The sequence below is a fragment of the Dryobates pubescens genome, chromosome 3 (assembly GCF_014839835.1).
Source record: "Dryobates pubescens isolate bDryPub1 chromosome 3, bDryPub1.pri, whole genome shotgun sequence".
In the NCBI taxonomy this organism is placed as follows: domain Eukaryota; kingdom Metazoa; phylum Chordata; class Aves; order Piciformes; family Picidae; genus Dryobates; species Dryobates pubescens.
The window spans coordinates 45,831,821-46,088,389 of record NC_071614.1 but is presented as its reverse complement, the minus strand read 5'-3'; the positions used below and the strand labels follow the sequence as shown (position 1 = coordinate 46,088,389).

Here is a 256,569-nt window from a genome sequence, read left to right as displayed (position 1 = left end):
GGATGTAGTAGCTTAACAGTCTGAGCTTCTGCAAAGCAACTGTGGTAGTTCCTCAGGCCACTAGTTCTGCTTATTCCTGCCCCACAGTCCAAGGGAGGAGATACAATGGCTATATAAAGGACTCTGAAAATGGCAGCATAAAAGCAGCACGCAGCAAACAGGCTTCAGTTTGGTTGGAATCTGCCCAGTTCTGCATCAAACACTGATGTGGGGGAGATGAATTTTGGAAACCAGAAAAGCTCAGGAGAAACCCTTCTGTGCTGTGAAGGAAGTGGACTTGAGGAAAAAAAGAGATCTCTTTCTGACTGAAAACTGACCAGAATAGCAATGTAGTTTTACCCTGGATTCTGTTGGTTATTCCTCATGGCAGCAGTTACTCCTCACCAAGATTTTTCCATCAATAAGTTCTTTACCACAGCCTTATTTTTAAGAAGACAGCCTCTTCCTGGTGCTGGAGGTTAAACTCTGCTCTCTGGACATGGTTCTCCCCAGGGCAGAGCACTGGTTTCCTTGCTGCTCTAAAGACAGGCTTTTCCTGCTGCTTGGTTGGGGGTTTTTGTTTGTTTGGGGGTTTTTGTTTTTTTTTCCATGAATACCCATTTTCAGTGGGGTTATGGTCAACTTTTCACAAAGATTTGGTGAGGGCTGTCACAGAGTCCTTCCAAAACTGCCTGCTGATCTGGACTGCAGGCAGTGACTGCTGCTTGCACTGAATGTTTTGGGGAATGTCAGGAGCAGAAACTCTGTTCTGTAAACTCCAGCAGAACATAGGCTGTATGCTGAAGTGATTGGCATCCTTGTTCTTCTCCACTGAGAGACCTATCAGTCAGGTTATTTACCTTGAGTTGTGTCAAAAATACAAAGCTATGAAGAAAGCAAATATGAAATATTTTTATTTAATGAACTCTGGAAAATAATAATGAATACCTAACTGTAAGTGGTTCTTCAGTCTGCTTCAGAATGCTGTCCTGAGATACGAGAAAGAGCATGAACCTCAGGTAGTGTGAAGAACAGCCATTTGGTCTCTGAGTCAACAGATTACAGGATGAATGGAAGAGATAATTGTTTCTTGTAGCAAACTTTTTGCTCATTGTGCATCTAAGAAGAGAACTTGGCAGTGTGCTGAACCTTAATTTTTCATCACCAAGTGAAAAATAAGCTTGAGTTACAGTTGCTTTGAGTTGGTGTGCCCCTGAACTCAACGGAGAATTTACAACAGTCATGTTAGCTCCATGACAATTTGTTGGAACTACAATGAGAAATGAAAGACTAAGGTTTTGCAGCAAGATTCCAATTTTCTGTAAGTTCTCATGATGAGAGAAAAGTAGAATATATGACTCATTTGAAGTGATTTGTCGCATGTCTTATGCTATATGTACTAAGTCTCTTTGCCGTGATGTCTGCATTTAGGCTTTATTTGAAAACCCTGGAATCTGTTTGGGACCTTCCTCCATTGGGAGGCTGGCTCACATTTCAAATATGTCATACAGCATTTCTTCTGAGTCCATAAAGATTCTTACAGGCTGGTCTTCAATTATTGCTTATTCAATTATTGCTTATTTGCATCAGGAACAGTGTGGCCAGCAGGAGCAGGGAGGTCATTCTGCCCCTGTACACTGCACTGGTTAGGCTGCACCTCGAGTACTGTGTCCAGTTCTGGGCCACTCAGTTTAGGAAGGAGGTTGACTTGCTGTAACGAGTCCAGAGAAGAGCAACAAAGTTGGTGAGGGGTTTGGAGCATAAGCCCTACGAGGAGAGGCTGAGGGAGCTGGGGTTGCTCAGCCTGGAGAAGAGGAGACTCAGGGGTGACCTTATTACTCTCTACAACTACCTGAAGGGAGGTTGTAGACAGACGGATGTTGGTCTCTTCTCCCAGGCAGCCAGTACCAGGGCAAGAGGACACAGTCTCAGGCTGCGCCAGGGGAGGTTCAGGTTGGATGTTAGGAAAAAGTTCTATACAGAGAAAGTGATTGCCCATTGGAATGGGCTGCCTGGGGAGGTGGTGGAGTCGCCATCACTGGAGGTTTTCAGGAGAAGACTCGATGGGGTGCTTGGTGCCGTGGGTTAGTTGTTTGGGTGGTGTTGGATTGGTTGATGGGTTGGACGCGATGATCTTGAAGGTCTCTTCCAACCTGGTTTATTCTATGTATGTATGTATTCTATCTTAGAAGGTTGTTTGGATAGTAATTCATTTGGGGTTTGATCTTCCTTGGAGGTCCTCATTGGATAGACTCATGATAGTGAGAGGACTTTATAGCTAGTTGACTCAAGAAGTTTCATTTTTAGTGTCTTTAATGTCCTTAAATTATAGAATCTGAAGGATTCTATTAAAAAAATGTGACTGTGTATGTAAGTACAGTGAGAGTATGAAAATGTATGGATTTTTCAAAAGCCAATTTAAAAATTAACCATCCAGGAAAATTAAAATATTGAAAGGTCTGAAGTCCTGAAATACTTTCAAGCTAGCAAGGAGAAAATGTGCTCAGCCAGCATCTCAGCATTACTGAGGGGACTACTTATTGTAAAGGCTTCTTTCTTATCTGTGACTTGCAGACTTGTCAGGGTACTGAAGTGAAGGTGACAACAACTGGCAGAGGTCTAGGAGACTGTGAGGATCAAGGAGTGCTGCCTGTGTTAGTCTATGTAGCCCTTTCTGCCCTGCCCTTGTGGTACTATACCTGATCCCCATGATGTGATAGCTGTATCTCTGGAGCTTTGACGGGAAGTTTCCTATAGGGAAAAATTCTTTACTGAGGCTGGTTTCCATTTCCACTGAAAGCAGGCATTGGTTAGTTGGTGGAATTTGGCCCTTCTTGAAGGGGCTCACTTCCTGGGAGCCAGGTGTTAGTGGCAAGTGACTTTATCTAGAGTAAGCCCTTTATTGAAGCACATGCAATGCGAACAAAGTTTAGCTTTCACGCTTAAGTGTCTGTTACAAACCAGTAAACTTTAGTACAACACACAGCTGTCATTGCCATGTGAGACATAGATGTGGTCAATAATATCCCTTCCACATCAGCATTTGCATCAAGTCTGTCTGTTTTTCTTAAATCACTCCAATTAGTCTTACATTGTTTTTCTGCCAGCCTCAAAATCAGGGGTTATATTTGTCTATTGTTACACGTAATCACAGAGGAATTAAGTTTTTTTAAACATGTCAGACATCCATTGGAAATTGGAAGCCAGATCCCTAAATATCTTAAAGTGTGAAGCTGTGCACCAGATGGAGAATCAGCATTTAAAGAATGATTTCACAAGGGAAGCAGAGCATCTTAGTGAAATTATTTCCTTTAGCAAATAGTTGCACAGCATGAAGAAAGCAGAGCCAGCATCTTGCACACGGGAATCATGCTTAGTCCCTCTCTCTCCTCATACATCTTTTCTAGTTTTGTTTGTTTATTTGTTTGCTATAGATGCATCCAGTCCATGCCATGGAGCTATTCACAGTGTCAGTTGATCTTTTCATGGTACCTTGTACCATGTCAGAGTGAGCACTTTTTGTCCTAAGAAAGGCTGAACCCTTATGTCCTGTGTTCAGCTTTGGGGCACCCAGTGTAAGGAAGATGTGGACCTGCTTGAGCAGGTCTAGAGGAGGGTCACCAAGATGATCAGAAGGCTGGCACACTTCCCCTGTGAGGACAGGCTGAAAGAGGTAGGGTTATTCAGCCTGGAGAAGAGAAAGCTCCAGGAAGACCTTATAATGGCCTTCCAATATTTAAAAGGGGCCTACAAAGATGGGACTCTATCAGGGAGCATAGTGATAGGATGAGGAGTAACAGGGTAGATTTATGTTAGCTATTAGGAAAAGATTCTTCACCGTGAAGGTGGGAAGATATTTGAACAGGTTGCCCAGTGATAGATGCTCTATCCCTGGAAGTGTTCAAGGCCAGGTCTGGACTTTGAGCAACCTGATCTAGTGGAAGGTTTCCCTGCCCCTGGCAGTGGGGTTGGAACTAGATGACCTTTAAGGTTCCTTTCAACACAAACCATTCTCTGATTCTATAAGTGTCATAAATACATTGAACAAGACTTACTGGCCTGCTCTATTAGTCCAAGATAATGTTGAAGGCGCTTAAAAGCAAGCTGTTATCATATGTTGGGCTCATGTAATTGGTTGTTGAGTCATGTTATCTATATGTGCACCTTATATGCATTATAGCAGCTGCAGCTGGGGCCAGTACCCTGAGAAATGGGCATGAAAATCCCATTAGCTACTGATGTCTGAGCATCAACTGTACCTGGTAGACAAAAAGCAATCCCTGTTCATCTTTCAAGATAACAGTGATTTATCAGGAATTAATGAACAGAACAAAATCTCCAAAGTTTCTTTATCCTGGACGCTAGGGACGTGCAGTGCGCAAGCATTTACAGCATCTGGGAGGGAAACGAAACTTTTGAGACAGGTGGAGCTCATAATTTTTCCAAAAACTGGTAGCTTCTGCTTAGAGATCAAACAATTGCCATATGGTGCTGTTTTCCTATAGCACCAACAGATTTAGCTCTGTCAGGGGAAGTCTGTGGAACTGATTCTCAGTGACCACGCAGGGATACGGCTAAAGCTGGAGTAAAAGACTACCGAAGTCTTTGAAGAAAGGAGGGTGAATAGCAAGTGAGGGAGGAGTGAGTCACTCAGGGAAGGACTTACTGCTGAACTTGACTTCTGGGGTTTAGTTTATGAAAGCTTGACAGCTGCAAATACAGCTGACATAAAAACCCCAAACTATATATATAATTTATAGAACTCCTTCTATAACTGAACTCCTCCACCAAGCTCTAAATCAACATTATTTCTGTTTTAAAAAAATAAGTAAGTCCATGCTACTGCTCTGATTCTCAGCTATAGACAAAATCTCATTAGGAGCTGCAATAACAGTGCATCTAGCTGAGAGCAAAACTTGGCTCAGAACCTTTTCACTTCCACAACACCCACTTTTCATCTGAGCGTTCAAAGTTGCTGCAAAACATATTTTTGAAAATCAGCTATTAGCTACACAGTGTAGTAATTTTTCTAGTGGCAACCATTTCACAGCACATTTGCACTGTAATAAACTTACTGCAGCCCCTTGCATTTGTCTTGTTATTGTCTATCATGTCATGTTAATGCTAACCTTGTTCCAGTGCTGACTCAGTTGATGAGCATAATTTTGCATTGTAGGCCTCCCTAATGTGTGATCTTCTGGGGTTTCACAGAGTATCCAGAACCTTCCTCAAAGCCATTTTGCAAGTGACTAAGATAGTCATGAACGATCTTTAGGCTTAAGGTTGCTGCATAAATGCAAAGTACCATTTATTTGTGCGTTAAAAATGCAGTCTTAATTTCTACTTTATCGATACTTCATTAATGAAGTGATCCACACAGGAACCATTTATTATTTGGTGCTACAGAGCAGCTTAGAGAGTCACGTTAGGAAACAACAACAAAGCAATGCTTATAGCATTGGAGACTGCCTGGAAAATATTTCTTTGTCTCCCTTTCTCCTTCCAGGCTTTCTGCTTCAGTAGCTCCTATTATAGTTGTACTATACTTCGAGGGACTTGAAAGCATCAGTAATGTTGTCTCCCTGCCACTGTAAGCAAGTAAACTATTTTTGTGCATCAGTCTGCAAGCTGCACTTCAAGAAACATTTCCTCATCTTCTGACAGACACTTAGCAGCACTCAGTTAAGGACTGAGCAAAGAGGGCACTGACAGAATGAGGAAGCTGTCCTCATCTTTCTCCATGCATTCAATTCAAGCAACTGGAGGAGGGTTTTACCCTGTCTAGGTATTAGCACTTTGAAAGTGAATGGTTCTGCTGCTGTATTGAGCCACCATTGTCTACAGTTCCTATTTGGAGTGTTTGGAAGAAGTGAGCCACAAAGCGAGTTCAAGAGTAGAGAAATTAAGTGACCTCGCATGGCTGGTACCTATGGCAGGCATATGGCAACACAACCTGCTGAAGTGCACGAAATGAGGTAGCAGGGTGGCAGCCTGGCACCTTGAAACCTAAATTTGTGATACAGAGTCCCCAAACTTTGCTTGGTTTTCAGTGGGTCCTGTCCCAGTTTTATTCATTTCACAACTTTGGAGAGGATTTTGCCTTGCATGGTCGAATTCTGACCTGAAGAAAAAGTTGTTTCCTCTCAGCCTCTTGTATAATCTCTGGTAATGAGCGTAGTGTGTGGAGACCTTCACTGACTTGCTGATGATAATGTAGTCAGGTGAGGGCTAACAGCAACAGACTTAACCCTCTGGAGTGACTTGGCACCAAGATTAACTGCACAGAGGCTAGCTTGTCTTCTACTTAGATCTGTCCCTTCTGGGGACAAAATCCTTTCCTTCCTGGAAAATCAGGAGTCCTCCTGCCCTCAAGACACAGCTGGCATCCAGGAAAGTTGCTTTTTCTTTTGCTTTACTTTACTTTTCAAGCAATTTTCTGTAACTTTTTTGGAATTTAAAGCTGGGCTTATTGAAGTCTTGTATTCTTTCCTTCCAGTTTCAGTGTTTCACAGGAACCTTCTCTTTTTTCTGCCTTCTGCTAAAGAACAAATCACTTTCCCCTGCACCACTGAAGCTGCTGTCTGTTGAGCTCTCTTTGTATGAGATCCTTTCAGAGACTGGAGGATTGGATGAAACCTTTTGAAGAGCATGCTTAGAGAGCTGGAGCACCTCTCCTATGAGGACAGGCTGTGAGAGTTGGGATTGTTCAGTTTGGAGAAGAGAAAGCTCTAAGGAGATCTTATTGTGGCCTTCCAATATCTGAAGGGGGCCTACAAGAAAGCTGGTGAGGGACTTTTTAGTGTGTCAGGTAGTGATAGGACTAGGGGGAATGGATCCAAGCTAGAGGAGGGAGGATTTAGGATTGGACGTTAGGAAAAAATTCTTCACCATAAGTGTGGTGAGACACTGGAACAGGCTGCCCAGAGAGGTGGTGGAAGCCCCATCCCTGAATGTTTTTAAGGCCAGGCTGGATGTGACTCTGGAGGGTGTCTCTGCCCACGGCAGTGGGGTTGGAACTAGATGATCCTTGGGGTCCTTTCTAATCCTGACAATTCTGTGATTCTGCAATTCCTCCCCCATACACCATTTTCAAGGCCTCAAGACTCACCTGCTTTTTAGCAAGCTAGAGCTGATACCAGCTTGCTTCTATGCTAATGGATGCTTTTCACCTACTACTTGGTCTTTATGAATGAGCTGTTGAAATACATTCTTGGCTGTAGCTGCTAAAGCCTCAGTCTCTCTCTTTCTGGAGATGCAGGAGTTGCCTTCAGTGAGTCCCTGAAGTCCATTATTGCTGTGACAAAAGTTTAGTTCATCACAGCAATGGATCAGAGTTGGCTTCACTGGGACCCATAAAGAATCAATACCTGCACCATCTTGCTGAGTAATGTGTGGGCTAGAGCTGGAAGTCTAGTGTCCTAGTTAGCTCCAGTTAATATATGAGTATAGTGGTACTATTATTTAGGATAAACCTACCCTGCATCTTAAAAAGCCTAGTAACACTCATTCAGATGAGGAGAAAAAAAAATGTTTAAGCTGTGGTCTTTGTCACACTCCTGTTACCCTGCTGACTGCAAGTTCTTGGAGCTGGTTTGAACTGCAGTATAGGAAGGACCATAGAGGTGGAGGAGAGCCACTCTCCCTCTCAGTACAGTCTGGGCTGGAATGGAATTAACCTCTTTTGTTCAGTGCAGAGGAAAAGAAATTCAAAGCAGGCAACACTTGACCTATATTTGATCCCTGCAACATGCAAGTTCTGCTTCCTGCACTTTTTCTTGCAGTGACCTTTTTTTCTTAGAGACAAGAACTACTTTGGGGCATCACTATAAGCTCTCTACAGCAAAGTATTACTTCCAACAGGAAAGGGTAATTTGAAGATGGTTATTTCAGTCACAGGAAACCCCAAAGTCAAATTTAAAAAAAAAAAAGGAACCCTGTTGTTATGAAGTCTTCAAATATCACACAACTAAATCTCTCTTTAGGTTCTGACATTATGGATGAGATGATTGCCACTGATAGCTTGTACGTGCTGTGTGCTTCAGAATAAGATGCTTTGCCAAAATCTCCCTTGCCACCAATCAAATCTCAATGAGTGGGAAAGAAACATGGTTCAAAACTGTCAGGGTGAGGGAAGGGCCTGGTTGTTGGGTTTTAAAATGTCAGATGTTATGGCTGAGAAGAGTATGGATATTTTCCCCTGCTAATTCAATCACTGCATGCGAGACAGCAGAGAACAGAAATTGGTTGTTCAGAGGACAAGAGAGGAGATTGAGCAGCATATGGCAGTCCAAGGCAGAGCTGTGCCAATGAATTATTATTTTTTTAATACTTTTCTTCTGTTTTCTGGGTGGATGAAGTCATGGAGGAGGGAGGACTAGTGGAAAGCTATTTGGCGTTGAACAAGACATCTGATATGAAAATAACTATCTGCATTTATCAAACAGGGAACTGAGGCTTAAAGAAATTGGGAAGGCCATTCACAAGCCCTGAGTGACTACTGGCTGCCTTGTACCTTCCCCACAGTTCCCTTAGCTGCCACTTCCCCCCAAGCTGCTTTGAGTCTCTAGTTGATGGATGTAAGGATCTGAAAAGATCTTTATTTAAAGAGAGCATAGAGAGCTGCCTGAGGCCATGTGCCTCTTCCAATATCATTGCAGCACTGAGGTGGTCTGTTAGATCTAGTCCAACAGTTGCACAGTACCTCTCGCATAGCTTATACAACTGGCACCGCTTACAGCAATACTAAGGCTTCTCAAGGACATGATCCACTGAGCAATGATTAGGTCTCTTGGTGTTCATCTTCTGTGAGTCAGCGTGAGAGGGTGGTGTGTACCGCATTGCTGTGTAATTACATGACAAAGGATGTGTTTTGTTTTACTTTCTCAGTGAAGAAGATGATGGAGCAGGTGCAGGTGAAGATGGGCAGAAGTGGCTGTTCCTAGCAGCTTGCCGGCAGCAACCTCAGCTACCTCTGTGGTGGTACAGTGTATGTGCACTACCTGGCATACCATGGTGTTTGCAAACATTGTTCAGCATAGCTGATGCACTGGGGAGGGAAGCAAAAATATTATGTGTAAAAACCAAGATGTCTCCAAGGCAGATACATTTTCAGTAGGTTCCATCTGCAGCAGGACCATAAAGCTGAGCTGACCTATTTTACCTTGCAAAATGCTAGCCAGTCACAAATTATTCTCACAAGGGCACTCAATGTCTTTTGACTGGGTTTTATCAGCCATTCCTTTTTCTCTTCTGCTGCAGTCTACACAAGTGAACCTATGTGAGCAGCAGTAAATATCTCAGGGGCAGAGAGTGGGTTGACCTTATCAGAGGATCTGCCCCTTTTACTTGAAGGATGATAAAGTTACCAAGTCAACGGTAGGAGATGGCATATGGCATTTGCTGGAGTGAAACCTCTGTTCCCTCTGTGTTGCTCCACCTGCACCACCAAGTGAAACAGGAAACCACAACCAAGACAAAGGCGCAACTGTACAACTCAAGGTTCTAATGTTAAAAGTGCTGAGTTAAGGTTACCTTGCATCTGGCACCTTCCAGCTTCTGAGAATTTAACTGTTGAGGTTTCCATCTCTTCAGTGTCTGCTCTTACTCTTTTTTCTTTTCTTTTCTTTTTTTTTAGTAATCAAAAAGAAAAAGTATGGAAAGGAACTAGAAATCAGTAAGCTTCATTGTCTGGTATTGCATTTAACACTCATGGATGCCTGAGACCTTTTGATTAGGTTTGCTTGCTTTTGTGGACTAGCAGAAAAGTAAATCATGGAATAACTTGGCTAGGCATGCAAGAGCAGAGTCTTTACCAATGAGTATTATGGCTACAGGGTGATTTTAGTCAGCCTCTATTTCCACCCCAGGATCTAATGTGATCCTACAGTTAGAGTTTTTCCTACCTGATCCCTCGGAGACCAGATGCCTCTCTATTTGTTCCAGGACTGCTTCTTTCCCCTCTTGCAGCTTGTGTCATCTGTGGTGGGTTGAGAGGAAAGGCTCTGCTTTCCCTCCCCCACTGAGAAAGAAACCGCAGCTAAAACTCAGTCAGAGAAAGGAGACTGTATTTTACAAGGAAACAGATTATATGTAACACAGCAAATACAGGTATTTTACAATATATACAGGAATATACAGCAAATAAACTCAACCAGAAACCAGACCCCCCACAGAGGGGGCTTCCCCCTGTGCCCCCTTCACCCCCCTACCTCCCTTCTCCCCCAGAAGAGGTAGAAAAGAGACAAGGACGGTTAACAGGGCAGGGAAGAAAGAGAGAGGCCTGGTACAGGAGTTAGTATCTTATCTTAGTTGGCCAGAAGCCCAGAAGCAGTCCAGCCGAAAGGAACAGCGAAGGAAGAGAAACTGAGAGAAAGTCCCAGCTGCCTGATAACTTACAGTTGCATTTCGTCCATCCACCAATGAAATTCGTTTAGAATACTAGAATATTTTATAAACATTTAGCCAGTGTGTCCCTTTCTTAAAGGCACAGCCTCAAACGGTCACATCATCCTAGGCTTTCAGTCCTTCCAGTCCCATGAAGGTAGCCCTGAAAAGGTTGCCTTCATCTGCACTCTGGCCCTGTTTCATTTTCTCTCCATAATTTCCCATAAAATTTCACATTTTCTCTTCATGCTTTTGAGCATCTACGCTTGGAACTTGCACACCTCCTGCCAGATCATGAGTAGTAAGAACAACTTATTTGTTGTGGGATATAACTTATCAGCATTTTTCTCCTTTAACATAAAAAGGGCAAATCTGATGCAGACACCTACGAGGAGAGGCTGAGGGAGCTGGGGTTGCTTAGCCTGGAGAAGAGGAGACTCAGGGGTGACCTTATTACTCTCTACAACTGCCTGAAGGGAGGTTGTAGACAGACGGATGTTGGTCTCTTCTCCCAGGCGGCCAGTACCAGGACAAGAGGACACAGTCTCAGGCTGTGCCAGGGGAGGTTCAGGCTGGATGTTAGGAAAAAGTTCTATACAGAGAGAGTGATTGCCCATTGGAATGGGCTGCCTGGGGAGGTGGTGGAGTCGCCATCATTGGAGGTTTTCAGGAGAAGACTTGATGGGGTGCTTGGTGCCATGGGTTAGTTGTTTAGGTGGTGTTGGATTGGTTGATGGGTTGGACGCGATGATCTTGAAGGTCTCTTCCAACCTGGTTTATTCTATGTATTCTATGTATTCAACTTTGAGCTGTAAACTCCCTCAAACAGTAATTTGTGCTTGTCAAGTATCTCCCATTGTCCTTCTGTAGTGGCCAGTACATGAACAGTTTTATGGGCTATCACCAAAACAGTTTGCAAAATAGTTGGCATTGCTATCAAATGTTGTGATTGCCCCTTGATGATGATGATCCCATGTGGAATATCAGTTTATGGCTGCAAAGGAATAGCAAATCAGATCCTGTGCTGATATCAGGCTCCACAGTCCCACTGAAGGCAATACAGCTACACCACTTCATACCACACGTGGTGTGTGCTAGTTTTTATCTGGCATTCTAGCTCTAGTAGGAGCATATGCTTTCCTAAATTAAGGAGGAATATTTTTGTGCTTTAGTGTAAGCATGCTAACAATTCTGGCTTAATTTAAGGATGAATCTTAAAAGCATTAAACGGGGCATAAAATAATACTATATGTAATTTACCACTGTGAAGACTGTCAAGTGTTGTCATGCTACTGGCTCTGTATTTAATACACAGGCTGCCGAGAGGCATTACTAATAGAATTTGCATTAATATACACAGCTTCTTTAAAAATGAATTAGCCAAAGTAGAGCATCATGTGCTGAGACTCTCAAACAGGAGGGAAACATTGAAGCAGTGGTGAAATAAGCTCTCTCAATGCTGCTTGGAAAGCCGAGGGCAGCTGGAAACATTGCCTCAGCCATCCTCTCCTTGCCACTACATCCCGGTGAGGATGCAGACATAAACTGACAGCATGAAGCGTTGCCGTGGAAGTTTTTGAAGGAAACTGTAGATTTAGAGTGGGCCTGGGGGCTGTTGTGCTGCTGCTGAAGGCTGTTGTGTTGCAATTGTAAGCTGGAAAAGCTGCAAAGAAATACAAGAAACCCGTTAAGCCGCTAATAGAAAATGTGATCTTTCCTAATGTTTTCCTAGAGGCTGGGAGGCAGTCAGCACTCTACAGCTTATGCAACACGCGTAAGAGTGGGTCATGCCTTTATTGGCAAGCATGCGCCCACCAAAGGCAAATACGTTGCAGAAGATTTGCATAGGTTGAAGGGTCCAATGGCAGTAGTGAGGCATTGCAGAGCTTATCGAGGAAACGTGTGATAACCCCCACACCAAAGCCCATCCCCTCATTTTTGTGTTCTTTTATCAGCCTCCACATGCAATGGCAGATCAATTTGGTATGCTGTTTGCTTGGTTGGTTTCATAAATAAGCAGCAGATGTGCATCTTCGGTTTCTTCATGTGTTGGAAATGGCTGGAGGTACACTTCACCACTCTGTATTGAATACATAGAATACATAGAATAAACCAGGTTGGAAGAGACCTTCAAGATCATCGCGTCCAACCCAACAACCAATCCAACACCACCCAAACAACTAACCCACGGCACCAAGCACCCCATCAAGTCTTCTCCTGAAAACCTCCAGTGATGGCAACTCCACCACCTCCCCAGGCAGCCCATTCCAATGGGCAATCACTCTCTCTGTATAGAACTTTTTCCTAACATCTAGCCTGAACCTCCCCTGGCGCAGCCTGAGACTGTGTCCTCTTGTCCTGGTACTGGCTGCCTGGGAGAAGAGACCAACATCTGTCTGTCTACAACCTCCCTTCAGGTAGTTGTAGAGAGTAATAAGGTCACCCCTGAGTCTCCTCTTCTCCAGGCTAAGCAACCCCAGCTCCCTCAGCCTCTCCTCATAGGGCTTATGTTCCAAACCCCTCTCCAACTTTGTTGCTCTTCTCTGGACTCGTTCCAGCAAGTCAACCTCCTTCCTAAACTGAGGGGCCCAGAACTGGACACAGGACTCGAGGTGCGGCCTAACCAGTGCAGTGTACAGGGGCAGAATGACCTCCCTGCTCCTGCTGGCCACACTGTTCCTGATGCAGGCCAGGATGCCATTGGCCCGGAGAAGTAGTAAACTGTTACTGGCCACTTGCATTGGATGTCTTTTATCAGAAGCTGAACAAAGTTAATGGTATTTGCACCAAGACTGACAGATTGTAACCTGCTCTTCCTTTGTACTATACTGTCTTCTTTTGTCCTTTTGGGCTGTTTTTTGTGGTATAGCCATGAGGGGTCCAACCTCATTGCCCAAGGCCTATCAGCTGAGTGAGGGGATACAGGCCCAGTGGTGTGTTGCTGTACCTGGGCTGGGCAGAGCACTGCCAGCAATGAGTTTCCTTCATTGCTGAGCTCTTCTCAGCTTTAAACTTTCCTATCAAGAACTTCTCCCAGATATAGATAATTTCCTCCCTTGCTACCTGTGAGTAAACTCATTCCCTTCAACTCCCTGTTAAAATTATGAATAATTCCCAACCTTCTCATGTACTGTCACCTTAAAGATATTTACAAGCCGTGATCCTGTCCTTTTTTGAGTCAAGGCAGTGCCATAATTTCTATTGCAGTCACATATGCCTCATTGTTCAATTTCAGGGTTTGAAACTCAGCAGTGAAGTTGGAATTTGGAAAGTGGATTTTCAGATTGGGAGCAGTTAAAAAAAAATCAAATACAACTACTAACTGTAATATGTTTTGGAGAGGAGAAAAAAAAAACAACAAAGGAAATGACATTTTTTAGCCACAGTCTGCCTGGTTTTAGTAAGTTAGTCTTTGCAAGTCAAATGAGTTTTAAACAGTGCAACCTTTCTGTGTGTGCTGCAGCTGCAATCCCCTGTCTCGGTCCGGAGAGGGAAAGAGACAAGTTCTTTTGAATATTCCCGTGTTGTGAAATTAATGGGCACAAACGAGGCCAAAATATCAACAGCTAGACTATTTATTACATAAATAAAGTGGAAATAAGAAGGGGAGAGGGAGAAGATAGAGAGGGAGAGAGAGAAGAGGAAAGGAATCATATTACCACACCCCTCACCCACCCCAAGACAGTTTGAGTCTGTGGAGGAAAGGTGCTGGGTTCGTAGAGAAAGGGTGCTGAGGCTTTGTCTGGAGATGCGATGTGATCCCTCTGGGCAGCCTGGGTCTGTAGAGAAAGGGTGCTGAGGCTTTGGCTGGAGAATAGATGAGGTCCCTCTGGGCAGCGTGGGTCAGCTCCATGAGTGGCAGCAAGTGGGACTTAGGACACGGAGAGAGGGTTCAGTCTGCTTCCTTCCTTTCTCAGTGGCATGGTCCTCCTTCAGCATTTTTCTCTCTGCGTTTTTCTTCCTCTGTGTTTTTCTTCCCTTGCGGTTTTTCTTCCCACTGAGCCAGTAGTGGTCAAGTCTTTTATACAGTTTTTAGTCCTTAGGTATGTGTCCAAGCATTGTCCCTCAGGAATTCAGGAGCCAGGAAATCATAAGTATCCAGATATCGTTCCCCAGGAAGTCTTTTTTGTGTATTCATGTGAGTTTGGACAGTGGTCTGGATGGAGGCGGGGGGGCCTCCGCCTCCTTCCTCTCCATCTCCCTGCCTACCCACTTATCACACATCAGGAGACAGGTGGAGAGTCCATTGACTCATCACCCTCCCTTCCTGGAAATGATGTTGTCCTGAAGGCGTGATGGCTGGGTCCTTGGCCCAGCTGCAGTCCAGTGTTATCACGATGCAATCACAAGGTGATTTGCATCCAGGATTGGTCTTTGCTCTGCCCCACAACATATTGTCTGGGCAAGCAGCAAGTGATTTTATCTTTGTTGAGTCACACCAGGAGTAGACTCTTACATCCCCTCAGCATCTCCATCTGCACAATGCACAAGTGCAGCCTGGGAAAGGGAGCTCCTATTCAGACATTGCAGTAGTCTTGGTGGACAGTTACTTCTGGGCCAAAATACTGAAGACTATATGAACTGCTCCTTTTAGGACAAATCCTACAGTCCTTCTCAAGCCAGCTCTGGGTATTAGTTGTAGGCTTTTCTCCTCTCTGTGGATGGAGAGGAATGCCAGGCATGGACTCCAAGAGTTTGGGGGTTGGGGTTTTTTGTTTGTTTTAAAGAAAATGTAACTGTGAGATATGATATATTTAATGGACACACAATTTTCTGATTCTTCAGTTCAGATCTCTCTGCATTCATACAGTGGTCTGGGTTACCTTCCCTCCCCAGCAAATCATATCAGTGATAGATAGAGCCTTTAGAAAGGCTCTGCAGAGGGACCTCGACCAACTGGACAGATGGGCAGAGGCCAATGGGATGGCATTTAACAAGTCCAAGTGCCGGGTGCTGCACTTTGGCCATGGCAACCCCATGCAGAGCTACAGGCTGGGGTCAGAGTGGCTGGAGAGCTGACAAACAGAGAGGGACCTGGGGGTGCTGATTGACACCCGCCTAAACATGAGCCAGCAGGGTGCCCAGGTGGCCAAGAGGGCCAATGGCATCCTGGCCTGTATTAGGAATAGTGTGGCCAGCAGGAGCAGGGAGGTCATTGTGCCCCTGTACTCTGCATTGGTTAGGCCACACCTTGAGTACTGTGTCCAGTTCTGGGCCCCTCAGTTTAAGAAGGACATCAAGACAGTTGAATGTGTCCAGAGAAGGGCAACAAGGCTGGGGAGAGGCCTTGAGCACAGCCCTATGAGGAGAGGCTGAGGGAGCTGGGATTGTTTAGCCTGGAGAAGAGAAGGATCAGGGGTGACCTCATTGCCCTCTACAACTACCTGAAAGGTGGTTGTAGACAGGAAGGGCTTGGTCTCTTCTCCCAGGCAACCAGCACCAGAACAAGGGGACACAGTCTCAAGCTGTGCCAGGGGAGGTTTAGACTCGAGGTGAGGAAAAAGTTCTTCACTGAGCGAGTCATTCGACATTGGAATGTGCTGCCCAGGGAGGTGGTGGAGTCACCGTCCCTGGAGGTGTTCAAGGGGAGATTGGACGTGGCACTTGGTGCCATGGTCTAGTTGTGAGGTCTGTTGGGACAGGTTGGACTTGATGATCCTTGGGGTCTCTTCCAACCTTAGTGATACTGTGATACTGTGATAAATGCTCAGGCTATCAGTAGTGGCTGAGGATTCACTGCACACAGTGAGCTCAGGGGACACAAGCATCCCTTCAGGAAGGCTGAGAGGGTGGTTGGCAATGAGAAAACACCTACACTGAGTTCTGAAGCAAAATGAGACTGAAAACAAATGCTTTCTCACCAAGTGGGGAAACTCAAAGGGCTCCTTTGCCAAACATGTGCTGAGTAGCAGAAGGGGAAGGCAGAATGAGTGGAGTATGGAAAGAAAAGAAAAAAAAAGGCATTAATTTCCCTCCAGTGAGGGATGAACTTGTAGCTTGGGCAAAATCAGAATGGCAGAAAATGAGGGATGTTGAAAATGGGTTGACCTGGGCTCTATCTCTCAAAGACTGGTTGAAAGTGCTGGAGTGGGTCTGAGGAGTGAAATGAGTCAAAAACCTCTGACTCTAGGAAGGTTTTATTTCTACAGTATAATGAAAATTGAGATTTTTTTCCTTTTTTACTCTTCCTTACTGGTGGGAATGCCACTCTGGTGGCTATGCCACTCTGGTGGCTGCCCCGAGGACCTCCCCTCACTGTGCTATTTCACCACCACCCTGCAGTCCTACTCACCTGATAAAAGGGAATGGAGGGAGGAAGACTGGCTCTCTAAGTTCTCTCTTCCAAAGGTGGGAACTGGGGTTATAGCTAGTGTTTGGGGTTTGCTGCTCTTTCTAGCTTTCAGTGGGGGACTCCACTGTGTCACCACTCAGACTTCTCTGTGGGTCTGCCAAGACCAAGATCCAGAAAGTGCAGATACAGTTCTGGCAACAGTGGGCAGCTTCTAGCTAGAGGGGTGATGGACCTGTTGAGATCTGAGGAAAAAGGGTTTTGGAGGACTGCAGTGGAAAAGGCAACTGGAAACATCCACACATGTTGTAAGAGGGTGAAAGAGAGGGCTGAGTCTGAGACTCTGGGGAGGGCAAGACGTTTTCTTTGAAAGAGAGAGATTAGACTCTTGAGACAGGGTTGCACATCCTTGGTTGCTCAGTGCAGCTCATTGAGGATAAGCAGTGTCATGGAAAGGATGCTTCATGCCAGGCAGCTGCGCTGTGAGAGCATTAAGGATATTTATCTTGTTGGTCCCTCGCCATCTTTGATTTCCCCAGAAACAAAGTGACTCCTTTGAGACATTTGTTTTTCTTGCCTTTCTCCTGAAATGTGATCATTTGGAGGAGTTCAGGACTCACATAGTTAAGGAAGAGCTTCCTAGGGAAAGCAGCTTGCAGGGCTGGGCACGCCAGCTTCTGTCTGTTGTATGCTGCACCTCGAGACTGAGTCAGGAGCACACTGGGAAATACTGATCTAATGCTGTGGGGAGTGCCTGCAGCTCCATGCTCGTCCACCAGGAATTAAACCATCAGCGAGTCTGAAGCAATAGCAAAACATGGAGTCACAGAGGACTGAGGATGTAGCTAGTGAGAGGTAAATCCTTGCCTTTCCTTATGTTTCCAGCAGCACCAATTGTTTAGCCTCAGATTTTTCCTGCTGACATAGCCTATATTCAGCCAAACTGTGTGACAGACCTGGGCTGCAGGCAGCTAGTGAAGACTGAATTAGAATTGCACCTCACCCTGTGTCTGGAGTAAAGCTGCTAATGTTCCATGAGAAATTCCTGTGCTGAGGTGGCCATACCTCAGGGCTGCTGTGGTGTGAGGGGTTGGGTAGCATGCTGAGTGGGAGAGAGATGGGGTTGATGTGGCAGGTATGCACCCCTGAAGTATAACCTACTCCTTAGCTATACTAAGAAAATGGAGATTGTGTATTTTTGGTTTTATCTTTTGTTCTTTTCCCCAGGTGTTAGTAATGCTCCTCTGCTTCTCATCTAGGTGGTTGGGGGCTGCATAACTCTGGCCATGCTGGTTCCTCGTCTCCTTTTAGTAGATGGCAGCAGGCTTGGCAGCTGGGACTTAAACCCGTGTGCTAGCTGAAACTCCAATAACCCTTCCCTTTGAGTCAGTGTTCCTGTTGGAGTATTCTCCAATATAACTTGGGTATTGTAAATACTGGAGATATTTACCTTCTGCTTCAGGGGAGTGAGGGCTTTGGTATTCCAGCATGATATTTTTTCCCCTATCTTGCCTTAGCCTTTATTGGCACTGCATTGCTAGACATGGGGAGGGGCAACAGTAGTGGATTCCTACTTTTTCTCTGAGGTAGGTAAGATGTCTCCTGCACAGGCAGATGGCTTTGGAGGAGATTGTCTCCAAGGAGCCCTGCTGACATTGGCTATGGCAGAATTCACAGTGCAGGAATTTTAACAGCAAAATTACATTGCAGATGTTATCCTCAAGTCCCCATCGATCTCCTCCCTCCAGAAAGGCCTCTTTGATTAATGCTTGTAGCATAAGACAGAGAGACTGTAAGACACAGATTTCATAATCATAGAATTTTTCAAATCCAAACACTGCCATTGACTCATACATTGACCCTGAGGCTTTTACAGCTGTTTGCAGGATGGTGATCCACAGGTCTCATGGGACAGCCCAGAGATGGAAGTGGTTAAAGACAGCCAGGGCATTGTCATCTGGAAGGAAGCAAGGGCCTTTCTCTAGATTTCTTATGGCATTTTAAAATTGATTTTTACAAAATACAGTAGTCAATTTTCCTCAGTTTTCTGTAGCCACACATTTTCTAAGTTCACCAAACAGAATTTGGATCTCTGAAACTTAAATACCTGGGTTTTGATTTAAAAATTGTATCTTTAGCATTTTCCCCCTTCCTAGTTTGCCATTCTAAATGTGGAATACTCAGAACAGAAACTAAAAATGCCACTAGATTTAAAATTTTGGGTGACAAGGCCATTTCTTTGTGTTGAAGGGTCAGGTTTAATTATTATTTAGAAACATCCAGAGCAAAGCACAAAGGCTAGGCTTGGCCTGCCCACACAACATTACCATGTTGATCTTCTGTTGACTCTGACCATCCATTGCTTGTCACATGGCCACAAAAGTTGGGTGCAGGCACAGTGCCATGCTGCAGCAAACATACCCTGATTTCCTAATCCTGATCCACGCTCTGAAAACTTCTCCCCCAAAAAAGGTGGTTGAAGCAAGAAGGGTGAGGCTGAGATGCTGCACGGACACTGGATGATTTACCCACTCATGCAGGGAGCCAGTGGCAGTGCCAAAATGTGAGTCAGGTCTCCTCTGCTCCTTAAATTTAGACTTGTCAGCCCTCATCTCTCTTTGCAGCTTTGTGAAGCGTAACAGGATCCAAGGTAGTTACAAAACAATGTCAAAGGTGTTAAAATGATTACCATAAAAATACATCTGTTTTCTGCAGTAGTGCCTTTAGATGTTCCTGAGCTCTTGGAAACAAGAAGGGTGGCAACCAGCTGCCAGAGCATGTCTTGTATGGTCTTGGAGAAAAGAAGTCTGCAGAAATGGTAGGATTTACTTGCCTTTAAAAATTATTATTGCAGGTAGTTTCCCATGTGAGGCAGATCTCAATCTAGCTTCTAAATCCTCTAACCTGATTAAGGCCTTAAGAATTTGAAAAATATGATTTTTTTCATATAAATATCTCACATTAAGGTCCCCAGTGCAGTGAATGAAATTAGGTGCCTAAATCTTATCTTGAGAAATCCAAATAGCGTGGCCTGCAGGGATCATTCAACCCTACCAAAGGCTTTAGCATACCCACGTCACTACAGTTTCCCTATATATAAAGCTTACAAGCATATATGTAAATACAGTTTTTATACAGTTTACAGCCCATCTTCAGAAGGGATTTTCCTTTTACCTTTTTATGACATGTAGTTGGGCAAACAGAGCCTGACCAAGGACAGACAGTTTTGCCATATCTGTTACCTTCATCAGCCTTTGGATCACACCTTCACTAAAGGGAAGCAAAGGTCAGGCATATGGATGGTGATTGCAGAGCTGCATCTCTTCATCTGTGGTCACATTTCCTTTATAACACGTGCTGGAAAGGGTGTCAGTACAGAAGAATACAAAGATGCAGGACTCTGATGAATGTGTGTAGTGTGTATTTTCCATTGGAAGGGAATGTTGCAATTTTCATCTGAAGTAACTGTGCTTTTGTGGCTTGCCAAGTCCTTGCATGCAGTTTGCCATACTCCGCTTTCTCAGGCCATACCACAAAGGAATTTTTCTATCCCAGCTTCTCAGAATACAGAATACAGAATTAACCAGGTTAGAAGAGACCTTTGAGATCATTGAGTCCAACCTATCACCAAAAACCATCTAATCAACTAAACTATGGCACTAAGTGCCCCATCCAGTCTCTTCTTAAACACTTCCAGTGATGGTGACTCCACCACCTCCCTGGGCAGCCCATTCCAATGACCAATCACTCCTTCTGTGAAGAACTTCTTCCTGACATCCAGCCTAAACCTCCCCTGGTGCAGCTTGAGACGGTGTCCTCTTGTTCTGGTGCTGGTGGCCTGGGAGAAGAGACCAACCCCCACCTGGCTACAACCTCCCTTCAGGTAGTTGTAGACAGCAATAAGGTCTCCCCTGAGCCTACTCTTCTCCAGGCTAAGCAACCCCAGCTCCTTCAGCCTCTCCTCACAGGGCTTGTGCTCCAAACCCCTCATAGGCTTTGTTGCCCTTCTCTGGACACGCTCCAGCAAGTCAACATCTTTCCCAAACTGTGGGGCCCAGAACTGGACGCAGGACTCAAGATATGGCCTAACCAGTGCAGTGTACAGGGGCACAATGACATCCCTGCTCCTGCTGGCCACACTGTTCCTGATACAGGCCAGGATGCCATTGGCCTTCTTGGCCCCCTGGGCACAATGCTGGTTCATGTTCAGCTTACTAACAACCAGTACCCCCAGGTCCCTTTCTGCCTGGCTGCTCTCCAGCCACTCTGTCCCCAGCCTGTAGCACTGCATGGGGTTGTTGTGGCCAATGTGTAGAACCTAGCACTTAGATATGTTAAATCTCATGTTCTTGGACTCTGCCCATCTGTCCAGCCTGTCAAGGTTCCTCTGCAGAGCTCTCCTACCCTCTAACAGATCAACTCCTGCCCCCAGCTTGGTGTCATCTGCAAATTTACTGATGATTGACTCAATCCCCTCCTCCAGGTCATCAGTAAAGGTATTGAACAGGATGGGGCCCAGCACTGATCCCTGGGGCACACCACTAGTGACTGGCTGCCAGCTGGATGTGGCACCATTCACCACCACTCTCTCGGCTTGGCCCTCCAGCCAGTTCCTAACCCAGTGCAGAGTGCTGCTGTGCAAGCCATGGGCTGCCAGCTTGGCCAGGACTTTGCTGTGGGGAATGTGTCAGAGGCCTTGCTGAAGTCCAAGTAGACTACATCTACAGCTTTTCCCACATCTGCCAGGGGGTCACCTATTCATAGAAGGAGATCAGGTTGGTTAGGCAGGACCTATCCTTCCTAAATCCATGCTGGCTGGGCCTGATCCCTTGGCCATCCTCTTAAGTGCTGTGTGATGCCACTCAAGATGACCTGTTCTCCCATGCACCATGCCAGGCATGGGTGTCACTCAAACCCACAGAGCTGTGTGTCCCTTCATGGTGCAGAGAGAGTGGAGACAGATCTTGTCAGTGCCATGAGGGGCCAAATATGCCCAGGTTTGATCCCTGTGATGAAGATGGCCAGGCCCTGGAAAGCATCTACCTTGGGAAGCCATGACTCCCACCAAGGAGGAAGAAATGACCTTCCTTTGAAGTAGAAGAACTTATCATGTCATTCCTGTACTGATTTCTTCACTACCCTGTGGGGTACAGTCCCAGAGTTTTGACCTTGGTGCATAGTGCATCCAGCTTGTCTGCAGAGTACAGTCAAACCCAGAGCAGAATAAAGAAGCTGCCCAGGGCAAAACGGATGTAGCACCATCAGAAGCAGTGATGGGTGGTTTTGTTGCTTTCCCTACCCTGCTTCCCAATGCTTTGTGGAGTTGTAAATGTCAGAGCACTTAAGCTCACTGAAGGAAATGTGGTATGTAGCATTTGACTTTTCAGAAGTACAGCGTGGTGGCAATTGTTAAACCTCCTTTCATGCACCAACAGTCCCTGCAAAATAATGTGTTAACAAAATAAATTTAGAAGCAGATGATGAAGCAGAAATTGAGCACTGGAGAGAGACTGGATGCTGCAACCAGACTGATGTGGACACATCTCTGCAAAGCTGGAGATGAGCAGTGAGGGCTCTCCTTCAACCTTGGGGCAGGGTGTGTAGACAGGGTAGAATAGAATAGAATAGAATAGAATAGAATAGAATAGAATAGAATAGAATAGAATAGAATAGAATAGAATAGAATAGAATAGAATAGACCAGGTTGGAAGAGACCTTCAAGATCATCGTGTCCAACCTATCATCCAACACCACCCAATCAACTAAACCATGCAACCAAGCATCCTGTCAAGCCTCGCCCTCAACACCCCCAGCAATGGTGACTCCACCACCTCCTCAGGCAGCCCATTCCAATGGGCAATCACTCTCTCTGTGTAAAACTTCCTCCTAACTTCCAGCCTAAACCTCCCCTGGTGCAGCCTGAGACTGTGTCCTCTTGTCCTGGTACTGGTTGCCTGGGAGAAGAGACCAACCTCTGCTTGACTACAACCCCCCTTCAGGTAGTTGTAGAGAGCAATAAGGTCACCCCTGAGTCTCCTCTTCTCCAGGCTAAGCAACCCCAGCTCCCTCAGCCTCTCCTCATAGGGCTTGTGCTCCAAGCCCCTCACCAACTTTGTTGCCCTTCTCTGGACACGCTCCAGCAAGTCAACCTCCTTCCTAAACTGAGGGGCCCAGAACTGGACACAGTACTCGAGGTGTGGCCTAACCAGTGCAGTGTACAGGGGCAGAATGACCTCCCTGCTCCTGCTGGCCACACTGTTGCTGATGCAGGCCAGGATGCCATTGGCCCTCCTGGCTGCCTGGGCACACTGCAGGCTCATGTTCAGCCTACCATCAACCAGCAGCCCAGGTCCCTTTCCACCTGACTGCTCTCCAGCCACTCTGACCCCAGCCTGTAGCTCTGCATGGGGTTGTTGTGGCCAATGTGCAGAACCCGGCATTTGGATGTGTTCAATCTCATGCCCTTGGACTCTGCCCACCTGCCCAGCCTGTCGAGGTCCCTCTGCAGAGCCTCTCTACCCTCCAGCAGATCAACTCCTGCCCCCAGCTTGGTGTCATCTGCAAATTTACTGATGATGGACTCAATCCCCTCATCCAGATCATCAGTAAAGATGTTAAAGAGCATGGGGCCCAGCACTGATCCCTGGGGCACACCACTAGTGACTGGCTGCCAGCTGGATGTGGCACCATTCACCACCACTCTCTGGGCTCAGCCCTCCAGCCAGTTCCTAACCCAGCGCAGAGTGCTGCTGTGCTAGCCATGGGGTGACAGCTTGGCCAGGAGTTTGCTGTGGGGAATGTGTCAGAGGCCTTGCTGAAGTCCAAGCAGACTACATCCACAGCCTGCCCCACATCCACCAGGCGGGTCACCTGATCATAGAAGGAGATCAGGTTGGTCAGGCAGGACCTGCCCTTCCTAAATCCATGCTGGCTGGGCCTGATCCCTTGGCCATCCTGTAGGTGCTGTGTGACTGCACTCAAGATGACCTGTTCCATAATCTTGCCTGGCACTGAGGTCAGGCTGACAGGTCTATAATTCCCTGGCTCATCCAACCAGCCCTTCTTGCGGATGGGTACCACGCTGGCCAGCTTCCAGTCCTCTGGGATGTCTCCAGTGAGCCAGGACTGCTGAAAAATGATGGAGAGCAGCTTGGCCAGCTCATCTGCCAGCTCTCTCAGCAGACAGTACAGGGTTGTCTCCATGTGGGGAGGGGAAGAAGGGTGAGAAGGGGATGACAGCTGTGGTAGGGATGTGTCTGCAGGGGTTCTTGTGCTGCCTGTGCTCACTGTACCTGTCCTTACTGCCCCAGCAGAGCATTGGCCAACCCAGGCAGTGCTCCCTGAAACCAGCCCAGTGAAATTAGGTTGTTCTGGGTTGGTTGGTGTTGACACAACCTGCAGGTACATCCTGATGGTCTGATCTGAAGGTGCAAACCCAACAGACAATGGGTATGAAGTGGGCAATACCAATTATTTATCAAGTTAAAGTTACTGCTATGTTTTCAGCTGTCCCACTGTGCCATTTTGGCAGCACAGATGCAAACTGTAACCCTGCCAAAAAGACTAATCTTTGTGTGTGTCCTGAGGCATTCAAAAGTACATTTCCTTGAGACATTCCTGGTTGCCACTGTGAGATAATCAATGATCACTTTTTGAAAGTCACAAGATTTTAGCTGATCTGTCTTTTCCCATGGAAAAATACTAGGACATATGATCTCGGTGTGTGGTGGTAGCAATGCAAGGAGGTATCAACAGAAACAGAGAATACTCCTGAGGGTGCTTGCTAGCTGGCAGATGAAAACTTGTCTGCTGAGCTTCCTTTTGGGTAACCGAAGGAGACTGGCTGTTAGCAATGGGAATTTGAAACTATACCCAAGAACTGCACTAGGCACTCTTCCTCCAGTATGGGAGTTCTAACTGGCTGCCTGTTTTAGTGAAAGGAGAACTAAAACCAGAAGACAACTACAAGGAGGAAGAGGCAGATGCAAGAGACAGAAGCATACAGTGCTGGAAACATAAGATGCAGCCCAGGAGGGGAAGAAGAGTGGGTGCAGCAGAGAGGTAAAACAAGGCAGGCCCAAAGGTTTTCAGCTGCTGTGATGAGGCAGGAGGGCACAAGGGCAATGCCAAAAGAGGGATAACAGCAGGTATCCCTCTTTCCCTGGAAACTGAGAAAGTATATTCACCATCAGAAATTACAGCAAAATTAGGCTGCTGTGCTCTTGCCATCCAGCTACACTAGGAAATTCAGAAAGAAATCCTTGTGGATGTAATTTAACAGCTTTTTGCTTGACTTGAAATCTCTGGATTATGCACAAGTATCTTGAAAAGCTGAGGCTGAGTGTGCAGGGTTGGTTTTGTTAAGACTCTCTCACTTCTTGTACTGTCTTCACATCTGTGATATTTATGGGTAAAAATAATTCAGTACAAATATAGTTGTGTCTGTCTTTAAGAAGTCGAAGTTGTTGTGATGCCTGGGGCTGTGACAGAGACTGTGTTAGAGAAATGCAGGCTGAGAGCTGCTGCTGTAGAGAGGCAATGAAATCTGGAATTAAATAAAAAAAACCAGCTCCAGCATCACACTTCCACCCAGTCCCTTGTAGCTGGGCTCACAGTAAATCAGCACATGCTCCCAACAGCCCCTTCTGATACATTAATTAGCATGGCACCCTAACAAAGAAGGCAGTCAATCATGTTTTAATGACAACAAACTAAGCGTTTCTGTTTGTTTCAAGGCAGGCTGCCTCATACTGAGCTTTCAGCCACTGTCACAATAAAGAATGGAAGTGGATGATGGATAAACCAGAGAAGCTCTGATCTCTCCATGGAGAGATGGGAGGCTGTAAAGGTGCTGTCTGCATGCCAGCAAAGCAGAGTGAGCCAAAATGTTGGAGACATCCCCCAGCAGAGCAGCAACAGCAGCGAGCTCTCTGGAGAATTCCTGCATCAGCCTCCTGCTTCTTAAATCTGGTCAATAAACATTAGATGAAATGGATGTTTCTTTTACAATACTTATCTGAACTTCAGCTACACTGGGCACCAGCTGGCAGCCATAAAATGTTTTGTGCTGGTTTATTAAAGAGGACTTTCAATTACCTTATTAAGAATTGACCATTGTCTCCCAGTACATTAAAATCAAAAGCTGTCAATGTGGTTCAATGATGTCTTGCATTCTGAAGGTTAAAGAGCCCAGCAGTGCTGCTGAGATGTTCCAGTGTATACAAACTCCCATCATGGTAAGGTCATTTTCATGCCTTCTGCCACGATGTCTCCTGTCTGCAGACAGCATCTGTCCAGTGTCATTTTGTGAATGGGATCTGGAGTAAAACTAACATACTTGAAAGAAAATCCAGATTTTGTATGCAGTGTAGCACTGAGCTCCAATTTGGAATTGGGTTTGAGTTTAAAACCAAGTGTAGGGTAGGATGATGTGTTTGGGAGTGGCTTGCCAGCTCTCCTGGTGTTAGGATATGGAGAACTGTGCATCATTGCCTCCCACCCTAACCACGTTAATTCAGACAGAGGACCAGGGAAGCAAAGCACAGGCAGTGCTGACCCTGAACTTCTGCTGTTTCATACCAGACCATGAACCGGTAGCTCAGCTACTTGACATGAGCCCCAGCTTTTATGACTGTGGCCAAATGACAGCTGCATAAACAAAGCAGAAATGCTGCTGAGTGGTTTGATGTTTAATCTGGGCTTTCTGAGACCTTTCTCTTCAATGACTCAGGCTCCTGTCCTTCACACACGCACACAAAGGATGTTCAGGCAATCTGCTTGTGGCAAATTTGCTTCTGAAGTTTTGTTATTTGTTATTAATTCTACTGAGCCAAATGGTATAGATTTTACTGAAGGGGAGAAATTGCTTGTTGCTATCCAAGTAATGCAGCCAAATAGAGTCAGAAGATGTATTTACCAGGTATTAACCCACCTCCTCACCTAAAACCAAACACCATAACCTGAACAAGACCTCTCTTTGCCCTGCAGCCCAGATGATTAAAATTATTCCTTAAGGATCAAAATATACATCAGCGTAGACAAACCCTTCACTGTACAATCCATAAGCATTCCCTGGGAACTGTAGAGGGGAGAACCATAGCACAGGAGAGCTTGGCAAGGGATGTTGAACAGGCTGCAGGCAAAGGCACTGGTAAGGAATGACCCACTTTAGAGGCTACCATCACTTATTCCTTTTCACAGAGCTCATTACAGAAGAATATTTTATCCTCTTAAGTATTGCATGATTTAAATATGGCATTGGTGGTTGTGGTTTTTATGTGCTGCAAGCACCATTCCGAGGGGACAGTACAAAAAGAAAGAAACAAGCTTACATTCAAGATGTAATTTAGAGTGTAAAACCTGGTGATCACGGCAGATGCTCCTCTCTCAGAGCAGCTCTGAGTGCCAAGGTTCTTCTCCAGAAACTACATCCCGAACCTGCTGAAAGGCCACTGTTAGTTAACGGGTAATAGCGGAAGGAGCCACAGAGTCTGTACAGCAAAATGAATGGAACAGAATCTAAAAGCTGTACTAAACTTCTCAATAATCATAAATCTTGTTACCAACAGCTCTCAAGCTGCCTTGCAGTGGAAATGATGCCATTGCTTTGTGGAGGCAGAGATTCAGGTATTGAGGAATGAAGCGATTGTTCCTAGAGATCTGGGAGAGTAAAAACGGTCTGGATTTCTGGGCTGGTGTGTTGTCCACAGGGCTACATTGCCTCCCTCTCATGACCAAGTGAGTCAGTGCAGGAATAACCTTCCGGCAATTTTCAGCTCTCTGGCTTTAGGGAAGCATTTCCCTCTGGGCCCTGCTGAGCGGCGCTGAGCTGTGGAGGCTGGCCAGGGCAATGCTGAGCAGCACCAAGGGAGCAGGTTTGACACAGGGCTTGTGATCTGCCTCTTCAGCCAAAAGCCTGCCTAATAGGTTTTGTTCCCTCTGTACTGGTCTCTGTGCATGCAGAAGTGGCAAAGCAGTCTGTGTGTGGCTTGAAGATCTGCTTTGCAGCATGTGACAGGGAGAAAATGATGCCCATTATATGCATGCAGCAGTCTGACTCCATCGCTGGTCACTTGCCACGGTGTTTCTCTCTCTCTTTTGGCTTAATTTATTTTAAAGTAACATCAGGCAGGGATTAGAGACTAATTCCCTGCTTCAGTCTTCCCCCAGCGCCCTGCACAGGGTGTGGCTGAGTCCTTGCAAGAGTCAACTTCTTCCCTGAGTTACTGGTGGGAAATACGTGCCTGATCTATGTGGTAGCAGACAGCAGTGGATGGGTCAGGGCTGTTTCCCAGAATGAATTCTGCTCCAGGAAGAAACTGAAGTGGAAAATCATAAGTCCCAAGAAGGGACCTAGTTTTAACCTTCATCTTATCTTTTTCACTTATTTTTGTTTTTCCCTGTTTGGTTGGGTTTGGGGTTTTGGCTCATATTGAAGTCTGTAAATTGAGTAAACCTGCTGTGAGGTAATGACGACGAATTAACTCCTCCTACAACACTGTGGTGTGACTAAGCAAGAAATCCTTTTCTGAGAACACATCTTATGGCTTCAGAGCTTGTGTTGGGGGCAAAGAGGAGGAAACCACAGGTTGTGACTCTGCAGGCGTTCTAACGATGATGAGGCTGAGCTTTTGCGGGGGGCGGGGGGGGGGAATGACGCTTAGGTGCTCACAAGGGCGCTCTACTGCTTTGCCTTTCAATCAGCAGAGGGCAGCAGAGATTGAAAGAAAACATTGCTAGGAAAAATCCTGCAGCGGTGGCCAGGAAGGGGGAAATACTTTTCCCACATATTTGCATGGGCAACGTGCGTGTGCTAGAGGTGGGCAGAGGCGGGTATGCGTCCCTTCTGGCCCCTCGACGGTCAAAATGTGCCAGCGAGGGCTCACCAGGGGCCCAAGCCTTCATTGCTAATGCACTTTGAAGGAACGCAAGCCCATTTCCATCCCTCTAGCCTCTGCATTGCACCAGGATCTCACTCCTGTCAGCTGGGTGGCAGAAGGAAAATATAGCGGTTAAATATTTGCAAGGAAGTTGAAAAGCCGTTCAGCTTTACATTTGAGCCCCAGGTCTTGCTCTGGGCTGCAAAGAAAATAGAGCATGCAAAATGCTCAGTCCCTCTTGCCCAGCTAAGGCAAAAGCCTCATGGATGGACCTCTCCCCTGACAGAAGCTTTTATTCACAGCATGTTGGCAAGCTGCCCCTTTTCCTCCTTCAGTCACAGCTGCTGCTATTCCCCATCCCCCAGGAGCAGAACTTCACATCCCTTACACCAGCAGACTTGTCTTTCTGCCCCTGACATTACCTGTGTCTTTCTCTCCACAAATTTTTCTCTTCATGCCCTCCTCTCCATGATTAAAACTGGTTATAAAACAAGCAAAGAAACAATGTGAGCCCATTTACACACCAGGATCCTGACAAAACCCGACCCTGTGCTCTTCTGCCCGCCAAGAGAACATCAGCAGCAAAAGCCTGACTAAGATGGTGCCAGAAAATCTCTGCATTACCTTCTTAGATTGATCTTGTGCAAATTTGTGATTGGGTGCTACATTTTCATAGCAGGGTTAAATATGTAGCCCTAGTGAGTGCCAAGGCACATCACCATCATCCCATTTCTCTCCATTGCCACAGAGAAGCAGACTGCACATTGGTTTTCAGGAGCCTTACCCAGCAAAACTATCCCATTTTATCAGAACCCAAAATGAAGGGGCTGGGTAGAGACTGACCCCAGCTCCACTTGCTTAGCTGCCTGATGCCACCAACACAGGAGATTTCCTCATAGAGTAATTCAGCTTCAGGGATGGAGAAAGGTACTTGCTGCACCATAGCTCTCCAAAACAGGCTTATTAGGGATCTAATTATTGATGTTCTATTGCAATCATTACTATTATAATTAATAACTGTACATATTTACAACTATAAATAATTAGAACTTAGAAGCTTCAGCAGAAGGAAGGCACCAACATTTGCTTTTCTTTAGAGCAAACCTCACTGAAGCAAAGCTGTCTGCTGAGGACTTGCAGGTATACATTTGGCATATATTTGAAGGATTAAAGAGTCTCAGATATCCAACGGGCTGCATCTGCTCTGGCACAGTGTTGTGCCTGTTCAGATGTGACTTTCAATTGTGCCTTTCACTTGTGCTATATTTTCTTGGCTTAGTTTATTGCTTCAAGGCAAATTTCTGATTATTGACAGTACTTCAGGCAGAAAACCCAGGGAAAAAGCACTGATGTCTCAGCTGCTGTAGCATGAGTCTTCAAATTATAAGGCATGTTTCACTCCAAAAGGAAGGAGCAGGGTATTTCTTGCCAGAGAGAGGGACAAGGAAGGAAGACTTCTCTCACCAGGAAGTCTGCATTGATCCAGCTGGGACTGGACAGGAATGCATTTTATATGGGGAAAACATGGGCAGTTCATTGAAGTGTGGAGGGAAATTGGGTGATTAGAAGTGGTGTTAACACATGCTGGCATGGTACAAATCCTTGCCTGCATGAATTTTAGTTTCTACCAGTGCCTCTTCAACACAAGTCACAAGCAGTTCCCAGATACAGACTTCCATACAAGAAGTGGGCTCAGCACCATCCTTACCAGTTTCGTGCTGCATTTGTATTTCAGACTGAAACTGTCAGCAGCTGAAGGCATACTAAAGACAGGGATGCTAGAGAATTTCTCAGGCATGTCCTGTGCATGGTTGCAAGCTGGGCCCAGAGACGCAGAGTGTGAGCTAAACGACCTGCTCTCCTAGACAGGCTGGAAAATGGGGTTGAATGGTGTTTACTGACATCTTAGAAATTGTTTTGAAGATTTGGGGCAGGTTTTTAAACCCAGGAATCTAGCAAGCATCTCTTCCAGCACAGGTAGGCACAGGTAGCCTGGAGAAGAGGAGACTCAGGGGTGACCTTATTACTCTCTACAACTACCTGAAGGGAGGTTGTAGACAGACAGATGTTGGTCTCTTCTCCCAGGCAGCCAGTACCAGGACAAGAGGACACAGTCTCAGGCTGCGCCAGGGGAGGTTCAGGCTAGATGTTAGGAAAAAGTTCTATACAGAGAGAGTGATTGCCCATTGGAATGGGCTGCCTGGGGAGGTGGTGGAGTCACCATCACTGGAGGTTTTCAGGAGAAGACTTGATGGGGTGCTTGGTGCCATGGGTTAGTTGTTTAGGTGGTGTTGGATTGGTTGATGGGTTGGACGCGATGATCTTGAAGGTCTCTTCCAACCTGGTTTATTCTATGTATTCTATGTAATGTACACCAAGGCTCCCCACCTAGCACCAGGACGAAACTTAAAGAGTTTATCAGTGTAGCATTACACACAGATGGTCTTCTGCCAGAGCTCAGTCATCACTTGGAGTGACCCGACCTCTGCTGCAAACACTCCCTGTAAACAGTCAGTAGTTAACACAGTTTTGCAACTGAGGCATTCAACTGAGATGGGTCAGAAGTGGCATGAGCAATTGTTTATCTTCCCTGACTAGATAAGCATGCAAATAAAGTCAAGTAAACAGAACTGTCCAAAGCCCACAGGGTGTTTGTCAGTTATTTTAGTGAAAACTACTAATAGCAATTTTGAAAAGTCTGTTAGAAGAGAGACACTAAAGATACAGTTGTGTGAGTTGGGTTTTGGGTTTTGTTGTAGTTTGGCTTTTGTGGGTTTTTTTACAACCCTATCTGGAGCTTGAAGGAAAATGTCCAGATTTGAAGTTTTGATTACAGCTTCATTAAAATTTAATTTAAGAGAAAACCATTTCAACATTTTTCAGTGGTTCCCACCTCAGCTTTTGCTGTGAATGCTCAAGGCTCATTTAAAATAGGGTTTCTGTAAGCAAAGCAATATGAATCTCTGAAAATCATTTTTGCTGAATGTTTTTGATAATCAGAACAAGTTGTTCACCAAAAGCACACTGCACAAGGTCAGGATCCTGGCTTCAGCAAACTCATCTCAAAAGGATGCAAAACAGTGTTTCACATGCTGAGGATGTCTTTCGGTACACAGAGGTTTGAGTGTCAGAAGGTGGCTATTCCTTGTTTACTGAGAAATTCAAACCTGTTCATCCAGGTAGACTTTAAGTTAGTGATGAGGAGAAACCATTGAGCTGTCAGGCTGGTAAAGGAAAACCCCCGTGGCTGACAATTAGCAGCCAATTCAATCAGCTGGGAGTGGGAGGACCTTGCACCTTTATAAATGTGATCCCTTCAGTTGGGACAGGAGAAAATGGAGGAAGAAATAAAAGGATGAGCAGTTTTAGCATGCTGGTAGTTGAGTGTTCCTAGGAGGAACTGTGAAGAGCTAAAAGGCTCAAAGGGATGAAAGTTGTGATGAAATGATTCTTTAGGTATTTCTTGTAAGTAATGGTTATATTTTATTTCTCTTATTTCTCTTTGGTAGATGCCAGGTCACACATCAGATAATAACCTCTGACAAATTAATAGGCAATTTGAAGGTAGTTTTGGCTGGTATGAATGTTGATGCTTGTCTCCCCTCTTATGTGCAGGGCTTTGTCTTCTTTAGTCACCAGGTATGATGGATTGCACAAAATTAGTGGTTTCCTTATTACAGCCTGCTCTTTGCCTTCTTTTCCTTTTGGGGCACTTGCCCTCTGTTTTTCCAGCAAGCAGTACATCATAGACTGTAGTAACTGGATAGCTGTAGCAGCTCTATAGTGTTTGGTTTCCCTGCAAGCCCTGAGAAGAGCTGTTGTGTTATGCAAGCACTGCTGGTAATAGAAGAGGACTTACTCATCCCCTCCTTTAACACTCAGAATCACACTTAGCAGTACTTAGCTGCCCAGGGAGGTGGTGGAGTCACCGTCCCTGGAGGAGTTCAAGGGGAGACTGGACGTGGCACTTGGTGCCATGGTCTAGTCGTGAGGTCTGTTGGGACAGGTTGGACTTGATGATCCTTGGGGTCTCTTCCAACCTTGGTTATACTGTGATACTGTGTGATACTGGTTGGGTGGTCTATAACAGACTCCAATCAGGATGTCAGTTTTGTTAGGCCTCCCTCTGATTTTAACCCACAGGCACTCAATCCTTTCATCTGCAACCTCAAGTTCTGCAGCATCTAGACATTGATAAGGTCCCTTCTCAGCCTTCTCTTCTCCAGACTAAACAGCTGCAGGTCTCTCAGTCTTTCCTTATGAGAGATGTTTCAGTCCCTCAGTCATCTTCAGAGCTCTCCATCAAACTCTCTCCAGTAGTTCCCTGTCCCTTTCAAACTGAGGAGCCCAGAACTGTACACAATATTCTAGCTAGGGCTCAGTGGAGGAGGAGGAGAACCTCCCTTGACCTGCTGGACACACTTTTCTTAATGCACCTCAGTATACTATTGGCCTTGGCCACCAGGGTACCTTGTCCCATGGTTAACTTACTACCAACCTCAACTCCAAAGTTGTTCTCTGTGGAGCTATTCTCCAGCAGGGCAACCCCTAACCTGTACCAGTGTATGGTGTTATTCCTCCCCAGGTGTGCAACTCTACACTTGTCCTTGTTGAACTTCACTAAGTTCATCTTTGCCCAGCTCTCCAGCTCTCACTGAATGGCAGCACAGCCTTCCAGTGTGTCATCCACTCCCTGCCAGTGTTGTACCATCAGTAAGTTTGCTGAGGATATGCTCTGGCTCTTCATCTAGGTCACCGACAAACATGTTGAACAAGACTGGCCCCAGCACTGAGCCCTAGGGAACATCATTAGCTACAGGTCTCCAGCAGGACTCTGTGCCACTGATCGTGCCTCTGGCTCTGTTGTTTATAAAGTTCTCAATCCATCTCACCATCCACTCTTCTAACCCAGACTGCCTGAACTTTCCTATGAGGATGTTATAGGAGGCAATGTCAAAGCCCTTACTAAAGTCAAGGAAGACAACATTCAGTCACACCATCATAGAAGGCTATTAGATTCCCTTGGTAAATCCATGTTGGCTGCTCCCAATAACCTTATTTTTCTTTCCATGTGCCTAGAGATTACCTCCAGAATGATCTGCTCCATCTCCTTTCCTGGGGTGGTGGTGAGGCTGACTGGTTTGTAGTTTCCTGGGTCCACCTTCTTACCCTTTCTGAAGAGTGTAGAGATACTGCCTTTCCTCTAGTCCTCAAGCACCTCTCCTTGTCTCAAGAGACTTGAGTCACAGTTGTCTGTTTGACATACACCTGATTCAACTTTCCAGAAAGGTCTCTCACTTAGGAGAGTGGTACTTTGCTCTGTATTATTGAGGTGTCTCTCTCTCTCTCTCACTGATACTTGGTTCCCCTCAACACCATCCACCAAATCATCCTTCAGCTTTTCCATCCCTTCTTATTCAATGCCTTTCCTTCTGATGGTGTCAGTTTTAACCCTTCGAACTTTATCCTTTGACTCCCATTGTGACACCCACTTTCAAACACTTAAAAACTTCCTGCACTGCCATCTCTGCTCCATACCACAGGACTCTCCTACTCCTCTTGTGGTGTACAAGTGAGGAGTCTCTAAATACATTACTTATTACCACATTTGAGGAAGATAATCTCGGAAGGTGCTTCTTGACTCAGTTTGTTCTGGTGTCTGTTTCTGCAACTGGGACCTGAACAAATTGACTGCTAATGAAAAATGTTTTCTGAGCACTATATAGCTGATTGACTATTAGATATCAAAACACCATTAAAGTCAGTGTAGGTGCTTATTATACTTAATTCTCTGGAAGTGCCACAGGATAGCTATTTTTTCAGTATATAAAGCGTGTGCCCAGGCAGCCAAGAAGCCAATGGCCTCCTGGCCTGTATCAGGAACAGTGTGGCCAGCAAGAGCAGGGAAGTCATTCTGCCCCTGTACATTGCACTGTTTAGGCCACACCTTGAGTCCTGTGTCCAGTTCTGGGCCCCTCAGTTTAGGAAAGATGTTGAGTTGCTGGAAAGTATCCAGAGAACGGCAACAAAGTTGGTGAGGGGTTTGGAATACAAGCCCTATGAGGAGAGGCTGAGGGAGCTGGGGTTGCTTAGCCTGGGGAAGAGAAGGCTCAGGGGAGACCTTATTGCTCTCTCCAACTCCCTGAAGGGAGGTTGTAGCCAGGTGGGGGTTGGTCTCTTCTCCCAGGCAACCAGCACCAGAACAAGAGGACACAGTCTCAAGCCGCACCAGGGGAGGTTTAGACTGGATGTTAGGAAGAAATTCTTCATAGAGAGAGTGATGTCCCATTGGAATGGGCTGCCCAGGGAGGTGGTGGAGTCACCATCATTGGAAGTGTTTAGGAGGAGACTTGATGGGGTGCTTGGTGCTATGGTTTAGTTGATTAGATGGTGTTGGATGATAGGTTGGACGTGATGATCTTGAAGGTCTCTTCCAACCTAGTTTATTCTATTCTATTCTAAGCACACAAATACCACTGCCTTTCTCTCATGAAAATGAATATGGGAGCTGTCAGCTCAGACATACACTAATGACACCAGTTATCAGCTGGTACCCCCAAACAGCACTGAGGCCACTCAGTTGATAAGATCTTAATGCTGAGACAGATTTTGAAAGCCCTAAATAATACCATAGCCCCTTAATAGCAGCAAAATGCACTGACCAAGCTAGCCTGGGAGAACAATTAGGGGTGGGGACAGAAATCCCTTGGACAGGTAGGCATGAATAATATCACTCATACAAAATGAGCTGTCTTCACAACTGCACATGACTGAGTGGCCAACCTTATCTCAGGTGTGACAACTGTTTGTCTGACCTCCTCTGTCAATTTGTACTCTGCTCCTGCAGAGAGACAGGAGCAGAGAGTCAGATGAGGGATGGGTTGGTAACTTGCAAGACAAGTCTGCCAACTCTTTAGGAGGCTGGCTACAGAGAAGAACAGGGAGCTGTGGAGAAGGCAGCAGGCCAAAGGAGGACAAATATTTCTTTCTGATCAGCCATCATGTTGAGTACAGCTGAGGCACACCTCTTCCCTCACTCTCAGACAGTGTGAGTCTGCAGCCCATTCTGGCTAGGATGAAAGCACATGGATGGTGCTAATAAGGATTTCCTATGGGAACAGAAAATGGTGCCCTCGAAGCACATTCTTTTCCAAGGAAAAAAAAAACACAAACAAACAAACAAAAAAACAACCCCAAAACCCAGAACCAACCAACCAAACAACAAAACTAAACACACAAACAGCAACAAAACCATCACCAAAAACCCAAGCACGTTTCATTGTTCCTCAGCAACTTTAACACTATTATTTTTGCTATTTACAATCATCTGCAGCCAGCAGAAGTTTTATGCTGTCAGACAAAGATGATATGCTGATATTAAAGAATTTCAGGACAGGTAAGATTTGAAATGGTATCTTTCTTGCTTATGAAGCCTTTCTTTATCCTGAACCATTAAAATGCTAAACATACCAGAACATTTTCTCAGTGTGAGCAGCTCTTCATAAACTACTCATGTACAACCACATTAATACAAAAGATATGATCAGTAGTGGTATTTGCAAATAGTATCTCACTGGATATATCTACTTGTTTTGCATTTCTCTTGGTTAACTACTAAATATCACACTTCCATTTGGATGTGTAACCCAAGTTAAAAAGGGATTGCTGCATGCAGCATCATGCAGGGAGAGATGGTATCTTCAAGACCATGACCTTGCAGGTTTTCTCCTACTGTGCTCTATTCATACCTTGGCCAATCCAGGCATGGAAATGCTGTATCTTACACATCGGCGAGGGCAAAACTTGGTTCTTATTACAAGAAATTATGAACCAGGAGGAAAGAACCCATTCTGGAATTAAAGATTTACAGTTAAGAAGAGCATGTTTAAAAAAAATAAAATAAATCAGCAGTAGCTGTGCTCTTGAGCCAGACAGCTTTTAAGTTTCACACAACATTAAAAGGAATTTGAAGAATGGGTACTAGCAAACCAGAAGCTGATTCAATTAACAGTGTCTGTCTAGGCCAGCATGTTCTCCCCTAAAGGACACACACATCACCCACGCCAGGCAAGCAGGGAGTGAACAGCATTGCTAGCAATCTCTATCCTATGCCAACAGTGATTAGCTAAGGTCCTGAAACACAAGGGATTTTTATCCCTTCTGCATTAGCTAACTATCTATGTAAATAGTTTTTTAAGCTTCCAATGATAATGGGGCTAGAGGGTTACAAAGGCTGTTTACACCTTGTGCTGTACTTAATGTGTCCTGCTTTCTCTTCTTTTCTGTAGTCTGTATGTTCTTCTACACTGTGAAAGATAGGAAGTTTCACCTCACTTCCCTAGACTTTTTGCTTCTTTAGATATATTTTATGGCATTCCCTCCCACTTCTTGCCTGTCTCAACTAAGTGTTCCTACTATTTCCACCCCCTGCTTACCCAAAACTGTTACTGCCTTCTGGAAGCTCCAAAGGATGGGTGCTGCCAAACAGAACCCATCTTATGACCCAGCCTGGTCCTAACACACAAATCTTCATATCTTTATACTTAATACCCTTTTAGCAGAAGGGTAATACTTAGACCTTCCAGGAAGGAGTTCTATCTTGGGGTTAAAAATAGCCTCACCTTTAGCTTCACCTTTACAAAGCCAAAGGACATGTGCATGTCACAACAGTGACCATTCCCTGAAGTACACTGACCCAGCTCCAAGACTTAGAATCATATGAGGAGGAATCTTTTTCCAGCCTAAGCCCTTAATGAAAGATTGTGTGGAGGCAACATAATCCAGAGGAAAAACTTGCTACAATTTTTTGTCATCACTGAGACACATTTACTGAGCACGGCATGATTTCTTGCCTCTTAGATCTGTGTCCCCTCAACACATGTGCTGAATAGCTTCTTCCAGCTGGTGTTCTTATTCTGTAACTTTTCTATCAAAAGGCTTCACGGAGATTTCTGAGTGGCCACCAAGACTAAGGTGTTCACGCAGCAGCTCCTGCTTTCTTACTATCTCCTCTGTTGTGGCTTCAGGGCCCCAAACCTAGAAAATAAAGGTATTTGTAGTTAATTTGGATGCAACTTCTGCAGCTGAAGCATTAAGGAGATGTTATTAGCCAAACAGAGCCATGTTTTAGCACTCCTTTCCATCCTGAGACACAGAGTAAAACTAGTGGGGCCTCCCAGCAATTTGCATGTGTACAGAGCATTCTCCTGTTGTCAGTTCCAATCTGTAACATGCCGTGGGGTCAGATTAGGGATAACGTGGGAAAGAAGATCTTAAGCTAATTGTTTAAAATGACTGACTCAGGTCCAAGATCCTCAGAGTGGAAAATAGTAATTAGCTGTGGAGTCACAGACAGTGCAACCTTATTCTCCAAGACCATTGCAGAACCTAGCACAGAGTTAGGGAAATGGTAAACAAACTCCAAACAAAAAAATCTCAGTTAGCAATGGGATTCTTTTCCTTTGCAAGGAGGAAAATAAAAGTTTTTTTAAATTACTTCACTGTGGTTATCTTTTCCTGTTTCTCTGTTATTTGTGAATGAGTATTAACAAGTCCCTGATAAAACAAAAATCTCTTACCAATATTCTAACTCTAGGATGCAAATATTTCATGTGCTGTGATCCCTTTAGTTCAGTGACTGTCTCTGACATGTGACAACTAATTGAAAAGGCAAGTTAGAAGTTTGTGCTGGTCCCAGCACGAGGGCTCCTGTCCTTTGAGTGCAGGAATGTAAAAATCCATACCATGAACCAAGCTCTGTTTGTGTTTTATCGTGGGTCAGCTTTTAAAATGTCGTAAGAGTTCGATTTCCATGATAATTTATTTAGTGTATTGTAGCAGTTTAGGCTGGGTTCCTCCTGTTCCTGCAACATAAGTTACACCTCCAGTGTCCAGAGGGTCCAACCAAATAAAGTGGACACAGGAAACAGTGTATGTCATACCCATAATATCCTGCACCCTATAAATCCATCTGCAAAGTCATTCTCTTCCTCTTTCTTCCCTTTCCCTCTCTGCTCTCGTGAGAGATGCTCTTTATCAGGTAATGGTGGGGGAGTATCTCAAGACCTCTTAGGCCTGACTAGGCCTAATGCCAGGAGGAGAAGGTGGGAGCAGTCTCAGACCTGACCAGCCTAGCAGTGGAAGGAGGGGAAGAGTGAGCCCTGGGGGGTTTGTGTATACTTTCATGTGGGGAGAAGGGAAGTGTTGTGTGACTTTTGGGTATGCTATAGGAGACTCTGTCTGCTTTGGGATTCTTCTGTCACTATACTTGTAGTTTCTGTAAAACACTTACTGCTTTCCATTTAAACTTTCCATCACTGGCCTCAAACCAGGTGATACTGTGATACTGTGATATATGCATACATATACACACAAATGAGATATGAATTTCTTAGTTTACTGTAGCTCTGTGACAGTATCTCTAACCTATGTCACATCATCTGTAAGCTAGTTGAGTTGTGAAGTGAGTCCATCATCAGTAAATTTGCTGATGACACCAAGCTGGGGGCAGGAGTTGATCTGCTGGAGGGTAGAGAGGCTCTGCAGAGGGACCTCGACAGGCTGGACAGATGGGCAGAGTCCAACGGCATGAGATTGAACACATCCAAGTGCCGGGTTCTGCACATTGGCCACAGCAACCCCATGCAGAGCTACAGGCTGGGGACAGAGTGGCTGGAGAGCAGCCAGGTGGAGAGGGACCTGGGGGTGCTGGTTGATGGTAGGCTGAACATGAGCCTGCAGTGTGCCCAGGCAGCCAAGAGGGCCAATGGCATCCTGGCCTGCATTAGGAACAGTGTGGCCAGCAGGAGCAGGGAGGTCATTCTGCCCCTGTACACTGCACTGGTTAGGCTGCACCTCGAGTACTGTGTCCAGTTCTGGGCCCCTCAGTTTAGGAAGGAGGTTGACTTGCTGGAGCGTGTCCAGAGAATGGCAACAAGGTTGGTGAGGGGCTTGGAGCACAAGCCCTATGAGGAGAGATTGAGGGAGCTGGGGTTGCTTAGCCTGGAGAGGAGGAGACTCAGGGGTGACCTTATTGCTCTCTACAACTACCTGAAGGGGGGTTGTAGTGAGGCGGAGGTTGGTCTCTTCTCCCAGGCAACCAGTACCAGAACAAGAGGGCACAGTCTCAGGCTGCACCAGGGGAGGTTTAGGCTGGAGGTTAGGAGGAAGTTTTACACAGAGAGAGTGATTGCCCACTGGAATGGGCTGCCTGAGGAGGTGGTGGGGTCGCCGTCGCTGGGGGTGTTCAGGGCGAGGCTTGACAGGATGCTTGGTTGCATGGTTTAGTTGATTGGGTAGTGTTGGATGATAGGTTGGACTTGATGATCTCAGAGGTCTCTTCCAACCTGGTTTATTCTATTCTATTCTATTCTATTCTATTCTATTCTATTCTATTCTATTCTATTCTATTCTATTCTATTCCATTCCATTCCATTCCATTCCATTCCATTCCATTCCATCACATTGTTCTGGTTTTTGATGTACAGCAAGGTCTACCTTTAAATTACCATGAAACTATGCTCATGTTTTGCTGCCATACATACTTTTCTGGGTTTGAACGTGATGTCATCTTTCTTGGTAGCACCACTGGTTATCAAAGAGTGGAGATAAGGAACACTGTCCTTAAGAGTATGTGTGGTCTTTTCAAGAATAAACTTCTCTACATCTGTCAGAGGTACCTTTGATGGCTGAAAGAGAAGAAGTTATCCGTTACACAAATACACAGTGCGTGGAAGCAAGGCACCTTCTGATACTTTTGCTGTCTGTTTACTGTGGGTGTATTTTTCTTAATCTGTTCAGAAACTGTTTTTCTTAAAAATGATGTATTTTAATAACCTAAAATGGTTAGAGGGTAGAAAGGCTCTGCAGAGGGACCTCGACCGACTGGACAGATGGGCAGAGTCTAATGGCATGGCATTTAACAAGTCCAAGTGCCAGGTGCTGCACTTTGGCCACAGCAACCCCATGCAGAGCTACAGGCTGGGGTCAGAGTGGCTGGAGAGCTGCCAAACAGAGAGGGACCTGGGGGTGCTGATTGACTCCTGCCTAAACATGAGCCAGCAGTGTGCCCAGGTGGCCAAGAGGGCCAATGGCATCCTGGCCTGTATTAGGAATAGTGTGGCCAGCAGGAGCAGGGAGGTCATTGTGCCCCTGTACTCTGCACTGGTTAGGCCACACCTTGAGTACTGTGTCCAGTTCTGGGCCCCTCAGTTTAAGAAGGACATCGAGACACTTGAACGTGTCCAGAGAAGGGCAACAAGGCTGGGGAGAGGCCTTGAGCACAGCCCTATGAGGAGAGGCTGAGGGAGCTGGGATTGTTTAGCCTGGAGAAGAGAAGGCTCAGGGGTGACCTCATTGCCCTCTACAACTACCTGAAAGGTGGTTGTAGACAGGAAGGGGTTGGTCTCTTCTCCCAGGCAACCAGCACCAGAACAAGGGGACACAGTCTCAAGCTGTGCCAGGGGAGGTTTAGACTCGAGGTGAGGAAAAAGTTCTTCACTGAGCGAGTCATTCGTCATTGGAATGGGCTGCCCAGGGAGGTGGTGGAGTCGCCGTCCCTGGAGGTGTTCAAGGGGAGATTGGACGTGGCACTTGGTGCCATGGTCTAGTTGTGAGGTCTGTTGGGACAGGTTGGACTTGACGATCCTTGGGGTCTCTTCCAACCTTAGTTACTGTGATACTGTGATACTGGTGAGGGGAAACTTTTAAAAAAGTGGAGGATGAGTCTCCTTCTTGGACACTAAAACATTAGCTGCTCTTGAAGAGCTGCAATACAATCACCTAGTACCACTGGTGATCCCATTCTGTGTCAGGTGATGAATAAACAAACCCTTAAAGTTGTTGTCCTCCTGCATGTGAAAGTTCTATACTATCCCTGACAATCAAAACATTTTTGAAAGGGGAAAACCAACAGGGCTGCTGAAGGACACTTCCAGCCATGCAGATACAACTGCATTTTCTCTGTAAATAGCATCCCAGGGCTGACTAACAGTTACCACTGGTAAATCACCCCCAATAAGACAAGCAGGATGTCGTCCCAGAGGCTGATGTCAGCTTGGGAATTGGGGCAATGAAGGTAGTCAAGGCTCCTGGGGGTGCAGGAAAGGCATTCAGGAATGTAACAGCCAAACACCAGCGTGGGATTTGAGAAACAGGGCTTGGGTCATCAGTAGAAGAGGAAGGATATGATAAAAAATGGGAGCAAGCCTGATATTTCAATTAGTTCTTTTACAGAACAAAAAGATCTTTCTACTAATTCAAAGGCGTTTGGTTTTATCCTGTGAAAAAACAGGTACTTCCTTCAAGAAATTACAGTTATCAGTTGTTCAGTATATACAACAACAGAGCTGGATGATCATAAACTTCAGGAGGAGGGGAAAAAGAAGAGGAAATATTTCTGTGTTCTGTCACTGATACAAATCATAATTCTTAAGTGGGACTGGGGAAGGCATGAAGTTCATACAATTAGTAAGTCAAAATCTCAGCCAACAAACAAGTACAAGTACTGGCAAGAATAAGTCCTAGCTTCTGAAAATACTTAGCAAAGCTCTCTAATTTATAGCTTTAGAGAGACATGAATGGCAAATAAAGAAGTACTCTACCAAATATTAACAAATCAATCCTGTGTTACCATCTCTCATACCTCTTTTATTTTCTCTTCATCTTTTTTTTCTGGTACTTGTGGCAAATTTTCCAGTTCATTTTGGAGCAGTTCAATTATTCTAGAATCAGCAAAGGCTTGAGCAATATCAAGAGCATTCTTTCCTGTATATATGGGGGGAAAAAACCAAAACCCTAAACAAACAAAAAAAAGCCACCCAAAAACCTGTGTGAGCCATGAAAATGAACCTTGGCACTTGCTGTTGCAAATGGATCATGACACAATAGCCAACTGAATTTAATTTGGCTTTTATTTCATTAACTGTTCAGTGTACCAGCAGCGTGCCTGACACTGGTGTGGGGGCTGGCAGTTATGAGCACTACTTGCAGAAGTAAGGGCTTGGAGAAACAAACACTGAAACCAAATATTGCAGGAATTCTTAGAGTGGCTGCTTTGCTCTTGTTGTCCTGACATTTGCAGCTTAATATACTGGTCCTGCAGGTTGTAATTTCGACTTTAAGAGCTGAGAGCATTTAGCGCTAGGAGAGGCTGGCACAGTACAAGGTTAGGAATGTAGACCAAGCTGTTGCAGGTATCTACCTCTTACAGTGCTTGTTTTGTGCCTTGCAGGAAAGCCCTGTGGTTTAACTAGTGCTGAACAACTTCAATGCCTAAGAAAGGAAAAATTCCCCTGAATCTTGAGATGAGACACTATGGCTGTGTAGTTGTGACACCAAACTGCCATGTGAATTGGAACTCCACATGGGAACAGAAATAGGCAATACATGTCACTTCTACAAGCAGGGCTTCACCTACTAGGCATTTTGGGAAGGAAAATCTCACTGTATAGAAGTAATGCTGTCTACATTTGAGCAGGGGCTTAAAATGTGACATTACTGTTTAAAATACTACAAATATAGAGGAAATAATATTGAATGAGGGATCTACTGTGAGGAGGCAACACCTGTCAGTTCAGATTTGTTTTCCTTTTACATTCTTTTTTTCTTACAAAGTAATCTTTGTGTCAAACAGCAAATATTTTAACCAGTGCTGCCTGGACATAAAAATATGTGGTTTAAATGGATGGCAGTGTACACATTAGCCACAAGTATAATCTATTTGTCAATCAAATCATATTCATAACTAGATAGATGCTTTTTATTAAAGTCACTTAGAATTCTGTATATATCTTGTGAGGAATAAGTCTCCTTAATCATGTAATTAATCATGTGACTTTATTTTCTACATGCATAAAATCCAAGAAAGCTGAATATTTACAATAGTTAACTCTACACCATGGAAAAGTAATTGAACCTAACTCACACTTTCATCCTGATAGCAATCATAAATTCAGAACCCTTCTCAAAGTGTTCCAGCAACCAGGGCTTTTTAATAAACCCCCTAGGGAAATGGCCTTTTGGGGTGATGCTGATATTTACCATTGCTGTTTACTGTTTGGACGTCAGCACCCGCACTGATTAGAAAATAGACTATATCCAATCTGCAGATCTCAATGGCTCTCATTAGTGGGGTTGCATTGCCTGCTGCAGGTGCATCCACAGCTGCTCCAGCCTTCACTAACAGTTCAGCAATATCTAGGTGTCCGTTGTAGCAAGCATGGTGGAGGGGAGTCCACATGAAATTGTCTGTTGCGTTTACATCAGCCCTATGAAAGAGTAACAGAGGTTGTGGCAGATGCCGATAGATTATGTACCATGCACAGCTCTAAGTACAATCAATGTTAACTGCCCACTGCAGTGGCATATTCAGTGTGTTTTCATATTGCTACTGCTACTCTGAAACCATTTTGGTATCTGACATATAGCTCAGTGGAATATTAACTGTAACAGTGTGTCTCAGTGGTGATCATATCTCACCTACAAGGTTTCTTCTATGTGGAGTGGGGGTAAGATGAAAAGAAACAGTCTCAAATACATCAGGGAAGGCTTATGTTGAATATTAGGAATAATTTCTTCACCAAGATTATCAAGCTCTAGACTAGGCTGCACAGCCAAGTGGCAGAGTTGCCATCCCTAAAGGGATTTAAGACATATGTAAATGAGCTGCTGAGGGACATTATTTAATGGTGGATTTGGCAGTGGTATGTTAACAGCTGGACTTGATCTTAGAAGTCTTTCCCAACCTAAATGATTCTGTGAAAGTTTTCAAAGGTACAGGGGGAAATGGACATTCAAACAGCTTAGTCCTCCAGCAGGAAGAGGGAGGTGATTGTCGCCCTGTACTCAGCACTGGTGACACCACACCTTGAGTATTGTGTTCAGTTCTGGGCCCCTCACTGTAGGAAGGATACTGAGGTGCTGGAGCTTGTCCAGAGAAGGGCAGCAGGCCTCATGAAGGGCCTGGAGCACAGGGCCTGTGAGGAGCGTCTGAGGGAGCTGGGGTTGTTCAGTCTGGAGAAGAGGAGGCTGAGGGGTGACCTCATTGCTCTCTACAAATACCTGAAGGGAGGCTGGAGCGAGGAGGGAGCAGCCTCTTTTCCTTGATGGCAAGCAACACTACTAGAAGAAACAGTTAGAAGCTGTGCATGGGGAGGTTTAAACTGGATGCTAGGAAATATTTCTTCACAGAACGGGTTATCAAACATTGGAACGGTCTGCCCAGGGCAGTGGTGAAGGAGTTCAAGCAGCATGTGGACCTGGTGTTTAGGGACATAGTTTAGTGTTGACCCTTCAGTGCTGGGTCAAAGGTTGGACTTTGAGGTCTCTTCCAACCAGATATAGTCTGTGATTCTGTGGTGTTTGCGCTCCAGCTTGACTAAGAGTGACAAAAAGCAGATTTAGGAACAGAAAACAGAATGCTTCTGGGGAAAGGACATGCTCTATAACACTTGGCAAAATTGCCTATTGTCCAATTTACAAATGCATTAGAGAAGGTCTGCATTAGAAAATTCTAAGAATTTAAAACCTTTGCAGACACTGAAGCAGACCTGTTTCTGCTCCCAGGTTAAAACTGGCAAGTTCTGGAAGATGCAAGGCTTTGTTGGTGGGAGATATTTGCCATGTGCTGCCTTTGGATGAAGCTTAGGGGGAAAATCATGGTCATCCCTTTAGCAACTGGCTACCTTGTGAGCTTTTGGGCTGGGGTTGTGCAAAAGAAAGGCTTGGGGAATGGGAGCCACTAAAGCTCCTTAATTATGTTTAAAGGGAAGAAATATGGTTTAACCAAATCTTTGAAGAAAGCACAGTCCATGAGCATGTCCAGATCTGCAACCTCCTGTCTGTGCCAAAAGCTCATGAGGAGAATCTTGAGTACTCAATTATTTGCATGGTATTTAAGACAGCCTAGAGATCCTGAACTGTCCTGAAATTAGGGTTGCTGTCCCATTTACTCTAGGGACAAAGAGATAATATTTTCCCAAGGGACATGGAGGGAAGGAGAAGGAATTAAAATTGTGAAGGACAGCATTTTGCTCTTCAAGTCAGATGGTTAAACTTTAACTCCAGATCAAAAGAGAAAATTTCTCTGTTCTTCTTGTTTGTTTTTTTAATATTTTTTCCCTCCAGAATTCTACCTTTGGTGAAGGTCTCATCACAGTAAATTTTCCTGACCTACCAGTTTTACCTTTGTTTTCTTTCCATTACTTAGCCATTATTGGTTTATTCGTACATAGTTTTCATTTCCTTTGTATTTCTCATTACAATAAGATATTCCAGTTATTCCACTTTCTCTCTCAACCCAGTCTCCATGCCTGTGTACAGATGCTCTGTCTGCCCCTGAATCCTTCTTCCTAATTCTATTTGATCAGGAACAAACCAATCAAAGGGAACAGGGAGAGCACAGCACTGACTTAAAAATTCTTCAGCATTTTCTCCTGAAAAAGCATTGAATTTGCCTTTAGCCCAAAATTAACATACTTCTGTTGTAGTTTGAGCTGGGTGCCCCCCTGGTGCATTCACTTCCTGTGTCCAGAAGTCCAGCCCAGAGGGATGGACACAGGAAATTGTGTATTTCCTACCATAATTCTTTGCACCACTATAAGATCCAGTGCGGAGTCTGGCACTTCCTCTTTCCTTCCCTCTCCGAGACTTGGTAACTGGGGGAGAGATCTCCCGGCCATGGGCCTGACTGGGCCCAAGGCCACAGGGGGATGGGCAGTCTCAGGCCTGGCCAGCTGAGACTAGCCCAGCAGAGGGAGGGGGAAGAAGAAGCCCTGGGGGTTTTGGATGCACCCTCAGGTGGGGATGGGATCTTTCTTTGTCACTGCGCTTTGGGTTTTCTGTAACATTCACTGCTTTCTATTTAAACTTTCATCACTTTTGCAATCCGTTTGTCTGAGTCGTTATTTCTGCCTGTGGTGGGGAGGGGATCTGCCCCAACCCATTACAACTTCTGAGTCTTTCTGGAACAAGATTGAAAGTAGCTACCACCAAGTTGCATTTAAACCTTAGCATTTCTATAGCTCTGGATAAATGCTTTGGTTTCTATTTTAAATGAATCTGTGCTGCCAACTTAAGACTTTATGTTGTAACATATATTTGAACTTCTATGCCAAACTCAAAGCATTTCAAAGTTCACTCTGTTGAAAGATGCAAAGCTAAACACTGTACTAATAACTCCTCTCCACTTCCTGATTTCTGTCAACTTAAAAACCTCAATATTGGTACTATTTGTTAAAACTATACTTCTAGGTCTTAAATATGGGATATGACTGAAGTGCTGCCTAGTGAGGCTTGATGAAAGCAACAGAGATTAACTTGCTAGATTAATTTGTTAATTCTTGCATCCTTATCTTTGGAAGACCTGAATATACACATTTACACAACTTCCCCTGTGCTCCGGGAACATCAGTGTAATTACCAGGGCGTGTAAAGATTTATGTGCTGTTCAGTCTTTGCAGGAACTGAAGCAATGACTACAGTCACTTATCCTGAGAAATGAATGTTAAAATGAATTCTAGCTATAGGTAGAGAACAAAGCTAATGCAAATGTATTTGAAAAATGTTCATTTAAGCACTTATGTGAATGGATGTAGGACTACAGCAGTCCAAGAAAAAAGGAAACGATCACGCTGTTACACAAGTATGACTGAATCTTAAATTGATTTAATTTTTAAGCTGTCATTGAGATTTTTCATAAGTGTCTGCAAGCTACAAAATTGCTGAAGCACTTCTAAAATGAGGAACAGACTAAACAGCAGCACGTGTTTCTGTTGTAAATCCGGCTGCCTCAGGAGGAGGAAAGTGATTATAAAGCTTATCCCCTTAAATCATTTGCAGGCAAAGGCCCTGGCATGTGGAACAGAGAAGTGAAGGATTGCCTTGATGATTTCAGGCAAGTCACTTGAGCCAGATTTCCCCAAAATCATTTATCTGCTTTCGAGAGCTCTTTATTTGAGACATTGGTATGAACTAACTGCAAGTGCAATAGACTGGATTTGTAGGCACCCTGCTTCTGACCAGAACATTAATAGGCTGGGTACTAAAAATTTCAGGACTGGGGAATTTATCTCTGGGATGTCTCTATTTCCCTGCTGCTAAAATGTCAGAAATAATAAACTGACCTTCTAATTCAGAAACTTATGGAACTAACTTTAATACAAAGTATTATGCACATAAACCCCAAATCATAATCTGTTGCTTCCAAGTACTTAATGGGAATTTATGCTTTTGAGAGCCCTTCCAAAACATAATTAAAAAGAAATATATATATCTGAAAAGATCTTACCCCTTTTCCAGAAGATACTGCACAACCTCTTTGTTCCCACTTGCACATGCAGCCATCAAAGGTGTTTTGTAGTATTTATCTTTTATGTCTACTGGCACACCCTCCTCAAATGCTTTCTGTAGGGACAGGATGTCTCCTGCTCTCACAAGGTAGTTAATATTCATGTACATTTTCCTTGGCTCTTCTATATACCAAGCACGGTCGTCATGCACAGGATGGGCAGATGGGTGGTCTTGGTTAAAATGGCAGCTATCAGCAGTGTCCTGAACAGCCTCAATCATGTACACCGGGAAGCCATCTTCCCTACGTGGACACATGCTCTCTGGAACAACACATATCGGCATGGCAGTGCCCTTTTTGCCTCTTTGTTTCTTCCCTTTCTTCTTCTTCCCTTTGGGTCCAAAGGCCGTTATAAGACAGTTTTTCTGCAGGTAGACAGACCCTTTGAAGAATTTGTCCACTTCAATTCCCTCAGGGTCAAAACTTTCATGCATTGCAGCAATAGTTTCTATTTGTTCAATGTCCACAAAGGCACAATTTTTCTGGATAACTGCTATAAAATCCTCTTTAGTTACTGTCCCATCTCCCTGGTCGACAGCCTCAAACGCCTCGCGGAGGGCAGCCTGGTGCTCTAAGGACCAGTCGTAGAGCCTTATTGCCCAGCGTGGGTTGTTCTCCTTAGCCTCAGGCTTGGACTGCTTTTTAAAGGCATTCTCAATTTTACGCAGTTCTGCTACTGCTGCTTTAAAACCACCTTCCCTGGCGATAGCTCTTGGGGTCTTTGTTAATAAGTTTTTCCATGTAGGATCACAGCCTAAAAATAAAGACACAATTATCATCATCAAATCATCATAGAATGGTATTCTACATTTGGAAGAGTGTGTTTTAGTGAGATTTGTAATACAGTACTTAGAATACATAGAATAAACCAGGTTGGAAGAGACCTTCAAGATCATCGCGTCCAACCCATCAACCAATCCAACACCACCCAAACAACTAACCCATGGCACCAAGCACCCCATCAAGTCTCCTCCTGAAAACCTCCAGTGATGGCGACTCCACCACCTCCCCAGGCAGCCCATTCCAATGGGCAATCACTCTTTCTGTATAGAACTTTTTCCTAACATCTAGCCTGAACCTCCCCTGGCGCAGCCTGAGACTGTGTCCTCTTGTTCTGGTACTGGCCGCCTGGGAGAAGAGACCAACATCCGTCTGTCTACAACCTCCCTTCAGGTAGTTGTAGAGAGTAATAAGGTCACCCCTGAGTCTCCTCTTCTCCAGGCTAAGCAACCCCAGCTCCCTCAGCCTCTCCTCGTAGGGCTTATGTTCCAAACCCCTCACCAACTTTGTTGCTCTTCTCTGGACTTGTTCCAGCAAGTCAACCTCCTTCCTAAACTGAGGGGCCCAGAACACTGATAATGTAGCAGAATTTCCAATTACATAATATAAGACACTTGCAATACATATGCCAATGATTGATAGGGTGCTTGGTTGCATGGTTTAGTTGATTAGGTGGTGTTGGATGATGGGCTGGACATGATGATCTTGAAGGTCTCTTCCAACCTGGTCTATTCTATTCTATTCTATTCTATTCTATTCTATTCTATTCTATTCTATTCTATTCTACCCTATCCTATCCTATTCTATTCTATTCTATCCTACCCTATCCTATCCTATTCTATTCTATTCTATTGTCACAGCTTGACAGCTTTACACTGTCTTGCTTATAAACAGCAATAGGAAATAGAACTGCATCTTTGATCCCAGACTGGGAGGTTAGCCACATTGTCTGTATTTGTTTCTCAAAGGAGTGTTCATTGGGACATCTATGCTCCTCTTATCTGTCCACTCATGAATATGTATAGAAAGGCAGAAGTTCAGTGAAAAGTTTGTATTTTTACTTAGAATACATAGAATAAACCAGGTTGGAAGAGACCTTCAAGATCACCACGTCCAACCCATCAACCAATCCAACACCACCCAAACATCTAACCCACGGCACCAAGCACCCCATCAAGTCTCCTCCTGAAAACCTCCAGTGATGGCGACTCCACCACCTCCCCAGGCAGCCCATTCCAATGGGCAATCACTCTTTCTGTATAGAACTTTTTCCTAACATCCAGCCTGAACCTCCCCTGGTGCAGCCTGAGACTGTGTCCTCTTGTCCTGGTACTGGCTGCCTGGGAGAAGAGACTTAAAGCAGTGAGCAAGGTTAAGGAGAAACAAACTAAGATTAAAATATCACTCCATTTTCTATACCCTAACCTTGCAATTTGGCAATGTACCTCTAGTTACAAGTTTGAATCATGTGCACAGAACATAGGATTTTGTATGGTCCTTTTGAATCAAAGGTTGAAGTGCTGTATCACCTGATTAAGGTGGAGAGTGACTACAGCTGCTTTGGAATAGGTTCCAGCACCCAGGGGCACCAAGTTTTCTTTATGGCTACACTGAGATAATCTCATAGAATGGTTTGGGTTGGAAGCTATCTTTAAAGGTCATCTAGTCCAACCCCCCTGCAGTGAGCAGGGACATTTTCATCTAGATCACGTTGCTCAGAGCCTCATCCAACCTAATCTGGAATGTTTCCAGGGACAGAGCTTCTATCTCTCTCAAGCTAAGACGGGCAGCAACAAAACCTCTACTCTGGACATCCAGAGGGCAGACTTCAGGTTACTCAAGGAACTAACTCAGAAGGTACCTTGGGAAACAGCCCTTAAAAACAAAGGGGCCCAGGAGGGCTGGACCTACTTCAAGAAAGAATTCTTGAAGGTGCAGGAACAGGCTGTGCCAATGTGCCAGGAGATGAACCGCCGGGGCAGACGGCCAGCCTGGATGAGCAGTGAACTTCTGGGTGAATTAAGGAAAATAAAGAGGGTGTATCATCTTTGGAAGGAAGGTGAGGTAACCCATGAAATGTTTAAGGATGTTGCTAGGTCATGTAGGAAAAAAAGTAAGAGACGCAAAAGCCCATTTAGAGTTTAGACTGGCCACTGCTGTGAAGGACAACAAAAAGCTTTCTACAGATATATTAATGGCAAGAGGAGGGGCAAGGACAACCTCCACTCCTTGGTGGACATGGAGGAGAACATAGTAACAAAAAATGAGGAAAAGGCAGAGGTACTTAACACCTTCTTTGCCTCAATTTTTAATAGCAGGATAGATTGTCATCTGGACAACTGGCCTTCTGAGCTGGCAGATGGAGTCAGGGAGCAGTACGGTTCCCCTGTGATCCAGGAGGAAGTAATTAGAGACCTGCTTAGCTGCTTGGATCCCCACAAGTCCATGGGACTGGATGGGATCCATCCTAGGGTGCTGAGAGAGCTGGCAGATGAGCAGACCAAGCCACTCTCCATCATTTTTCAAAAGTCCTGGCTCACTGGAGAGGTCCCAGATGACTGGAAGCTGGCCAACATGATGCCCAGCCACAAGAAGGTCTCTTCTCCCAGGCAACCAGCACCAGAACAAGAGGACACAGTCTCAAGCTGTGCCAGGGGAGATTTAGGCTGGATGTTAGGAAGAAGTTCTTCACAGAAAGAGTGATTGGCCATTGGAAAGGGCTGCCCAGGGAAGTGGTGGAGTCACCATCACTGGAGGTGTTTAGGAAGAGACTGGATGGGGTGCTTGGTGCCATGGTTTAGGTCTTTAGATAGTGTTGGATGATAGGTTGGACATGATGATCTCAAAGGTCTTTTCCAACCTGGTTAATTCTATTCTATTCTATTCTGTTCTACCTCTCTGGGCAACCTATGCAAGTGCCTCACCAGCCTCATCATAAAAAATATCTTCCTTGTATCTATTGTAAATCTCCCCTCTTAGTTTAAATTCTTTTAAAATTCTTAGCAAACCAAAAAACTCATGTTTCAGTGCAATCTTCTACAAACAACAAGTGCCAGAATCCCTTAATACAGCTAGACTGTAACTTACACAACCCCATAATGTTTCTGCTGCTTTCTTTGGGAAAAAAGTTTCTCTCATCCAGTTCAGTAGAAATAAATCTTAATAGCTTATGTTAGGCTCTTCTTAATGAGCATTACATTTGTCACACGATACACCAGAGAGTCAAATCCTTCATAAACGCCAAGTGAAATCTTTCCTTCAGCATAGAAAAAAAGGTGCAAAGTAACTTATTTGTAACATACCTCTCTGCCCTATAAACTTGCAGCAATTTGCAAATCCTCCCTCCGCAGCGTAATGAAGTGGTGTGTTACCATTCAGAGCAATCAGCCCCAAGTCTCCGTTATAAGCTGAAATTATCTGCAGAATCTAGAAAAACAAAGGCAACACCACCCAAAATCTTCTCTCTTTCTTCAGATGCAGACACCAAGGACAGTCTTCATTCCTGCCAGCCTACTGCATGCCACCATCTTTAAATAACCCTGACTCTACTGGGTCCAACCCAGTAGGTGGACACAGGAAACAGCGTATTTCATACCCATAATAGCCTGCACCCTATAAATCCATCTGCAATGTCATTCTCTTCCTCTTTCTTACCTCTCTGCTCGTCCATGAGAGATGCTCCCTATCAGGCAACGGTGGGGGAGTTATCTCAAGGCCTCTTAGGCCTTTCTAGGCCTAACGCCAGGAGGAGAAGGGGGGAGGGGCAGTCTCAGACCTGGCCAGCCTGAGACTAGCCTAGCAGTGGAAGGGGAGGAAGAAAGAGCCCTGGGGGGTTTGGGTGTACACTCAGGTGGGGAGATGGGAAATGTTGTGGACCTTTAGGTTTGCTGAAAGGGACTCTGTATGCTTTGGGATATCTTTGTCACTGTGCTTGTAGTTTCTGTAAAACACTAATTGCTTTCCATTTAAACTTTCTATCACTTTTGCAATCCATTTTTGTGAGTGTCATTCTTTTGCCCCTCTCAGGGGCAAGAAAGGATCTGCCTGGCCTCAAACCAGGACAGCAGCAAACAGCAATGCTTTAATACAACAACTGATGATACCTCAAAAAAGCCTCCTTTGGCTGCAAAATGTGCAGCACTGTGTCTTTCAAAGTCAAACAGGTTAACATCAACTCCTCTCTCAAGCAGCCCACGCACCAGCTCGAGAATGCCTTCTCTTGCAGCTTCCATTAACGCTGTGCGGCCTGTAGCCTGCAAAGCAGCAAGAAAACCATGCAGAATTCATTTTGCATGCTAATTCAACAATATGATCTGAGTGTTGCCAGGTGGCATAAAACTGAAGGTCTTCTTTTTAGGTATTACCAAGGAAAAGGACACAAGTTTAATGTTACAAAGACACTTGGAGGTAAATCAAAATCTAGTCATAATGCTGCTAAAGTATATGTAGTCAAATCCCCTCCACCCAAATATTAGTAACTCAAGTCCCTTAACCAGTCCCCATGAAAATCAATTCCTTAGCTAAGGAGCTTTTTGTGTGCATGCTGTCATGCACATTTACAAAATTTAACACAAAATGCCACCTCTGTCATGCCAGAGCATGAGCAGGAGTGCTAAGGAGAAGGCAGAGCAACTGGACAATTTCACTACTGTTGTGTGAGGAAAATTCAGGGTCTAGTACACCAACACTATGGCTTTTTGTAGGTAATAGTGTGTGTTTGTGATTAGCAATGCCTTTTTTCTTTATAAAGGCTGACTTTGGTAGATCAGAGCACATCTTAGATAAGGGGTCACTCACAGAATCACTTAGAATACCTTTTTGTGGTGCGCACACACACCCTCCTGCAGAGGGGCAGAGACAGAAGTAAGCCATGGACGTTGTTCTGCTGAACCATACTTTTTTGCTTGACATCTTTGTTGGATCTAGCAAACCCTTTCCATTATGTGACCAGGTATGTGCCCACTATACTACCAAAAAAATGCAGTTTTCTCACATTGCAGGTGTACTGTGTGCATGAAACAGACATGTGCATAAGAGGATAGGATTATGATGTCCAAATGTGGGGTTTGCTATAGCTGCAAACTAGGGAGGATGCAGCAAAACTAGGACCAAAGCAAAAGCCATGGGTAGCTTTAATGGCAAAACTTGAGTTCCTTGACTTCATCAACAGCACAGAGCTTCACTCCTTCAGGTTTTTGTTAAATTAAGAGAGTAAATAAATGACTAAGACATACAAAAGGGAAAGGAAGAGTTTCTTATGCCTCACCCTTGCCTCAATTTTTCATCACATATTCTATACTGCATTCACCTTTTAGTGAATATTATTTCAACACTGAAAAACTTAAGATGCACCCAGACAAAGTACAAATCAGTATTGCTCCACTGAACTGCAGTTTCTACGAGCTGGCCCTTTTACATTTGGGTTTGTAAAATATTGGCACTTTAACCAACAAAAATCTGAATCAAGATACAAGGGTCAAGTAGAAGGCTTAAATCCCTGCTCCTGAAAACAAAGGTGGTACAGAAGAGGGGAACGGGCACGGCCACAGAGTTAAGCACTTGTTCAACTGACGTACGTCATATACTCCAGTTGCCTGGTAACTATTCTATAGTCTCATTTCTTACTGACGGAAATATCCATACCGGGTTTCTTGCATTGGGATTTGCTCCTCTTTCCAAGAAATTCAGGCATATTTCTTTAATTTCATGAGCTTCCTCACAGGCTTGTAGAAACACAGGCTTCCCATCAGCAGCACAGTTGTTAACATCTGCACCATTATCCAAAGCAATCTGTGTGCAGTGGTAGTGCCGCCTTGTAGGTAAAAGGCAGTAAAACAAAACACCTGCAAAGAAAACCAGCAGAGGTTATGGGCCAACACTAAGTTATTAAAAAGATTACTTATTAAGTTACTTACGTGGGTTGGTCTCTTCTCCCAGGCAACCAGCACCAGAACAAGAGCACACAGTCTCAAGCTGCACCAGGGGAGGTTTAGGCTCAAGGTGAGGAGAAAGTTCTTCCCAGAGAGAGTTGTTAGCCTTTGGAATGTGCTGCCCAGGGAGGTGGTGCAGTCCCCATCCCTGGAGGTGTTCAAGAGGGGACTGGATGTGGCACTTGGTGCCATGGTTTAGTAGTCATGAGGTCTTGGGTGACAGGTTGGATTTGATGATCTTAGAGGTCTTTTCCAACCTTATTGATTCTATGATTCTATGATTTTTCATCAAAGTTTTTATAGCCCATAGCTTCTGCTGAGAATCACCCTCAACCACTGTTCTTCTCTACAGACTGGACACAACATGGCTAACAAGTGTATAACGTAATAAAGGGGTCATTCTGTGGTATTTCTGGTCTGATAAAGTTCTCTTTTACTTACCTTTCCCTTCATTATCCACAGTCGTCATGTCTGCTTTAGCTCCTGCTAATATATCCAAAACTAACTCATGGCCTAGCTCAGCTGCCTTCATTGCTGAAGTACATCCCATTTTGTCCTGGACATCTGGATGAGCTCCCTGTTCCAGCAAGAAGCTGCACATATCAGTGTCATTTTTAATGCAAGCCAGATGAAGGGCACTATATCCTTCCATGGGCTCTGTGACATTAATGAGATTGGGGAATCCATTCTGGACCAGCTTTTCTATTTGCTTCTTGTCTTTCTGGTGAACACACTGAAGAAGTTTGTAGACCTGTAAGTTTAGAAGCCTTTTATCTACTGGTAACATCCTGGAATAAGAAAAAAAAAAGGCTTTTTTCAGGGAAGCAAGTTCTGCATGTGGAGAGAAGAAAACATGTAAACTGAAAGATTTGATTATAGTTGCGGGCTGGCAAGAACAGGAATCAAATTCTGGTCAAGGCATGAAAACATCCACTCCAACTTGACAGCACACTACACTTTGACTGAATTTATCTAATTTGGCATGTACAACTTATACAGACACTATATAAACACATCGTAGCACCTTGCAAAATTGTTCAAACTGTTCAGAAGGAGTCTCATTCAAAGTGAAAATTCAGAAACTAGAAGGTAACTGCTATCCATTCACAGAACTGTTATAATCTACCATTACTTGGAAGCCTAAGGAGAGGCTGATCATCTGTCATAGTAGCATTTCAAAGGGAAAAAAAATAATCACAAACCACAGCATCCTTGCACTTGCTGAAATATGAAATTAATAGTAGCATCACCTCATCACTAACTGGGCACCTTCTTTTTGGGTTTTTTTTGGTAGCAAATACATGACCTTCCTGCTGCTATGGACATAAAATTGCATTTCTCTGCAGCAAAACCCTTGGGGGGAAAATGGTGCAGACAGTGGGGCACTGGCCTGGAAAAAGTTTCCCTAGGCAATGTCATGTATGCTTGTGGAGAAAAGGTCAGTGCAGAAAAGCAGCTTTGCATTTGCCTCAAGACCAACTTTTTAAGATTTTTTTTTTTTAAGGATTTTTAGCCTTTTTTAGTCTCAGCATTTGTGGGTGGAGGGCCAAGCACAGGTCAGATGTTAATTAGGACCATTTTGGAAGCTTGTTTAAGTGGATGGGAAGCTTCCTATCACCTTCAGCAAGCCTTGGGTCAGCCTGTACCTACAACAAGTGCACTTACAGGACACACAGCAGAAAACTGGGGAGGAACAGCGTCCTGCTGGGGAATACTTGGGGTTTGTGGGGTGTTTTTATATTAGCAATACATCCTGTAAATGGAACCACTCAGCAATCTGCCTGGCTTCTGCTGGGTGCTTTATGGATGTCCAAGAAAAAGTGAGATGTGAGAGATGTGGAAGGGTGCACAATTCCAACAGACATTTTTAGATAATATGTCCCATTCTGAAAAGGGAACCTGAGACAAAACTGCAGGAAAAGTTGAAAAAAATAAATAACAAAACCAATAGAAGAATGAAGACCAATGTTGGAACTTGATAGAGTGGTAATTCTTGTACCACAGGTACAACATCCCAGTTGTTTTCTTCAATTACTATCTTTCATTTCTTTTGAAGCTCTGTGGCCAGCCTGTTTTTCAAAGAGCAAGGGGGTGAGTTTACTGATTACTGTTCCCTCTTGTGTTTCTCCCCACTAAACAAACACTGGGCACTCTCCCTGTGCATCTGGCCACGCTGCCTAAAGATACCTGCAGCCCTGAAACAGGCTAGGTGCAAAACCGGCCTGATCTTTCACAACCCTTATTCTGTTTATATGCAAAGTGTACTCTTACATTGAAAAATTAAATTATTAAGTAGCAACTACTTAAATCTGTTGCCAGTGGTTTGTTTATTTTCATCCCCATCACATTGTGCTTCTTGTGGTATGCTGTCCTGTGAAAGGGAATAAATGCAGACTTTTTTTTCTCTACTGACAGGGGTTACAACTATCGCAGCACTCTAGTTGTAAAGTTTAGTGTTGAGAAATCAGGCTCCTTCTGGGTAATGCCATGGTAGAAGTGAAAACTGGTATCCCCTGTGGAGTCTAGTTTTTAGAAACTGAAACTTTAGGGAGTATTTTCTGAGCAAATCTTCCACAGAGGCAGTTTCTCCTGCCTTCTGAATGCAGGGAAAGAAGTGGTGTAAGGTCTGCAGGGACTGTGATGAGGAGCAGCAAGAAGCCACTGCAGGAAAGGCTCTTAGAGTACTTACATCATTGAAACTCAGCAAAAGAAATGTTTTCAAAGATAGATGAATCTGACAAGCTTAACTGTTCTGTCATACCCTTGTTCCATTTTGCACCACCTTGTAGCAGCAAGGAATTTGGGTTTACTTTCAAAAACTGGATCCTTTCTTCCCACTGTTACCCATTATTTGCACGTGGATTTTGCACAGCATTTTTTCAGGAACTCACATAGGATCAGAACTTACCTTCCCTTCTTCTCCCTAAAGCTGCAAACACTGAGGAAACTACATTCTCCAAGGAAATAGATCAGTGATGCTACAGAACACAATCAGCACTGCAGTTGGTAAAAATCTGTTAGTAACCTTCAATGGAGGATTGACTTAATATTCAATGCATCTAGATTTGGATTTATTTTATGGATTATCCCTGAGATTCAGAACAGTGCTAGCACTAGCTCTTGCACAAACATTGTCACTGAAGCACATGCATCCAAGAATAAGCACATCCCAGAATGCCATGTTTTTCACTTGCAAAACAAGTCTGAAGCTGAAGTGAAATAAGTATGTGATTAGGTATTACTTGCTCTCTACAACCTTCTCCTGCTCAGAGCCCAAGACTCACAGGATACCTTACTGTATGCTTTCCTTTTTGCTCACAGGATAAAGTATTCCACTCTATTACAATTTTCACCCCAATTCAGCCTGCTCAGTTTTTTGTGATGCTTTAGAGATGCTTATCATGGCATTCTTTTAATACTTCACCTGCAGTAACAAAATTATTTCGGTAAACATAAGTGAAATTATTTTCCTCACAATGTTGATGTTGTTACCTCAATTCAACCACCAGTGAGGTCCTACCAAGTTTAAAGTCTTGCTTCAAAGCCCTAAGAACCAACAATTTACATGAAAACCACCACATCTTAACTGCAACAGTTAGTATGTCTTTGCAGTATTCCTTGAAAGTGGCTGGATCAAGTTTTATTAGAAGCTCCTACAGAACAGAGTCAAAGTAAGACAGAAAACTCTGCCCAGAACTGGGTAAAGTTAAAGCAAGCAAAACAGGTTTCTATAATGAAAATACAACTGCAGCATCCTGCAAATTTTCATTAAGTAAATACTATCAACCATATATATTTCACAGAGGTCTTAACCTGTTACAAAATGTTTAATGGAGAATAAGTTAATGTAGCTGGGGGATAGTCATACTCTGGGGAGGACTTCATGAAGCTATAGTCAAAAATCCCAAGCTTTTAATATCTGTTTAGCAACAATTTTATCTATTGACAAACATCATTAGGATCACTACCTTCATTCTTCCAGCTTGTATCATCATTTGGATTGAGAGCACGAATTCATTTCAAATTCAGATTAATCCTTTTCCTGGTACAGTTGGTATTAAGAAAATCATTTTAATCAGATTCTCATTTTCTCACAAAGCTTTCCAAGCTGTGATTGAGGCATGTCAGTAGAGATAAAAGGCCTGGTGGTCAGCAGTCTTGCTTGCTGCCTCTCAGTTGAAGCCTGGCACCTGCCTGCTGCTAGAAGCATTTGTTACTCCTTTTAAAAAGTTTTCAGCATGTCTCACATTTCAAGTTAAAAACATCCCTTTAATTATCACTATTCATGAACCAGTAAACAAAATTTTCATGTGTTTTATCTTCAGTGAGAGAAAATAGCTTAGCACTTTCTAAATTTAATCTGTTTGCATGCTGGCCACAGAGATAAGCACAAGCCTTGTAGGCTGGTATAAAAGAAACCAATATGGCAACAGTGCTGTGCTATATTGACAGCCTTATAAAAATAATTGCACTGGATTTGGGGCTGTGACTAATGTTTAATAGGAGCAATACAGCAAAATCCTCCTAAAACTGAATTCCAGAATAATGAGGCACCTGTAATGCTGGATTGTCTCTTTGAGCCCTTTTTAAAGTTAATTCTCAATAAATGTTTTGCCTTGAGCCGGGGCACAGCTCAGTGCTGAACAATGGCCACATCCCTGGTGCTCTGTGTCAGAATTAAGAAGGCTTCCATCTTGTGTTGCAATAGCCAAGATACAGCCCTCTGGGAAAATGGGCCCAGTTTTGAATGTTGTAAAGACAGTCCAGAGGTTATGGCTAGAATTCACATAGTTCAAACTAGGTGAATTCTTTTTATCTTTAGTTTGCCTTCCAATTTCTAGTCACTTTAGTGTTCATCCAAACTGGAATGGAACAGAACCCAAGTGGCCAGCAGCAGATAGCCCTGGGGACAACCATCACCTGGCCATCAGGTGTATGAGCAATACCTGCTGGGGACAAGAGCTGGGAGGAGGATTGCTCCTCAGCTGGGAGGAGAGCTTAGGTTCCCTGCAAGCCCATGGACTTTTGGGGAGCTGATGAAAGGTAGGCTGCTGCACCCAGGAGCAAGGAACAGACTGAGGAACCACTCCTATTGCCCCTGAAGTGCCCAGAAGCCAGGTAAGGGATAAATTTGGTGTTCATAAAATAGTTTGGGTGGGAAGGGGCCTTTAAATGTCATTTAGTCCAACCTGCCCTGCAGTGAGCAGGGACATCTTCAACTAAATCAGACTGCTCAGAGCCCCATCCAACCTGGCCTACAATGTTTCCAGGGATAGGGCTTCTACAGCTTCTCTGGGCAGCCTGAGCCAGTGTTTCACCACAATCATTATAAAAACACGTCTTCCTTGTATCTAACCCGAATCGCCGCTCTTTTAGTTTAAACCCATCACCCCCTGTCCTGTCCCTGTGTTATCTGATTTTTCTTGGATCGCACCCCAGAGGAACGGGTGACCTGTATAGACCAGCTTTAATGGGAGCAAAACCGCCGGAAAAGGCACACGTTGAAGAACTGGTGTGACCCACGCTGTACTTAGGTCGTAAGGACTTGTTTGTCCGACCACGCAGAAAGGAGGTGTGCTGATGTCTAGTGTGGAGTATTTATTTTCGAAACCTGAAGCACAGCAGCTCTGTGGAGCCGCTCCTTCTGTGCCACCCTCCCCTCACAACCCGTCTCTACCCCGAACCCTCAGCAGCAGCTAGGGAGACACCGCCTCCCCCGGCCTCCCTCGCATCGCCCGGCCCGGCGGCCTGCGGCTGCCCACCACAGCCAGCGGGCACTCACCTGCAGAAGCGCGGCCCGCCGAGAGCCCAGCCGCAGCGGCGCGGGCGCCGCGCGCAGCCGCGCCTGCCATTGTCCCGCCGTCTCCTCGGTAACGGCGTCGCGCGGCTGGCGGTTGTGCCGGAGGTAGCTCCCCTCGGCCGCTCCCCTCGGCCGCTCCCCTTAGCCGCCGCTGCCCTCAGAACCGTGGGGGGTGCGAGGTACGGGAGGGCTCCTTGCCGCCTTCGGAATGGGGCGTGAGGCAGGGTACGCAGCCGGGCTGCTGGCTTACGGGCGGAGGGTGGTGATGAGCGTCGGCAGGGAGGGAGAGAGCGGCCGCAAGCCTCGGAACAGCGAGCCCCTGAAGTGGGTGCGAGGGTCCGGCCTGAACTGAGGGTCACTGGGCTATGGTGGACCGGTTTTGGGCCAGCTGGCCAAGGGGGTGGCTCTGCGCTTCTACTCCACTCTGGTGAGACCTCACTTGGAGTACGGCGTCCAGCTTTGGAGACTTCAGAACAAGAAAGACATGGACCCGTTGGAGTGTGTCCGGAGCAGACCACAGAAATGATCTGGGGGCTGGAAGCCCTCTGCCATGAAGAAAGGTTGAGAGAATTGGGGTGCTTTGGCCCAGAGAAGAGAAGGCTCTGGGGAAACCTTATTGCAGTTGTTTAGTACTTAAAGGGAGCGTATAAGAAAGATGGGGACACTCTTTTTAGCAGGGCCTGTTGTGACAGGGCAAGGGCTAATGGTTTTAAATTAAAAGAGGAGATTCAGATTAGACATAAGGAAGAATTTTTTTCTGATGGAGCAAACACTGGCACAGGTTGCCTAGAGATGTGGTAGAAGCCCCATCCCTGGAAACATTCAGGGCCATGTTGGATGGGGCTCTGAGCAGCCTGATCTAGATGTCCTGGCTCACTGCCAGGGGGTTGGACTAGACAACCTTTAAAGGTCCCTTCCAACTCCAAGTATTCTATGACTTCCCTGTGCCACCTGTTGCCTTCATGAGGGAAAAAGTGTTTGGTGTCCTCATCTTATGTTGTGCTACATGGAAGTGATTGGTTGTCACAGCCTTTGACATTTTCTTACTGTAGATGTACTTTCTTGCCAAACCTTTCCCTCCCACAGAAAACAGTGCAGTATAGTTGTTCCACCTCTAAATTTTACTAGAATTGCTGGCCACAAAACACTGAATTACAAGATCTGTGTATAACCCAGCTTCATAACTATCACCAGAGGGTTTATGTATCACTATAATACAAATTACGTGTGTTAGACTTGAATTGAAACATAATTGTTCTTAGACATGACTGGAAGGAGAAACCTATTTATTAATAGCAGGAAAATGTCTGTGCAAACAAATGAGGGAAAATACTCAAAACTCTTTAAGCAAGTTGAAGCATAAGTGATTCCAGAAGGCAAACACTACTAACACGGGGACTTTCAAAGCTCTGTCCATTTCTGCCAATTTCCTTTAGTATCTAAGTTCAGCCTTCAATTATGGCAAACCACCCGGCACTTAATGCCCCTGCTGGGGCCAGTAACAGTGTACAGGATGGCAGCTGGCTGCTGCAGTGAGACTGTTTGTCTTGTACCTGGCCAAGAATGGCTGTTGAATTATATGCAAAACACTTCTAGCATTAAGAAGTTCAAGGGCAAAGTTGGTTTTGACATGAAATATCTTTTGCCAGGGAAGTGGTGTGACACCCAGCTGGATGAACATCCAACAGCATGGAAAGCTGGGTGATGCAAAGCATGGGACTGTGTGGTGAGTCACAGCATTTTAGCATAAAACTTTTAATTATTTTCCTTATGAGGAATGCCATTTGCACAGTAGCTATTTTGTGGTAGCACTGTGTATTGTGAGTGGCTGGATTATTAGTCTTGTGCTGTTATGCTTTGGTTGACGGCTTTGCTTTTTGGCAAATATATGTGTGCTCTTCTCTTTCTCCCTGGTTACACTAAATAGATGCTGCAGAGATGGCACAGCAGAAGGTGTTTTTCTCTCTGTTTTGTGTCATGTTTAAGATTTTTTGCTGTTGCCACATACAAGGAGGCGTACATGCAACTTAAACTGAGGCCCAAGCAAATTTTTTTCTCACTTTGTAGAATGAAACACATAGAGCACAGAGACATAGTTCTCATGCAGTTTGGTATAGGCAGGGTATCTGCACACCACCCAAGTCTTCATTTGAGGGCAGTATTGTCCACAGGTTTGACATGGTATGAATTAGGGTGGCCTTGAGGCTGCTCTGTCTTGAATCGCTACACACGCATGCTCACCTGCCATGCAGGGACATCTCTATCAGCTGACACTCAGGGAAGAGCAATGTCCACTCTTGGGACAATCCTAGAGGGTCTCTACTAGCTGGCTTTATGGGAAGCCCATTACAGGTAAGTCTTGCCTACTGTGTCAGCAACTGATAATGAGATAATCAGTAGAAAATCATTTGCTAATCAGGATTATTCCAAATGTTCTGGAGTATTTCTCATCTGATGTTACATGAAGCTTCTAAAATATTGATCAGAGGCTTCACCACATACATGGCAAATAAAGGAGGAATTTTGAGCTGGAAATATTTAATGTAGTTGGTATCTGGGGGGCAGCTCTTCTGGTGGTCCGGGATCTCAGCAGTAATTTACTGTTGTAGCTTTTAGAAATCCAAACCAAAGGAAGACCACATAATGGAAAATGGTATTGTCTCTAAGGCAGAGCAAAACACATCTCCTGGGCCTGATGAAAAAAACATCTGCGTTTCAAAGCTGCTTCTTGAGTTCAGTGCCTACTTAACTGTAAGGAAGGGTAATCTGCACAAAGAATGGCTGAGAGCGTAAAAGCAACTCTTCCAAAGCAATGTAAGGCTGCTGAAATCCTTGAGGTCAAGCAAGGGGAAGTCCCATATAAGAAACCAATTGGTTCAGTTGGAATAAGCCTTGTTGCTATTCCCTTGCTTGGCCTTGCTTAGTTGTGGTTAAATGAGGAGAGTGGATGATAATCATCTGATAATCTTGCTGTTGATGAGCAGGGGACCAGGTGGGAGCTGTCTTGTCCTCTAAACAATGCTATCTCACTGAGTTTCTGTCTCAGACTGCCCAATTACCCACCACAAGAGAAAGTAATTTCTCCCATTAATTAATTAAATACATTAGGAAAGACTTCCTAGGTATAGGATGAAATTTCTGACTCAGACCAAAAACAAGTAGGTCAGCTTACAGCAGAGCCTTCAGTTTGATATGGCAGACCTGGCACAGAGTAAGCTAATGCTCCATGATGCTGTTACCACAGCTGATCTTGGATATTCTGGGATCTTTTAGTCCCACAGTTCTGGATTTTGTGCTATGCCACAACCAAGCCATATTTAAAACTGTGTATGTATAAATCAGCAATCTTTTCCACAAGAGTTAGTGGGAAACTGCTAGTGAACCCACTGTGCTCAATTACTATCATCAATACACATTAGTGAAGTTTTCCTGTTTATGTTAATAGAGATTTTTTTTCTCATCAGACCTTATCCCTTATAATAGTAGCAAGAACAGAGCTCCAGGCTGATGGTGCTTTCTAAGCTACTGCATATGGGTATCAGTCACCATGGTGTGCAGCACTGACTACACTTTAGGTTAATACACTGATTAATCCAGACATTTCATAAAAGACAGAATTTATTTAGGACTGGGATGCTCATCTGTAAATGAAATGTACTCCTTATTTTCCATGATGTAGTGGCTTTGTAAAAGGTTTATCCATGACACCCGAAAATGTGCTGAACTGTAGTTCGCCAAGACACTGTTTCCGTCTTACAACTTTGTTACTTGACTCATCCTAATTTTCTACAGCCACCTAACTCCACTCAAAGTATACCAAGATCTGTTGCTGATTCCTAACTTTGCCATTAACTCCTCCCATCATCCCTAATAAATTGCTTCTTGGGTTCCTACTAATAAGGTATTTCCAGCTCTGCTCTGATGATTTCAGATGTGCAGTTGCCTTGTGGGATATACTCCGTTTTGTCTCCATCATGTCTCTGACACAGTAACCTGCTGTTCTTGGGGGCATTAAACTCAGGCCTGGCTGAGTCACTGAACAGTACCAAGTTTTACCTTACTCAGTGCATAAGACAGAACAGAATCCATCACAACAGTCGGGAATAAAGTACACACAAACACCAGTGCTTTCTCCTTCAGCTTTGCTACCATGTAACGTGCTTTGGGGGCAGGAGACATTAAAGCATCTACCATAGCATCTACAACCTCACTGCCATTAGGGCTTCCTTCACTGAGTATGCTGTTGAAGAAGTTTGCCCGCTCTTGAACATACTCCTTATTATAAACTGCCTTTTCCTCTTCGCTGAGTTCATTCCAAATCTCTTCGGCACTGACTGGTGGCTGAATTTGGGTGGAGCGTGCATAATTTCCCGGCTGAATAATACAGACCTAAAAGCAAGATGTAAAACTTAGAAAGATGCAATCAGCCGCTCTGAGTTCAATTAAACACTAGTCAGTAAAGCAGACGAAAAGCTTTCTGCAGATAGATTTCTTCCAGAAAATGCTTTGCTGAAATTTTAACCTTTAAAACTTGACCTTGAAAACAGTCCAGTACATTCTTGTGAAACTGTTAAGATTGCAGAGGTGCTTTATTCTGACTTCCTCATTTGGCTCTGATGTTAATGCTCTTGTTTTGACTATTCGGCACAGCTTCACAGAATGCAACAGTGCATCTTTGATTTTTGTAGTATGCTTAATGGCATAAGCATTTTGACAATACTGAGATGAAGCATTTCAGTATGACTTTGATGTCTCTAAAGTAGAATACTTTGGACTTTTCACTTAGTGGCAAATCTTACAATTGGTAGTTTTGCGTCTCACTTTGGGACAAAGGGACGTGTCAGAGAAAATTAGAAGGTCTTTGGGAAAGAAGTGTAGTTTTACCCAAGCAGGTGTAATTAAGATGAAAATAGCTGTTGTGAGCCAAGTACAGGGGGGAAGTGGTCAACCTGTCACTGAAGCTATTACCAAATATCTGTGCATCTAGACTTAAACTGTGGATGTGGTCTACCTGGACTTCAGCAAGGCCTTTGACACCGTCCCCCACAGTAAACTGCTGGCTAAGCTGTCAGCTCATGGTTTGGACAGCAACACTCTGTGCTGGGTTAGGAACTGGCTGGAGGGCCGAGCCCAGAGAGTGGTGGTGAATGGTGCCACATCCAGCTGGCAGCCAGTCACCAGTGGCGTCCCCCAGGGATCAGTGCTGGGCCCCATCCTCTTTAACATCTTCATTGATGATATGGATGAGGGGGTTGAGTCAGTCATCAGCAAGTTTGCAGATGACACCAAGTTGGGAACAGATGTTAGTCAGTTAGAGGGTAGAAAGGCTCTGCAGAGGGACCTCGACCGACTGGACAGATGGGCAGAGTCCAACGGCATGGCATTTAACAAGTCCAAGTGCCGGGTGCTGCACTTTGGCCACAGCAACCCCATGCAGAGCTACAGGCTGGGGTCAGAGTGGCTGGAGAGCTGCCAAACAGAGAGGGACCTGGGGGTGCTGATTGACACCCGCCTAAATATGAGCCAGCAGTGTGCCCAGGTGGCCAAGAGGGCCAATGGCATCCTGGCCTGTATTAGGAATAGTGTGGCCAGCAGGAGCAGGGAGGTCATTGTGCCCCTGTACTCTGCATTGGTTAGGCCACACCTTGAGTACTGTGTCCAGTTCTGGGCCCCTCAGTTTAAGAAGGACATCGAGACACTTGAACGTGTCCAGAGAAGGGCAACAAGGCTGGGGAGAGGCCTTGAGCACAGCCCTATGAGGAGAGGCTGAGGGAGCTGGGATTGTTTAGCCTGGAGAAGAGAAGGATCAGGGGTGACCTCATTGCCCTCTACAACTACCTGAAAGGTGGTTGTAGACAGGAAGGGGTTGGTCTCTTCTCCCAGGCAACCAGCACCAGAACAAGGGGACACAGTCTCAAGCTGTGCCAGGGGAGGTTTAGACTCGAATTGAGGAAAAAGTTCTTCACTGAGCGAGTCATTCGTCATTGGGATGTGCTGCCCAGGGAGGTGGTGGAGTCACCGTCCCTGGAGGTGTTCAAGGGGAGATTGGACGTGGCACTTGGTGCCATGGTCTAGTCGTGAGGTCTGTTGGGACAGGTTGGACTTGATGATCCTTGGGGTCTCTTCCAACCTTGGTTATACTGTGATACTGTGAAAGCACATAGGTCTGCCCATTTGCTGCTGTTCTGTTAAGTTCTGAGGCTTCTGGGGACACTCAGAGCAGACTGAGCACTCACAGTGTACATGCTTCTCCTCAGTTAGCAGTGGGCTCATTAAAGCTCTTTGTAGATATGCAACATTAAAAACTCCACGGCATTTGACTGACCTGATTTCTAAAGACAACACAAGGTGAGGAAAAATGGTGGAGCTCTGTAAGGGATCTGGGGATCTCCAGACGTTTTCTGAAAATTCTGTAGTAATATAAAATGTTAATGTGTCCAATCTGGCACCCAGCCCACTTATCAGAAACTGAAACAGAGAGACAGCATGCATAGCTGTGGGCTTCTTATGCTGCCTCAGGTATGTTTCCATTTTTCCCCTGCCACTTCTGGGTGACTTTCTCCTGAAAGGACAAAGTGAAAAACAAGGGAGCACAGGGTGCTGGGACTACATATAATGTAGGCTCTCTGTAGGGTAGGTTCTGAGACAAATGCCAGCCAGTGTCTTGTATGCAGTGAAGCACAGAAAATAATTCTCATAGATATTCTGGAAGGTGTTGGTCAGCCTGGTTCACTGTACTATGGGCTGGGGCTGTTCCGGGGGTAGGGGAACATCAAAAATCCCAAAGCAACTAGAGTAGCTAACCTGTTAAACTAAGCTCTTCCATGCATTTGAGATTATCCTCAGCTAATCAGTTCAAATCCTCATCATGCTGTGAGGTATTAGGATGTGTAGAATCACTTGCATTTTATATTTATCTGAGAGGAGTTAATAGATGCATAGCTGTAATTCCACCAAACGGCTTAGGAACAGCGCTGTAACCATGCAGGCAAAGAGTACACCATTCTAAAGCCTCTAGGGAAGACTTCTAGTGTTTGAGTGTTACAGCAGTGGAGTGACTGAGAAAAAAGCCTAGTGAAGCTACTTAGTGATCTAAGCTTCAGGTTTGACTATCAGTGTTGCTTAGGCAGGGCACTATGAGCGCTCTTAGAGCCTCTTAAGAGAATAAAAACATCATTATTCTGCACAATATTGCCTCTTGCAGCATAGCTTTGCCCACAAAAAAAAAGGAAGGAGCTTTTAAGCACTCTTGTCAGAGAAGCAAGAACCCCTCAGGTAGGTGATAATCCTTCCTTTTGGCTGTGAGCACTCAACACCTAGGCTTTATTGCTGCTACAGCCACCCTAGAGAAAGTTTTGGTTGCCTGGTAGTCTTAACAGCTCTTCACAGATCATGGCTCAGGCAGGCCTGTCTTGGAAGGTTCTTGTGGCATATTAAGGCACGGACCCCCTCAGGTTCCTCCACTGTAGAGGATGTGGTGAATGGTGGGAGTTTTACTGTTGGCACAAAGAGAGGACGTGCTATCCCACAGCCCCTCAGAAATACAAACATCACCCAGGTCTGCTGTTCTCAGTGACTTCAGCTGACTGAGAAACCACCTCTTTCCAAGGGGAAGCTGCACCCATGGATTCGGCTCTGATCTCTTTGTCATGTGGGTACAAAGAGGTTACTTTGCAAAGATTACATATTATTTTGCATATGCTTGTTCTTATCCCATGGCCAAAAACTTCACCCCAACACCACTGTCTGATATGTTTGTGCAAATTGCTTGTTTTGCTTCTTTCCCCATAAAAAAAATGCATTTCACTTCTGCAGGAACCTTCAGGAGTGAAACTTTACTATGACATGAAAATCAGTGTGAGAGATAGCAGGGTGCTTCACATGTGCAACAGCTAGTCATTACATCACTTACCTGGACACCAAACTTCTTCATTTCCAGTCTTAGAGCATCACAGAATTTTTCAATAGCTGCCTTGGTCATAGAATAAATGCCATTTCCCAGAGTAAAATAGGCAATAACGCTGGACATGAAAACAATACGTCCTGGAAAGAAAATTGTGCAAACAAAGTAACGTCACTCTCAGTCTTTAACATAGAATTGATTTACCTGGGTCTTCTAAGCTGCTGCTAAGAGGATGTTGAACACGATGCTGTTTAGCTCCACAGCCCACCAAAGATGGGCTGTTTAAGTGTGCAGTCCCAGCGCAGGAAGGCTCTCAACTCGGGCAGAACTTCACAAAGAAATCTTCCTTCCATCTATTGTCTGATGCTGGACAGGACATTCCCAGTGGGCCAGAAACAAAGTCCCTTAAAAACTTTAGACTAAAAATAGTGATAAAAGATTATGCCAGTGATAGGAGAAGGACTGCAGAGCAGAGGAACAGATGATTTTCCCTGTGGTGGGTATATGACTATTAATTGCATTTTTTTCTATGCTAATGATGTCTCTGTACTGAGACCTGGCTTACAACTGTGCATATAAGGTCAAATTCAGACTGTGGAGTGATAAGCATCATAAGGGAAAGGCGACTTGACAAAATGTGTGCAGCCTTACCCTACCTTCGCGTGACTTCCCTGATCTGTGCTCTGCTGCTTTTCCCCTTTGTAACTCTTACCAGACACAGGCATGCCTTAAATAGCAGAGATTTCTGATCAGTTACTCATAAACTTGTATCACACAGTCATACTATAGAGTAAGTAATGCGTGAATGTGGATAAATACCAGAGGTGAAATAGATGGCCTTGTTGCTAACAATACTGAAAACATGATTTGACTCCTATTGCTGCCACAGATGCAGATAACATCTAGGTCCCAGATCTGACCAAATGGTGTATGTAGGATATTGAAAGGGTATCATGGGACTGCAGTGAAATCTGTCGTTCTGAATTAGGTTCTCTGCCTTCCTACACAGCATCTGCAATAATTCTTATATACAGGAGAACAACTGCCAGCTTGCTGATCAAGATGCTACATCAGCTGGCCTGGCCATCTGGAAAAGTTATGGGGAAATGTTGCTGCATTCAGACTAGGATGCTTTAATTCTAGGCTGAAGGGCAATACCTCTCTTTACAACTACTAATAATTATGAGGTGTCTCTTGGAACAGGTGCATATCCTAAAATGGTGGTAAGCCCCTTCCTTCAGAATGTAGCTACTGGGTAAGTGATAGTAGGATGACCTCTGCTTCCTTTATCCAGTAGCTAAGTGATTTGTGGCCTGCACCCAGGATGGAGACACATCATTTAACTTACTTACTGCCTAAGGTAACTGGAACCCAGCTTTCCCATAAGAATGCTGTAACATCCATGAATCAAGCTTTTTATTTGGAGAAGTCACTTGCTGGCCCCAAAAGCATGCACTTTACCTGTCCAGACTCTTCCTACAAGGAAGGAGACAGGAAACCTAGGATTCATCCTAGAAGTGCCCTGGCCTCCTTTCCTACATAGATAGGACTTGAAAATGGAGTGTGGGCAGTAAATAAAGGCAGCATTGACAGCCAGGAGTGAGATGCAGAGTGCTCTTTTGAGCTAAGGTACTCTGTATGTGCAGCTAACCAGACCCAAATCCTCTACAAGGCTGTTCATGTGTATAATATCCCCCACGCAATTAGTCCCTTCCACTTCAGAGTAATCCATTGCAATTCACAAAGTCAGAAAAATGCCTCTAGTTGATCAGGATCACAGTTTGAGCAGTATGTAGGACAACACAGAGAACAGTGGTCTCCCCATGTAGTGGTCATGTAACACATTCACTGAGTATATTTAATAGCACATTCTTTTACAAATACATCCATCTGGCAGTATTTAAAGGCTTCTTTATTCTTGCATCAAATTATCAACCAAAGGCAACCAAACAGAAAGCAGTAGAGTAGCCAAAGAGGACACTTATCTTACCAATGTTTTGTGTCACAGTGACACCTGGGGCCTGCAGATGAAACCTTATTGTGCTTGATGCTGTGCACACAGAAAAAACCCTCACCTTAATGAGCTTACAACTTAAATAGACAAGCTAAGTAAATGGGGAAGAAAGGAAAAGGGTGCATTTTTTCCCCAAATATAGATGGAGATAGGTAGGGAACAAACTGCAGAGCAATTGAGACATGCTGCCATGCTCTATGGGGACACAGTCTCAAGTTGTGTCAGGGGAGGTTTAGACTCGAGGTGAGGAAAAAGTTCTTCACTGAGCGAGTCATTCGTCATTGGAATGGGCTGCCAAGGGAGGTGGTGGAGTCGCCGTCCCTGGAGGTGTTCAAGGGGAGATTGGACGTGGCGCTTGGTGGTATGATCTAGTTGTGAGGTCTGTTGGAACAGGTTGGACTTGATGATCCTTGGGGTCTCTTCCAACCTTAGTTACTGTGATACTGTGATACTGTGACTATTTCTCAGAAGAAAGGGTAAGGCCTGCATATGTAGGTCCATGCAAATGCATACCCCTTGGTCTCCCAAGGTCACAGAGAGGATCTCTCTAGGTCTGGAACTGCAAGCTGGATGTCTCTAGTTCACCTCTGTAGGTGAACTGCCAGGCAGTGAAACAGTAAAGCCTAAATAATTAATTTAAGCAGGAGTTTATTGGATCTTCATGTTTTTTTTTACTGTCAGTACTTAGAAACTCTTGCCTGGGCTTAATGATCCACTATAAGCATTTTTTTCTTTCTCTTTTGAGCCAAACATTGAGAAAATTCATTATTTGTAAATACTTTTTTCTATGTATTGTAAAGACAGTCTTTAAGGGTATTTATTTCACTTACAGCTGCACCCTCTTTCCAGGATCACATTGCTCTTTCAGGCCACACAGAGGGAGCCTGTCATTTCAGTTCAATGAGAGACAATTAAGGCTTCTTTTATAGATGCTACATTACCCTGATTATAGTGAGATAATTATTCTACAACTCTAAATTAAACAGTGGATTAGCATTACCCTTGTATTTCCTCAGAAGGGGAAGGAATGCCAGGGTTGTCCTGATGCTCCCAAGGAGATTCACATCTGCAAATTTTTCATACTTCTCCATAGACAGCCACCCTGTCTCACCAAATGTTGATATTCCTGCATTGTTGACAAGTCCCCAGAAACCTAGAGAAGAGAAATGTCTCAGCAAGCATCTCTCACTGCAAAACAAACACCATCAGGTCACAAAGCAACACAAGGATTTTGGCCCTTGGAAACAACTTTTTCATCGTGTTTTCTTTTAGTCTTTTCTATTTAAACATGCAGGTATGTTTTGTTTAATGAAGGAATGCAATTGTGGCCATTAGCTGCACTATTGTGCGGTTTAAAAAGTGCCAGAAAGCCACTTGCTCTTCCCCTCTCTTAGTAGACTGGGGAGGAGAATCATAAACAAAGGTAACACTCCTGAGATAAGGACAGTTTAACGAGTAAAACAATAATAATAAAATATAAACATTGTAATGATAAAGAATGTAACAAAAAGAGAAGTAAAATCCAAGTAAAGGCCAGTGATGCACAATGTAGTTATTCACCACCCACTCACCGATGCTTGACCTGCCCCTCCTGGCCAGCCCCTCAACTCCCCTCAGTTTATATACTAAGCATGACATGCTGAGGTACGGCTGCTTTGGGTCAGCTGTTCTGGTCATGCTCCCACCCAGGCTCTTGTGTACCTACCTCCTTGCTGACAGAACATAGAAAGCTGAAAAACCTTTGACACAGAATAAGCACTACTTAGCAACAGCTACCACATCAGTGTTATCAGAATTATTCTCACACTAAACCCAAAACACAGCACTCTACCAGCTACTAGGAAGAAAATTAACTCTATCCCAGTTGAAACGATGTAAGTCTCACTGCTATTTAATTATCACTCACTTTATAGTCATCTTGAGATATTTATGAATAACATGATCTGGGAGACTACATCTTACTGCCAATGTGGTGTACTGTGATATTTTAATTACTCAAATTCCACTGTGAGCAGCTTTGCAAAAATTACATTAAGCAGTCTAATGGCTAAGGGGTAATACCAGTGCTTGACTAATTTAAGAGCCTAAGTTTTGGCTCCTTTTCCAGGATTTGTGCTTGAACTCCTTCTTGAAGTCAGCCAGAATCAGGTACATGGGTGCAGCACTGGGTAAAATAACCAAGTAAGGTTGGTGACTACGGTTTTGGGGTTTTTAAAATTTCGTACTGTTAGACAATTCTCTTCTCTACCTAACAACAGGTTTTAGTGCTAAGAACCCCAGCCCCTTGAAATGCAGTAAGATTCCAGCATTTAAAAGAGGGAATCTATTGGCAGCAAAGCTTGTTCTTACACAATTCTCTGCCAGAAAGTGCAAGCCCTTTAGCCCAGAATCACAGACTGCTTTGTGTGAGTGCTAACAGTGCTAACAATCTCAACTGCTGGAAATGATTTTTTGTTGAAGTATAGAGTGCTGGCAGTTTGGAGCTGATGTGCTGGCTAAACACTGTTTAAGATACGCTGATGTGTTCTTGTCTTCAGAGCACAGATCTGTAGCCCTATGGTAAAGCAGTGAGTGACACAGTGCTTTTGAAAACATTTCTGGTTTTGTCCTCAAATCCTGACTGAACTAAGAAGTACATAGGATATCCTGACTTGTGCTGAAACAGCTCAAGATACAGACAGCATCTGCAGCCTTTTGCTTGTACTTTCTTTTTTTTAAGAATTCTTGTACATGTCTGAGGCACACAATTTTTGTTGTGCCTTCTGCAGGATCTCCAAGCCTAGGTTTCTGGTGAGGCAGAGTGGGTAACAGTGCCTGTCTTCCTTCTTCTGGACAGTCTGGCATGGGTGTGATGCTGATGCAGCTGTAGCCTCCTGTACCTGTGATAGCAAAGATATTCTTAGGTGAAGGTGCTGCAGAAACATTTGGGCTGAACTACTTTTTTTTCTGATCTTCTCTGACAAAGCCACTATGATGATTTCATGGCTCGTTTAGCCTGGAGAGGACTGAGAGATTTTGTATCAATACCTAAAGGGTGAGTGTCAAGAGGATGGGGCCAGACTCTCTTCAGTGGTACCCAGCGACACCTCAAGGGACAATGGGCACAAACTGGAAGGTTCCATTTGAACATCAGGAAGAACTTTTTTTCCTGTGAGGGTGACAGAGCATTGGAGCTGACTGCCCAGAAAGGCTGTAGATTCTGCTTTTCTGGAGAGATAAAAACCCCACCTGGGCATGTTCCTGTGCAACCTGCTCTAGGTGACCCTGCTTTAGCAGAGGGGTTGGACTAAAGGATCTCCAGAGGTCCCTTCCAAACCCTGCCATTCCACGATTCTCTGATTTTACATTTTGGTCATTTCCAGAGCTCTACCAAGAATTACTAATAAAGGACTGCATTCACAACAACAGACAAAGCTGAAACAGACAATTGTTTAAATTAGTCTGTAAAGCAGACCTCTGTAAACTTTCCTAACATATATACACTATTTGTATTTCATAATGTAACTGTGTTTAAAAAAAGAAAGAAACAAAGTTCTTTCAGGGATTGTCTCGTGCAGAACAAAACAATCAGGAATTTACCACGCAGAACCTGGGCAACTCTGTCTTCCAAAGAGAATAAATGCAGCAGTCTGCCACTCAGCAATCTTTGACACTGGACCACTCAGAACTTTAGACACAGACTGACAGCCAGCCTAGTAATACAGCAGTTTCCTATATCCTCACCTGTTTTCCCCAATGTTAGGAGACAGGGAAGAGGAAATAGACCATAAAACTGGCTACTGGAACTGCACATCCTAGGCTTTCTTCTTCTCCGTGCCATTGCCCTTTTGTTCCAGGCCTTTCCATCATGCTGTGGGTCTACTTCTCCTTAAAACAGAACTAACCCTAGGGGAGTGATCCTTAGATGGAAATCTAGAAGGGCAAGGCACGTGTAAGAATTGAACAGCTGAGGGGAGAGATGTCCATCTCCTCAGAGTGTCCATGCACAGACACATTAGGAAAAAACAGCTGAAGTCTGATCTGGGAGTGAAAAATTAAAAGTTTAAGAGGGGTGTTAGACTATGCTACATCAGACAGGGAATAAACAATCTGCAAAGCAGAACTGGGTGTCAAAGAGATTTTCACTGATCTCTGTGTTAAGAAAATGGATCTTGAGGACAAAGATTAAAAGATACAGCTGGGGATCTAAAGAATCACTTCAGGAACTCTTAAGATTAGTGAGGCTTTCAGGAGAAGAATATTAGCTCCCACATAACTTCCCAGATAACTTCTACTTCAAGACACGTTGCCCAAAAGGCACACATCCAAAGTCCTCAACAGGCCCAAAAGATGCCTGATTTTTTTCCCAGAAACTCTTAAAAATCATCTTCCTATTCAAGTCCATCAAGCTGTGTGCTTGCACAGGCTGTTTCTTTGTAGGTGCCTATACACAAATAATGTCTGAATTTGGACAGATTTCCTAAACTCAAACTTGTATTCTTGATATCACTGATCTTTAAACTATCTCATCAAAACCTGATCCCAGTCTGTTTTCTGAAAGATTCCAATCCAATGCCAGAGGAAATGAGCTTATTGAAAAACAAAGAGAGGAAACAAATCAAAATCTGACAATTTGTGAATTTTGCTGTAGAGCCTGAGAGCTGCAAATCAACATGCTACAAAGTCCTGCTCTACTTCATATTGGCTCTAATGTGCAAGTGCAAGAAGTTTCTTCTTTCTAAATAACAGAGGACTCATCTTAATGGGTGCACAAGTCATAAAAACAGGTAGAGAAAAGCATCAGAGCTAGCGGATTTTCATAGAAGGATAGTTAATTAGGTCTAGAGAGTGAGCTACGTACTATGGAAATTGATTTGTCATTCATTTCAGATTTCACAATCTAGAACAAATATTTACAATTGAATAAATGATGAAGTGGAAGAAAATTCAGCTAGGTGTGTTACCAGTAGCTTAGATTTCTACTCGTGTAACAGAGCTCTCTCTGAGAAGCCAAGGTGGAGCTTGGTTTATTTATCTCATGGTTATGGCATAACTAGAAGCTGTAGGGAGTACTGTGATTTATTCCTGAGATTTTATACATTTTTCAATATATTTTCTACTGAATAGTCTACTTAAAGCAGAAAGTCTTTTTATCTTTCAATCTTTTACAACTCTATTTATCCTTGGCCTGGAAAATGCCAGAGCACAATTTTACTCCATGATTTCTCTTGCCACCAGCAGCTGCTAAGTGAGGCTTCTTGGATGCATTCTCCACAGAACCAGGAACTTCTCATGCCTTCCCATGAAGTGAGTTGAGTCAGTAGGAGAGTGTGATTCTCATATCCAGTGAAACCTACAATTATGTGGTTAAGTTTTTCACTGGGCAATAAAAAAAAACAAACACACAAACCTGGGTCAAGTTTTGAAGCAACTAAAATCTGCCAAAGAAAAAGGATTTGTACGGGACTTGAACTCAATCAGCCCCTCTTAATTGCCACCTTCTTGTCCTCATAACTCTCCATTGCAAGTTGTATACTCTTCAGGACAGAGGCTCTCCTACTCTGCCTGTGTATCAGGTCTGGAACAAGAATATGTGATGCTGACCATAACCAATTGCCTTCACAGAAATACAAGCAGAAACAAGAGCATTCTGCATGTCTGAAAGGAGGAAAATGACATAAAAAATGCAAGGAAACATGGATTTTTATCAACTACAAGAAAAGATTTAAGATAAAGGACAAAATTTGGTCTTTATCAGTCAGATTAAGATGACTTGGAAGACTGAACATCTGCCTAAAAGTCATCCTTGTCTGAGATGGGCAGTCCATGGGAAGGATGCTGCTGTAACTGTAAAGAATACATATTTAATTTTCACTAGGATTTGCCTTAAGATGTTTAAACCCAGCATGAAAAAACAATCTAACTGCTTTCTCTCTGTTCCGGTACATCTCATGAGGATTCACCTGGAATCCAAAGCCTTTGGACACTTACTATTAAACCTGAAGTGGTCTCCTTGTGACAATTTTTGGAATGATAAAGGCATGCTTCAGTGACTCAGCTAAATTCAGAAGTCCAGTATGTCTTTGATACCCGAGTTGAAACTGATTCAAAATGGCATGAAGTGCAGAGAGGGAACAATCCCAGAGCAAAGTCCCAGTGATTCTCTGAGAGATGCCTCTTCTCAGTTCCTACAGAGAGCTGCTGAGCAGAGAGACAGACAGAACTGTCCAACAGTACTCACAAGCTAAAAACCCCATGCAGAACACTGCCATCAACTATTGTAAAGGTGAATGTTTTCAGAGCTTTTAAGTGAGATTATCTGTGAGCTACTCTAACCTTCCAGCACCATCTATTGGACTCCCACATCAGGAAATCCTACTATTACCAAATTAATTGGTTAATATGAAAGCTAACCTTCAGTTGAATCATGAAATTGAAATTGTGTTTATAAAGTTAAAATACTGAAACCTACACATCTCTATTTTCAGGGGTGCCAAGAGGAGCCCCACTGAAGTCTTTTGCTTACAGAGTCTACATACAGAACATCACCCCAGTTTCTTTACATTTGAGATAAAAATATGGCTCTGTAAGTTATGAAGACAACTTGCGGCATTTACTCCATTAACAGCAGACATTTAAGTAACTCCTTTGCTTCTTTTTATTTACTAAATGTAGGAAGATTACTCAATAATTGGGAGGTTTCCCAAATGGCATATGTGCTATCTGGATCTAAAAAAATTACTTTTTCTTTTCTGCCTTTGCCTGTATGTTTCATTGTAGTGCATTTTCTTCATAGTAGCGGAGCCTGTGTTTTGGGTTTGTGTTGGAATCAACGCTGATAATTCAGTGATATTTTCATTATTACTAAGCAGTGGTTACAGAGTCAAGCCTTTTTCTGCTTCTCCACAGCAAAAAGGCTGCGGGGGCACAAGAATTTGGGAGGGGACACAGCTGGGACGCCTGACCCCAGATGACTAAAGGGATAATCTGTACCAAGATGTCATGCTCAGCATATAAGGGTAAAGGGGAAAAGAAGGAAGTGGGGGACATTCAGAGTGATGGCATTTGTCTTCCCAAGTAACCATTATGCATGAAGAAGCCCTGCTTCTCTGGAGATGGCTGAACACCTGCCTGCTGATGGGAAGCAGGGAATGAATTCCTTGCTTTGCTTTGCTTGTGCATGCAGCTTTTGCATTACCTATTAAATAGTCTTCATCTCAACCCATAAGTTTCTTACTTCTACTCTCTCGATCCTTTCCCCATCCCACTGGTTGGGGAGTGAGCAAGCAGCTGCATGGGGCGTGATCCGAAGGCATGTCCACGTGCCTACGAACAGCAAGTACAACCACCACTTAGTGCTTAGTTGTGGACTCAAAGAATCCACATGACAGCATGAACACAACCATTCCTGAAGCTGCCAGAATTGCTGGATAAATTATATGTAACCCAGAGTTTCAGGTGACCTGGTCCTCACTGAGCCTCTGGAGGGCTTTTGTGAGTCATGTGCATTGTCTCTGCAGCTTGGGAAAGTGCACGAATGGAAGGCTCTGCCTCTTAATCAGATAAGGTCAAGATCAACCATAAATACATGTACTTAATGAGCGGTGTCTAGGTTTTTCTTACTTCACTTCTTGTTTCATCCTCTTCTCAACATGCTCATGAAGCAGGCTGGCAGGGGTCTTGCATTTTGTTATCATTCCATATGCTGTATTTTCTGCTTATACTCCCTATGTGAGCAAGAACCGTTTGTCGGTAATTCTGAGTGAATCTTCTGAGTCCAAGTAAGCCTGCTCTGAGCCCCAGTATTAGAGTGGGTGACTCTCGCCTTGCAGCCCAAGTGGCAATGGAGGTAGCTCATTACCTGTGCCGTGTCACATGTTCTGAGGGGATAACCCAAGATTAAGGTTGTCTGCAATTATTCTGCAAGCTAAAGTCTACGCATTTCCTTGGGTACACTCTTCCTGAAGGGTAATTGATAGGTTTCCTTTTAAGCAACCCTTCCAAGGACTGACATGACAAGCCTCGAGTTGCACCAAGAAGCAGTTAGTTTGGCAGAGCACAGCAGTTACCTTGTCTTTTACTTTCTCTTCCACAACTCATGCCCAGAAACACATCACCTTCCCACTGCCTCCAGTGTGTGCACAGTTGTTCTTCCCTTTCCGTGCTATTTCCTCCTTTGGGATACCTGAGGAAGGGTCTCAGGGACACCCACGCCAGGGATTTCCTCCTCTGGAAGAAGGTGAAACTCTGAGAAGCACACCCACTTTCCGCTGTCGGCACCTTTGTATGGGCGGCAGTTTGTGTCTTGCTTGGCCAAGCCCCAAGGCGCTTTTTAGGATAAAATGTTATTACTGAACTGCTCCCTCAGTGGCAGAGCTCCCCAGCCGCAAGACCTGACAGCCCAGCCGACCCTCTCGGGCAGCTCCCTGCCTGCAACTCCCCCAAGCGCCGGGCTCACAGAGAGGCTGTTTGCCTCGCTCCGTGTCCGCCGCTTCTGCCGCCCTCGTCCGTCCCTGGCCCGGCCTGACGCCGACCCAGCGGCAAATGAGGCCAGGGAGCCGCCGGAAGGTGTTCTTCGGGGCTGCGGCGGGCGGGCTGGCTGGTGGGCTGGCTGGTAGTCCGGAGTTGGGGCTCGACCCGCAGCCGCCCCGCTGGCCCCAGCGGCCGTGCCGCCCCCTCTCACCTTGCTCGGGCAGATGGCTGAGTACCAGCTCCTTGGCAGCCAGCACGTCGCGGTCGCGGGTGACATCGAGCCGCAGGACGCGCAAGTGGCCGGGGCCGACTGCCGCCTCCCGCTGAAGCCGCCGCGCCCCCTCGCCGCTGGGGCAGAGGCAGCCAGCGAAGACTGTGAAGCCGAGGCGGTGGAGGCGGAGCGCCAGCAAGTGCCCGAAGCCGCTGTCGCAGCCAGTTATGAGCACGGCTCGGCCAGCCGGTTCCAGCGGCAGCGCTCCGCGCCGCCACAGCCGCAGCAGCAGCACCAGCAGCGACAGCATGAGCAGGAGAGGGACCGCCGCCCACATGCTGGCCGCCCGCCGCCGCGCCCTCTGGCCCGCAGGCACGGAGTGTGGAGCCCGCCCCCGTGCTGCGGCGGTCTGCAGGCACCGCCCTCGCCCCGACAGGCTGAGGGGTGACGGGGGAGGGGCTGGTGGCGACCGTGGGGAGAAAGGCCGGCACCCTGTTGAATCCCGGAGCTTAATACGGGCCTCTTGCCACCGGAAAGGAGCAACATCATCCCCGCCATGCGTCTTGAGGCTTGTTTCAAAAAGAATAGTGCAGGCTGTAAGCATCGTGCGATGGCCTGTGCGGCAAAAGGGAGTCGGGTTGGGCCGAAATCCAGTGCTGAAGTTACCATGGGGAGGCCAACCTCTCCGCTCGGCTGAGTTTGACACAGTCCTCTCACTACAGACTAGCTATAGGGCACGAAACGAAAACATGAGTATTTCTAGATCTGTTGAATGGGTATTTCTAAGACACCTGCATTATTATGTTACAGTTGTATGTAGTGGTACAGTATTAAATTGATGTGGGTTCTTTATGGCTCAGATCTGTATGTTCTATGTTATCTCAAGGGTGCCTATACATAATCCTCAGGAGCAGAAAATGTCTGCTTCTTGTAGGCTAAAATGCCAGTTACACATTGCTGAGCAAAGATCCCCAAGAGCTAAGATTACAGGGGAAATGTGATCAGGCAGTGTTTTCTCTGCCCTGTCTTCCATCTAAGAAACTTCCCATGCATCTATTGGAAGGGATAGTATGTCATGTCTGCCTTATCTGAGCAAAATGAAATGGTTGAAAGAACCAGATGGCTTTATTAATTGCAATTCAAAATTGGCTTGTGAAAAATACAAAAGGGCCAGAGGTCTTTTCCAACCTAAATGATTCTATGACTCATTGACATGTACACTGCAGCAGAGGAAGCAGCAGGATTTGGCACAGATGATCCCCAGAAATGGCACCAGTCCCTGCAATCAGCTGCATTTCATGTTTGTGTGGGGATGCCTTTCCACCAGCATGAAGTGATTTGAATTACAGTCTGAGGAGAAAGGCAATAATTATTGTTTAAACCTCTTTACCACAGTCTGAGGCATTAATGTGTCTTTTGTCAGCTGCCCATCTGTCTAGCTTTACACTGGTTAGTGCTCTCTCTTATGCTCTCCTGTAGGCATTGTGTAACATCCTTAAAGCCTCAAGTGCCTTGGAAAAGGAGGTTAGGCTTTGCTGCTGGGAGACAGAGTAAGAAGTGGAATAGTTAAACCCAAAATACCCCAATACCTCTCTTCAGTAGGATTTATTTGATTGTGCTCCTTCACACTGGGAAAGGCTGCCCTTTTTTAGCCTTTGGAAGATCATTCAATCTTCTCTGAGTCACAAAGCTTTGTCTTTACATTTAAAAAATATTATGCAACCCTCAAGATCATGAGAGTTGATAACAGCCTGTCCTCTAGGCAGCTTCCCTGTCTGGTTCCCTCTGGCATAAAAAGATGGGGAAGGCTTCCAGATTCACCTCCTTCATGCCTCCTACCCATCTCTCCTCTGCGTCTACCAGTCTTTACTCTCTCAGCTTTTGTATTCCGTTAATAATATGAAGATCACAGGCAGTGACAAAACCGTTCTTCCAAAGAGTAAAAGGTGACCCAACTCACCTCTGAATCTTATGCTGTCTCTATTCCAAATAAACTTCAAAAGATTTTTAAAATGTGGCACAAAAATGTGTCAAGCTCCTGTCAGAGAACAGGAGCAGCATGTTGGCAGAGCAACAGAATAATGTAGCCTGAAAGTTATGGATTAAAACTGCATCCTTCACAGTTAGAAACAACTTCCTGGCTAACTACCTAGTCTATAAAATGAAGCCATTTGGGTCTGCAGTGCAGAAAATGTGCAGTAGGATTTCTCTAATTTTTTGCATTGGTTTCCTTTGGATCTGTATTAATCTGCTCCTAGCTCAAACACATGTATGTACACACACCCACATTAATATTCATATTGAATTTATAGCTCTGTGTTTAGGCTCGTTCCTGAAATCTTTTATATAAGGACTCCAAAAGTTTTTATTTCTGTCTTAATCTGTTTACCTCATAAGTAATTCAATTCAGTTGTGGCTCACCTGTAACAAGTTTAAGCAAAGGTCTGGATTTTGAGGAAGTAGATGCTTGGAGGCTGGTACTGATGAGGATCTGAACAAGTCTGTACCTAGAACATGCCCAGGGGTCTTCCACTCTTCCTGAGAGCCTTTTTGGGAATGGTAACCTGTGAATGAAACTTACACTTAATGTTTTTTCTAGGTCCCTCAGTAAGTTTCACAGTATGAAATAACAAGTTGCTACAGTTAAAGAGCAAGGTTCCCATAAGCATCACAATGTCTTCTGAGGTGAATAAATAAGCAGGTATTAAAAAAATTATGCATTCCTAAGGAGCACAGTAATTACAGTTCTTCCACACTTTGGAAAATCAGGCCATTTCCCAAATGGCAAACTATGGATTTAAGGTATTTAAGATTATGCTTCTCTTGGAAAGTGCTGCTTAGATCTTATTGACTCTATTACTTTTTGCTCCAAAGCAAATTAGATGAAAAAAAAAATGCTATAATCTTTTTGTTGAACAGGGAAACATTTCCATGCTGTCCCTACCTACTCTGTCAAAATAATCTCTTGACTCTTATGATTCTAAACCAGATAACTGCTGAACCATCCTTAGTTTCACAGAAGTCACATTTGGTGCAAAGCTTCAGAAAAATGCTGAGAATGTGGCAGAGTGCCTCCTAAAAGCTCCAAAATCACCAAGCAAACTTAGGAAATAATAAACATAGGCCTCTCTTTTGTTTAACATTCATACACTTTTGAAACCAATCCTGATCCTGGGGTGCAGGATCAGGATTGCTGAAGTAAGATGGGGCTTCTTGATACTAGTACAGTGAAAGTTATGTTTATCTCACAGAGAGAAACATGAACCACATCTTGAACAGCCCATCTGGATACAAGTTTGGCAAAATACACTCCTGCCTTCTAATACAGAATCACAGAAGGGAAAGGGCGGGAAGGGACATCTGGAGATTGAGCCCAAAGCCACTGCTGAAGTGGGGTCAGCTGGAACGGGTTGTGCAGGAACACATCCAGGTGGGTTTTGAATCTTTCCAGAGAAGCAGACTCCACAGCCTCTCTGTTGGTCAGTCTGTTCCAGTGCTCAGCCACCATCACAGGAAAAAAAATAATCCTGATGTTCAGACAGAACCTCCTGTGTTCTGGTTCATGCCCGTCACTGTGCAGTGTCAGTCCTGTCACTAGGCACTGCTGAAAAGAATCTGGATCCATCCTCTGAGCCCCCACCCTTTAAATATTAATAAGCATTGATAAGATTCCCTCTCTCTTATCCAGGCTCTCAGCCATTCCTTGTAAGATAGAGGCTACAGAACTATCATCATCATTTGTAGTCCTCCACTGAACTCTCTAGTAGCTCATTGTCTCTCTTGAACTGGGGAGCTCAGACCTGGACTTAGTGCTCCAGATGTGTCCTCACTAGGGCAGAGTAGAGGCAGAAGAGGACAACCTCTGCTGGTTGTCTCTGCTGACATGCTGGCCACAGCCTTAATGTAACCAGCGCCTTAGTGCTAACACACAAACGATCACAGTATCACAGTATAACCAAGGTTGGAAGAGACCACAAGGATCATCGAGTCCAACCTGTCTCCACAGACCTCATGACTAGAATGATGATGCTTACTGCAACTATCCAAAAAGCCAAAATCAACTCTGCTTTTTCAGGACTGGGAAAATGAGCTTTCCAGGAAGAAAAGGAAAACTGTGTATTTTTGGTGCAGTCAGAGTGCCAACGACATTCTGAACAGAAATGCAGGCAGTTTTTAGAGCTGGCAAGCTGAGCGTCCTAGTTCAGTGACTGCTGTGTTGTTAGAAGAAGGCAGCCAGCTGAAGGCTGCCGCTGCATGTAATTAGACAGGAGCAGTTGCATGTGGGCTCTCCATAGGCAATAGCAACTCTTTGAAGACTGAGCAGGATGTCTGGTTCTGTATAATGTGATGAGCTCTATTAAAATCTTCCTGCACATTTTTAAGAACACTGCCTCAGTTAACAAAACAGATTTAGGATGCCGTGTGTATTGCTCAGTGGAGATGGCTTCTTCTTAAAGGGCAAGGCAGGAATATCTCTACTCATGAAATACTTTCAAGTACCTGTCAGTGTGTACAATGTCTAGCTTGTTCCAGAGGTGAAGTCTTCCATTTGTCAGAATGTTTTTTAAGTCCTGTGGCAGTTTTAGGCTGTGCCTGTAAGAGTCAGCTGAAGAGTTCAAGCAGAAGAGTGAAGAATTATAAATAAGTCACAGTTGGGTGTAAAAAGGAAAACGAATGATTGTTCTAAATGAATTTCATTGGCCAGATGTATGAAGGGGACCCTTAGCAGTCTCATTTCCCACATTTATTCTTTTTCCTTTTCTCTGGCTGCTGCTTCTGAGGCTGCTTCGCTGGAAAAGGGCCTTATCTGCTAACCTTGAGATAAGAACACTACCACGACTAATGATGCTTTTCTGAGCTAACAATACTCTCTAACATCTTTTTCTCTTTTTCTTCTAATTAGAGGAAAAATGGGGGGGAGGTTAGGGGAGAGCTGGAACAGTTACCCCCACTCCTTTTGGAATCCCTAGAAACAGGGTTCAGGGGGGGTTCTGTGCTGTTTTCTGATTGTAGATACCTGTGTAATATTGTGAATACTGCATATTTGTACATATTCATTGCATTCCATTGTAGAGTGTAGTTATTGCTTGTAAATATAGCTTCCATTTGCTTTCCCAACTGAGTGAGCCAAGCTTTTGTTAATGTGGTAGGAAATTTCTGAACCACTACATTACACAGAAGAGACTGGATGGGGTGCTTGGTGCCATGGTTTCATTGATCAGATAGTGTTGGATGATAGGTTGGACTTGATGATCTCAAAGGTCTTTTCCAACCTGGCTTATTCTATTCTATTTTATTCTATTCTATTCTACTCTACTCTACTCCTATTCTATTCTATTCTATTCTATTCTATTCTATTCTATTCTATTCTGTTCTGTTCTGTTCTGTTCTGTTCTATTCTGCACCCAACGTGGGGCAAGGTTATTTGATTTATTTCTGTTCAGATTGGGGAAGCAAAACTAAAATATTTTTGATCCTGCGGCATTTGATATATTCTGCTCTGACTGTGACTGTTTACAAGTACCTTATTGGTTTAATGTTTGATAAGCTGGGAAGATAACTGATGCATAAGTTGTACCTTTTGTTTAAGTATAAAATTCAGCTTTTATACAATCGGGTTTTGGGTTTTTTTCTGGTTTAAGAGATGCAGTAATATGACAACAACCACTCTTCCTGCAGAAATTTACAAATTTAGGATTCCAGTAGGCGAAAAGGTCATCCTCAGTAGTAGCTGGGATCCTAAAGTGATGTATTTGCTGTGTGTGAATCTGCTGGTGGTGATAATAGTTGTCTTCTCGTTAATTGCACTGTACTGGGAAAGGCAAGCGGACAAGATATGTTTTATCTTTAAATGCAGACCTAGATGTAGGAGAAGCAGTTCTAACTCAAATCCCGAGATTTCTAGAGATAAAGAGATAGGAGAAACAGTTAGAACCAGACAGGGGGGAAGATATCAGTAAGGCAGCTCTGAACGGGACCACTGGTAATTCTGGCACTCAGCCAGCATCAGCAGCAGCACCTAAGATGGCAGCCACAATGTCACCAGCAGCCCTCAGAGAGGCAAAACCATTTCCTTCTGCATTGGCAGGACTGGAAGTGGCCTCTGCAAAAGCTGCTGGATCTCAAAACTTGTCTGCCAGCACTAGCTCCTTGCAAACTCCCACTGCTTCTGCTAAGCCTGTAAATTCAAAGGTAGCTCCAATTAAACAAGTTGTGGCTTTAGATAAGAGAGGTAGGCGAAAGGTAGATGCGGGATCCGACCCAGGGGACCAGCAAGATCCTTCTGCTGGTGAGGGACCTTCTGTTCAAAAAGATCCTTCTGAGGATGAAGAGAAGGTTTGCCTTAAAGACATAGCTGAATTATTGAGACCATCACTGGATAGTGGAGATGCAGGACAGGATACAGGTTCTGGTAGGGCAGCAGCTAATGAAGGTGCTTCTGAGCTTAAAGAAATACTTAAGAGAGTAGCAGCAGGATTATGGGGACAGCAGCTACAGGAAGATGAGACAGATGACAAGCAAGATCAAGATGACATCCAAACAGCAAACGCCCCCAGGCAGGACATTAGGCATGTGATAAAGGATTACATCAGAGGAGAAGAAAATGAGCCAATTCTAGCCTGGCTTGGCAGGTGTTTCAATACAGGTGCACCAGCTTTAATAGTGGGAAAAAAGTCAGCATTTCAGCTAGGAACCCTCTCAAAAGATAATGGAATAGATAGACATCTAGGCAGGTCTCTTGGTAAGGTTTCTCTGTGGATACACCTTTTACTGGCAGCCTTCATGAAGTATCCATCCAGAGATGACCTTCCATGGAATCCTAAACCCTGGAACACCATGGATCAGGGAATTAAGCGTTTGAGAGAATTTGCTGTGCGAGAGGTGATGCATGGAGACCATGATATTCTGAATCCTGATGAAATTCCTGTGGGAACAGGTCTTGCTAAAAAGCTCATCAAACTTGCTCCTCCTAATTAGGCTACCATTCTGGCAAGCAGAATTGTGGCAAGAAATTATGGTGGAGCGCCTCCTACGGTTGGCCATTTCACTGACCAAATAAGACAACTGGAGGATAGTCTCACACATGTTTCTTTGGTTTCAGCCATTGAAACTCTGTCCAGAGAGAAAAAGAGTTGCATGAAAGAGCTGAAGGAGGAATTTTAAAACTCCATATCCAAATTGGCACAAGGAGATAATTCCAATTCTTCTTCCTCCAGATGGGTACAAGTTTCAGCTGTTAGAAACAGACGTCCTCTAAGCTGGCCATTCCAAAACAGGTCAAACCAAAACAGACAACAGAGGCAATCACCCTAGGATTAAGTCCTCTCTGGCAGCATTGGAGTAGCAGCAAACATAGAAAGATGGGAGGGAAATTAGCTTAGACACAGGAAGATCTGCCTTCTCCTCTAACCTGAAGTGACTAATCCTCTTTAAACTGGAACACCCCTGGGTCAGGGACAGATGTGTCATGGTTCAGCTGGTGTGCATGTATAGTATGGCAAGTGAAAAGTCACCATCTCCCTTCTTATTTTTACATTTTAGAATGGGAAAAAAAAAAAAAAAGCAAACACCCCAACCCCCCTGTTTTGTCTTGTTTCTAACTTTCTGACTTGAAAATGCTACTGCAAAATGACCCAAAGGAACTAAAAATTCTTAGAGTGCTTCTCCACACAGACAAATACTCATTTCTGTTACAGAGAGAGTGATTGCCCACTGGAATGGGCTGCCTGGGGAGGTGGTGGAGTCACCATCATTGGAGGTGTTCAGGAGGAGACTTGATGGGGTGCTTGGTGCCATGGCTTAGGTGGGTTGGATTGGTTGAGAGGTTGGACATGATCTTGAAGGTTTCTTCCAACCTGGTTGTTGTTTATTATTATTATTATTACTATTATTATTATTATTAACCAGAGCTGAGAGCTTCAACTGGAGGTGGAGGATAAGGATGAGGGGAGATCAAGTTTCCTTCTCCCAGGGACAGAGCTAGAACATCATGAAATCAAAGTGGTTTCCTCCAGTACACATTTTCACCTTAGCCATGTAGTGGACATAGTTAAATTCATCAGGTAAACTTCTTTGAACCTGAGGGTTACTGAAAAAGAGTCACAACATGATTAAATTATCACTTATTTCTGGTTAGAAGTTAATTTAGCTTGAGGAAGAGTGTGTGTTTGAACACAATGGCTCTTCCTGAGCATGTCCATATGATGAAAAACCCTTACACTGTCAAAGTGTTGGGGAAATCCAGTGCTGTCAAGAGTAGATACAAAATCACTTCAGTCACATAAGCATTATCAAATTCTAGAATAATTTTACCTAAGCCCCCAAAATCTACCCAGAATTATTACTGTACAAGTGCCTGAAAAAGCAGATGACATATTACTTTGACTGCAGATTATCATGATGCAAGCAGTAGAAATGTGTAATCTGACTAAGGTTGCTGTATCCTAAAAGAAAATACCAGGACCTTCCGTCCTTTCCAAGGGCATAGCTTACCCCTGTAAGGACAGTGTGCTCATGAAAGCACCAGGGACCATCAGCAAATTTTAAGCTCACTCTGATTAACTTTCTTCACTTCTGATTTACCATCTGAAGTGAAGCAAAAGCTTTCTGAGGTCAATGGAAAGTTTTCCATTACTTTTGGATGCCTGAGTGCATCAATACAGTGATGGAACAGCAGTAGCCTGGAGGTCATACAGTGACACAGACCCTGGAGTTTTAGCTTCTGTATAAGAAGAATGCTGCGCTTGCTGTTTCCACCTTGGCATTCCACAGCAGCGCGGATAGGTTAGCTAGTTGAAGCTGTTACTCTAACGGAAAATCCATCCCACATGTTACAAGCTGAACAGCTCCATCATCTCTGCTCTGCTCTAGTCCTCCAAAGCCAGGGACACGAAGCTTTGCTGTTTGCTTGGATCGGCAGAGCAGGGTATTGACAATGCTGTTATTCCAGGACGATGCATGTGCCAGGAGATGCCCACCAGGTGGCAGCCTGTGCAGCAGAAAAATGGACCGTTTTTATAACTGCAGGAAAAGTCAATGTGCCAGCTTCTCTGCAGGCAAAAGTGTCCTTTGCTCTGCAACCCCGGCCAGCATACACTGCACTGGGTTTACGTGTTCAGGCAGTGCTCTGCAGATGTGCCAGCTTTCACAGGAGAGCTGCGTGGGAACCAAGTGAAACACGCCGACAGACATGGAAATGCCACAGAGAAACAAGAAAAGCTAGGATGTTTTAGAGGAATAGCAGGAAGTTGCATCCATGAAAGCACAGTTTAGAGGAGGAGTGCAGTGAAAGAAACCCACAAGACAGCCAGCCAAAAAATACTTTGTGCTGATTAGAGGCAAAAATGCCCTGAGCTTGCAGTGCAATAAATATACATGAGCACAGGAGGGTGCTGCTCTTTCTCTGACTTAGCATAAAGCTGTATCTCTCTTCTCCACTCCTTGGTGCCATCAGTTTACAGACTTCAGAATGACGTGTGTTCTTTGATCCCAGACAAAGACCTAGTGAGGCTAGCAACTGCATAACCCTCAGATTTACATCTTTCTAGACTAAAGTAACATTCACAAGACAGGTAAGCTGTGCATTGAGGTGATGACCTGCCATAGGCATCAGTCTGTTGGATAAGCACCCAAGTCTGCCAGCCTGCAAAAGGGTGTCCTAAGGACTTAATGCTAGTGCAGATGAAGGTGTGTCAATTTTACTTTCATCCCTCAGTAGCTAAGGGCATAAATCAGAGGGCTGATTGTTTGAGACTTAAGATCCTATTTCCCTTGTGCTTTTTTGTTCAAGGACAATCTGTAATGTGGTACATAATTTGCCAGTTGATTTGAACTGGAGGAGTCTAGGCACCAATTTCTACTAGAAATAGCTGTATGTGTTGAGTGTCACTTGCCTCTCCTTAGCACTGTGCCAGCCAGTGTGGCCTAAGGGCACAGAGCAAATCAGAGATCAAGTATGACAGAAAAGCCTGCTTTCCTTACTTATAAGTCTGACTTGCCCCTTGTACAGGACAAGCTTAATACCTTCCCCCCCAAACCACCAGAGGAAAAGTACAGATGATGGAAATACAGGAGTCTGTATTTTTTAAAATAGGAGTAAAAAGTCAACTCCATGGTAGAGTTAGAGGGATGTGAGAGAAGAGGTATTATAAACATTTAAGGGGCTTTTAGTAGAAGAAACAGAGACACTGATATTTGCTGCTAAACCCACTGATACAATCTGAGCCCCACAGAGAATGATTCAAAACCTGGTCACAAACCTCACTTACATTATATAGAAAGAATTAATCAATAGATCTGTTTTCCTCCTGGAATGTAAAATCCCACCAAAAAACCTCCAGGCTTCACTTCCCTGGTGTATTTCAATCTCCAGCTGCACAAACACTGTCAAGGATGCTGTCTCCACAGGGCTCCCTTCTTGGCCCTTCAGTAGGTGAGACAGCACATAAGGCCAGTCTCTGGGCTCGGAGGGGAAGCACGTAGTTTGCAGGACCATGTCTTTGTAGATAACAGGATGTAAATGTTACTCTTTGGGGCAGTTTCTAAGCCCCATTTTTCAGAAACTATGTGTTTACCCATACCCCTCAGCTGAGCAGTTTCCCTGACTCAGGATCTTTGCCTTCTCTAACAGTTCATCACTGCTAAGAAATTGTGACTGCCTTATTATGGAAATATGGGGGCTAATTTTTCCAGCTTAGGCTGTGTGTGGGAGATCATTTGGACTGGCACTCTCCCAGGCATAATGTACTGAAATGTCATTCTGCTCCTGGGTGAAGCTTGGATTTCTCCCAACTTTGGCTTGTAGCATCTGTGCATCTTGCCCTCATCTTTTGGCGTGCAGATGCCCAAAGGCATAGAAGAACGCACTTGTTAGTGCTGGGAAGGTGAAAATAGATGTATTTTAAATCCTAAATGCTGGCTTTTGCTTAGGTTCTTCTACTTTGTTCTTGCCATCATGCAAATGCCCAGTCTTTGAATGGGCTCCCAAATGAAAAGAAGATGCTTTGGAGCAGCCTACTGACAGGACCTTGGCTGCTCAGATCCACTCTAAACTGGATCATTTGTAATGCTTCTCACAGTGGACTCAGAGCATAATTTTAATTACTTGGATTTGGAAGTTTGAATGTAAGATTTAATTGATAAGCTTTGCATGTGCATTTTGGCCAGTCCCTTTCTCTGGCATTTAGGGTTTTAGTTTTGTGGGTTGGGTTTTTTTGTTGCTGTTTTGGTTGTTTGTTTTGGGGTTTTGTTGGTTGGTTTTGTTGTCATTGGTTTTGTTTGTTTTGTTTTGACTTTTTGGGTTTTTTTGGGCAGGAGGGGTAGATTTCCAAGGTTTCCAGACAAGCAGGGAACAGACATTTGACTGAAATTAAGACAGAGCACAGGGGTGGATGTCCACACAGTGATGTTTGTGATCAGTGAGAATTGAATACATTGCTCAGTTAGCAATGGGAACATTTTGAAGCTGAGTTCTCATCTGGATTGCTAAAGAATATCATGTTTCTGAAAGCTATATGTCACATGGAGGCTGTTAAATAATGAATGCCAGGATGCATAACTAAGTATTGACATACAAAAGAAGCTGTCTTCTGAGCACCAACTCCTCTGCATGGCAGCAGCAGCAGAACACATTTACCAAAATTTGCTCAGCTACATTTTTTCCTTGATTAAATGGATTATTATAAGAAATTATTTTCCTAAAGGAAATATGAAGGACTTAAATACTTCTGGAGAAAAAGAGAAAAAATCCCTACCATGAAATCTAATTGTGTGTTCTACTTTCCAGAGCATTGCATTTTTCCTCCTGAACTGTCATCTGACATCTAAAGGGAAGAGATCTAGCAAAACCTGATTAAACAAGGCTTAAGTTTGGGCAGTACAACCTCAGAACCAACATTTGTCCCTAGTCCTGCAGGGTTTTAATCCTAGACATGGAAAACATTAGGTCTTTATCCTGTTGTGCCCATACTGCAAGGGAATTTCTGAGAGTTGGCAGAGGTCAACAGAGACCCAGATAGAGCTTCCTGAATCAGCTTTGTGCATCCCTCTCCTGATTAAAACCACCCAGGGAGTGGCTTTAAGTTACATCACAGAGTTTTGTCAGCATGGATGTAGGCAAGGCTGTACTGCTCTATGCCCAACTTGCTCTCCCTGTTCTCTCCTAACAATCCCTGATCTCCCTTGCTGGGTTGTGTGATTATAAGAAAAATGGCTCTGGCCCTTCTAGAGCCTGCCTGTCCCTCACCATGAAGATTCACTAAGCAGAGTCAAAGAATTATTCAATGATGTCCTTATGTAGGGTGGATACAGGCAAACATAGAGGAATTAAGCACCAGCACAGAAGTCAGCATCCACTTAAGTACTCAGAATTCAGAATGCAGGTAAATTCAGAGGTGCTAAATTTTGAAGTCAAAAGACATTCTTAATGTTGTTCGTGAAGTTAATGATGCATCAAGAGCTTTGTTGTGCAGGGAGCCAAAGGAAAAAAAAAATTGGCTTAGTATTACACAATAGGGTTTTTAGATTTGCTGGTCTCAATTCCCATTTTATGTTGTTGCTGCATAAAATCATGTGTTAGCAAGAAGTTTCATAGTAGGAGTTCCTTAGTGTCTCTTATTGCCAACTCCGTGTCTCGCTCTCTCTCTTTTTTTTTTTAAAGAGGTGAATTTATATGGCATCCTGGCCTGCATCAGGAACAGTGTGGCCAGCAGGAGCAGGGAGGTCATTCTGCCCCTGTACACTGCACTGGTTAGGCTGCACCTCGAGTCCCGTGTCCAGTTCTGGGCCCCTCAGTTTAGGAAGGATGTTGACTTGCTGGAGCGTGTCCAGAAAAGGGCAACAAGGTTGGTGAGGGGCTTGGAGCACAAGCCCTATGAGGAGAGTCTGAGGGAGCTGGGGTTGCTTAGCCTGGAGAGGAGGAGACTCAGGGGTGACCTTATTGCTCTCTACAACTACCTGAAGGGGGGTTGTAGTGAGGCGGAGGTTGGTCTCTTCTCCCAGGCAACCAGTACCAGAACAAGAGGACACAGTCTCAGGCTGCGTCAGGGGAGGTTTAGGCTGGAGGTTAGGAGGAAGTTTTACACAGAGAGAGTGATTGCCCACTGGAATGGGCTGCCTGAGGAGGTGGTGGGGTCGCCGTCGCTGGGGGTGTTCAGGGCAAGGCTTGACAGGATGCTTGGTGCCATGGTTTAGTTGATTGGGTGGTGTTGGATGATAGGTTGGACATGATGATCTCGAAGGTCTCTTCCAACCTGGTTTATTCTATTCTATTCTATTCTATTCTATTCTATTCTATTCTATTCTATTCTATTCTATTCTATTCTATATACAAATGTAGCCATTTGTAAGCAACCAGTCTATTCAATAACATTTCCCTCTGTGGTACCTTTATGCTAGAAATCCAGAAATGAGACACTCTGAAATGCTAGAGCCTGTAGAATATTCTCTCCATTTGATTTCCTCCTAGCCTGAATTTTCACAACAGTGACATTTGGGCTTCAGTTACTCAAGTGTGCTGACTGATGAATATTAAACAAGGGCTGTACACATTTCTTGGGTTTGCTTTTACAGGCTCTGTTTATACCGAGATGTTTTTATGACAGTGCCCTCCTTGGTGCCCTCTATTCCATTCTTTTATTGTTCTCAGGTTGTTCTGAGAGACAAGTGACAGGGTTAGTCAGGAAGAGAATGATTACATTTTGCAGGGAAATTTTACAGAGCAGAAAACCAATAGTTAGATGCTCTCTGGGACTGCCTAAAACTTCTTTGAAGAATAATTAGCTTATAAGAGACCTTTGGTAGCTGGAATTCTTCCCCAATTCTGCATGCAGAAGATAAATTTTAATTTGGCTACAACCACCCCTGGTCTCTTTAAGGTTTAGTGGAAGGTATGCTGTACGCAGTTCACAGATGCATTCTCAATGTTGTAAGCTCATTTGCAGGGGGGGAGCAAATTCTTCAATAACAAGATGGTCCGTTTTTGATCTCTCTCATTGCCCTTGTTGTGCATCAGGAGCATGGGTTTGTTTTTCTCAATCTCTTTAGAAATACCGTTCCGAATAAATGTGCACTATTTGAGTTATGTCAGTTATGACTTGTCATGTGCTGCTTCTTTTTGGTTTTGGCAGTCCAGCTGCATCCCTCTGAAATCAGATCTAGAAAATTCCTCAGATGCTTCCTAAACTATAACTCAAAAGATGTCTGACATGAACTGTGAGTTGGGCCACTGCGATGAATGCTGTGGGTGTCTGACAGCTGAGGAGACCGGGGTCCATCTGTTTTCCCTGAAGTTAGGAGCCTTTTTTCAGAGGTCCTCTGTCTTGTAGGGTATTGGAATGGCTTGCCCAGGGAGGTGGTGGAGTCACCACCCCTGGAAGTGTTTAAAATGAAATTGGATGAGGCACTTAGTGCCATGGTTTAGTTGATTAGATGGTATTGGGTGATGGGCTGGACTCGATCTGAAAGGTCTTTTCCAACCTGGGTGATTCTGTGTAAAGGAGGGAGGAGAGTAAAGTGAACTGTCCTGAAATATTTTTGCATCAGCTAGTGAGCAGCCTTCCAACAGATGCATCATCAAGAGCCCTGTGTTTTGGGCTTCACATGCTCTTTCCAAGTGTTCAAATGAATTGCTACCTGTTGCAAATCTTGATAAGAGTCTTTGAAAAACTATGCTTTTTATTTTGGTGTTCAAGAGGGGATTGGATGTGGCACTTGGTGCCATGGTCTAGTCATGAGGTCTGTGGTGACAGGTTGGACTCGATGATCTTTGAGGTCTTTTCCAACCTTGGTGATACTGTAAAGTAATACTGTAAAAATTTAGTCTGGGATAAGCAATGTGCTTTGAGATCTCTTTGCTGAGCTGAGGAAATGGTTTATGTGGAGAGAATGAAGGAATTAGCTAGAAGAAGTATGGAAGAAAGCCTGACTGGCCATGTCCATCCTGGGCTCAGAAGCAAACAACAAGAAATAGGGAAAACTGAGCAGAGTGGGGCATAGAGGGGAGTTAGGAACTGGGGCTCAGCACTCAATTCTTCAGGTGACTCTGTTCAAATGGGCGATTAGCCACTGGACTAGCAGTCCCGTGGAACAGAGCTGAGTGATTCTCAGTGTGGAGAGACAAACCCACAGGCAATTCAACAGGTATAAACAGTTCTTTTGATACAGCAGCAGGAGTCAGATCCAGGGTTGTGTCTAAGCTAAAAGGCCTGACATGGAGGTCAGCAAAGGCTCCCTGAACCTGGAAGAAGCAAAAGACTCCTGTTAGGCACTATCCTTGTGTGCTGACCCAATCTTACATTTCACCATTTTCAGTGTGCTGCTTTTTCCAGAAATATTGCTACAGGTAGTCCTGAAGTTGGGAGATGAAGTGTAGGTTTAATAGCTTTGTTGGTTTGAACTCATCTGGGCAGAGTTGACCTAGGAGTGAGATTAGTCTTGCTCTGTAGAGCTATCAGTGCTCAATTTTTTCAGAAGCATAAAAATACACTTGAAACATGCAGAAAGCTGCTACAAACAGTTTGTGACAAAGTGACATTAAATCAGTTCATTAACTCTCTAGAAGAAGGGACTAATGAGCATGAAAAACTTACTGGAGCCATAATGTTACAGGTATTAAGATAAGGGAGATTTTAGAAAGAACTAACAAAACTAGATAACAAAGCAGTGGAGAATGATTCCTAATTTCCACTCATCTATGGACACTGATGTCTCATATTTGTTGGCATTTGCATCCTTAAAGTCATAATCACTGTATAGAAACACATCTTTGTTTTGCTTGGGTTTGCTCTGTTGGCTTTTGTTTTGGCACTTTTGTTGGGTTTTTTCTTTGTTGTTGGGGTTTTGGTTTGGTTTGGTTTTCTTTTTAAATGTATCCATTCTTAGGAACTAGCAAAACATCAAAGCACATGTGTACCATTAAGTATGTGATTCATCCCCCCTACAGCCACAGATGTCTCTCACTCTTGCAATTAAATATGTGCCAAAGTGGTCTGTTGGAACAGAGCCCAGCAGTACTGTGTGCAGGTTTGAGCTCATGGGTACAAAAGTGGTGCTAACAAACAGGTTATAGACCTGTCAGTTCAGCTTTAGTTCCTGGAAAAACACTGGAACACATAACCAAACAATCTGTGAGCACCTAGAAGAAAATGAGTTCCTACTAAAATAGGGCAAAAGCCTGGCTTGAACTTTGAAGCTATTTGACATGTGCTCTTACAAGGATGGCATGGATGAAAATACTTAGGTGCAAAACTGGTTGGGAAACTGAAAGAAGGGTAGTTTTGAGGAAGGTTCCAAAAGGGCTGCTGGGCTGTGTGTGTGCCTTGCCTTTCCATAGGCGGTCTGGCTGATGGAAAAGAGGGTATGCAATTTAAATTTGCTTCTCACACCATGTTGGAAGAGGCTGTAAGCATGCTGAGCAGGATTAGAGTTCAGTGTGATCACTGCAAGCTAAAGGTGGTAAAAAACACAAACCAGCATGTAATTCAGATGGTATTGTGCCTCTGCTGAATATAGATTTATATATTGTAATAAGTTCTTAGGTTATCATATAGTTACAACAGGGTGGGGAACAATTACATGTATAGTTGATTTATGAATAAGGATGAAATATTTTGATGGCTCATGAGTTGATTGTGAATAAACAATGCCATTCTGTTGCAGAAAAGGCACATCTAATTCTGAGCAGCAGTATTGCCAGTAGGCAAGTGACATAACCCTTGCAGCTAGCTCTAAGCCTGCAAGTTTTGAACAATGTTGTTCAAGACTAAGTTGGACAACAGTTGAGTATGAAAAGGAAAGCAGTAAAACTGATGAAAGGTCTAGAAGACTTGATCTGCTGGATCTGAGGAGGGGAGGTTTATCCTGAAGAGGGGGAGACTAAGGAGGAGACTAAGTCTCTTCCAAAACATCAGCAGCTGCAAGAGAAGAGGAGAATGTTTTGATTTTCCTAATCCAAGCAATTAACACAAGAAGCTGTGGGCTAAACTGCTTCAAGGGAAAATCAGGGCACTTTTAGTAATTAATCTCACTCTAAAGGAATATGAAAGACTAGAGCAGATGCCCTGAGCGACGTGAATCTCTGACACTTTGAAATTAAGCTACACCTCTGTCTTGTAAGAATGACTTATGCAAGTCCTCAGTGGATGGACTAAACAACCTCTGGAAATCCCTTCTGGATTTCTGGTTCTGCTATGGTTAATTTACACTAATCTAGATTTATAAATCCAGGTTAATTTAACTAAGTCAGTGCCAATAATCTGGCCTTGATGGAAAGGGAATCTTGCTTTGTCAGCAGTACAGATATCCAGAGATTTTCTGCTTTGGCACTGAGAAGTATGAAATGTGAAAGCACAGAGAGGAACAGGGAAGGAGAGTACACAAATCAACTAATAAATTACAATATCTAATTTGAAACTCATTTGTTAATCCTGGCTGAAAGTTGCTGATTTCATCCCCCTGATGTGCTGGTGGTCTCAGAGGGAAGAAATGCAGAGCAGGCTTCTTACAGCTCTTCAAACAGTGGATGACAGTCTCGTATACTGCAGGCAAGTCAACCACACAGGTATTTTTGGCATTTTATGGTCAAATGTTATTAATGTTATTAATATTATGTTATTAATATTCCTAGCATATGGATTTTTCTTCCTTTCACCTACTTTTCTTCATAGACTCTGCTTAAGGTTTTGCTCTCTCTTCTCTCCTGTAGTTAATTTCTGGATCCTGAAGCTCCCTTTTAATATTTACTCAAAAGCAATTTCTTCCTTACAGCTGTCTGCACATAATAGCTCCATTAAATGCACAAGTAGGAAACCAGTATGTGATGTTTCACTTCACATGTGATGCTGTTAATCATGGTTGTTGTGTGCTCTTTGAAATCTGCAGTTCTGTTACCTTCAGGAACCAGGAATTCTCTGCTTCTAGTCATTTGCTTATTTTTAAGAAAAGAGATATTGAAATCTACCAGGACATTTTAAGTCAGTGACTTCTTCCTTCATTCCTTTATTTATCATGGAACACTTACTAGTCTTTCAACCGAGAAAATGTATTTTTGCATTGAAAAAGAGGAGTACCACAAATTATGAAAGAACAAGGGTAACTGACTTCTTGCTTAGCTTCTGGACTTGCTTTATTGACAAATTCCTGAGAGAGCAGTTCTCTTGAATTCTCCTCATTAGGAGAACTGACTAATTAATGGATTAACCCACGTGATGGGTTAACACCCATCCTGGAAGCAGGGGGGGAGGGCTTGTAAGAGCATTGCCCTCCCTGCAGGGCATTTTCCCCCTGGGAAACAGTTAATCTGTTCTACTCCCCCTGCCCTGTCCAGCAAGGGTATAAAGAGGACACTGCAGCCATTAGCTCTCTTGGGCCCTGCCTTTGTTTGGATGAGGACTGCTGGTGGCTCCCTGTTTCTCTGCCATGTGGTCGGGCCTGATCCTTCTCCCTGCTGCCTCTGCGCCTCTTCAGAGAGACTGGTTTTGTATTCTTGTGGTGGTTTTTTTTTTCCCCCTCCCATCCATCCTTGTTCCTTGCCTTGTTCCTTGTGAACCTTACCTGTTATTGTTTTTTATATACATTTTTTAGATATAGATATATAAAATTTAAAGAAAATTCTTTACCTCTCTACTTCCAAGCTGACTCCAAATTATTTCTTGGTCGATTTGCTCCTTCCCTTTCTTTTTCCTCTCTGTTGGGAGGGAGGAGGGGAGTGCAGGGGAGAGATTCTCAGCCTTGCCCCCATCTGAGCTCTTAAGTCCCAGTTAAAGCTCAAATCACCACAATCCACATCTGATGGGCTCTGCCTCAGTTTCCTAAATCTAAACTGAGCCAAACTCTTGTAAAGGGTCAGATCTATATGTAAGACTTGATAGAGATGTTAAATATTGAGAGATGATAAGTCAGCAGAGTTACCCAAAGCTTGCCTGGTACATAAATGGCTCCCAGGACACTGCACGTTTCTTGTTTCCCTGGTACACTCTGTAAGTCCACTACCAATTTAACTGTATAGTTTTCACAGAAGGAGCAGGTTCTTGCATTGGCTAGACAAGAGACCAATGCAGTCAGAGACCTCTACTCCTAATGCAAAGATTCAGCCATAGCAGTGGGTAGTTAAGAGGGCCAATGGCATCTTGGCCTGTATTAGGAATAGTGTGGCCAGCAGGAGCAGGGAGGTCATTGTGCCCCTGTACTCTGCATTGGTTAGGCCACAACTTGAGTACTGTGTCCAGTTCTGGGCCCCTCAGTTTAAGAAGGACATCGAGACACTTGAACGTGTCCAGAGAAGGGCAACAAGGCTGGGGAGAGGCCTTGAGCACAAACCCTATGAGGAGTGGCTGAGGGAGCTGGGATTGTTTAGCCTGGAGAAGAGAAGGCTCAGGGGTGACCTCATTGCCCTCTACAACTACCTGAAGGGTGGTTGTAGACAGGAGGGGGTTGGTCTCTTCTCCCAGGCAACCAGCACCAGAACAAGGGGACACAGTCTCAAGCTGTGCCAGGGGAGGTTTAGACTCGAAGTGAGGAAAAAGTTCTTCACTGAGCGAGTCATTCGTCATTGGAATGTGCTGCCCAGGGAGGTGGTGGAGTCACCGTCCCTGGGGGTGTTCAAGGGGAGATTGGACGTGGCGCTTAGTGCCATGGTCTAGTTGTGGGGTCTGTTGGGACAGGTTGGACTTGATGATCCTTGGGGTCTCTTCCAACCTTGGTTATACTGTGAAGAAGGCTGGGGAGAGACTTCTTAGGATATCAGTGACAGACTAGGGGGAATGGAATGAAGCTGGAGGTGGGGAGATTCAAACTGGACATGAGGAAGAAGTTCTTCACTGTGAGAGTGGTGAAGCCCTGGAATGGGTTGTCCAGGGAGGTGGTTGAGGCCCCATCCCTAGAGGTGTTTAAGACCAGGCTGGATGAAGCTCTGGCCAGCCTGATCTAGTGTGAGATGTCCCTGCCCATGGCAGGGGGGTTGGAACTAGATGATCCTTGTGGTCCCTTCCAACCCTGACTGATTCTATGATTCTAAGATTTTGATCTGTGGTTAAAGTTTATTGCTCTAGTGTGGTCCTGGGCAGGATGAGATTGTTCTTATAACATTCCAGTTACAAGTATCTAACTTTTACTGCATTGATGAGTTATCACTGCTTGCATCTGTTCAAACATGTTTGTGTGGTGACAATCTTGAAGTTCCAATGGGAAACAGCATTTTGGGCTTTACCTTGGGCAGGAGTTGACCTGTGATACCATGCAGTGCAAAGTGCATCCAAGTGGCACAATGGAAAGCTGGAGGTTGTTTCTTATTTAAAAAAAAAAAAAAGAAAGAAAAAAGGCCAAAAGCCTCCCCCACCCAAAGGATGTGCCTCTTGCAGCTCCAATTATCAGTGCTTCCCTGAGCTGATATAACAGCATTCATTGCCTGTAGCTGGTTTTTGTGGTTTGGGCTTCTTTTGTCCCTAGGAAATGCCAAAATGAATTAGACACATTACAGCAAACTAATCTTCCAACTGTGTGCTTCAGAGTTGCTGCACTCTGGAGCAGGGTATCTGGGCTCCTTGGGCAGATGCTGCCTGTGGTGCTGGCATGTCTGCTCACAGGCTGGCATCAATAAATGGCACAACTTGTCCTGTCATGAGATTGTAGGGACAGGCTTTTGAGTTGAGAGGAAAGTTACCCCACTCCTCTCAGGCTCTGCAATAGGGAGGGCTGTTCTGCAGGGAAATTGCCTTTAGTAGGTTTTTTTTATTCTCCCTCCCCCCTACAGAATCTCAGTTTGGAGATTCAGTTTATTTCAAAGCCAGTTCAATTAGCCTTATAGTGATAGAGCTGTAAAATGTTTTTACATGCTTTAGAATGATGAAAGGAAAACAAGGCCATCTTTCTCTCCCTCTGTCTAAGATCAAACTAAAGAACAAGGAGTGTAAGAAAAATCTGTGGCTCCTTAGAATACATGCTATGTTCTGTAGTGTGATACCAATAATGTATCATAAATGTCACGGCATGAAATTCAACTGCTCTAAGGCAAAACCCAGCAAAGCCACTGTGGCACCACCAGCAAGGTGACGTCTGAGAGGCTGGTGCTGTCCTACCCTGCCACCAGCTGTGCCTTGTCCCTATTTATATCTTTTATGTATCTTCAATATCTAATTTATGAACTCTCAGGGACTGCTAACAAGTCATTCCTCCAAGGGAAGACTGTGTGAGAAGTGCAGGACCCAAATGGGTGATCTGCAAAGCTTTAGGAATGTTGGGCCATCTCCAGTGCAGCTGAGAAGCACATGTGACTTCATTCATGAGTCTGATGCAAGTGGTGCCTTAGAACACCTATGCAATTAATTTGCTCATATAGAGCAAGTGCATTGTATCCTGAGACACATCATCACCACATCACATGTCTGGGGTATGCAGCACAACCAGAACACACACCACAGCATGTGGCTGAGGAGGTCACTTGTGCATGGCTGAATTTTCAGGCATGGGAAATCCCAGCCCTGCTGTCTTTGTTTCAGAAGTAAGTGGTTAGTAGAGATGCAAACAATGCTAACAATGGCTTATGAGTGTTAAGCTAAATATAAAGTGACTTGATCATGGCAAGCATGTAAAAGGGCTCAGTAAATGTTCATATTGATTAAGCTATTAACAATAGCAAATCCCATTGCACTAATGATTATATTGGTTTCCTCCCCTCTGCTCCTTCTTGCTGCTCTCCTGAATGATTTCCTAGAGTACAGTGAAAAGACATAGGGAAATTTCTCACCTCAGGAACCCTGACTGTCTGAAACCATTCCAAGTATACACTGTGGAGGTGAACTGGGTGGATGCTTTGCTGGGTTAAGAACTGGCTGGATGGCCAGCCTCAAAGAGTGGTGGTGAATGGAGTTAAATCCAGTTGGCAGCTGGTCACAAGTGGTGTTCCCCAGGCCGCAGTATTGGGACCAGTTCTCTTTAATATCTGTCAGTGATCTGGACAAGGGAATTGACAGCTCCCTTGGTGAGTTTGCAGGTAACATGAAGTTCTGAGGGAGTCTCTACGGAGGGACCTGACAGGGCGGTGTGCCCAGGTGGCTGAAAAGGCCAGCAGCATCCTGGCCTGTGTCATGGGCTGAGTTGAATCTTCTGCTGTTATTCATACCATGCTGCAGTCATGCCAGCTTAAAAAATGAAAGTGCTAACTGGGGCAAAGTGTTACGGGGCTTGAAGTTCAGATTGCAACATGGGAGGTTTCATGTTCTGGTTGCTGCTTCTGGGTTCTGTTTTTTGGGTGTTGGCTCTTTTCCACAGGAATGGCAGCAAGGCATGTGGGAGTAGGGTAGCACTGGTTTTGGCTTTCTGTTTTATGCTGGGTTTTTTCCTCTATTTCACTGTGCTTCCTCAGCAAATAGGCTAAGCAAAGGTAATCATGCATTGTATTACTAGATTAATTAGATTATTAACTAAGGTAACTATTATAATTGTGATTATGATATCTTATGTTAAACTCTTATCTCTTTATCTCAACCCTGAATTTTCTGTGTTGCTTTTCCTCTCACTTTTGTGTTGAGGGAGCAGGCAGTCTAGCCTTTGCATTAAACCATTACAGCCTGTATCAGGAATACTGTGACCAGCAGAACTAGAGAAGTGATCTTCCCTCTGCACTCAGCACTGGTGAAGCCACACCTTCAGTTTTGAGGCTCTCACTACAAGAAAGACAATGAGATGATGGAGCAGGCCCAGAGAAGAGCAATGAAGTTGATGAAGGGTCTGGAAAACAGGTCTCATGAAGGGCAGTTGAGGGAACTCTTTACAACTCTCTGATAGGAGGTTGGAGCAAGGTGGAGGTTGGTCTCTTCTCCCTAGTAACAAGTGATAGGATGAGAGGAAACAGCCTCAAGTAGTGCCAGGAGAGGTTTAGGTTGGGTATTAGAAGAACATTTTTCACTGAAAGGGTTCTCAAACACTGGAACAGGCTCCCCAGGGAAGTCATTGAATCCCCATCCCCAGAAGTGTTAAAAGACACACAGATGTGGTTCTAAGGGACATGGTCTAGCACTAGACTTGACAGAATAAGATAATGTTTGGACTCAACGATCTTAAAGGCCTTTTCCAATCAAAACGATTCCATGATTCTATTAAGGGTACCTGCATGCTGGGCTCTGGCTTTCATAGAGCTGTGTGTATGGCTAACCTCTGCTCACAAGAGAAAAGCCTGGAGAAAAGTACCCCCAAAATGGAGAGTTTGCTAGTAAGAGAATGACAGTGCTGAAGAGAGTTTAACCCTGGGAGATGGTGTCTTAGTATCTCTTGGTAGGTATGCAGACATCCAGGAAGGAACAGTATTGGCTTGTAGATTTTCAAACAGTGAAAGGGTGTGCTCATATAATCCCCTGTCTCTTCATCACTACTAACATTTTGGTTCTGTCAGGAAATTATTTCATGACATTGCCCAGGCAAAACTGATATCTGAAGTCCAATTCTGTGTTTTCTTTCAAAGGTTAAAAAAGGGAAAGTATCACAATTGGGGTCAGAAAGAAAGAGTAGGCCTTGGGTGATAAGTTGTTTCTGTTCTGAGTTGTAGAACAGGATTTGGTGCTAAAGTTTATTTTCTTTAAATAGACTTACAGCCCAATTACTTTTTATCAAGTGGATCAAAGTTACCTATTGTAAAACATTTGGAATTGTTTTTACCCGAAGATTTTCATCACAACTTGGAATATTTTCAGGGATTTCTGAAAATCTCTAATTTTAATTGCAATCTAGTTAGGAGCATGTGTCCCAAAGATGTTGGGGACATATTTTGGCTAGGTTTGTAGGTTTTTAAAGCAAGCTACTTCATTTAGGAATGTATTTATTTATTTTTAAATGATGCATCAGTGTTGAAACATTCACAATTATTTAAGGAATTCAAATCCCTTGTTCCCACTTAAAAGCAACCAGGCACTCAGATCCCTTAGTCAGCTTCAGCTGTATGTAACATCAGTGTTAGTTTGATATAGCTAATTTGTGTTAAACACACTTTTAAATGCAGTTATATTATAATCTATCTCATGGTGGTATTGCCTGGCAGTCATAATTTTATGCTTGTACCAGTAGTTCTCTGTATCCCGATGGACTGGAAAGCTGTATAAACAAATGTAAGCCATCCCCAAGTCCTCAGGCAAACAAAACTTCCACTGAAGTCTGCACAAGCTTTGCTCACAAAATGTCTCTAATTTCAGACCATGAATACTGCTGTGTACCAAGTAGGTGTCATTTTTTGAGCAAAGGTCACTGTGTGGGAAAAGCAATAACCTCCTAGCAGCTCACATACATCCCCTGCAATAGTTTGGAGAAGAAAATAATGGTTATCAGCTGAAATTGGACAAGGTTATATGCAGGGAATGGGATTACACACAGAGAGGGTTTACATCTCTAGGTCAAACTGGGTTTCTGGCTGAAGGAAGCCTTTCCTGGGACATTCTGAAAAACATGTGGGTTTAGTATTATTCATCTGAATGGTAACTTGCCAAATATAAAGACTAAAAGCCTGAGCTTTTCATTGAGGAATTTTCTACTTTAGCATATTCTCTCCCAGTGCTTTGATGTTCCGGAATTAAAATGTTTGGTTTCAGTCTGGCATGATTTTGAGCTGGTTTAATGTCTTATAGGAGCTATTCTGTAAGCTTGCTTTTTACTCTCCAGATCCAGCTCCTTGGGTGGGTGACACCTCTTATCATCAGTCAGATAGTTCTGAGTTGTGGCTTTAGATAGTGAAAACCAAGCCCTAGAATTTTTCTTCCCAGCAGAGTTCTTCCTTTGTTTGCCTTTTCTTCACACACTTGTTTTTTTTCCTCTGTGCATTTCCCAGTGTGTACAACTCACTGTACTGTACAACCCAACATTTCAGTGTCTTGGTGTTCTCTTCCTCACAGATTTGGAGACCTGTCTCATGATTCAGGAGAAACTTTCTGTCCTTATCTGCTGTTTTTCATTGTCTTGTGATTGAAATCACCACTCCTAATCCTCCCCCACCAAGAGTCTCTCACTTCTGAGTCCAGCCATACTCCTTCCCCAGCACCTTTTCAATGTGGCATGACAGGATTAACATGTAGTGCTCTGTGGGTTTCCTTCCCAGCTGACAGACATGGGAGAGTTTTAGCTCTCCAGTGCTGTTCTATCATTTCAACTGATTTCATTCATACTGCCATTTTTCTACAAGCAAAAAGGTAAAATGGCAGGACGTTTTTATTTACAACAGGTTGAACAAGAGGCAACATCTGGAGATCCATTTCATTTACTGTTTTAATTGTTTGGGGGGTGGGAAGGGAATGTGTGGATTTTTTCTACTTCCTCTACACTTTGTCATAAAGCCTGGATCAATGAATTCCAGCAGGTTCTGGATGCTTTGTCTCAAGCATGTTGGGGAACGTGTTATTGTTCTCCTATCCATGTGCTGGAGTAAATGTTAATTCAACATCCACCAGAGCCTGCAGCAGTGAGAATACAGTAAATGGAGAGAGATAATCCAGCAATGAACAGCCTACAGGATATTTTTGGTTTTGCCCTTTGAAAGCAACTTCTTTAGCTCTTAAATTCCAGCAAGATGCTGTACAGCAGCCTGAGTGAGCTGGCTGGTCTTGCTTTTGCTACTGATCTAAATCTACTGGCTGAAGAGCTCAGATTTGCTTGCCTAGCAGTAGGCTCTAAAGCACTGTCTGTGCCCTCTTGCTGGGAGATTCCATCCTTTGCTCTCCCAGTGATTTTGGTGGCACTGAAGCCAGTGACAGACCCTGCAAAAGGTTTTGTATCAGTATTTGTTAAGTATTTAATGTACATTTCTCTATATATGAACAAGTACTAGTGTTGACAGTTGTAGTTTTACAGCTGTTTAGGACAGTATAGGACAGCATTGACTAGTTAAGGGAACATAAGTCAGATTTGGTTTGATTTCACCCCTCAGGCAGCTGGTTACATGTGGCTGTGCCCCAGGATGGAATCCCCAGCAGCAGACTGGTGCAGAAAGGCAATGTCCTTCAGATGTCAAGAGTGCTGGACCTCTTCCTACTGGGTAGGTCATCCTTTCTTATCTCAGCAGAGGTAAGAGCTGCCATTGTAGAAGATGCTGGTTAGCTCTGTCAGGTGTGTGTAGCTAAGCTGTGAGCACACTGTCTCACCTCTCAGTTTCTGGACTTCAGCAGAGGCACAAGTTGAAATAAGCTTCTTTTCTGCAGGAAAGTCAACACACAGTTCACTGGGCAAAAGAGGACTGCAACACAGAGAGCTGCAAAAAAAGAAAAGTAATACTATTTCAACCAGTAATTCAAAGAGAATTACAGCAAAAGAGAACATATTTAAATCTGTCAACAAACAAAACCTGCTAATCCAAGCAATGTGGGGGCACAGCTCCCCCATCCCACTCCTACCCCAGGCACCCTTCCCACTGTGGAGGAGGGCTTGGGTGGGGAAGGAGCCCACTCATGAGCTGAACAGAGTTCCCTCCACACTATGTGAATGAGCATGCCTCAAAAGAGAACCAAGAAAGGGTAGCCAGCAGCAGGTGGTTAGCAGGGTGACCAGGAATGCTGAGTCATCTCAATGCTGGGGGGCTGAAAGTTGTGGAGAGCTTGTGATTCAGGGAGTCAGGTGACAGATTTCTTGGTTATTTATCGATCTGCTATTGAAATATATTCCATATCTAATGAATATCACCTTGAAGAGGAGAAGATACCCACTCTTCCTGCTCTTTTATGAAGGAGAGCTTAACTGCCTATTCTTACAGCTGGTTTTGTCATTCTTCCCTCTACTAAGAAAGTGTCATGGGACTCTGCAGCCAGAGTCACCTCCTCCCTGAGGCCAGAGCCTGCTTTCTGCATCAAAGCTCTCGGCAAGCCTGAGGAGCACTGTCAAACAGTGGCAAGTCTTGCAGAGGAGACTTAGCACGCAACTAAATAATATTGTTTGTAAGGCAAACAAATGTAAATAAGTAACTCTAAATGAACACAACAACTAGCCTCTTTCAGTGAATGCTAAAGAAGCCATAGCTTCTGTCTGAAGAGCTAACCAGGAGGAGAATTGGAATAGAATGGAATAGAATAGAATTGAATTGAATTGAATTGAATTGAATTAACCAGGTTGGAAAAGACCTTCAAGATCATCAAGTCCAACCCATCACCCAACACCATCTAATCAACTAAACCATGGCACTAAGTGCCTCATCCAGTCTCTTCTTAAACACTTCCAGTGATGGTGACTCCACCACCTCCCTGGGCAGCCCATTCCAATGACCAATCACTCTTTCTGTGAAGAATTTCTTCCTAACATCCAGCCTAAACCATCCCTGGCACAGCTTGAGACTGTGTCCTCTTGTTCTGGTGCTGGTTGCCTGGGAAAAGAGACCAACCCCCACCTGGCTACAACCTCCCTTCAGGCAGGTGTAGACAGCAATAAGGTCTCCTCTGTGCCTCCTCTTCTCCAGGCTAAGCAACCCCAGCTCCCTCAGCCTCTCCTCATAGGGCTTGTGCTCCAAACCCCTCACCATCTTGTTGCCCTTCTCTGGACACGTTCCAGCAAGTCAACATCCTTCCTAAACTGAGGGGCCCAGAACTGGACACAGTACTCAAGATGTGGCTTAACCAGTGCTGAGTACAGGGGCAGAATGACTTCCCTGCTCCTGCTGGCCAGATTGCTGCTATCAGATAAAGGCTTAGTGCTGCCAGCTACTGAATTGTGTTTTGCTATTGGTAACTGTGCAGTTTTACTTTTTCTGCACCAGCAGGAGGGAGCTCAGGTGATCCCTGGGACAGTGGGGGCTTTGTAGAGCTGATTCTGCACATGTTGGCTCAGTACTACCTAGGTAGTTTAAATTACAAGCTCAGCCTGGGAGCAAAGAGCTTTCCAGAATGTTAGCCAACAGCTTTGAAAACATTTTAAGCTGTCAGCCAGCCATGGTGAGGAGTGGCCATGAACAATACATACATATATACATAGAATAAACCGGGTTGGAAGAGACCTTCAAGATCATCGCGTCCAACCCATCAAACCAATCCAACACCACCTAAACAACTAACCCATGGCACCAAGCACCCCATCAAGTCTTCTCCTGAAAACCTCCAGTGATGGCGACTCCACCACCTCCCCAGGCAGCCCATTCCAATGTGCAATCACTCTCTCTGTATAGAACTTTTTCCTAACATCTAGCCTGAACCTCCCCTGGTGCAGCCTGAGACTGTGTCCTCAATGACTTTGAAGTTTTGAAAACCATGTTAAGGAAGAAACCTCCCTGGCTAAAACATTTTAAAGACATTTTCACCCCTGTCTAAACAATGTCTGGGAAATTATTTAGATTCAATTGTACTTGACTGCTATGAGATGTTCCTACCTGGAGTGTTGAAAACCTTCTTCCATTTACAAGAGGTTTTCCTTTTGGGTAACCTATATGCATCTGATTCCTCTTCTTCCCATATCAGGACTGACGGCTTCCTCATTAGCCCATACATGCCTGCCAAATTAACAGCATATAGAATACATACATACAGAATAAACCAGGTTGGAAGAGACCTTCCAGATCATCGCGTCCAACCCATCAACCAATCCAACACCACCTAAACAACTAACCCACAGCACCAAGCACCCCATCAAGTCTTCTCCTGAAGACCTCCAATGATGGCGACTCCACCACCTCCCCAGGCAGCCCATTCCAATGGGCAATCACTCTCTCTGTATAGAACTTTTTCCTAACATCCAGCCTGAACCTCCCCTGGCGCAGCCTGAGACTGTGTCCTCTTGTCCTGGTACTGGCTGCCTGGGAGAAGAGACCAACATCTGTTTGTCTACAACCTCCCTTCAGGTAGTTGTAGAGAGTAATAAGGTCACCCCTGAGTCTCCTCTTCTCCAGGCTGAGCAATCCCAGCTCCCTCAGCCTCTCCTCATAGGGCTTGTGTTCCAAACCCCTCACCAACTTTGTTGCTCTTCTCTGGACTCGTTCCAGCAAGTCAGCCTCCTTCCTAAACTGAGGGGCCCAGAACTGGACACAGGACTCGAGGTGCGGCCTAACCAGTGCAGTGTACAGGGGCAGAATGACCTCCCTGCTCCTGCTGGCCACACTGTTCCTGATGCAGGCCAGGATGCCATTGGCCCTCTTAGCTGCCTGGGCACACTGCAGGCTCATGTTCAGCCTACCATCAACCAGCACCCCCAGGTCCCTCTCTGCCTGACTGCTCTCCAGCCACTCTGACCCCAGCCTGTAGCTCTGCATGGGGTTGCTGTGGCCAATGTGCAGAACCCGGCACTTGGATGTGTTCAATCTCATGCCCTTGGACTCTGCCCATCTGTCCAGCCTGTCGAGGTCCCTCTACAGAGCCTCTCTACCCTCCAGCAGATCAACTCCTGCCCCCAGCTTGGTGTCGTCAGCAAATTTACTGATGATGGACTCAATGTCCTCGTCCAGATCATCAATAAAGATGTTAAAGAGCATGGGGCCCAGCACTGATCCCTGGGGCACACCACTAGTGACTGGCTGCCAGCTGGCTGTGGCACCATTCACCACCACTCTCTGGGCTCGGCCCTCCAGCCAGTTCCTAACCCATCACAGTGTGCTCCCATCCAAGCCATGGGCTGACAGCTTGGCCAGGAGTTTGCTATGGGGAACGGTGTCAAAGGCCTTGCTGAGGTCCAGGTAGACTACATCCACAGGCCTCCCCACATCCACCAGGCGGGTCACCTGATCATAGAACTATGTTAACTTGTAAAGCTCATTCTTGTATTGCAGCATGATGTTTCTCTGGAGACATAGCAAGCACAGATGAAATATTGCCACTAGAACTAGTTCCAATTAAAAACTTGAAGGTACTGAGCTCTGTAGCAGCAATCCGCACTGGGAAGGAGGCACGACATAGTTTGCAAAGCTTACATTAGATACAGAATTGGTCAAAAGACTGCTATTCTCCCTGCACCCACTGACACTTGCCATTACCTATTCCATGGGAATTTAAAATGTTTGGGTTTTTTTTTTAAATCAGTTGCACAAAGTTATTTTAATGAAACTCTTGGAAATCTTTCAGTCTGTTCTACAAACAGGCCATACAGAATAACTAGGAGACAGCCCTGCTGTATGAACAACCTGGTGCAGCGCAAAAGGCTCAGCAACACGCCGTGATGTCAGATTATTTGCAGAAGGTCAAATCAATTCTATGATTTGGCAAACATTAGTCACTTACTTTTCTTAGAGGAAAAGCCAGCATAGTATTTTCCAATAAATACTCTTAAGGAAAAATTAAATGGCATTTATTAGAAACCATCACTGGCTGGGACTTGTTCTGTTCAAAGCACTTTCTCTTTTCATAATTGCAATCCACTGCAGCCAAATATCATACAGGGACTAATTCAGGTTTAAAAGTTTGCTACTGGGTAGGGCAAATGGATCAGGACTAGGGCCTCTTTGTGGTGTAGTGAATTATCTTAGACAGAGCAGTTTTATCTGTTTGCTTACTTAGCTTCAAAACAGCATGCCAAAGGGCTCTCACCTGTAACAATGCAGAGTCTGCTTAAGGGACCATATTTCCTTTAAACCTGGGTCAGGCTGACCAGGGAGGTCATGGAGTCTCCTCTTCTGGAGCCTTTCAAAATCCATCTGGATGTGTTTCTGTGTGACCTGCCCTAGGTGACCCTGCTTTGGCAGAAGGGTTGGCCTTGATGATCTCCAGATGTCCCTTCCAACCCCTACCATTCTATGATTCTAGGAAAGAAATTATTTGCCTTGCTTTAGAGAAAGAAATATGGAATGGGGTGTTAAGGACAGTATCCCCTTAGTGTTTCAGAGAGAGCCCAAGAAAAGCTCTGGGTTATATTTTCTGGCCAAGAATCATCATTCTCTGGGCCATGCTGGCAGAGAGCTATAACAGAAGGCACCATGGGTAGTGCTTGGCTCCTCTTATCTGTCTGGTCACATCTGTAATGCTGACCTAGAGAAAAAGTGACTTGAATTGCAACTTTGATTCACATCGATCCTAGATGCGAACAGACCAAACTGTCTGTTCCATGGATTAACTTCTTATGTCATTCCCATATATCAGATGTTTATCATATATATCATTTGTCCTGTGTGATTAATCAAGTGTGGTGCCAGATGTATTGTAACTGTGCTTGGGTAACCGTGGAATGTGGCACATCCCTCTGGAGTGGGCAGAAAGACTCTCCTTGTCCCCAGTCTTCTCTGCTTCAGCACTTTGCCTCTCCACTTCTCAGGAAACAGTAGTAAATATACATAGAATACATACATACATACATAGAATAAACCAGGTTGGAAGAGACCTTCAAGACCATCGTGTCCAACCCAGCAACCAATCCAACACCACCTAAACAACTAACCCACAGCACCAAGCACCCCATCAAGTCTTCTCCTGAAAACCTCCAATGATGGCGACTCCACCACCTCCCCAGGCAGCCCATTCCAATGGGCAATCACTCTTTCTATATAGAACTTTTTCCTAACATCTAGCCTGAACCTCCCCTGGCGCAGCCTGAGACTGTGTCCTCTTGTCCTGGTACTGGCTGCCTGGGAGAAGAGACCAACATCCGTCTGTCTACAACCTCCCTTCAGGTAGTTGTAGAGAGTAATAAGGTCACCCCTGAGTCTCCTCTTCTCCAGGCTAAGCAACCCCAGCTCCCTCAGCCTCTCCTCGTAGGGCTTATGTTCCAAACCCCTCACCAACTTTGTTGCTCTTCTCTGGACTCGTTCCAGCAAGTCAACCTCCTTCCTAAACTGAGGGGCCTTTCCTTCTACCTGCTCCTATGTTTTAGTTGCAGAGTTGATGCACTGACTTGTTTTGCACCGGACAGCATGATTCCACATGATTGACACAGACAGACATGGCCTGTGCCCTGGAGCTGATGGCATGAATTAAAAAATCTGCTAGAGACATCTAAAAGAGATTCAAGGAGAAAATGCATGAGTGTAGCATTCCCTTTATCACCTCTCTTTGTGGTATCCAAAGATTTGAGGACTTTGCTTCTGTTGTATCTTGATACTATTTTTTTTTAAGACTGCAGTTCAGTCTCATATATCTGCTTGTGTTTTGCTTTTCTGAACTTTATATAAACATGACTCACGTCTGCTTTTCTTGAATGGTTGGATACACAGGGCACCTTTATGGTTTGCTGCCTGGTAAATTAGTCAACAGTCTACATGTGATTATTGAAACTGCTCCAGACCTTTCCATCACTGTGTTTACATATTGGAAAATATGGGCTCCACAAAACTGAAGGCAGAATGGAAATCTGAATCTCTGATGAGGACTAAAAGCTTTCCCCATTCTGTGTGCGTTGTGAGCAAGGAAAGAGAGCAAATGCATTTCTAATATATATAAACGTAGCCAGGGTGTGGTAGTTTTAGGCTATGCCTTTAAAAATTTTTCACAGATCTTGAACAGAAAGTGATAGAATGTATAAATAAATCACCATTGGGTGTAAAAAGGAAAAAGATAGTTCTAAACAATCCCATTGGAACAATAACAGACGTAAAGTATTTGTACAAAACAACCTTTCTATCTTCTTGCTTCTTCCCTCTGGGAGAGATTTACTTGCTTCTGCTTGACCTTGGCTGTGTTCTTTGTTTTGGTTGAGTATCCTAACAAAATAACTTTCTGGTCTTTTCTCTTGTTCCTTTGTGTACAGGAGGGTAAAGAAGGAGACAGGGAGGGAGAAGCTGTTGCAGCTCCTCTGGTCTTTGGCCACGGGGGTTCTTGTGCTGTTTATCAATTGTAAATACCCTTAAATACTGTATATTTTGTACATATTCATTGCTTTTTCATTGTAGATTGTAGTTTTGCTTGTAAATACAGCTTCATTTGCTTCCAACTGAGCTGGTCTGGCAAAATTTAATGTTGGGGGGGCAGAATGTTCAACCCACCACGCCAGAGGAAGGGAGTGGAAGGCAAGTAACCTGAAAGGAATTTTATCTTTATACTGGTGACATCTCAATTGATTTAATTATTACCACTTAAAATGGGAGTAGAAAAAAATAAGTCTCTAATGGAGAACAGGCACTTGTAAAAGGGCTGTTCAAATACAGATGGATTTGCAGAGGCTAGAAAAATAAAAACTTCCTGGGCTTCTATATTTTGGAACAACTCCAAGGGTTAAACGACTCGTATGGGGTGTTTCCAACTTTTAGGACAAGGCAGAATGGAACTTAACATCTATCAGACTATTTAACCAAACCAGAGCAATGAATACTTAGGAATAATAAATGTAGTCCCAGAAATTAGGGAAAACCAACCAAGAACAGAGGAAGGATCTATTTTCTGGACAATAACCTCATAAGAAATCACTTGACTAGCTACAACAAAGCATCAAGTGTGTGGTGTTTTGCACCACATGCATTTGTAATTCAATAGACCTGAAAAACTGGTTGACTTTCAAACCTCTGTCAGACTGTTGCCTGGTCTAAAATGGTGCAATTTTTCTGAAGAAAGTATTATTAAGCCAGCCTATCATGGGGTGAAATTCCTCTCTGTGCTGGGAATTTTTGAGAGCTTTGGTACCACAGGTTGTATGTGCCAGACATTTCCTCCCAGAGCCTCCATGGGAAACCAGAGGAACAATTTATTGCCACAGTGAAGCTCCTGGGGCTGAGCTGAACTTGGGCCAGCCAAGACCTCTGTCCTGCAGCAAGGAAAACTCCTTAGAAGAGTTTGTTCCTGCCCACCTCTTCCTACCAAAAATGCCACAGCAATTGTTCAGTGATACCTGGGAGTTCACATGATAGGTGTTGGGGAAACAGTTTGTCAGTTGGGTAGTAATTTTCAAAAGAGTAGATTTAAGATAAATAAATAATCCTCTCAGATGCTCTGTAATAAAACAGATAATTTATTCATATGTATCAAGGAAGTGTTTAATTATCAAACACAGAAATATCGAATTTTATGCATGTTCAGTCTTACTACATAATTTAGATGAGGTTTTAAAGCATATTTCTTAGAACAGCTCAGAAGAGTTCTGTCTCCAAACAGTGTTAACATGGGAAGTCAGTGTTACAGAAACCTTTTTTTTTTTCACTTGGTTCCCTTTCCCTGTCAAAACTGCCCTCTGAAAAACTTCCCTGAAGGTTTGAGGTGAGGCATGAAGTATAGAAAATACAAGTGCACCCATGCTCCAAATACCTTTTCTGACAAATTGCATTATTTTGAAGGGATAAATAAATCTGTAGAACTCTTCAAACTGTAGTCTTGCTATTTTTCAAATCTGTCCAACTCTGCTTACTGAAAGGCAGTGTTTCTAAACTGGTCCAAAGTTAAGCTCTAGTTTGGAACACTCTGAAATTGGTGTAAAGGTTATGTTATATCTGTGGGTATTTCCAGTGACTCACAGAATCAGAGGTTAGCTGGACATTATGCATGAGTGATAAATAGTTCCCCAGATAGTTTTAGCTTTATTTTACCTTAATCCCTATTGCATGAAAATGTGTTGATTGTTTGTTTCAAGAATGACATGCCATAAATATAGATATCTTCCTGGTGATCGCTAAAAATACTCTTCAGTCTTCTGTGGTTTAATACATACATACATAGAATACATACATAGAATAAACCAGGTTGGAAGAGACCTTCAAGATCATCATGTCCAACCCATCAACCAATTCAACACCACCCAAACAACTAATCCACGGCACCAAGCACCCCATCAAGTCTTCTCCTGAAAACCTCCAATGATGGCGACTCCACCACCTCCCCAGGCAGCCCATTCCAATGGGCAATCACTCTTTCTGTATAGAACTTTTTCCTAACATCTAGCCTGAACCTCCCCTGGCGCAGCCTGAGACTGTGTCCTCTTGTTCTGGTACTGGCTGCCTGGGAGAAGAGACCAACATCCGTCTGTCTACAACCTCCCTTCAGGTAGTTGTAGAGAGTAATAAGGTCACCCCTGAGTCTCCTCTTCTCCAGGCTAAGCAACCCCAGCTCCCTCAGCCTCTCCTCGTAGGGCTTATGTTCCAAACCCCTCACCAACTTTGTTGCTCTTTTCTGGACTCGTTCCAGCAAGTCAACCTCCTTCCTAAACTGAGGGGCCCAGAACTGGACACAGTACTCGAGGTGCGGCCTAACCAGTGCAGCGTACAGGGGCAGAATGACCTCCCTGCTCCTGCTGGCCACACTGTTCCTGATGCAGGCCAGGATGCCATTGGCCCTCTTAGCTGCCTGGGCACACTGCAGGCTCATGTTCATCCTACCGTCAACCAGCACCCCCAGGTCCCTCTCTGCCTGACTGCTCTCCAGCCACTCTGACCCCAGCCTGTAGCTCTGCATGGGGTTGTTGTGGCCAATGTGCAGAACCCAGCATTGATGAAGCTTGGAAATGAAACTCATGTCTGAGATTTGTTGTAAGATAAACTTACACCATGGGAGTAAAATTCATCTGAGCTACGTGGGGATAGTGTGAGAAGGCTATTGCTTTAGGATGTTAAGAAAGGCTTCCAGCAGAATTTAGGAACCAGTGTAAGTATCCAACTGCCTAGGCCTTGTTTGGTTTCTTTTTGGGAAATGATTCATTTCTGTTTGTGTTGTCTGCAAACATAAGATTTGGAAGAAAGCTATAAGTGGTGATAGCACTATGTGGTTATTTCACCTCCCCCTCTTTCCATAACAATCTTATGTGTGGCTGATACTAGTGGTGAGCATGGCAACATGTCCTGAATGAATGCTAATAAAATAACCCACTTTTCAATATACAGCAGACCAATGTGTATTTTTAATTATTCCTTAAAGAACTTGGATTTCAAACAGAAACCCTCCAGCCAACACCGAGCAGATGAAGCACTGAAATGCACAGTGGAGCCCTAGGTACTTGCCACGTTTTACAAGCAAAGAATTTGCTGTTCACAGCTCAGCTCCTGCTTTCCCTGCCTAATGTATTTCTGCACAGCTGGTTGCCTGCTTTGTTCTTTTGAAACCCTAATGAAGTTCTCTGGCCTGTTATATACAGGTCAGGCTAGCTGACCAAACTGATCCCTATCAGGATTAAAAACCACGATCATACAGAGTCCAGGATGCGAAGTGCCAGCTCCTCCCAGCTTGCAGCCTTCCCCTCCGTCTGGCAATAGCAGGCAAGTGTCAGCAGCAGCAGTGTTACGTGGGGGATGGAAATTTGAACCCAAACAGGCTTTGCCCGCTGGTGATGAGCAAAGACAGGAATGGAGGAGAAGTGTTGTGCAACTCCTTAATTGTGCAGGTTTGTGTGTACATCCAGGCTCTTGGCAGAAAGGTTGTCTGTTGAAACAAGAGAATTACAAAAGTGCTTCAAGGAAGTGAAAACTGGCCTCCCATTAAAAGTCCAGAAAAAGATCACATCAACTAGAGATGATGCATAGATTCTTATTTTGAATAAAAGCTTTGAATGGGAAGCCTCTTTTCATCCTGAAATAACTCCTCCCAATCTATGGTTCCAGAACAAGATTGGTTTTCCCTCTCTTGGCTATTTCACAGTCCCGATGGCTGCTGTATCAAAGTGCTTCTCTAGTTCTGATAAATCCCCAGGAGACAGGAAGGCAAAAGAGTTGCAAGCCACTTTTTGAAAGACTTCTGGATAACCCATATTAAAGGCACAAAAGTATAGCTACAAGAATTAATCATTTGACTCATAAGTCCAAGCATGGTTATTTGCAGCCTGCAGAATGGCCTGATTTATCCAAGGTGGCTGGCAGTTGTTGGGCTGAGTGAAGTTAAATAATGCAGTACTCTTTAAAATTGCATGAGTGTATGATTTTGTTTGCTTTATTCATTCATAATTCCTACTCCCTTGTAGTTTATTGCAGTCAATGATTATCGCACCTGTTCAATCCATCTCTGAAGTGAGTGGAAATGGCAGGTAGTTGTTACTCTTCTTTGCTCTTCCCATGCACAAAGCTACACTACAGATAAAGAATGCTAAACTTTCCCTCTGTGGTGAGTTTAGCAATGACTGCATGGCCTAGGCTTTTATCTTAAGGTAAGCATAGCATGGAAAAGTGAGTGAGGAAGGGTTACCTTCTAATAAAATAACTTGACTGACCACATTGACATCCTTAGGAAGCAGAAGAATGTCTGCAGTATGTCTACTGTACAAGGGTGTGGTTCAAATGTCTTCCTCCTGTTCAGGCCAAAAATAGGGTCTTGCTTTCTGGATCTCTGTCACAAGAGTGCTATGGACTAAAACTGTATGACTAACCAAAGCAGATGGATGCAGAACGAGAGGTACAAGGCAAGTAACTGGATTGCATTTACCACGGCTACCCGCTGCAGAACAACTGCAAAACCAGCCTGACCTTTAGAAGAGGTGGAGACTGTCCAAGAAGCCACGGTGCTGCTAAAAGTCTTGTCATACTTCAGCTCTCTGTATAGTGCCAGCATCTCAGTCTTGAGCAAGCTGAATCTGTGGACACCCTTCCTTGCCCAGGATTAGCTGTACTTGTCACGGCTGGTGTGACTGCCCTCACAGCTCTACTCAACGAAGAGATTGCATGAGTGTCTCAGGATGTACAGAAGAAAATAAGCATCTGGATTAAAGTGATCAAATGACCCAGGTGAACTTGCCTGAACTTAGAAAGAAGCTATGAGAGTCACCTCACCAGCAGCATCATGAGAATGAGAACAGATGGCCAAAGATGACAGCCTTTTGTTTCCCACTGTTCTAGACATCAGCATGGGAACTTTGTCCAGGTGCTTTGGAGTTCTCAGAGCAAGGTTCAAGAACAAGTTCTTCCCACTGATTTGAAACACCATAGTGATGTGCAGGATGAGAAAGTCTTTCAGGCAGGAGACCTAAGATTATTTGGGAGTTAACATTATTAATTTGCATCGGTTATTTCTCTACTTGTGAAAAAGGTATTATCCTTCGTGTTTAACAGATAAGGACAGAGGGAAGCTGATAAAGTACCAAAAAATCCAGCAGGGGTCATACCTTAGCTGAGATTTGGGTATAAGAAATTAAATTCTGACCCTGACAAAAATCAGCAGGAATCTTGCAAGCAACTTCAATGTGGCAGAGATCTGAATGAGCAGAGGGAGGCTGTGCTATACAGCCAGAGGCACTGCTCACTGATTATCTTCCCTGCAGAAAACTGAGGCAGCCCAGAATAATGGAAGAACAAGGAAAGAGAATGCAGGTAGAAACAACTGGAATGAATGATGAGAAGTAGCACAGTATGAAATACAGCAAGGAGTCAGAAAGAAAGAATGCAGAAAAGCATGACAGGGTAGTGGGAAACCAACTTTGGCCCCTGGAATAAGGGTAGGATGGCAGGGTAGTAGGTCTCCCAAAAGTGCTCTGCTGTCATGGCTGCTCTATGCACTTCAGTACTGTTCTACAGACCCACAGACGTGATAAAGTTTGGCCAAGCTGAGTCTGGAATACAGAAAGACCTGAGGGACACTAAAGACATCAGAAGGAGAAGACAGAATCTCTCAAGACACTAGAAGTGTTTTGGATGCAGCTAAAGAAAAGGAAAAAACAAACAAACAAGAAAAGCCCCAGCTTGAATAATCTTCTAACTCATGAGAAAGGCTGAGAGTACATGCAAAACACTGGTTTCTCTGCTCTGTCTTGTCCAGGGAGCTGACCTCTGTGCAGGCAGGCAGGGTGAGGTCACCTGTCAGTCTTGTGGGGCTTGCTCTTATTGTCAAAGCCAGAGGCAGCCTGTCTTTGGACATGATGCAGAAAGTACTCTTTTTACTTAGCCTCATGACTGTTGTCTTGCATATGTGATTAGGTGAACTTCAAGGTACTACATCAGTGGAGTCTACAGCAGTTAATCAAAGTGCTCGGGTTGTTTGCACTCTTCTTGAGTCAGGTCACGTTCCTGTCTGTTGGGTCTTGCCTATCTTCACATTTTCCCCTCCTTACACTGCTCCACCCTCCCTGCAGTCAATCCTGAAAATCATGGAGTAATTGTCGGTATTTCCAGGCAGTGTGCCCAAAGAGCAACACAGCACAGCAATTTCTCAAGCAGATCAATCCAAGAGGACTCAGACAGGATGCCAATATCTCTTGCAGTATTTGATATTACAAGCTCAGCCACTGTGGGTAAGCAAGTAAGACTCCTCCTCTCTCCTTTCCCTCCCTATCTCTTTGACCTCCTGGTCACATAGAAAGTTTAAACATCTGACCTAAAGGCACCAAAAGCTAAAAGTCAGAAAAACCCAAAACTCTTTATGAACCAAGTTATCAGAAAACATACCGTGGATTTGGAAGGGGGCTGACTGTATCTTTGTGTTACAATCTCTTTAGATTTAATAGAGCTTGATTTATTTTTACTGCCACCACAAAATACAGGTGTTCTCCTACCTGAAAATTTGGTTCTCTGGGCCCATAGTAGAATAAAAAAACCCGACAGTTTTACTTGTCATAGGTCTTTTCATTCTAGAAAGCGTGACCTGGGGATTGTATTACCTCAAAAGGCACTTAGGATGCATTTCAAAAGCTGTGTTTATATCAAACAAGTGTCTTTTTAATTACACTAGCAATGATATAATGGTAAAAACTTCCTATGGACAATTTATTTTAAGAAATAAATCATAAAATCAAGCCCAGAAGTTCCTTTCCCTGGGAACAAAAAATTGCATACATTTAGAGGGTACTTTTCAATGGAGAAAGTTGTATAATGCTTCTGCCATGGCTTGACCCTACAGCACAAACTCTCTTCTCTCATTGTCCAGATCCCACTGACCAAGTCGTATGTTGAATGTCAGGACCCACCAATGTAGTCTTTTGATTTGGTGTAAATTGTTTTACTATCAGTCAGATGGTGGCATGCGTTCATGTCCACCCACCCATGCCAGAAATATTACAGCAAATCTTGAAGAGTAAATAGCAGCACTCAATTGAAACAGTTAACAAGTAAATCCAAGAAAACTATGAGGTTTCTTTTAGTTCTGTTTCTTTCCCCCCTCATCCTGACACAGTTCTTTGATCTACCATGCAACTGGGTCAGTGCTTGGGAAACACATTTTAACATCTGCATCTGTGATGTGAATACTGTGCAGGAGATCTCAATGTAAAACCTCACAGATCCTGCAGCAGAGTAGCCTGTAAAACAAAACCAAAAAACCACTAAATCCAAGCAGACCTGCAAAAGCCCTCACCTAGCACAGTGATCAAAGTATTCAAAAGCACAAAAAGACAGATATGACTGGGCCAGATTAAAACACCACAGGCCCATAAAAATTGCCAGTTCCCATGGAGCTTTACTGGTTAAGAAAGTTGCTGTTGTGCATTTCCAGGGCAGGAACATGCTGATGCTCAGATCTGTGAGCTTCCAGGCCTTGTCTATGCAGGCAACTTTTACCAGAGTAATTTTACTAGTGTAAATTTGCCTAAATGCTCATACAGGCAGCTGAGTGTTTGGTCTGAAGTCCTCTGTCGGTGTACGGGGCACCTGTTCCTGCAGGCTGCTAGTGAATGAGATGAACCCTAGGCCTGACCACAGGCACTCCTGATCAGCTGGATGCTTCTGAGGAGAAAAGCAGTGTGAGATAACCTGTGCTATTGGATCCTGAATAGCTGCAGCTGAATAGCTAGCAGCAGGTATTTGCTGCAGCTCCCTTCTGACTCTCTGAAGAGTGTCTGCAGTAGAGAAGGCTTCCTGGTATGTGCTCTGACTTCCAAAATGTCCTTCCTCTGCATAGCCTGGGAGCACAAAGAAAACTTTCAGTGCTGGGCAGCAATGACAAGGGTCTCATTTTTTGACTTGATGAGGTATGGATGTTCTCAGAGATCTCGACTCATCATAAGAGGCCATCTTAGGGACACCTCAAAGGGAGCCTCAGAGAAACCACAGAAAGAAGAGTAAGGAGGAGAGGGATGGAGGAGCTGGAGAAAGGAGGAGACAGTACAGGGAAGTAGTGAAAAAGCTTTGCTGCTCGGATGTACCTTAGGTAGTTTCCCAATGGAGGAAATGCTTGGCCTCTTTTCTTGTAACCTTCTGGCCCTGTGGGCCCTGAGATTACAGCCCTGATGGCTGAGGCAGAATCTTCCATCGCTCCCAAGAGGTGTAAAATTATGGCTGTGAGGACAGAGACTTCTGGATATCAGAACTAATTCAGCCAGGATGTAAGCCAGCCTGCCCACTGGTGCTTGCACCTAGAAAGAACTGGAGAGTCTCCCCAGCAGAAGTGCTCACAGCCATCCCCTCAGTAGGGCACTTGCCTCATGCTGTCCCAGGTGTGCTCTGCAGGTTGCTTTCAGTTCCATATTCCTGCAGAGATGACAGCAGTGTGGTTCAGAGAGACAGTCCCAACCTTCCAGTCAAAACTCTGCCCTGACTGTCCCTTATGAATGTCACAGCAGGCAAGAAGCCAGGAGGGACCTCAGGTTTTTTAATCTAGAAGAGGTTAAAAATCAGACACATTTCCTTCATGTCAGGTCACTGCCCAGTTCTCTGCTCCCACTTGTTCATCCTTGTGTTTTTTTTCCCCAGGGTGAGTCCAACCCTCTGTGTTTTGCTGGGACCTTCTTCCCCCTTGTTCCTCGGCCTACCTTGCCCTCCTGCAGAGATTGGGGTCTACTGGGGCCTTTCACAGCCACCACAGCAGGCTCTTTCCCCTGGAAAAAGCAAAATTTTTGTCTTGCACAACAAAATGCAGTGCAGTTATTGTTATAACCCATCTCCTAAAGCACTCTTGCTTCCCTCCTTTGCCAATGAACCACAACCATCTCACAATCCTGTGCATTTCGAGTTCTGCTGTATGCACAAACCACAAGTTTGTACTAAAAATTACCTTTCAGGGGTAAGTGGCTTTCTATGAAGGTTTTCATTGTCTTCTGATACTCATCTTCAGTCATGTGGAGCTGGGCTACCTCCATACTTGAAGAACACTCTTCTTCTGTAGTTGTGCCCTCCTCTCCAGGAGGCCAGTGTGCAGCAGACACCCTGAAGCCTGCTTTATCCAGGTTCCTTGCAAGCATCCTCCCAATGGAGCTGTTGGACACGAGAATTATGATCGCTCTCCCTTTGACATCAATATTCCTCTCCACAATGCTGAAGGAGAAGATGGTAATGAAGCAGATCAAAAATGCAATGGAAACACATACAAAGGCATAAAAGAGGCAGAAAAGGGTCATTGCAAGGAATAAGTCTATGGCTGGCAAGAAGTGCTGCAAGAGGAAAATCATCACAAGGATTAGCCGGTGCCTTCTTGCTCACAAGAAGCTGAGAACTCTGCTAGGAGGTCCTGTGTGTGACTGCGATGTTATAAAGCCAGGCAGTGTTGCGAAACATGTGGAGGCAAGTCAGAGCCCTGCAGGAAGGATGAATCACTTTCTGGGACAGAGCAACAATGGAGAGTTTCAAACCACGTAGGTTTTCAGTAGAGAGCAGTGCTGTGTTGTCTTGGCTTTGCTGTGCACTTGGATGCTAAGGCTGAAGTAGACGGATTTGTTTTGTCATGTGCCATCTCCAGGGCTACTGATGCAATACAGGTTACTGAAGCAGCCATTTGGGATTTCTTGAAGTGGTGTGTGTGTGGCTTCAGGAAGCCACAGGGTAGAAATAGCCCCATATCTGCTAGACCTGCTATGTTTCTTAAATTCATCACTGCCACTACCACTGCAAAGGAGGCAGATTCAGTAAAGTCTGGGAAAGGACCCAAAGGGCACAGAACTAGCAACCCAGGCCCATGCAACCAGCTTTTGTTCTGCCCTAAAACGTGCCACACTGGGAGCATTGTGCTGCCTGGCTGTAAGGACTGTGTCAATCCAGGAAGAGTTTGTTCACATCAGATATGAGAGAAACAAATTGGGTGCTGGAACAGAGTGTTTTTGGTTGAGGACAGAGATTTTAGGGAGAGTCCCACTGTTTCTTAGGCCAGCAGAGTGGCAGGCAGTGCAGTGCCAGGGGAAATGAGTGCATATATCCCTCACCACAGCAATGCTCTTTGCACATGGAGCTCAGCAGGGCTCCATGCTACAACTGTAGCCTCTGCAGAACCAGGAAGAGCTCAGCAGAATTGGGTGTAAGACTGGCAAGAGTAAATGCTGCAGCTTCATGGCTTAGCTAACCTCTAGCAGTGGCTCAGGAAGGAAATTCCCATGTAAGCTCACAGCTGCCAGCTCTCTTACTGCTTTCTTTGCAGCAGCCATTGAGGCTGAAGGGAAGATCTTACCCTTCTTAGGGTGGAGGTGCTACTGACCACCATCAAAACCTCCATGTCAGAATCTGCTGTTTAAATAGCATTATCCTCAGTTGTTTGGGTTTTTTGCCCTTTTAGTGTGGAGCAATGTGAAAGGTCTGGGTCCCACTCCTGAGAAGGTGTGTACTGCCAGGTGTGTTATATGGCAGGTGGGTGTTGTGTTTATTCCCCACTCTAACTGGAAAGATACTGGGAGTGTGGGACAGGCTGTCAGCACGATCCACACAAGTTTTACTGGTCCTTCTTGTTCATCCTTTGTGTGAATGTGCAGGCCCCATCTCACAGATTTGTAGCTATCACAACAATCCACTCTGGGCGCTTTTGGGATGGAGTTGCTGTTAGCTGCACCCTAAAACCACCCTGCACACCCCACCCAGCATGCGTACAAACATGCAGAGCTGCATTTGAAGTGGACAAAGGGATGCAAGCATACAGTTTGCCTTTAGGTGACTTGTAAGCAGTGAGAGACAACAGGGTTCTCTCTGTAGGGAGGCTCATCTGATTCATGAAGTGTTTTTATAAATCAAGCCCTTCCTGCCAGAAATCTGGCCAAGACATGGCCTGCAAGCAGTCTGTGACAGAGGAGGACAACTTGCTCATCTTATTTAGCAGAAAGTGGGTGCCATCACTGTTCCTGGTACAGAAACTGTGTGCATCTCACTAACTTGAGGCACAAAAAGGGCAAGTTGCTATCTGCAACTTAGTGGGGCATTACCTGCCAGGCTTTAAGCTGGCAGTCTGAGCCTCCTGTATGTCTGAGGTCTCAACCAGAAAAAGTTTATTATCCTTTTTGCTTCCAAAAAAGAGGAAAAAAACAAAACATTGCCTCTGTAAGGGATAGACTTTCTCTCCCCTTTGCCCCCTTGTTAGGTGCACTGATCATGAAAAGCCTCCATGGTGCTAAATATTGGAGCCTTAAGGTCATCCTGAGAGGCAGGACAGAGGAGTTACGTGCTGCTGGGGAGATGGACTTCCTTCACTGGCCCTTGGGTACTGTAAGATTCACCAGTTGGTGATGCCTGTTTGGGGGTTTCCTTATTGTGCTTCAGGAGTGATCGATTTCAGGAACGTCAGTGCTGTACGTGGGTGCAAGGAAGACTGACAGTCTCAAAGCAGAACTTTCACAGACAGGAAGGGCAGGCTTTAAAGCTAGACAAAATGTGCTGCATTTCACCTCCACTCTGGGCATCAGTTCTCCAGAATAGTTGTTAGGAGTAGAATTATAGAATCATGGAATGGTTTGGGTTGGAAAGGAGCTTTAAAGGTCATCTGGTCTAACCCCTGCAGTCAACAGGGACATCCTCAACTACAGCAGGTTGCTTAGAGATCTGTCCAACCTGACCTGACCTGACCTGACCTGACCTTGGGTCTTTCCAGGGATGGGGTGTTCATCGCCTCTCTAGGCAGCCTGTACTAGTGTCTCACCACCTCCACTGTAAAAAAAATTCTTCCTGACATCTAGTCTAAATCTCCCCTCTTTTGGTTTAAAACCATCTCTCTTTGTCCTGTCACAATACCCCCTGCCAAAAAAGTGTCCCCATCCTTCATACAGGCTCTTTTAAGTACTGAAAGGCCTCAAGAAGGTCTTCCTGAAGCCTTCTCTTCTCCAGGCTGAACAACCCCAACTCCCTCAGCATGTCCGCATAGCAGAGGGATTCCAGCCCTCCCCGGGAGGACGCTGAGCCAGCCGGTGCCCTTGCCGGTGCCCGTGCCCGTGTCGGTGCCCGAACTGAACGCAGCCCGCCCCGGGCCCGCTCCGGCCGCGGCGGGGGAAGGCAGGGACGCTTTGGGCGGAGCCCACGCCGCGGCGCAATGACGCCACCTGTCGCCCGTCCGGGAGCCTGCAGGGTGCTGGTGAAACGGAGATGCTCCTCGCAGCTGCTTCCTCTGCTCCTTTGGGACGACCCGCAGCGTCGGGTGACCCAGCTGGGGCTAGTGTCGTGGCGGCAGCAGAGTGGGAAGTCGCTATCTGCTTCCACCGCCAGACAGCAGCTCATGAGATGGGAGGTGACAGTGTTTCTGTCCCTTTTTAAGTTAACCCTTGTGGTAGGTTGAGAGAGGGCTTAGCTCTCCCTCCTCCACAGAGTAAGAAACCACACCTAGCCCAGTCGAAAGAGCAAGCTATATATTTACAAGCATATATGGAAAGCAGGTTATATATAACACAATATGTACAGGTATTTACAATATATACACAGAAATATACAGCAAAGAGAAATAACACAGCAAAAATCCCTCCCCGAGGGAGGGATCCCCTCCTTGGAACCCCCTCTCTCCCCCCCTACCTCCCTTTTTCCCCAAAAAGGGGTTAGAGAGAGAGAAAGGCAAGTTACTAAGGAAAAGAGTTGTTAGTACGCTTCAAAAGCCCATGCAGGATTAGTTTTTGCTTATCTGAAGGCCAACTCCAGCAGTTCGCAGAAGAAGCAGGCAGGGAAAACAGGCTGAAACTCCAACTCCCCCAACTCCCCAAACCGAACTGAACTGAGGAAAAAAAAATTCCAACTGCTTCACAATCTAAAGCTGCATTTTTGTTTATCAACCAATGAAATTCGTTTAGAATATCAGAATGTTTTGGTTCTAGTACCGAAAACATTTAGCCAGTGTCTCAGCACTGCTTGTTCTTAAAGGCACAGCCTCAAACGACTACAACCCTTCTCATTTTAACTAGACCTTCAGGTTTCAAACGAGGAGCCACTATGCATTAAAAAAACAGAAAGAAGCCATCAGCTACCAAGAACCACTACAAAGGAATTCTTTGTCTTTTAGTGATTCTTCTTCATCAATGGATAAACATTAAAATGAGAGGCTATAGTGTGGGTCAAGAAAACTCTCCAAAAGCAGTGGGTTTTTTTCCCCCACAACTGTACTGTTTCGGAACAGCCAAGACCTCAGGCCTGCCCTGGATTTTATCTTACCATATTCATAAGCATAAAGATATTTTTCTAGGGCAGCAGTGACATGTCAGCTAGCTCCACTGCTGGCTGTCTCCCAGCTTGAATTTTGCGCTATATATGCTAAGCTAACTCCTCCAAAGGTTTCTGGTGCATCTTTTCCTAAATATCGTTAACCCTTGGGAAGCTTCACCGTTTTGCTCAGCAGATGGTGTTTTCAGGCCTGTTCAAGAAATCCCTGATTAACACTCTGCTTCTGCATGGGGTTTATAATTTCTTGTGTTAAGCAAGAAGATTAAATGAACATGCCTTAAATGTGAGCTAAGCTCCCGAGTTATTCCCTCAGGTTCGCTGTGCTTCTCAGAGAAGGTGTCTGGTTGCTTTCAGCAGTATGATTCGGGATTTCCACTGGAGCAGAGGAGGGTGTGTGCTGGAGATCCAAGAGCAGGCTTGAGTCCACCTGATTACAACTTCCTTCACAAACTGGTGCATTAGAAGAGGCAGAAGGAAAGTCAATCAAAAGCTCTGTCTTTGCGTCATGTGAATTCAGTAGCAGCTGCTTGAGAGGGAAAGGGATACCCATGGAGAAAAGCAGTGATTTGGGGTCACTCCACCCTGCTGCAAGCTTGGCCTTTCTGCTGGTGCTGGACAACAGGTTTCTGCCGGTGCTGGACAACAGGTTTCTGCCAGTGTCATGGCAGCCACAGCACCGGAAGATCTGCTGGTAGAGACTGGTTCTGATCCAAGGTGGGCTCTTCATTTTGCAAAGATCCCCAGAACAAAATCAAGTTCTACTCACTCTTCTTGCAGGATTGTAAATTGATATTGTGGGGCAACAGGCATCTGCTTTTGCCACTGGGCTTGATGCCTCTTTAAGATCTTTCACAAAGGTTCGATTAGCCTTTATTTGGGGTTTGCCAAAATTTTTAAGCAGATCCTAACGCTCTCATTATTTTCTGATCAATATCACCATTGCATTCCTGATGCTGCTAACTGAGCAATAATCATATTATGGGTGAATAAAATTCGTGGTTATCCTTAAAATATATTCTAAAGTCGGATCTGCAGGAGGCTTGGTAGCTTTACGGAGGCACCATGAAGCTTTGCGGTACTTTCTGAGGACCAAGGTTTCAGGCCAATGCGGTCTTCTTTTGCACTTCCTTTTTCTGCCCACATTACTGTTGATAGAACGATGAGCATGTCAAGGCAATAGAGAATGGCGCTGGAAAGCCTGAGTTCGCAGGTGAATCACACTCATAACTCAAGTCTGTGTGTGTGTGTTATATATGTTGTATACTTATAAATGCTCATGCTACTGGGACAGATTTATTCTGCTGCTGGCCGTGGGTGTTGGCTGAGCTGTGCTCCATGGTGGGCTTGGTCTGTTTTTCTCTCTTTGAAAAGGGAATGATACCCAAGAAGGAAGTACACATTTTAATTTTACTAATCAAATCATTTCAATAACGTTACATTTTATGTTAGCTTTACCGTTCTTTCCGTAGCTTCTAGGTTTATGCTGCTGAGGAAGTGGAGGAACAAATTTAGGTTTTGTGATTTGGACTGCACTCAGGAGAGTTTCAGAAGTAGAACTAAAATGCAAATGCAGTGAAAGCTGTCCGAGTCCCTTTGGTGGTCAGCAGCTTTTTGCAGGCACTGCAGCAGCCTCTGGGAGATGTCAGGAAACAACTAATTTTGAAGCTTCCTTATTCTTTCCTCCTCCTCTTTGACTGAAATCCTTACTGTAAAGGTTTATAACTGTAAGAAAGATAAGCAGGAGATTCTGTTTTCACCAGGTTAAAATTTAATTTTACCAGGTTAAAATTTAACTCATTGGATGAAAATTGTTTTTTAAATGCCACAAAACATTGATTTGTTTCCAAGTGCCAGAACAGAATTTAATTTTTGCATTATTCGTTTCATGTTTGCTTTTCTTTCTTCCTCTCTTTTCCAGTAGCAGTGTGAAAAGAGGAAAAAATAGATTTAAAAAGAGAGAAAAGATGGAAAGACTACAAAGAGGGGAGAATAGAAGCTGGTATTTCTTTAAATTCTTTTCTTGAAAGTTTTTATTTCTAGAAGAATTGAGGTGCTCTTTTGATCCCAGGTCAGTTAGTCTGGAGAACCTGTACATCAACTGATGAATCTATATGCAAATACTTGTATCCCTTGCAGTGCTTTAGTGTGATTTTTACCCCATTCTTCAGACTTTCTGAAGTGAAGTGAAAACAGTGACTGGCTAATGCATCTTCTTTTTCAGTTTGGTAAAAGTGGTAATTATTGGTAATAAGTCCTTCCCTTCTTATCTGGCAGTTTGGTCTTACCTGGCTCTTAAAGGTCCCAGTTGCTTATTAATAGAGGCATCCAAGTGCCTTGTGATGTTTGACACCATTTTGTTATGCTGGTGGTGAATCCCCCGCCGTTCCCAGCCCCGCCTGATGTTGACTGCGGTCTTCAGGGCTGGGATAATGGTTTGCACTCTTGACCCAGCCAGTCTCCAACATCTGGATGCCTCACTCCCCGCTTCCATTTCTCTCCCAATACACATCCTACACAACACAGACTACAACCAGCCAATCAGCTTAAGGATCAAAGCCCACAGTCCCCAGCAACGCCAGCACCCACCTTCCCCTGCGAAAGCCAAATATAACAATTTCTCACATAAGGAAGAAAACTCTCAGCTTGAGCAGATACTAATGCCCTACATGTTCCATTGTGATTTTGCATGCAGGACTATTTATTTATATACCTCATCAGATTCCCTGATGCTCTTCTCGTTTTTCTTTTCTAAAGACAAATTTTTTTGTCTTCTCTTGCTCATTGTTAAATATTGTTCAATCATAGCCTGCTAATTGAGTGAGCAGGAGCAGAGAGGAGGAAATGAAAAAAAACCACAACTGAGTGCTGCAGTAGCAAGCTGTAATGTATGGACAAAGTGTGTGTCACACATATAGCTGCACTGAGAGGTGTGTAAGGAGACCTAGCCCTCAATGTCTGAAAACCAGCGTGTAAGCACAAAATTATAAGGCTTAGGTAGCAAAAAACTTACATTCCACAGACAACATTAAAACAGTCATTTGTTGACTGGCAAGCATTTATGGGTTTGGGTAAAATATACTAAATGCAAATAATTTCTTATTCTAGACAGAATCTAGAGAAAATTTCAAAACCTTCACTGACATTATCAGCCACTTTGGGATCCTGTGGTGAAAGCACCATATGCCCAGAATTATGCCCCAGCTACTGAAACTTGTCCCAGCATGTGTGGACACATCCCTCTCCTTTCCTGAGGGGAACAAAGGCCAAGGCATCAGCCAGGCAGCACAAACAACCTCATGCCTTCTAAGGGGTAAACAACTGCATGCACCCATCGCATGGGATGCTCATGCTACTGCCAAGAAAGGGCATAATTCTAGCTTCACATTTTCTGTAGGCTAAAGCTGGTTGTTTATGAGACTGCCCATTGGCCAAATCCAGCCTTATTGATTCTATGATTCTATGATGAAAGAACTGCAATTAACATGATTGAGCCCATATATTCTTATGAACAGCAAATGCAAATGTTAATGTAGACAAGCAGACAAAGACCTCTCATAAACTCTCTATGTGCTGAAAATTTAGCAAGCACATCAATAAACTGTGCATGGAGAATATTTCTGAATATTTTTGCCTTGTTATTGGCAACTTTTCAAGATAATTGTGTTGTGTGAAATGATTACTATAGAATGAAAGAGCAAGCTCCAGGGTAGTTTGTCTCTGTGGCAGTTCATTTTTTAGTGATATGAATGATGGCTTAATCAACAGGTCTGTGTGATGGAATAAATTCCACTGTCTCACCATTGCTTTGGGGTGTGGGCTGTTTTCACCAACAACTGTTTTTTATAACTGGAAATGGCTTCAGCTACATCCCAGCAAAGAAATGGACACATATGTTGTACATGAGTATATTGTGCTTTATGGCTTACATTTCCGAAGCTACCCAAACAATCTGTGTGCCAAATTCCCATCAGTGTTAATGAAGACAGAACACCCAAGCCCTTAGTTGCCCTAATTTAGAATTCTATTTATGTAGTACTTCATTCAAAGTATGCAGTATTCAGTGGGTGGGCTCCTATCGATATCAAAAGATACAAAGGCCTAAATCAAGGATTTCAGAGAAAGTACTAGCCACCTCACACCCCCAGCAAAGAGTGGTTGAGTTAACATAGCTGACTTGGTAGTATGGAACTATTAGGGAGGACTGACATAGCTGTGCTGGAAGCAACCAACCTCCAGTGCAGAGGATCCCAAAGTGCTGCAGCCTGTACAGGCTCCACTGCTGCTCTGATGGGATGCTTTAATCACAGCAATTTCAGGAGGAAGCTTTGCTTTGTGGTAGCACAAGCTGTGTCAGAACAGGGATAGGCATCAGGACATTGAGAGATGCTGGGCTGTTGGCATGACAGAGCTAGGAAAACCTCAGTCCTTCCCCTGCCCTCCTACTTAGCCTATTTGGCATCAAGGCTATGTTTCAGCAAGGCGGCATGGCCCAGACCAGGCTGTGTCCATGCACACTACAGAGGTGATGGCAAGGTAAGCTTCTCTCCTAGTCAGTGTATCAGTCCTTGTTGGCCTCAGCTGTGATGTGGGAAGGCAGGTGAACTTGGACAGTGACCCCAGTTAATTCTTAAGTCACACCTCAAAGCCCATATTGTAATCAGTACGGAGCTGTTAAATTGTGCTTTTCCTTTTCACCTCGGTTAGAATTGGGCTGAGCACCAGTGAAAGTAGGTAATCACAGTTGCACACAGAGAAGCCATTCTGTAAGTGGACACTTAAGGCCAGTCTTAATGTGTATGAATTGTAAGGAGAGCAAGAAAGTGACCAGGCTCTCTGGGCTCTTCTTCTAGCACTTGCCCTGCTCCCTAATGATTATTTAGGTATGATCCAACGTTTTTTTATAATGTTTATACCTGGAAACCAGACAAAATCACTACTCTGCGTTTTTCTAGACCTCTGCCTAGGATGTAACCAGTGAACATGTTCCACTATATGAGCCTTTGTTCATTTTTGGACACAGTGCTCCATCAGCCTCCACAAGCTTTGCAAAATGACCTGAGTGCTCAGTTTCATCAATGGATTTGTAAGCAAGCAGACCTCACGAGGGAGTTACTTAGTTGTCAGCGAAGTGAAATTAAACCAAGATTCTCTGGCTGAATTTGACATTCCTCTAATGAAAAAGCTGGGTTTTACTTGCTAACCTTTCAAATGTGTTTTTCTGTATTTAAAGACAGTCTCTCCCCTAAATACTAAGATATTCCATATACATGTAAGCAATCAGAGAAGAGTATATATTTATTCCTGTCGACTTTTCATTGTCTGATGCTCTGAGTGAAGATTGACTTGGCCTGGGTATTCTGTTTTCATTTTGTTTTCCTGGCAACTTGAGCCAAATAGCTCTTGGATAGAAACAAGAATGCAACTAACCATGAAAAGAAGTGGACTTCAGTTGAAGGAAATATTAAGTGTGCTGACTGTATAAGCAAAACCCAGGCTTATTAGAGCATGTTTTGCATTCAGTGCAGGTTTATCAAGTAAAAGCAATGACACCGGAAACCAGCAAATTCAACTGTTTTATGGTTTCTGTGTTACGCTGATTCTAGTAAGAAGAAACTGTATTTGCTGCAACTTCCTTGTACTTCAGCAAGCTCTGGTGCTAAATGGTGGTGAATGGTGCCACATCCAGCTGGCAGCCAGTCACCAGTGGTGTGCCCCAAGGATCAGTGCTGGGCCCCATGCTCTTTAACATCTTTATTGATGATCTGGACGAGGGCATCGAGTCCATCATCAGTAAATTTGCTGACGACACCAAGCTGGGGGCAGGAGTTGATCTGCTGGAGGGTAGAGAGGCTCTGCAGAGAGACCTTGACAGGCTGGACAGATGGGCAGAGTCCAAGGGCATGAGATTGAACACATCCAAGTGCCGGGTTCTGCACATTGGCCACAGCAACCCCATGCAGAGCTACAGGCTGGGGTCAGAGTGGCTGGAGAGCAGTCAGGCAGAGAGGGACCTGGGGGTGCTGGTCGACGGTAGACTGAACATGAGCCTGCAGTGTGCCCAGGCAGCTAAGAGGGCCAATGGCATTCTGGCCTGCATCAGGAACAGTGTGGCCAGCAGGAGCAGGGAGGTCATTCTGCCCCTGTACACTGCACTGGTTAGGCCACACCTCGAGTACTGTGTCCAGTTCTGGGCTCCTCAGTTTAGGAAGGAGGTTGACTTGCTGGAGCGTGTCCAGAGAATGGCAACAAGGTTGGTGAGGGGCTTGGAGCACAAGCCCTATGAGGAGAGATTGAGGGAGCTGGGGTTGCTTAGCTTGGAGAAGAGGAGACTGAGGGGTGACCTTATTGCTCTCTACAACTACCTGAAGGGAGGTTGTAGACAGACGGATATTGGTCTCTTCTCCCAGGCAAGCAGTACCAGAACAAGAGGACACAGTCTCAGGCTGCGCCAGGGGAGGTTCAGGCTGGATGTTAGAAAAAAGTTCTATACAGAAAGAGTGATTGCCCATTGGAATGGGCTGCCTGGGGAGGTGGTGGAGTCGCCATCACTGGAGGTTTTTAGGAGGAGACTTGATGGGGTGCTTGGTGCCGTGGGTTAGTTGTTTGGGTGGTGTTGGATTGGTTGATGGGTTGGACGTGATGATCTTGAAGGTCTCTTCCAACCTGGTTTATTCTATGTATTCTATGTATTCTATGTATTCTAAAGGCTTATCAGATGCCCCATTATTTTTTATCCTTGAGGCAGGGTTCTTAAAGGCTGGCTATATAAATCAGGTATACTTAGTAAAGGTTAACCATTCACAGTGATGCTGTATTTCATAGCCTTGGAGTGGAGACCAAAGAAATGCATGTTGATTTTCTCTTTTGCTTTATGCATTCCAGAAAACCTTCTCTTCGATCTTCCTAAAATCTTCCCCTCTTGCTTATGGCATCATAATGACTTTTCAAAGGATAAATGAAAAAACTTTAGGGGAGAAAATCTGAGGAGCCTTATGAAAAAAATAACTGGACTAAAACTGAGAAGTGTTTACCTATGCAGGGGGGAAAAAAAGGTGGGGGGAAAGGTAAAAAAAAAAATGTTCTTTAGCATTCCTCACTGGGTTTTGCTAAATTGCCATTGCAATACAGCATTTCACAACTCAAGTAAAACCAAAAAGGCTTTAAATGATGTCTAGGATGTTAAATTTATAATAATTTATAGTAATTTATATTGTGCAAGCCTAGTTATGTTGTAATGTTTTGGATAAACCAACAGGCATGCGCTTAATTCTTAATTGTAGGGACCATCTATTACTTCAACTGTGTGGGCCAAATCCTTGTCACATTTGCAGTCTCTGAAATCTTACTACAGGTAATAATAATTCTGTGTTGAATATGCAGAATTTCAGCACTTGTTTGATGATATGTGTTGTAGTAGAAAACAAGCCAAGAGCAGAACTCCTTTCCTACATAGAAGTGGTGAGGACTCGAGGAGAGGAAAAGGTTCTTCACTGAGCGAGTCATTCGTCATTGGAATGTGCTGCCCAGGGAGGTGGTGGAGTCGCCGTCCCTGGAGGTGTTCAAGGGGAGATTGGACGTGGCACTTGGTGCCATGGTCTAGTTGTGAGGTCTGTTGGAACAGGTTGGACTTGATGATCCTTGGGGTCTCTTCCAACTATGATACTATGATACTATGATAAGTGGCATTGCAAGGATCTCCACAACGAAGAGCACACAACAGCAGCCTCTCCACTAAAGAAGAGTACATGTTAATTTTAAGTGGTTTTCCAAAAGAAAAGGACTTTTGGGTTCTATATTGGATTAGGTGAGCGTCTGCCATCCAAAATAAATGCAGCACCTATGCCAAATGAGGCATTCATCCAGAATTTATCACCTTGGCTCTTACCTGCTGACTGCTGGGCTTGAGCAACATTGGGAATGGGGGATCTTGCTCCAGCTGAAAGCTGGTGTCCAGGAAATATTGACTATCGTTACCAGGAACGCTAGGTGGGGGAAGATGTTTCTTGTTTTATGCTCTTCATGGGACTTATTTAGAATTGGCCAGGGCAGACTGTAAATTGTGACTGATCCCATTTTATTTTTGGTATTGCCAAGGTATTAGAGTGTTTTCCAGTTTTAATAGGCAGAACACAGGCAGAACATTGCTGTAGCATTTGTTCCAACTGCATTCCTGATGAAAATGACCCAAATTTTGAGATAGAAACTCCCAAGAGCAAGGATTGCAGTCTGTGCATTCTTTATGTGATGGCTTTCCTATGCATGAGCTTCTCAAGTACACCTCATGCAAAATCAGCCAAACTGTACCCATGTACAGTTGTCTGTACTTGTCTCTCTGCTCTGGAGAGTACCCATGCACAGTTGTCTGTACTTGTCTCTCTGCTCTGGAGAGTCAAGTCTTCCAGGTAATCTGGCACTAATAAGTAATACCACAGGCATGCTTCAAAGATGCATTTGAGGGTTCTCTTAAGCATTTCCTGGGGGCAGTGGATGGCATTCATGATGGGAGCCTCAGTGCTCAAACTCCTGTGTAATGCTTTTCACACTCCACCTTACAACTATTGAGGTCCAGATTGCTCTCCTAAATGCATGTGGCAGCAGGGAGAAGCTCTTGCTGTGGAAGCTGATAATGGTGTTTTCTGGCTTATTGTCATCACAGCAAGGGGGAAAATATCCTCGCAGGTAGTCCTTAGTCTTAGTAGTTAGAAATGTTTGAGCTCTCTGAAATGTAACTTTTTAAAGCCTGCAAACCCCACGGGGCTCCAGAAACTTTCTGTGCAAGCTAAATAATGAGATCTGCCCTGCCTTGGTTCTCCACTGTTGACCAGAAGAGAAAATGTGTTAATTTTATGGTGCTGCTAAGATCTCATAGCCCTGTGTCAGGGTGTGCAAGTGATGTGGCCTGTGCTTGGGCATCATGGGATAGATAAAAATCTAATTCAGAGGAAAAAATTATCAATCCAAGTGATCCAGCAGGTGCTTCCTGGGATTATCCATAGGCGCAACTGCCATCACTCACCCTTTGCCATGTCTTAATGTCAGAGCTAGCAAACTACAGCTGTCCCCGTCTTTTCTCTGGGTGTGTGGTACAATGGAGAGGTTCTGTCCTAGAGATGCTCCTTGTGGAATGTGCATCTCCTGTCACCTCCACCTGCCTGCCTTTGTAGGCTGTTGGGCTACAGATACCTGGCCTCAATGGGGCTAAATCCCCCAAGACAGGCCAGATCCTGCATCGCCTTTCTAGCAGCAGTACCATTATAAGGGGGGCGGGAGGGATATCTCATCTCTCGTTGCCATGACAATGAGCCTGTCAGGGTGAACATTTCTTTCTGTGAACAGCAATTCAAAGCTTAGAGCAATGCTGCTGCCTCCCAATGCTTGTTTGTGCCACGTGCAAACAGATCTGGGCAAAGCCTTGGGGCAGAGGAGGAAGCTGGCTGCTGCAGTGGTCCCTTTGCCACTCAGGCTTCAAGCAGTAGGGAGACTGACTGCTGACTGACTCTTTGTTCCCAACTCTGGCAGAAATCAAATCAAGCTTCCCTTCCCCCAGTAAAGCTTGCATTAAGCTGGAGAACATCAGAGCAAAAACGGATTAAAAAGAAAAATCATCCTTGTGGCAGCAAATGAAGAGGGTATAAATCACTGGTGTGGAGGGTGCTCTGCCCCAGGGGTGGTATTCACTGATGCTAATGGCAGGCTTAGATCAGTGTGGTTGGGGGGATGTGGGGTATAGGCCAATCTCTCCTCTATCTTCTTCACTTGTCACGCCAACGGGCCAAGAAGGGCAGCAGCCAAATGTGCTGTGGGTGTTCAGTCCAGGAGTGCACAACAAGCTGAAGCTGCCTCTCGCCACACTGGAGGGAGCTCCTGAGACAGCAAAATGTCATGTCCTGGTCCAGCCCTCACAAGTCAGACTCCTCAATGATGAAATCAGGTTATATTTCAGGAAGGTTTTAACACATAACATAAGTTAGAAGACAGGTTGTTTCTTTTTAGGTTTTAGATCTATGAAAAGTTATGTTTTTTCTCCCCTGTGTAAATCAGTCTTATGTAGATTCTAAACAGTCTTATCTTGATCTTGAACTTCATATTTTCTAACTTTTTACATACAGAATCTGACCTTCTTGGAGTCACATGTCCCTGGCAGACAGGGCAGTGAATTCCAAGGTTGGGAGTGACACAGCTTTACACTGTTGATTGTCCTTTCCCCTATCAGTTGTCCCATAAACTGGGGCTGATACAGGCACAGCAAAGGGGAAGATCCTTTCAGACAGCCATGTCAGCCCAAAAATAGAGTGAAAAGTTGGGATGAGTGAGTGAGGGCCTGCAGATGAGCCATTGTGGGGCACTGGGGGCTGGGATGTGCTCAGAGTGTGGCTGGTGTCAGCACCTACAGGGTCACTTGATTAAAGCATCCACAGAAAGAAGGGGGTTCTTGCAAGCAGGGGTGGAAAACACAAGGCGCTGGAGAGGCGGGGGAGATTACAAAACCAGAAACAAACGTTCTAGCTTTGTGCAGGGTTTGGTTGTGATTGAAACATGGGTTAAAACTGGTGAAAACCAGTTTGCCATTCACCAAGAGGTGAATGCAGGATAAGAACAAGTAAGAACATATCTTTCTTGTGCCGATTAAAGACTAACTGTTTGGCCACTTTTCCTCAGCTCTTGTTTCTATTTGCTTCAGCTATTGGGTGCAGAGTAGTGATGATAAACATTAAAGGTTCCATCCTTTGTGGAGGGGGTATCCCCAGAACTCAGCTTGTACTTGGGGTGACAGACTGAAGATAGCCTCACAAGAGTATTGAGTGGAGGACTGAGGTGGGTCTTGGCTATAAATTTTGATCTGTAACCAGACTCTTAAACCACAGACAGTTTGACATAGTGTTCCCAAAAGTCCTTGAATTACAAAGAGGCAGGACCATGTTCTTCAGAAAATACTGGTTTGTCCCTGGTGCCATTGTGCCAGCAGCAGTGGATTAAGGGAGGATTCCCTCATTTGGGACAGGGAGACTCCTTAATCTTCATAGCCTGGATTTAAAAATCCTGGAGAGCGTAATCACAGCCAGCTGGATTAGCATCTGCTGAGGAGCCCAGCAGGAGAGGGCAGCGTGACACTGCCAACCCTGAGGTTGGTCCTCACCCTTGTTTGCAGCTCTTTTTCACAGGCCTGTGTTTGAGATGTACTTGGGCACTTAAAACCACAAATCCACAGAAAACAAGACATTAAAAAGAACATTTGCTTATTCAATCATGGGTGGTCTCCCACAAGTGAGAATCATGTGAAAAACACTACTGGGGCAGGTGGCAACTGATGAGGAGGACTTTTTGGTTTTTTTCTTTTACAAGTGTCTTTAATATTGCTCTTGCAAGGCCATAACAAACTGAGTCATACTTTAGCCAAAAGAAGAAAAGGAGCAGATGTTCATCAGTTGACAGAAACTAGCTGGTATAAGGCCATCCCCATGCTGCCTGGAGGCGCGTTGGCCTTCAGCCACATGAGGAAACCCATAGTTACCACTTTGGCTGTGCTGCACGAAGCCTTGAAACCAGAGTTTGTGGCAGTGTCCCCCTCATTTTTTTCCTTGCCTAATGCTGTCAAGGAGCAGCGCCATGCTCTGCTCCCCAGAGTGTGCTAGACTCAGCAAGGTACAAATTCTTTCTTGTTTATTTATTTTAAACTCTCTCTCTGAACCGTGGGATTTCTGTACAGATACAAGTGAAGCACTTATCTCAAACAAGGCATATTCTTGTTGGGAGATCCTGCAGGAGAAACAGACCATATTGGCTTTTCCAGCTGCCCTCAGGTATTGCTGCAGCAGCACATGAACTCAGTGGTGTGTGTTTATTTGGCAGGAAGAAGTTGCCTTGAACCAGGTGAGGATCAGCTTGCTGTCACATTCACTGTTTCAAATTTTAAACTGCATTGTTTATGCAGATGAGGTTTTCTGGCAGCAAACCTTGCATCCTTTTTTTGCATCTTCCATAAGTCAAGAGGAAGGATGGTGACACACTCAATGTGCCCCAGAATGTGCCGTGTGCCCCGTGGTGATGACCAGGCTCAGTCAAGATGGATGGTGAGGTCACCAGAGACAGTCAAGTGCAAGCTGAACCACTCTGGGCTTGGGAACTGGAACTTTGGCCCTGCTGCACATTGTCTTCTTTGCTGCAATCTACAAAATTTTCCTTTGGATAATAACAAATCTCCTCTCTGCAAGCTGCCCTGTGACAGGGCTGATGCTGTTTTATCCCAGCCTCACAAGTGCAGCTTGTCAGTCACCTAGTTACCTTGGCTTTCAAGTCTAATATCATCTCCTAGAGACAAATTACTTCCCTTTGTATAAATCTTTGCTTTCAGTTTTAAGACCCTCTGGATGCTCCTCTTGCAGGTCCTTGTGATCCCCATGATGTTGTCTTTGCTGGGGACAGTTTAAAGCACTTTCTTACTTCTGCATGAATCCATCCTCTGAGAGAGACACCTCTGATGAAGTACATATAAACAGTGGTGGGAAGGAAAGCTGTGTAATACCAGAGCTACTGACAGCCTGCTGCTCTTCTGGTTGGCTGGCCAAGGAAGACTGCAGAAGGGTAGGGAGTTGTCCTGATTTTCTAGTAACTTCCTGGACAAACTGTTTCAGCCCAGATCCTCTTTAAGGCATTCTTTGCCTGATTTCAAAAGAAACTAAATAAACAGCTCTAAAGATCCAATCCTTGACCTCTCTTTGCCTCTCCCTTTGCCATTCCTTGCTGAATTGAGAGTTAGTGTCTTCTCCTCTCTCTCCATTGCACCTGCTCATCCACACTGATGCAGAGAATGGTTTCTCCTAGCCTGCCATCAATGATCAGTCTCAGGGAACTCTGCTTTGCTGAAACAGTGTGGGCATGTCTACACACAGATCACAGCAGAGGACACCCCAGGTCCCATCTGCCAGAGGATGCTCCATCAACAGGACACCCACTCCCAAGCTTGAATGCTGCTGGGCTGAGGTGTCACGTGCTCTGCATTAGCAGACCTGGATGACTGCAAGGCTCTCAGCGTTTTTCCCCTCCATCCTGGGCCATGTTCTATCAAATTGAATTTGGATACTGGCTTTTTTTCTTTTTTGCTGGAAACCATGCCACTGCTCTGGGATGCCTGCTCCTACCATTTATCCTTTCAATTTAAAGCTTGCTAAGGAGTTGAGTTAACCCTAGCCTCTTAAAAGCTGACAGTCCTTCCTGTGGTTGCAATTAACTGTGAGCAAGGTATGATGACTTGCACCACTTTGTACCAGGAGCAGTGGTCTCTCTCTGGTTTCTAAATCAGGACAGATGATATAGAATACATAGAATACATAGAATAAACCAGGTTGGAAGAGACCTTCCAGATCATCGCGTCCAACCCATCAACCAATCCAACACCACCCAAACAACTAACCCACGGCACCAAGCACCCCATCAAGTCTTCTCCTGAAAACCTCCAGTGATGGCGACTCCACCACCTCCCCAGGCAGCCCATTCCAATGTGCAATCACTCTTTCTGTATAGAACTTTTTCCTAACATCCAGCCTGAACCTCCCCTGGCGCAGCCTGAGACTGTGTCCTCTTGTTCTGGTACTGGCCGCCTGGGAGAAGAGACCAACATCCGTCTGTCTACAACCTCCCTTCAGGTAGTTGTAGAGAGCAATAAGGTCACCCCTGAGTCTCCTCTTCTCCAGGCTAAGCAACCCCAGCTCCCTCAGCCTCTCCTCGTAGGGCTTATGTTCCAAACCCCTCACCAACTTTGTTGCTCTTCTCTGGACTCGTTCCAGCAAGTCAACCTCCTTCCTAAACTGAGGGGCCCAGAACTGGACACAGGACTCGAGGTGCGGCCTAACCAGTGCAGTGTACAGGGGCAGAATGACCTCCCTGCTCCTGCTGGCCACACTGTTCCTGATGCAGGCCAGGATGCCATTGGCCCTCTTAGCTGCCTGGGCACACTGCAGGCCCAGTCGACCAGCACCCCCGTTGACCACCGACCATCGACCAGCACCCCCAGGTCCCTCTCTGCCTGACTGCTCTCCAGCCACTCTGACCCCAGCCTGTAGCTCTGCATGGGGTTGCTGTGGCCAATGTGCAGAACCCAGCACTTGGATGTGTTCAATCTCATGCCCTTGGACTCTGCCCATCTGCCCAGCCTATTGAGGTCCCTCTGCAGAGCCTCTCTACCCTCCAGCAGATCAACTCCTGCCCCCAAGGCAAAACCAGCAAACAAGCCGGTGCTATTCTCCATATGTGCTCAGAGGAGACCTAGAATGGTATCCAAAGAAGGGATGCAAGGAGCATAAAAGGTGTCTTGGCAAACGTGTGCAGGTGCACAAAACAGCCACAAGGACATCTCTGTTTTCCATCTCCTGCCTGTGGCCATCAGTGTAATTGTAGCATACAGAGGACTCAGAGGAGATAATGCCTGAGAACAAGAGCTAGTGGGGAAGAGTGAGAGAGAAAAGGTGAACGATATTTTAAATCCTTTGATCTCTCTAGCAACAGTTGTAGTGAGGATATTTTTTTACACTGGGAATTTTAGTGCTGCTTTGAAAGACCCAAATTAGCAATGCCAAGGAAGTAACTGTCTGTCCATTCCTACAATATCTTCTTGCTTCTGCCTGCTCTGGAGATATCATCAGTGCACACTGATGACCTGTTTTTTCCATCTTGATCATCAGTTTCTCTGCTCAGGGAGTGGGCAATCCTTTGCTTAGAAAACAGACTACCAAGATAAACCTGAGTCGTGTTCATCAGGTCCCACTTGAATGCCTGGTCTGCTGCAGAGCATGTCCCAGAGTGGGAAGAGGTGGATCAAAGCCTGTGTTCAGGGCTATCTCTGAACCTGCTGCACTGGTTTGAGCATCCTGTAGTCCTCCCACCCTGGTCAGCACAGGCTGAAGCTGATTTTTAAGTCAGTGTGCTGCTGGGGAAGGAGTTTTGGCAAAGCCATGATCCTGTTTGCTCTGATTGCTAAAGGTCATGGGGTGGCTCCATCTGTCAGAGGAAGGAAATGAATGCTGGTATCTTCAGCAAACTAATTTCAAGCGTGTACGAATTCCCCTTTCAGTTTAATTTAATCATCTTTGGTGTCTGATTCTACAAACATGGCTTTGTATTGCTAAATCTTTGCTGCATATTAGCAGCTGGAATTTGAATTTGATTTTGACTACAGCAAGAAACCTTATATTTAGCACTTGGCAAATCTTCTGAATGCAGGAGCACATCAGTATATAAATGCAGGTTACTTTGATCACTATAATTTCGGAGGCTTATGTATGAGAGAGAGAATATTGGCTAGGTGCTGATACTCATAAAGGAGCTATGGAAAAATATTCTACCAAGGTGACTGCAATTGCATTACAATATCAGCTTACTTAGAATTTGATGCAAAGAATTGTTTGTAATTAAAAAAAAATGCTTTGTAGAAGTACTGTTAATGCAGTCTTTTGTGGCCTGCAGAACAAGGGTCAGGTACAGAAATACGTTCTTTCAGATGAAGAGAGCAAAGAAGATGAAGAGTTGGGCTAATCCAGGGACATGATAGTGCCCAGGAAATGCAGGACACACCAAAATGGCTGTGGGATAAACCGCCTGCTGGCTTCTTTGCTGCATAGAGTGCCAAACTAATAGTCACTCTTGGCAATAAAACAGGTGTAGGACTCAGGATTTGGCCATATACTCTAACAAAAGGAAGTACTTCAGTTTTCAGCCTGGGGCTGGAGCTGGAGGCATTCCCAGCTATTGCCTCTTCTGACAGCTCATGTACCTTCAAAACCTGTCCAGTTTCAAAAGGAGCCAATTCTGACTCTGCTGACTTAATGGCAGCACCCCCAGATGTACAAACCTGACTTGGTCATACACGATTCTGGGTCACTCCCCTGACCATCTCTGGGGTCTGGTTTTCCTTTAGAGTTGTTGTTAGAGGGAGGAGTACTTTGTACCTGCTGAGTAGGGAGCAAGGGCTTCTGCAGCTGGGAGGCTCACCTGCAGACACGTTGCTTCATCAGAAGGACTGATTTTTAGAAAGAGAGTTCCCTTTACATTGCAAAAGTGATCAGTGTCAGGAGTATGTAGTTTTGAGAACAAGCATCAGGTTCTGCTTTCATCAGAATGATAAAAACTAAGGCAGTCACAGCGACCTTGCCCTGAAAATTTGCATGGGCAAAATAGAAATTTGAGCTTGGATGAAAATAGTATCATCAGTGTTGTGGGCATGATAACCAAGCATTTGCTGCCTCTGGAAAAGCAGTAAGTTAAGAGGTGATTCTTCCTTCCCATTGCCTCTGCTGGCTTCTGACTTCCCAGAAATGCCCCAACCACTTTGATTTATTGACATGCTGGGAAAAGGCAGTTAAGTTTTACCATCAGCCAGTCCTGTGTGTCCAGATCTTCTGAAACAGAAATTAAAATGGAGCCTTCTCATCAGGTGTGTGAGTGGAAGAACTGATATTTTCCAAGTTGGTTGTGTGCTGGTGCTCCAGGGCTCCAGATCCAATCATTGCTCATTCTCCATTTGGAGAGTGGAGGGCTGAAGCAGATGCAACTCCACAGGTGGCTTCACCAGAGGATCTCCTCAATCACAGGGTCTGGTCTGTGTTAGTCTCCAAATCCACCATCCCTGAACACAGTCCAGTGGACCAAATGCGCAAGGCTTGAGCATGCAGCCCTCTTCCACAGGCACTGTGTCAAGAGGTTGCTTGCATCAGAGGCTGTAGCTCTTTCCAGCCTGCGATGCCTTATGCTCTCTAACCCACTACTCTTGGCAGGTGACACAGCATCAGCAGTGCTGCAGAGCTGGTTCTTGCACTGTGGCTGCAGAGCGAGAGCGCACGAGGCGTGATGCCTCACAGCTCTCCACTGGCAGGGCTGTGGCTCGGTGCAGTGGGAGCCAGTTTGTCTCAGGGTGAATAGCTGAGCCTGGGCCAGCTGGCAGCCCCTGCACAGGAAGGCTGTGCTTGCAGCAGAGCTGGGGCTGATGCACAGCCTCGCTAGAATGGATTGACAGATTTGCAGTGAGCAACATTCATGCATCCCATATGTTGCTTAACTTCCTCTGGATGACTTAAAAAGAGGTGAATAAATCTTTTGCTGGAAGAAAGGAAGAGTGTTTGTATACTTGGCTATTTTTAAGTATCTCTTTTTGCCCCTGTAGCTTGGCCCAATATGGTCAAAAAAGGAAAAGTGTATTGATTAATCATTTTAGAAGCATGCACAGATGTATTAAGTAGCTTCCTGTGGCTCTAATGGCAGGCACAGGAAAATTCCCATAAAAACTGAGAAGTTCTGCTCTCTAAGAATCACAGCCCTGACTCAGATTGTCAAAGACAGAATGCTGCTAACTGGTATGGTAACTGCTGGGGCACTCTGACTGACACCTGAAAGATTTGGCTCATTATCTGTAGCAGAACTTTTCCAGGAAGGGTGAAATGTAACCTTGAGGTCAAACAAGAAGCAATGGTATTTCTACTTCTCTCTGTTTCATTTAGGCAGACATATGCAGTACAGACTGCCAGTCCTGATGAAGTGCCATTGTTTAATCCTGAAAAAATGCACATTTGATCTAGTTTGCATTTCCTAAAATCTGTGTTATTGATTTGACAATATATTTTCCGACAGAATAAGAAAATCTGCAGTTATTTATTCATTCTTGCCCCTTGCAGAGCTTGCTACCATCTGTTTTTCTTGGCTTTGCATCACCTTTTTTTTTCCCCCCACTTGTTCTTCTCCCACTGTGCACCAGTGAAGAACTATATTATACATTATCTCATAGCCAAATTATGCAGGGTATTGTAAACATGTTGTAAACTTTGCCAGCTGCAAAGTTAAGGGCTCTGAGAGATCTTGCTAAGTACTGGAAATGCATTTTGAAGAAACAAGGCAGTCTTTTGGAAGCAGATTTGTAGGGCAATGTGACACAAAGGTGTAATACTACTTTTGCAAAATGCTGGGGGAAGAAAGGGAGCAAATGAATGTGTTCTTGGGTCCCTGTAGCTTCATCATAGAGGCCATGAAGTCCCTGGAACAGTTATCTGTCCAGCACTCACTGGTAAGACACAGAACAGCTCCTGTATGCAAATGCTGGTACGTGTGGGCTTTGAGCCCCAGTGGGTGGTAACAGGGATCGGAGCTTTATATAGACCCAGCACTGCCATCATATTGGGCAGGACAGCACCAAGCTCAGGGCATGCTGCAGGGCCAAAGCTCCTGCACATCTCAGAGTTATCCCTGGAGTTGGAGCAGTGGTGTCCTACAACGACTATCCTGGGAGCATGAAATCTGCAGGGTATCTTGTTCTCTGTTGACAGTTTGAGCTGGGTGCCCCACTTCCTGTGCCCAGAAGTCCAGCCCAGAGGGATGGACACAGGAAATTGTGTGTATTTCCTACCATAATTCTTTGCACCACTATAAGATCCAGTGCGGGGTCTAGCACCGTCTCTTTTCTTCCTCCTCCGTCAGCCGGTAACTGGGGGAGATGTCTGCTGGCTTTGGGCCTGGCTAGGCCCAAGGCCACAGGGGGATGGGCAGTCTCAGGCCTGGCCAGCTGAGACTAGCCCAGCAGAGGGAGGGGGAAGAAGGAGCCCTGGGGGTCTTGGGTGTACCCTCAGGTGGGAATGGGATGTCTTTGGGTTTGTTTTGGGATCTTCCTTTGTCACTGTGCTTTTGCTTGTCTGTAAACATTCACTGCTTTCTATTTAAACTTTCATCACTTTTGCAATCTGTTTGTCCTGAGTGTTTATTCCTGCCCAGGAGTGGGGGGGGAGGGGGCTGCCTCAACTCAGCACATTGTTGGTAGCAGAGGATGGTTCATGTGGGGAGGGGGTCTGCCTCTAACCCGCCACATCTGTGTTGTAAGGTTAGTGCCTATTACTGCTTTTAGAAATATGAGTTGAAGAGTCATAGGTGTATGAGGATGAATCTGTGTAGATCCACAAGAAATATAGAAATATAGTTATAGATCTTTATGTACCTTTTGCTGGTTGACCAATAAGGATACTTGCAGTAGCAAAACCAGGCATCCCAGATATCATGCCTCAGAAATATACAAGAACTTTAAAACTACCATTATGAGGTTTAATATAAGCTCTCTGTCTGTCATGTAATGTCTGATCTGAGTGTGAAGAAGGTCATGCCTTTGAGCCTTCATCCCATGGTATGCTTCCAGAAAGGGCAGAAATCTTCCTGTGGCAGACACACATAACTACAGCCCAGAATCTAGAAATGCCAGATGAGCATTGGGCAGCATGGAAATGGAAGCTACTGTCACCCTGGCAAATGGAGAGAGGGCCTTGGGGTTGTACCGATGCACTTGGCAGAGAGCAGTCCCAAAGTCCCTGCAGTGAAGAGGTCTAAGAAGCAATGTAGATTACAGGTACACTGGGACAGTGGATGGTGGACATGCAAATGCCTGTACAGGCTGATGGTTCACATCCAGCCCTCAGTGGAGTGCAGTTTTCTACATTTGCTGTAAATTCAATATGAATGCTTTTGTGCTCGTGTTTTTACTAATAAGGAAAACAAAGACGTCTTAGGTTTAGAGGAGATTTGAGGTGGAACTATGATAGTAACTGCTCTGGTGCCAGAGATGTGGCTCTTAAACAGCATTTTGGAAAGAGTCCAGGGGCTGGAGGTGAGCACAGTGGTGCTTGGGGTGGCACAGGCCCAATCCCCCAGCTATCCTTTGGCTGTCCTCCCCATGCAACTACTCGCAGCCCTTAAAAAAGCTGCTGACCAGTAAGACAAATAGCTGGACAGGACATCTGTCTACAGTGTTTAGGGAATGCAGAACCATCTTTTAAATTATTCCAGCAATACTTCATCTTCTTCTCCAACAGTTAGTGAAAAAGATCACAAGTTCAGCTGCACTGACATATTGTGGCTGTGAGTGTCCTGTGACTTACAGCAACAAAGTTGGTGAGGGGTTTGGAACATAAGCCCTACGAGGAGAGGCTGAGGGAGCTGGGGTTGCTTAGCCTGGAGAAGAGGAGACCCATCAACCAATCCAACACACCCAAACAACTAACCCACGGCACCAAGCACCCCATCAAGTCTTCTCCTGAAAACCTCCAGTGATGGCGACTCCACCACCTCCCCAGGCAGCCCATTCCAATGTGCAATCACTCTTTCTGTATAGAACTTTTTCCTAACATCTAGCCTGAACCTCCCCTGGCGCAGCCTGAGACTGTGTCCTCTTGTCCTGGTACTGGCTGCCTGGGAGAAGAGACCAACATCCGTCTGTCTACAACCTCCCTTCAGGTAGTTGTAGAGAGTAATAAGGTCACCCCTGAGTCTCCTCTTCTCCAGGCTAAGCAACCCCAGCTCCCTCAGCCTCTCCTCGTAGGGCTTATGTTCCAAACCCCTCACCAACTTTGTTGCTCTTCTCTGGACTCGTTCCAGCAAGTCAACCTCCTTCCTAAACTGAGGGGCCCAGAACTGGACACAGTACTCGAGGTGGGGCCTAACCAGTGCAGTGTACAGGGGCAGAATGACCTCCCTGCTCCTGCTGGCCACACTGTTCCTGATGCAGGCCAGGATGCCATTGGCCCTCTTAGCTGCCTGGGCACACTGCAGGCTCATGTTCAGCATACCGTCAACCAGCACCCCCAGGTCCCTCTCTGCCTGGCTGCTCTCCAGCCACTGTGACCCCAGCCTGTAGCTCTGCATGGGGTTGTTGTGGCCAATGTGCAGAACCCGGCACTTGGATGTGTTCAATCTCATGCCCTTGGACTCTGCCCATCTGTCCAGCCTGTTGAGGTCCCTCTGCAGAGCCTCTCTACCCTCCAGCAGATCAACTCCTGCCCCCAGCTTGGTGTTGTCAGCAAATTTACTGATGATGGACTCAATGTCCTCGTCCAGATCATCAATAAAGATGTTAAAGAGCATGGGGCCCAGCACTGATCCTTGGGGCACACCACTGGTGCCTGGCTGCCAGCTGGATGTGGCACCATTCACCACCACTCTCTGGGCTCGGCCCTCCAGCCACTTCCTAACCCATCGCAGTGTGCTCCCATCCAAGCCATGGGCTGACAGCTTGGCCAGGAGTTTGCTGTGGGGGATGGTGTCAAAGGCCTTGCTGAGGTCCAGGTAGACTACATCCACAGCCTGCCCCACATCCACCAGGCGGGTCATCTGATCATAGAAGGAGATCAGGTTGGTCAGGCAGGACCTGCCCTTCCTAAACCCATGCTGGCTGGGCCTGATCCCTATCACCATATTGATCTAAGAATCTGCATGTAAAGTCTAAAGTTGCTTAGCATTTTTCATTTTATGTTCTGAACTGATGGCTGACGCCTCTATGACATGACTAATTTTAATGTTAATTTGCATCAGGGTGCACTGCAAAGCAGAGCAAGAAATATACATTAGTTACTGTACTCTGATTTAAATCATACAAGAATCTTAAATAATGTGGACAGGTAGGGTGAGAGGAAAAGTACAGTCAGCAAAACCTACTCTGCATTTGGAGTGGACATTTTGAACATGGGGAATACTTTCACTTGACAGCGGTCTGAGCTATTTCTGATCACTGAATGCTTAGAAAGACTCATCCAGGGGTAAGTGTAATCACCTGTTCCCTCTTTGGTTTCAATCCCCAGTGGTTTAGAGTGAATGGAAGGGAAGGTCTTTCTGTGCATCCCAAGGAGAAACAGATGTAACAGTCTCAAGAACCTCCTGATCCAGATGGTTCAGCAAATACTTCAGCAACTTGACTTCATCTAAAATTTCTAGGGGGTTATTTATACAGTGAAACATAGGCCATGATGTTCAGTGCCATCAGTTCAGTTTTCATTTTAAATCATTGGATATTTAACAAATAATGCAGATAAATTTACAAAATTATTAATCCCAAGCTCTAATTATTTTTTGGGAAAGGAACATTTTGCATTTTTATCCCACTTTGATTTGCATCAGTTCTCACTGACCACAACTGCAATGAGTCAAGGGGCCAGATTTCTGATTCAGACCATTGTGTGGAAGAATAAGCCTAAAGCAAAATGAACCTCTTCTGAAAGGCTTTGGGATATGCATATGCAGATATACATCTATTTTCCAGTAAAGTTCATCCTTCAGGTAGTTCATTTGACTTTATTGGAGAAACTAAGGTCCAAGTTAGATATCTGGTTTCTTGTTGGCTTCAACCATCATAACAGAGCCTCCAGAGAGCTCTCTGGAGACACACAGGATAGGATTTTCCAATGGAAACTGATGTGTCCACCTCCCTTCAGTGGAAATCCTAGCAGACTCACATTACAGAATCTCTCTGCCACCCCTTCCTCACAGCACCATGTGTGATGCAGGGCCACTTGCTCCCTCACTCACTCAATGCTCTTACAGTGGTGCAGTGCCTCTCTCCCAAAGCTGCAGTTTGGCAGACATCAGCCCATTCACAGAGACAATTTTCTCCAAATCATACTTGAGACTGAAGACAAAGCAGCAAAGTCTTGATTTCTTTTCTTTCCCCTGCCAGAACCCATATGTACCATGCCAAGCTGTGACACACAACACCTTGCATTGCAGACACGCATCATTCATCCTGACTCAGAGCAGGGAAACCTTCACTGTTTCATCCCATGTTATTTCTAGTCTGATGCACCAGGGAAAGGCTTCAGTTCTGTGATGAGGTCTAATCTACTGGCTTGGGTGTTTTTGGGGGGAGTTGTTCAGACTTTTTTTTCCAGAAGCCTGAATATCCTTCAGTGGCTACTGGTTTCTAATGATACTTCTGGCTACAAAACCCATTGCAAACTGATGAAAACTGGGAGCAACAGAGCGACTTCAACAGTGGCACCCACTCAGGGTGGACCCATCAGCCTCTGTCTGAATTGCACAGCTAAGGGGTCAAAATTATGCTCTAGGGCTTCTGAATAGCTTTATGCCATATTTTTGACTGCATTTGTCCGTGGCCTTGCTGCTTCCCAGCAAATGCTGGTGCTGCCCACTGCTTCTGTGGCCAGGTTCTGAGGCTGGAGCAAGCACTTTGCTCTCTCAGCAAACACTGACCAAAGGGAGCTCATTTTGCAGTGTTAGGCTGAGCAGTGACTGAGGAGAAATTAAAGAAAATAGGGTAGAAGAAAACATGTTGGGTAATCGAAGGGCACATTGCTTTTGTTGTCATTGCTAATGTAAAGTTTTTCATACAATCAGCATGGTTTGGGTTGGAAGGGACCTTTAAAGGTCATCTAGTCCAATCCTGCTGCAGTGAGCAGGGACATCTTCAGCCCCATCCATACTGATCTTGAATATTTCCAGGGATGGGACTTCTATCACCTATCTGGGAAACCTGTGTCATTGTTTCAACATCCTCATTGTAAACAACTGTTTTCCTTCTATCTAGTCTAAGTTTCCTGTCTTTTAGTTTAAACCCATCAACCCTTGCCCAACAGCCCCTGCTAAAATGTCTGTCCTCATCTTCTTTATAGGTCTCTTAAGTACTGAAAGGCTGCAATAAGGTCTCTCCAAAGTCTTCTCCAGGCAGAACAATCCAAGTTCTCTCAGCCTGTTCTCATAGGAGAGATGCCTCAGCCCTCTGATCATTTTTCTGGTCCTCTCTGGACTGGTTCCAACAGGTCCATGTCTTCCTTATGTTGAAGACTCCAGAGCTGGACTCAGTACTCCAGGCGAGGTATCACCAGAGTGGAACAGAGGGGCAGAATCACCTCACTGCTTTTGATGCAGCCCAGGACATGGTTTGCCTTCTGAGCTGTGAGTGCATATTGTGGGCTCATGCACCAGTATCCTCAAGCTCTTCTCTGCAGGACTGCTTTCAATCACAGCACCTCCCAACCTGAGTTGGTACCAGTTGGTTGCCCAGTATATGCAAATCTCTTTAGAACAGAACAGAATAGAATAGAATAGAATAGAATAGAATAGAATAGAATAGAATAGAATAGAATAGAATAGAATAGAATAGAATAGAATAGAATAGAATAGAATAGACCAGGTTGGAAAAGACCTTCGAGATCATCAAGCCCAACCTATCACCCAACACCATATAATCAACTAAACCATGGCACCAAGTAGGCCTCAGGTGAGTGGCTGAGTGCCTTGAGAGCCTCATCCTTTGCACTTCCGCCTGCCTATCCCAGCATGGCAGCCAGCAAAAAAAGAAACTAGAAATGAAGTTTAACTCAATGTCATGAAGTATGAGGTGACTCCTCTCCCATGCAGGGCTGTATCACTCAAGCTGGTTTCAGGTCTTTTCTTCTGGAGGATTTGCTGCAGGTACCTACAGGAAGCACTTTGCAGTCATCTGTGAGCACATACCACCATTTCCTTCCTGATTTAGCATGTGGAAGGAGTGCTTTATAAAAGGCAACCTTAGTCTTTCTTGCGGAGTATGACACAGGATAGAGAAGCTTTCTGAGGCCGGCACAACTTGCTGGTGTAAGACACCTAAATTACATAGGATGCAGGTTGTGCTTCCTTTACTTGCCTTAACAAGATTTGTCCCTAGCACCTGGGCAGTGCCTGGGGAGAGATTATGGGTAAGAAAACACAATGGCTCATTTTTTTGTATAATATATATGTATACAGAGAGATTGAGATAATGATTGACGTCCAAGTGCAGAAAGAAGTGGGTAGGGGGATGTATGGGCATGTGGACGTATGGGCATGTGGATGCATGAGTGGGTGGGTTGATGGCTGGATGGCTGGGTGGATGGTTATTCAGTTGGGGCGGGGGTGGATGGGAGTGTGGAGTGGTGCAAGAGCAGGTGGATTGATAAATTGGGAGTTTGAGTGGCTGGATATAAGGAAGTATGGTTTGGTGCATTGCATGGCTGGGTTATATGTGGGTGTATGAGTGCATGGGTTGGTGCATGAATGGAGGGATTGGTTGGTGCATGCATGGGTGGGTGGGTGGGTGGATGCACAAGGTGGTGCACGCATGGATGGGTGCTTAGATGCATTGGCTGACACATACCTGAGTGGGTGGGTGCATTAGTTGATGCATACATGGGTGGGTGCCCAGGCTGGTGCATTCATGGGTGGGGCATATGTGGGCGTCTGAGTGCATTGGGGATTGCACAAACTAGTGCATTCATGGGTAGGTGCATTGTTTGGTGAGTGCATGCATGCATGGGATGGTGCATTCATGGGTGGAGGCTATGTGGGTGTGTGAGTGCACGAGTGGGTGCACAAATACGTTCGTGCTCGGGTGGGTGGATGCACTGGCTGGTGCAGGCACCGGTGGGTGTGTGCCTTGCCTGGCGCAGGCACTGGTGGCAGCGCGGTTTGGGAGACGTGTGAATGGGCGCGTGACAACTAGACAAAGCCGCAGGACAGAGGCTGAGGGCAGGTGTTGGCCCTCTGCTCTCGGTGTAAGCCCGCCCCGCGGCCCCTCACTGCCGGCTCCGTGCCCAGAGCCAGGCGCGGGGCGGCGCGGTGCTGTGGGGGTGGAGCCGGACCCCGCCTGGGCTCGGAGCGCGGGGGGCGGGCGGCGGCACCTGCGGGCCGGAGCGGAGCCCAAGCGGTGCCGAGTGGCGGCCGGGCCCGGATGTAGCCGGTGCGGGAACATGGCGCTGAGGGCGGTGTGACGGCGGCAGCCGAGGTAGAGGCGGCGGAGCAGGAGCGCGGGGACCTGTGCAGGGCACGGGGTGATGGCTGCCTCCCGGGCAGAGCGATACGGGGACCGCGGGCATAGGCTCGACCTTGCGGGTGGGGGGACGCGGCGCTCCCTGGTGCTGCCCATCCTGGCAGTCAGTGCCCGGCTCAGCGGGGCCGGAGCGGGCCGGCGGCGGCCGGGAGACAAAGGCACGGCGCGAGCATCGCCATCCCTACCGGTGTGGAGCGGGCAGAGCCGCGGGGGCTGCTGAAGGCGGCTGGCGCAGGGAGAGCCGAGGGCTCCCGGGCTCCGCTCCGAGAGGTCTTCTTGAGGGTCGGCGTAAGGGGTTTTGCAGTAAATACCTTGCCGGGGTTCTCACAACAGTGTGGGGATTTTGATTGCTTTGAAAGGCATTCTGATTTTTGTCGAGGTGTTTCCAGAAGTTGCTTCCAACTTTGGGTGGCTATCGTGTTCCTTTGGGTTTCACGCAGACAGCAGGTGCCCAGAGCTGTCCAGCTGCTCCTGGCGATGCTCGTGCGCCTGTCTACCTCTGCTCGCCCGGTTTTTTGCATGTAGAGGGTTAGAAATGCCTGCAGTCGACTCCGTTCTCCTTTCTGGATTCATTAGCCACCGATTAGCGCAGCTGAAGAAAACGAGCCGCATAGTGACTGCCATGCTCGAGTGACGCTCCCGCCTCAGACCGGAGGAGAGCTGCTTTATTCTGATTATCGATCAGACCTTGAGAATTGTTTCCCAACCCTCCAGCAGCACGCAGGCTGCCGTTCATCCTCTTTGTTACACACCGACCCTCTGTCAACGGAAAGAAACAATGGAAATTTTTCCCCCTCCCAAATATTCAGTGTTAGAACAAATGGACTGTCATTACCATTAAGGAACAAATTTCCACCGACTTGACAGGGGCTGACAGTGAGACCACCCTGCTGGAAGCCTTTCCCTTCATTGTAGAATCAGTTTTTATATGCTTTAGCTTTTCAAAATGAAGGAAGTGAATTGGTTCCTGTTTTGAGATCGGTCTGTGTGGTCCTTGCTGCACTTAGGTAATCATTGCTCCTAATTTACTTCTTTTATTGTACCGTGAAACTTCAAATGACACTGCTTAGGACTGAAAAAGTCACGCTCCCTTGTCCTGCATGAAAGCTGGTGTTGGGGACAGACCTTATGTTGCATGGAGGATGCATCTGGAGGCACTGGGGAATCACTAAGACTGTCATCTGAAGACGATGCTTCCGATGTGAGGAGCAGATTTAGTGTCACTTGCAGAACTACCTGGTGGAACTGCCTGGCCATCTGCACCCCCGGCAGCAAAGCTGAGCAGAAGCCATGGAAGCTTTTCAGTTTCAAGTTCCCAAAATGGCCCTTTGCATTGCTCATTTCTTCCAGCTGAAGTGTTGCTATTTGTGCTGCATGGTAGTTAGGAATGTGATAATTGCTCCATGGTGAACAGCTGCTCTCCCAGGTTGCAGGTGGGGATGGAGGGAGCTGGGCAGTATGGGGCTAGGCACGGGTTTTGAAGCTGCTGTGCTGGGTAAAGCTTTGGGAGTTACCCATGGTAGCTGCTAGCTGTTTCTCTGGTTTAGTCATGTTTTGTTTTGGATGTTGCTCACTTCAGGTTGATGGAAGGCCTTTGTTCATGAGGGAATTACGTTTTTGTGCTATCAAATATTTTAACTGGAGATAAACTGAGTGAAAACATGGTTTGAATTGAGGGAAAGACTCAGTCTCGTGTTGAGTTTGCTGGAGCTAAACTTTCTTGTGGTTTGAACATTTTTACTAATGGTTTTAATCCAGGTGAAATGGTGCTTTCTAGCAGAGATTAATTTCCATCAGGAGATTTTTTTAATAGCTTCATGCAGAAGCTCCAAGTGCTGTTACTTTTGTAGTTTTTATTTTAAGGAAATGAGAGCTAACAGGTTGTGAGTGTGTGTCATTCAGCTGTAGCATCTTTTGGAATGTACTTAACAGAAGGGCTCAGAGCAGTCATTTCTGCAAAGAAAAGTGGTGGCACAGAGAGGAGACCATGGCAGTCCAGTTGTGGAGAACCTCTTACAAGTTATCAGTGAATTCCCCTGCAGAGCCAGACCTAGTAAATCCTATTGCACATTAAATTCCTTTATTGCTTTGATATGCCTATTTGCTTCCCAGTGGCACTTTGTTGTTCTGGACATCTTCATCAGTCATCAGACATCACGAATACTCAGTAGGTGAATATTTGGCTTCAGTGAAATCTCAGCATTGTGATGGCTGATTCTAACATGGAAATGTATAGCAAGCAAGTTTATAGCAAAGAAAGCTTGCTCACTACTGTCAATTTCTGTTGTCAGTCAACCAAGAAGAAGCTTTTCTTGGTGCTTGTTACGAGTTTTGCCTTGGCAGCATCACCCCTGGGTCCAGATTTGGTACTGAAATAGGGGAGCCAGACTGTTCTTTTTGACATTGGCTGGGGCACGTAACTTGAGTTTGAAGCAGAGGTCAAGAAGGATTCCGGCTCATGTGACTGAAGCCTGAGAAGTGACACTGGCACAGGTCTGTTGCAGGTACTGTGCTGTTTTGGGGAGGTATGCTAAAAATAAGAGAAAAAAGCAGAGCAAAAGAGCACTTGCATCTCCTCTTCTCTGATCATCCTCACATTTGACACTTAAATTCAGTTATTGCTTTGAAGCTGTTGCAATTAAGAATGTGAAGTGTTTGGCATCTGCTTGTTCAAATACATAAATTCACTCTGGTTTTACCGGTTTACTTTGTAAAAGCTGCAAACAGAAGTCTGACGGATTGTGTGTGTTGAAACTGGTAACAGGTGTTTGTGGGTACCAGCAGCTGAAGAGTTTCTGGCATATGCACAAACGTCAAACAAAAGCACTCTTGCTAAATACCTCCTTGGGACATCCTGCTCCTGACATTAGCATCTCTGACTTGTGGTGCTGTTTGGCCATTTTGGAGGTCTTTCTGGAGCTGTCTGGAGCTTTGCTTCTCACTGATGTCAGTGGATTTTGTATGTTGGGTCTGCTGTTGGTGGGGTGGTTAGTGACTGCAGCCAGGCGAAACCAGAAGTGTTGTTATGGAAGCTTTGCGTGGCTGATATCCTTCACACCTGGAGGTCATATGCTTTTCACCATCTTCCAGTTATATACTCCATTTTATTAACCCACTGATTCTAACTACCAAACATTTCCATACAATCTTACTACTCTCAATAGCAATTTGAAGCATGAAAGGTGTTTTATAGATATGTTTGCTCAAAAGATGGTTGCCTCACCCCACTGAGCTTCAGTTGCTATAGTGTATTGTAGCTTCTCAAGAGTCTGATACAGGTTGGTCTTGGTAGGCACTTCATAGGGTAGCTCCCTTCAGATACAAAGCTTTTTGAGACAGCTTCTTCTGTTAATCTCAGCTTCAGCTAGTGATGAGGTGTGTCAGAGCATGACTGCATGAGCTTCATTGTCAAGGGAAGAGAGCTGAAAACTGCAAAGCTTCAGAAACTTCATCAGCTCTGCACCAAAACCCAGTTAATTGTGAGGCCATTTAAAGGAAAAACTCCAAGCATTTAGAGCATATTTCAATATAATGATAGTTAATGTTTAGGTAACTAGTTAAAGCCTTTAATCCATTAGACCACATGGTTCACAATGGACTTTGTTAGTGCTGGTGTTTCAGCCTGCCTTTCATCAAATCCAGCAGGGCTTGGTGTTGGATTTGGAGGGCTGTCCCCACAACCAACAACACATTTTTTTTCTACTTAAAATGAATGTTTTGCCCTTTGTTTAATTTTTTTTTTCCTCCTTTGCTGAACAGAAACAATTCTGAGAGCAGGGCTAGAGCATCAGTTCTAAGACCTTCTGAAGCTTTTGGTTCTTGTGTGGGTCAGCCATGCTAGTTGGAAGCATCCATCTTGCAGCCCTGGCCCAAAATTTTGTCTTTGGGCCAAGTCTTGTGCCTTGAAAGGTTTAAGAATTATCCCTGTCCTGCTTGTGCAGTGACATGAAATGTGTGCTTGTGCTGTGTTGTGCAGAGCCAGCCACAACTGACAAAGTCGGCTATTTTGCAACTCTTCCAACTATGCAACAGTGTAAGAATGCTATAGGTTTTAGAAGGTGCACCTGGTGGTAGTACAAAGATAATGACATTTCAGAGCAGACAGAGCTTGAATAACTTTTAAATTCAAACCAACAAAATAAAATATCTGAATTAAGTTTCACTCCTCCTTTTACAGGCTCAGCTGCTGTTTAATATTTCTGATCTTTCTTTTCACCTAAGCAAAGTTTTTGGTAAAACACAAGCTGTATATGCCAATTAATATTTATATCTCACAAGCCACCAAAGTCAGGGTCCTAGTAGGACTGGACGATGTGCAGAAGTGCAGTAAGATGTGGTTCTCCCCTGGAGAGCTTCTAGCATACAGTGCACCCATCCTGTTTGTGCATATGCCATGTGCTGGGGTAGCAAAAGTGCACAGGAGCGGAGTGGTGTGACTTTCTCAGGGACACACAGTGATGGAGAGCAAAAGTGAAATCCCAGCTCCCATCATTTTCCTTTTGGGCCATTTTGGCTTTGCTCTGCATGCCTGCTCTGCCATTAGAGTTTGCTGCTAGTGAATGCCTCTGCCTGCAGCAGGATGTGCCGCTTTGGTGTCACAGGGGTGGGAGCTTTGATTTTGCTGAACAAAGATGCTATTCAAAAAATAGGTTAAGCCAAAGAACTTGGATGCCAAAAATAGCACTGGAGATTTTGCTTTTTCCAACTGTGTTTTGGATTTATTGTTCCTTGCTTGCAGGCAGCTGGAAGAGTAAGAGAGATTTTTGCTATAGGCAGCTAGAGGCAAGGGAATAGATGATGTAGACCTGTAGGTCACCTCCAGTGGAGGAAAACCACAAGTCAGATATCATGGTAATGCAGAATAACAAGGTAAATAAAAATGTGCCATGTCACTAATCTCTTTTGTTAGCAAAAGTTTTGTTACTTTCCTAGCTGTTAAGGTACTGTAGAATGGGAATGAGGGAGTGATCTCTGGTGACCAGAGAGATGACAAATGCCAACAAACAAAAACTACAACAAATGAATGCCACAAGAATTATTCTGGCAGTAGTCCCTATAAACCTTTTATTGCTACATGCTCTGCTGCATGTGAGTAATTTGCTCTTCTCAAACTGTCAGCAGTAAAATCTGTGCTGCAGCTTTCCCTCTGCCTTTGTACAGGTTGGTTGAGTGATAGTTGTTAAAACTGAAGATTTCTTTCCTGGGATTCTCCATAGAATTCTTCATATCATTAAGTTAAACTCCAGCTTTTCCATTTCCTGGGTCAGATGCATGCACAGGGGACAGAGCTAATTACTTGCAATGCAGCTATTTAAGGTGCTAGGCTGAGCTTGGAGCTAGAAGTCAGGAGGCACTGTGGCTTTAATCTGTGCTGTGCTGCTCACTGAGCCACCTCTAAGTAGTGATTTAACTTCTGTGTGCCACTGCTTCCCTCTAGGTAACACGAGGGATTATGGTAATTGCTTTTGAAAAGCACTTTCAGGTGTTTAGTTGTTGTTTTGTTGGTGGTTTTTTTTCACCCCCTCTCTGAAGGTGCAGAGCTATCTGGTCCTGGGCTGAACAGGCTTGATCTGTTCTTGGAGGCTTTTGGTAGGATTATGAAGACAATTATTATTACCTCCTTGGGCTGTTCAGGCCACATAAACACATTTAAAAGATACTTCTACATGCTACTCACAGAAGGGCTCTTCTGAATGACAGAAATGAGTTATGCTTCAACAAGTTTTTGAACTTTTCATGAAATATAAGTAAAATGTCAGAATGCTTAAATGGTTTATTGTTTCAACCAAAAATTGTCTTGGACACAGGAATCTGGGCTTGCAACTATTAAACCTATCTCTACCTTAAGTGTAAAGATCTCAAAGGCAACAGATTTGCTGCATTTCTCATAGGCTTTGTAGGATATTTGTGGTTTATAGCAGGGTGATTTTCTAGGCTGAAGAAGTAGGAAGGTTTTTCTGAGAGCAAAGTGAGCACAAAGCAAATGTGCCCTAAGCTGTGTGCCTCTTAGCCCAGAATTTGAAGCATGCAGGAAAGACTAATGGAACATGAATTTCGTCTCTCTGTTGCACACACTGGGACATTGCTTTTCCAAATCGCAAAACTTCTTCCTATTCATGCTTTGTGTCACTGGGGAAGAACAATGCAAAGGCAGAAATGTCTGTGGCTGAACTGCAGCTGAGACCGAAGCATTAATGCAGAAGTTGTTTATGGAGCACAGTGCTGTTAGTGGGGTGGCTGGTGGGGAGGCGCCATCTGTGCCATGAGGTGTACTGGCAGGGTTTGGGGAAGCAAGCAGCATTACTGAGGATTTTATGTTGGAAACAACATTTAGTGTGCTACTGGAAAACACTCTAGTGCCAGGATAGCTGCAGTCTACACACTGGGTCCTCCTGGGTTTTATACAGGGGTTTGAAATGATGTAGCCTAAAGACAGGGAATACATTGCATATTCCCAGCACTAGGGATGTAGGCTGGTAAGTGTGTGTTGAGAGGCCTGGCTGCCATTGCAGCTTAATGTTGCTATGATGGTTGCAGGTGGTGTTTACTTTTGAAGTTCTTCTTCTCTGTTCTGACATTTTTAGGACAGTAAATGAAGGATAAGAAGTAGAAAAGCAGACAGAGGACAACCCCCTGCCCGTGTATGTCTGTAATTGCATTTGTGTGGCTTGATGGAAAGAGCCCCATCCTACTAGAAGTCAGGGATGGGCTGGCAATGAATAAAAGTAGTTACTGCCAATAGCTCTCATGCCAAAACTGGGTATAGATGATAGGGCTCAACTTAACACAGATGGTGTAATGCATACCTTAAGGACTGCTCTGGGGATACACGTGCAAAGCTGCCTGCCTTGTATGCCACAGAGGATTTATTCCTAGGAATGAGATCGAAGGAACCTTCACTTGGGTGGAGGTCAAAGCTGAGTCCTGATCCTGGAAAGAAAAATGCTTTACTGAGGCAAGGCTATTATTAGGGACACCAGCATGTCCCTTGTTTTTCATTGTATTGGAGATAAAATACCAACATTACTGAAAAGGCAACATCCATCCCACATCTATGCTTTACTTACCCATTCTCTTTGAGGACCAGCTCTTATCACTTTGGGGATTCCCTGGGAGAATAAGTGGAGCTTTTTCACGTAATTGGGAAGTACAAGGCATGAAGTAAATAATTCAAATGCTGATGCAGAGTGTTGGTGGCTGAAAAGTGACTTACAATGTCTTAGCAGGCTAATGACACCTGGATTTTTCCCCTCTTTTTGGGCAGAGGAATGTGGAACGTACTACCAACTGGCAGGGCTGCTTCCTTCCAAGGTTTGCTATAGTATACTCAAGGTAAAGCCAGAGCTCCTTTCTTCATGGACAGTGCAATTTGAATCGGGATATCAACAGTGGCACAGACCTCTGGGACAGTGCAATGTGAGAAGCCTGGACCTCTGTGGCTCGCATTTATTATAAACTGCTTGAAAAGGTATTTTGGCTTTTTCCTGAGTACCTGGTAGGACTTGAGCCACACTATTTTGTTATGCAATGACCTGATACTGCTGCACGTTAAAGCATTTGTGGTTGTGTTTGTTCCATAACTTTTGCCGTTTTTATTCTAGCATAATTTCTCTTCCTGTTTCTTTGGTATTTTACTGATGTAACAGCACCTTGCTATTTCTCTTCAGTTTCCAATTCTGTGTAAGAAAGAGTCAACTGCCCTGATTTAGCTAGAAATGAAACTGCAGGTATTTTTTGGATGTATTTTATGGGAAAATTGGTGATAATTGCTAACTAATGTCTTTTGAAGACTTTAAAAAAAAATTGGTAAAAGGCTCTCAATCTGTCAATCAAGACAAAGATTGGATAATGCAAAATCTCCCTGACAAGTTTCTTTTATTATATTAGGCATCTGTTTGCCTCTGCAAATGTGAGCTACTCAAAGTCTGTGCTTTAGTGTTTACTTTTCCCGTCCTTTCTCATGATTACTTAAATAGTAATAGTATACCCGTACAGCATAGCCAAACAGATATTTTCCTCAAAGATTATTATAAGGTATAATTAAGTGTATAATACAATAGTATGCTTTAACATTTTTCCAGTCTCTTGCCCTGTCACTCCATGATGCACCCACCTGACCTTGCTGAAGCCAGCAATCAGCCTTGGGTCTGGCTCTGAAATATGCAGTCTGGCTTTATGAAGAGTGTGCTAAAGCCAGACAAGTGTGAAACTCCCAGTTGCCTGAACTGTTATCCTTATGGACTACTTTTCAAGATTTTCACCTGTAACACCTGTAGGTTTGCCTTATTTCCTTTTAAAATCAATTTGGAAAGCAGATTGGAGGGGTTTTTTTGGTGTTCTTATTTCTTTTTTTTCCCCCAATTCCCTTATTTCAGAGGCATGGAGTTTTCAGAGAAACAGTTAAAAGAGCAAGAGTTTATAATAAAAGCAGATACTGAGCCATGCCAAGCAGTGTCTCTCCACAGTACTGACAGCTTTTTTTCATGGTTCTGGATTTAAAGCACCGTGAAACAGAATCTATTTCAACTCCAGGCCCTGCAGGCGTTGCATGTAAAGCATCACAAAATAGAACAGTCTTCCTTCTCAGACCCTTCCCCTACCTCCCAACAATATTCGCATCTTGAAAACCATTGCCTTCCATGCCGCCAAGAAGAGAGACCTGGGTCTATTTAGAGTCATAGAGGTTTTTACAACCTAAGATCACCATGGTGATTACACCATGTCCCGAAGTGCCATGTCCACACATTTCTTAAGCACCTCTAGGGTGGAGAGAAGACTGAGAAGGGATCTTGCCAATATCTAAAGGGCGTGTGTCAAAGAGGAGGGGACCAGTCTCTTTTCAGTGGTTGCTGGTGATAGTACAAGGGGCAGTGGGCACAAACTGGAACACAGGAAGTTCCACCTAAACATAAGGAAAAAAACTGACCTGAGGGTGATAAAGTAGTGGAACAGGCTGCCCAGAGAGGTTGTGGAGGCTGCTCTGGAGACTTTCAAAACCTGCACGGGCATGTTCCTATGCAAGCTGCTGCAGCTGCACTAGCTTTAGCAGGGGATTTGGACTAGGTGATACCCAAGAGTGGCTTCTAACCCCTACCATTCTTTGATTCTGTGAGCTGTAGAAGGATCCACTGCTCAGGCTGGGCAGAGAATTGAAAACCACTTTGGTGGGTTTCCTGCTGGGAGAGGAAGTACCAGTGCCAGCACTGTGAAAAGACCAAGTGTGGTATTGATGTTGATATAAATAATGCTAAGAATTGCCATGATGTTATAGTAAAGCATTGCAATCATCATGGCAAATGATGAGGGAAAATTGCAATACAGAAATAACATTCTTCCTTGGCCCTCAGATAAATCAAAGCTTAGCCCTTAATCTTGCATTGCTTGCTAGCCCAGAACATAAATCCAAGGGTTTATCATTAAGCTTAACAGGCCATAAAATCTGGGCTATTTTGGAGGTAGTTGCAGAGATTTGCAGCCCAAGCAGGGAACGGGCTCTAAGCTGCTGGGCCTTGTGTAGCTAGGTAAATAGCAAGCTTCAAATAATGCTGTAAAGCTATCAAATGTAATAACTAATGCAGCCAGGCAAGCGTTCGGGGAGGGGAGCCTCGCTGCTGATAAGCTTGCTGATAATGACCATAGGAGACCCCAGTTTAGAAAGGCCTTTTACTAACAAGTTGAAGTCCTTTTTGCTCTACTGGACATCAGGTATGTGCATCCAGGCTGGTTCACCCAGAGCCCTTTCGTTTCTGCACAGCAATGTTTTCTGCACTGCACGCCTGAGAGAGCAAGTGGCACAAGCCAGAAATGCAGCAGCAACTGACAGCTCACTTTGTCATTGCAGTTTAAGTATTTATGACAGTGCTTCACAGTGTGCCAGTAAATGAGTGATAGCATATTATGTAATAGTAATAAAATTGTAGGAGACTTTGCTGCTGCCCTTTGCTAGTAAATCTTTGCTGCCATCCGTAGCAAGGCCATGGAAAGGCCATACCTCAGTTATTCTGTGTGAAATAGGAATTAGCTGTGTATTGTCATGGGTAACCACGAGGGGTTTAAAACTGCACTCCATCTTTAGTTCAGGCAAGACTTTGGTTCAGGTCAGATACGTGTGAAAACTTGTGGCTCTAGATCTGCAAGTACGTAGCAGGTCTTTGGTGGTGGTAAAGGTAATGGCTGAGGAATGGGTCCCTTATTGAGGGGGGAGGCAGGAGGGGTTATGAATCATGAGGATTGTTTTTGTTAATTAACAGTTCAAAGTAATTTTTTGTTTAAGAGTTGTAGAGTATCGATTACCATTTGTACTGTACTGCTCCAGAGAGAGGGGAATCCTAAGGATATCATGTGCAGAGTCAGTTGCGCCTGGACTGAAAATACCTGTGTTGAACTGAAGTTTGGGATGGATGGCATACCTTCTGGGGAAATTTACTGGAAAATGCTGACAATGGAAGCAGAAACCTAATTAGAGTTGGGGGCAGCCAAAGGAGTTAACTGTAGGCTAAATAAGAAGGTAGCCCATCAGAGGAGGATCAGAGCGCGCTCTGCCAATAAAACCCAGCCGTGGAAGCACATTGTGTGAACGGGTGAGAAAAGCCACTAGCATGAACGCTGAACAGGCTCTATAGGCGGGTGGAATGCAGGTCAAAGTGCAGGGGCTGAGGGCTGTGCAGGACTTTGGGTAAATTCTTCACACAGTCATGGGGTGATTAAATGTGCAGCAGATACCAAATTAGTTATATGATGTATATTCATGTTTACAAAGAGCAATTGCTCAATGATCAAGTCTGCTACCTCAGCCTTTACCAGTAAGGATGCCAAGTGGGAAAGTGAGACCTGCCAAAATCACAAAGTAACAGTAGAAGTTGCTGACTTTACATATACAGGGAGCTCTAATTATGTATGCTGTTTCATACACAATATTGAGACTGGTGCAGCAGTTGTTTCCTCTTTTCCTGTTTCTCCGCATCCACTGGTGGAAAATTCCAGCAGGAGTGAGGCGAGTGTCCCCAGACTCACAGGGCCAAACAAGTTCTTATGGGGTGAGACACAAAGCCAGATGTGTTTCCAGGTCTGTCAGCTCCCACAGTTCAGCCTTTCCATAAGTTCACATTTCTTGGAGGCTCTGCTGGAAGATCTGGAAGTGGTTTAGTTAATTTGGTGCAGTTTGAAGATCAGAAGCTGTGGTAGAGCTTTGTTGCCTTGCTAGGGACACCTGGTGCGTTACCTTCCTTTATTGACCCCAGTGCCTCTGCCCAGTAAAGCTTTGATCTCAATGCAATAATTCTGCAAACACTTCTGTAGATTTCAGACCTCAGGAGGCTACTGGGCTCTTGCCTTTTAGGCAGTCTGGAATCAGGCCCTGAAAATCTCCTTGTACATTTGAGGAAGATGGTGGATGGACATACGTGGGTTTGAGTTCTGTGTGATGAGTGTTATTGCAAGATGTGGCTGGGTCTCAGCTCACTTCTGTAACTTATCAAGCAGTTCTAAACAGGCCTGTCAGCCTGACCTCAGTGTCAGGCAAGATTATGGAACAGGTCATCTTGAGTGCAATCACACAGCACTTACAGGATGGCCAAGGGATCAGGCCCAGCCAGCATGGATTTAGGAAGGGCAGGTTCTGCCTGACCAACCTGATCTCCTTCTATGATCAGATGACCTGCCTGGTGGATGTGGGGCAGGCTGTGGATGTAGTCTACCTGGACTTCAGCAAGGCCTTTGACACTGTCCCCCACAGCAAACTCCTGGCCAAGCTGTCAGCTCATGTCTTGGACAGGAACACACTGCGTTGGGTTAGGAAGTGGCTGGAGGGCTGAGCCCAGAGAGTGGTGGTGAATGGTGCCACAGCCAGCTGGTAGCCAGTCACTAGTGGTGTCCCCCAAGGATCAGTGCTGGGCCCTATTCTCTTTAACATCTTTATTGATGATCTGGATGAGGGCATTGAGTCCATCATCAGTAAATTTGCAGATTACACCAAGCTGGGGGCAGGAGTTGATCTGCTGGAGGGTAGAGGGGCTTTGCAGAGGGACCTCGACAGGCTGGGCAGATGGGCAGAGTCCAAGGGCATGAGATTGAACACATCCAAGAGCCGGGTTCTGCACATTGGCCACAACAACCCCATGCAGAGCTACAGGCTGGGGTCAGAGTGGCTGGAAAGCGGCCAGGGAGAAAGGGACCTGGGGATACTGGTTGATGGTAGGCTGAACATGAGCCTGCAGTGTGCCCAGGTGGCCAAGAGGGCCAATGGCATCCTGGCCTGTATCAGGAGCAGTGTGGCCAGCAGGAGCAGGGAGGTCATTCTGCCCCTGTACACTGCACTGGTTAGGCCGCACCTCGAGTCCTGTGTCCAGTTCTGGGCCCCTCAGTTTAGGAAGGAGGTTGACTTGCTGGAACGAGTCCAGAGAAGAGCAGCAAAGTTGGTGAGGGGTTTGGAACATAAGCCCTACGAGGAGAGGCTGAGGGAGCTGGGGTTGCTTAGCCTGGAGAAGAGGAGACTCAGGGGTGACCTTATTACTCTCTACAGCTACCTGAAGGGAGGTTGTAGACAGACTGATGTTGGTCTCTTCTCCCAGGTGGCCAGTACCAGGACAAGAGGACACAGTCTCAGGCTGCGCCAGGGGAGGTTCAGGCTAGATGTTAGGAAAAAGTTCTATACAGAAAGAGTGATTGCCCTTTGGAATGGGCTGCCTGGGGAGGTGGTGGAGTCGCCATCATTGGAGGTGTTTAGGAGATGTCTTGATAGGGTGCTTGGTTGCATGGTTTAGCTGATTAGGTGGTGTTGGATGGTAGCTTGGACACGATGATCTTGAAGGTTTCTTCCAACCTGGTTTATTCTATTCTATTCAAACCTCCCTGAAGTTTGCTTTGTTCCTCTTATGTTTCTCTTTTTGAAGGCATTGACTGTTTCAGAATTTTACTGCTTTATATAAGTTCATTTTCCTCCTCATCACTCTTCTCCTCTGCCCCAGTTACTAAAATCTCTCCCCAGTGCGTCATCTTCATCAGCAGCACTCTCGTCTGTGGGCTGAAAGCAGAGCACACTTGGGAAGAAGAAACGACCCTGAGCCTCCCTTAAGTTTTCAAGTGGCTGGAAGTTGTTTGCCGATCAAAGGCGGCTCACCAAAGTCTCTTCTGCTCTTTGCTTCTTCTATCCTTTATCTGGCAGTGCTTTCTATCTACTCCCAGCTGGCAGAGCTCACCCCACGGGCTCTCTGCTGAAATGAGAGCAGCTTAGCATTTCCAGATAAAAGGCACCATCAAGTGCCCTGGTGTATAAATATCAGCTGCAAAATTCCTACAGTCAGGCTGCTAGGTGACTTCAGGAATATGGCAAGCACTTGAGCACTTTGGTAGGTAGGAAAGAGATGGGAGAGTAAGGAATTTTGGGCAGATAGGTAAGACAGAGCGGAAAATGCATGATTACGAAGCTCAGCTGAATTGGCTGGTGAGAAATGGTCATTTTGATTGCTCCAGTAATCAAGTCATGTTTTTCAGGAGAGTTATGAGTAACTCTTACACATGGAGTTTGGAGCTCTTTCAAGTTTGGAGGTCAGGCATCAACTGATCCTATCTTTCCCCCAACTTTTCAAGCTGGACAAAGCCTCGGGCAACCTGCCTTGGTCCTGCTGTGAATGGGGGTCACAGGGACTCCTTCAGCCAGGGTGAGTGTGTGACATTGGTGTTTGGAAAGAGGATAAAACCGAACAAGAATATTTGGGTCAGTGCCAAAGACGTATTAGGAGTGACAAATTTGCTTTAATGTAATCTGGGCTTGATCACTGGTGTTGACTTTACTGAAGGCTTCCAGGTCCAGTGAAGGGGTTGATCTAGATAAATGTATTTATTTTCCTGCTTTTCATTTTCCCATGGACATATATACTAGTGGATCTTAAGTGCATAGCAAGAAACAAAAGAAAGGGGACAGATTAAGTGACTGCTGCGAGGTTAATTATTCCATAACATTTCAGCTTGTATTTTTGAACCTACAACTTTGAATGGAGTGTTCAAAATTATCTTTGAAATGGCCATCTTTCCATCTAATTTAAAGTAATTCAACTTTACAAGAAGCAATTATGCTGCACACTAACACATGAAAAGACATGGCAACATGAGAAAACCTGATTATTCAAGCAGTCTTTCTGACATAAAATAGCTAACTCATCTCCCCACTTCAGTCCTTGGGTGCTGTTGCAAATATCCTCCTGTAAGATGGCTTCATTCTTGATACAGTGGCAGACTGCTGCTTATCACTAATTGCTCTCTGTGTCATCACAGTGATGGTCTGGCAGTTAAGAAATTTTCTCTTTTGTCTCTGTAGCGCTTCTTGCACTCACTGCTGGTGTTTATCCTGTTCTGCAACCAATGAATGCTTTGTGCAAGGAATGGCATTTGTGTCCTGCTCTTCTGCTTCTCTGGCCATTATCCTTGAGGCCATCAAGTCTTGATGTTCTGGAGGAATCTAGATGTCAGTGGGGGTTTTTTTTGCCAGAGAGTGGGGTCTGTTTGCAGGTGTCTTTATTTGTGTGGAGGTCTTTGATGTGTTCTGGTCCAAAAACTAAAGAGGGGTGGGAATCTGCCAAAATACAGGAACTTCTCTTAAAAAACAAAACAAACAAAAAACCCCTCCAAACCCCACGACAGAACAACACCAAACCAATTCTCAGAGTTTGTATTTTCTTTTTACGTTTTGCAAGCCACCGTAACTAGTGCAGTGTTGCAAATGAAATCCTGTAATGAGCAAATGGAAGGCCAAACAAATGTATTGTTAGTGTACTGAAATCTTAATTCTCTAATGAAATGGGGTTTTATTAGTCCAATTCCACTTACTACAGAAAAAGAAAGAAATCCCACTGCAGAAGTCATCTCTAAGTTAAATAGTAGTAGTAAATTGTAGTGAGGTGGAGGTTGGTCTCTTCTCCCAGGCAACAAGAGGGCACAGTCTCAGGCTGCATCAGGGGAGGTTTAGGCTGGAGGTTAGGAGGAAGTTTTACACAGAGAGAGTGATTGCCCACTGGAATGGGCTGCCTGAGGAGGTGGTGGGGTCGCCATCGCTGGGGGTGTTCAGGGCGAGGCTTGACAGGATGCTTGGTTGCATGGTTTAGTTGATTGGGTGGTGTTGGATGATAGGTTGGACACGATGATCTCGAAGGTCTCTTCCAACCTGGTCTGGTCTATTCTATTCTATTCTATTCTATATCACTAAACACATATGTGCCCTTCTGTGCTCACCCTTCCACTGCACCGTGGGGAAACAGTGGAGTGGCACAGGGGTAAGTGATTGAGTTTTCTTTTTGTCTCCTTTTTTGGCAGGTGTATCTGTCTTTTTGTACTGTATGTCAAAGCCTGCCCAAAAATGGAGATACAGCCAGCAGAGGTTTAATTCAAATTCAGCCATATAGAGTGAGTTTTGCAGGTGGAAATTGCTGTTTTATGAGGCCTATTTTCCAGTTAGCCTTACTCACCTTTCTGCAAATTTGCAATGCCTCTTCTCCAATGAGGCATTTCTGCTGCCAGTCCTGACTGGTCTTACTATTAACAGCAACAAAAAAGGGGCAGTGAGTCATCATTGCCCTGCACTGCTGCCAGGCGAGCACAGTGATGATGGTGGCATTTATTCTTCCTTGCTGGAAGGTGTGGGTGATGGAGGTTGGTGGTTTCATCCACTGGTCTGCATTGCCATGTTACATCCATGTTTACTGTATATAGAGCATCTTAAAGACATAAGGTTCTTGTTTGTTACTCTCTTTGCTACGCCAGAACCTCATTTTGCCAAGATCTGCATTTCTTTGACTATTAGTGCGATATGCTCATGCTGTGTTGCCTGTGTGGGATGTCATCCTGTAAGATAAGAGATCTTCCCTCAGTGCAGCATTCTGTGTCCCGGCTTAGGAGTCCCCCTAATACTGTGCCACGATTCCTCTGCACCAAACAATTGCACCACCATCATCAATATTTCATTCCCCATGGAATGCCTGCTTGTTACTACTCTCTGTACAAGTGTTACTGGTATGTACAAAAATAAACCACCTGGTCAGTAGAAAACTTGCTGCTACGCATAAACAAGATACAGAAAACCCCCAGGCAGGGGCAGCCAGAGCCTGATCCTCAGCAGAGTTGGTTCCTACCATCTCATCAGCAGCCCATCCTCAGCAAGACTTGACCTGCTCCAGGAGTTTGCTTGAGTCCCTGTTGTTCAAACCTCATCCAGAACTGTTATTTCATCCATATTTTCAGTGCTTCAGAGAATTGTACTGTGATAATTAAACTGGAAACAAAGAAAAAAGCCCGAGTCACACATCAGCCCTAAATTCTGCTTGCAGGCTCCTCTCCCTCCTTATACTGTTGATACATCGGTGGACTGCAGCTACTGAGTCCCTCCATGGTGTTTCCCAAATGTGATGGATCCTGAAGGGTGCAGAAGGTTGTCCCAGAGTAAGATCATAGTTTTGTGAGGCTCATCTGTTCAGGATATGTTTAAGCAAATGCAATATTCATAATTCTAGATAAAATTAAGGGGGAGGAGGGAGTGGTTTCACATTTTGAATGCAAACATTTAAAACAGATGCAGCCCGCTGGGAAGCATCACATTAAATTGCACATCTCTTTAAAAGAAAAGAACATTCATTTCACTCAAGTCTACAATATGAAAGATTAGGAGTTAAGAGACATTTTTCACCCACTTTGAAAGTAAATGTATTTTAATTCTTTGGTGCAGCTGCTCCTTTTAGTCTCTGGAAAGCCTTCCTTGTGCTTTGGGCAATGGAAAGATTTCAGCTGAGTGCTAATCCAGTTTAAGATGCCAAACTTCTTTTCTACTCATCTAGAAGGTGGTGGGAAAACCTTCCTTAAATGTGGGACTGTCTTTTATTTCAACACACCACTGTTTTGGGGAGATCTGTTGTAGCCCCACCATCTTAGAATTACTTGTGCAGAGCAAAGTAGGAATGTGAAAATTTCATGCTGTTTGAGGATAGATGTATCAATGTAGGATGACATGGAATCACCTGGTTTCCTTTTTTCTCCCCTTATCAGTATAAATATCTAGTAGTGCCTACATTAAAAACAAAATAAATAGTCAAAACAAGCTAGGACCTGTGAAAGAGGCTCATGGCACTGATTATATTGCTGAGGCAGCTAAGAGCCATGGTGCAGTGCTCCTATTGGCTGCTTGTCACAAATGGGTATTTGCTGGAGTTACTGCACCAGCTGCCCCTTATTCGGGAGTGGTAAATCATTCTGCAGAATGAGTTAAATTGAAGATGCTGGTAAATTAAAAATACCAAAATTCTGGGGAGTCTGGTGTTGCCTGAGCTTTGTTACTACCCATTGACCGTAGGAGGAATTGCTGAGGGCTTGCAACATCAAATATCAGCTCTGGAGGAGTTTGGCTGGAATAGCTACAGGATTTTGCTGTCTTGTCACTGCTGTTGTGCTGATATGATCTGCCTGGAGGACTTCCCTCTCCTAGTTCTTGCTGCTTTGAGGAAAGCTCTGGGTAGAGTTTTTCTCTTCCTTATTCCTTTTCTCTTTGCTCATGAGAGTATTGAGCTTGCTTATCTTGAACTCATTATTGCTGCCATACCATTTCAAGTATCTCAGCCATGCCCATAATACGCTATCTTAGCCATTATTCTCTAGAAGTAATCTTCCTTTTTTTAATTATTTTTTTTTTATACAACCAGCACTGCAGTCTGAGCACTTTTCCAATAGTAACTCATATTTAATGACTTACTAAGTTATATCTAAGTCACAGTTTCCCAGTGGATGTTCTGAGCTTGTTTCTTACTGAAAACCATCATCTAAATTCAAATCGGGAATTAACAGTTCTGCAAATGACATTTGCCCCTCTGCAGAAGGACTGGCATTAATCCCATGCACTACAGGGACAGCATTTCAAGCCCTTTGCAATACTAAGGACTAAGACCCTACATTGGGAGCCATGCTTAAACATGTCAGAGGGTGCTGTATTAGTACATGGGTTTCCCTTACAGTTGAGGAGAAGACGTGGTGATCCACAACACTTTCCTGTGTCACTTGGCCCCAGAGTTAGTAGCTGCAGACTGTTCCTGAAACTTTGCCATGCTGGAAGGGGCAGGGGGCCTTTGCTGGCAGAGGAATTGGGTCCCTGTTGCACAGTGCTAAGGGAACTGATCTGGTGCTGGCAGAAACGGATCTTTAGGCTGGAACTTTCAGCTCTTACTAAATTCTGTTCAGAATGATCTGGTTCCTGTAGGGCTTTCTGGAAATCCCCAGCTTAATTTTTTTGCCTCCTTACTGGTTGTCATCAGCAGTTTGTGGTGTTTGCGTTGCTACAATTCTCACAAAACCCATTGTGCTGAGCACAGTGAGCAGGTTGGAGAGTATCCATCCCTTCCTTCTACTCCTCTGTAGGGTAGCGTGTGGCCTTGGCATAAAAACTGTGAAGTGAAGCTCAGAGCAGAAGCTCCAACATCCTGCTGCTCAGAAAAATTTAAACCCAAAGCAGATCTGTGATTAAATACTTTTGAAACATTGCAAACACTGCAGGAGCTCAGCCACCTCTGCAGCATGTTCTGTTACCTCTGTCATAAAATTTGGATAAATGCACTGGGTAAACTGTTGCACTGTTACCTGATAGCCACCTATATTTTAAAGTTGAGATTTACTGGGGAAAAGGTAGAAACACATTTCAGTGCACTGTGAGAGCTCACCACGAGACTGGCATGGTTTTTTGGTCCTTGTAAAGCTGCTGCTCAACATGAGAAAATATCTCCCTGTCATTTAGAGAACAGGCAAAGGAAGCTGTCTAGTATCTGAGATTAAAGTATGTGATTATTTAATCATCATTTAGTTAATGACAATGAGCAAGTGTTTTGCAAAATGAGCTCTTAAAATGAATCTCTAAACAGATCTTGGTGCTGCACTGCTGAAGTGGGAGTGCGAAGAGTAGCCTGGCTGGTCTCAGGGAAGGCTCCCTGGATCTGTTTCTGAGGGTTTGAGCTCAGCCAGGAGTTCGGGGCAAATCTGGCTAAGTTACGAAGCAACCTGTACTGAGGTCAGGTGTGGGGATGTAGCTTCAAGGGCTTCTTAACTCATAACTGTTATTTCTTATGCTTCACCAAGGTTTTTCCAGCATGGATATGTTATTCTTTCTTTTTTTTTGTCTGCTTTAAAACTTGTGAGAGTGTCCTGACAGAAGAGCAGCCAAACAATCTTGTTTTCCTTTGTTAGCTATTTTTATTTTACCTGGATCATTACTCATCAAAGAGCACTGCTGTTGCTTGAAATAAACATGTTTAAACATTAATAAGAAGCATTAAAGATGCTGGGTTTGATGCTGCATGGGAAAACATTGGCTGACTCACGGAGGAGAAAAAAGGTAGTGCAAATGTGTTTTACTTTCTGTGTTTTAATATCTCTTGATAATTACTTTGCAAATGGGAAAGCACAGAAGGGAAATAGCTGCAATCATCCACACATAACATTGCCTTGACAAAAAGCCCAAGTGAGCCAGCAAAGGTCCAGCTAATTCCCAGCAGCAGCAAAAAGTGGTTTGTGAGGGTGCACCTCAGTCTGCCCCAGGTCTGCCAAACGTACGTTGAAGGCTGCCAAGTCAGGTGGCATTGCCCTTGTCGGTGGTTAGTGCTACATTAAGATAATTTAGAGCATCTCTTTTTTAAAATTAGCTATTTTAATTTCAACTGCATTGAAATCCTCAAATAAAATTGGAGTGTGAAAATGCCACTCACATTTCCAAATTTCTTACAGAAACTGACTTTTGAAAGGAAGATTTATTCTATTTTTATATGGCTGGGGATGTTACAAACTTATCCTGGTGCCCCCTATCCAGGTGAGACGCTGGATTTATCACTTCACATAGATTCAGAAAGTCAATCCAGAAGTGACTGTTGAATCATCTTTGTGTGTTCTTTAGTGTTTCATGAGCTGCTCTGTTTCCACCCACTTGTCTCAGCACAAGTTGTGCTGTGTCTGACTCTGCTTCCTGTGCAGGAAGATGTCCAAGCTTCATGTGGCATCTCCAAGAAATTAAATGTTTGCTGCTCTACTTGATAGCCTGTTTGAGAGTTTAATGATTCATAGCATGAAAGTACTTTTCTTGTTGGCTATTCCTTGCCTTCAGCTTTCAGCTAGTTATTCCTTTTATTCCTTATTGCAAAGATAACAAAACCCTTTTTGCCTTTTGTACTGTTTTCCTTTGTGAAGGGAGTTTTACACTATATTAAAGTTACTTCTCAGTCTTCTTTAGACAACCTTAGCAGATTGAGCACCACATTTCTCATTATAAGATGTTTTTCTCCCATCCAGAAATTTTTACAGCTGTATCCCGTGTCCTTTCCCGTTTTTCAACATCTTCTTGCTGAGGCTGATCCCAAAGCTATTCCAGGGTCCATCTCATCAGCTTCAACATAAGGGGGTGGTGGGGGGTGGTAGAATTGCCTCCCAGCCTGAGGGTATTGCATTTCCATTTTACATGGATGTGGCTTAATCAGACTATCCCCTGTAACATGGGGTGGTTGTGCTCTGGTCTCCTGAATAATTTTACAGAGGCATTCTCTTAGCGGCTGCTGTGGCCAGTTCTGTAGGTATCTCTGCAGTCCTTGTGGTACTTGGTTTGATCTCTTCATTGTTTATTTCTGCAATTAAAAGAAGAAAAGAGAATGATAGTGCAGAGCTGCTTCTGGAGAAAGATGAGTTACTAACTTAACACAGGTATTCCCAGTGCTTTTTTATTTGTTGGTATTCCAGTTTGGCAGCTAAGCCAAAGTTCAGTTAAGTGTCTCTAACCTTGATATGGGTAAAGCTGGGAACCATTTGTTATTTTAATGGTTTTTTACTTTTCAATTGTGAAATTCAGTTAGGGGAGGATTTGTATTTTCATTGGAGAAGGGCATCAGCTATAGAAAAAACCAACAACCTGAGCTGTTCCAGGGTATGATGAGGATTTCATACTTTTAGTGCAGGGTCATCTTCAGAAGTTTTGGCAGTACCCACAAATAATTTTTTGCTTATTTTACCATATGGGGAGTTAGACGTTCATGCTTTCATGCTTTGCAGCTGAGCTGTCACCCCAGAGGACAGAGCTCAGCAACATCCACACGAGCAGTGCTGAAGACTTGTTCTTAGCCAATTTACAGAAACTTGGTTTGCACAGACTATGTCTTGCCCCCAAATCACTGAAAGCAGAAGTGATGTTTTCAGGGAGCCTAAATGTGTGGGGTTTTGAGGGTTGTATTCATTTGTTTTAATTTCACTGTATCCCAGAAACAACACTTCTTCCCTTCAGTATCTCATTTGTGATTATTCTCCTGTCTGAGAGAGGGGAGAATAAAAGGCTTGTTGTGCGTTCATACATCAGAAGATGTCTTAGTCTCATGGGTCTCCTCAGAAACCGGTGGTGTCATCGGCTTTTTCAGCCATTGGTACAAAGCCAAGTAAAAAATGTTGTTTGAATTAATCTGAAGGTGCTTCTTAACTAGGGACTTGGGCATTTGTGTTGACTTGCTGCATGTTCTATGCTGGGCTTGGGATAAGGTGACATATTGTATGCAATAACTGTTCTGTAGTTAGATTTCTTCACAGCCTTCTGCAGGAAACTTTGAGCTTTTTGGTAGTCTTAGAGCAGATGCTCTTTCTTCTCTTGCTGTCCCTTCTCCTCCTCCAGCTAATGGTATGAAGTATTTTTTAAGTACCATTTCACATAAATCTGTGAGGCTAACTGGCTTGGAAGCCAGCTGGGAGGATGAATGTGTCATCACTGGAGTAAAACATAGGTTTGGGGAATTTTTGTGTTGGTTGGTGGGGGGGGTTTGTTGTTGTTTTTTGTGTGTGTGGTGGTTGGTTTTTTTTTTTAATGTTGCCATTTCTGGTGGGCAAGCAGATGGAGCTGCCCACCAGGCCATATTTATCCCTGCAAAACCAGCTGTTGCAGAATGCTGGGTTGGGGGTAACATGCATTCTTGTGTTTTGGAGTAGCTGCTTGTTATAATAATAAGGCCCCTCTCTCTGGCTTAGCAATGTTCTCCAAGTTGATGTTTGTTCTCAAAGTTCTGTTTAATTAATTAACTTAGGCCAAAGTAACTGTGTAAGGTACAGCTGCAAATTCATGTTTGTTCCTTTGAAAAAGAAAAAAGGGTCAGAGCAATTTCTGGCTGACACGTGATTTCCAAGATGACATTTTACTCTAGTACATCTGGTGGCATCCACCAGCATTCCAGGAATTAAAGGGTGTTTCCTACTGGTGCAGATGGGATGCCATACCCTGGATTCCCCCCATAAAAACGAGTGTGGCCACTAAAGTGAGAGGCAGTAGTCCTTTAGGCATCTTGTCATTGGTCCTGAGAGGTCTTGGAAAGGCAACAGCCAAAAAAGCCATGTGGATAAAGAGCACCACAAACTGATAAACAGCTTTTGATATTTGGGGTAAAGAACTGCAAAGTAGTATCACCAATGGGTACGCTGTGCAAGTATCAGAAGAAAAAGAGGAACAGTTTTTGCAGCTGAGCAAGGCAGCAGCAGGCAAAGTAGGAAGAACTGGGTAAAGCCAGCTGTGCATTTGGGAGCAGCCTGCTCTGTGGACACTGGAGTGACTGGGAACACCTGTGCCCGTGCTGTGTGCTGGTGGTTGTGCAGTGGCTGCTTCACAGTGATTCTGTAAACCCTGTGCATGCTGGGAGACCCTTTGGAAATGAATATTTAATACAGAAATAAAATTATTACATGTATGTATAAATGCTGCATTTATCTCCCTGCTGCCCTATAAATGGCTGGTTGCTATCAGCCCGGGAGGGCTATAATAATTATGGCTTCACTGACTTGTCCAATAAAAAAATCAATTCCATCAAAAGATCTGAAGGGGATATACTGGAAGTGTTATCCCCATTTTAAGTATGCACCTGCATGGAAAAGGGGCTTGCTTGGAGTTCACCTTTTCCCAAAACTGGAAACTAATGAACTTGCTGGGTTTTTATCTAAAGCCCTCCTTGGACAGTCCTTGGTAGCCTGTGGACACATTACTTACGGGCATCAGCTGCTTTCCTTAGCATCTACCAGACTTTTCTCCAACTGAACATCTTTAGTTTGGTTTTGAGTTGTTTTGGGTTTGTTGTTTGTGGTGGTTGGTTTTGGTTGGTGGTTGGTTGTTTTGGTTTTTGGTTGGGTTTGTGTGTGTGTTTGTGTTTTCATGTTGCTTTGGGCTTTTTCTTCCAGAGAAAATCTCCAAGACACAAACTTTCAGCAGAATTTGTGTTATTTGTGTAACATTTCACAAGAAAAAGCATCTCAGTTTCTCTTCTCATGGCAGTGTAGAAATCAAGACTTAGAAGTGATCTGGACTGCAACATTATTTGAGGACGTTTTGAATGGGGCTGGAGACAACGAAAGTCTTCAGTAAATGTTTTTATACCAACATTCTCTGTTACATAGAGTTGTGTTGTCTTGTTTCCTAGAGGCAGTGTATAATTTGTTCACTAATAGACTATCCTGTTTAGATAAATTAGACCTTTTTAACACTGTTCTTATTAATTGGTTTTGATTGCACTGTGTTAATTACAACAGGCCTAGAGATGCCTTAATTGTAGAGGATTGTTCTCTAATTTGGGGAAGCAGACAATGTTCAGAGCCCAGCTCCCAGTCTGAGTTTATCTCTGTATTCAAACATGCTACTTAAACCATTAACATAATCTTGGGGTGGCTATAATTATGTGAACCAAGTAGGAAGAAGTCACAACACAGTGTAAAAATAGCACCAGGGCATGCAAATTTGTTTTTAAAGACAAAATAAGAGCAGAAGGTGGATGGAGATGCAAGTGCTGCTGCATCCCAGGGCCAGTATGTGGCTTATGTGGGTTATGTGGCTTATATCAAGCACAGATGGGACTATATCTTGGCATTGCCAAGCATAGTGTGGTGGTCCCCCTTCTCCCAGTGGAAATTTGAAATTTATTGCCTGTCTGGCTGAGAAATTGTTGCTTTGAGAAAGACCAGCCAAGGTTCACCAGGGAGCACCTCTGGGATGTGTCTCCCAGATAGCAAATTTGGTCCCCAGCAGAAGCAGCCTTCCTGTACATCAAGATCTTCTGCTTGCCTACATTAGACTTCATTGCTCTCATTTCCTTCCCTCTGTTCTGTGTGGAGGAAGAGAAAGAAGAGCCTTAAAAGCCTTCATGAAGGCCCCCACCAAAGGTCAGGAGACCCAGACCTGTTGGAGAGAGTGGGAACCCTTCCAGTACACCTGGTACTGGGCCTGATGGAAGGGACTCTGCTGCCCACATGCATGTGAACTGTGGTAAAAAATGTATGTTAGTTTCCCAGAGCTTGTCTGTTTTATTCTGTGTTTTAAAATCCCTCTGATAATACCTCCAACCTGCTACAAGGATGCATAAGGGCTGGCGTGGTAACAGAGCACCTTTCTCTTTAGAGCAGAAACCTAGACTCTCAGCATCAACATGGTTGTGGTGTTTGAGCCTTCTTCCAATCTACAGGACCTTCTTGGCTATAGAGTCACTTTTTAAATGTTTTTAATAGGCTGGATTTAAGCTTGTTTAATTTGGAGGAGGCAAGTTGTTGAGATCCCTCCAGCCAGACACCTTTCCCACAGCCTATAGTGTAGAATGTGTTCCCATGAAAGCTGTCTGCAGGATACACGGTACAAAGGCTTTATTCATTGCTGCTCAAATAGAGGCAGTGATCCCCTTACCGCCCTCCCTGCGTGCCTTGAAACCATCTTAGTGTACTGTATCATGGCACTTTAGAAAGTCAAATCTCTTTTTAGCCCGACTTCCTAAGGAGGCTTATGTGATCATGCTCTGTTTATATCTTCATCCCTCCCTTTGAGAACTTTTGAACCCATGGGCTCAGATCAGCCAAATTTATCAGCTGAGGGTGTTGATGGTAGTAAGGCTACTAGTGGGTTTTTTTTGAAGCTAGATAAAGTGGTGACGCTGAAGAAAAACACCCAACCACACACCAGCTGTGGGAACTGCATTTCTTTGCAGAGCCTTAGCAGGGACAGCCCCAGTATGGATTCTGCTGCAGAAGTGCCTTGCTAGCATTGGTTCTCACAGGACTCCACCATGTCTGCTTCTGTGGGCAGAGGGTTTTGGCTGTAAATAGCAAGCTGCAAGTAGTGGAGGAGTCATCAGGACAGCTGTATCACAGTATCACAGTAACTAAGGTTGGAAGAGACCCCAAGGATCATCGAGTCCAACCTGTTCCAACAGACCTCACGACTAGACCATGGCACCAAGTGCCACGTCCAATCTCCCCTTGAACACCTCCAGGGACGGCGACTCCACCACCTCCCTGGGCAGCCCATTCCAATGACGAACGACTCGCTCAGTGAAGAACTTTTTCCTCACCTCGAGTCTAAACCTCCCCTGGCACAGCTTGAGACTGTGTCCCCTTGTTCTGGTGCTGGTTGCCTGGGAGCTGTGGTGGTTTAGGGTAGTCAGGCTTTCTGCACTGTTAGGAAAACTGGCAATATTTGGAAGGGATGGAACAAAACTTTCAGTTTTGACTGGAGGCATACAGGGAGATGGTGAGAGTCACAGTGATTTGGAAGTTTTTTTAAGTTCTGTGTCTTGAAATAAAGCAACAGAGTCTCTGATTTAGGGTTTTCACAATGACTTTCCTGCACTTCTGACACCAGAGATGTTGAATGAAGCCCAGACCACAGGTTCAGGCACAGGAAAAATGATTAAAGCTACAGCCAGCTATTTGTGTGTGTATGCATCTGTTTGTGCACGTGTATATGCATAGATGTGTATGTATCTGTGTGTACATAGGCAACTCTTATGCAGTACTCTTTATTCTGAGCCATTTTAATGACAGTGTGAGCTTCAGTGTTTTTAATGGCAAGCTTGAGGATGCGGTGATAGGAGAAACTCCTGTGGAGTTTCATCCTGGGGTCAGGCAGGTGAATTTGGGGTACCTTGACATCTGAACTAGACCTTACTGTGATCCAAAACCTGTGAGATTGTTTGGGCTTTGCACCTTTTTCTGGTGGGCACATGAATGATTCCTGGCAGTCTCCCTTTCCCTGAGTAAAACAAAGCCACACCCACTGGGGTATGTCTCACAAGCAGAAAAAGACATTTCAGCCACAACATCCCTCCTGGGGTCAAAAGATAAGCATATGAGGAGGCTCATTTTCCCCACACTGTGCATCTGTCCGTCAGCTGCCTGCAGGGAGAGGGTGAAAAGCAGCTCTGCTGCCATGACCCCATGGAGAGAGACAGGGGACCAGATGGGTGGGGGATTACATCTGCTGTAGCAAGAGGGGAATTGGAACAGCCGTGCAGGCAGCTCTGTCACCACTGGCTCACATGCAGGTTTGGGGAGGTTCAGTCGTGTGGTCTCATCCAGCTCTTCTGCAGGAAGGTCTGAGGCACAGATAGGTATTGAGAGGAGAAGGTTCTGCTGTGGGTTGCTGAGGATGCTAAATTCTTTTTTTTTTTCCCTTTTTCTCCACTTAGCAGATGATTGCATTGCAGACTGGAAGGTGGAGCCAAAAATGGCTATTTACTGATCTTAAGTAGGTTTTATTTTTTTCCCTTGGGTTCATATGACTTATGGTTTCTGTGGGAATAAGCCCTTTTTGTTTCCAATCAGTTTGACATGGCAAATATTGTCTAATGTCAGTGTATAATCATAAAGGTTGTACAGAAAAGAATGCCAATTAACCTTTAGTAAGTGGGGCTAAAACATTCTCTTCCTAATTTCTAGGGCACAGCTGTGAGCCCACTGTGAGCACAGTATTTTCTGACAATTTAAATCACTGGTTTTCTCAGAATTAAAATATCCTGAAAGAAATGGTACATAACATCAGCAAAAAGGCAGGAAGCAAAACTCTCGAGTGACTTGGTTCTTAATCTCTTCTGTTATTTTTAGCCTCTTAGATCTTTTGGGATCTTTGAGCTAAGAGTTGAAGTTCTTTCCATGTGCTTCTCTGATGCATTTTGACCAACCTCTATATGATGCCCTGACTTGTCTGAATGTGATTTAGGAAGAAGACTGGAGAAAAGGTTCCCCAGCCAAGTCTTAATCAACTTTTTTGCCTTTTATTATGTGCATATCATACTGTATCCATAGCTTCTTAATATTTTCTTTGTTGCTGCATGAATATTTTCAGCCTTTACTTCCTGTTTTTCTGCTTGGAAAATTATTTGAAGCTTTGATTTCCTCTGCCTTGATTTTTCTCTTGTTTCCTTTTGCTTGGAGGGATGTGGCTCTTCCAGTACTCCATTTTCCTACTGACATGTATGCCAGCCTTCACTACTTTAATTACTCTGTTATTGACTCTAGGACTTTTTGGACTGACTTTCCTATTCTTATGCATTTTCTTCTTTTTGGCCTATTAACTCTGATAGGTAGTTATATTTAATTATATGAAGTTGAACTTGATTATTTAACCTTAATTAAGCTACTCTGGGTCTCCAAACTTCAAACCTCTTGAGAAAGAATTACAATATTCTCTTTCCAGTATAACCTACATTAAGAGTATGGGCTAAAATTTGAAAATCTGATTAGGAGAGGTTGATCTCATAGGTTTGTTGGAGTGAATGTTGTTAAGGCTTGATGTTAGAGTTTGGTGGGATGTAGACATGCCCTGTCTTAAATACCAGTTGGTCCTTTGCCATAGTAAAAGCTTGTAAATAGAATTTCTTTATTTAATTTTTTCTTCTTCTTCTTCTTTTTCCCTTTCTGCTTTTTATAACAATTTTCCTGGCTGTGAATTAGAGTCTGCTTGTATCTTGAATTGTCTCACACCAAGTGTGTGAGACCTTTTCCCCAAGTGTGGTATGAATCACAGAATAATAATAAGATGGTGAGCTAAACCAATTTGTTTTTAAAATTACAGTCCATCATATTTTCACCAGGTACTTCAGAGGAGATGGCTAACAAACATCAATCTGGGCATATTTACTTATGTATACAGTACAATATTGTCCTGGATTTATTTTGAAAGGGCTGAACACTTATGATACTTAGATTTTCATCTGTTTTTTATTTGATTTATGTACCTTCTTATGTGGCATATTGTAAGCAATTCTTATGATACTTTGACTCTTCAGTACTATAATTTAATTACTTTGAATAATTCATCTTTGTTAGGTGGACCATGTGATGGTTAATCTACCCTGATGGAAGAATTAACCTATGAGTAAAGCTACAGGGCTTGGGCAGTTGGGACCCTTTGGCTTGGAAAGGCTGTGGTTTTGGTTTTAGCTGTAAAACACAGCTTTGAAGGTTGTTCTGGATGGGGGCCTACTTTTTGCTCAGTGCTCACAAATCTGTGATTCGAGAAGAAAATTGCAACGCTGAGTGCCTGTGTTAAGTAAATGTTCCTTAAGGTGCACTTTGGAAGAGGAACATAGATCTGAAAAACACAATCACCTGGCTCAGTGGCCCCTGCACCTGGCCCAGGACAGCTTTATGTAACACTGATGTGGGCTTTCACACTGCCAGCCCTGGTAGGTGAGACCCAGCATCCCTACACCTGCAGTGCTGCCAAATGTGGCTCCTCTTGGGAGACAGATAGGCACCAGATGACTGAATTTCTAGGGTGCTTTGAAGGAAGTTTGTCCGTAGCTATGTGTACAATGAGCTTTCTCCATTTGGTATCATTTCTTGAGCTTATTCTGCTAAATGTTTCCCAAGTGTTTTCTCTGATCCTTCCACAAAACTGCTTTTCCAATGCTGCAGCCATAAATTCTCAGGCTAATGCATCCAAAGGAAACAACTTCAAGGATTAAGTGGAACATTTTGTACCTGGATATGAGGCATCCTCCCGTGATCTGATTCAGCCCAGTTGTTTATCTGTTGTAACTCTGCCCTGCTGTGTGAGATAGCAAAGGGCTGTGTCCCATCCCAAGTGATCCCAGTGGATTTGTGTTAGTGTTGGGGTGTCTGCTAGAGACCTGTATGTTGTCTGACTTTACGTGTGTAGTACAAGTACATTGTCCCACAAGCAGCACATCACTTCTAAGAAAATGCATGGGCAGTTGGATTGCCAGTCAAATGAGAAACTGTTTCTAGAGACTGTGAATGATGTGCTTAGTAATTTTTAATATTAATTTACTTGGTGCTTTTTAAAGTGGCCCTAGCAGTGGTGTTTTGAAAAGATTCAGAATAGTCAGAACCTATGACACAGAGGAACTCCAAAAAGATTACTACCTGCCTGAGAAAACCAATGGCAAATTAAGCACCTTTTTGCCTCAGAGAAGAAAATCAGGCCTTGCTCCCATGAGTTTTGATACTTGTGCTGCTTCAAGCACAGGAATAGTCTCATTAACTTTATGCCTCTGTGGGTAGGATCAAGGCTTCAACCATTCTCAGCATCAGACTTGATCTGTGCCTCTGAGTTTGTGAATTCCCAGGGAAACACTCACATAAGAAGAAGGGGTGAACTTGGGGGTCAGAAACCAGACGCAGGCTTTTGGGGTAGTGTGGGCAGATCACTGTGTGGTTAAAAGGGGGTTGTCCCACCTGTTTTTTTGTTGCCCTGCCTTATAGGCAGTAAGCTTTCCAGGGTAGAGACTGCATCAGATGTGGCTCTTGCCCAGCAGTGATATCTGTAGTCTTTATAAAAACTGGAATGAGTTTGGTTCTTTGACATCAGTTAAGCTAAGTTTAGACAAAGCCACTCAGAAGAGTTAAATCAGTGTAATTGCTTGGCAGAGATGGGGGTGTTGGTGCTAAAATGTCTGGTTTAGAAATGGATTTTAAAATAATCCCCTGCAATGCAAGCACATAACCAAGTCAAAGGTGTTCTGGGCCAGATTTTGCAGTTACTTGGGCTTCAGCAATGTGCAAAGCATCATGTTGACTCAAGTGTTTTTCCTTGTCTCCATAGGCAGTGTTTTTACCAAACACTTTTCCCTGTGTGTGGATGTACCATTGCTTGTTGAATTTATTGTTGCTGTTCAGTGACTCTGAGGCAGGATGCTGACATGTAAGCAGTGGCTCCTCATCCTGCAGGGTGCAGAGGGCTTCAGTGTCTAGCATGACAGTGGTGTCTGGTGCTGATGTATGTGTCTTGTCCTTTCAATTGGGCGTAGGGCCCCATTGGGTTTGATCCTGCCAGAGATACCTCTCTTTACTGGCTTTAGCAGCTGTGAAGCATGACCATTTCTGGGTCTGGGAGCCTAAGCAGCAAGGTTGGACAGTTTTACTGGCAGTACAACCTGACTTGTACTGTTGTTGAGTGGCTGACCTGGGTCCCATCCTTGGTCTGTGTGCAAGTCTCAGTGTTTTGAGGAGATAGGCATCAGTGTCCAAGAGCCTTTAGAGATGGTGATAAGGAAGCTCCTTCTGAAGACCCTCTGTTAAATCCTGCTTTGAATAAGACTTTGGAGAGACCTAGACCTGCTTCTCTTGCTCCAACTGAGCTGTGTAACTGTATAGCTGTTTAACATAGGAGCAGTGTTGTCAGTATTCCTCAACAGCACTGGTTTCATGAGCAATGCCTGCGTTTCTAAAACAGAAGACAGCTGAACCAGTGTGCTGTATTCAGCCCAAGTAACTTAGATAATTGACAAACACACCATGTCTATGTTTTAAAAAAGGACCTATTTCAGTTTTCACCTGACACATGGCTGATGTTTCCCTTGGTCTCTTTTGACATCTTTTCCATAACTGTAACTGTTGCTAGCAGGATGAGTGCTTTCCCTTCCCAGCAAGGCGGAGTAATTGCCCTCATAGGAGATACATAGAATACATAGAATAAATCAGGTTGGAAGAGACCTTCAAGATCATCGTGTCTAACCCATCAACCAATCCAACACCACCCAAACAACTAACCCACGGCACCAAGCACCCCATCAAGTCTTCTGAAAACCTCCAATGATGGTGACTCCACCACCTCCCCAGGCAGCCCATTCCAATGGGCAATCACTCTCTCTGTATAGAACTTTTTCCTAACATCCAGCCTGAACCTCCCCTGGCGCAGCCTGAGACTGTGTCCTCTTGTTCTGGTACTGGCCGCCTGGGAGAAGAGACCAACATCCGTCTGTCTACAACCTCCCTTCAGGTAGTTGTAGAGAGTAATAAGGTCATCCCTCAGTCTTCTCTTCTCCAGGCTAAGCAACCCCAGCTCCCTCAGCCTCTCCTCGTAGGGCTTGTGTTCCAAACCCCTCACCAACTTTGTTGCTCTTCTCTGGACTCGTTCCAGCAAGTCAACCTCCTTCCTAAACTGGGCACAGTACTCGAGGTGCGGCCTAACCAGTGCAGTGTACAGGGGCAGAATGACCTCCCTGCTCCTGCTGGCCACACTGTTCCTGATGCAGGCCAGGATGCCATTGGCCCTCTTAGCTGCCTGGGCATACTGCAGGCCCAGTCGACCAGCACCCCCGTCGACCACCGACTGTCGACCAGCACCCCCAGGTCCCTCTCAGCCTGACTGCTCTCCAGCCACTCTGACCCCAGCCTGTAGCTCTGCATGGGGTTGCTGTGGCCAATGTGCAGAACCCGGCACTTGGATGTGTTAAATCTCATGCTGTTGGCCTCTGCCCATCTGTCCAGCCTGTCGAGGTCCCTCTGCAGAGCTTCTCTACCCTCCAGCAGATCAACTCCTGCCCCCAGCTTGGTGTCGTCAGCAAATTTACTGATGATGGACTCATAGAGATGTTTCTCTAGCCTGCAGTAGCTGGGAGCCCTGGCACGTGAGGGTCCTGTGAGTCTCCATAACATGGGATGAGACCTCCTAGTCAACTCAGCCCCAAGGTGGGTCCATGCTCAGCCTTTGTGAGCTCCCTGGGGCCTTTGTCGTGCGTTTCTCCTCCTTCATCAGTTCTGTCCTTGTTTGCTGGGCACCCTTCTGCAAATCCCAGAGCAGCTCCTGATTGCTGGGTGTCTACTGCTGTACCGAAAGAGAAGATATTTAGCAGCAAGTAAAATACTGGCTGGTGGAAAGCCCCAGCATCTGTAGTCCTTGGTTGTGTTTATGTTAGCAATTGCAGTATCTTTGCCATAATAGCAGTAATTTAAACAGGTACTGTTGACTGAAGGACAATTAGGGATTGCAGAATTTTACATTTCCCTAATATTTACCACAAGCTGCCATGAGCCCCATTCTGCTGAACTGGAGGAGCGCTGGATCCTGCAGCTGGCAAGGCTCCCTAGCGGTGTGATGTGATGCTGTAGACGGTCACAGTGTTCTTTCTCCTCCCGCAGAGGTTCTTACACGTCTGCTCTTCCTGGCAGCCTGATTTATGCACTGGAGTTTATCAAGCTAAATGAATTATTATAGGATTGCTATGCCTTTTATTACACTTAGACCAATTTTCCTAAGCCAGAGAGCAAATCCCTTCTTCTCTGCCTGTGCTCTGGTTGCACAGCTGCTGTGCAACCTCTTTGATAGTCTGAAAGCTGGACCTTAGGTGATTCAAGGGGCCAAAGAAGTCATTTTAACCTGCTTTGGAAGTTGGGCCCAGGAACGGAATAGGTGTTGCTGCAGTTGGCCACCAGCCATGATGTTGGGGGATGTGGGAGGGTACAGGAGTCCAAATCTAGCAGAGCAGAAGTGGAAGCAAAGTTTTCAAAATGCAAATTGGAGGAAATATTTTTAAATTTAATTTAAATTTAGTGGATTTTTGGTCTCAAAGCTCATTACAGGAGAGAAACAGAATGCTTATCTTCATCTCCATTAGATGCTTTGGTAATCCAGGAGCTGCATTAGTCCTCTGAGAGTTAATGAAGTGTACAAGTTAAAAGCTTTATCTGGTCCCTCTGCTTTCTCAAGCATCAGTGAGGCCTGATTCTGCCTGTTCCTCAGCAGTAAGTTTGCACAGATGTTGCCAAGTGTCAGATCTGACCCGCAGGTACTTCACCCATGGTGCTGAACAAGCCAGCACAGACCTGGTTGTGCTCTGAGATCCTGGCTTGATGTTTCAGCATTCTGCGATCATGAAATGCAGATTTGTCATGTTTGAATTGAGCTCACTGGAGCATCGCCAACATCAGAGTTGCTGTTTCCATGGAGGCAGCTGTGAAAGCAGATTTTTCCTTTTAAAGAAAGGCAGAGCATGGGACAAAGCACATGTACTCCAAACGGGTGGAAGGTCTTTACCAAGCCCTGGCAGCAATGCAGGGGTGCTGATAAATCTGCAGAAAGTGAGCCCCTCTTTAGCCACTCCTACATAAATGAATTTCCTAGAAACCAATTGCAAGGATTTTTTTGCAGTGAGAGCTGAGGATTGGTCATGTGTGCCAGATGGCTTCTGACATTCCCGGGGACAGAGTGTCTCCTCTGGAGGCAGCAGATCAGTAACAGAGTGGTAAAAAGCTGTGCCGGAGGAGTTCTATGGATTTGTGAAGCCTTCTTTTTGGGGGAAGAAAGCTGCCAAGGCTGGATGTATGTCTAATTAACTCAGTTCTGAACGATCAGCATTCTAGGAGAATCACAAAGGGCAAACCCAGCGGAGGGGACCCTCAGCAGCTGCCATGTGATGCCAGTTGTGCTACCCACACTTCGCTCTGTAAAGCATGCCTGATAAATCCTCCTCCCTGCCTTTCCCCTTCACTTCTGGATCAGGTCAAATCTACCTGACTGATTCAACTCATTCTCGCCTGGCCTCACTCAATTTTCTATTGTCTGCTCCATCAGATGGCTGAGCCTTTCCCTCCTCTACTGGCTGTTCACCTCTGTGCTGTTCCTGTCTCCCCAGAGAAACTTAACGTTTTCCCACATTTGTGCTTGTTTTGCATTGCAGACCCCTCTCTTCCTGGCTCTGTTGACCTGTGTGCATGGTTTCCCTATTGCGGTCTGTCCCCTGAGCCCTTGCTTTGCTACAGGCACATGCACTGGGGCTTTTTCCCTAAACACTGGCCTGTATTAGGAATAGTGTGGCCAGCAGGCGCAGGGAGGTCATTGTGCCCCTGTACTCTGCACTGGTTAGGCCACACCTTGAGTACTGTGTCCAGTTCTGGGCCCCTCAGTTTAAGAAGGACATTGAGACACTTGAATGTGTCCAGAGAAGGGCAACAAGGCTGGGGAGAGGCCTTGAGCACAAGCCCTATGAGGAGAGGCTGAGGGAGCTGGGATTGTTTAGCCTGGAGAAGAGGAGGCCAGGAGAGACCTCATTGCCCTCTACAACTACCTGAAAGGTGGTTGTAGACAGGAAGGGGTTGGTCTTTTCTCCCAGGCAGCCAGCACCAGAACAAGGGGACACAGTCTCAAGCTGTGCCAGGGGAGGTTTAGACTCGAGGTGAGGCAAAAGTTCTTCACTGAGCGAGTCATTCGTCATTGGAATGTGCTGCCCAGGGAGGTGGTGGAGTCGCCGTCCCTGGAGGTGTTCAAGGGGAGATTGGACGTGGCACTTGGTGCCATGGTCTAGTCGTGAGGTCTGTTGGGACAGGTTGGACTTGATGATCCTTGGGGTCTCTTCCAACCTTAGTTATACTGTGATACTGTGAGAGAATCCTTCAATACTGCTGATGTCTCAGCAGATAAATACGAACTGGTTGGGGAATGTCACAGCATAGTGGTGACTCCCCACCTGCCTGATGAACAGTTGCACAGTGAAAATTTTCTGCAGTTTTTTTCTAGTCTTTTTGTGTTGTGGAGAAGAATTTGGTGCTTGCTGGCATGGGAGAAAACTATACAATGATGGCTCTGGTAAAGGATAATGCTGCTCTTCCTGTTTCCTGATTCATCAGGAGGGATAGACTTAACATACAGAAAACCTTGCCACAAAGATTGTGCACACTGCTGAGCAGGTGCAATGTGGGGTGAAGAGGAAGGCGTCAGCGGGAAGCAGATGGGCAGCACAGTGTGCAGTTTGCCTGGCATTTGCTGCTCTGCTACAGGAAGCTCGGAAATGAGTTACAGTGGGAGTAAAGAAAGAGGAAAAAAACCCCTTGAAACTCATCATAGAATCATGTCATGTTTTGGGTTGGAAGGGACCTTTAAAGGTCATCTAGTCCAGTCCCCTGCAGTGAGCAGGGACAGTATTCAGAAGAGCAGAATTAAAAAATATGTTAACCTAAATGACCACTGATGACTCAAAAGCTTAAGGCCCCAGTATATATAAATGGTCATGGTGCCATTAACAGCACAAAAGCCTGTGGGGAGAATGGACTATGAAGGCAGAGATGGGCAGCTGCTAACTCCTGGAGCCAGCTGACTTCTGTGTTTTCATGGAGGAAAATGCAAAATAATAGAAGTAGTTTCTTTGAGGGTCCACTCTTCTCTGCCCTGACCACAGAGGCTGTTTCCAAACCAGACTTGTAAGTTCAAATACTAACTTTTCCCAAAAGCCATCAAGCAGCACTACCTTCCTCTGAGCAGCGTGTTTCATTAGCCTGATTCGGAGAGTAATTTTGAACTATCTCCACGTGATTCATCTGTATGAATTGCAGACTGATTGCAATTTCTGGCTGTGTTTCTCCCAGCTGAAAGCAGGCTGACCCAGAGGTTTTTGATTTGGTCCATCCACAGGAAAGTTTTGCTTTGCTGGTCTGTTGTCATTTTTTTCTCATTCCAGATAACTTTTTTAAAGTAGAATACATAGAATACATAGAATAAACCAGGTTGGAAGAGACCTTCAAGATCATCACGTCCAACCCATCAACCAATCCAGCACCACCCAAACAACTAACCCACGGCACCAAGCACCCCATCAAGTCTTCTCCTGAAAACCCCCAGTGATGGCGACTCCACCACCTCCCCAGGCAGCCCATTCCAATGGGCAATCACTCTCTCTGTATAGAACTTTTTCCTAACATCTAGCCTGAACCTCCCCTGGCGCAGCCTGAGACTGTGTCCTCTTGTTCTGGTACTGGCCACCTGGGAGAAGAGACCAACATCCGTCTGTCTACAACCTCCCTTCAGGTAGTTGTAGAGAGTAATAAGGTCACCCCTGAGTCTCCTCTTCTCCAGGCTAAGCAACCCCAGCTCCCTCAGCCTCTCCTCATAGGGCTTATGTTCCAAACCCCTCACCAACTTTGTTGCTCTTCGTGGAAGGCTTAATTGACCTCTTATAAACAAATTTCTTTGCTAGAGAAATTCAGATTTACCCCCTTCTTCTGTTCCTGCAGTTTAACTGACTAGTGGTATCTTATCTGTAAAACAATGTACTCTGATTCATTAAGCTTCAGTGTCTTAGACTGTTGAAAGCTGATTTTGTAGAGATACAGAGTGTCTTAACACTTGTCCTGAAACCTGCCAGCTTAATTTATTAATATTGTGTCCTGATTTTAGGCATCTGATAGTGTCTCTTACATTTGTTTTAACTGTTACTCTGTGTCCTTGTAAGCATAATTGGTATACATTTCCTGCCTAGTCCCTGTAGTGCCTCTGTATTGCCTTGTTGTGTATTTATTAAATTCATTGCATGATTCAATGCAGGAGGAGCTTTTTTATCTACTCTCACAAAAAGCTGTTCTGTCAAGGGCAGGTTTTTCATCTTGTATTTTTCAGCAAACATTTTGAGTCAAATAAGTAAGATGGGAGTAGCATTGCACTTGGTAACCTGATGTGACTGTAAAGGTAGTGACGAAGTACTAACTGTCAATGAAGTTGGCTTTGGGATAAAGTTTGGAGAGAGTTTGGAAGATTATTTTACATCAATATAGCTTGCAGTGCAGGGAAGCATAGGTAGGAGCTGATGGAGGTACTCCTTTGGGAGCCAGCCAGTCTTGACATGGGGAGCAGGAGCATGGCAGAAGTGAGATCCCAGGTGATGTGGAGAGCTGCTGGGAGTCCTGGCTCTGCTCAGAAGTTGAACTGGAGGAGGAAGCTACTACTGAGTTCCCTTCATGTGCTCTTCAGGTTTACATATGCCTTTAGCCAAGAGGGAAAAAAAAACAAACCACAGTTCCTTCTCCCCCTGATCAGTAATTTTCTTGCTCTGATTATTACCAAGTGTGGAAGCATTTGCCCTCTGCACATGTGGTGGATGCCAGTGGCACTGGGAAGCTGTCATCAAGGGGGAAAAAAATGAGAAGTAGTTTATTATGTCTCCTGGAACAGAGTTCAGTGGAGCATTTTAGGTGCTCATGTTTGGATTACTGCTCTTCTGCTTTGCCCATAACTCGCCTTTTCCTTTGAATTAGAAAACTACTTATTAATAAGCTGATAGGCAAGTAGTGATTTTGAATGTTAAACAGTGTGATTGCTTCATCCCACCTGGATTGTACTCTTTCAAAATTGGGTAGCTGAAAAATATATATATTGGTTATTAAATTAGACTTTATTTACGAATATACAGAGATTTTGCAGGTTGGAAATTTCTATCTTACGTTTTCCTTTCCTGGTGAATATAAAACTGTGCTGAGTTCAGAGCAGATAATGTGCAGGTCAGCCTTTGTCAGAAGGCTTCCTTCCTTCACCCCTGCTTTTGGATGTGCCAACACTGTATAGAGTGTGGTGGGTTTTTTCTCCATCCTGCTATCAACAGAGGGAAATAGATAAGAAAGTGGCAATTCCTAGGGTTAGAGTCCTTCCACTGAATCTGACAAGTTAGAATCAGGACCTAAATGATGCTCCAGAAAGTCCAAGACTCTGATTACACAGCTCTATTCTTGGGGAACCCAGCTCTAATCTCATCAGGTATGCAGGAGTGAGGAATGAATCTGATAGTTACATTTTGGGTGAAGTGTGAATCTCTTTGAATTTTGGAGTGTCCTTTGAGTTACATTCCTTCTTGGTAAGTGTAACCCTGAAAGAAGCAGTCACACCACCCTAATACACACACTTCCCTTTTTATTTCTTCTTGAATACCTGGCTGCATATTTGGCAGTTGAAACAAAAAAGAATCGTTATACTGAATGAAGAGATGTTTGAAATGGTAGCACAGGTAGGTAAAGGCTGCTGTACGGCAGATAAGAGCCTGAGCTCTGCTAGCAAGAGAGAAGCAGCTCACATGGATTTTGGACTGATTTATTCATATCACATCTCACATGTGGGCGAGCTGAACCTTCAGCTTTCAGCATCCTGAGCATTGGTTACTTTCAAGGACATTCTGAAGTAAGAAACACGGGGGGACGAGATGATGCCATTTCCATTTAGAACATTCAGCCTATATGTAATAAGGAGAAAAGAATAGCTGTAATAACACAGTTGATTACCACTGGAATACTAAGAGGGAATTTAATAGAGAAAGTATCATGCAGCCCACTGTGCTTTGCATAATCATTTCAAAAACCATTCAGGATATCTTTCTGCCTTTTATCTTCAAGAAGCTGAAATAATTTAGGAAACCAGGGTTATCAGTGGGGCTGAACTCAAGGCTGGGGACTGCATGTCATCACACATGCTGGTGTGAGTGCACAGGGTGCAGCTGAAGGCTGGGTTAGTAGCAAATGTGGAGCACAGAGACTAATTTACAGGAGTTTATTGTAAAGAAGATATTGTTGTTTATTTGTGATGTCTCAAGTAATATGAGTATCATGGCTGCCAGGGTGGCTGTCAGGAGGATGGAGTCGGTTGCTTTTCATTGATCCCCAGTGATATGGTGAGGGGCAATAAACAAACTCAGTCACAGGAAATTCCACAGTATCACAGTATAACCAAGGTTGGAAGAGACCCCAAGGATCATCAAGTCCAACCTGTCCCAACAGACCTCACGACTAGACCATGGCACCAAGTGCCATGTCCAATCTCCCCTTGAACACCTCCAGGGACAGTGACTCCACCACCTCCCTGGGCAGCACATTCCAATGACGAATGACTCGCTCAGTGAAGAACCTTTTCCTCACCTCGAGTCTAAACCTCCCCTGGCACAGCTTGAGACTGCGTCCCCTTGTTCTGGTGCTGGTTGCCTGGGAGAAGAGACCAACCCCTTCCTGTCTACAACCACCTTTCAGGTAGTTGTAGAGGGCAATGAGGTCACCCCTGATCCTTCTCTTCTCCAGGCTATCTCAACATGGGAAAGAATGTCTTTATTGTGAGGGTGACCGGAGAGTGGATCAGGTTTCCCAGAAGGTTGTAGAATTTCCTTCTCTCCATACCTTCAAAACCCACCAGGATGTGTTCCTGTGTGACCTGTCCTAGGTGATCCTGCTTTGCAGGAGCATTGGACTTGATCTCTGAAGCTCCTTTCCAGCCCCTGTGATTCTGTGATAGTAAACCATCTCTGATGCTGACCTAGAGCACAGACCATTTTCAGGTCAGCTGAAACAAAAAATTACCACAGAATGGATTGAATCATGTGTCCAATAGTTTGAGGAAAAACCCAGGCTGACATTTGGAGGGTGTTTAGCTTAAATAGCTTTTGAGTTTTGTGTTCTTCTGTATTTAAGAACAAAAGGAAAATGACAAAAGTCAAATGAAAAGTTTGGCAGGAAAATGTATTTCATTTGACCAGAAGCAATAATTTTGTTCCAGTAAGAAAAGATTTCCATTAAATGCAGTGATTCACATCTGTGCATCCATCCTTCCTCCAAAGGAAGGACTTGGAGCCAGTTTCTGTTGCAGCATCATCGCATGAGAGGTGGTGGTCATGGCTATCTGAGATGCAGTAACCTCCAGTTGCTCAAAAGCTTCCTGCAGTCAAAAGCTATTTCTGCTGTCATTATTTAAAAGCTGGGAAAAATAAAAACCTCACAGAAGCATTCATCTTTCTGGATTTGCACTGATTCCCCAGGATAAAAATGTGTATTCTGGTTTTTGTTTGCTTTTCTGAGGCTGGCCTCAAAACTTCCACATCAGTTTCAGAGAAGCTTAGGCTGCGCCAGGGGAAGTTTAGGCTTGAGGTGAGGAGAAAGTTCTTCAGAGAAAGAGTTGTTGGCCATTGGAATGTCCTGCCCAGGGTGATGGTGGAGTCACAGTCCCTGGAGGTGTTCAAGAGGGGACTGGATGTGGCACTTGAAACCATGGTTTGGTTAGTCATGAGGTGTTGGGTGACAGGTTGGACTTGATTTCTGAAGTCTCTTCCAACCTTATTGATTCTATGAAATAGCAGAAAGGGTCTCCATTTCTCCCTACAAATTTTATTTCCCTTTAAACAGAGGACCAGTGAGACCAAACATTTCCAAACTAATGTCTGCATATTGCAAAATAGGATGTCTGAATGGCAAGGTTGCTTAACTCTGGAAAAATCAGTGTTTGTTATTGTTGGGGATGATCAGAAGGGAGGAGGGCTGAGTGGGTGTCATTTTAGAAACATTTGGTGTTCTGTATGAAGAGTTTATGGTAGATGTTTTTGAAGAATGTAATAAACAGTAAGCTCTAGCAAACTCTCACTATTTGCTTCTACAAATCTGAAACCTTTTTGATTGCTGGGAATAGAAATTTTTTGAGTGACCTCCAGGTGTTTGTGGGGTTCGTGTGGGTTTTTCTGTGGTTTTGGTTTCCCCCTTCTGCCCCTCTTCAGTCTGCCCAGAGACTAAATCGCTGGAGGAACCTCTGTACATTGCTACGTATCTGTGCATGTGTATAAGATAATAGAGAGTGACTGACTACAATACATGTGTTTAAGCTGCTTGGCTGCAAATTACTGCACATTAAATTCCCCTGGGAATCACAGGACTTAAATTAGAAAAGCACACATCAGTCTGCATTGAAATGAGTCCTTGTACAAGAGTAGCTTTCAGTAAGAAGAATGAGTATTGTTCCCTGGAGTACATCAATCCTAGTTTGGCCACTCAGTACCAGCTTTTACTATTTTTCTGGAAGCATGCATTGCCTTTTGTTATTGTTTCCCCCCCCCCCATATTTTGTTCCATTGTGTACTTCTGTCTCATGGGCCAGGTCTCTAGAGATACCTTGCTATACCATGACAAATGAAGGCATTTTCAATTACAAACCAGGTATTGTGAGATGGAAAAGAAGTGTGGGCAATGACAAGCTCTGGACAGCTTGTAATTGTTGAAATGTGTTTTTATTCTATTGTGCAGCAACACAGGAAGTCAGAAAAAATGGCTGATTTGATCTAGGGTGGAGCTGAGCACTATGCTGCAAGGTAAATGAGGGTCTTTGGGAAAGATGGCATTTTTGTACTCATCAGGTCTGGCCTAGTTGGTCAGTACATTTTTTTTTTCCATTTTTTTCCATTTTTTTCCATGGATTTTAATAGTGTTTATATGACTTGTGAATCCATCCCATCTCAAAAAAAATACGAAGCACCTCGAACTTCTTTGTTCCAAAATGGTATTTGAAGAGGTGGCTGAATCGCTGAATCCCTGAACGTGTTTAACAGCCATATAGATCTGGTGTTTGGGGACATGGTGTAGTGACAGACTGGCTTCCTGAATTGGTTGATGGGGTCAGGGAGCAGTGTAGAACCCCTGAAATCCATGAGGAATTAGTTTGGGACTTGCTGAGCCACTTGGATACTCACAAGTCCATGGGACCAGATGGGATCCATCCTAGGGTGCTGAGAGAGCTGACAGATGAGCTGGCCAAGCTGCTCGCCATCATTTTTCAACAGCCCTGGCTCACTGGAGAGGTCCCAAGTGACTGGAAACTGGCCAGTGTGATGCCCATCCACAAGAAGGGTCAGATGGAGGAAGCTGGAAACTACAGGCCAGTCAGCCTGACCTTAGTGCCAGGGAAAATTATGGAGCAGATCATCTTGGGGGCAATAACTGTGCACCTGAAGGATGGACAAGGGATCAGGCCCAGCCAGCATGGATTTAGGAAGGGCAGGTCCTGCCTGACCAACCTGATCTCCTTCTATGATAAGGTGACCGCCTGGTGGATGTGGGGCAGGCTGTGGATGTAGTCTACCTGGACTTCAGGAAGGCCTTTGACACCATCCCCCACAGCAAACTCCTGGCCAAGCTGGCAGCCTGTGGCTTGGACAGCAGCACTGTGTGCTGGGTTAGGAACTGGCTGGAGGGCCAAGCCCAGAGAGTGGTGGTGAATGGTGCCACATCCAGCTGGCAGCCAGTCACTAGTGGTGTCCCCCAGGGATCAGTGTTCGGCCCAGTCCTGTTCAATATCTTTATTGATGATCTGGATAAGGGGATTGAGTCAGTCATCAGTAAATTTGCAGATGACACCAAGTTGGGGACAGATGTAGATCAGTTAGAGGGTAGAAGGGCTCTGCAGAGGGACCTTGACAGGCTGGACAGAGGGGCAGAGTCCAACAAGATGTCATTCAACAAGTCCAAGTGCCAGGTGCTGCACTTTGGCCGCAGCAACCCCATGCAGTGCTACAGGCTGAGGTTGGAGTGGCTGGAGAGCAGCCAGGCAGAGAGGGACCTGGGGGTACTGATTGACAGCTGGCTGAACAAGAGCCAGCAATGTGCCCAGGTGGCCAAGAAGGCCAATCCTGGCCTGCATCAAGAATAGTGTGGCCAGCTGGAGCAGGGAAGTCATTGTGCCCCTGTGTCAGCACTGCTGAGGCCTCACCTTGAGTCCTGTGTCTAGTTCTGGGCCCCTCAGTTTAAGAAGGACATCGAGACACTTGAACATGTCCAGAGAAGGGCAACGAGGCTGGTGAGAGGCCTCGAGCACAAGCCCTGTGAGGAGAGGCTGAGGGAGCTGAGGTTGCTTAGCCTGGAGAAGAGGAGGCTCAGGGAGACCTTATTGCTGTCTACAACTACCTGAAGGGATGTTGTAGCCAGGTGGAGGTTGGTCTCTTCTCCCAGGCAACCTGTGACAGAACAAAACACAGTCTCAAGCTGCACCAGGGGAAGTTTAGGCTTGAGGTGAGGAGAAAGTTCTTCACTGAGAGAGTCATTCGTCATTGGAATGGGCTGCCCAGGGAGGTGATGGAGTCACCGTCCCTGGAGGTGTTCAAGAGGGGATTGGACATGGTTCCTGGTTTAGTAGTTGTAATGTCTTGGGTGACAGGTTGGACTTGATGATCTTTGAGGTCTCTTCCAACCTTATTTGATTCTATGATTTCTATAGTTTATTCAAATTAAAAACAGGGTTATGCTGGAGGAACTGTCTGATCACAGGTGATTTTTCATCAGTGATACTATTTCTGTGCAGAAGAGGTTAGCAAGATGGTAGAGACTCAAATTTGGGCCGTATGGGCTGCCATAGTTCATTGAGTTGATGTTTGAACTCATCGTATTGATTCACTACTAGTATATGTCAGAATATTTTCTAAGGGTTTATTATATTGTTCCCATATTTAAGTGCTCAAATCCTAACTGAGAATAGCAGAGGGTGAAGCAGGGATCATGGGAAATGTGGTGTCTCATTAGACAGGTGAACCAACATAGTACTCTGTGTTTGGTGTTGTCCTTCCACATGAGAAAACAACAACATCCTTTCATGAGGTCTGAAACTACCTTGTATCTAAAGAAGCAATGAGATCTCCCTCTAGACAAAAATAAATGTGAGAGATGACTACAGGACCCTCTTGCCTGTGGTTAGAGTGCAGTTTTTAAAAGCCTTTCCATTAACTTTATTGGCTACTTACTCAGTATGCTCTGCTTTTCCAAGTAGTGCTTCTTGTTACATCTCCTGAAAAATAGGATAAATTCTCTTTATTTTCAGTTTAAAATAGAAAAATAGAGTAAGCCTTTCTAAAAATTGTATGGCTCTAGTCAAGGCACACCTTTTTGAAAAAGAAACATATGCCAGCACCAGAGGGCCACAGAACGGTAGGGGTGGGAAGGGACCTCTGGAGATCATCAGTTCCAGCCCTCCTGCTAAAGCACGTTTGCCTAGAGCAGATTGCACAGGAACATGTCCAGGTGGGCTTTGAAATTTTCCAGAGAAGGAAACTCCACAGCCTCTCTGGGCATCCTGTGTCAGTGCTCTCCCACCCTCAAGGTGAAGAAAGTTTTTCCTTATGTTCAGATGGAAACTCATGTGTTTGTGCCAGTTACCCCTTGGCCTATCACCTATCACTATCAATGGAAAGAATCTGGCCCCATCTTCTTGACCTTTAGATACTGATAAACATTGCTAATATCCCCTCTTGGTCTTCTCCAGACTAAGCAGCCCCAGGTCTCTCAGCTTCAACTTTTCAGAGAGATGCTTCAGCCCCATCATAATCTTTGTTGCCTCTGCTGGACTCTCTACAGTGGTTGAACTGTGGAGTCTAGAACTGGACACAGTACTCCAGATGTGGCCTCGCTGGGGCAGAGTGGAACCTCCTGTGACCCAGGATTTCCCTCGGTTTTATAGCTATACAGATGTACAGACACCTGTGTGTCTTCTTCCACGTGCCTCACCAGCTGGGAATTGGGCCAGTGTGAGCTGAAGGAGAACCAATGTCATTTTCACTTCTTGCCTGCAGAGTATTTCTCAGCGATTTATGCTGCCATTGGTCCACCCTAGACATTTGCTTTCTCCTTGAGATAGAGTATCAGCCCAGCTCACATTTATCTGGAGCCCTGGCCATGTGGCCTGACTTGACATGTTAATTTAATTTGTTCTTCCCAATTCATCGTCTTTCATTTACCATCAAATATTGGGAAAGGTTACAATTAATCACAGTGAAGGAGCAGAGGCTGGCAAAGCTAATGATGCATTGCTGTGTTCTGTTTGCTCAGGAGCGAACAATTGAGGTCCTTGTGCTGCAGAAAACCATTAGTAAAGTACCAAAGGAAAGAGACATGCACCCATCTCCTATTTTGCAGTTTGTGTTTCTTAAAACAGAAGCATTTTGTTCACTGTAACCTGGCTGTAACCACACTTTTGGTCTGTGTATGGTTGCCTTAGGGGAAAACATGCCTTTTCTGGGGGGTTTGAGAGATTCGAGCTCTTCTGCTGTCCCACACTCTGGGCTTTAGATGATATTCAGTGTGCTCAAAGGCAATATTCAGAGGCTGATAGTATGCCTGTCCCTGAGAGAAGAGACTTCTGCTGCTGTTTGTTCAGCAGAGGATCCACAGGGAATCCCTGCAGAAAAAAATGCAGGCTGGTGGACTTAACTTTCTAATTGAAAATCAACTAATTGCTGGTTGTTTAAAAAGCAAATGTCTTGCTGGGCTGAGGCAGATTATGAACGTGGAGCCATTCCTGAGGGAATGTTCTCAGCCCAGCCTGTACTCAAGCAGAAAGGTGTGCCTAAGAAATACTTGCAGGCTGCCCAGGGTCATTGGCAGGTGCTGCTGCTGGGCACAGATCATTTCCTTGGCTGAGAGAGACATGACCTCTGCCTGTTGAAATACTGTTGTGAAAAAACAAGGTTTGTGTAGCTATGGTGTGCAATCCTTAAAAGATCCATTTTAAAGTAAAAATAGCCATCTCACTTTCTCTAGTTTCCAACCTAATAAGGTTATTGTATGTTTTTATCTGGGGGTTCACCTGGGATGGCAAGTGCCATTGTTGGTGCTTAGTGGATCCACTTGGGACTCTGGTAGTTTACAAGATTACAAGACAAAGTAAGTTATTCTACCTTTCCTAGTTTGTAGTCTAAAAGAATAGCTACCAGGAGGGGAAGAAAAAAGTGGCTCTAATTTTTTTTCCATTGGGAACAGGATTTGGCACTCTGTAAATCAGGCAGGCTTAAGTGGTCTTCTTTCTTACTTAGTGAGGTGACTCTTATTTAGGGTATGATAATGTATACAGAATACAATTAACCTTAGGATTGAAGGCATCCTTTTTTCCCTTGTAATCCATCTGCTTCAGGTTTTGCATGCTATCAGTGCAAAAATGTGTTCTTAGAGGCTGCTTACATAAATCTGGACTTTCACAATTTCCCTGGAGTGTGCTTTGATCTCATATACAAGGAGGAACAACTACCAATACCCCAGGATGGGGCCAAGTGTGTGAGACTGAAGAGATGGACCAATCTATCACCTCTGGGCAAGACTTTAACTTTCCATGGGAAGGCTGTTGCTGGAAATCTTGCCCTGTGCAGAGATACCCTCCTGGGAGGACCTGAATAGGTTCCCCAGCACTGAGAATTACATTGCAGCCCAAGGTAGAGCTGTAGGATGACTCTTGCTGTAAAAATACCTTAATTTGTGACTGGGAGGCAGCAATAGCTGGCAGGAGATTTGCTTTTCTGGTCTGTTTCACACCTTGTACATGTAATATCTTGGGCATAAAATACACTTCCTGTGAAGCGCTTTTTTTTGTGTATGGGGACCTGATCTGTCTCAGAAGGTGCAATTTGGACCAGCCCAGAAGTCCATAGCACTGTAATGCTCAATTATTTCTGTGTGTAAAAAGGAGTGAAATGCAAAGGAGTCAAGTCTGGCATAGATCTGAGAGGCAAGATGTGGTGATTAGTATGTAATTTGATTTTTTGGGCACTACAGTAAACAGCATTAAGTGCAAAATGCTGTGATTGCTCCTGGTAGTAGCCTCTCAGCCTTGCCTCAGTTGCTGCAGAAGGTGGATAGAGCTGTGTACAGCTGTTCAGCAGGCACTAGCAGAGCTGGTGGTGCTCCTTTCTTGCCAGAGTGTGAATAGCATATGTACTGTCATTATAAAAACTTTTGGGTAGCTGTTCCACAGAGCACAGCTTGTAAAATGCTCCTATTTTCCCTGCTCTCTTTCCATTCCTCAGTGGCACAGCTGGGACCAGCACTGCTGAAGGCTACTCAGCCATTGTCAGCAGGACAGGTGGTGTGATAGTTTGATTTTCCCCACCAGCGTTGTGTTTTCCTCAGTAGATGTCACGTCCATGTCTTCCATCCTGTCTTTGCTAAAGAAAGTTCCTCAATGTTGTTATTGAGTCACAGTTGCACCATGGTTTGGAGGAGCCCCTCGGCATTGCAGCCCTGAGCTGAACACAAACTTATATCCTGGCTTTCCTACTTAGGAAAAAACTTGTTTTGCACAGTCATGAAATGGTACGGGTTAGCGAGGACCTCTGGAGATCATCTAGTTCAACCTCCCTGCAAAAAGCAACTTTGTCTAGAGCAGGTTGTACAAGAACATGTCCAGGTACCTTTTGAACTTCTACAGAGAAGGAGACTCCACATCCTCTCTGGGCAGCCTGATCCAGTGTGCTCTGTCACCCTCAACAGGGAGAAGTTTTTATTTCTGTTTAGGTGGAACTTTCTGTTGTAGGTTATGCCCCTCATACTGTCACTGGGCACCACTGAAAAGAGTCTGGCCCTATCCTCTTGAGCCCCACCCTTTACATACTGATAAGATCCCTTCATTTTATCTTCTACTGGCTAAACAACCCCAGGTCTCTTAGGCTTTCCTCATAAGGGAGTTGCTTCAGTCCCATCGCCTTTGTAGTCCTCCATTGAACTCTCTCCAGTAGTTCCCTGTCCCTCTTGAACTGTGGAGCCCAGAACTGGGCACAGTACTCCAGATGGGGCCTCACTCAGACAGAGTAGAGGGGGAGGAGAATCTCCCATGACTTGCTGGCCACATTCTTAATTCACTGAGGCACCTTTGGCCTTCTTGGTCACAAGAGTGTGCTGCTAGCTCGTAATGAACTTGTCCAATCCCAGGTCCTTCTCTGTGGAACTGCTTTCCAGTATGTTGACTCCTAACCTGTCCTGGTGCATGGGGTTATCTCATCCTAGATGCAAGACCCTACACTGACTGCATCAGTTTTGTCTCCACCCCGCTGTCTAGCCTAAGTAATTTTGGGATCGTGCTGTCACACTTAACTAAATTCTGTAACTAAGAGACTACTACCTGCTTCAAACCTCCCATTTACAAACACAAAATTCACGTGCTGCATCATTTCAAGGTAAGGGTCAATAAAGCCGTTCTATAGAAATACCTCATCAGAGCCACATAATGGTGACTCCTGATTTTGATCCCCTCCTCAAAGCCACCATTAGGGTAGCTGCTGTTAGGACAGGCTCCCTCAGCCCTGTCATGAGCCATGCATTGTGGTGTTGAAAGCAATCACTGGCACCTTGGCAAAGCACATGCATTAGAGTACTGCCATCCTGCCTGTGCTCATCCCCACACAAATAGCAAGACATTTTAAGTATGATGCCTCTTATTTCCTGGCATCCTGGGGCAAGGGGTAAGCATCTGAGGAGCTGGATGAAGAGATGGCATTTGCTGAGAGACCTGGCACAATCAGGAGTACCTTGGAGGCTGTCAAGAGGAATTAAGTTAAGGACAAGTGCTCTGGCATGGGGAGGATTGGTTGTGGATGCCACACAGGCAGCTCTGCTGAACTTCCTTGCAGCCACTTCTTACCTCCCTTTGCTAAATGCGGACAACTCTCCCGTTGTCTATGGAATGTTTTTCTAACTAATCACATTTAAAAATTAGGCTTTCTTGAGACAAGTTTGCTGTTTTGCATGACAGAGAGTGGATAGTTGTCTTGATGAAATGTAAGCTTGTATATTTTGTGGTCGCGATTGAAACTTGCTAACATACATGCTACACACACATGATCCAGCATCCAGGAATGGTCCATCATTTCTCTTCAAAGCTCTTGGGAACCTTTTACTCCTAAAAGAATTTTATATGCACTAGAGAGCTTTCTCATTTGTTCACCTGTCCAGGATGTTTTCTGTTTCCACACCCAATTAAAAGGGTACATGCTTTATTTTTGGTATCATTTTGATGCAGTTATGATAAAATTTAAATCACCTCTCTGTTTTTGAGGCCTGAGGACCAAGCACATTAGTGGAGACTGAATCAAGGCTCTTACAGTCCAGAAGCAAAGGGTGTCACAGGCTTGGCTGCCCCAAACCCACTTAGGGAAAACAAGTAGCATCATTCCCTCTCTTTGAGAGAAACCAGAGAAAATTAAGTTTTGCAATTGCTGTGTGTATTAATTACAGTTTTTTAGAAAGACCACATGAAGAGGAGGTCAGCTTTGCTTTGCAGTGAAATGGAGAGACTTTGCTGGCTGATGAAGCAAAGATAACAAGGGCCGGTCAAGGCTCTGCTCCTTCTGGTAGCACCAAGCAGCCATTTGCAGAGCTGATGGAGAAGCAACAATGGCCCCGAGGCTCCCACAGGACCAGGCCTGCTGTCAACCAGGTTTCCTGGTCACCTTTCATAGGCAGAGCCCCACAGGAGGTAATCAGGCCCCCAATATGCCTTTGCCCTAATGGCTGAATCCATCCCTTGCTGTGTGAGGTGGCAGTATCTCTGTCTTTCCTGCTACAGCTTCATGGCCAGGTTAAGCCAATCTATGCATGAGCTGCAGTTGAAAGGGGAGCACACCTCCTGCTGTCCAGACTTGAGACACCATCCCTGTGCAAAAATGTAGACTTGGTGTCAGGTTTAAGACTAAAATACTCTTCTGAGAAGGTAAAGGTCCTACTGGGACACATTTTATATTTGCTTCTGTCATGTTACTAAATGAAGAGTGTGATATATCTCAGAGCAATTTAACTACAATAATGCTACCTTGTTGTTGAATATGTGGTGTAGCAGCTGATGTGCTTTTATTTATCTGATGTTCTGTGGGGTTTAGGAGGACTTCAAGCATCCAACAAGCTGTATTAGGATGCAAGTCCAGTGGGAAACCCTGTCATTGATCAGATGAAGAAGTACATGTCTAGAACTGATGGTTTAAAATGTGACTCTAATAGGTCTCATAGATTCACATCCCAGAGGGTGAATGAAATCAATCCAATGCCATTGATCCACAGCCAGATGGAATTTGTGGAGCCCCATGAATGAGCAGTGAGTATGGAGCTGCTACCTGAACTGCTGACTGCTTGTCTTCAAGCCTTGAAAATAACCTTTGAAGAGAGACAAACCAGCATGGCTTTGGGTTAGGCTGGAAACTTTTCTTGAAGTGCCACATGATACCTGACATGCCACCGACAAGAAATAGAAGATGGTCATGATGCTGGAAGTGGAAAAAGGGCTAAATATCAAGATGATAAGAGATTTCAGGAGAGGAAGGGGAGGAAGATACCCAAGTTAACAGAGGTAAAGAGAGACCATCAGAATGGCTGGAGGTTTGGAAGGAGTTCAGAGAAAGGGAGAAATCAGAAGGGAGTTGTGAAAGATAAGACCAGTGAGAAAAGGCCAGCATGAGCGAGTGAGTGTACTCCATCTAAAGAAAATATGTGCAAGGGAGACATAATCACCTGCACATTCACAGCAGGGAGTTAACAAAGCAGCCAGCAATCAATTTTTAAATAATGGAGCTGATCTTTAAATAAACCACTAAAATGGAATGCACCTGATTTATCATCCATTGGCTTTTGTAGCAGCAACACTGCAGTTGCATTTTCTTCACTGAGCTTCTCCTCTCCATCTCCTGAATTACGAAGTCAGTTGCGCTTTTGCAACTGGGTCTCTTCTGTGATACAAGAGGTTTTACAGAGCTGCTGGCCTCTTTGCCCAGCTGCTGTTTGACATAGGTGCTGTTCAAGGGTTTTCTGAGCCCTGCTTGAAATGACCATGAGATCAAAGTGGGGGACTATTTTCAGACAGCAGAAAGAAGGCAGAGAACTTTTCCAGGACCAAACAATATTTCACTTAAAAGCAACAGGAACTCTGCCTATTTTCCTGGAACTGGGAATTTCTCCTTGCCTTACACAGCAAGTATTTGGAGTCCTTCAGAAATTCAGTTGTGAACTTGCCTTAATGCAACCATTGGTCTCCAATTTTTTGTAAGGCAGAAGCCTCACCAAACCCAAAGGTTATTCCAGAGTGTAAGCGTATGGGTGTTTCCTATGCCAAGAGAAAGACCAAATAGTTTCAGCCCTTTCAGTTTGCAGTTCATGGCTCTGAGACGTCTTTTGCCCCAGCTATCTGCTTGTGTACCCTGCAAACCCTCTCAGAAGAGGCAAAGCAGACAGGAGGAAGGCATCCAAGCCCACTGTTAACAGGAAATAACTAATATACTTGACTAAAAAGCTCACTTTCTGAAGAATAAGTTTTATAACAATTAGCTTTATTGGGCAGCCAGGTCAACACAGGTCTCTCCAAGGATGCACAAGCTGAGAAGGTCACCGTGATGAAGAGGTTATTTATTTATTTATTTATTACTATGAAATATGGATTATATAAATATTCATTTATTAAAATTATAAATAACCATTTAATCACTATTTTATGTACATATTCTAGTGCACGATTGTGAAATACATCCTATAAGTGGTTTAGTGTTTACAATTTGGACTCAATACAGAACAAGAGGACACAGTCTCAGGCTGCATCAGGGGAGGTTTAGGCTGGAGGTTAGGAGGAAGTTTTACACAGAGAGAGTGATTGCCCACTGGAATGGGCTGCCTGAGGAGGTGGTGGGGTCGCCGTCGCTGGGGGTGTACAGGGCGAGGCTTGACAGGATGCTTGGTTGCATGGTTTAGTTGATTGGGTAGTGTCGGATGATAGGTTGGACACAATGATCTCGAAGGTCTCTTCCAACCTGCTTTATTCTATTCTATTCTATTCTATTTACAGAATACATTTCTATTAATATAACAAAGGCTGCAATTCTGCCGCTTGTCCACCAGGTGGTGACTCGACGGGATGTTGGCAGCTGCTTAACTATATACTGAGATACTACACTGTGTCAAAGGCTTGAACTAGAAATGTTGCTCTGCTAGACAGGGGTGCTTTGAACCGAATGTTGGTGAGTTGAAAGCATGTGGAAGATACACTTGTGTCCTTTGTTTGTATCAAGGTTAGGTTCCAGCAGACTGCTGTTGCCGGGGCAGGCTCCTAGGCTGGTCAGGATGGCGACAGTGGAGGCAACCTTCTGCCTCTCGTGGCAGCGGAGAGAGGGTGGAACATAGGCTAGGTGGTAGGCAGGTTCCCTTGGCAGGAGTCAAGCGGCTCCTTCTGGACAGCAGGGAGCGGTCCTGTGGGGTTGGTCCGGCAGGGCTGGTCCCAAGACAGTGTCAGCCCTCGTGGCGATGACCTTCAGGGCCGGTGAGGACGGCCCTGGGGAAGAAGCACGGCGGCTTCCCCTTTGCTTGGTTCGAAGGAGCGGGGAGGGGACCCTATTGGAGTGGTCCCAGCTTTGGAGTGTAGGGCATGAATGGTGCTCTAGATTTCCTTGGGGTTCACAGGGCACGGAGCGACGGAAGTGTTGGCTCCTCTTCTCTCCCGCAATGGCGGGGTCACACAGGCATGCGGTTAAGCGCTGGTCCTGCTTTCTGAGCTGACACACAGGGTTGTGCATCTCGTCAGTCTGCTGCTTAAGGCTGAGGCAGACGTTTGGGCTGTCAGACTTGGCTAAGTCCCTTCCCCGGCAACTGGGCGATCTTACTCTCGGGGGTCCAGTCCCCTTGAAGGCATGGCAGGCTCTTCTGACTGGCGAGACTGGCAATACAATGCTGTAGCTTCTCGGGCTCTCAGCGAAGGGCCCTCCTCTGGAGATACTCTCAGGGCTGTGGCTCAACAGGCCTGCCCGCATGCTGGCTTCTCCTCATCTTGCAGAGGCCCCTAGTTTGCTTGTGTGTAGGAGAGAGAAGACTTAATAGCAGTGAGTTTAATAGCGAAAGCTATGGCACATGGGCAACGAGCTTGTTAGCTCGAGCAAGGAGAGAGGACAAAGAGGGCAACTTGTAAACAAGTTGGGGTAATACTTATAAGTTTGTCAAGGCTGGATTTGATGAATGGGCACTCTCATGAACAACTGGCTTCAGCCTATAGAAAGCATGAAGCTAGAATTATGTCCATACTTGGCCCAAAACTAAACACAGTATTCAAGGTGTGCTGCCTCACCAGTGCTGAGTACAGGGAGACAATCGCTTCCCTGGTCCTACTTGCCACACTATTCCTGATCGAGGCCAGGATGCTGTTGGCCTTCTTGGGCACACTGCTGGCTGTCTACCAACACACATAGGTCTTTTATCTCTGGACAGTTTTCCAGCTATTCCCCCTCAAGCCTGTTGAAGCAGGACCTTGCACTTTCTCTTCTGGGAATAGAGGCATTTGTTTGTTTCATAAGGTATTATGAGCATTTAGATTAGAGAATGGCTTCTTTCTTTAAGGCTCACATCCTGTGAGAGGAGGTCAGATACGTGCTTTCCTTGCATAGGTCTCAAAGACAGTATATGTTGAGTAAGATTCATGTAGGTGTTTGGCTAATAACTTTCATAAAATTAACCATACAACAGAGACAACAGCTGCAGGTTGCAACAAAACATAGATTTATTTTTTCCCCCCTTTCTTTCCTGTTTCTCTGTGACTACTCTAGATTTTTCCACCATGTTTGGGAAGAAGAAGAAAAGGATTGAAATCTCTGGCCCCTCCAACTTTGAACATCGGGTTCACACTGGCTTTGACCACCGTGAGCAGAAGTTCACAGGACTACCTCAGCAGTGGCACAGCTTGCTTGCAGACACAGCAAACAGGCCGAAGCCTATGGTGGATCCGTCATGCATCACTCCCATTCAGCTTGCGCCTATGAAGGTAACGTGCAGCATCACCTTTGAATTTCCTAACCTACCTTCAATTGTGTGTAACCCTAATGAAGGCATGCCAGTAGTGGCTGTCCTGGGAGGCAGACATGGCTAAGGGAATGTGCAAGTACAGAGGGAGCTGCAAATCCAAATATTTAACATTAGGGCTGCAAGGAAAAAGTGTTATATGGATAAAGCTTTATGAATGTCTCAGAAGAGCATGAGTCATGGGTCTTGCTGGGACTGTGCCTTCATGCTTCTGGGCTGAAAAAAAAAAGTCACAAGTCCCGCTGGAAGTCCAAAATGATGCTTCTCTGAAGCATAAAGCTCCTTGATAATTAATTTAAGAATAATGTTTTAGGCTAAGGCAGTTTGGAGCAAGGGAAAGAGGGAAAAGTACACCGAAGGAAAAAAAATTAAATTGCTTGCTTAGCCAGGCAAGGAGCTTAGGAAGGGATCTTGTTGCCACCTGCTGCTGCCTGGAGGGGATGATGCAGCTGAGCTCCTTGTTGAGTGGTAAAATGAGGGCAAACAGCCTCAGGTTGTGGCTTGAGAACTTCAAGCTGGGAAAAAAGCATGGCTGGAAGGGTAGCACTGGACAGAGCACCATCAGAGATCTGAGAACCCTGTCCTTGGAGGCTCAGGATTATGGTAGACAAATCTGCCCTGATTCGTCTGCATTTCTGGGATTGCACATCCTAATATCTGAGTAAATCGCAGCTGTGCACTGATGGTAGCCTGTACCCTTCTAGCCACGTACTTCACACTGTCAGACAGCTGAAAAATAAATTTCAGATTTCATCTTCGTGTGGATTTTTCTGCAGCAAGGGAAAATCCCATAATCCTGAGAACACAGGCTATGTATTTCTATTTGATAAGTGCATTTTGCTAAATTTACATTTGTTTCCCGCTCCTGAAGGACATTTGTGACTTGCTGATCAGGGCTGCTTGGTTGTTGCTACAGGATAAGTCTGGGTAAAACCAAAGTCTTAATTTCTGTTGTAATAAAATATCTTACTGTATAATAAGAGGCCTAAAATAATGAGGAAAAAGGTAGGCAAACCTTTTCATGCTAGGGGAGGAAAGCAACTTTGTTCCCCAACCCTTAACAACACAATATCCTTGGGTGTTTTGGCATGAATATGTAAAGATGTTTAAAAAAAGAAAACACAAATCGGTGTGCAATCTTGCAGCAGTGCCTCCTCTTTTTTTATTTCAGTTCTGGAGCAATAAATCCATAAGCTTAACGAGTTTTAAAATGTTTAGCTTTCTCAGCACCATACAGGCAATGCAGCCCTGGGTCTCAGCCTGTGAAGGGGCATGGGCCTAGCTTGGTTCATGTGATGAGTCCCGTTGAAGCAATACACAAAGATCAAGCCCCAAATGAGCAGTTGCCACGTTTTGAAGTGGAGCAAATCGCTGTCAGGAAATTCTCAATTCTTGGTTCTCTGTCTGGGATGTGCTTCTGAGCTAAACTGTGTTGTGCCAGAAAAAGACTGGGGATGGGAGCTGAAGTGCAACTTCCAAGGCAACTTTGTTCTTCCACTATAGACTTGGGCTGCAGTGGTCCTTGATGCGACTGTGTATCCTACCACATCTTCCTGTGTTGTGTGTCCCAGGGATAGGATACCTGCAGAGGGACAGAGGGACCAGCAGGAAGGGTTTCTGGATTGATGGAAGATGTAGATTTGGAAGGAGATTACTCATATTGCTGTTAATTGCATGCTGCTTCTCCAAAGGTATAGTTAGATGGGAAATGGGGTTAAGACCCCACTGGAAATTGTTCAGGAAATTGTCTTTTCACCCTCCAGTTACTTTCCCTAAGGCTCAATCACAGCCTCTTGAAATAGGCCTCCATAACAGTGTTGGAAAAAACAGTTCTGTTTTAGTAGCAGCTAAGAGACATTGACTGTCACCTGAGAATTTGCTTTTAACTCCATAGCAAGATACTATTTGACCATATATTAATAACTAGTGTGCCATGTTTTAATATAACCTTACTTAAGGCGAGAAACTGAGCTTCAGCCACTTCAAAACTAAGAATATTTCATGTTGCTAAACTAGTTCAGCATAATCATTTAATTTAGATGAAATTTTCATAGAATCAATAAGGTTAGAAGAGACCTCAAAGGTCATCAAGTCCAACCTGTCACCCAAGACATCATGACTACTAAACCATGGCACCAAGTGCTACGTCCAATCCCCTCTTGAACATCTCCAGAGATGGTGACTCCACCACCTCCCTGGGCAGCACATTCCAATGGCTAACGACTTTTCTCAGTGAAGAACTTCCTCCTCACCTCAAGCCTAAGTTTCCCCTGGTGCAGCTTCAGACTGTGTGCTCTTGTTCTGGTGCTGGTTGCCTGGGAGAAGAGACCAACCCCCTCCTGGCTACAGCCACCCTTCAGGTAGCTGTAGACAGCAATAAGGTCTCGCCTGAGCCTCCTCTTGTCCAGGCTAAACAATCCCAGCTCTCTCAGCTTCTCCTCATAGGGCTTGTGCTCGAGGCTTCTCACCAGCCTCGTTGCCCTTACATTTTAATGTGTGCACATACACCAGCACTTTTAGTTCTATTGAAAGGTTATTTAGGCACTGTGAATTTTGTAATGTCAGTGAGAACTGAAGATTTAAAATATACTTGCAGCTCGTGAAGATAGGAACTAAAGATTCTGAGATCTCTCTCAATATTGTTTACAACTGTTTTCCACTGAGCAGTTGGAACAGGCTGACCAGGGGGGTTGTGGAGTCTCTTTCTCTGGAGATATTCAAGACCCATCTGGATGCATTCCATGTAATCTGGTGTAGGTGATCCTGCTCTGGCAGGGGGGGGTTGGACTAGAAGATCTGTCAAGGTCCCTTCCAGCCCCTGATGTTCTGTGATTTTAATTAGTACACGGAGGTGTAGCAGAAGAAGATTCACAACTTAGTCCCTGGGTCATGGTATTAAGTCAAGCTGAGGCATTTGGCCAGAGTTAGTTTATGCTGTGATTTCAGGTCACAGAGCAGCTCTGTAACTCTGCTATGCTGCACTCCTGAATTTATTCTCTGTTTAACTAATTCAATATTAACTTCCTGTATGGTGTGAGGCAGAAGCATTCCTGCTAATAGGTTCTTCTTCATGACTGGAGAGTAGCACAGATCATAGAGGTGGCTTTGAGAGCACAGTTTTTTGGTTTTAAGACAGCTCTGGTGTTCACTTGCATTGAGCTTCGCTTCAAGCCTAAGCAGGGTACAGGAAACAATTTTCTTGACTTCTGTAGGTTTTGCAGCTTTCCCAGTTAGTGATGTCTGCTTGTTTCTCAGTCTGCAAAGCAGATAGGATCCGATGGTGCATAATGTATCCCTTCAGGTAAACCCAATAAGTGATAAATATCATCATTGCCCCATCTATATTCAAAGGCAGCAGCAGCAATGCTAAAGAGGCAGTGCCCTGGGCTCCCAAATATCCTGGGGGCTGTCATCGCCCTGCCTCTGCGCTGGCTGGGATGAAAGGCTTGCAGTGTTTTTGCACGCGCATAGCGGCGGCTCCTCATGGTAATACCAGAGTTTGAATCCAAACCTGAGCTGACTGTACAAATTCATTCATTGCAAGTACAGGGAGAGACAATAATGGGATTCCCCTTCTCAATGTAGGTGACCCAGATACCAGCAGAGTATTGTGTATTTCAGATGCCAGCAGCAGTCAGTAAAACACGACAGAAAATTTCATAGAAAATACCAAGTGACAGTGATCTGGATGGGTTTGGGATGTGCAGATAGTGTGCTGTTAGTATTTAACAGGTGGAACAATTAAGAAAAATACTAATAACTTTGTTAATAAAAGAATCCTGCGGAAAATATTAATAAAACCTATTGACTGGTTCTAAATATTAGGTTGTGGAACAGATACCTCACCATCAGGAGCATGTAACAATTTAAACAATATTAGCAAAAATCCAGAAACAACAAACAGTAATTTAAACTGTAAAGAACAAAAGAGAATGTGGTAGGTTGAGAGAGGGCCTAGCTCTCTCTCCTCCACAGAGTAAGAAACCACAGCTAAACCCAGTCGAAGAGCAAAGCTATATATTTACAAGCATATATGGAAAGCAGGTTATATATAACACAATATATACAGGTATTTACAATATATACACAGAAATATACAGCAAAGAGAAATAACACAACAAAAATCCCTCCCCGAGGAGGGATCTCCTCTCTGTAACCCCCTCTCTCCCCCCCTACCTCCCTTTTTTCCCAAAAAGGGGTTAGAGAGAAAGAAAGGCAAGTTACTAAGGAAAAGAGTTGTTAGTAAGCTTCAAAAGCCCATGCAGGATTAGTTTTTGCTTATCTGAAGGCCAACTCCAGCTAGTTCGTGAAGAAGCAGGCAGGGAGAACAGGCTGAAACCCAAACTCCCCAACTCCCAAACCACACTGAACTGATAAAAGAAAAATTCCAACTGCTCTACAATTTAAAGTTGCATTTTATCCATCCACCAATGGAATTCCTTTAGAATATCAGAATGTTTTTGTTCTAGTACCGAAAACATTTAGCCAGTGTGTCTCAGCACTGCTTGTTTCTTAAAGGCGCAGCCTCAAATGGTCACAGAGAACGACATCAACAACATGCTGGATTTGCCCACAAAGGGGGGAACTCTAGAATTCTCTAGGGCAACAGACCTTTTAACAGATGCTTATAAAAATTAAATTTCATAGATTACTCACTGCAAATCACTTCAGTCCAGTACATTCAGTTGCAACATTTATAATCCACAGATTGTGGTACTGTGCAGCATGCATGAGGATTTAAACAAAACCAAAATGGCATCAAACACGTGAAAGCTGCAGGAATACAGTTTCACTTTCTCTTGGTTTCTGCAGCTTGTTGCTGTAGCACGTAGAGGGCTTATCTCTGAAGGCTTTATAGCTGAAAGATATGTAGAAAAGAGGTTGCTGTGGAGGTTTGCAAGGCTTGTCGGCTTTGTAACTTGGCCTGTTTTGGAGAGGTTCTTCAACTGCAATCTTCGCAGCGATCCTCGTTGCTTCTTCCAATAAAACAAAACTGTCCCAGGGTCATAGCTCCTCTGGGGTTTGTATCTCAGCCCAACAAGACATGTCTGTTTGCTCCTGGACATGCCTGGGCTTTACAGTGCTTACAGCAAGGGGCCTTGCAGTCTTTCTGGGTAAACTGAAGCAGATTCCAAGCTGCAAGGCAAGCAAGGCTTAGCTTCTCCCAGATCTTGGAGGCAAGGCAAGGTACTAATTTTTTGGGCTAGTGTTTATAGATTTTCTGAGATAATGAGGGCCAGTTGCAGAAAGGTTAAAGTATCAGGTTTTTATATCTAACCAGTTTTCTCCAAATGTGGCCAAAGGCACACAGAGCTGGCCCACTTGGACCCCAGGGCATGTTCAGACAAGCCTGGGCAACGTGGGTAATCTCCTGAAAAAAACAGACCTGCTGGCTCCTGCCCCATTGTCTGATAGAGAGCATTTTTGAGACTTTTGTCCCTTCAGGACACAGTGGGGTTTGAAAAAAGGCTCATTTGTCACTGAAAAGAGCTCTGCATGAAAAACGTGAGCCCTCTGTGTCTTTCCTTACTTAAAATAAGCTTTATGATGTCTGAGATCTTGATGCCAGGCCTGTTGATCCTCTTGCTTTAATATTTTGTAGTTGTCTTGTGTGTAGCTGGAGACTCATGGTTGGTATGTTGGCTCTGAGCATGCAACACACTTGGCCTGTCATCACTGTTACGCTGCACAGGAGTGCCAATTTGTTGCTGTTCCCTGATTTTTGGAAATCTTCAGAATCAATAACTAAGCAAGTGCATTGTCCTTAGGCAGCAAAACTCATTCTTCATGAATTCTCTGCTCTGCTCAAAATATTAGAAAACAAGCTCTAGAACCCTTGTTTGGGGGATTTTTTTTCCCCAAAGAGCTTAGCTTTGGCTTTGCAAACATGCTCCGTTAAGCTGCTTGAGTGTCTGCTGCTGTCAGTAGGATCAGGACTGTACAGAAGACTTGTTCAAATCCCTCCTCATGTTTCCTGGTGTAGCACACAGCTGAGCTTCCTCACTTCTGGTAGTTACTGAAGATCAAAATGCCAATTTTGTCTGAAAGAAAGGCCATGTTGGGGTTATTTTTCATTTCTCTGTGCTGGTATATGCATGAAGCCTCCAACTTGAGGATGGCATGGTAGAGGGCTTGTCCTTGAGTAAGGAGGAAGATGGCTGTGAGTATTTGGGTGGCCAAATGTAAGTGACATGGAGAGGATGGAATCCTTGCTGCTGGGACCTCAGCCTGTCCTTCTTCCCTGGAACTTCACACACTTCCTGAATTTTGTCCTTCATTTTCTTCCCTTGAGAGCACAGTTATGGAGGGGATAAGGACTTTTACTGCCACGTGGTATCTGAAGTGCACCGTGATGAGCATTAGCGCTACTTGGCAATGCAGAGGAGTCAGTGTTCCGCCAGTGAAGGCAGAGTGAGATCCTCAGCTTGACATTGGTGCTGTACTGTTGACAAAACAGAAGGAGCCTCTTCTGTGCTGTGTGGGTTGAGCTGCCTTAAAAGTAGAGCAAATGCAGTCCTTTCCATCACTTTACCAAAATGCCCTTGGATGCCCTATGGCTGGGCTGAGATGCATATTGCGATGCACATTAATTGTGCCATTAATCTGCAGCAGTTAATTTACCTACTGTCCTGCAACACATGGCTGTTGCAGGACAGAGAATTGCTGTGGAGGACATATGACAGGGTTGCTGGCTTTTCTCTCTTTCAGTGTCACGTTTCAGTGGTCTAATCTGTATGTTTTGTCTTAACTAGTTTTAGTTTTTCTCACTTCTGCCTCTCAAACCTTATCCCTAATCCTGGGGAGTTAATTGTTGTTTTAAAAACTTTACTAAGCTTCTGTTTCTACATTTCAGCCTTTCTACTACACAGCAGGAAAATAATCATGACCCTTTTAATATCTTGGACACAAAAATCAAAGCTTCTCTTTACTGTGCTTGTTGACAGAAGAAAGCGGATTATTTCCCTTCCCCATCCTATATGACCTCTTAAATTATTTCCAGCAATGAAAGTCAAGCCTCATATAAGATGAGTTTTTTCTCCTTCATTTACATACTTGCTTAGAATGAGGGCACTGAGATTTGGACAAGGCTGTGCACAGTGGTGCTAAGTGGCCAGAGACCTCAAACAGGGCAGCTGAGAAGAGGTTCTTGTGTGGGCTTCAGCTGTAGAAATGTCTAGGTCTCGTTAGATAGCCCTCAACCCTTCTCCCACATGGAGCTGCACAGGGTAAATGCCTGACCAGAGAAAGGAGGGTTTAGAAACAGAGTTGCTCAACAGCTTTGCTGCTCTTTGAGGGCAGATGGACAAAGTGGTGGTTGTGCCAGTGTCTGTTCTTCTCCATCCCTCTACAGCTCCCTCCTTTTACTTATTTCTCCCATGGTACCACACCTCTGTATATGGGACAGTCATAATTTCTTGCGTGAAGTTTGGCTCCAGTCCCACTAGGATGTTGTGGACCCACAGCTTTGTTTTTACCAGGACAGGACCTGGCAGGCTGCTGACATCTTGTGGGCCTTTTGTGTAACCACATAATGAATTTTCATGCTTAGTAACTCGTTTCCTAATAACACGCTTTGCAGTCGTGCTTTGGGCCTGGTGCATGCTCAGGAGAGAAGTTGGGATGGGGAGTCTTCAAAAAGGGCAACAGCCAACACCTTGCAGCACAGGAAATTGTGGGTGGAAGGAAATGTTTTCCCAGCAAGCATGGTTGAGCAGTGGGACAGCAGGTGGAAGGGCTGTAGAATCTCAGCCTTTCAAGTGGGCAAAATTTGATGGCCAACACCATGAGCAGCCTGACTAGACTTTGATGTTAGCTGTGCTCTGAGCAGAAGGTCAGACTGGATTACCTGCAGAGGTTCCTTCCAACTTCCATTTTTCTGTGATTATGGTAAGGTTTGCAATTTTCCCATAGGTCAGCCCCACTTTGAATTTATTTTGATCACCAAACAGGAATATATTTGATGCTACAGTGCCAGAAGATACTGCAGCAACAAATTTAAGTAGAAGTTACTTCTTTCAAAGGGATAGTGCTTCACTCTTGAGGGCTGCTTGATTCACCTGTTTTTAAATTGACAATACTACTTCAGTTAATCTCTGTACCCCCTTGTACAGCTCTAATGCAGATATGCCATCTAGTGTCCATAGATATGTCTTACTGTGACATTCCCTTAGTACGTGAAGAGCCAAGCTGCCAATTTTGTGTGGTCTAGCAGGAAATCTGTCACTGTGTGAAAAGAAGAAATGCACAAAGTCCACAGCTCGGAAGGTTTCTATCATTTATAACACTAGGTTAATATGTTCTCATACACACTATGTTGTACAGAGGAAACTTCTGGTTTTATTTTTGCTTGTTTGAAAATTGCAGGTTTTCTGTAAGTTCTTTAGAAGGATATACTGCCTGTGAAGTTGGGTTCAAAATGCCTGAATGAAAGAATAGGAAGAAAATTTTCAGTTGAGTAGTTCATGTTAGGGGAAATGCAGTTTCACTATAAAGAGTATAAGCTGGAAGAGGATGTGCTTTGGAGATCAGAAATTGTTTATTTCAGGGTTTTACTGTCAAAGTATTAAAATATTTTGAGTTTAAAGATTTAAACAGTCTTGGATGAGAAGTGTCTTGGGAAGAAGCCCAGAGCAGGGCTGTTACAGAATCTAGTTTTCTGGCACTGCTGTGACAGGAGTTGCCTGTCCCTCTCCACCCACGTTCCCTGGTCAGGGAGGTCAAGTGAGGTGAAAAACTGGCTGAGGACAAAAGTTAAGGGAGAGGAGTGCTATTGCTCCAGTAATAGTAGCTTGTGTTCTCTATACCCATATCTGTTCAGTGCCAGTCAATACATCTTAGTCACTGTCAAAAGTACATTAACTAGTGTATGGTTATTTTTACTACAGTGTCACACTGGCAACCTAGAGTCATCATAAAATGAAGTCAAGCCGATGTTTAAGGGACATTTCTGTAATGCTTTTAGTAAGATGGTTTAACTTGGTCAGCCTGAATCATTCGGACAGTTGAACTAGATGATTGTTGTAGGTCCCTTTCAACTGAAATATTCCCCTCTGCCCTCCCTCAAGTTTGTCTTTATAGTTTTGAGTTCCTGGCTTTCTGAGCAGCAGACTCCCTGATCATGTTTTTAGCAGCAGCTCTTTCATTTTCATACCATTGCATTTCACACTATTGAAGAACTTCATGCAGCCTGACTTGAAATTGTTTTCCTAGAGCCTTACTGTAGAATGAGGAGAATCTGGAGAACATGACTATTGTCATTTCAGATTGACTCAAAACACAAAGTGCTCATCATTTTTTTCAGTTCAACTGATTAGCCAGAAAATAAAGTATTCACATAATTTTTCTGACCAAGATATTTGTCCTTCATAGCAAATCTCTCAGGTTTGGCCAGGTATGTTTGGAGGGTCTGTCTGCTCCTGAACTGTAGACAACCAGCATCAGGGTTTACAAGCAAGACCATTCTAGAGAAGCACTGAGATTGCCAGTGAAAAAAACTAGCATGCAGAATAAATACTGTTAGTGGCAAAATATGGTTTTTGTATTCAGTCTTATTTCTGTCCTTTAAGTGTGCTTGAATGACCCTGAAGTAACGCCAGCAGAAATGTGGTTGTCAGAGGTGGTCCCTCTAGTTAACAAAGAGAGTGTTGTGTAGGGAATGATGCTTTGGTCCACACTGGACCGTGTAGACAGCATTGCCCTAAGGCTTTTGAGTGCATAATTTTGCCCCTCTGCCTTGGAGGGCGATAATCAGCTACCTGCTGGTTGTATCCCTCATTTAAAAGATTCCTGCCATCCCCAAAGGAGCTTGTGTTACTAGTACCCTACCCCTGCAGATATTTGGAGGCAGTCTTATACCTACACCTGAATGGTCCCTCTGAGCTTATTGAGGTCTTCCCTGGAGTAGTGTCAGTTTGCTGTTTGCAGGGTGGGAATCTAGGGATGTTTACAACTCCTTTGTGTTCTGAGTAATCTTTGTTCATGCAACAGTTGGTGTTGAAGTGGCCTGCTCCCATGAGAAAGGAGTTACTTTACCTGAGCCTGCAGCAATAACAGAAAATAATTAGGTCGACTTCAGTGTGTCAGTGTAGTTTGATGTAATTAGTAAAGGAATGTTTTAAAATGCCGTTTGTATCAGAATTGTGATTTTAAGTAAGGCTGGCATTGGATGAACCTTGCGAGGCAACTTTTAAAATGAGAATCTATGCAGGTGAGTACAACTTTGCCATGTGCTATGTAAAGATTGAAAGTAAATTTAAAGTTTGGGATCTATATCTGCTGAGAGAGACCAGTCTGCAAATGCGATAACCTGGAGGTCTGCGCAGTGTCAGCACTTCAGAAATTGAATCTGGTCTCCTCTGGGAATACTCTCCTGGTATCACAATGTAACCTGAAACAAATCAGGAATTAGATCCTAAGCAAGGACACTTGTAGTGAGGATCTTTTTTTAACATGGAAGTTAGTCCCTGAAGACAAATTTTTAGGAAGCTATTCCACTAAAACTCCTCTCACAGACTTGCCTGTCCTGATAAGTGAGTCATGTGTTCAGCTTACTGCCTGAAGGTGGAGGGCTTTGGCTCTGCTAACTTGGCTGTTGTTTCCTTCTCATTCCTTTGACCAAACTTTTTTCCTACAAAACTTTCCCTGCACTTACCCATAAGGTCTCTGAGGCCAGGACTAGGATTTTGGGTAGGTGGAGGCAATGCTTTGGGGTGACTGCTGCAGAAGCAGCGTCCTGGTTCTTGCACTGCAGCTGTGATCTTCCAGGGCAGAGTCAGGAAAATAAATGGTAAAGTGTAAGCAGTAAATTCTTTCTGCAGTAAACATGGAAAAGCTTAATGTGTTTCACCAAACTTCAGTCAAATAGTCCAGCTAGCTCTCATTCGGCTTGGCTGAGGAAGCCAATGGAGTAAAACACCCTGGGAGATTTCATAGAATCATAGGATTGGGTTGGAAGGGACCTTTAAAGGTCATTTAATCCCACTTCAACCAGATCAGGTTGCTCAGAGTCCTATTTAACCTGACCTTGAATGTTTTCACCTCTGGGAAACCTGTGCCAGTGTTTTACCATCATCATCATCAAAAAAAAATTTCTTCCTGACATCTAATCTGACTCTCCCCTCTTTTAGGTTAAAACCATTACCTCTTGTCCTGTCAAAACAGGCCTTGCTAAAAGGAATGTTCTCACCAGTCCCCTTTATAAGTTTCTGTTTCCATGGACTGGCTGAACCTCCAGTAGTGCTTCTGAAGTCACTTGCAGAGTTGTGTTGTTAGAAATTCTGATCAGCAGTGGGCAACACTAGATGGCAGCAAGGAATCTTTGGAAACGCATCTTCTTGCATGCAAAGACTGGGCAGAACTGCTGAGAAATCTGCTTGGACATCCTGATGGTGTTTGTTCAAGGTGGACATTTTAGTGCACTTCATAACGGGTCTGGGGAATTCCATATAAAAATTGAGCACACAGCATCTACACTCCATGTTGGCACTAGGGCAGTGTTTGCTACTTCTACTTCCATTTAACCATGCACTGGCAGTAATCATTCAGAAGCTACACATTTTGCACATCTCTGATATGTTTGTTTCTAGGTCTGCTATTGTTTCTAGCTATTGTACTCCAGAACAGAACCCTACTGGTTATAGTCAAATTATATGCTGTATTGTAACCAAACAGCCAAGTTTATCCAATCACAGCTCAAAAGGAGTAGCAGGATCTGGAGGAAAATATTGGTCCACTTGGCTGTGGAGCCAAAGTTCCTGGTGTAAATGTGGGGTTTTTTTCCCTGTCTCCTGCTCTGACGTGATTAGGTCTGGGCTCTGGTGGCTCGCAAACAATTTGAAAGTGCTTTGCTGCTCTTTCTTGTCTCCTCCTTCATGCAGGATCCAATTACACTGGACAAGTGCTGTCTATTACAGAGGAACAACACTGACTTGCCTGCAGAGATTTTTAAATGCCTTCTCCTCCTTTCTGACTTTCCATGCTGTCCAGGGGGGTTGGAGGAAGGGGAAGGAGCAGCACTTTGTCAGGCAGATTAATTTATTAAGCATGTCAGGAGTAATCTGCCGCTGGGGACAGAGTACATTTGGTGTCGGCGCAGCCCAGCAAATCGAATCAAATTGAGATTACCCTCGAAATGTTTCAGTAGTTTCTTGTAAATGAGATACTGCAGTGCTGTGCTGGGCATCACCTCTGCCACTTAAACACTGCTGCTGAGCAACCTCCCAAAACTTCTGTCTCAATTTCTTCTTGTTAAGAAGCTGTTTGATTTGCATTTCTCATCTACAACAGTGAATAATTAAAACACCATCTCGGGAAGCTCCTTGTTACTTTCCTCTCACCTGCCTTGTAAATTTGATCTAGGAGTTAGGTTTCAGCACAGGGGCACTCTTTGCTCTCTGTGCAGGTGAAAAGCGCTCAGTGGGAGTTAGTACCGCTTTATTTAGGGCATTCTTATTGCTGCACTTCCCATTTAATAGCTGCTCGTGAAAGGGAAAACCAATATACTTGAAAGAAACTCTGATATTTACAATGTGTGTGACATTATTTTGTGGGTTTATTTTGCTAATACAAATCCCTGGATTCCATTAATTCAGAGTGAGCTTTCAGGAGAAGATAAAGGAGCTAAGAGGCATCAGTCAGATTAAAAAGTAGACCTTACATGTGCATGGTCAGGAATGCATTATTTTAGTGAAGTACCTCGAAACTTCCTCAGTGTTTTTAAGGGACTGAGGCATTTTTTGACACTGCACAGACTGCAGGGTGATTTCTCCTGCTGTACCTTGACAATCCCTTCCCTATCAGCCTGGCCATCATGCTGCACACATCATCCCACCCTTCCTCGGTGTGTTAATCCCAGCTGTGCAAGGCTATGATTGCAGTGGTTGCCCTGACCCCATGTGGTACATTGCTCAGCTCCTGGGAGATGAGCCCCATCGATCTGCAAAACACCAGCTGCAAGGTGCTTGGAACTGAGACACTCATCACTGTCGTCTTCTGCTCACTGCCTTTGCCTGATGATTTATGGAGTGGGAAGGTAATTCACAACCCTGTACTATGGCTTGCAAGGAGATTCTCAAGCTGGCCTCTATATGCTCTGAAACAGAAATGTTGACTTTAAGTATCTGCTGTATATAAAGCCTCCTTTGCTATGGTGGCAGTAAAAAGTAATGCAGTTTAAATTGTTTATTCTAAATTATCAGACTGTCAAAATCCTCGTTTTAATTAAAAGCAGGGAGATGACCGTGACTACAATGGGGTGACATAATGGCCTTTGCCCTCCTAAGCAAGCTTCCCACTGCCAAAGCTGTCAGATTAAGGCAATTACTTCCCTAGTGTCATTTTTTTATCATACTGAAATTTGCTTAAATATTTCAGGAACTCAATCAAACCACAGCTAGAAATCTTTCACTGAAACAAAAGTGCCAGAATCATTAATTGGGTTAATGCTCCATCAACCTTGCATTTGTTAATGGGCATGTTTAGGGCATAAGAGGAACCTCATCCAGGGACATATCATCTGAGCTGCAAAGATGGTTTATGCTGCAGTGTGACTTCAGGAATTACAGACTGTCCCTCTCTTCAGGGTGTTTTAACTGGCATTGTTGGTCAAGAGCACACTGCATTCCTTTTTTTTTCTAGTGCATGTCAGTCCTGGGAATGGAATCAGGGAATTGCAAGAAGAAACCTTTATGATCATCAAGTCCAACCATTAACCCAGCACTTCTAGGTCACCACTAAACCATGTATCTCAGCACCACACCTACACGTTTCTTAAATCTCTTCAGAGATGCTGACTCTATCATTTTGCTGGGCAGCCTACTGCAGGTCTTGACAGCCCTTTTGAGGAAGGAGCTTTTCCTAACATCCAACCTAAACTTCCTCTGGCACAACTTAAGTTTGTTTCCTCTTGCCTTAAGACTCACACAGCATTATACCCCACCGGTTCCCAGTGCTAATCAGGTGTAGATGTTACATGCTGACTCTGCCATAGAAGCATCGTCACCACGTGGGAGAGTCATGGCTTCTGTGGAGCTTAGCAAAAGGTTATCAAAGCTGAAGTATCTGTGGAGGTGGTGGTGAAGTGGTCGTGAAATTTCTCATGCCTTTATTGGGAAAAGTGAGGTTTTACTTTCCTCATGCTTCTACCACATAAAAACAGAAAAATAACCCTCTAGGCTGCAAAGATTAAGTATAAGGGCAACTGGCTAATTCATTATGACGTTTGGTGGTGATTGTCTTGCCACTGCAGAGAGCTTTAGAAAATTCTATAGCTATTTGGGTTAGGCCCAAGCCACCGTAGGGTCCTCTTCTTATCACACCCCCTGCAATTTCTCTGCTTGTGTGGGTGATTGCACCAAGTTCAAGACAATGAGCAGCAGAGTCAGTTCACACCTGTTTTAAAATCCATTTTTGCAACGTGTTTTGCTTAGAAGACATTGGTGTCAGACTTGAAAGAGGCATCGGGATTGCTGCCACCTCTTCATTTCCCATTCCCTGCACTGGTATCACGGCCGAAGAAGAGCTCTAATGCAGAAGGTATCATTCCCACATGTCTTCTGTAGTGCATTAGTAGTCTGGTCACAAGCCAGATTCTAAGACCACATTTCTGAGGTACCAGTTAGAGACACTGGAGTTTCATTGCTTTATGTTAATTGCCCTTAATTATGCTGTTTTGATTTGGACATAAACCTGTTCAGGTCACACACAGCCCTGCCTGCTGCAAACTTTGATCCTGGAGTTGTGACATACCACAAGTTTCCATTCTGATCCTGTCTCAATATTACAAGACTAAAAAAGAGTGGTGTTTCTTGGAGGGTAGGATTTCTGTCATCTGGGCCAAAGGTCCCCAACTTTGCTTTTTGTTTTTTGACTGCCTCTCAGTTCAGCCTAGTTGGAAAGTTCTGGGGAGCCATCACTGCAACGTTCCTCCATAACCACTGTGGGATACTATGTGATGCAGAAGCCACACCAGTAGTCACTGGACCACAGCTGTACCTTGGTAAATCTTCCTGAGCTTGTTTAACAACTTCCTTGGGGATGGGAGAAGGGAAATCCATTATTACAGAGGGACTGGCAGATGATGTGACTTTGAAAGGGGGGAAATAAGTTACCTGGTCTTGCTGGTGTTCATCAACAGCAGTTTTTTTCTTGACAGAAAATGTTAATTTGACAAGACAGGGAAGTTTGTACATCGATGGACAGATTGTTGGGGTTTTTGGCCACATTTTGAATACAGTCTTTGCTTCAGTTTGGTAGAGCTTTTTGGCTTATCAGGTCCACTCTGTGCTCCATGTTGCTGGACTGCCATCAGCCTTAGGGAAGTGCAGCACTACCAAGAGGGCAGGTAAAATTCTTGCAGTTAATGTTTTTGAGGAAGAATTTCATCTTGTGGGACATTTTGCTTTTTCATTCTGTCTTGGAATAAAAGAAAATGGAAGAGTGCTGAGTCCTTTGAAATAAAAATTAGGTGTTTTTTGAGATACCTCCATTGCTCTCCCTGGGAGGTGCATATATAACTCCTCAGGAGTAAGTACAGCAACTTTCTCACTCAAATTGAAACTTTTCAGTCACGTTTCACTGTCATTTGTTGTGTGTCTGTGCATATATATTGCATATCAAATTTCATGTATCTGCTGTGTTTTAAGTAGACCCAGAATAATTATTTTTGGCATTTAATGCTCTTTAATAGCATTTCAAATGACATATAACCATGCTGTTAATGTATTAAAAAAAAAAAGAAGGAAAAGTTACTGAGATGTAGGCATTTCAGTGGAATTTGAAAAGTAAATGTTTTGTTAAAGTTACTATAATTTAGAACATCAAAAGAATGAGGGGTGAATGTGATTACGTGCTGGATGATGGTGGGGGTGCTGGTCGATGGTAGGCTGAACATGAGGCTGCAGTGTGCCCAGGTGGTCAAGAAGGCCAGTGGCATCCTGGGCTGCATCAGGAACAGTGTGGCCAGCAGGAGCAGGGAGGTGATTCTACCCCTGTACGCTGCACTGGTTAGGCTGCACCTCGAGTACTGTGTCCAGTTCTGGGCCCCTCAGTTTAGGAAGGAGGTTGACTTGCTGGAATGAGTCCAGAGAAGGACAACGAAGTTGGTGAGGGATTTGGAACACAAGCCCTATGAGGAGAGGCTGAGGGAGCTGGGGCTGCTTAGCCTGGAGAAGAGGAGACTCAGGGGTGACTTTATTGCTCTCTACAACTACCTGAAGGGAGGTTGTAGACAGGAGGAGGTTGGTCTCTTCTCCCAGGCAACCAGCACTAGAACAAGAGGACACAGTCTCAAGCTATGAGAGGGGAGGTTTAGGCTGGATGTTAGGAAGAAGTTCTACACACAGAAAGTGATTGGCCATTGGAATGGGCTGCCCAAGGAGGTGGTGGAGTCACCATCATTGGAGGTGTTCAGGAGGAGACTTGATAGGGTGCTTGGTGCCATGGTTTAGTTGATTAGGTGGGTTGTATTAGTTGATAGGTTGGACTTAATGATCTTGAAGGGCTCTTCCAACCTATTCTATTCTATAATACATACATAGAATAAACCAGGTTGGAAGAGACCTTCAAGATCATCGCGTCCAACCCATCAACCAATCCAACACCGCCTAAACAACTAACCCATGAATGAAAAGTTACTGTTGTTGTTATAGCAACTAACTTTTAAAACTGCTCTGGAGTGTGACAAATCACACAGTGCCTGTTTAGCTAAGGGTTTTTTAATTGTTTTCCACCATTTTACTTTTGCACAATTTTAAACAGCTGTGATGTTGTTAAGCATATTATACTTCTCAAAGCTCTAGTTACACCTTTTGATCCATCAAGTAATAGATATTGCTCAGGCCAAGTAAATTCCGTTTCTGCATCATCGGTTTAGATTACCGTCATCACCATCATCTACATCTTTCAGTAATGTGGCAATACAGTTGTTCTAGCTTCTCTCCTATCCTGTGTTGTTGCCAGTATCAGATTCATTAATGTGGTAATATCAGATGCATGCACCTGAAAGCTGTGTACAACCATGCTTTGCTCTGTGGCAAAAGAACTTGGTGATGCGGATGAGCACTCAGCAATGCGCCTGCAGTGCAGATGGTCATACTTCATGGGCCTCCCTGAGCTGGTTTGAGAGAACTGGGGGGTACCAGAAATTACTAATTTTTAAAACTTATTTTTATGAGGATATATAGCATTGGGAAAGGATTCATATCAGAACTGGTAGAAACTCTAAGGCTTCCAGGTGTAAACCAAGTTCTAGGTTACAGGCTTCAGAAAGAAGTGTTCTGGCACACTTTCCTGTTTGTTGTATATTTCTTGCAATAATACTCCAAGTAATAACCATGTATGTAGACAGGCTGTAGATCAGAACTGGAGCAGATCTTGTAGGATACTACTGGAGGGTGCAGAGTGATAACATTTGCCATCAGGTGGGGGAAGGAGAGAATGGAGGTACAGAACTGTTTTCCAGTCCTTTGTCATGGAGCCTCCCCTTTTGGTTGTAATTAAGCATGCACTGGAACACAGTAGGATTGTAAGGATGGGTCTCACCATCACCTGGAAAGGCAACTCAGGTTAGAATTTGTCTATGAGTGAGTATTTAATGGAGAAAAACCTGAACTGAAACAGTAGGCCCACTTACTTGAAAAAAAAGCTGTCCTGGATCACAGCTGAGGTCCCAGTCATTGGGCTTTTGGCTGCCATCACTTTTTAACCCTGGAAGCATATTTACTTACCTGTGTAAAGTCAGCCATTAGAGACCACGGGCTTATCTAATCTCTCATCTTCCCCTTTGAATCTGGTCCTTGTGCCAGCCTGCAGGATGGCAGCTGAGTCTTAAATTTAGCCTCACAAACAAGGGAAAAGAGCCCACCTTGTATTGACCCTGGGCTGCTGAAAAACAAACAAACAAACAAAAAAACAAACAGGTTTTTGATGCATGCTCCATCTCCAGGAGCTTTGAGGTTCTCCAGCTATTTTGAGCTCCTCTAAGGACTTTGCTTGGTCTGAGATCTCAAGGTCTCTTCTCCTGGTAAAAAGGGATCAACTACAGACCCTTGACACCTCCTATGCCCTTGGCTGCAGCTTCAAGGGAAGGCTGAAGTTTTCCTTCTGACCTGATGACAAGGACTGGTTCTTCTACCCAGTGTGGTGCTGTTCACATTTCTTATGCCTAGTAAGATGTGGTGTCATGAGCACAGCTTCAGATACTTTGAATGTCTTGCAACATAAAAGGATAAGTTACTGACACGTCCATCACTTTAGATGATTTTAGCCAGCTGTGGTTTACGTACCTTTTCTGAAGAAGAAACTGATTTTCGGATACGCACAGACTGTGCTTTTAGTTTGTGTCTAACGGAGATGATGCGCTAGCTCGAAGCTGGCTGTTTTTAAGGGTGACATTTCCTTAAATGACCTTTTTTTAAACCCTGCACATCACAGAGATTTTAAATTCTCATCAGTTTCTGAAAACACAGCTCCAGGAGGACAAAGGATGATATATGCTTAACGAGTGCACAAAGTATAGTAGTTTTAAAGACAATAAATGCAAGGTCGTATTAGGGCAAACCAGTTAATTACCCACTTCATTATTGTCAAGGGTAATACAGTATTTGAGTGCAGAGGCTGTTTTTCATCTCCTTTTGGAAACAAGGCAAGAAAGCATTTCTTACAGACAGATCCATTATAGCTTATCACTAGAGGACAGGCCGCTGCTGGAACACCATGAAGGATGTCTACTGTCACTGGGCTCCAGAGCAAACGCCAAACCTGTCCAAAGAGCAATGGAAATGAAATGAGAACTACAGCTTCAGAGTACTGCGCTTTAATTCATGGAGATTCCACCCCATTGATTTTAATGTACGATGGGAACAGCAGCATAAAATTCAGTGGCACTCCTTCATCTGTTGTAACACTGATCCCTCAAGAATGGCACAATGCGCTGAAAAACATCCTTTAATAAACATGGGGCATCAACTGTAGCAAATCCCATCTTGCTGTGGTGAACCCAGAAAAACCTGTGCCTGTGGTGGGGCTTGATCTCTGCTTTTCATGCCTGCTGGGGTGTTTTACAGGTTTCCCTTACACCATCTCAATGGACAGAAACAAAGGCCTCATAAATCTTAGCCCATCAACCTTTGTGAATAGGCTTTGCTTTTGACTAGAATCTTTTAAAGCTGGAATTAACTGGTCTCCATAATTTTAATTTTTGATGTTACTGCAGTTAGTTATATTCCTTGAACCTAAAATTTAGAGACCTGTAAGTGGTTTAAAAAAAAATAGGGAAAAAAAATCCATATAAATAGATATAAAATGTATGTAAAAATAGAATTTCTTCCTCATATGGAAACATGAGCTGTTTTTCCCAGTTTAAAAACCATTTAAATTGCAAACAAATAGTCTAGTTCCTATGCAACTAATTTCCAGGATGACTGTGTTTATATCACTTTTGGTGCAGCCTTTTTCAGTTACATTTTATTTCAAGGGTTTTAGTTTGCTTTTTAAGTTGGAGCTAGAATTTTCCATCTTCTATGATTCTGTATTTCAGTCTCAGGAGGTTTTCCCTCTGCTTGCCAATGCAACGCACAGGTACACAGCCTTAACTTCATCAGTCAGGATGATACAGCACTGAGGTCCCAGAGTTAACCAAGACTGCTTCATCAGACTGATACTTGAGTGGCAAATGACTTTTTTTTACTTTTTTTTACCTTTTTTTTGTTTTACTATTAGTACTGTTGTAAAAATCCTCAAAAAGATGGCTCCCAAGCCTGCACCTGTCTGGAGAAAATCTCTAAACTGGAGGGCTGGGTCATCAGTAAATTTCCTGTGCTGAAAACCCTCAGCTGCATTCTTCTAAATCATACCTCTGAAGTATCTAAAAATCCTGCTTTCAGAGAGCATCTGCGTGGAGGAGCAGAAAGAAAACTCCTCTTCCCTGTAACCTCTCTGCTCCTAGGGACTGGCTCTGGCTCTGAGGTTCTTTTGGGCAGGCATATCACGCAGGTCTTCTTTGTGAAGGCCATCCCGTGGAGAGTATTAAATTGGCATTTCATTCTTTGGCATGCATTTACACAGGGGACATGGGGTGGCAGTTGGGTATTTCAATCTTGTTTTCAATTACAAGCACTTCATTGTTGAAATTTGCTGTTTTATTGTGTGATAATTAAATATGAATGATCACACAGTCATCCTGCCAAGGGACTGCAACCGAATGAAACCAGTTCCCCTCACTGAATGTCTTGGGAGGCGAAAGGAGTGATCTATTTGCTGTCCCTTCTTTTTGCTGTCCTATTGTTTTGGTATGACTAGCTTCAAAATAGCAAACTAGGCAAGTAATTACAAACATAAATCAGAGCAGGGATCAGCCTGAGGTCAAGACAGCTTTGCTTGTATAACAGCTTTGAATAACAGAGGAGTACATTGCTGTTAATTTTGTGGAAAAGTGATTTTATTTGTGGTGAAATGCATATTTTTATAATGTTTGAGCCCCTGTGTGCTTTAGCAGGGATCAGGCAGCCTGGAGCAGAGCCTTCTCTGTCAGTGTTGCAATGAATGAAGTGTCCAGGATGGACATGCCACAGTCAGGACCATGCTGTGCCATGCTTGGTGTCTGATATGTCACAGTCAGTGTCAGATACACTATGGTTGGCATCTGATACACCATGGTGCAACATAAGCAGGCTGCAGCTTGCAGAAGACATCTCCCTGGGATGACTGCAGTGACTCTGCTTAAAAACAGCACGTGAAGTAAGGTACAGCCATAGATACTCAGCTGAAGGGATCAGTAAAGCAGATGTGCTTCCAGTGCAGCCACACTGATTTATGGCCCTTAATCTGTACATCTCATTCTTGCAGGCTGTTTATAAATGTGAAGTGATGCTCAGCAGGAGTCAGCTGCTGAAAAATGGATGCAGCCACGTATTACAGTCTTCAGATGGTACTAGCTAAAAATACTCAGTCTTTCTTGAAGGAGGGCTTGCTTCCCACCCTGGGACACCAAAGTTTTGGACAGACAGGAGTAGGGATGGGCAGGGGTTTGTGGACAGTCGGTGAGGGGCAAGTTCCTGTATGCAGTGCTCCCTCATGTTTGTCATCAGTTACCAGGGCATCTACAGAAGAATTTCCTGTATTAGGACACAAACGAGGCTGCCACTGGTGCTACTGCACAGCATCCATGATGTGGATGTTCCAAAGCCATGGTTGTGCACAGTGTTTTGCTGGATGCTGTATGGTGTGAGAAGTAGTAGTTCTTTCTTCACCAGCTGTCTTCTTTTGCTAAATTAACTAAGCAGCAATCCCCACTGGTAATTCTGCTGCCCAGGAAAATACCATTGTGTAAAAAATTCCAAGTACAGTGCCTTCTAAACTATCTGCTCCTTTCCATTCCTACAGTTTGTTAAAGCAGCACATGAAAGTGACTGACGAGTATTTGTTGTTTAGCTTACCCATACTTTGTAAATTGGATTCAGGCTACCAGTTTGGCTTGATGTAGAAAACTGAATAATAATAAATGAGTTGTATACATCTCTACTGTTGCCTGCTGAGCACCCACCTCTTAAACTAGGCTTTTTAAGAGTGCCTTGGGGTTGCATGCCAAATCTCAGTTTAAGATGTGCACTGACTTTAGCACCCTCTTCATTTATTCACCTCTGCATGCCCTATTGTAAGTATTTACTGAGATTTTGTTTTTGTATTTCCAGCAATGGATTATTCTGAGGTACAGGACTGAAGGACCAAACACATCACTACAAGTGTTTCGGGGTGAATCATAGGCTGCTTTCGTTTCAGTGGCTTTCTTGGTCAGATATTAAATGAAAATCACTATTTAATCAAAGTAATTTTTTATTCCCAGACTATTGTTAGAGGAAATAAGCCTCGAAAGGATACTTCAATCAACGGCCTACTGGAAGAGTTTGACAATATCTCGGTCACACGATCCAATTCCCTGCGGAAGGAAAGTCCTCCCACCCACCACCAAGGAAATGTCAACCATGTGCCAAGACATCAGGAGGAAAATGGTTATATCACCTATTCCCAGTACTCCAGTGAGTCAGACACTACAACAGACTATGTTGTGGAAAAATATCGAGACAAGACTCTTTATGGGGAAGAGTTAGACAGGTACTACAAAGGAGGCTATGCTGCCAAGCAGAATGGGCACATGATGAAGGTGACTTCCCAGGACATTTATTATTCAGAAGTGGCACCCCTGCAGTCAGACCTCTCCAGGTTCCTCCCAGAATACCACACACACCTGGAGACAAAGCCTAAACCACTGGAATATGGTCCCCTAAAGCTGGAATATCAGCGGATTCCCAGCGGATCCTCCCTGGACTACAGGGATCCCTTTCCTTACACTCCATCCCGAGCATCAGTGCAGAGTGAATGCCCCAAGGACAGGCTGGAGTACAGTGATGGTGACTGGGGACATGGCCTCGGCAAGGATGACTACAAGAGGCCGAAGTCATCCTATGTGGACCCAGCAAGCCCTCAGCCAGCGATGAGGCAAAGGTCCAGGTCAGGCTCTGGTCTGCAGGAGCCAGCTATGCCCTATGGAGCAAATGCTTTTAAAGCACACCAGCAAGGACATTCCTACAGCTCCTACACCTACCCCCGTTTGTCTGAAACTGCAGCAGGCATCCCCAAGGTAACGTAACATCCCTGGTGACAATGCTGCTAGGGCAGGGATCAACCTCTCCAGAGAGAGAGTGCAAAAAAATCAGCCATGTTTGGGCATACCATGCCAAACATAGCCAGTGTGGGAGCTTGACAGATGTGAAAACCCAGACAGTTCACTTATATCTGAAAATAGATGTTGGGGTCCAGCAGGTGTAAGGCAGGTTTGGAGATGCTCAGCTTCCAGGGAGTTTAATAGAGTGTAAATAAAACCAAATTCTTTGGTGGTTTTAGCAGCATTAGAAGTTCATACACCTGTGCAGATCTCCACAGCAAGTGAAAAGCTGCTTTCATTTGTATATCAGATATTCTTGTGTTTGAATTGTTACTCTGCAAGGCTGAAACCTCTGTATTTTAATATTGATGTTGCATTTATGCTGTATTTATATTGCGAGGTTTATCAGTGCTTTGCCACTAATGGAAGTAGGGGTTTACTCCTCTCCACTTTGTTTTTTAAGCAGTGAAGTTAAATCAAAGCAGCTTATTTCAACCAAGACATTTTTGATGTAGTTTAAGAAAAAAAAAAAAGAAAAGAACAAAAAAGTTATGGTTCCACAAAGCCTTTCAGCCACGGCATTTACCAGCAGCGCCGCCCCACAAATTTGTGACCTGCCCTGCCTTTTCTAAGTCACAGGAGGAACAGTACCTAGACAAGCTGTCCAACCCTGCTTGCTCTGTTTGTTCAGTTCTGAGAGGAACACTTTTCTTACATGTCTAGTCACACAGTGATGATAATGACCTGCTTAAACATCGAATGTTCTGCAAGAGATGTTTTTTCTTCTGTGTGGATTGCATTGAACATTACTAAGCTTCCCTAGCAATCAGTGCTGAAATGATAGCTGATTTTTCCAGGGCTGAAAGTCTTGGGTTGCTGTGACCTACCAAATGTGTTGGGGTAGGTAACTTGTTAGGTGATAACATCCACTCTCCTGGTTAATGATGATCTGAATGGTGCATTTTCTCTCTGGTTCTGTGCACTGAGAACATGGTCCTGTCAGGCTGCAGACTCACAAGAGGTCCCAGGTACTGCAAATCCATGTTGGAGTCATGCCGGTGTCTTGCTTGCTCAGGTTTGGCTGCTTTGCTGATCCTGGGGTGCAGTTATAATCAGTGGTCCACAGCAGAGGGAGAATGATGTGTTTTCATTCCGCGTTGCATCGGGGCACAGAGCTGAGCTTTGGAGTTAAGGATAAATTGTGGGGTGAGTAGAAAAGTTGCTGGGTCTCTTTGCTTGCCTTTCCCAAGCTTGAGGTGTGGTGGGAGGGATGCATCTGGATAGTTAACTGCACTAGAGTGTGGCGTTAAATACGGATTCTGGAAGTTGTGAGGAAAGCTTGAGATGGGCTGTCTGCCATTTCCTTAATTGAAAGCCATCATCTTCTCAGGTCAGAAAGAAGGACAAATCCAGTAATTTAGAGACTCTTGCTGCCAGATTTACAGTATTCAAGGACAGAAGACAGGCGTGTTTTACAGGATTCCACTCCAGACACTTGGAAAAATATCCCATTAAAATGAAGAAACAACTCTGATCAAAAAAAACAACTTAAAAAAAGTCCTCATTCAGGGCAGACCTCATTGCTGTCTGCAGCTACCTGAAGGGAGGTTGTAGCCAGGTGGGGGTTGGTCTCTTCTCCCAGGCAACCAGCACCAGAACAAGAGAACACAGTCTCAAGCTGTGACAGGGGAGGTTTGGGCTGGATGTTAGAAGTTCTTCACAGAAAGAGTGATTGGCCATTGGAATGGGCTGCCCAGGGAGATGGTGGAGTCACCATCCCTGGAGGTGTTTAGGAAGAGACTTGGATGGGGCACTTGGTGCTATGGTTTAGTTGATAAGATGGTGTTGGATTATAGGTTAGGACTTGATGATCTCAAAGGTCTTTTCCAACCTGGTCTGTTCTATTTGTTCTGTTCTAAGATTCATTGTGAGTTGTTTCTCAGAGCATTAAAAACACTCCTCCAGCCTTGGTGAATTGAAATTTGATGAATCACTATTAAATGCAGTGGTTTCAATTCCCAAACCCATCCACTGTTCCTGGAAAGGAATAGTGGTTTCATGTCTTGGGTGATTGGTGAAGAGCCTTCGTTTCAAGGAGGAATTAGTAAGATAATGGTTCATCAAATGGGCTTATTAAATGAGAATTAAATCTTAAACCAGATATTTTACAAACGAGATTGGCTTTAAAGTATAATTAGAAGCGGGGGGGGGGAAAGTAAGCAGTGGAAAAGTCTGCAGGTACAAATGTATGACTTCAAAATGCATTTAACAAAGATGTTCCTTTTGGCTTGTAAATGAAGACCCCCATGTTATTTGCAGGTGATAGGTGTCAGACAAATCAAATGTCTGCTTTGTTTCATTATCAGTGATTTCAGACTTCGACTGCTCTGGGCTTGGCCACTGCTGTGCATGTAATAAAATAGATATATTTATACAGTTTATATTTTCTGGCTGCAGTATCTTCAATTAGTGCCCTAACTTATTCACAAAGTGTATTCACAGGTTCTGTTACTCAGTTGTGAGCAGTATGTTCCACATGTGAAGGCAGTTCAACAATTCAAGCACAAATCTGAGAATTTCCAATATAGCAATTTGAACTGGAAATTCTGGTGCCATGATCTGTGGTTTCCCACAAGGGGAACTCTGTAACAAATGAGCCAGGGACTCACAGCTTGCTCCTCTGTCCGGTGCCTTCCCAGATGCTGTAAATACAATTCAAGTGGCTCTTGGCTTTAGAGAAGGATAAGGGGTCTCTCTCTTCTGTGGCTCTTCTGGGATTCAGTTCTCTTGGGGCTTTTACCTTTTCTACCTCTGGTGCAGGGCTCTCAGAGTGTTGGTTGCCTTGGTCCAGGTTCAAGGCCCAGGTGTAGTTTGCCTGTTAGGATGAGCTCCTCAGCTGCAACTCCAGCAGCATTTGACTCTTGCTGCTTTCTGGGTGAGAACAAGGCAGGTTTAAATGCTGTCCAAAGACAATTAATGCCCTTTGGTAACAGAGAAACCTGGTAGCTGAACCTATAGGATGGGGCATATCCAAACATGGCCACACAGTTCACAGGTGCTTACAAGGATAATTACAGGTGCTGTGTGTTTGCCTGGACCATCTGGACCCCAGGAAGTGTCCAGGTTTGCACATTTGCAGGTGCTCAGCCCATTCTCTGCGTTAGGGCATATTCTGGGGCTTGTCCCTTTAGGACAGTGCAGCAGGACCCTGGAGGAGCATGGAGCCAGAGACTTAGATTTGGTTCTCTCCCCATCCACCCCCATGTTACTCCCTCTGCTCTCCTGTTGCTGCAGACTAACTGTAGTAACACTTGCATGAGGTTGCAGTGTCTGCTGTTACCCTCGTGACATAGAGACTACATCCCACCCTCTTCAGTGGAGTCTGCTCGCTATTATCACACCATATCAAACTCATCCTGCTAGGTCTAATTCATTTTGGACATGCTACTGCATCTTTTCTTTGACCCTCCTCTGCATCACAGGCAGCCCTCTTAACTTTTTGCTCTTTTTATTATCACTTTCTGGTAGCAGCTCTCCATGATCCTCTTCTGTCCTTCATCCAAGGGGCTGTGATTTCTGCTCTCCACTACTTGTTCTGCTGTAACATAGCAGAGGTCTCTAATTTGGCTGCTGCTCAGCACCGCAGTTTCCTGCTAGATGTTATGCTGGCACTTTGCACAAGGATGACATTTCCAGCCTGGTGAGGGCAGAGCCAAAACTTTACTATCAGAAAGCAGTAATATTCCTCTCTTTCTTTTAAATTGGTTTTCTCATTTGCATACCAATATGCAAATGCTGCCTGTCACCTCTGAGTGTGGAACAGAGCTGTACAGAGCTTTCCACTAGTGAAGCACTAGAGAGTAACCTTTCCCTTGCAGTCTCCATGTGTTTTCCAGACTATCCCTTCCACACCTTTCACTTTGGCCAATTGAAACATAATCTGATAGAATCTTTTTTTCATTTACTGGAGAGTGAGCCCATCTTTAGAGGGCGTGCTGCTCCCCTCCAGGAGCTGTGCGCATCTGTGCTCTGGCTGCTGGCTGCCATCTCTGCCGCAGTTCCCCTGCAGAGTGTGTGGGGACACCCGCTCAGCTGACAGGCTGCTCAAGCTCCTTGCAGGGACAGTCCCTTTACCATGGAGCAGGTGTTTCCTCTGCATGCAGCACAAAATGGGCATCACCACCATCAAAATGGGAGCTGAAATGGGTTTCAACATGGTGCTGCCTCACCAGGCAAAGACCCGACTGCCAACGCAGCCACATGTGGGTGCGGGGATGCTGCAAGCCAATGAAGTGACCCAGCTCTAGCAGCAGCAGAGCATCACCTTGCACTGCAGTGCTGTGATGGATGATTTGTGTCAGAGCTTCATCTGCTCTCATCTTGAATGAGCACAGGACTTGTTTCTTCTCTCCTTTGTAGTGTTTAATGAATTTCCTTTCCATAGGTAACTACATTCAGTGGCAAAAACAGAACTATTAGTGGCATAAAGTGTGTTCAATTCTGCCGTGATGTGATGCACTGCCTCAACACAGCCTTGGACGAGAGGTTCAGCTGATTTATTCATTGTGGCTACTGAGTTTCCATAAGATTTCATGGGATTCAGGAATGTGAATGGGTTTATATTGTACAGCATGCTAACCTCAAAAAGCTTTTAAAAATCCTTTGCAAGAACACCAGGCCCCCTAAAATTTCACTGTGAATTTACTTTTGCAAATGTGTGAAGCTTGGGATGTACTCATAAACATCAGGCATGGGTGAAGCCTCAGATTGATTCATTAGTGTGAATTTACCCAGCTTGAAATTCTAGACAAGGATTTCCCCTTCTCAATAGTTAAAATAAAATGGTGTATTTATAGCCAAAGCAATACTTTATGCGTCCCTATGTACATAAATACACCGGACAGGGCTAAATCAAGCTCCCCTCGCTCTACCAAACCATCTGAGCACTGTTCCATGTTAATTAGTTTGGCAGATGTAATATCCTTCATGAAATTCATGGTGTCTCTGACCCCCCTTCTATTTTATGGCTACCTCTGCCTGATAAAGTGAAATTATTGCTGTAATCATGTGCGTATTCCGCTTAGACAAAGCCAGCATTCAAGGAGGTGGCCATACAGTGCAGTGACACACTTACTGGATGCACCATATGCCTGGTAGCTGTCAGTGTGCATCTCAGACAGAAGCAGGCTCCAGATTCAGGTTTCCAAGGGAAAGCTCTGAGCAGCCCCTCTGGAGAGGCATTCCCTCTTCCCTGCTAAGCCTCACATGAAATGAAAAGATGGGCATGCCCGGCTCACTGATGAGGATGGCAGGTGCTGGCAGAATACTGCACTCAGCAGCTTTTTTATTGCCTGCACTGAGGCGACTCCAGCTAGAAACCCCTCCTTGCGGTGCAGCAGCTACACTGATAAATTGATGCTGCGGCAGAGGAGCTTGCCTTTTTTTTTTTGCAGCCTTAGCATAAAACAGTCAAATGATGTTCCACCGCAGAATTCAATTTCACAGTTCAGTTGGGTCCTTGATTGCACTGCCAAATTCAGATTAATGTGCATTTAACTAACATGGATCAGGGACTCCTGGCCAGCAGCCAGCAGCAATACTAGCAACCGTGAGCTGTGTAGAGTTTGCTGCTTAGTCCACCCCCATGCACCACGACCAAAATTGATTGATTAAATGAACTCGGTGCCATAATTATTTGTAATTGTGCTACATCATGAGCCTGTGTCAAACCACCCCCCTGACCCGAGATGCTCCACACATTGTCAGGAGTCACATACGTTGTTTCATAAACGCGGAGATGCTCTTTTCCAAATGTGCTTTTGTTTCAGGTGGTTGGGTTTTTTTTTCTCTTACATGCTTTTGGTTTATTTTAGTTTTGATAGCTGCAAGCTGTGGTGTTTGTGAATGTGAAGTATTCATCTGCTTTCAGTGTCAGAAGCTTAGGAGAGCTTTGGAAATAAAAAGGAAGAATGGAATCGGCAAATAAAAAAGGCCTCCTGCTGGGATAATTTCCTCTGTGATTGTCTTTGGTTTCAGACAAAAATTTCATGACACTGAAGTTAAATAGTGGGTCACTCTGGAAAATTATTTAAGGAATGGTAAATTGAATTAGGCTCCTCATCATGCTCTTGCATTTAGTCATTCAAACAGCATCCAGTAGTGGGGCAAGGTGGGAGATGACAGGATGATGGGATTTTAGGGGCCCGTCACCTCTGCAAGAAGAGATTGGCTCATCCATGAGCTGCTGGAGAAAAGCATAAGAAAAGGCTTAAGGGCTAAAGAGTCAAACCCCAGGAACTGGTATTTGAAAGGGAAGACGCAAACTGGAATTTGCCAACAGGCTGCTGGTATTGAAAGGGCTGAACTCTTGGAGGAAATGTCCGGGAGAGCCTGCAGGGCACTGCAAATAGACTTTTTTGGAGCACACACTTCCATTAAACAAAGATTATTGTATCTACAGAGAGGTACCTGAACAGGAAAATGGACCTGAGCTGCACAAAAGACCTCATGGTCTTCCCTGGTTGATAGAGCACAGCAGCCCACCGTTAAATAAAGATCTCTTTTCAGATACAGGGCAGTGCTGTCATGTTGGGAAGAATGGGTACGTTTGGGATGCCAAAGCCAAACGCAGTGGATGGACAGCAAGCAAGCTGTCTGTTTTCCCACAGTCACTTGTCTGCTTTTATGTTGTGTTCCAGGTGGATTACGATCGAGCACAGCTGGTTGTTAGCCCACCGCTTTCTGGATCAGACACCTACCCCAGGGGCCCAGTAAAGCTACCTCAGAGTCAGAGCAAAGTCAGCTATTCAAGTAGCAGCTACCAGTACCCTCTGGTCTACCACAAAGCATCCCACTATCACCAGCCATCTCTCCAGCCCAGCTCTCCCTATATTTCCACTGCCTCCTACCCCAGCTCCCCAGGTATCACGTCAAGTGCTTATCCTCCACCCAGTTGGGGATCCTCCTCAGAACAGCAGCCTTCCAGGGTGTCCCATGAACAGTTCAGAGCTGCCCTGCAGCTTGTGGTTAGCCCTGGTGACCCCCGGGAGTACTTGGACAACTTCATGAAGATCGGGGAGGGCTCCACGGGGATTGTCTGCATCGCCACTGAGAAACACACGGGAAAGCAAGTCGCTGTGAAGAAGATGGATCTCAGGAAACAGCAGAGAAGGGAGCTGCTCTTCAATGAGGTAAGTCGTTTTGGGTGGTGCAGAGGGGTTTGCAGGTGGTAGGTTGAACAGGAGACATGGGCTGAATAGCAACCTCATGAACCAAATTAGTATCTTTCTAGAAGAAGTGGTGAGGCCCACGCATATTGATGCTGTGTAAGTGTTGTGTAACCAGAGCAGTTTCAAAGGAGATACATCTCCTCCAGGCGTTGAACCTATAATGCAGTTGGAAGTCAGAGTAAACAGCTAAGAAATCTATCAGCTCATGCAGCATGTCAGGTGCACAGACACAGCCCAGCTGCCTCTTTCTGTCCATTTGGTGGAACAGTTTCTTCCTCTGAGATGGAGGATCCAAACTAACCGGATTACTCCAGAAGCATGCGCATCGTATTCTGCTATATACCTGCTTTTTATTTCCTCTCTCCTTCGCCTCCTAACCGTGGGCAGGCCTTTTGCTTCCCTGAAGGTTACTACACAGAGATGACATCCCCTTTGTCATGGAGCCATCTTTGTTAATTCCCTTCTGCAGCTCAAAGAGTTTCTCCATTTTCACCTTAATCTCTTGTAGAAGCTAGTGGTGCGTGTTCTCCACCCATTGTCCAAGATTACTCCTAAACGTGCTGATCAGTGCCTGCAGCTGCCCAGGGAAGCCCCTTTTGAGAACTAACCTGTTGATCTGATTAGTTGCTTACTGTGTTTTAACTGTAAGAGGATCTTCCCCCACACACATAACAGACTGCTTTCTTTAGTACCTTCTCATGTTTCAATTAAAATGCTAGTTTTTAACAAGCATTCCTTTGCACAGCCTGTGATTGTGCTGGGTGTTTGGTTTTGTTTTGCCTCTGCTGGAAGACTGCACTGAATTGCACTGTGGTAGCTCTAACCAAGCATCTCTTGAATGGTAACATCTTGAAGCAGGTCCTACATGCTGTGCAGGACCAAGCTGCTTCCCTGACATGCTCCAGTCACTTGTAACATCTGACAACTTCATTTCAGCAGTGCTGAAATTCCTCTGTCTATAACCAAGCCTTTCCTAGCTGTTGTTTTCTTTCCTAATGACCTTTCTGACATCCCTTGGTACCAGGTAGTCCTGATCACTACCTTTGCTGGACTGCTTTTACAGTGGTCCCAGTTCTGGACAGTCCCTTTTAGATGTGGGATTTGAGTAATCTGGTGAACACCTTCTCTATTACCAGTGTTCTGTTAAAATGCTCTGCAAAGTACCACTTGATACATGATGAAGGCATCAAAGTGTTCTTCAGCAATGGATCAGGTCAAAACCAAAAAATCTCTGTTACATTGTAGGCAAATGGTAATTAAAAAACCAATGAAATAAACTCAATTATCTGCCACTTAAACTTTAGCAACCAAGGATTCTTCCTTCTTCTTAATGCATTTATAATGACTGTTATTTTTATGTAAATATATTGATTTTGTTTATGCATTGGCACAAGGATTAAGGAGGATGTGATTTATCACAGAACCTTTGCTAAGCACAAAGAGGAAAGTACAGTGAAAAAGGTCAGAACAGGTGCCAGATAATGCTTGTAGCCATTCAGAGATCTTCTTTTTCTTCCTCACAGGTTGTAATCATGAGAGATTACCATCATGAAAACGTGGTTGACATGTACAGCAGTTACCTTGTTGGCGACGAGCTGTGGGTTGTGATGGAGTTTCTGGAGGGCGGTGCTTTGACTGACATAGTGACTCACACCAGGTGGGTTAGCTGTGCTGCACTGGGGCCAGCATCATGAAGCCCACAATGTGAGCTGGGCAGGAGGGGAGAGGTGTTGGTTTTCCTTTGTGGATGCTTCCAGACTATGCCCTCCAGGCCTTACCTCCTGTCTCTGTAGGTGTATTTATACTGTATTTGTATATAGATACAAAACATGCACAAACATATGTGTGTATGCATCTAGCTATATGTGTGTATATACACGTACACACTCACATACTGTAACATGTCCACTTTACTAGCATCAGTAAGACACTGCAGATGAATTCCCATCAGTACCAGCACTTTTAAAATGGAAGGGAAAGAAATATCCAAAAGGGCTTGGTGGTAGATAAGAATTTGCTCATGTTTTAGGAGTTAATTTAGCACCCATATGACTTTTGTCCATTACTTCCTAAAACAGAATAAAACCACCCCAGTAGCTGTCTTGTCCCTGTTCTTGCTATCATAACTATGTCAGTTCTAAGGGTGATTTCTCTCCATGCTGACAGAACCTATCACAGTATAACTAAGGTTGGAAGAGACCCCAAGGATCATCAAGTCCAACCTGTCCCAACAGACCTCACAACTAGACCATGGCACCAAGTGCCACGTCCAATCTCCCCTTGAACACCTCCAGGGACGGTGACTCCACCACCTCCCTGGGCAGCCCATTCCAATGACGAATGACTCGCTCAGTGAAGAACCTTTTCCTCACTTCGAGTCTAAACCTCCCCTGGCACAGCTTGAGACTGTGTCCCCTTGTTCTGGTGCTGGTTGCCTGGGAGAAGAGACCAACCCCTTCCTGTCTACAACCACCTTTCAGGTAGTTGTAGAGGGCAATGAGGTCACCCCTGAGCCTTCTCTCCTCCAGGCTAAACAATCCCAGCTCCCTCAGCCTCTCCTCATAGGGCTGTGCTCAAGGCCTCTCCCCAGCCTTGTTGCCCTTCTCTGGACACGTTCAAGTGTTTCAATGTCCTTCTTAAACTGAGGGGCCCACAACTGGACACAGTACTCAAGGTGTGGCCTAACCAATGCAGAGTACAGGGCACAATGACCTCCCTGCTCCTGCTGGCCACACTATTCCTAATACAGGCCAGGATGCCATTGGCCCTCTTGGCCACCTGGGCACCCTGCTGGCTCATGTTTAGGTGGCTGTCAATCAGCACCCCCAGGTCCCTCTCTGTTTGGCAGCTCTCCAGCCACTCTGACCCCAGCCTGTAGCTCTGCATGGGGTTGCCGTGGCCAAAGTGCAGCACCCGGCACTTGGACTTGTGAAATGCCATCCCGTTGGACTCTGCCCATCTGTCCAGTCGGTCGAGGTCCCTCTGCAATGTACACCTGTCAGAAATGTTAACTACAAACTAAGCCTAAACCATAGTGGGAATTACTATTTTTTTAATATATACATCAAAACATTTGTGCTTACAGTAGAGCTTGTTCTCATATTTAAGTTATTGTCATAGTTTCATAAAAGGTGATTTGCCAGCACAAAAGCTGTAGTGTATGGAACCACTCTTCCCCTCTGGAAAGGAGACATTAGATTTTACAGCCCCCTTTATGTGTGCTCTTCACTCATGTTTTCCTGCTAAGCAGGATAAAATGAGATAGGAAGGAGAAACTCCTTAGTTAATTTCTTCCTCTTGAATGAAAAAAGGAAAACTTCCACACCAACCCAATGGGAGAGTATTTAAGTGAGCAAGAGGAAAAGCAAGGAATAATAAATTAGGAAATTTGTCTTCTGTCATAGTTTAATGATGCTCTTAGATCTTACCGGAAGGGGAGTTGTCACACAGGTTATTTTTTAGTGTTGCCTTAGCTGTTGTGCTGAAATAAATCACAATATCGCATGTCATTTATTAACTGCTGCTCCCCAAAACATTAGAAGCTCTATCTTAGACATTTCTGACAGGAGTTTAATAGCAAACAGATGTTCCCAGGACACTGCTTCCTAAGAGCTGTCATCTATTTTTGACTCGAAGTAGTCTTTCCTTAATCTTCTGGGTTTTTTCACACTGCGTGACCTTCCCTTAAAGAGTTTGCTAAAATAGCAAATAGCACACACAGTTACAGCAAAAATCTCCACTGCTCATGTAGTAGAGATGCTGGGGCCATCCCATGAGGGGGCAAAGATGCTAGGACACACAACTCATCCCGAACAAAACCATCATGCTGTGGCAGATGGCTTCTTCTAGAACAGGGTTACAGGGTTTGCACACATGCACAGAAATGGGGACTCTTCTGTTTGTTTTTATACTCAAATACCCTCAATATTTTTATAGAAAGCAAAGAAGAGCTCTCAAACTGCTACACCCAAGGCCTGATGTTTGTCTGCACAATTAGGAGTGTTTTTTCTGATATTTATTCTATGCTTGTTTCCATCCCAGTAGTGATTTGCCCTCCTTAACAAGCAGCAAGTTTACTGTAAATAAGGCATTTCCGTTATTTCCCCGAGGGAAATAAGCTCTGTCACATCGTGCACTCTGCTTGTAGTGCTGCAGGGAGACTTACCCAAAGCTTGCTGCAGAGTTGTTCTTCACCCATCTCCCCTTTTTTTGACAGAAGTAGGACCAGAGAGTCACCCCACAGAGTTGCTGTCTAAAAGATGTCCTGGCTAGCTGTATGCTGGCATGAAGAGGGACATGGACCTCTTCACTCCAGCTCCCCTTTCCCACTGCCTTCATTAATGCTTAGCTTGCTCTTCCCTCTTACTGTTTCAGGATGAATGAGGAGCAGATAGCCACCGTCTGCCTGTCCGTCCTGAGAGCCCTGTCGTACCTGCACACCCAAGGGGTCATCCACCGTGACATCAAAAGTGACTCCATCCTTCTCACAAGCGATGGGAGGGTGAGCACCCAGTGTTTCCCCTGACACCTCTCAGGGCTGTCATGAAAAGAGCTGTGCCTGTCCAAAGTGGCACTAACATTAAAAAACACAAGCCAGGCATGTGAGACCAGGGGCTGTGACCTGTGAGTATGTTGAATCTGAGAGCTGAATTAGAAAAACACAGACCTGGCTGATGAGTGGCATCTGCACTATAATGGCAGGGGATCAAAGCCATCAAAAAGCAGTGACAGAAGAAAACATGTCACATGAGTGATGATTAGGTGTCAGGAGACTGTCTTTTATGATGCACCATTTCTATTCTGATGCCTTTGAAAAGTACTTTTTACTACATTTAGTCCTTAACATGCTCCTATACATTTGCTTGGTTTTCCCAAGCTGGTTAAGAGGCTAACATCAATATACATGAATACACTGCATTACTGCTGCAACACTCCCCTGATGGTAAGAGTAGCTTTTACCACAGGTATACCAGCAAGCAGTCCCACACTTTGGGTGGGATGCTGCTATCAGTGAACTGGTCTCTATTTGTGGTGTTAATGGATGGTAAGAGAGGGAAACAAAATGCTGCACTTGACCTTTGCTCAGTAAGGAAAATAAAGCTTGCTGACAAATATTACTCCAGCAGTATTAGGTCCCAAACAAATAATTATTCCCTTTCAAGCAGAAGGGTGTGTTTGAGCGGTGGTATTTCTGGGCGTACACAGTGTAAAACTTGAGCCCCCTAGAACCTGGGGCCTTAGGCAGAGGGAGGCAAATCACTCTTAAATGGAAGACCCCAATCTCTGTTTAAGTTAGGCCCTACTTTGCATCTCACCTTGTGGTCCCCATGGGATAATTTGAGTAGAAACTAATGTACTCACGGCCAGTGAGTCCCATCAGCAGAGCTTTAAGCGTTGCTCTATTGGCATGGCACACCTGGTGCCTAAAAGCTGGACTGAGTCTGAACCCCTGGTCACTCTGGAACCAAACCTAGAGCTCCTTCAGAAGGTAAAACTCTTGTCTTCCCTGGCCTAGTCTCTTTCCCTTATCAAAGGCTTGCCTTTATAATACAGTTCCCACTTCACCAAGGGAGAGGGATTTTCTTCCTGCAGCAGTCACAGGCTGCTATTGTCAGTCCTGTCAGAGGAACAAAATTCCATGTGTGCGGCCGTGTTTCAGTTGCAGTTTTCATCCATGTTGCTGAAATAGCATCTGATCTGCTCTCAGGATCTGCATACAGTGCCTCATTATACTCATTACTCCTGTACTTATTATCTGCATTGCAGATTTCTTCATGGCTGTGTTGTGCAATTATCTTTTTTTAGAAAATCATCTTTTATGTACTCAAATGAGCAATAGATATGCAAAACCTCTTGTGCTCCTACAAAGGAAGATGGGGCCCTGCTTCCAAAATACACATTATTCCTTCCATTCTTCATCCTGTAAACTGAAAAATACTTTTAGCATGGAGAATTTGGCTGTTAGTGCCTTTGTTTTAGAGATACCAACAACAATTTCGTAATTCTGTTAAAAGCAATACCCTGTGTTTTTAAAAACAGTAATGTCTGTACTGAATCCAAAAGAGAACAAATTGCTGCCGATAATGAAACGCTGGGATTCGTTCAGCTTCCCACTTCAGCTGTCATGGGGCTGTTTGGGCTCACTTCATATCCCCAGGCACTGAGTACATGATCGGCTTATGGACCCTGGATATGGGTCACTATTGTGCTGTTCCGTGTACGGCTGGGCTCAGGGGGTTAGGCAGATGTGCAGGAAACCCTTATGATGGCTTCTAGGCCTCCAAATAAAGACTTATGGACAAACAAAAAACATGAGCCTTAAGCAGCAAACTGTTTCTGGAAGGGGTGACGCCACAATCACTGGAGGAGTTTTCACCTTGGTGGTGTACAACAAGAAGGAAGGAGGAGGCAATAATTTTCCATAACTTTTGTTGTGAAAAAAGCTGAGCATAAAAGTATGAGCAGGCACATGATGCAGCAAGAACAGCTCTCCAGAGCGCGTGTGTATCCCCTTCCTGCTATTTCAGGTCACTGCCTCAGCTACTCAAGGACAGTACTGGATTTAATTCCTGAGTCCCCAAGCAAAGACACCAGGTTCCCTTAACTCTTACAACCATTTGGGAGGAGTCTTATACCCTTCCCTGCCTTCCCCACATTAGCCCCTTTACTACATAAAGAAGACAGTTTCTTTAGTAATAGCCCACAGTCTGAGCTCATGGTCCTGAAAAGGCATTGGCAGAGGTATTGCTTTTGGTGAGTGTTAGCTTTGTGGTAAAAGAAGAATGAGGTGAATGCCAGTTGGTTCATCTCTTTTTCTGGCAACCTCACAGGTTGTACACCTGGTGGAAGTGACAGGAATGGTGTGCATCACTTGAAGAAAGTGTATTATTGACGGTTTACATACATAGACTGCAGACTAGGGGTTTATACATTCATTATAAACCACTGTTGCTGAGGGGTGTTTTTGCTTTCTGTCTATTTTTTAACTGTTATAAGCCATTTGTCACCTCCCCATCTTTTGATGGAGAAGCAAGGAGCTATAACAGGTGATCTTAGTAATGAGCACCACTGCCGCTTGCCCTGGCTTCTTTCCCTTCCCTCCATTTGAAGGAGCCATGTGTTCCCCAGGCTCTCCTCTAAAACTGTGCAGCTGTTCTGTCCCAGGCAAACACTGCAGCTCCCTCTGTGTCCCCCAGCTGCAGCTGGACGTGTGTGTCTTGGAGGGATGCACATCTTGGAGGAATTTGTCTTGTTATTGAAGAGTGGCTTTTTCTTAACTTTTCAGATAAAATTGTCTGACTTTGGCTTCTGTGCCCAAGTGTCCAAGGAGGTCCCCAGGAGGAAGTCACTGGTTGGGACGCCCTATTGGATGGCTCCGGAGGTGATATCCCGCCTGCCCTACAGCACCGAGGTGAGCACCCAGAGCAGCCGTTTCCCCACCCAGCCCCATCAGAACTGTGCTGTCCAAACCATTTACACAGATATGCTAAATAGCAGCAATTCTGTTTGCCCCAGAGTGCTACATCATGCCTTGTTTTAAAGCACTTCAAGATAAAGTCATTCAATAACAGCTCCACTTAGCACAATGGAATGTTTTAATGTATTTTAGCTTTGGGTATTGTGTTAAAGGAAACACATCATTTTCACATCATAAAAGATCCATCAAGCCTGCAGGCTGGAGCTGCAGTTAACAGGTATCTACATTTGCATAGGCCAAAACAGCAGCCAAATCACATGCCCATACTGCACTGCCACATCACACCAATATTTTCACAGACCTGCAGCAGAGATCTGCTCTGCTTTCATCCAGCTAAAGTCTACAGTCCTCTTTCTCCAGGAGTGCTGGCAGAGGCACAGGCATTGCCCTGTAGAGTGCCAAGCACAGGAGCCAGCTGGATGGGTTGGATCGCCACCCTCTGCTGTAGCATTAGTCTCCAGATTGTCTCATTCCTTGTTGTCACTGCTCTTGTTAGTTGAGGGCAGGAAGCCTGTGTGTGGGAACTGTTTTAAGCAATTCACACGTTTGTATTGGAGTCCCAGAGATGAACCCAGAAACGTGGGGTCCGGGCAGCTCTGCAGTGCCATACCCAGTCCATTAGGAAGCTCTGAGTCACCACATTGCTGCTCAGTCAGCCTGGGAAGAGCAATCCCTACTGCCATGCTCAGTCGTGACAGTGTGTCACAGCACCTCAGCCAGAGATGCAGCTGCAGCTTCTCTGTGTGGTGCAGGCAATCATCTTCTGCCTGATACTGCCTATAGTAATAGATGCAGAGAGCAGTCCTGCATGACAAATATAGATATGTATAGGTAAAGCTGTATTTACACACAGATACACATGCATCCAGACACACAGAGATCTACTTCGCTCTTTGCACAGAGAGGGGGAAATGAGCTGAGGCCTGAGATGGGAGAAGCTACATCTTCCCATCTAGCACAGGCAGGGAGCTTGCCTGCCTGAGGCTGAGAGCACCCTGAAGGCACCAACTTTCACCCACGATATGTGACATCTTAGGAGGTCTTTCAGAGATGATAACATAAGCTATTATTAGCCCATTAATAACATTGAAGGGATTATAAAGTGGCTGAATTTACAGCTACATGTGATTTCCACTTCAGAAGGGGGGGAGGGGGAGGGAAGAAGATTTAAGCTGAAGGATAGTGTTGGCAAAAAAAGCAACAGCAGAATGAATGGGCCTTGGCTGTATGTGGGCTGGCAAATGACAGGACTTACAGTCAGTGGAGAATGGGGATTCAGAATACAGAATTAACCAGGTTGGAAAAGACCTTCAAGATCATCAAGTCCAACCTATCACCCAACACCATCTAATTAACTAAACCATGGCACCAAGCATCCCATCCAGTCTCTTCTTAAACACCTCCAGTGATGGTGACTCCACCACCTCCCTGGGCAGCCCATTCCAATGGCCAATCTCTCTTTCTCTGAAGAACTTCTTCCTAACATCCAGCCTAAACCTCCCCTGGTGCAGCTTGAGACTGTGTCCTCTTGTTCTGGTGCTGGTTGCCTGGGAGAAGAGACCAACCCCCACCTGGCTACAACCTCCCTTCAGGTAATTGTAGACAGCAAGAAGGTCTGCCCCGAGCCTCCTCTTCTCCAGGCTAAGCAACCCCAGCTCCCTCAGTCTCTCCTCACAGGGCTTGTGCTCCAAACCCCTCCCCAGCTTTGTTGCCTTTCTCTGGACACGCTCCAGCAACTCAACATCTTTCCTAAACTGAGGGGCTCTGAACTGGACACAGGACTCAAGGTGTGGCCTAACCAGTGCAGTGTATAGGGGGAGAGTGACCTTCCTGGTCCTGCTGGCCACACTATTTCTGATACAGACCAGAAGGCCACTGGCCTTTTTGGCCACCTGGGCACACTGCTGGCTCATGTTCACCCTACAATCAACCAGTAGCCCCAAGTCCCTTTCTGCCTGGCCACTCTCCAGCCACTCTGACCCCAGCCTGTAGCTCTGCATGGGGTTGTTGTGGCCAATGTGTAGAACCGGGCACTTAGATGTGTTAAATCTCATGCCCTTGGACTCTGTCCAGCCTGTCAAGGTCCCTCTGCAGAGCTCTCCTACCCTCTTAATACCTCCACCAGCTTGGTGTCATCTGCAAATTTACTGATGATGGACTCAATCCCCTCATCAAGATCATCAATATAGATGTTGAACAGGACTGGGCCCAACACTGATCACTAGTGACTGGCTGCCAGCTGGATGTGGCACCATTCACCACCACTCTCTGGGCTTGGCCCTCCAGCCAGTTCCTAACCCAGCACACAGTGCTGCTGTGCAAGCACTGGGCTGACAGCTTGGCCAGGAGTTTGCTGTGGGGGATGGTGTCAAAGGCCTTGCTGAAGTCCAGGTAGACTACATCCACAGCCTCCCCACATCCACCAGGCGGTCACCTTATCATAGAAGGAGATCAGGTTGGTCAGGCAGGACCTGCCCTTCCTAAATCCATGCTGGCTGGGCCTGATCCCTTGGTCATCCTTCAGGTGCACAGTGATCGCCCCCAAGATGATCTGCTCCATAATCTTTCTTGGCACTGAGGTCAGGCTGACAGGCCCATAGTTTGCACATTAACTCATCTGGCCCTTCTTGTGGATGGGCATCACACTGGCCAGTTTCCAGTCATCTGGGACCTCTCCGGTCAGCCAGGACTGGTGGAAAATGATGGAGAGCAGCTTGGCCAGCTCATCTGCCAGCTCTCTCAGCACCCTAGGATGGATCCCATCTGGTTTTAAGGACTTGTGAGTATCCAAGTAGCTCACCAAGTCCCTAACTTCTTCCTCATGGATTTTAGGGAGGCTACACTGCTCCCTGCCCCCATCTACCAGTTCAGGAGGCCAGTTATCCTGAAGTCCTCCTGCCTTATCTTTGAAAATGGAGGCAAAGGCGGCATTTAGTACTCAGCCTGTTCCTCATCTTTAGTTACAATGTTCCCCTCCAGGTCCAGTAAAGAGTGGAGGTTCTTCTTCCCTCTTTTTAGTATTAATATATTTATAACAATGCTTTTCATTGTCTTCCACAGCAGTGGCCAGCTTAAGTTCTAACTGGGCTTTTGCCTTTTTTTTTTCCTACATGACCTAGCAACATCCTTGAACATTTCATGGGTTACCTCACCTTCCTTCCAAAGATGATACACCCTCTTTTTTCCCCTTAATTCCTTTAGAAGTTCATTGCCCATCCAGGTCGGCCATCTGCCCTGGCGGTTCATCTTCTGGCACATTGGCACAGCCTGTTCCTGCGCCTTCAAGATTTCTTTCTTGAAGTAGGTCCAGCCCTCCTGGACCCCTTGGGCTGTTTCCCAAGGTTCCTTCTGATTACTTAGTTCCTTGAGTAACCTGAAGTCTGCCCTCTGGAAGTCCAGAGCAGAGGTTTTGTTGCTGCCCCTCTTAGCTTGACTGCATATTGAAAACTCAATTATCTCATGGTCTCTGGACCCCAGACAGCCTCCAACCACCACATCTCCCACCAGCCCTTCCCTATTGGTAAAAAGGAGGTCAAGCCTACCCCTGGTAGGCTCACACAGTAGCTGGGTTAAGAAGCTATCCTCCATACACTCTAAGAACCTCCTAGACTGCCTCCTCTCTGCTATGTTAAGTTCCCCGCAGATATCAGGCAGGTTAAAGTCACCCATAAGAACAAGGTCTGGTGATCTTGAGACAGCCTCTACCTGCCTATAGAATAATTCATCAACCTCTTCATCCCGGTTGGGTGGTCTATGACATACTCCAACCAGGATGTCAGCCTTGATGGCCTTCCCTCTAATTCTCACCCACAGGCACTCAACCTGATCATCCTTGATCTCTAGTTCCATGGCATCTAGAGCCTCCCTGATGTACAGGGCCACCCCTCCACCCCTTCTCCCTCACCTGTCTCTCCTGAAGAGCCTGTAGCCATCAATTACAGTGCTCCAGTCATGTGAGTCATCCCACCACGTGTCTGTGATGGCAACTACACCATAACTTTCCTGCTGCAACAAGGCTTCCAGCTTCTCTTGTTTGTGTATGTGTTAGTGTGCATGCACTTCAGCTCAGCTGCTGGTTTCACCCCTGACTCCAGCTTACCACCCTCAGACTCCTGTCTAGGGGGCACTGGTTTCTGGAGCAGTTTTGCAGCAGACCAGGACCAAAACCAAAACCCAACTAACCCACAACCAGCCACCACCACCAAAACCCAAAACACAAACCAAAACCAAACCAGACCAACCCACTAACTGAAAAAACAAGTTGTAGGTTGTTAATGTTAATTAATCTGGAGCTGAATCATTTTCCAAAGGGATTGTGCAATGTGTTACCTGTACTCACTGGAGCTGGGCCTTGATGTGTCTGTATTTGCCTTGGGGTCTGAGAGTTCCTAGTCTTTGAGGGGCAGAGAAAATAGACTAATTTCACAGCAGCTGTATTGTGCTTTGCTCTTGCACCAGGTGCAGCTTTCTGCAGCACTGCAGAACCAGCCTGTGGCAACTACTCCATGGGGTCAGACCAGTGCAGGTGAAATGCAGGGTGGTAGGGTGCAGCCAGCCTCTTTTGTGCTGTAGCGGTGCTGCTATGGACATCTCCTAAACCTGGGTTCCTAACGCATTTCTAATTCCTCCACTGCTCTTGGTGCTCTGAAGGAAAAACTTGTTGGCTGGTTAAAAAAAGGTATAAGTAATTAGGGGATAGCTCACCATACTGTTGCCTCAGACTGGACACAACAGGTACAACAGCATGAACCCAAATGCTGAGCCTGTCAGCTCCTCTTGCTGCACTCTAAGCAGTATTTATGCCTGTGTGTTACAGGTGGATATCTGGTCCCTGGGCATCATGGTGATAGAGATGATAGATGGTGAACCTCCTTACTTCAATGAGCCACCACTACAGGCCATGCGCCGAATCCGGGACAACTTACCGCCCCGGGTGAAGGACATGCACAAGGTCAGACTTCCTGTAACTGATAAGGATCTTGCCCATACAAATGTCTGTTAAAGCCATAGCCATACAATTCCATTGCATCCTGAAGGTACCGCCAGGAGCAGTGGGTCCTAAAAAGGCCAAAGCCATCAGCAGACTCTCGCCTTTTTTTGTGGCTTCGCTTTTGTAGTGAGTGACAGCAAAGGGAGGAATTTTGTGGTTCCCACCACATCCAAGGACCAGAGTGAGGTGGTGCATCAGCCAGGCTATGGATGGGTTGGTACATCCATGCCCAGTGCCAAAGCCTTTGGGTACCTCCCATTTTGGGTGTGCTAGAGTGCAGAGCTGAGCCCTCACTGCATGTTAATGCTTTTCTCCCCCACCACACGCAAAGCCGTGCAGCTTGTGTCATTCTCCACAGATACCCCAGTGCTTTCAACTTTAACACCAGCAAGAAGCCACATGGCCCTTCCCTGTTGTCCTGGGAAAGCCCAGTGTGTTACTTGTCTTCCCAAGGACAGCAGGAGGCACTGACCCAGTGTAGGCTGAAAACTGGTGTCTTGGTCTGCCACTAATGCGGGTGTAATGTTGCAGGTCTCCTCAGTCCTCCGGGGCTTCTTGGACTCGATGCTGGTGCGGGAGCCCTTGCAGAGAGCCACAGCACAGGAACTGTTGAGACACCCATTTCTCAAACTGGCTGGGCCCCCTTCTTGCATTGTGCCCCTCATGAGGCAGCACAGGCATCGCTGAAGCCGACAACTTTCTGGGAGGAAGTCAGTGCAGAGTCTGGATAACAGCTGCGTAGGAATCCCAGCAGTTGCAGGGAAAACACAGGCAGGGATGAGAGAAGGCTGAGGAGGAAAACCAGCCCTGCAGAAATAACGCAGTACGTAAAAACCCAACGAGGTGCTCTCGGGCTGTGGGGGACTGGGGAGTGATCCTGGTCACCAGTCAGGTGGCCACACTCTGCTGTGGACCATTGCACCCCAGTGCTGTTGTCTTCTCAGCCATCCAGGGAGAAGGCAACAAATGCAAACAAGGTTGGAAAGATAGTTAGCACAACTGGTATTTTATTGCAGGCTACGGCACTTCTATTTTAGAAGAACACTTTTCTGCCCAAAAGACAAAGCACTTTTTATCTCGGTCATAGCAGCGCAATGTATTTTGCAAGGGATTTGTAACTTTGTGTACAGTACGTTTTGATAACTTGCAGTACTTTGTCACGTAACTGTTGTGTTAGTTGAAGTAATCCATGGCATTTAGCAACAATTTGAGACGATAAAGTTTCCTACTTTTTTAACCCTTTTGAAAACAGAAAAAAACCACCACACACCTTTAGGAAGTCAGGTTTTGCAGATTTTCCACTGAGGTGAGGAGAGCTCTCATCCTGTCGTCATGGCAGCCTGAAGAGCCAAGGGTGACTGACACCTGTGGGAGCACCGGCAGGCTGGCTGTGGGCGCTCACCCTCAACACCACCAGTGATGCAGCGGCCAGCGGAGCTGCTGCTGAATGTTACCGCTCACCAGGGTCTCCCTCCCCGCTTCTCTAGCCAATGCCGCTGGCGTAGGTTTGCTCAAGGGTCACCTCCCCATCCTGTGGCAGCCTCTCTGCTTCATGCCACCACAAGGCCAGTTTTGTTATCACAAAATCACCATCGTTTCTGTCGCGCTCTGGCAGTGGAAAGGGATGTCAGGAGCTGCTGCCCGCCCAGCAGGTCTCTGGAGTGCAGGGTGTTGTGATGCATCACGAGATGTTTGCCATATAGAAGTCGTGCTGCTGTCTAGACCTTTTTGAATGTTGATGCAACAGTTGACTACTGCAGTACAATTTTGTGTTAGTTGTTGGATGACTTTGCATGTTAACTGTAGGCCTGAATAGCTTCACCTTTAAAATTTTTAGAAGTGCTTCATCATTATTTCAATTCTAAATGAATTTTATTTATTAATGAGTTCTTTTTAATTATGTGTAATACAAAAGCCATGTTTTCCAGGGTTGTGGGTTTTTTCCTTACCTCATTTTGCAGTACCATTAAGAAACACAAGGCCAATTTTGTGGAAACTTTTTGCAGGTTTCTTTCCTAGGGAGTTTCATAGTGAATAAATGAATTGGTATTTATTGTAGTAAATTAGAACCAGACGTACAAACGTGGCAGGAGCTGTTGCTTAAAAATCTTCCTCTGGGACAGCAGTGCCGCCAACAGCAAAGCAGCTCCTGTAGTACTACCCTTAGGGAGTATTTGAAGGGAGAGAAACAAAGAGGAGACAAAAGAACTGAAACATGGAACAACTGTTCTTACAGCTGTGTGGTTTACTCCCTGCTGCTTTCTCTTCTTTACCCAGTTTGCATATTTTAAAACAACACTACAGCAACCCTGTTTGTCACCTGCCCCCTACCTGCAGAAACCTGGCAGAGTGCAAAACCCACAGCCTTCCAAGGGGGTTCTGTTCTGTAGGCGTGACAGCTTGCAGGCTGCGCCAATAGAGGCAGTGACAAACAGGTGAAACTCTTACTAGCCACCAAGTAAACTTTTGTAACCATCTTTGAATAAAAAGGGGTTGGTGGGGTTTTTTCTCCAATATTCAGCACATTTTAGGCTGTGCAAGTGAAGAATTTTCTGCAACTTTCTTATCATTAGATACTTTGAACAGTATTCATCAAGTTTACTGAAGGTTTTGTCAATTTCAAAGGGTTTTTTTGTGAACACCAACTGCTGGTGAGACAAATGCACATGCAAGTTAAATAAATTAATTACTAAATGCTTACATTTTCAGTGTGTTTTTTCTTCATATGCTTTGTTTCTGTTTTCTAAATTGGATTCAGTACTGGACCAAGCAAAGAGCAAGGAAAAAAGAGTCCTTGCATATATGTATCAAAGATACACATGTATGTAGACAGACACACACACACATACTTTAGATATATATATATATTTATAAAACTGCCCCTGGTGATTTCAAAGTGTCATTGGCTGTGCCTGTGTTGAAAGACAGCTGCTCAGCCCTGCTCCCTTGGTGTTGATCCAGTTGCATCCTGATTCCTGGGTGGTTGTTTCTGGGAAACCCCAGCCTCAGTGAAGGTCACAGGGGTTGAGGGTTTCATGGGCCAGTACCATGAAAGCTTAGAGGTAGGAAAGCCACTAGATGCTACATAAAACCTGTGCCTACCTGCCCCCCACAGGAAGTTGTCAGGAGTTGTCAGTGGCTGTACAGGTCCAAGCAAATAGGTTGTTTTACACTTCTGATTGTATTTACTACTTTAGGACATGAAGAGTGAAATGCTGCTATCCAGCTATAATTTTACAATTTAACAAGGCAGGAATAAGACCTCAAAAACCAGAACATCATCTCAGTGCTAATGAATTTTTCTCCTGGTTGATGATAGCACTGTCCCCTAAATAATTCCTGTCCCTACCCCTCCCCCCCTCCTGTTTTGATTTTATTTTTGCTTTACACAGTATTTGGCACATCGCCGCTCAGCCCTCCTGCCTTCTGAAACCTAGGCTTCTCAGCAGCATCAGCCACCTAATGAATCTAGACTGGTTCTTAAGCATCTTCAAGTCTTGTAAGTGAGGGTTTGTATTACTTTTGGTTGCTGATATCGGTCAATGTTTCAAAACACATTAGCCATCACTGGGGGAAAAAACCCACCGCCAACAACAACTGAACTCCAGCTGTTACACCCATTGCACTTCAAATAAAGCCACAGCAAGGCAAAAAAACCCCAGCAAACAATCATGGTCCACAACCTTGGGCTACACAGCTGACTGAGCTGCCATTGTTGGAGGATCTTGCAACCCAATGGCTCCCAAGCCCTCATCCTGGTCCCTGCAGCATTCCATGCTGCAAAAGCCATTTTCTTCATCGCTGTGCCCTTGATAGGCATCTCAGAAAACAAACATACACACCCCCAAAAAAACCCTCAAAAACCCCACCAAACAACAAGAAAACCCAAACCAAAACAAAACCCACCCACTCAGTTTTAGGATTTTAGATGGCAGATGCTAGGAGCATCCATTCACCCAGGAGATGCATTCATCTGCTGCATAGGCTCAGGCTGAGCTGTGCATATGGCTGGCTACTCCAGTGCGCTTATTCCTGCCTGTCACTGAGGAATGATGGCTTCTTCTGAGGTCAGCGGTTCTACAAGTGTTTGCAAAGACTCAGCATTTTAGTAGCACAGGCTGGGGTATTTATTGGCTATGTAACTCCCCTCCTCAGGAATAATACATCAATAATTTATAATTAAAAGTTCTAATCATAAGTACTTTGTAAGTCATGAAGAGCTACTTTAGTAAGTGCTTAATTATTACAGGTCCTTACAGAGCTCAGGAGAGAGAGAGGTTTCTTATATAAACCCACCTTCTACTACCATGTCTATCTATAAAGCAAAGTCATCAATGAATGAAAGCTGAATTAAAAAATGGAATCACAACAAAAGTGCTGCCACCCTCGTGATGCTGCTGTAGTTTGATGGGCAGGAGGGAAGGGCAATGGCTTTTTTTAACCCCTCTCCTAAATAATTTCTCAAAAATAGGCTTGGAAAGCTGAAATTGATAGGAAAATGCTGATCAGTAACTAAATGCTAGTGAAAGGATGGAAAGAAGTCAAAGAGTCAAAGGGTTTACTTTCAACATCTTAACTTTAAGCAGGATGCATCAGTCTGGGGCATAATGCAAACTGTCACTGAGCTGAAATGATTGGTTCTATTTCCTCTCTTCACACAGAGGAAAAACATGTCTGTCCAACACGGAATTCTCTTAAGCCAGAAACCCAAGAACTTAATTCCTAATAGATTAGTGATGCATTTAACCTGAAGGTGATTCTAAAGTGCTACCCAAGGGAGACCTCTATCATGGAAACATGATAGATATGATAGACATGGAAAGCAGTGCATGCTCTTAAGGTATGTACACATAGGGTTGCAAGAGCTGCATCAGCTTTTAAGGAATGCATTGACCAGTGCTCAAGGAGTAGGCTCAGTCCAGCAGACTTTTCTGTGAGCAGTGAAGACAATGTTTTCCTTGGGCAGCTCTGCTATGGCTGCCCTTAAAATTACAATAGAAGAGAATTAACCAGGTTGGAAAAGACCTTTGAGATCATGGAGTCCAACCTATCAACCAACACCATCTAATCAACTAAACCATGGCACCAAGCACCCCATCCAAGTCTCGTCTTAAACACTTCCAGTGATGGTGACTCCACCACCTCCCTGGGCAGCACATCCCAATGGCCAATCACTCTTTCTGTGAAGAACTTCTTCCTAACATCCAGCCTAAACCTCCCTGGCACAGCTTGAGACTGTGTTCTCTTGTTCTGGTGCTGGTTGCCTGGGAGAAGAGACCAACCCCCACCTGGCTACAACCTCCCTTCAGGTAGTTGGAGACACCAAGAAGGTCTGCCCTGAGCCTCCTCTTCTCCAGGCTAAGCAACCCCAGCTCCCTCAGCCTCTCCTCATAGGGATTGTGCTCCAAACCCCTCCCCAGCTTTGTTGCCCTTCCCTGGACATGTTTCAGCAACTCAACATCTTTCCCAAACTCAGGGGCCCAGAACTGGACACAGGACTCAAGGTGTGGCCTAAACAGTGCTGAGTACAGGGGGAGTGTGACCTCCTAGCTCCTGCTGGCCACACTGTTCCTGATGCAGGTCAGGAAGCCGTTGGCCTTCTTGGCCACCTGGGCACACTGCTGGCTCATATTCACCCTACAATCAACCAGTACCCCCCAAGTCCCTTTCTGCCTGGCTGCTCTCTAGCCACTCTGACCCCAGCCTGTAGCACTGCATGGGGTTGTTAGGGTCTATGTGTAGAACCCAGCACTTAGATGTGTTAAACCTCATGCCCTTGGACTCTGCCCATCTGTCCAGCCTGTCAAGGTCCCTCTGCAGAGCTCTCCTACCCTCTAACTGATCAATACCTGCCCCCAGCTTGGTGTCATCTGCAAATTTACTGATGATGGACTCAATCCCCTCATCCACATCATCAATAAAGATGTTGAACAGTACTGGGCCCAGCACTGATCCCTGGGGCACACCACTAGTGACTGGCTGCCAGCTGGATGTGGCACCATTCACCACCACTCTCTGGGCTCAGCCCTCCAGCCAGTTCCTAACCCAGTGCAGAGTGCTGCTGTGCAAGCCATGGGCTGACAGCTTGGCCAGGAGTTTGCTGTGGTGTCAAAGGCCTTGCTGAAGTCCAGGTAGACTACATCCACAGCCTGCCCCACATCCACCAGGTGGTCACCTTATCATAGAAGGAGATCAGGTTGGTCAGGCAGGACCTGCCCTTCCTAAATCCATGCTGGCTGGGCCTGATCCCTTGGTCATCCTGTAGGTGCTGTGTGACTGCACTCAGGATGACCTGTTCCATAATCTTGCCTGGCACTGAGGTCAGGCTGACAGGTCTGTAATTCCCTGGGTCCTCCTTCTGGCCCTTCTTGTGGATGGGCATCATGCTGGCCAGCTTCCAGTTATCTGGGGCTGGAGAGCAGCTTGGCCAGCTCATCTGCCAGCTCCCTCAGCACCCTAGGATGGATTCTATCCAGTCACATGGACTTGTGGGGATCCAAGTGGCTGAGCAGGTCTCTTAACTGCTTCCTCCTGGATCACAGGGGAACTATACTGCTCCCTGACTACATCTGCTATTAAAAATTGAGGCAAAGAAGGTGTTAAGTACCTCTGCCTTTTCCTCATCTTCAGTTACTATATTCCCCTCCATCTTCACCAAGGAGTGGAGGTTGTCCTTGCTCCTCCTCTTGCCATTAATATATTTATAAAAGCACTTTTTGTTGTCCTTCACAGCAGAGGCCAGTCTAGCCTCTAAATGGGCTTTAGCCTCTCTAATTTTTTTCCTACCTGATCTAGCAACATCCTTGAACATTCCATGGGTTACCTCACCTTCCTTCCAAAGATGATACACCCTCTTTTTATCCCTTAATTGCTTTAGAAGTTCATTGCCCATCCAGGCTGGCCATCTGCCCTGGCGGTTCATCTCCTGGCACATTGGCACAGCCTGTTCCTGCACCTTCAAGATTTCTTTCTTGAAGTAGGTCCAGCCCTCCTGGGCTCCTTTGTTTTTAAGGGCTGTTTCCCAAGGTTCCTTCTGAGTTAGTTCCTTGAGTAACCTGAAGTCTGCCTTCTGGAAGTCCAGAGCAGAGGTTTTGTTGCTGCCCCTCTTAGCTTGACTGCATATTGAAAACTCAATTATCTCATGGTCACTGGACCCCAGACAGCCTCCAACCACCACATCTCCCACCAGCCCTTCCCTATCGGTAAAAAGAAGGTCAAGCAAAGCTTTACCCCTGGTAGGCTCACACAGCAGCTGGGATAGGATGCTGTCCTCCATGCACTCTTAAGAACCTTCTAGACTGCCTCCTCTCTGCTGTGTTAAGTTCCCCGCAGATATCAGGCAGGTTAAAGTCACCCATAAGAACAAGGTCTGGTGATCTTGAGACAGCCTCCAGATGCCTATAGAATACTCATCAACCTCTTCATCCTGGTTGGGTGGTCTGTCAGCCTTGTTGGCCTTCCCTCTTACTCTCACCCACAGGCACTCAACCTGATCATCCTTGATCTCTAGTTCCATGGCATCTAGAGCCTCCCTGATGTACAGGGCCACCCCTCCACCCTTTCTTCCTCTCCTGTCTCTCCTGAAGAGCCTGTAGCCATCAATTACAGTGCTCCAGTCATGTGAGTCATCCCACCACGTGTCTGTGATGGCAACTACATCATAACTTTCCTCCTGTAACAAGGCTTCCAGCTCCTCTTGTTACCCATACTGCATGCATTAGTGTGCATGCACTTCAGCTGGGCTGCTGGTTTCACCCCTGACTCCAGCTTACCACCCTCAGACTCCTGTCTGTGGCAACTGGTTTTAGCCCCTTCCCCCTTCAAATCTAATGTAAAGCCCTGTCAATGAGTCCTGCCAACTCCCTTCCTAGAACCCTTTTCCCTCTGGGGGATAGGCCATTCTCATGTGCTAGGATCTTTCTCCCCCTCTGGGAAGGATGTACTCTGTGTGTCGCTAGCAGACCTGGTGCCACAGAAAGTTCCCCAGGATCAAAAACCCCAAAATTCTTTTGGTAGCACCACCCTCTGAGCCACACCTGCTTTCCTGTTCCTTTCAGTATTTCTTCCTGCAACTAAGGGTATTGCTGAAAAAATTACCTGTGGCCCTGACCCCTCAACCAGTTCTCCCAGAGCCTTGAAGTCCATTTTGATTCCCTTTGGACCTCTGGTTTCAACATCATCACTCCATACCTGCATAACTATCAAGGGATAGTACTTAGAGGACTGTACCAAACTAGGCAACCTTCTGGTAACATCTGACCCAGGCTCCAGGGAGGCAGCAGACTTCCCTGTGGCCCTCTGTTCCCCTCAGAAGGGAACCACCAGTAACAATTACCCTCCTCTTTTGTTTGAGGGAACAAGTCCTGATGCAGGGGGCACAGGCTGCAGGTGTCACTGCAGGCTGAATTAAAATTAGTTTGCAATGGCAACCATAAATTAGAACTTTTCCATCTCAAATACATGTAGATGTTTTAGTCTCCCTGATAGACCATGCAGGTTCTGCTCCTTTTCTGCAAACAGCAAAGCAACATGATCTACAAGGGGCTAAAACTGACCAGCAGCTTTACTTGAACTAAGACACCAAACTATGAACTGCTCCAAAAATCAGCCTGGAGACAATACTCAGCCAGTAGCTTCACCCACCAGCCACTGCCTCTCCTAAGAGCGACACTAAAGACAGGTAAGCCAATTCCCAAGTTTTGTTGCCTTCAAAGAGCTCCTTGTAAACCCTGAACTGTGACTTCCAAGAGAGGCTAAGAAAGGTTAAATGCAACCTGTCGAATGCTGCGCTTGCAGAGCAGTGGGGTTTAAGAAGTATCTCTCAGCCCCTCAGCTGTGGATGATCCTTCCTGCGAAACCACTCTGCAGAGCAAGTACAATTTCTCTAGGGTATAAGAAACTATTAGTGCAAATGGAGTTGCCACTGATGGCTTATGCTATCACACGAAGTAAAAGCAGGAAACCAAGAGAAAGGGACATTAAGACTTGGTTGCATGCTCAGGAGTACTTTACATCTACCCTGCATGTGCCACCAGCTATGCAACACCCACAGTGCAAGGCTGGATGCATCCAGGGGTCATGGAAGGAAGCTGAGACATGCCAAGTCCACTACTGCTATGGTCATCCCTTCACTGGCTGAGAAATTTGGGGGTAATCAGAAATCAAAACCACATACGACTGCTGTGATGTGCATTTCCTTATCTCTGTCAAGCTTCTACTAAAGGCAAGCAGAAGGGAAGCAGCTCTTTCATACCACCCATTTAAAGGTTTGATATCCAAACATATGTAGAAAGAGAAGGAAACAGAAGCATCTCTCCTAGAGAAGCATGGCACAGGGGAAAACCAGGATCCTCCTTTGTTTAAAGCCACAAAGTTCTTTTCCCCTATTTTTCACAGACAATACCCAACTCCTTTGTATTTAATCCTTTATATTTAATTACACTCAAGTGAACCATCAGAAATTGCTTCTACTGACACCAGACTGGCTGGGTGGGAACTAGCCTCCTGCTGACTGAGATGTCACCAGTTTGGTGCACTTTCCATCCCCATCCTGCACAACCATGCCAACCCAACAGCTCTTTCCTGCAGCTGCCTTGGCCCAAGTGTATATGGAGAAGATAAATTACTATGAAGGGGAAGGAGCTCCTTTGGCATCTGCAGTTCCTCTACTCTTTTTGGGGAGATGTTGGTTACAGAAGCTGGGAGTTCCAGGCTGACAGGAGCTGGCTGGAGGGCAGATAAGAGCAAGGTGGGACAAAGCTGCTAACTATGCGCCCCCTCTATTAAGAATGAACCTTTAATCCTTTTATTCACTCTCCTGCTGCCTACAGCTTTCTCCAGCTGCCTCTAAAAGAACCTTTTCTTCTTTTTTTTTTTAATAATGATCAGCTCCATGTAGGCAGTGGCAGCCTAGAGCCTGCCCAGAACACTTTTCACTGAAGTTTTAAAAGAAAAGGGCAACCCCACAAGCCTCGTTAGTGCTTAATTTTGCTTCCTACATCCAGATGAGAAAATAAGAAGTAGAGCCGATTCCTGTCTCATTTCTGTGTAAGATGGACTAAAGAAAGCTCTCGCTGCATTCACCTTCATGAAAAACAGACAAAACCAAACCACAAATCGTGAAGGAGGCCACAGCATCACAACACAGTTCATTTTCTCCTCTTGCATTTCTCAACATTGAAATTACTGTTTTCCTTTGCTTATTACCATGTTTCAAGCTGAAAGAAGACAGTCTGCATGAGTCCCTCTTTGGATCAGTTCAAGGTGGTGTTTTCTATACCCTAAACTAACAGGTCTGGACTAACTCTTGTTGCAGTAACACTGGAGTCAAAGGTTTCAGAGCGAACTAGGTGGGACCAGAACAAAATGTGTCATTGTGCACAAAACACGTAAGGAAAAAACAGCCAAGAGACTGAAATAATATCAGAAATAACCAGTCAATTACAGAATACTAAGCAGCCACCACATCTTCACCAAACCCTTTGCACTAAAAACATTCCTA

General features: G+C 44.8%; 3 protein-coding genes across 6 annotated transcripts; 1 reads left to right on the top strand and 2 right to left on the bottom strand.

The window, feature by feature from the left end:
- Positions 1-37,316: 37,316 nt before the first annotated feature.
- ANKEF1 (ankyrin repeat and EF-hand domain containing 1) lies at positions 37,317-55,372 on the bottom strand. The gene is made up of 9 exons (XM_009906913.2): positions 55,027-55,372; positions 54,299-54,498; positions 52,759-52,908; positions 51,958-52,081; positions 47,816-48,629; positions 43,570-43,796; positions 42,173-42,294; positions 40,074-40,217; positions 37,317-37,566 (listed from the first exon to the last, which is right to left on the bottom strand). The coding sequence occupies exons 1-9, from the start codon at positions 55,370-55,372 to the stop codon at positions 37,441-37,443; spliced, it is 2,253 nt and encodes a 750-aa protein (XP_009905215.2). The 3' UTR covers positions 37,317-37,440.
- Positions 55,373-61,892: 6,520 nt separating this feature from the next.
- PAK5 (p21 (RAC1) activated kinase 5) lies at positions 61,893-248,454 on the top strand. 4 transcript variants are annotated; one of them, XM_054180093.1, is made up of 9 exons: positions 61,893-62,111; positions 203,463-203,677; positions 225,554-226,348; positions 233,071-233,562; positions 235,125-235,258; positions 237,976-238,102; positions 240,887-241,012; positions 245,895-246,029; positions 246,600-248,454. In XM_054180093.1, the coding sequence occupies exons 1-9, from the start codon at positions 62,075-62,077 to the stop codon at positions 246,753-246,755; spliced, it is 2,217 nt and encodes a 738-aa protein (XP_054036068.1). In that variant the 5' UTR covers positions 61,893-62,074; the 3' UTR covers positions 246,756-248,454. The 4 variants fall into 4 exon arrangements, with proteins under 4 accessions (XP_054036068.1, XP_054036069.1, XP_054036072.1 ...); XM_054180094.1 differs by lacking the exon at positions 61,893-62,111 and adding an exon at positions 150,000-150,018; XM_054180097.1 differs by lacking the exon at positions 61,893-62,111 and adding an exon at positions 150,016-150,034.
- Positions 63,047-79,301, bottom strand: LOC128899902 (D-beta-hydroxybutyrate dehydrogenase, mitochondrial-like). The gene is made up of 4 exons (XM_054180098.1): positions 78,965-79,301; positions 71,303-71,455; positions 68,298-68,428; positions 63,047-64,774 (listed from the first exon to the last, which is right to left on the bottom strand). The coding sequence occupies exons 1-4, from the start codon at positions 79,299-79,301 to the stop codon at positions 64,418-64,420; spliced, it is 978 nt and encodes a 325-aa protein (XP_054036073.1). The 3' UTR covers positions 63,047-64,417.
- Positions 248,455-256,569: the final 8,115 nt, after the last annotated feature.

Coding starts and splice junctions, on each gene's coding strand:
- ANKEF1 (XM_009906913.2), bottom strand. CDS start 55,372: ATGTTACCAGTAGATAAAAGGCTTCTAAACTTACAGGTCTACAAACTT. Junction 52,082..52,758: donor CCAAAGGAGGCTTTTTTGAG/GTATCATCAGTT, acceptor TTGTTTTTCTAG/ATTCTGCAGATAATTTCAGC. Junction 43,797..47,815: donor CAGTATCTTCTGGAAAAGGG/GTAAGATCTTTT, acceptor ACTCTTTCATAG/GGCTGATGTAAACGCAACAG.
- PAK5 (XM_054180093.1), top strand. CDS start 62,075: ATGGAAAGCTGGGTGATGCAAAGCATGGGACTGTGTG. Junction 62,112..203,462: donor GCAAAGCATGGGACTGTGTG/GTGAGTCACAGC, acceptor TGACTACTCTAG/ATTTTTCCACCATGTTTGGG. Junction 235,259..237,975: donor GACATAGTGACTCACACCAG/GTGGGTTAGCTG, acceptor TTACTGTTTCAG/GATGAATGAGGAGCAGATAG.
- LOC128899902 (XM_054180098.1), bottom strand. CDS start 79,301: ATGTGGGCGGCGGTCCCTCTCCTGCTCATGCTGTCGCTGCTGGTGCTG. Junction 71,456..78,964: donor CAGCCATCTGCCCGAGCAAG/GTGAGAGGGGGC, acceptor TCTCTTCTCTAG/GTTTCTGGGGACTTGTCAAC. Junction 64,775..68,297: donor TGAAGAAGTTTGGTGTCCAG/GTAAGTGATGTA, acceptor TCTTGCTTTTAG/GTCTGTATTATTCAGCCGGG.